Source organism: Xenopus laevis, chromosome 3S (assembly GCF_017654675.1).
Source record: "Xenopus laevis strain J_2021 chromosome 3S, Xenopus_laevis_v10.1, whole genome shotgun sequence".
Classification (NCBI taxonomy): domain Eukaryota; kingdom Metazoa; phylum Chordata; class Amphibia; order Anura; family Pipidae; genus Xenopus; species Xenopus laevis.
In genome coordinates this window covers 125,358,947-125,644,943 of record NC_054376.1, presented here as the reverse complement: position 1 = coordinate 125,644,943, position 285,997 = coordinate 125,358,947, and the positions used below count along the sequence as shown (strand labels likewise).

Below are 285,997 nucleotides of genomic sequence, written 5' to 3'. Positions count from 1 at the left end.
TTCACAATGCATATTGTTCACACACATCGATAATGCCTTGGATTTTTGGGTTACCAAACCTGACCCCAGTGGGCTTTTATCAATGGCAGAAATCCTCATAGGAGGTGTGAGGGGAATATTATACCTTTCTGCGAAGGCAGCATCTAAAGAATTTCCCCCAGCCCCAGAATCCACCAAAGCTGAAACTGTAACTGAACCCCTAGGCCAGGACAAAACTACAGGTACTAAGTTTTTTGAGGCAAATTGGGGAGAGGAAATCTCTCTACCCAGATGGAGCTTCCCTTCTCCACATAGGTTTTGAGAATTTCCAGGCCTCTTGGGACAATTTTTAAGGAAATGCCCCTTATCCCCACAATAAATGCATAGACCCAGGGATCGCCTACGGGCCCTTTCCTTGGAAGACAAGTGTGTAGCCCCCAATTGCATGGGTTCCCCCTGAGGGTTAGGAAACGAGGGAGTTGGTAACTCGTCATTACATATAGTAGGGAAATCAGTATCCCCCTCAGCTCGTCTTTCCCTTTGCCTCCTATCAATTTGGATGGCTAACCTCATGAGGTCATCCAAAGTGGATGAAGGAGGGTAATTAACTAGGCTATTTTTGACAGAGCTAGAAAGACCCACCCGGAATTGACTACGAAGAGCTGTATCATTCCACCCCGTCTCAACTGACCAGCGGCGGAATTCAGTACAATACTCCTCAATAACTCTTTTCCCTTGACGGAGTTTACGAATAGCGTGTCAGGGAAGTTCCCTCTGGGGAGTTGTCCGGATATAGGAGGAAGCCCCTCAGGAGGGATCAGGATCGTGGTATCCAGGGATTCAGCAGAAGGGGTAATCAAGTTCAGGCAACAGGTCAAAAGGCAGGCAGAATATAAACAGAGTCCAAAGTCCAGGCAGGGGGTCAACAACAAGAGATCAATCAATAGAATACTCAGGGAAAACAGCAACAGGGAACCCAGGAATCAAATCAGGAACAAGATCCTATTTTCGGGCGCCATCTTGGCGTCTCGGGCGTCCTTTTAAAGGGGTTTTTTGGCGCCCTTGCGTCGGCGTCAGCACGTCTGCGACCGGCGCGCTGCGCCTGCGTCCGTCGCACCGTTGTGACGTCTTCGCGCCTGCGCACTTGCACGCAGGCGTCTCTGCGCCGGCGCCGCTACCCACGTGGCGGCCATGGGCGCCGCCATTTTGGGAGCGGCGTCGGAGGAAGTAGTTGCGCCGCCCGGAGCTCCTGGTCCTGCTCCGGGCGGCGATCGTGACACTACCCCCCCCCCTCACGGGGGGCCTCAGGACCACCGAGACAAGGCTTCTGGGGAAACTTGGCGTGAAAATCCCTCACCAGACGAGGAGCGTGAACATCACGATGTCCTTCCCAGGAGCATTCTTCAGGACCGAAGCCCCTCCACTGAATGAGGTACTGAAGGGACCCTCTGGAGATCCTGGAGTCTAGGATTTTCTCCACCTCGTACTCGAGTTGACCCTCCACAGAGATGGCAGGAGGAGGAGATTGACCACCAGAGAACCGGTTGGTGATAGCGGGTTTCACCAGAGACACGTGGAACACGTTGGGGATTCTCATCTCTGGTGGAAGCTGAAGTCTGACAGCCACAGGGTTGATTATCTCCAAGATGGGAAATGGACCCACGAATTTTGGACCCAACTTGGGAGATGGGATCTTCAACCGGATATTCCTGGAAGAGAGCCAGACATTATCACCCACCTTGTAGGGAGGAGAGGATCTTCGACGACGATCCGCGAAAGTCTTATGAACAAGAGCGCTCTTCTCTAGGTTCAACTTGGTAGCAGCCCAAATAGCAGACATATGGGCTGCGGAATCGTCAGCAGCCGGGACGTCAGAAAGTACAAAGTCTTGGGGAAAAGCTTGAGGATGCTGCCCATACACCGACATGAACGGAGACCTTCCTGTAGAGGAATGACAAGCATTATTATGAGCGAATTCCGCCCATGGGAGGAGATCAGACCAGTCATCCTGGCAGAGGGATACGTGGTTCCTCAGGAACTGTTCCAGGGCTTGGTTGACACGTTCAGCTGCCCCATTCGTCTGCGGATGGTATGCAGATGAAAACTGAAGAACAATTCCCAGGTCTTTGCATAGGGAACGCCAGAATTTGGCAGTAAACTGGGTGCCTCTATCGGAGACGATTTCCACCGGGAACCCATGCAGGCGGAAGATGTACTGGATAAATAGCTGGGACAACTCCACCGCAGAGGGCAACTTCTTCAGAGGGATGAAATGGGCCATTTTGGAGAATCGATCAATGACAACCCAGATCACAGTGTTCCCACAAGAGGGAGGAAGTTCGACAATGAAGTCCATGGACAGGTGGGTCCAGGGACGGGAAGGAACCGGCAATGGCTGTAGTAACCCACTGGGGCGGGAATGGCTTGACTTAGATGTGGCACAAACATTACAAGCAGCAACAAAGTCCTTCACATCTTTGCGGATATCAGGCCACCAGACCAGGCGTCGTAATAGTTCAAGAGTCTTAGCTGGACCAGGGTGTCCGGCTTGCCTGGAGCAATGGGTCTGTTGCAGAATAGGCAGACGCAGCTCAGGAGGAACAAATGCCATTCCAATGGGAGTATCTGAAGGAGCAGAAGACTGACCAGCCAGGATTTGGTCAGCAAACTGTGGATACAGGGAGGCAATAATCTTGACTGGAGGGATGATTGGCTCTTGTCCCTCAGGAGAGCGGTCCGCCGGAGTGAAGCTACGAGACAAGGCATCGGCCTTCTGATTCTTGGAACCTGGGCGATAAGTCAAGATAAAATTAAACCGAGAGAAGAAGAGAGCCCACCTTGCTTGTCTGGGGTTTAGCCTCTTGAGGGACTGGATAAACTCGAGATTCTTATGATCGGTGAAAATCTGAACAGGAATCAGAGAACCCTCCAGGAGGTGACGCCACTCTTCAAGGGCAAGTTTAACAGCCAAGAGTTCTCGGTTCCCGACATCGTAGTTCTGCTCTGCGGACGAGAACTTCTTGGAGAAATAAGCACAGGGATGCAACTTCCCATCAGCGGGATGTCTCTGAGACAGGATGGCTCCGGCTCCGACTTCAGAAGCATCTACTTCGATGCAGAAGGGTAGTTCAGGATTGGGGTGTCGGAGGACAGAAGCGGACGTGAAGGCCTCTTTCAAAGACTGAAAAGCTTCAATGGCAGATGGGGGCCACAAGCTGGGTTTACCCCCTTTCCGGATGAGGGCCAGGATAGGTGCAATGCGGGAAGAGAACCCCCGGATGAACTGCCGATAGTAGTTAGCGAATCCGATAAATCTCTGGATTGCCTTGGTACTCAACGGGATAGGCCACTCCTGGATGGCAGACACTTTCACGGGATCCATCTCAAAACCTTCAGGAGAGATAATGTATCCTAGGAAGGGGATCTTAGACACCTCGAAGACGCACTTCTCCAACTTGGCGAAGAGAGAGTTCTTCCTCAGACGAGAGAGTACCTCCTTCACCTGGGAGCGATGGCTTTCTAGGTCTTTAGAGAAGATCAGGATGTCGTCCAGGTATACGACTACGAACCTTCCTAGGAGATCCCGGAATACATCGTTAACAAACTCCTGGAAGACGGCAGGGGCATTGCAAAGGCCGAAGGGCATAACGAGATATTCATAGTGCCCGTCACGAGTGTTGAATGCCGTCTTCCATTCATCACCCTCACGGATGCGAATGAGATTGTACGCCCCTCGGAGATCCAACTTAGAGAATATCTTCGCCCCCTTCAGCTGGTCGAAGAGCTCTACGATCAAGGGCAGAGGGTACCTGTTTTTGACAGTGATTTTATTCAGGCCCCGGTAGTCTATGCATGGCCGAAGGCCTCCGTCCTTCTTCTCCACAAAGAAGAACCCAGCCCCTGCAGGAGAGGTAGAAGGGCGGATAAACCCCCGCTGGAGATTTTCTTGGATATATTCCTTCATTGCGGAAGTCTCAGCAGGAGAAAGAGGGTAAGTGCGGCCTCTGGGGGGCATGGCTCCTGGCAGGAGTTCGACAGGACAGTCATAAGAGCGATGTGGAGGAAGGAATTCCGCAGACTTCTTACAGAACACATCGGAGAATTCCTTATAACAGGAGGGCAGAGACTTTAACTCGGTTGAGGAGATAGTTACCTTCTTGAGGGGTTTATCAGGAAGGCAATGCTGTAGGCAGAATGGGCTCCAACGAGAAACCTGCCCTGTGGACCAGTCTATGGTGGGATTGTGCAGGCGCAGCCAGGGGAGACCCAAAACAACAGGAACATCGGGACAAGAGATGATAAGAAACGAAAGTCTCTCTTTATGCAGGGTCCCAACCTGCACAAGTAGTTCGCCAGTGGTCATCGTGAGTACAGACTCCAGGGGTTTATCATCTATGGCGAAAATCCTCATGGGAGAAGGCAAAGGAAATAGGGGGATTCCCATGTACTTAGCAAAGAGAGCGTCCATGAAGTTACCCCCGGCTCCGGAATCGAGGAAAGCATTCCCGAAGATGGTCTTATCAGTCAGACGAATCTGGAAGGGAAGGAGAAACCTGTGTGAGTTTCCTTGGGTCTTCCCCTGAGACCAATCTCGAGACTTTTGAGTCGTGCCCCCTACATGAGTTACCATAGACATACCTCGGGGTACAAAACTCTTAGCCTTTGCAGGACAGGCATTAGCGAAGTGGGAATGTCCGCCACAATACATACACAGGCCTGACGTCCGTCTGCGGAGTCTCTCTTGTTCAGTGAGGCGAGTTCTTCCCACTTGCATGGGTTCCTCCTGGAGAGAAATGGATGCTTGGGCAGGCGGGGTGACAGGCGCCTGCAGGAGAGGCCTCTGGAAGCGGGGTGCCAACGTGGGTTGAAACTTCCTGACACGATCTCTCAGGGTTTGATGCTCTCTCAGAAGAGTGTCCACCTTAACAGCCAAGGCGATAAGGTCCTCAACTTGCGTGGGTAATTCCCGGGAGACCAGGTCATCTTTGATGCGGAGGGAGAGACCATTATAAAATGCAGTATGGTATGCGTCGTTGTTCCAACGAGTCTCAGCAGCAAGTGTACGGAATTCAATAGCATACTCCGCTACACTGCGACTCCCTTGGCGGATTTGGAACAGACGGGAAGCAGCGGATGTCACCCGGCCGGGAGCATCGAAAACGATCCGAAATTCTTTGAGGAATGTTTCCGCGTCATCCATCAGTGGGGACTGCTTCTCCCAGTGTGGAGATGCCCACTCGAGAGCTTTCCCTGCCAGACGAGTAATCACAAACCCCACCTTGGCACGTTCAGAGTCAAATTCAGTGGGGTGTAGGGCAAATCGAATCTGGCACTGATTCACGAATCCTCGACAGGCTTGAGGATCGCCATCGTAGAGAGGCGGAGCAGGAATATGTGGACCAGAGGTAGTTTTACTACTACTACTACTACTACTATAAGAGCCCAGTGCTATTAGTCTAGCAGTGTTGGGGAGTGGGACTGGTGTGCTAATCTGCTGCTCCTAGTAGTTCAGCAGCACCAACTTTAATTTTTTTTTTTTAATATTCATTTTTTTTTTATTTTACTTTTTTTAATTTTACTACCGCTGTAGTAGTGTATAAGTTGACCTTTTAGGCATTATTTGCCCTGTAGGCATTATTTGCACACTGTTTTCTTCAACCCGCCATCTAGCTGTGTGACCTTGTTCACATTCTGTCTAAATATCCATAATATTACCGTCTCCAGAAAAAACACCGGAGTGACTTTTTTCAAGCAGCCATAATATATTTTACGTAATCCGTATCCACCGCTGTAGTAGTGTATACGTTGACCTTGTAGGCATTATTTGCACACTGTTTTCTTCAACCCGCCATCTAGCTGTGTGACCTTGTTCACATTCTGTCTAAATATCCATAATATTACCGTCTCCAGAAAAAACACCGGAGTAACTTTTTCAAGCAGCCATAATATATTTTACGTAATCCGTATCCACCGCTGTAGTAGTGTATACGTTGACCTTGTAGGCATTATTTGCACAGTGTTTTCTTCAACCCGCCATCTAGCTGTGTGACCTTGTTCACATTTTGTCTAAATATTGATAATATTATCGTCTCTAGAAAAACCACTTGAGTTACTTTTTTTCAAGCAGCATTCATATATTTTACGTAATCCGTATCCACCGCTGTAGTAGTGTATACGTTGACCTTGTAGGCATTATTTGCACACTGTTTTCTTCAACCCGCCATCTAGCTGTGTGAGCTTGTTCACATTTTGTCTAAATATTGATAATATTATCGTCTCTAGAAAAACCACTTGAGTTACTTTTTTTCAAGCAGCATTCATATATTTTACGTAATCCGTATCCACCGCTGTAGTAGTGTATACGTTGACCTTGTAGGCATTGTTTGCCCAGTTTTTTTGGCCGCAGCCACTGAAGCACAGAGGCCAGAAAAAATATGCCATATAAATGCTGAAAATAGTCATTTTTTGCCATACGTTGACTCAACGTATATGGCAAAAAATTACTATTTTCAGCATTTATATGGCATATTTTTTCTGGCAACTGTGCTTCAGTGGCTGCGACCAAAAAAACTGGGCAAACAATGCCTACAAGGTCAACGTATGGCAAAAAATGACTATTTTCAGCATTTATATGGCATATTTTTTCTGGCAACTGTGCTTCAGTGGCTGCAACCAAAAAAACTGGGCAAACAATGTCTACAAGGTCAACGTATGGCGAAAAATGACTATTTTCAGCATTTATATGGCATATTTTTTCTGGCAACTGTGCTTCAGTGGCTGCAACCAAAAAAACTGGGCAAACAATGTCTACAAGGTCAACGTATGGCGAAAAATGACTATTTTCAGCATTTATATGGCATATTTTTTATGGCAACTGTGCTTCAGTGGCTGCGTCCAAAAAAACTGGGCAAACAATGCCTACAAGGTCAACGTATGGCAGTTGTTTAAAGAGAACAGTAGATTACTAGCCAGCAAAGCTACCTAAGCTAAAATGTCCCTCAAATCCCTGCAGACTTCTGTCCCTCCAATACAGAGCAGTATCAAGCAGATTACTAGCCAGCAAACTTACTATCATCTGTCCCTGAAATCACTAACAGCTCTCCCCCTACACTATCTCTTCCAAGCACACACAGGCAGATTTTTCAGATACATTTTTGCCCTTGATCCCCCTCTGGCATGCCACTGTCCAGGTCGTTGCACCCTTTAAACAACTTTAAAATCATTTTTCTGGCCAGAAATGTCTTTTCTAGATGTTAAAGTTCGCCTTCCCATTGAAGTCTATGGGGTTCGCGAACCGTTCGCGAACCGCTCGCATTTTTGCGCAAGTTCGCGAATATGTTCGCGAACTTTTTTTCCGACGTTCGCTACATCCCTAGTGTCAACAAGGAGAGCTTTTCCAAGATCGCCTCCAGCGTGTGTCCCACGTAATTCTGCCGGGCTTCATACGCCTCCATGCGGGAATGTAGGCCCCGAAAGGCCCTGCCGAAATCTGGCTGAGCTTCCTCAGAGGAATCCATGGCCCGAAAATAATGTCAGGGAACCAGGAGTTCCCTCTGGGGAGTTGTCCGGATATAGGAGGAAGCCCCTCAGGAGGGATCAGGATCGTGGTATCCAGGGATTCAGCAGAAGGGGTAATCAAGTTCAGGCAACAGGTCAAAAGGCAGGCAGAATATAAACAGAGTCCAAAGTCCAGGCAGGGGGTCAACAACAAGAGATCAATCAATAGAATACTCAGGGAAAACAGCAACAGGGAACCCAGGAATCAAATCAGGAACAAGATCCTATTTTCGGGCGCCATCTTGGCGTCTCGGGCGTCCTTTTAAAGGGGTTTTTTGGCGCCCTTGCGTCGGCGTCAGCACGTCTGCGACCGACGCGCTGCGCCTGCGTCCGTCGCACCGTTGTGACGTCTTCGCGCCTGCGCACTTGCACGCAGGCGTCTCTGCGCCGGCGCCGCTACCCACGTGGCGGCCATGGGCGCCGCCATTTTGGGAGCGGCGTCGGAGGAAGTAGTTGCGCCGCCCGGAGCTCCTGGTCCTGCTACGGGCGGCGATCGTGACATAGCGGAATCGGCAGAGCTAGCACGATCCGGCTCATCGTATAACTTGGCCATGGTAGCAAAAAATGCTTCTAGGGAAAGACGGGCAGGGTCAGAGGGAGGTAATCTTAGTGCCCAGACTTGTGGGTCACCTTGTAGTAAGGTCATAACGAACCTTACTTCATCCTCACCAGAAGGGAAGTTGTGAGGGAAAAAACTGAGGTATAACTTACATGCCTCTTGAAAAACAAAAAATTTACTTCTTTCCTCACTAAACTTATCAGGGAAGGGGATTTTTGGGTCATGGGAAAACCTCTATTACCCAGAGTAGCTGACGGAACAGACCCTTCAGGAGTCTCAGATTGCTGTGCATCCAACCTCTCGGAAAGAGACCGAACACCTTGAATAATGAAGTTCTGTCTTCCCTCTTGTTCATCCAGGCGCTGGAGGAGGGTTGAGTACAGCAATTCAGTAGTTTGCGGAATAGAAGGAGTTTCTTCCATCTTCTCATGGGCCCGTTGTACTGTCAAATCTTTAAATGAAGATTGTGAAGAATGTGCGCTTAGCGCGCGCCTTTAGAGGAAGCCGGCACAGAAGCAAGAAGCAGAGCAGCGGGCGTCCACGCCGAGAACGCGGCATTGGACCCCGCTGCCCACTAGGCCACCAGGGTAAGGCTTCCTTACAGATACATGTGCTGTTAATATGAATGTAAATGACAAAAGTGCTTAGAATTGATCCCTCATCAATTTTACATTCACTAATTTTAAAGGTTTACTTATCCTTTAAGCTGGCCATAGATGTAAAGATTTTTAAAACATCCAATAATCATTGTGAGACCATGATTATCTCGAAACGATTGTACGAATTGTCCATCAACTAAAAAGACCATTTCAGGCGATATTGCCAGGAAAACAAAGGGGAGCTGCCTGCTTGGCCCTGCAGACATAGATAGATTAGACTGGGACCGACAAAGATTTTTTGACCTGGCCGATCAATTTTCTGACAGATGTCGGCCGAAAAATCGTAAGACGTACGATCGTTCAAATCCCACTAACCGCACGATAATTTTGAAGGTTTGGTCGGGCTTCGCTAAAATCGGTTGTTCGGCAAGAAAAATCTCTTACGTCTATGGGGAGCTTTAGTAATTTGAATTTGATTCTAGAAGAGATTGGGAGCCAGTGAAGGGACATACATATGGGAGCAGCTGATGTTGAGCGGTGAGATAGATGAATGAGTCTAGCGGCTGCATTTAACAGGCTGGAGTTGTGAAAGGTGACTTGTTGGAATACCTGTGAGGAGTAAGTTGCAGTAATCAAGGCGGGAGATGATGAGAGACTGAATCAGTGTTTTAGTTGATTCTGAACTGAGATAGGGTCGTATTCGAGCAATGTTGCGCAGTTGAATACGGCAAGATTTTGCAAGTGTTTGAATGTGTGGTGAAAAAGACAGATGAGAGTCTAAGATAACTCCTAGGCAGCCTGTGTGGTAGAATGAAAGGTGGTGTTGTTTACTATGAGTGATATCTGAGGGACAGGGGAAGATCTTGGAGGAAATATAATGAGTTCTGTTTTAGAAAGGTTCAGTTTCAGGTGGCGCTGTGACATCCAGGAGGAGACAGCAGAGAGACAGTCTGTGACTTGGGAAAGGACAGAATGAGAAAGATCAGGAGTAGACAAGTAGAGTTGGGTGTCATCAGCATAAAGGTGATACTGAAGTCCAAATGACTGAATATGTTTTCCTAGTGAAGTTGTATAGAGCGAGAACAGCAGGGGGCCAAGAACAGAGCCTTGAGGAACTCCAACAGAGAGAGGGAATGTAGTAGAAGTAGAGTTAGAGAAGGAAACTTTAAAGGAACAGTCAGACAGATAAGATGTAAACCATGAAAGAGCAGTGAATACCAGCTGAGTATAGAATGTCTAGGAGGAGTGTGTGGTCAACTGTGTCAAAGGCTGCAGAGAGATCTAGAAGGATGAGAATGGAATAATGACCTTTAGACTTTGCCAATAGAAGATCATTGGTTACTTTGGTGAGTGCAGTTTCAGGTGAGTGTGTTGGGCGGAAGCCAGATTGCAAGGGGTCGAGAAGGGAGTTGTGAGTGAGATGTTGGATCAGGCGTTTGTAAACAAGACTTTCTAGGACGATAGTTAGCGGGAGAGCTGGGAACAAGGGAAGCTTTTATTGAGAACAGGAGTGATTAGTGCAAAATGTGAGAGTTACAGTTGCCCCACAATGTGTCAGGCTTTTTGGGGCTCCTTGCCTCCCCTAGAAGGTCTTTCTGAACATGGCATGGCATGAAAAATGTCGGGACACTCCACACATGGCCCGAAAATCGTACATTTTTTAATTATTTTTTTATATGTAATTTTTCTCATTTCACAGATCCATCACATAAAATAAGATTAAGAAACATTTAAATTACAGGTTGGAATGTAACAAAATAGGTAAAAAGCCTAGGGGGTGAATACTTTTGCAAGTCATTATATATTGGTATGTACAGTAGTAAGTGGCTGAAATGCTTCAGGTGTGAGAGGGAGGTGGAGAATCTTGGCAGCACAAATGTGTATTGTTAGCGCTACTGTGTTTATTTAGCAGCCGATCACATGTGAATGAATATGGCTCCACTGGTTGAGCGATGATTTGTCTGTTTTCTGTCTCCGTTGCCAGGTTTCACCTCTGCAGCAGCCTAATAATACGGCATCACTGTGGCACCTCACATCTCATACAGGTACGTGGCAAATAATGAAAGGGTAATTATACCCAAAAATGATGCATTTGTGGCTCTTTTTGTACAGGGTTATGGAATATAGCTCATAGTACAAGTTGATCCAGGGACTGGTCCCGTTGCATCATTTCAGCAGCCCTGACTTGCTTTTCGGCAGCTATTCTAGTCACACTCAGAGAGGGAGAAAGCATTGCATTGCAAGATCACTGGTCCCCATGGTGCCCATACAGTGGATCCGGATATCATCTGGACAAGGTGCAAAATCCCAATGTAGCCCACAGCCTTTATCACATGCCGCTCTATGAGATCCAATCATTGGCCCAGGTGCCAAAATAGTGGGTGATTGAATGAACTGCACTGGGCAATTGAGGGCATCCTTCTGGGCACACAAGGGTAAGGCCTTTTTGTCAGGTAAATTGAAAGTGAAGTGGGTGGGGAAGGAATGAATGAAGGGAATGAAAGAGGTGACAGTGAGCTGGGGTGGCACAGACTGTCACAAATATAGAGATTCTATGTTCCTAGTAGGGATGTAGCGAACGGCGGAAAAAATGTTCGCGAACATATTCGCGAACTTGCGTCAAAAATGCGAACGGTTCGCGAACGTCGCGAACCCCATAGACTTCAATGGGAAGGCGAATTTTAAAAGCTAGAAAAGACATTTCTGGCCAGAAAAATGATTTTAAAGTTGTTTAAAGGGTGCAACGACCTGGACAGTGGCATGCCAGAGGGGGATCAAGGGCAAAAATGTATCTGAAAAATACATTGTTGACACAGCGCTGCGTTTTGTGCTGTAAAGGGCAGAAATCACACTACGTCACTCAGGTGATGTTTCTGGACACGGAATGTGAAAAAGCTCACACAGCTAGGTGGCACTTGGTTAAAGACTGGGCAAACAATGCCTGCAAGGGCAACTTATACAGTAGTGGATACGGAATATATTATTGCTGCTGTAAAAACATCACTCAGGTGATGTTTACGGACACGGAATTATTATTGTTATTTAGACAGAATGTGAAAAAGCTCACACAGCTAGGTGGCACTTGCATACCTCCCAACTGTCCCTCTTTTGACCACTCAACCCCCTGTCCCTCTTTTGTACTGGAAAGTCCCTCTTTTCTCTGAACTGAACAGCCAGAAAAAAAACAGTTTCTAACTTAATTAGCTTTTGGCAGAGAGCTCAGAACAGCTAACAGGTGCAAATAAGATACTTTGTAACAATTTTGACTCTGGTTGGTGCTGGTAGTGGTGAACTACTAGGAGGAGCAGCACACCAGTCCCTCTTTTCTCTGAACTGAACAGCCAGAAAAAAAACAGTTTCTAACTTAATTAGCTTTTGGCAGAGAGCTCAGAACAGCTAACAGGTGCAAATAAGATACTTTGTAACAATTTTGACTCTGGTTGGTGCTGGTAGTGGTGAACTACTAGGAGGAGCAGCACACCAGTCCCACTCCCCAACACAGCTAGACTAATAGCACTGGGCTCTTACAGTAGCAAAGTAAAAAAAACAAAAAAGAAAATAAAAGCAGTCCTTACAAGGACTATTGGGTTACAGGCAGCAGTCAGCAGATGAGAGATCAGCAGCAGGACAGCTGCCCACAGCAGCTACATACAGAGCACTGCAGTAGAAGGTAGATTACTAGTCAGCAAAGCTACCTAACCTAAAATGTCCCTCAAATCCCTGCAGAGTTCTGTCCCTACAATACAGAGCAGTATCAAGTAGATCACTAGCCAGCAAACTTACTATCAACTGTCCCTCAAATCACTAACAGCTCTCTCCCTACACTAGCTCTTCCAAGCACACACAGGCAGAATGAAAAAACGCTGCAGGGCTTCAGTTTATATATGGAAGGGGAGTGGTCCAGGGGGTGTGGGGGTGGTCTAGGAGGGAGAGCTTCCTGATTGGCTGCCATGTATCTGCTGCTCTGGGGTGAGAGGTCAAAAATAAGCGCCAGCTAAGGCGAACCCAAATTGGCGAACGTCGCGCGACGTTCACGAACATTCGGCGGACGCGAACAGTCCGCGACATCCCTAGTTCCTAGTTCTATAGAATCGTCATCTTGTCTTTCCCAGGATTATATTTCAGCAATAGGCAGTTGGGCACAATTCAGCCCCTGCTGAGAATTCAATTGAGAAAGAACTGACGGCAACAGCAGCTCAGACCACTGAAGTGAATAGGAGTCAGCAAGGGGGAAGTTCCCATTCACAACACTATGTCCCTTGCACATTCACATGAGATGCAGTTGGGCCCCAAGTATGTAAGTGGGCCCCATGGGCACAACAAACCTAAGAAGTCATTATCATTCCCTGTACTGAACTCAGTAGCTTCCCTGTTCTCATCCATCTCTGCTGATTAGCCACATTAGCCAATGTAACAGCCAATATGGCCCATGTGCTTGTCTGCAGGCGGGGAGACTTCTCTGTACAACACTGTGAGGCTCAGAGCCTGGGGCAGAGGTGGGGCAATATTATCTGTGACAAGAGAGGGAGGCGCAGGGGAGGTGGGGCAGGCTTCTCAAGTTGACACTGAAATGACAGTCGGACAGAAACTCAGCTCAGCAAGCAGAATGGAAGTTTGGAAGACAGAGGTTTGTGTCCATGATTGCATTATGCGGGGCTTTTTTTTAAAGAAATACTGAATATTATATATATATATGTGTGTGTGTGTGTGTGCGTGTGTGTGGGCAAACTACATGTCACATTACATAAGGACAGTAAGGGACACCTAGAAATGTCTTTATTTGCAAAGCTGATAAATAGATAACAAGGAACAGCAGTGATTTTATCTCTTCTGCACTACACTGAGGATCTCCAGGTGGAGCCCCATGGGGGGCAAGAACATGACTATCCCACCCAGGTACATAAACCACTGTCTGGTGATCAAATAAGATGTTACAGGGACAATAAGGGGCTCAGGGGAGGGGTTAGTGGAATAAGGAGTTACAGGGACAATAAGGGACTCAGGGGAGGGGTTAGTGGAATAAGGAGTTACAGGGACAATAAGGGGCTCAGGGGAGGGGTTAGTGGAATAAGGAGTTACAGGGACAATAAGGGACTCAGGGGAGGGGTTAGTGGAATAAGGAGTTACAGGGATAATAAGGGGCTCAGGGGTGGGGTTAGTGGAATAAGGAGTTACAGGGACAATAAGGGGCTCAGGGGAGGGGTTAGTGGAATAAGGAGTTACAGGGACAATAAGGGGCTCAGGGGTGGGGTTAGTGGAATAAGGAGTTACAGGGACAATAAGGGGCTCAGGGGAGGGGTTAGTGGAATAAGGAGTTACAGGGACAATAAGGGGCTCAGGGGTGGGGTTAGTGGAATAAGGAGTTACAGGGACAATAAGGGGCTCAGGGGTCGGGTTAGTGGAATAAGGAGTTACAGGGACAATAAGGGGCTCAGGGGTGGGGGTTAGTGGAATAAGGAGTTACAGGGACAATAAGGGGCTCAGGGGTGGGGTTAGTGGAATAAGGAGTTACAGGGAAAATAAGGGGCTCATGGGAGGGGTTAGCGGAATAAGGGGTTACAGGGAAAATAAGGGGCTCAGGGGAGGGGTTAGTGGAATAAGGGGTTACAGGGACAATAAGGGGCTCAGGGGTGGGGTTAGTGGAATAAGGAGTTACAGGGACAATAAGGGGCTCAGGGGTCGGGTTAGTGGAATAAGGAGTTACAGGGAAAATAAGGGGCTCATGGGAGGGGTTAGCGGAATAAGGGGTTACAGGGAAAATAAGGGGCTCAGGGGAGGGGTTAGTGGAATAAGGGGTTACAGGGACAATAAGGGGCTCAGGGGTGGGGTTAGTGGAATAAGGAGTTACAGGGACAATAAGGGGCTCAGGGGTGGGGTTAGTGGAATAAGGAGTTACAGGGACAATAAGGGGCTCAGGGGAGGGGTTAGTGGAATAAGGAGTTACAGGGACAATAAGGGGCTCATGGGAGGGGTTAGCGGAATAAGGGGTTACAGGGACAATAAGGAGCTCAGGGGTGGGGTTAGTGGAATAAGGAGCTACAGGGACAATAAGGGGCTCAGGGAGGGGTTAGTGGAATAAGGAGTTACAGGGACAATAAGGGGCTCAGGGGTGGGGTTAGTGGAATAAGGAGTTACAGGGACAATAAGGGGCTCAGGGGAGGGGTTAGTGGAATAAGGAGTTACAGGGACAATAAGGGGCTCAGGGGTCGGGTTAGTGGAATAAGGAGTTACAGGGAAAATAAGGGGCTCATGGGAGGGGTTAGCGGAATAAGGGGTTACAGGGAAAATAAGGGGCTCAGGGGAGGGGTTAGTGGAATAAGGGGTTACAGGGACAATAAGGGGCTCAGGGGTGGGGTTAGTGGAATAAGGAGTTACAGGGACAATAAGGGGCTCAGGGGTGGGGTTAGTGGAATAAGGAGTTACAGGGACAATAAGGGGCTCAGGGGAGGGGTTAGCGGAATAAGGGGTTACAGGGACAATAAGGAGCTCAGGGGAGGGGTTAGTGGAATAAGGAGTTACAGGGACAATAAGGGGCTCAGGGGTGGGGTTAGTGGAATAAGGAGTTACAGGGACAATAAGGGGCTCAGGGAGGGGTTAGTGGAATAAGGAGTTACAGGGACAATAAGGGGCTCAGGGGTCGGGTTAGTGGAATAAGGAGTTACAGGGAAAATAAGGGGCTCATGGGAGGGGTTAGCGGAATAAGGGGTTACAGGGAAAATAAGGGGCTCAGGGGAGGGGTTAGTGGAATAAGGGGTTACAGGGACAATAAGGGGCTCAGGGGTGGGGTTAGTGGAATAAGGAGTTACAGGGACAATAAGGGGCTCAGGGGTGGGGTTAGTGGAATAAGGAGTTACAGGGACAATAAGGGGCTCAGGGGAGGGGTTAGCGGAATAAGGGGTTACAGGGACAATAAGGAGCTCAGGGGAGGGGTTAGTGGAATAAGGAGTTACAGGGACAATAAGGGGCTCAGGGGTGGGGTTAGTGGAATAAGGAGTTACAGGGACAATAAGGGGCTCAGGGGTGGGGTTAGTGGAATAAGGAGTTACAGGGACAATAAGGGGCTCAGGGGAGGGGTTAGTGGAATAAGGAGTTACAGGGACAATAAGGGGCTCAGGGGAGGGGTTAGTGGAATAAGGAGTTACAGGGACAATAAGGGGCTCAGGGGAAGGGTTAGTGGAATAAGGAGTTACAGGGACAATAAGGAGCTCAGGGGTGGGGTTAGTGGAATAAGGAGTTACAGGGACAATAAGGGGCTCAGGGGAGGGGTTAGTGGAATAAGGAGTTACAGGGACAATAAGGTGCTCAGGGGAGGGGTTAGTGGAATAAGGAGTTACAGGGACAATAATGGGCTCAGGGGAGGGGTTAGTGGAATAAGGAGTTACAGGGACAATAAGGTGCTCAGGGGAGGGGTTAGTGGAATAAGGAGTTACAGGGACAATAAGGGGCTCAGGGGAGGGGTTAGTGGAATAAGGAGTTACAGGGACAATAAGGAGCTCAGGGGAGGGGTTAGTGGAATAAGGAGTTACAGGGACAATAAGGGGCTCAGGGGTGGGGTTAGTGGAATAAGGAGTTACAGGGACAATAAGGGGCTCAGGGGAGGGGTTAGTGGAATAAGGAGTTACAGGGACAATAAGGGGCTCAGGGGTGGGGTTAGTGGAATAAGGAGTTACAGGGACAATAAGGGGCTCAGGGGAGGGGTTAGTGGAATAAGGAGTTACAGGGACAATAAGGGGCTCAGGGGTGGGGTTAGTGGAATAAGGAGTTACAGGGACAATAAGGGGCTCAGGGGTCGGGTTAGTGGAATAAGGAGTTACAGGGACAATAAGGGGCTCAGGGGTGGGGGTTAGTGGAATAAGGAGTTACAGGGACAATAAGGGGCTCAGGGGTGGGGTTAGTGGAATAAGGAGTTACAGGGAAAATAAGGGGCTCATGGGAGGGGTTAGCGGAATAAGGGGTTACAGGGAAAATAAGGGGCTCAGGGGAGGGGTTAGTGGAATAAGGGGTTACAGGGACAATAAGGGGCTCAGGGGTGGGGTTAGTGGAATAAGGAGTTACAGGGACAATAAGGGGCTCAGGGGTCGGGTTAGTGGAATAAGGAGTTACAGGGAAAATAAGGGGCTCATGGGAGGGGTTAGCGGAATAAGGGGTTACAGGGAAAATAAGGGGCTCAGGGGAGGGGTTAGTGGAATAAGGGGTTACAGGGACAATAAGGGGCTCAGGGGTGGGGTTAGTGGAATAAGGAGTTACAGGGACAATAAGGGGCTCAGGGGTGGGGTTAGTGGAATAAGGAGTTACAGGGACAATAAGGGGCTCAGGGGAGGGGTTAGTGGAATAAGGAGTTACAGGGACAATAAGGGGCTCATGGGAGGGGTTAGCGGAATAAGGGGTTACAGGGACAATAAGGAGCTCAGGGGTGGGGTTAGTGGAATAAGGAGCTACAGGGACAATAAGGGGCTCAGGGAGGGGTTAGTGGAATAAGGAGTTACAGGGACAATAAGGGGCTCAGGGTGGGGTTAGTGGAATAAGGAGTTACAGGGACAATAAGGGGCTCAGGGGAGGGGTTAGTGGAATAAGGAGTTACAGGGACAATAAGGGGCTCAGGGGTCGGGTTAGTGGAATAAGGAGTTACAGGGAAAATAAGGGGCTCATGGGAGGGGTTAGCGGAATAAGGGGTTACAGGGAAAATAAGGGGCTCAGGGGAGGGGTTAGTGGAATAAGGGGTTACAGGGACAATAAGGGGCTCAGGGGTGGGGTTAGTGGAATAAGGAGTTACAGGGACAATAAGGGGCTCAGGGGTGGGGTTAGTGGAATAAGGAGTTACAGGGACAATAAGGGGCTCAGGGGAGGGGTTAGCGGAATAAGGGGTTACAGGGACAATAAGGAGCTCAGGGGAGGGGTTAGTGGAATAAGGAGTTACAGGGACAATAAGGGGCTCAGGGGTGGGGTTAGTGGAATAAGGAGTTACAGGGACAATAAGGGGCTCAGGGGAGGGGTTAGTGGAATAAGGAGTTACAGGGACAATAAGGGGCTCAGGGGTCGGGTTAGTGGAATAAGGAGTTACAGGGAAAATAAGGGGCTCATGGGAGGGGTTAGCGGAATAAGGGGTTACAGGGAAAATAAGGGGCTCAGGGGAGGGGTTAGTGGAATAAGGGGTTACAGGGACAATAAGGGGCTCAGGGGTGGGGTTAGTGGAATAAGGAGTTACAGGGACAATAAGGGGCTCAGGGGTGGGGTTAGTGGAATAAGGAGTTACAGGGACAATAAGGGGCTCAGGGGAGGGGTTAGCGGAATAAGGGGTTACAGGGACAATAAGGAGCTCAGGGGAGGGGTTAGTGGAATAAGGAGTTACAGGGACAATAAGGGGCTCAGGGGTGGGGTTAGTGGAATAAGGAGTTACAGGGACAATAAGGGGCTCAGGGGTGGGGTTAGTGGAATAAGGAGTTACAGGGACAATAAGGGGCTCAGGGGAGGGGTTAGTGGAATAAGGAGTTACAGGGACAATAAGGGGCTCAGGGGAGGGGTTAGTGGAATAAGGAGTTACAGGGACAATAAGGGGCTCAGGGGAAGGGTTAGTGGAATAAGGAGTTACAGGGACAATAAGGAGCTCAGGGGTGGGGTTAGTGGAATAAGGAGTTACAGGGACAATAAGGGGCTCAGGGGAGGGGTTAGTGGAATAAGGAGTTACAGGGACAATAAGGTGCTCAGGGGAGGGGTTAGTGGAATAAGGAGTTACAGGGACAATAATGGGCTCAGGGGAGGGGTTAGTGGAATAAGGAGTTACAGGGACAATAAGGTGCTCAGGGGAGGGGTTAGTGGAATAAGGAGTTACAGGGACAATAAGGGGCTCAGGGGAGGGGTTAGTGGAATAAGGAGTTACAGGGACAATAAGGAGCTCAGGGGAGGGGTTAGTGGAATAAGGAGTTACAGGGACAATAAGGGGCTCAGGGGTGGGGTTAGTGGAATAAGGAGTTACAGGGACAATAAGGGGCTCAGGGGAGGGGTTAGTGGAATAAGGAGTTACAGGGACAATAAGGGGCTCAGGGGTGGGGTTAGTGGAATAAGGAGTTACAGGGACAATAAGGAGCTCAGGGGTGGGGTTAGTGGAATAAGGAGTTGGATTTCCTGTGTAAGTGTTGAGGAACAGGAAGTTCCCATGTGCCATGAATACAATGTGATGATGGGTCACTAACTAGTTGTAGTACTTATAGTCAAATACAAGAGTCCTCTGCACTCAACCCATTATCAATATATTTAAGACAGAGACATTTTGTGCTACTGCTACTGAAAAATGCCTTACCCTTTAAACAAAACAGGGATTGTTTGTCCATATATTGCAATATATTTAAGCTGAACAACTACATCAAAGTCATCCCATATCTGGCCAGTCCTACACTCAATTTTCATCTGATTCATTAAGAATTCTATTGCTTCATTATACATTTTACAAAGGGACTAAGTTTTACCTGCAACTTACTTGCTGCTTTCAAAGTAAAACTCCCAAACTTGTTTGCCCTTTTATTGGCCACCAGTGGGATCAGCTGACTGTAGCTGGGAGGGCGGGGCTGCTCCAGTATAAAGAGTCTGTAGTACTTCAGGGTATGACTGAAGGGGCACTGGGTTTCTGTGGTACAATTGGGAAGAGATTGTGGCCCTGGGAGACACAGTGAGAGCAGTAATGAAGCAGCACAGGGGCCCCTAAAGCTTCAGTAAATATGAGGGGTAGTTGTGAGGTAGAGGCAGGGTGGCAGTGTCACGTGGGTGGAGCTGGGAGAGAGACATAACGCTTAGCCATCCGGCATTTTGGGGTTTCCATGGCAACAGAATACCAGAAGGTTGATAAAAGACCAGTGAAAACACCAGAAACAGGAGTTGGTCGGTACAGAAACAGCTCCAACTCGAGAGGAGATAAACTGCACCACAAGGAGGAGGAGAAAAAAAACCAAACAAACGAGGGAAACGCCCCCTTGAAAGTGATTTGAGGCAACAGAGAAGCAGGAAGGGCTCAGGGGGCGTGGCTAAGTGCTGTGGGAAGCGTATTGTCCCGGGTAGGCTTCCGTACCGGTCTGACTGTGCCATGTGAGCTGCGAGCAGAGGAGATGGAGGTAAATGGGGAGTTGTGACTGGACTGGTGGGGCCCCTGTTGTACAGAGTCACGTGGGGGAAGCGCCTTGTGTATAAATTATAGGGCCGCGCCTCTTTGTATTTCCCTGTGTGTCTGTTATACTAGAGACACTTGTGTATTTCCCTGTGTGTCTGTTATACTACACTGCTATTATACTAGAGACATTAGGGTATTATCAGGTGTTTGTGTATCAGTTATTAGATTATTTATCATTAGTGTTGGACACGTGACCCCCTAGTTGTTGTGATCATTAATGCTCCCCCTCACCAGCCACAAATATGTGACTCCCATAAGTCTGGGGTTTCTTCTTATTGTCTCACTGTCTGTCTTTGTGTTCTACCCTCTACTGTTCATCTTACCCCCTTTCACTCCAACCCTAGCAACCAGCCTGTCACTCCAACCCTAGCAACCAGCCTGTCACTCCAACCCTAGCAACCAGCCTGTCACTCCAACCCTAGCAACCAGCCTGTCACTCCAACCCTAGCAACCAGCCTGTCACTCCAACCCTAGCACCCAGCCTGTCACTCAAACCTAGCAACCAGCCTGTCACTCAAACCCTAGCACCCAGCCTGTCACTCAAACCTAGCAACCAGCCTGTCACTCAAACCTAGCAACCAGCCTGTCACTCAAACCTAGCAACCAGCCTGTCACTCAAACCTAGCAACCAGCCTGTCACTCAAACCTAGCAACCAGCCTGTCACTCAAACCTAGCAACCAGCCTGTCACTCAAACCCTAGCACCCAGCCTGTCACTCCAACCCTAGCAACCAGCCTGTCACTCAAACCCTAGCAACCAGCCTGTCACTCCAACCCTAGCACCCAGCCTGTCACTCCAACCCTAGCAACCAGCCTGTCACTCCAACCCTAGCAACCAGCCTGTCACTCAAACCCTAGCACCCAGCCTGTCACTCAAACCCTAGCAACAGCCTGTCACTCAAACCCTAGCAACAGCCTGTCACTCAAACCCTAGCAACCAGTCTGTCACTCAAACCCTAGCACCCAGCCTGTCACTCAAACCCTAGCACCCAGCCTGTCACTCAAACCCTAGCACCCAGCCTGTCACTCAAACCCTAGCACCCAGCCTGTCACTCAAACCCTAGCACCCAGCCTGTCACTCAAACCCTAGCACCCAGCCTGTCACTCCAACCCTAGCACCCAGCCTGTCACTCCAACCCTAGCATCCAGCCTGTCACTCCAACCCTAGCAACCAGCCTGTCACTCCAACCCTAGCAACCAGCCTGTCACTCCAACCCTAGCATCCAGCCTGTCACTCTAGCAACCAGCCTGTCACTCTAGCAACCAGCCTGTCACTCTAGCAACCAGCCTGTCACTCTAGCAACCAGCCTGTCACTCTAGCAACCAGCCTGTCACTCTAGCAACCAGCCTGTCACTCTAGCAACCAGCGTGTCACTCTAGCAACCAGGCTGTCACTCTAGCAACCAGCCTGTCACTCTAGCAACCAGCCTGTCACTCTAGCAACCAGCCTGTCACTCTAGCAACCAGCCTGTCACTCTAGCAACCAGCCTGTCACTCTAGCAACCAGCCTGTCACTCTACCAACCAGCGTGTCACTCTAGCAACCAGGCTGTCACTCTGGCAACCAGCCTGTCACTCCAACCCTGGCAACCAGCCTGTCACTCCAACCCTGGCAACCAGCCTGTCACTCCATCCCTGGCAACCAGCCTGTCACTCCATCCCTGGCAACCAGCCTGTCACTCCAACCATAGCAACCAGCCTGTCACTCCAACCATAGCAACCAGCCTGTCACTCTGACAACCAGCCTGTCACAGAAAACCGTAGCAACCAAGCTGCAGTTTATACTTCAGGATACATCTTTAAAGTTCTAGATTTTTAACTTCAATATGCAATTGTAGCTTTAACTAGCCACCAGGTTAACATTTTATGAATCTATTTTTTTTTTATTTATATATAGTGCTAGACCAATAAATTAATAGAACAAACAGGGGTCATTACAATATTCAATACAAATAAATACAAAGTACACTTGCACTAAAGAAAAAGAGCTAAGTATTAAAGATACAGTAGGAAGGAAGGTCCTTGCCCCCTTGAGCTTACATTCTAATATAATCCCACACCATCCATTCATCACCACTACTACAGAAAGGCTTTACATCCTCTTTAATTTCTTATAGGCTGCGTGCGCCATATTGATGTTATGGGTTGATTTATAAGAGTTGCGACCACAGGTAGGAGTGTTATAACTACATTTATTTGTGCAAAATTGTCTGTGCCCATGCGGGTGCCATCACTTGTGTGTATGTACAGGGCTAATCCATCTATAGGGGTTCTGCATGCGTATGTGTCCTCACACCCACTGTGCTGCTGCTCCGTAACAGAGAAGAATGCTGTACTGTGTGTGTGTTAAATGGATGGGGTTTTGTCTCTATGAAATGACTGGTATGTGTTAATGACCTGCTCTGTCAATGGCTTCTATGTCCCCAGGGGCTGGACATGAAATGTGATGGCAATAAACCTTATATTGTGCGCAGTTATTTGCCTATAAAATGCAGTCAATGCATGTTTTTATTGGTTTTATAATCTCATTATGTATAAAGGGTAGGATCATTGGAGAATTAAGGGGGGGAAAAGGGGGAAAAAAGGAAAGGGTTTCATTTGTCTTTGAGTGTAATTTACTGTTACATATTTGTTCTCGAACTAAATGTCTATATATATATATATATATAAATATTACACAAAGTTTAACCCCAGCACTCCGACATATACCCCTAGGGAAACCTATTTTTGCACAGCTGAACTGTAACTAGTAAAAAAAGACACTTTTAGTTACAAAGTTTGTACAAAATATGCATAAGCTGACGCGCCCCATCAAGGCAGTGTCCATGCGTCAGTCCTACCCAAGTGGGAAAAAAAGTGTTATCTTTGGTGGGAGAAAGACCATACCTGCTTTTCTCTTTATTTAGCATGATCTCTTCCAAAGACACCGTTAAATGGGGTTCGGAGAGCAAGCATTAAGGAGAGAGCCACCTCCCCATACTAAAATAAAAAGGGATGAGCTGCATTTTATTGTATGTATATCATCTTGACAAAGGTCCCAGACCATGGACCGAAACGTTGATGCTTTTATTATGTATTATGTATAAGATAAATAGTTGAATTTTATTGAACCGGAGTGCGTGCCGCTACAGCCTTTCTTCTATGATACAACACTGACACAGCACCCGGAAATTGAATACCGAAGTTGAATATCGAAGTATAGCGTGTGCGGACGCCAACGGCACTATATATATAGTGAATAAAGTACCCCCTCTTGTAAAATATAAGGATATTATAAGTTACCGAGGAGTTTCATGACCATATAAAAACACGAGGCCGAAGGCCGAGTGTTTTTATACAGGTCATGGAACTCCGAGGTAACTTATAATATCCTCATATTTTACAACTGGGGGTACTTTATTAATTATAATACACAAATTTTAGTGAGTCATGTGACAGAAATTACATCACTACTCACCGTTTATAACTGATGACATCACTACTCACCGTTTATAAGGATATAATTTACAAGATATTCATGGCTTTTGTGTATTATATATATATATATCTCATCATCATCATTTATTTATATAGCGCTGTCAAGATACGCAGTGCTTTATATTTAAGTTTTATGAAAAGCAGGTAAAATACAGAAAAAACAAACTAACTTATGGCAGGGCTGGTACAGATTTAAAGGAGAAGGAAAGTCATTTTTACTTGGGGGTGGCAAAAGTTTGGTACCCCCAAGTAATCTCGTGTACGTACATGACACCCTGGGCCAGTGCACCTATAAAAGAGAAAAATGCACTAAGTTTTCTAATTCTTTTCCTAAGCAGAAGAACATCAGAGCAGCCTCTTTCTTTCTCCTGACAACTTCCTTGACTACTTGGTGGTCAGACTGGTGGGAAACTGACCAGCAGGTGGCGCTGTTGTAACAAAATTCATTCATATTAACAGCACATGTATCCCTTAATATCTTGGAATAGAAAGAAAATAAATAATGCATCTACATTGCAAAATTTCTCTGAATAGCGCAATCATCAATTTTACATTCACTTGTTTTAATTGTTTACTTATCCTTTAAGCATCATCAGAGCTGTCCCTGAATTTATTTATTTAGTTGTTTGAGTGATGAACCCAACCCCTCCCCCCCACCTTTTGCATAGCTAGTTTTGGAGTAAATCCACTGCTTAGGCCTAAGTGCATTCACTGGCACTCAAGGGTGATCCAGGTCATTCTGGCACTTCAGGGCAGAGACACACGTGGAGATTAGTCTACAAATTGGCTCTTCCTCGGGTGACTAATCTCCTGAACTGCCTTCCCACCGGCTAGAATCTAAATTGCCGTCAGGATGGCACTCGGAGCTCTTCGTTTTCCGCAGTCGCCCAAAGTTTCCTGGTCAGGCAACTTTGGCTGACTCGGAAAAACAAAATGATCCGAGTACCATCCCGCCAGAGATTTATATTCTAGCCGGTGGGAAGGCAGTTCAGGAGATTAGTCACCCGAGGAAGAGCCAATTGTCCTCTAATCTCCCCAAATCTCCACGTGTGTCTCTGCCCTAACTCAAACAGGCCCCACCTGGCACGTCATATAGATTTACATTCCAGCATCCCACCTGCCTCCTCTCTGACATCATCAATGGGGGTGGGATGAGCGCGAGTATATAAGTAATTGTAGCAACGTCACTAATGTGTCTGGGATGGCATGGAGAGCTCAGGGAGTATTTGGTCTGGCAGTATATATGGCCCATGCCTGCCTCTGGGGTCATTTTGTTTTCCAGTCGACCTGTGCATCTCTCTAGTGTCCCTGACTGCCACAGTTAAAATGAGGCATATCTGCCAGCCTTGCTTGAGGGGAACTAAACCCTAATAATGAATGTGGCTAAAAATGCCATATTTTCTATAGTGAACTTATTGCACGAGGCTAAAGTTTGAGCTTGTCAATAGCAGCAATGATCCAGGACTTCAAACTTGTCACAGGGGGTCACCATCTTGGAAAGTGTCTGTGACACTCACATCCTCAGTGGGCTCTGATTGGCTGTTGAGAAGCTAAGCTTAGGGCTCGTCACTAATTATCCAGCAGAAAATGAGCTTCCCTGGCTGTAATATAAGCTGATGCTACAGGTTTGCTGATTATTAAATTCTGATGCTAATTGCACTGGTTTCTGTGCTGCCATGTAGTAATTATTTGTATTAATTACTAATCAGCCTTATATTGTGACATTTCTATTCTATGTGTACTGTATATTGTGAGTGGCTCCCTAAGCTCAGTAAGTGACAGCAGCACAGAGCATGTGCAGTGAATCAGCAGAAAAGAAGATGGGGAGCTACTGGGGCATCTTTGGAGTTTGGAGAAACTTCTGGTGACTTTGGAAAACGAAGTGATACGAGTGCCATCCCACCGGCATCATGTACAACATTTCTAGCTACTTCTTTATTTAGGCTTTAGTTGTCCTTTAAGTGCCTCCTTTGTGGCAGGAACGCCTCTGGGCAGTTAAATCGGCCCCAAGAGAAGAAGCCCACAGAGTGGTTCCACTGATGCAGTGGAAGGGAGCTGGTCAGTCTTAATTGGAATGTTGTTTGATGCTTTTATATCTTGCACTGCCTTGTGTGAGTCGGCCAACCCTTAGCACCCCCCATTTCCACTGCATTCCACTTTTCTTTCTAGATACACGACCTCTAATGCTCCAGCTCCTCTGTATTTCTTTCCCAGGTTTCCAACAACATAATGGCAGAGGGCCTTCCTAATGATGCCAAGGGGGCAGTGTTGATGCCCAGCGACTCCCTGCCAGAGGGCTCTGTTCAGGTCAGAGGATATGACTTTAATCGTGGAATCAACTATGAAGCTTTGTTGCAGAGCTACTTGACCACAGGCTTCCAGGCCACACACTTTGGCCAAGCGGCCAAGGAGATCAACAACATGGTGAGTGTGATGCTGGGAAGAAGAAAGAGCTGGAAGGGAAGGTGGGGATTGTAAAGACTTTTGGGGGTGGGAAGTAAAGTATTCATATTGTGCACTACTGATTCTGTGGCTGGTCCAATTGTCAGTTTTGGTAGTCGCTCCAGTAATGCATAGCATCCAGTTGGTCATAGTCATCTTTGATTGGTCTTGGTGCAATTAATCTGTTGAAACACATGCCTGATTGGATACTGCTCTGAGGAAAAGGTCACATGTTACTGCCGAAACTTGAAGGGTTTTCACTTTGGGGCCCGTGACTCAGAAAGGGGGGCCCTTGGCTGAAAATGAACTAATATCACTAATATGGAACGTCTCTCTCTGCAGATAGAGGCTAAGCTGGCATCTCCTGGAGGCTGCACCATCTTTCTCGGGTACACATCGAACCTGATCAGCTCTGGAGTACGAGAAACAATACGGTACCTGGTAGAGCACAGAATGGTAAGAGAACTTTCAGTCTTGTAGGGTTTGTGCACATCCAGACTCTGTTCCAATTCATATGCATTCCTTAAAGGAGAACTAAGCCCCCTAATAATTAAAACTCTACCCACTACCCTACATTTCACTCCCCACATAGGTCATTACCCCTGAATGTGCCCCTAATCCATTACTCACGCAGAGGTGCAAAGTAAGCACATGGGGCGCCATCTTCTGGCTCTTCTGTATTCTTTGGGTCCTCTTCCTTCCCTTCGGCAATTTCCTGCACTTTTGGGGTTTAGTTTTCCTTTAATCATGTTAGAGCTATAAACTGTATCCAACAAGCTGAGCAGGCTCATATTTCTGTGCATTAATAACCATGTCATCTTAATCTCATTTGTCAGTTTTTTGGTGGCTTCTCACTGGCTGGATACTTAGGGGGGTTGAAAGCAAGAAAAATGTCTGGATACATAGCCTTCCCGGTTGCAAGATATTAAAGGAGTTGTTCACCTTTTAGACATCTAGTTGTTTTCAGATAGTTCACCAGAAATAACGACTTTTTCCAATTACTTTCCATTTTCTATGTGTGACCGTTTTTCTAATATTTCAGTGTAAAGTGTAATTTTTCACCTTCTGAAGCAGCCCTGGGAGAGGGGTCACCGACCCTGTAAATTGTTCTAGTTGATACATTTCCTATCTTTGTCCCTGCTGAGCAGAATCCCTGAGTTTCATTACAGGCAGCTGTTAGACTTGATACAATAGTTGCTGATATTCCACAAATACGGCTGAGAAATGGATCAACTAAATGTTGCAAAATTGTAATAGTTCAGAGTCTGCACCTGAATTACTGAGCTGTCAGACTCACCAGAGACAGGGACATTCAACTTTAAACTTAGATAATGGAAAAAAAATAGTAAAAAAATAAATAATGGAAAGTAATTGAAAAAAAGTAATTATTTCTCGGGAACAATCTAAAAACTACCAAATTGAAAAAAGTGTTTTGAAGGTGAACAACCCCTTTAAGGGATACATGTGCTGTTAATATGAATGAATTTTATTTTTTATTTCCCACCAGTCTGACCACCAAGTAGTCAAGGAAGTTGTCAGGAGAAAGAAAGAGGCTGCTCTGATGTTCTTCTGCTTAGGAAACAAATTAGAAAACTTTCTCACATCTTTCCTAAGCAGAAGAACATCAGAGCAGCCTCTTTCTTTCTCCTGACAACTTCCTTGACTACTTGGTGGTCAGACTGGTGGGAAACTGACCAGCAGGTGGCGCTGTTGTAACAAAATCCATTCATATTAACAGTACATGTATCCCTTAATATCTTGGAATTAAAAGAAAATAAATAATGAATGTAAATGACAAAAGTGCTTTGAATAGCCCCCTCATCGATTTTACATTTACTTACTTTAAAGCTTTACTTATCCTTTATACCTAAACATTTTGGATCAGATCATACAACCTGTCTTTCAGTTGAGCGTAAATGAGATGCCGTGTGAGTTTTGTTTAACAGTGGCTCTCTTTTTCCCCACTATTCCTGTGAAGCACCCAGGCACCAGTTGTATGCATAATCTGTCCTATTTTATCCACTGGGGTTTGTAACTCCTTCAGAGTTGCGTAAAGCTCCCCATACACTGGCCAATATAAGACAGATTAAGTCAGCAGCTTATTGGGCAGTGTTTGGGGCTCTCTGACAGGCTTCCCTGTTTGATGTGTGGTCGAAAGTCAGGCCGATGTCGATAGGGCAGGTTTAAAAATCCCATCGGATCGAGGACCACAACAGTTCATTGATGTGGTCCTCAATCCGTCCATATTTTGGTCCTAGGGCCCACAATTGGATGGGGGAGATAACAGCCACCTCAAGGTGGGCATATCAGGGGGAGATACTCTCGTTTGGTATAGTTGGAGACAACTCCGTGATGAGCTGGGTGCCTGTAAGCCAGCATGGCTGTGCTGATCTCAACTTACTAAAATAACATTGGATTGTACAGGGTAGTGTGTAATGTTTAATGTCAACGACTAGTTAAATGCACCAGTTACATCTTTGTCTCTCTACAGGTGGATATCTTAGTCACAACAGCTGGGGGTATTGAAGAGGACCTGATTAAATGTCTGGCACCGACTTACCTGGGAGACTTTAGCCTGAAGGGGGCAGACCTGAGGCCTCGGGGAATTAACCGGTAAGTAACACTCGAATAAGCCTGTTTAGTTCCATGACTCCGGAGTCTCACATTGACTCTCATTTCTTATTTGCAGGATCGGGAATCTCTTGGTTCCCAACAATAATTACTGTTTATTTGAGGACTGGGTCACCCCAATACTGGATCAGATGGTGTTGGAGCAAGACACAGAGGTGAGTGGAGACTATTACACGAGTTGCATTTAAATGGATACCATCATGACTTGTCATGAACTCTCCTTATTTCATAGGTTAGCTTTATAAAGGGAAGAGCTCCATCTACTAGGCATCTCCAGAATGTTAGGGAGGGAAGACTCTCTCCCATCCAGTGGCATAGAATGTGAGAGTTTGTAATCGAACTCTAGCTGCATTAGTAGGTAATACACAGTCTATTACTCCCAGCAAACAGACTGCAGGGTCAACAAGTGTATTTAGTTGTAATATTGGTGTGTAGGTGCATCTCGGGTCATTTTGCCTGGTCATGTAATTTCAGAAAGAGCCAGCACTTTAGGATGGAACTGCTTTCTGGCAGGCTGTTGTTTCTCCTACTCAATGTAACTGAATGTGTCTCAGTGGGACCTGGATTTTACTATTGAGCAGGGCAGCCCGAGGGTAAGTGGGGCCCCAGCCACGCCACACTTACTTGATTAGCCGGGCCCCCATCTCTCTGAGAACTGCTGACTTCGGGAAGGCATGGACGTTTATGGGGCCCTGGCCACCGATTTTCTTATAATGTGGGGGGGGCTGGCCACCAATTTTTTTTTTTCTCATGTGGGGTCCTAGCCACCAATAATTTTTAATGGGGGGGCCCTGGCCAAAAATGTTTTTTTTTTTATGGGGGGGCCCTGACCACCAATATCTTTTTTTTTTTTTATTATTAACATGTGGGAACCATAGCCACCAATAATTTTTTTTGTTTTTTTACTGTGTGGTTAGGGGCGGACCTGTGGGGTGAGGAGGGCGGACCTGTATGTGGGGCTTGCAGTGGGCGCAGCCCAGGGGGCCCAGGAAATTTTGTTGTATGGGGCCCTGTGATTTCTGATGGCGGTCCTGCTATTGAGTGCTGTTGTTAGATCTACCAGGCAGCTGTTATCTTGTGTTAGGGAGCTGCTATCTGGTTACCTTCCCATTGTTCTGTTGTTAGGCTGCTGGGGGGAAAGGGAGGGGGGTGATATCACTCCAACTTGCAGTACAGTAGTAAAGTTTATCACAGCACAAGTCACATGACTGGGGGCACCTGGGAAATTGACAAAAAGTCAGATTTCAAAATTAAATATAAAACAAATCTGTTTTCTCTTTTGAAAAACGGATTTCAGTGCAGATTTCTGCCTGAGCAGCACTATTAACTGATGCATTTTGGGAAAAAAAAAACATTTCCTGTAAACTCATAAACCCAACTTGTCCTACTGCTAAACTTGATTTCTTCTTCTTCTTCCACAGGGCACCAAGTGGACTCCCTCCAAGATGATCGCACGTCTAGGAAAGGAGATCAATCACCCAGACTCTGTGTATTACTGGGCCTATAAGGTATTCAGTAGGGATGCAATGAACCAAGGATTCGATTCGGGATTTGGCCTTTTTCAGCAGGTTTTGATTCCAGCTGAACTGAAGCCAAATCCTAATTTGCATATACAAATTGGGGGCGGGGAGAGAAATCGTGTGACTTTTTGTCACAAAACAAGGAAGTAAAAAATGTTTTCCTCTCCCACCCCTAATTTGCATATGCAAATTAGGATTTGCTTCGGCTATGGGCGAATCTTTCGCAAAGGATTCGGGGGTTTGGCCAAATCCAAAATAGTGGATTCGGTGCATCCCTAGTATTCAGCCATACTCACTCACATAAGGACATTGTGCTTGCCCATTCCTCTAACTGTAAGTAATACAATTTTGTCTTTGGACTGACAGAACAACATCCCAGTATTCAGCCCTGCTCTGACGGATGGATCACTCGGAGACATGTTGTATTTTCACTCATACAAAAATCCTGGCCTCAAGCTGGACATTGTGGAGGGTATGAGCATTTCACATGATCACAGTTTGAGTTACTCTGAAAAAGAAAAAAAAAATCTATTTTTCATTTTTATCCCCCCCCCCGTCTCATTAGATATTCGCAAGTTAAACTCCCAAGTAATATTTGCGAAGAAGACAGGAATGATTATTTTGGGTGGCGGCCTTATCAAGCACCACATTTGCAATGCTAACCTCATGGTGAGTGTGGGAAAGTTCCGTGAGCTAATGGAGGTTGCACAACTTGTTCCCAGAATATATTGACTGACGTTCCAAAAAGCCCTGTGAATCCACTGCCAACCTCATAAATATAAAAGACAGTCCCATCATTCCATGGAATTGCAATGAATTGAACAATTTAGGGTGGGGATATATGCTAGAAACACAGCAGCAGCCCAACTCCAAGCAGTGAGGTAGTATTAAGAGATAGTATTAAGATATAATAATACAATGTTCAAGAACAGGATACACAGTAGATAACAGATAAGTACTACTATAGTTTATATAAGCAAGCTGATGTGTAGCCATGGGGGCAGCTATTCAAGCACAGGATACACAGTAGATAACAGATAAGTACTACTATAGTTTATATAAACAAGCTGCTGTGCAGCCATGGGGGCAGCTATTCAAGCACAGGATACACAGTAGATAACAGATAAGTACTACTATAGTTTATATAAACAAGCTGCTGTGTAGCCATGGGGACAGCCATTCAAGCACAGGATACACAGTAGATAACAGATAAGTACTACTATAGTTTATATAAACAAGCTGCTGTGTAGCCATGGGGGCAGCCATTCAAGCACAGGATACACAGTAGATAACAGATAAGTACTACTATGGTTTATACAAACAAGCTGCTGTGTAGCCATGGGGGCAACCATTCAAGCACAAGATACACAGTAGATAACAGATAAGTACTACTATAGTTTATATAAATAAGCTGCTGTGTAGCCATAGGGGCAGCCATTCAAGCACAGGATACACAGTAGATAACAGATAAGTACTACTATAGTTTATATAAATAAGCTGCTGTGTAGCCATAGGGGCAGCCATTCAAGCACAGGATACACAGTAGATAACAGATAAGTACTACTATAGTTTACAGTATATAAACAAGCTGCTGTGTAGCCATGGGGGCAGCCATTCAAGCACAGGATACACAGTAGATAACAGATAAGTACTACTATAGTTTATATAAACAAGCTGCTGTGTAGCCATGGGGGCAGCCATTCAAGCACAGGATACACAGTAGATAACAGATAAGTACTACTATAGTTTATATAAACAAGCTGCTGTGTAGCCATGGGGGCAGCCATTCAAGCACAGGATACACAGTAGATAACAGATAAGTACCACTATAGCTTATATAAACAAGCTGCTGTGTAGTCATGGGGGCAGCCATTCAAGCACAGGATACACAGTAGATAACAGATAAGTGCTACTATAGTTTATATAAACAAGCTGCTGTGTAGCCATGGGGGCAGCCATTCAAGCACAGGATACACAGTAGATAACAGATAAGTACTACTATAGTTTACAGTATATAAACAAGCTGCTGTGTACCAATGGGGGCATATTAGACTGGCCATTAATAAATGTATCCATCTCAAGTTGGGCTGATTGCTCCGAGAAGCCCCATTTAGCCAGAAACTACAATTATTATTATTATTTTTCAGAGGAACGGCGCAGATTATGCAGTTTTTGTAAATACAGCTCAGGAGTTTGATGGCTCAGATGCTGGTGCGAGGCCGGATGAAGCTGTATCGTGGGGCAAAATTCGTATGGAGGCGAAACCTGTCAAGGTCAGTGTGTGTGTGTCAGGACTTTTTGGCAAAGAGGGAGGTATTCTGGATTTTTCATTTACAAACACATTTGCCCTTGGGATTAAATCATGAGTTTGACGTTACATGTTATATATATATAAACCCTATGGGACACAGCTCCGGCAGGGATATTGATATCTATATAGAATGGTGGAATTAATAGAATAAACAGAGAGGAAATACGAACTATATGGGAGTAACATTGATTTTATAAAGAAAGTGTGTGAGATTTTAACTGTGACTGCATTGTATACTATTGTACTAACCGTATTAATTGCATTGCGTGTTTATTTGCAATATGTCCTATTTAGTATAATATGATTGGTCGGTCTCCACGTGACACTATAGAAGAAATCTTTGTGGAAGCCATTATTGTTTATACAGGCTATAGGAAGTAATACTAGTACCCCGGTAAAGTATGACCTAAAGGAAAACTGATAACCTCATTGTTTTAAGAAGAATGGAGTGGGACAACCCTGCTTTTAAATTTCGGGATTAATAGGATACTGGCACAAACACCTACGATTAAGTACCAGAGGGTATGAAACACGTAAGGTGGGTCATATGTTTGTACTCATTTTAACATGATATTCTGTTAAATTGAATAAACATAGGCCATATATTTTGTTTAAGGACCCAAACTGGAGTCTTCTTTTACTGCCACCCGTGTCAATTCTATCGCATTCTCTTTTCTCACTTCGCTCTTTCTCCTTACAGATCTATGCCGATGCCTCCCTGGTGTTCCCCTTGCTTGTGGCTCAGACTTTTGCACAGAAACAGGCAGATTTCCCGGCTAAAAAGCAAGAACAGGACTGACACCCTATGGCCTTGGATCTATGCATGCCCGTGCCTTCTGTCTTGGCATTCCCCTGCTTGTCAGTCCATACAAGTTATCCATGTGCTGCCCTGAGGCAACAAACCACCACATCTTCTGAGTTCTGGAGCCAGTAAGCTTGCATTTGTAGGATGTGTGTACATTAGTATGAGTGCAATAATAGATGTACCGTATAAGGTTCAGTTGTACATAAGCATGCTAATGTAGGAGGGTAATTATTTAATCCGCTGGGTTAGTGGGGTACTCCTACATGGTTTTTGGTTTTGTCATTTGTATTTTATGGTGTATATTTAAGTTTTATCTTTGTCAAGAAGAAGGTTCGTTCAACCTAGAGACCCAACTGTCAACTCAGAGATCAAGGGTTAAAATAATAAAAGTAGTACTTCCAAAGAAAATGTATTGAATGGTGTAGAAAATAGGAAATTGTAGGGCACCTTTAATTAAAGGCTTCAGCTGCCCCTTTCCTCGTCATATGACGCCCCTCTCCAAACCTGCACCCCTCCTTTGCTTGCAGTGAGCAGGCAGCAGTCTGTGGGATAGAAGCAGAGAGACTGCACGACGGGAAGATTCAGAAGCAATGAGCCCTGCAGGCAAGAGAAGGATATGTGAACCATTTCTTGTTTGTGTTTGAATATTTGATACATACTTTCCAAATCTTTAAAAAGCATTACACAACTAGGCTCGAGTTGATGCAATTTAATAGGGAATAAAAAAAAAAAAAGTTAATGCAAAGGACTCGCATGAAGCTTTGAATAACAACCATCTCAATGTTTGTCTTAGGGCAAGTAAGGATTTTGTGATACAAAGGGATGAAAGAATTAGAAGAGATATTTACAATCATCAAAACCGCTTCTCTGCCCGTAAATTGGTTGCTAATTGGTCTGCTTTATTTATCTGTCACACAATACACCATTGTCCTTTGTTTTGTTCAGACAGTGTAACAAGACTGCTTAGAGTGTATAATATCAGATTGTAGCACTGGCTCTTACTGATATATTATATGTCTGGGAATATCCTTATGTATATATTTTTTTACACATTCACACAAGCTCATTAAATCATCAAATGTCTTCCCCTGTCCAAAGGACTGGCTTATTGGTGCTCATTAGCTAGAACTTACTGCCATATAATCTGAGCACATCTCTCCTTTGCAAAGCTCAAAACGACACCGGTTCCTATCTACCGACCTGCAATAGAACACAATTTTCAATACCCATCTCATCTGATCCCACAGACAGGAGGGAACTATGGGACATGAGTCTGTCCCTCCCACTGCAGGGTGATACAGTGACACAGACAGGAGGGAACTATGGGACATGAGTCTGTCCCTCCCACTGCAGGGTGATACAGTGACACAGACAGGAGGGAACTATGGGACATGAGTCTGTCCCTCCCACTGCAGGGTGATACAGTGACACAGACAGGAGGGAACTATGGGACATGAGTCTGTCCCTCCCACTGCAGGGTGATACAGTGACACAGACAGGAGGGAACTATGGGACATGAGTCTGTCCCTCCCACTGCAGGGTGATACAGTGACACAGACAGGAGGGAACTATGGGACATGAGTCTGTCCCTCCCACTGCAGGGTGATACAGTGACACAGACAGGAGGGAATTATGGGACATGAGTCTGTCCCTCCCACTGCAGGGTGATACAGTGACACAGACAGGAGGGAACTATGGGACATGAGTCTGTCCCTCCCACTGCAGGGTGATACGGTGACACAGACAGGAGGGAACTATGGGACATGAGTCTGTCCCTCCCACTGCAGGGTGATACAGTGACACAGACAGGAGGGAACTATGGGACATGGATATAATTGCTAAATAAATGCAAACAATAAAAAATCATTAAGGGCATAGACTGGGGTCGGCTAATATCCTATAATGATACAGACCCTGCCAGGATCTCATGGTCTGAAACTTTGACACTGGAGATTCTTCCATCTTTGGGTTCATCCAGAATTTGAATTGCATCAGGTCTACGGGAACAGCAGTCCCAGCACCGTATCAAGGAGTCTATAGAACCTAGTGACAGACAGGCGGCATCAAAAAATGACCCACCATGTCCATCCTTAAGACTAACATTTTCCTACTGCATTGTGCTTAGTACAGGGGAATGCCTATGCAGGTTACTATGGGATGCTGCACCTATATAATTAGATGAAGTGCAGATAGGTTATACAGATAGCTAGAATCTCAGCTGCCATAAAGCAGGACAGGACTGTTGCTTACAATGGGGATCAGATAGGATCCGTGCAGCCACTGGGACAGAATCTCAGCCATAAAGCACAATAGAATTGATAATTTTAATGGAAAGACAGGAAACACAATCATAAGTTAATCACTTTCCAGGCCATAAAAGCCTCTACTTTATTAAACAGTACAGAGAGTTTTGGGACACAAATTCAAAGACAACAACATTTTGTTGGTGGTGTTCCTCCATTGTTTCATATGCACCAAAGTCATTGTGTATGAAGCATTGTCACAGCAGCCAAATATCCAACTTGTATCAGTGACAGTAGAGAAATGCCGTATTTAAAGGGGTGAAGATCCCCATGTAACTGGAATTGATTCACAGGGAGACAGTATAGAGTAGGGGTCCACAACCTTTTTTTCCCCTGAGCCACATTTAAATATAAAGGGAGTTGGGGAACAACACAAGCATTAAAGTATTTCCAGGGGGTGCTAAATAAGGGCTGTGATTGGCTATTTGATGGGCCCTATGTTGACTGGCAGCCTACGGGAGACTCTGATTAGCAGTACATCTGGTTTTATCCAACCAAAACTTGCCTCCAAGCCTGGAATTCAAAAATAATCACCTGCTTTGAGGCCACTGGGAGCAACATCCAAGGGGTCGGTGAGTAACATGTTGTTCCTGAGCCACTGGTTGGGGATCACTGGTATAGAGGATCCTAAACCTAACCTGAATGTTACATTTAGATTTTATGCATTTTGTCTGCAATGCTTCAGCCTGTAGGGATTTTGGGGGACCGGCACTTCCAAAATAAGAGCAACTGCGCCACGTCGGGGTTCAGCAATATACTGGCATAGGGCACAAACACAGAAGTGTGGCATCAATATGTGTTAGATCTTATCTGAGGAAAGGTCTTTTCCATCTTCACTCTATAAACAAGCAGAAGTTTCAATATTGCATTTCATCTACATCTCCACCCAACTTCTGGGAACTGTTGTGTAACAACCTACAACCAGCGTAAAACCGGGTATTATACAGAAATGCACAGGAGATTAGTGACTGGCATTAGTGATGCACAAATATATCCAATACCCGAGGGTTGGGGAGTTTGGATGATAAAGTGGGGTCGTTTGTGTGGCTCCAGTTATTGCTATTACCTTTGCTGTCATTTTCCAGGGAGCTCTTTGTGTTGGTGACCTCAGTGAAAGGCCCCTCTCCCATCCATGGCATCACCAGCAGGTTCAGGTAAAGTTAAAAATAAGGGTCTGAGGACTTGGGTGCTAGTTCAGGTGATAGAGTTTGTAATCTGCATATAACTACTGGCTAGGTCTCTCTAATTATGTTCCCATCCTGACAGTTCCCCCAGTTCATTGGTCATACCTGTGGCTAATAATAATAAAAAATCCAAATATATATGTATAGTCAGTCTGGGGAATACAGGCTTTGTGGGGTCCCCCTAGGCCGGGCCATGCAAATAATCAAACGGTGCTCAATGCTTTAGCTACTGTATAGGCCTTTGGAGGGAATAAATTGGGGCTGATGGGAATGACCTGAAGCCACCAAGAGATTCTCTGCTGCTCTGGCAGGTCAGTTCATGTGGTTTATGCGATCACTGAACTATCATTTTCAGCACCCAGGGCAGCAAAGAGGGTGTAGTCTTTGGTTGAGTCCCATCCACCCCATCAAACAACATCTAAAGCTGGCCATAGACATGCAGATTTACCTGCAATATCAGACGATCGGACGTCCCCATCTCCCGACCTGCCACTAACCATTCAGATTAAATAAAGTAGTAAAAGAACAGATCAGCAATGTTCTGCCCCTGACAGCAATCGTACGATAGTTATGTCCGACAAAGCTAGTGAGTCTCCCTCTGAAAATCGTACGATCGGCAATACACGCAGAGATTATCAGCAGCCGACAGAAATCTTTTAACATGTCCGATCGACCAAACGACCGATCTCCGCCGGACGAAAAATGTCGGGACTCTCCACACATGGTCCGAAAATCGTACAAATCCTCGATTCTTACGATCGAATCTCTGCGCCTATGGCCATCTTACGGCTACACATAAAGGGGCACATTTACTATTAGTCGAATATCGAGGGTTAATTAACCCTCGATATTCAAACCTTGAAGTAAAATCCTTCAAATATCGAAGTCGAAGGATTTACCTCATTTCGATTGATTGAACGATTAAATCCTTCAAATCGAACGATTCTAAGGATTTTCCTTCGATCAAAAAAAGCTTATGGGGACCTTCCCCATAGGCTAACATTGATGCTCGGTAGGTTTTAGGTGGCGAAGTAGGTAGTCGAAGTTTTTTTTAAAGAGACAGTACTTCGATTATCGAATGGTTGAATAGTCAAACTATTTTTAGTTCGAACCGTTCGATTCAAAGCCGTAGTCGAAGATCGAAGTAGCCAATTCGATGGTCGAGGTAGCCAAAAAAATATTTGAAATTCGAAGTATTTTTTATTCTAATCCTTCACCTGAGCTTAGTAAATGTGCCCCTTATTGTTATTGCTACTTTTCATTGCTCCTCTTTCTATTCAGGCCTCTCTTATTCATATTCCAGTCTCGTATTCAAATCAGTGCACGGTTACTAGGGGAATTTGGACCCTAACAACCAGATAACTAAAATTACAAACTGGAGAGCTGCTGAATAAAAAGCGAAATAAGTCAAACACCACAGATAATAAAAAATGAAAACCAATTGCAAATGGTCTCAGAATATCCCTCTCTACATCAGACTAACACATACCTCCCAACTGTCCCTTTTTCGGAGGGACAGTCCCTCTTTTGACAGCTCAACCCGCAGTCCCTCATTTGTACTGGAAAGTCCCTCTTTTCTCTGCACTGAACAGCCAGAAAAAGAAACAAAGTTTCTCACTTAATTGGCTTTTAGCAGAGAGCCCAGAACAGCTAACAGGTGCAAATAAGATACTTTGTAACAATTTTGAGACACAAAAAACAGTTTAGATAAGGAGAAATATTTTCAAACTTTCATAACCTGCCAAATTTTGTAAAATGAACATGGCAATTAGGGGGTGTGGCCACAGAAATGGACGTGGCCCAAAAAATTTGCTGTTCTACGTCCAAAAAAAATTTTTGTCCCTCTTTTTACTTCCAAAATGTTGGGAGGTATGCTAACAGTTAATTTAAAGGTGAACAACCCCTTTAATATCTGAATATGGAGCTACTTGTTAGAAAGCCAAGGGCAGAGTGAGGGGGACGATTTGGAGACACTCACTACACTACAGAAATGGGCGACCCCAACCCCCACTTAATCACATGCACATTGTCTGACCTCTCCTGCCCCTGCTGTGACATTCTGAAGCCTGGTGATATAAACATTGACCACGTGCTCCTCCCCACCAACACTTCCTGTTCTTGTGATCACGTGTCCCCGGACGTCCGCTGTCAGTGCCGGAAGTGGGGAGCAGCTGTCTTGGGTCATCACTAGAATCAGGATTAGACGCTTCCTGTTAAGCCAAAATCCAGCGAGAGATGACGGGTAACGGAGCGAACGACCCGAGGAGACCGGGGAAAATAAACCGGTGAGGCAATGGGACGTTTTATACTTGTTCCCTAGAATGAAGCAGCTGCCCAGCAGCCATAGCTTTACTCTACCAGTGCTCAGGGCTGGTTTTGGCGTTGGAAAGAAAGGGGTTTGTCTGGGCGAGGTTCCTTCTACGTGTAACTCGATAATATGCCCTGTATTATATTTATATGCTAAAACTTCCCTCCCTCTATATATGAACTAAACCTGACATCACTGAGACTTCTAGTTCAACCACAGCTGTAAGAGACACATTCGTCATCCATTTCAATTAATTGCCAGAGAATACAGTTAAAACCAATAGAGTTGCTATATGATATAACCACAGGAGTTAATGTATTATGGGCGTGTAGCTTATTCAATGGACTTGCCCAGGCTGGTCCAGTTGCAAAGGGGAATTATGTGTTTTATAGAGGGGTCCTTGAGCTTTAATGTGGTTTACACACATGTCCAACACCTATAGACTAAATCTGAACTCTACACGAAGACTCGTCAGTCTTCAGAATTAGCGAGAGGGGAGCTTTGCAGTTGAATGGGGCAGTTTAAAGGAGAACTAAAACCTAACTAAAGAAGTAGGTAGAAATGTTGTACATGATGTTTTGTGCTTCTGTACCAGCCCAAGGCAACCACAGCCCTTTAGCAGTAAAGATCTGTGTCTCCAAAGATGCCCCAGTAGCTCCCCATCTTCTTTTCTGCTGATTCACTGCACATGCTCTGTGCTGCTGTCACTTACTGAGCTTAGGGAGCCACTCACAATATACAGTACACATAGAATAGAAATGTCACAATATAAGGCTGATTAGTAATTAATACACATAATTACTACATGGCAGCACAGAAACCAGTGCAATTAGCATCAGAATTGAATAATCAGCAAACCTGTAGCATCAGCTTATATTACAGCCAGGGAAGCTCATTTTCTGCTGGATAATTAGTGACGAGCCCTAAGCTTAGCTTCTCAACAGCCAATCAGAGCCCACTGAGCATGTGAGTGTCACAGACACTTTCCAAGATGGTGACCCCCTGTGACAAGTTTGAAGTCCTGGATCATTGTTGCTATTGACAAGCTCAAACTTTAGCCTCGTGCAGTAAGTTCACTATATAAAAGATGCCATTTTAAACCGTATTCATTGTTAGGGTTTAGTTCTCCTTTAAGTGTAAGGATGGGATAAGAGAAGGCAACTTCTGGAGAGAATATATAATGAAGACGTGTAAAGCGCACACTAGATTCCCCTAATCCTAATAAACTTGTATTTGCATAGGTACAAAGCCCCAACCACAGAGAGCTCCCCTACTCTAGATGATCCTACACCGGATTATATGAACCTGCTGGGGATGATATTCAGTATGTGTGGCCTCATGCTTAAGGTAAGTAATGGGCAAGATTATGGCTTTCTTTAAGTATCTGTGGAGATCAGTCAACTGCAAACTGCTGGGAATTGTAGTTCTATGTAATCTGGGGCGATAAAGTTGTCTGCTTCTACCCTAGAGTTTACAGTCTATGAAGATATTAGGAGCAGCATAAATTGGATTGCAGGAGGGATAATCCTATTATCATACACCGTTTAGACGTAGCCAGATAGTGTTGTATAGCTGGGGCTTTATAGCACACGCTGAGCTAGGATTAGTGCCTGGAGGATCAGAGATTGTTTGCATAAGGGTCAGTCCACACGAGCAGATTCCGGGAGAAAAGTCGCCTGCGCTAAAGCACATGCGACACTTCGTTTTCCAAAGTCATAAAGTTTTCCCCGTGAGGCAACTTCGGAAAACGAAGTGCCGCGTGTGCTTTAGTGCAGGCGACTTTTCATTATAGTGGACGGGAAGACACACTTAGGCAGTTCGGGGAGATTGTTGCCTAGAAGAAGAGGCGATTATTCGCCAGGCGACTAAATCTCCCCGAATCTGTTCGTGCGCACTGACCCTTAAAAGGGTTTTTCCAAATACTTATGTTCAGTTGAGTTGTTTTCAAATTGTTCACCAAAAACACAAGTTTTTTAATTGCTTTCCATCTTTTATTTTTTTTACAGTTTTTTCCCAAAATTCAAGTTTAATATTTATGTCTCTATTGTTTGAGTCTGGCAGCTCAGTGATCCAGGAGCAGATTCTGAACTGTTACAATTTGATATATTTAGTTGATACATTTAGTTGATTCAATTAGTTGATTCAATTAGTTGATTCAATTAGTTGATTCAATTAGTTGATTCAATTAGTTGATACAATTAGTTGATACATTTAGTTGATACATTTAGTTGATTCATTTAGTTGATACATTTAGTTGATACATTTAGTTGATTCATTTAGTCGATTCATTTAGTTGGTACAATTGGTTGATCCATTTCTCAGCAGCATCTCTGGAGTATCAGCAACTATTGTATCAAGTCTAACAGTTGCCTGTAATGAAACTCAGGGATTCTGCTCAGCAGGGACAAACATAAGAAATGGATCAACTAAATGTATCAATTTAGAACAGTTTAGTGCAGAGACACATGGTCAGATTCGGGGAGATTAGTTGCCCGGCAACTAATCTCCTCTTCTTTGGTGCAATTATCTCCCCAAACTGCTTTCCCCTGCCTTCCCGCCGGCTAGAGTATAAATAGCCGTCGGGATGGCACTCGGACCGCTTCGTTTTCCGAACTCGCCCGAAGATTCCTCGTGAGGCTTTGTGCGAAAATGAAGTGCTCCGAGTGCCACCCCACTGGCGATTTACATTCTAGCTGGCAGGAAGGCATTTTGGGGGGAATTAGTCGCCCCGAAGAAGAGGAGATGTGTCGCCGGGCGACAGATTTTCCCAAATCTGACCATGTGTCTCTACCCTTACAGGGTCGGCGACCCCCCCCTCTCAGAGCTTTAGAAGGTGAAAAATGACACGTTACACTTCAATATTAGGAAAACAGTTACACATAGAAAATAAGTAATTGGAAAAAGTCTTTATTTTGGTGATGTATCTGAAACCAACTGAACTGGAAAAAGTGTTTGAAGGTGAACAACCCCTTTAAAGGATAAGCAAACCTTTAAAATAAGTGATGTAATAAAAATAAGTGATGTAATATATGTAAAATTGTTGAAAGTGCTATTCTAAGCACTTTTGTACTTTACATTCATTATTTATTTATGTTTTATTCCAAGATATTAAGGGATACATGTACTGTTAATATGAATGAATTTTAATATATCATTTTTATAGTCAGTTTCCCACCAGTCTGACCACCAAGTAGTCAAGGAAGTTGTCAGGAGAAAGAAAGAGACTGCTCTGATGTTCTTCTGCTTAGGAAAACAATTAGAAACCTTTCTCACATCTTTCCTAAGCAGAAGAACATCAGCCTCTTTCTTTCTCCTGACAACTTCCATGACTACTTGGTGGTCAGACTGGTGGGAAACTGACCAGCAGGTGGCGCTGTTGTAACAAAATTCATTCATATTAACAGCACATGTATCCCTTAATATCTTGGAATTAAAAGAAAATAAATAATGAATGTAAATGACAAAAGTGCTTAGAATAGCCCCCCTTGTCAATGTTATAGTCACTTATTTTATAGGTTTACTTATCCTTTAAGAGAAAAATCCTATCCTGTTCATACATGCTGCGTCATATGTGCAGACCAAGTAAATGGATGGAAGCTGCCATGTTGTTTGTATCTAAATTCCTTTTAATAGCATCCTCTTTCTGACTCACATACATTTATACGGATAAACTCTTGATACACATATGTTTAATTCTGCATTAAATACATACTAATTGTTTCAAATTTCTCACCCTTATTAGCTGAAGTGGTGTGCATGGATTGCAGTGTATTGCTCCTTTATCAGTTTCGCCAATTCTCGCAGCTCCGAAGACACAAAGCAAATGATGAGCAGCTTTATGTAAGTCCTACAGGAGGCCAAAGGAAACTGGGGACTTGCTTACTTCAGGGCTATGGCTAATTTAAAGGAACAGTAACACCAAAAAATTAAAGTATTTTAATGGATCAAGCACAGGATATACAGTAGATAACAGATAAGTACTACAATAGTTTATATAAACAAGCTGCTGTGTAGCCATGGGGGCAGCCATTCAAGCACAGGATACACAGTAGATAACAGATAAGTACTACTATAGTTTATATAAACAAGCTGCTGTGTAGCCATGGGGGCAGCCATTCAAGCACAGGATACACAGTAGATAACAGATAAGTACTACTATAGTTTATATAAACAAGCTGCTGTGTAGCCATGGGGGCAGCCATTCAAGCACAGGATACACAGTAGATAACAGATAAGTACTACTATAGTTTATATAAACAAGCTGCTGTGTAGCCATGGGGGCAGCCATTCAAGCACAGGATACACAGTAGATAACAGATAAATACTACTATAGTTTATATAAACAAGCTGCTGTGTAGCCATGGGGGCAGCCATTCAAGCACAGGATACACAGTAGATAACAGATAAATACTACTATAGTTTATATAAACAAGCTGCTGTGTAGCCATGGGGGCAGCCATTCAAGCACAGGATACACAGTAGATAACAGATAAGTACTACTATAGTTTATATAAACAAGCTGCTGTGTAGCCATGGGGGCAGCCATTCAAGCACAGGATACACATTAGATAACAGATAAGTACTACTATAGTTTATATAAACAAGCTGCTGTGTAGCCATGGGGGCAGCCATTCAGAACAGGATACATAGTAGATAACAGATAAATCCTGAAGAATCCCATTCTATACTACAGAACTTATTTTATCTACTGTGTATCCTGTGCTTGAATGGCTGCCCCCATGGCTACACAGCAGCTTGTTTATAGAAACTATAGTAGTACTTATCTGTTATCTACTGTGTATCATGTGCTTGAATGGCTGCCCCCATGGCTACACAGCAGCTTGTTTATAGAAACTATAGTAGTACTTATCTGTTATCTACTGTGTATCCTGTGCTTGAATGGCTGCCCCATGGCTACACAGCAGCTTGTTTATATAAACTATAGTAGTCTTTCTAAAGAAAACACACAAGTTTTACAAAAGCAGGGTGTACATTATATTCTTATTACTTTACTTACAAACCACTTTCATTTTTTGGTGTTACTGTTCCTTTATGGTGAAAAGGGGGTGGAAGTACAGTATGGATAAGAATATATAGAGAGATTTCAAGAGAAGATAAATATTGTGGGTTAGAGAGAGACCAGGGAAATGTAGTTGTTGGGTTAATGAGGAGAAGGAATTGTGGAGAAGAGAGACCAGGGAGGGAGTAATGGAGGGGGCAGGGGTAAAGCTGGGTAGAGGGAACTGTGAGGCTGGAATGATGAAATCTAGAAGCTGGGTAAAGAGATGGGTTATTGAGACATAATTGTCCCTGATCGAGTGCCACTGGGGCTTGGAATAGGGATGGAGATTCTTGGTATTCCAGCGCTAATTAATAATAATCAATGTATTGTTTCCCCCCAGGTTATCCATCTCTGCTGTAGTAATGTCTTATCTACAGAACCCACAGCCCATGTCACCTCCCTGGTAGGACTATTCATCCGGGGAATCTATACTGTCTGTCAGGCCCCAGGTTTGGGGGTCTTTTCTCAATAAATAGACTGATTCCGGAGATATTTGAGTCTGTGAAGGAGTCTTTGCTGCTGCTCTCAATCTGTAGCCAAGTCGTTCTTTTAGGATCAGTTACTGCAGTAACAACCGTTTATCTCTTTTACTGCCAGCAGGAATGGAATCCACAAAAATGAAATCCCTGTGGAGAACATATAACTTGTCAACAACGTAGATTCTACATCCTTAGCAGTAAAAGTTGAATTGATGTAAATTGACCCAAATTCATTCAATATGTTCATTTTCTATTTCTAGCAGTTTCTGGCGTATTTGTTTTTTTTTAGACTTCTATTACCAGACTTTTGGCTCAATAGAGTGTCCGCAGCCCCAGGATTAGCTGAATACAAGAAATATATATATATATATATATATATATATATATATATATATATATATATATATATATATATATATATATATATATATATATATATATATATATATATATATATATATATATATATATATATATATATATATATATATATATATAAAGTCCATAGACAGGTTCACTGATAACTTTGGGTCTTCAAAAATAACTGCCAAGTAAGCCAAGCTTGCTATTAGTAGTTAAATATTGATTAAAAGGCTGAAAAAGGGGTGGTTAACGTTTAGTATATTATAGAATGTCCAATTCTAAGTAACGTTTCAATTGGTATTCATTTTTTTTTTTTTATATATAGTTCTCTTTATCATCTGACTTCTTTCCAGCTTTCAAATGGGGGTCACTGACCCCATCTAAAAAACAAATGCTCTGTAAGGCTACAAATTTTTTATTACTGATCCTTCTATTCAGCCCTGTCCTATTCATATTACAGTCACTTATTTATATCAGTGCATGGTTGCTGAGGTAATTTGCACCCTAGCAACCAGACTGCTGAAATTACAAACTGGAGAGCTGCTGAATAAAAAGCTAAATAACTGAAAAGCCACAAATAATAAAAAATTAAAAACAGCTGCAAATTGTCTCAGAATATCCCTCTCTACTTCATACTAAAAGTTAACTCAAAGGTGAACAACCCGGGTGGGCTTGGTCTGACCACTGATGTGGACGCACGCACCAGCAGGAGCTCCGCCAAAAAATACCCTGTAAATATCCTGATTCATCTGCAAAATACACCAAAAACATAGCCAGAAGAACCCGCTTGGCGACCCCTACCCCAGAGACAACTAATGGGGCACAGCACACAAGCGAGCACTCAATACCTTGGCTCGGCTAGAGAAGTTTGCCCGGGAAGCCTCCCAAAATGTCGGCTCCTCGGAACAGGTCGTGAGCAACCCCAGCTCCCCAACAGGCACAGAGGGCAGTGAGCATCCAGTACTGACATTGCCCAAAGCTGACCCACCTACACCCAGAGCAGAGCCCACGCTACACTACACGATGGCAGAGATACGCTCAGCCAATACTTTAAAGAAAGAGAGGCTGCTCTGATGTTCTTCTGCTAAGGAAAAGAATTAGAAACCTTTCTCACATCTTTCCTAAGCAGAAGAACATCAGCCTCTTTCTTTCTCCTGACAACTTCCTTGACTACTCATTCATATTAACAGTACATGTATCCCTTAATATCTTGGAATCAAAAGAAAATAAATAATGTAAATGACAAAAGTGCTTAGAATAGCCCCCCATCAATTTTACATTCACTTATTTTAAAGGTTTACTTATCCTTTAACACTCAAGGGAAGGTACCTGTTTCTGCCCTGCTACATACACACCTGTGAGGTATTACTTGCTAATATCCACACCCCCCCCTTTTGACTCAGAGGTTATACGAACACTATCAGATCAGCTGACCCTGTACCCACATGCGCTAGTGATTATAGCAGGCGATTTCAATGAGGTCTTGGCACCAAGCCGAGATCAAACCTCTCCCAAAAACCACACAACTGGCTAGGCTTATGTCCTCCCTGACTCTCACAGATCCATGCAGAGCGGCTAATCCATATATGAACCAATTCTCCTGCTTTACCACTTCCTGTTTGGTATAATCAAGGATATAGACTTGCCGTTCATTAACAGGGAAGATGTGGAGCGCAGATCCTGCAGAGTGAGTCGTCCTATCGCCATTTTTCAGTAAACAGAAAGCAGTGTTTTTCTCACAGTATTTTTTTTAATAAAGCGTTGATATTAATAAACTTTATGCAGGGTAGATCTATTATTAGTGTGGGTAGAATGGATTTTTTAATAATGTTTTTTAGTGTTCCAGTTTTTTAAGAGTAACATTTGCTCAGCAATAGGATTTTCATTTTACAAGGTACAATCTTCCCTTAAAGGATAAGTAAACCTTTAAAATAAGAATATAAAACTAGGGATGCACCGAATCCACAATTTTGGATTCGCCCGAATCCTTTGAGAAAGATTCAGCCAAATACTGAAACTAATCATAAGGGGAAAACATTTTTTTACTTCCTTGTTTTGTGACAAAAAGGTCACACTGTTTCCCTCCCCGCCCCTAACTTGCATATTTAAATTAGAATTCGGTTCAGGCAGAAGGATTCAGCCGAATCCTGCTGAAAAAGGCCGAGTCCTGGCTGAACCCCAAACCAAATCCTGGATTCTGTGCATCCCTATGTAAAATTGATGAGGGGCTATTCGAAACACTTTTGTAATTTACATTCACTATTTATTTTCTTTAAATTCAAAGATATTAAGGCAGGGGTGCTCAGACTTTGCCACCTGACGCCATCATGAGATCTACCTTAAGAACTCAGCAGAATGTACAGAGGCAATTCCATCTATAAATTCCCCAGAACTCATATCAGGATGGTAGAGAGCCAATACCATGTATAATACCCCCAGAATTAGACATATAGAAAGTAATCAGTTAAAGAATGTTTAAGAAAAATGTTGCTGCAACTTTTAAGTAAGGAGTCAGAACAGAAAATAATCAACGCTAGTTAGACTGCAGCACAGCAAGATGGACTGTCCTTTAATTTGCTCCTATAGCTTCAAGTTTGAGTAGATATTCCCTTGGCTTTTACTCGGAGACACCCTGAGGAGGCCATGGCTTAGCTGCAGTTTCCGGTTTTGGCCTGATTTGAATGTACTCACGGTGATCCTGAAAACGATTTTGGTCTCTGGTTAGGGTACGGTCCATATATATATATATATATATATATATACACACCTTGTGGATACAGTGGTCCTGTCTATCAGACAAATGGTGCGAAGACAGCCTCAGCTGCTTAGAGATCAAAGAGATTCCTTGCACCTTGGCCTCAACTGCCTGCAGGGTGAAAAATAAATGAAGCCAGCAGCTGCCAACTTGGACCATGGAGAAGACATTCTCCATGTGCCCCAGTGCCCCTGAGAATTAAACTAGCTTGGAATCGGCAGAGCACTTTTCTTGGCAGGGTACCGGGTTGCTCCTGTTCGCAAGAAGGCACAAGGCGTGCAGCAACGCCGGTTTTCCTGCTCCTGCAGCCAATCATTTGGTTGTCGGTACAGTAAGGTCCGTGCTGGAGCTGCTGCTCCTACTCCCCACTGCTGACTGCAGAAGGCATTGAATGAAGGGATGGCCAGCTCAGGAGCCTGCTGAGATGGAGCATTGCTGCCACTGCTTCTGTCTACAGCTGCCAACTTTTGCCAGGCTGTCCTATACAAGTACATGGTGTGTCAGTGAGTGTAGCCTGCAGCAGATTGTCTCAGTCCCCGAACTCGCCATGCGCCGCTGACAGCCGGTTTTGTGACTGAATAATTACTGCCCACTCTGCCCTGCCGTGAGCATTTAAAGGAGCAGTCACGGTCTACCAGGAACTTTGAATTGATCGACTGGTAGACCGCGATCGAAGTCTTCGGCACCCCTGTATTAAGGGATACATGTGCTGTTAATATGAATGAATTTTGTTACAACAGCGCCACCTGCTGGTCAGTTTCCCACCAGTCTGACCAGCAAGTAGTCAAGGAAGTTGTCAGGAGAAAGAAAGAGGCTGCTCTAATGTTCTTCTGCTTAGGAAAAGAATTATAAACCTTTCTCACATCTTTCCTAAGCAGAAGAACATCAGAGCAGCCTCTTTCTTTCTCCTGACAACTTCCTTGACTACTTGCTGGTCAGACTGGTGGGAAACTGACCAGCAGGTGGCGCTGTTGTAACAAAAGTCATTCATATTAACAGTACATGTATCCCTTAATATCTTGGAGTAAAAAGAAAATAAATAATGAATGTAAATTACAAAAGCCCCCTCATCAATTTTACACTTATTTTAAAGGTTTACTTCTAAGCAGGGGTGATCAAGCATTTGCTTTCTTGAAATTCAGCACAAAGCCAAGGCTTATTGTCAGCACGGAGTATCCCACTCTGCTCCTTTACACATATGCCTTGTCTGAGACAGACTCTCAGTTCATATTAACAACCCACATAGCTGAGGAAAATATCTGCTCATGTATTTAACCCTGTACTGATGTCCACTGACAGCACCCATGTTAAGGGAAAGAATATGGAAGCTCCCATCCCTATGTATAAATGCACATATGCAGTTTCATACTGTACAGCTGAAGGGGAAATAAACTCAAATAGGGGACATTGTATCTTTACACCTGTATTTCTCCAGCACCCAACATAACCATGGAGTGCGTCGTCTCCTGGGATTTTGAATAAAATAAATCTCCTTAGCAATAAACAATCTTCCTGGTATCTGCTAAGTCTTGTCTTTCCTCTTTTATAGGGACGAGGCCTGCGGCTCCTAGTGACTTGCTCGCTAACAGAACTCATAACACGTCCACATTTCTCCACCGCAGGGGAAGGATTAGGAAGGGGCTCCATCCTTGGTTGTGAGGGATTCTTCCTGTGTTTCATCTGGTGGGTTGTGAGAGTACCGGCAGTTGTCTCCTAACTCACAGGAACCCTGAGAAACACAAGAAAAAAGCATATGAGCACCAGTCCTCAATAGCCAGCCTGTGTCTGTATTGGCAGCACTGCTAACTGTTGAGCTTAAAGGATAAGTAAACCTTTAAAATAAGTGAATGTAAAATTGATGAGAGTGATATTCTAAGCATTTTTGTCATTTTTATTCATTATTTATTTTCTTTTAATTCCAAGATATTAAGGGATACATGTGCTGTTAATGAATGAATTTTGTTACAACAGCGCCACCTGCTGGTCAGTTTCCCACCAGTCTGACCAGCAAGTAGTCAAGGAAGTACATGTATCCTTTAATATCTTGGAATCAAAACAAAATAAATAATGAATGTAAATGACAAAAGTGCTTAGAATAGCCCCCTCATCAATTTTACATTCACTTATTTTAAAGGTTTACTTATCCTTTAAGTCAGACATGGCATATTGGGGGGGGTAACTATGGGGGAAATAAATGGAAGGTCCATCTCAGTGTGTTGGATGAAGTTACATCCATGAGGCACAAACTCACCTCCTTGAACTTCTTGCAGGGAAAGCTTTTAAGGTGGCTCTCGTCTGCGCTGGAAATGTTCTTCCTCTTGTTCTGGTGCTGCTTTCGCTTGTCCGACAGGGCCGTAGAAATCCCACCCCTAATAGGGAAGAGAGGTGCATGTGTGACTAATACAGCCCGACGTATCAATCAGCGCGACCCTATACACCCACCAATGAGCCCCACAAGACAAGTACTGTGTATGGGTACAAGCAATCGTCATTCAGGATAAAACCAAATACTATTCCTACCTCTGCCTCACAGATGCTACAACTACAACTCCCAGCATCCTTAGCCAGCTAAAGGCACAGACCTATTATACGTTAATAGTGACCTGTTTCTTTAGAGTCTCTAAATCCACTGGATTCCAAAGGTTCTCTCTGACAAGTCATAATCTACAGAGATGGTAACCCTTTAATCATAGAAATCATTACCCACAAAAATCGAATTACCCGGCTTTGGCTCTTGCTTTAGGGCCCCAGTTTGCCTCTGGGTTTTCCTGGAACCTTTTTAAACCCTGTTTACGAGATTTGGGGTTGGCGTCCTCCCGAATATCAAAGTTGGCCTCGATGCTGCAAATACAGCGAAATAACAATAAAAGATTGATTAGGTTGTCACTGGGGTTTTGCCCTCAGCATTGGCTTAGTGCTGTGTAATACACAAAAACATGAATATCCTGTAATAATCAGTGATGTGTTGTTTGTCACGGGTCACAAACTTTATAAAAAAAATAATGTACCTCCTGTTGCAAACGATGAGGATTTTAGACGTCACCTTCGAGTTCCAGGATATGTATGAAAACACTACGCCTTTAGTCTCATACATTATCCCTTATAATACATGAACGATTCTCCCTGTATAACTCAGCCTGCAGCCTTGTGCCTTTATATGGTCACAGAACAACCCCTCAGTGACTTCTAATATCCTTATCATTTACAGTAGGGGGTACATTATCCCTTATAATACATGAGTGATACTCAGAGTTCCCTGTATAACTCAGCCTGCAGCCTTGTGCCTTTATATGGTCACAGAACAACCCCTCAGTGACTTCTAATATCCTTATCATTTACAGTAGGGGGTACATTATCCCTTATAATACATGAGTGATACTCAGAGTTCCCTGTATAACTCAGCCTGCAGCCTTGTGCCTTTATATGGTCACAGAACAACCCCTCAGTGACTTCTAATATCCTTATCATTTACAGTAGGGGGTACATTATCCCTTATAATACATGAGTGATACTCAGAGTTCCCTGTATAACTCAGCCTGCAGCCTTGTGCCTTTATATGGTCACAGAACAACCCCTCAGTGACTTCTAATATCCTTATTTACAGTAGGGGGAACAATATTCATTCATACAGGGAAGGGCCTATCACCCCCAGTATAAAGTGCACATCATACACCCACCTTGGCTCCTTACTCAGGATGTGAAATGCTGGGCAGGTCTCAGACAACCTCTCTCTCTTTATTGGATTCTGTTTCTCCTAATGGGTACAATAAAGCAAATAAAATGACCCTCTGAATTCATGTCTATTCCCAGCCAGTGCTGCAACTGTCACTATACAACTGTCACTATACAACTGTCACTTGCAGTACCACATCTGGCCACAGTCACTTTGCATAGGCTGCAAAGCAACAGTGCCACCAGTTAGGATTTGCTGTAAACATACACTAAATGGGATACAAAATGGAATTTCCCCCCCCCCAATACAATTTGAAATTCCAACAGAAACTCACCCAACAGCGCATAATGTCCCAAATAACAGAGGGTGGTGCATCGGTTTTCAGTGCATTTTTGCAGGCGTGTGACAGAGAGACCCTGTGTCCTGCGTGGAGCAGAGCAGATCTAGACGAACATAATCCCGTTATTCCGATTTGCACCATAAGGCTCATGGGACAAACACAAATGAGAGGGTGGTGGCCAATGATCTCACCTAAGGGAACGGGGTTGGGGGTGGGTCTCTGTTTAAAGTTTGGCCCACCCCCTGCCCAAACCTAGGGCTCAATTTCTGTATCCAAATTCCACAGGAAGCCCAATGTGACACAGGGCCCAGTATGACAGTGAGAAAACCAGATGGGGAGACAGAATAAGAAGGAAGACAAACAAAAACTAAATGAGGGAGATGGGAGAGAGTTACAATAGGGCTGGACTGAATACTCACCGGAACTGCAGCAGCGAAGGGGTGTTACAGCGAATGATGCTGCTCAGATTGTCCAGGGTATAATATAACGGCACATCACTCAGCTCCTGGGGAGGCACATGATTGGCTTATGTTACACAAATACTCCTGTATAGTACAACTATATCTCTCATACTGTATTAATTCCCAGGCTCTACACCTCCTGTCTGTGTCACTGTATCACCCTGCAGTGGGAGGGACAGACTCATGTCCCATAGTTCCCTCCTGTCTGTGTCACTGTATCACCCTGCAGTGGGAGGGACAGACTCATGTCCCATAGTTCCCTCCTGTCTGTGTCACTGTATCACCCTGCAGTGGGAGGGACAGACTCATGTCCCATAGTTCCCTCCTGTCTGTGTCACTGTATCACCCTGCAGTGGGAGGGACAGACTCATGTCCCATAGTTCCCTCCTGTCTGTGTCACTGTATCACCCTGCAGTGGGAGGGACAGACTCGTGTCCCATAGTTCCCTCCTGTCTGTGTCACTGTATCACCCTGCAGTGGGAGGGACAGACTCGTGTCCCATAGTTCCCTCCTGTCTGTGTCACTGTATCACCCTGCAGTGGGAGGGACAGACTCATGTCCCATAGTTCCCTCCTGTCTGTGTCACTGTATCACCCTGCAGTGGGAGGGACAGACTCATGTCCCATAGTTCCCTCCTGTCTGTGTCACTGTATCACCCTGCAGTGGGAGGGACAGACTCATGTCCCATAGTTCCCTCCTGTCTGTGTCACTGTATCACCCTGCAGTGGGAGGGACAGACTCATGTCCCATAGTTCCCTCCTGTCTGTGTCACTGTATCACCCTGCAGTGGGAGGAGAAGGTTATACACAGATTATGACTGTATCAGACTCTTACCTCGGTCGCCATGCTTAGCACTCCTTGAATTCTCTCTGAAGTATTAAATCTCTTTGGATTTAGCTCTAAAGCAGATAAAATGCACTTAACAAAATCTTTATCATGTAGAGATTCAGCCCAAATTGGTCCCCCGAGCTGAAAGAAGTACAAAACAAAGAAATACTTAAGATTCACAATCTATTATCCCGAATATCTATATGTTGATAATGATCTCTTCAGTACATATAATGGGACTGAGTATCTATACGTGGATATACCTGGTGTCTTTGATGGCAGAATTCACAGTTTGAAGTCACAGGAGGGCCAGTTGCAGGTGAGTATTTCATGCTGTTAAATGGGAAGAGAGAGAGAATATACTGGGATGAGTGTCAGGAAATTCATTGGGACACACAGACAAGATAAGCTCTTATACTTTCTCTGTTTAGGTCATGAAGCTTTTTTGAACTAGAATTTTCAGGCTGAGTTATACAGGGAACTCTGAGTATCACTCATGTATTATAAGGGATAATGTACCCCCTACTGTAAATGATAAGGATATTAGAAGTCACTGAGGGGTTGTTCTGTGACCATATAAAGGCACAAGGCTGCAGGCTGAGTTATACAGGGAACTCTGAGTATCACTCATGTATTATAAGGGATCATGTACCCCCTACTGTAAATGATAAGGATATTAGAAGTCACTGAGGGGTTGTTCTGTGACCATATAAAGGCACAAGGCTGCAGGCTGAGTTATACAGGGAACTCTGAGTATCACTCATGTATTATAAGGGATAATGTACCCCCTACTGTAAATGATAAGGATATTAGAAGTCACTGAGGGGTTGTTCTGTGACCATATAAAGGCACAAGGCTGCAGGCTGAGTTATACAGGGAACTCTGAGTATCACTCATGTATTATAAGGGATAATGTACCCCCTACTGTAAATGATAAGGATATTAGAAGTCACTGAGGGGTTGTTCTGTGACCATATAAAGGCACAAGGCTGCAGGCTGAGTTATACAGGGAACTCTGAGTATCACTCATGTATTATAAGGGATAATGTACCCCCTACTGTAAATGATAAGGATATTTGAAGTCACTGAGGGGTTGTTCTGTGACCATATAAAGGCACAAGGCTGCAGGCTGAGTTATACAGGGAACTCTGAGTATCACTCATGTATTATAAGGGATAATGTACCCCCTACTGTAAATGATAAGGATATTAGAAGTCACTGAGGGGTTGTTCTGTGACCATATAAAGGCACAAGGCTGCAGAATGAGTTATACAGGGAACTCTGAGTATCACTCATGTATTATAAGGGATAATGTACCCCCTACTGTAAATGATAAGGATATTAGAAGTCACTGAGGGGTTGTTCTGTGACCATATAAAGACACAAGGCTGCAGAATGAGTTATACAGGGAACTCTGAGTATCACTCATGTATTATAAGGAATAATGTATCCCCTACTGTAAATGATAAGGATATTAGAAGTCACTGAGGGGTTGTTCTGTGACCATATAAAGACACAAGGCTGCAGGCTGAGTTATACAGGGAACTCTGAGTATCACTCATGTATTATAAGGGATAATGTACCCCCTACTGTAAATGATAAGGATATTAGAAGTCACTGAGGGGTTGTTCTGTGACCATATAAAGGCACAAGGCTGCAGGCTGAGTTATACAGGGAACTCTGAGTATCACTCATGTATTATAAGGGATAATGTACCCCCTACTGTAAATGATAAGGATATTAGAAGTCACTGAGGGGTTGTTCTGTGACCAAGCAAGCAATTATTAAAAACTCATGGTTATATTAAACAGATTTAGCCAAAACTCACTTGTTTCCATGACTGGTGGCTTTCCCCATGCGCTGTAGATGGTATGTCCCACACCCCACACAGTTGTACACCAGAGCCTGCTTACTGCAGAAATAAAGGGGGACTTGTTATTTCCAGTTCAGGGTCAAGTCTGAGCCAAGACAAACACAGAAAATGGTCAAGTCCAAGCAAGGCTGGCAGTGTAAGTGTGAAGTTGGACTGGGTCAAGTCCATATCAAGGTGGCAGAACGGTAATTCAGTTTTTGGATTGTAACCTTTGAAATATATAAAAGGAATTAGACTGGTACACTAGACACCGTGCTCCAGTTCTACAAGCTCACCTGGCACACATCTTCACTTTAGCCTGCCCAGTAAACACACGGACAAAAACCCGAATATAAAAGTCGACAGAGACGCAGAGCAGCGGAACAATGTATCGCTGGTAACAGTTCGCGCGCAGGTCCAGGCTGTGTAGGAGGATGCGGAGAGCCTGAGAGATATGGAGAGTGGTGCAGTTAATTATGGTGAAACAATCATGTGTTCATTGCACAGAAAAAAAAAGAACATCGTTAATAAGCGGAGCGAAGTCTGTACTTACCATCTCATGGCAGTACTTTGATTTAATGGACATGGCACCATATTTGCTGTAACACGTTTCGCCGCTGTTTCCTGCCAAAACTGCCATATCAGTGCATGTGATGCACAGCAATCCTGCAGAGCAATGGTACAAGTCAATGTGACTGGTCTTAAAGGACATGTAAACCCCACCCACACAAAAATGTAATCACCGAAGAGCCTCTTTTAAATCTCTAAGTACCTGCCACTCTGGTTATTCAAAGGTTAATAGCAAGGCTGCAGCATCCCTTTAATCACTTAGAAATCATTCTACTCCTCTAACCCACTCAGTCCCCTCCCTTGGGAATTTCATTTGGTTCTAACCCATGAACATGCTCAGTTGTTCTCAACTCAGATTAATAAACACACCCTCCAGTCGAGCAGCCAATGAAGAGATGGCATTGCTGGTTCCCATAGAAACTCTGCTCTAGCTGTCTGATCCTATTTTTAAATCCTACGCCCCCCTGCTGAGCTCAGAGTAACCATTACAGTGCTCAATCCAAGCAGGACTTGTCATCATAGTAACTTGTGCCTGTTATTTATTCAATTGCATAAACTTTACATCGCATATGTGCTGCTTGCAGATATAAATGCACTGATGATGCGTCAGTAAACAATGGCTCCCGGGTGAATTAATTTCAGGGAAATGTAATGATGCTGGCAAACAGACGGTATGTACTGTATGTAGTACAAATAATGCTATTTGAGATGTGCCCAACTTATTTACATGGTAGGAAAATGTAGGATTTACATTTAATCTCATAACTCACCTCCCTCGCTCACGCTCTGCACAGCGGCATCTAGGAACATGGACGGGCTCCCATAGGGATCCAAATCTATGACATCAAAGCGATCTCGTGCACCCGTCCTGTTGTACATCACCATCCTATAGATATACACAAGGTGCCCATATTAAGTGCATCTCTTCAATGTACCTCTGCCAAGCGCCATCTTTAGTTTTCAAGGGCAAAGAAGAGCCGAGCAAAATCCCATGATATACATAAAAGTAAAGCTTTTGTAGGACTCTCACCGGGCATCGCTGTAGCTGGCCGTCACCAGGTTCCCAACATCGTTGTGCTCTATATTCCGTTTGATAAGCTCCACGGCACTGGCAGAAAAGTCATTGGCAACAACGCTGTGTAAGCCGGGCACTTCCCGGGCAAATCGTATGGAACGCAAGCCAGAGGCAGCCAGACCCTCTAAAACACGCAGCCCTTCCTAAGCAGGGAGAGATAGGCTTAGACATTAGGGAAGGGAGCAAACCATGGTCAGTAGAGGGTGGTATAAGTAGTACATACAATGAGGGTATGGGACAAAAAGGCATGGGGGCACTGGTTTGGGGATAAGGATCAAGAGATAAGGAATAGAGATAGGAAACTAAGACCCCCAATGGCCGTCATTATCCCGTGCTACTCATGCAAATTGGCACATTATCAAACACAAAGTCCTGTTCTTAATCATTTGTTGGGAGGGTTCAACAATTACATTTCTTTCATGATTTAAATTGTGGGATTTGGGCTCATGCCGATATTTTCCCCACTCCCTAAGCAGTGGGAAACCAAAGAAAAAGAAAATAGATCAAAACTATTGATCCAATTGACTTGGTTGCAAACTGAGCTGAATTTTTTTTGGTAAGACAATGCTTGAGCTGTACTTTCTTACTTACAGGGCAGGGCAGCCCTACACCTGCAGTGGTGGGGATGAAGTTATTCTCTGGACTGGAATTCATTTTGTCCTCTCCTGTCTCCGAGAGGTTCACCACCAGCTTCTGCTCCTCCCTCTCACCAGGCACCACAACTGTAAGAAAGCAAAGTCTGAGTGTTTATCGGCCAGCAGGGCACAAATCTAGCACACAGATTACTGAGTGAGGAAAGCAAGAAATTCTCACTGTTAATCCCTTTCTGCTGGAGATGCAGACGAGCAAATTCTGTGATTACGGCGCATCTAAAGGGAAACAGAGTAATCATTAGTATAATCATTCCTGAATAACAAACATTTCTTTATTTCCCTTTCATTCCCTCTTGATCTATCCGTGTCCTCATCAGGGTAGAATTCTCTGACCCTGTTAGTTCCTTCCCCCTGTATTGTATCTGTGTCCCTCTGTATATTAGAGTGTAAGATCTGCAGGGTGGGATCCCCTTCTCCCAATGGTTCATTCTCTCCTTGTATTGTATCTGTGTCCCTCTGTATATTAGAGTGTAAGCTCTGCTGAGCAGGATTTCCTGCTCCCAATGGTTTCCTATCCCTGTATTGTATATTTGTCCCTCTGTATATTAGAATGTAAGCTCTGCAGGTAAAGATTCCATTTTTCCCAATGGTTCCCTCTCCTTGTATTGTATCTGTGTCCCTCTGTATATTAGAGTGTAAGCTCTGCTGGGCAGGATTTCTGCCTCCCAATGGTTTCCTATCCCTGTATTGTATATTTGTCCCTCTGTATATTAGAATGTAAGCTCTGCAGGTCAAGATTCCATTTTTCCAATGGTTCCCTCTCCTTGTATTGTATCTGTGTCCCGCTGTATATTAGAGTGTAAGCTCTGCTGGGCAGGATTTCCTGCTCCCAATGGTTTCCTATCCCTGTATTGTATATTAGAGTGTAAGCTCTGCAGGTCAAGATTCCATTTTTCCAATGGTTCCCTCTCCTTGTATTGTATCTGTGTCCCTCTGTATATTAGAGTGTAAGCTCTGCTGGGCAGGATTTCCTTCTCCCAATGGTTCCCTCTCCATGTATTGTATCTCTCTGTATATTAGAGTGTTAGCTCTGCAGGACAGGATTCACTTCTTGCAATGGTTCCCTCTCCTTGTATTGTATCTGTTTCCCTCTTTATATTAACTTGCAAGCTCTGCAGGGCAGAATTCCCTTCTTTCAAGGGTTTCCTCTCCCTGTATTGTATATGTGTCCCTCAATATATTAAAGTGTAAGCTCTGAAGAGCAGGAATCCCCCTGTACTGTACACAATACCCTGGGAAGCAGAACACAGGCCTCAGTACTCACGTCAGGTCTCTGTTGAACTCCTGCACTGGATTATAGAAGACTTGGTTGGCGCTGGGGAAGATAACGCTGGCTTTTCCCTCATGTATAATGGTTTCTCCGGAGCTCTCCATACTGTATGAACAAGAGGCTTTGCCCAAGGCTCGGAGTCTTGTTCTGGAGGAGGGAAAAGTGTGATGAGAAAGAGGCAAGAGCCTAGCAATGGCAGCCCAGGAGCGCATCAGAGGAAGGAGACCTAAGCAGAGCAAGGACAAAATTAACATCAGAATCACATAATAAATATTTTTCTGACAAACTTATTGCTCATGGGGGAACCCTTTTGCCCCTTATCTACTCCCATAATAGGCAAGGGAACAAACAAGCACAAAGCATATTACAAGCAATGGTCTCTCCTTCTGTGCACAGCAAGTCTAATGATACTGAATGATGGGAAGGCTATATTAAGTCACACACCATTGAAAAGAATGAAGCATTCAAGCTGCCCTGCTCCTGAAAGAACCCCGAGTGTAGAACTGTAACACAAAGCTATGAGGCTGTATGAGCCTCCATGGACAGTTGGACACTATTGTACACTATGAGTTGTTCAGTTCCAAAGATGGGCTGTATTAGTTGCCTCCAAATCCCAGTTTCTTGCCTTCAAGCAGAATTAACCCTGCAAGTGCCAGTAAGCCTGCAGGGGACTACTGTCAGTGGTTCTGCTTTCTCCTAGAGCCTGGCTAGAGCTTCAACTGCTCATGGGCCTTCAGTTGTCACAGGGACTGCCATGTGTAAAAATCATGCATCAAATAAACTTAGGTTTTATTTTTATTTATATGATCATTGATATGGTATAATCACATAAAATGCAATCAGCACATTTCAGACCTTTTACAATGACATGCCCCCCCCCCCCCCAAAAATACTGCCATATAAACAGTCAGACCTTCTACATAGAAAAACCAGTGTTGCCTTGTACTCTGACCAATCATTTCTGCCGCTTCAGGAGACTGTTGAATGATCCCTGGGATACAGCAGTGACAATAGGGTTACCCCTCCCATACTTGCCCCTGGTGCGATTCATATAAAGTAAATATTACTAAAACTGGTCATATCAGCAGCCAATCAGAGACAGGCTGACCAAATCTGAATGTTGCTGTGTGTGACTGCATTCTCCCAGCATCAGAAGGTAAGACCCCCCCCCCCAAAGCACTTGTAGTGGCAGTAGGGTTGCCACCTGGCCAATATATTACCAGCCTGACCAGTAAAAATGATACAAAATGAAACAACTAGTTGGTTTCAGACAGATCACCAGAAATTACTTTCTAGTTTCTATATGTGACCGTTTTTCTAATATTGAAGTGTAAGGTGTAATTTTTCACCTTTTAAATCAGCCCTGGCAGGGGGGTCGCCGACCCCACAAACTGTTCTAAAATGATACATTTAATGGATACATTTCTTAGCTTTGTCCCTGCTGAGCAGAATCTCTGGGTTTCATTACTGACAGCTGTTAGACTTGATACAATAGTTACCAATACTCCACAGATGCTGCTGAGAAATGGATCAACTCAATGTTGTAAAATTGTAACAGATCAGAATCTGCACCTGAATTACTGAGCTGTCAGACTCGAACACTAGAGACACCAACATTCAACTTTACACTTAGATTTTGGAAAAACAGTAAAAAAATAAATAATGGAAAGTAATTGAAAAAAAAAGTCTTTATTTCTTCGAAACAATCTGAAAACAACAGAAAAAAAGTTTTTGGAAGGTGAAGCACCCCTTTAATAGGCAAAAAATATAAATATATAGGAAGGCCGGTATTTTTTTCCAAAAAAGGTGCAACCCTAAGTGGTAGATACATGAAGTAACTAATGACAACATAGTGATATTAATCCTGGTATTGCTTCTGATTCCTCTTTGACTTGCTGGTGATTATATGGCTGCCAGTTTGGGATTTATAAGGTTAAAGCGATGCTTGTGTCTTTGTTGAACCCCAATTACTACAATGACTATTATATACACACAGGACTGGAGCCTGTTCTCCCTTTGTACAAGGTAGGCCCGTTTTAAATGCAGACGCCAATCTTCCTCCTCCCATTCTTTATTGTATACTCAGCCCTGCCATGCCCAGCACAGTTATCCCACTATATCTGCCAAACATCTGAATACTTCACTGCACCCTCCCTAACTAGAGCCTCTCCGGCTTAGGCTGAACTACAAGTCCCAGACTGACACATAAGCGAGGCTTTGCCTGCCCCTCCTCCCTGTCCCACAGTCACTCTCTAACTCATAATCATCAGCACTGCCCTGTAGGAACTCCATGACCAAAAGCTCCTCACCTGTTCAGTATCACTCCATACCCACACATGGGCATAAGGGCGCCGCCATCTTGCCGTAGAACGCGCGCTCGTCACGTGCATGCACGGAACAAACCTATCACAGGAGCGGGTGAATTATTTGCTGTAGATCCGGATACAGTAACTGCGCCGGAAGTGCAGTAGTGTTGGTTGCGCTCTCATTGTAAACAATATGATCTGTGGGAATTGTGCAGAATGAATATTCCATTTCATTACAGGACAAGCACTGCTTTCCCTTTTAATACAGGACAGGGGGATGAGTTACCTGAAGTGACTGCTTCCTGTTAATCAGGCGCCATTTATATAATAAAACAGTTGCTCCTTTGAATTCTCTGAGGCTTGAGACCTTCCTGGGCGCACAGACTCTCTTGTCTTTTGTGTTGGGCAAAAATGGGCAATGGGAAAGCACAAGTGTCATAATGGCAGCAGGGCAATGCTTTATATTCTCTCCTGATGCCAATGCTATTAGTTACACAGACATGAGACAGACTGAGGCAGCCCTGTGCCTTGGAGCTTTTTGAGTAGCTGGATTCTGTATAAAAGATCCTAAGAAGCATTTGGGCTTAGGCAGAATGTAGACAGAGCTAGGGTTGCCACTAGTGATGTGCGGCTCCATCCGCCCGAGCCTGACTTCAGGGTTCCTTTATAGACCCGTGACGCCCACCGATGCAACCACACCGTCTGCTTCCGCCATTGATGTGATTAGACTTGGCAACCACCCAAGCAGAGTCGGTCCCAATTGCGACAACTCAACCGACAGTCCCGAGTTTCTTACAGATAAGAGTTTCTCTTTGATCTGAACTAAGAGTTCCCAGAACACCGAGCAGCTGCACTTTGATACATTTGTAACAATTTAAGATAAGCAAAGATACAATTGTAAGTAATAAAATAAGCAGGTCTCTTGATGGAAAGAGAAAGTACACATTTCTGTGTTTTTTATGTGTTATTATAGTTTTGCTAATGAAGGTGATTTGCCCTTTAAGCTAGAGTCCTGTGCAGAACTAGGATTGCCACCTGGCCGGTATTTTACCAGCCTGGCCGGTAAAAATGATGGTTGATCCCAATGTTATTAATAGGGAATAAAGATAAATATATAGGAAGGTCAGTGATCCCAATGTTATTAATAGGGAATAAAGATAAATATATAGGAAGGTCAGTGATCCCAATGTTATTAATAGGGAATAAAGATAAATATATAGGAAGGTCAGTGATCCCAATGTTATTAATAGGAATAAAGATAAATATATAGGAAGGTCAGTGATCCCAATGTTATTAATAGGGAATAAAGATAAATATATAGGAAGGTCAGTGATCCCAATGTTATTAATAGGGAATAAAGATAAATATATAGGAAGGTCAGTGATCCCAATGTTATTAATAGGGAATAAAGATAAATATATAGGAAGGTCAGTGATCCCAATGTTATTAATAGGGAAAAAAGATAAATATGTCGGTATTTTTTTCCAGAAAAGGTGACAACCAATTTCTAAGACCCGAACCGCAACCCACATATTTACCCACTATGATCCGTTACCCAACCTGGACCCGGAACTGCCTTATCTGCAAACTGCTGACCACCATCAAACAGGAAGTGCTGTTGCTGCAAACCGGAAGTGGCATCATCAAAAGTGGGCGGGGACAGAAACAAGCTGTGTAAAATTTTAAAAGGACTAAAATATAGACAATATAACATAAGAAAAGAAATTTAGATGAGACCCGTTTGTATACCCTCATTCCGCATTTTTTTGTGGATAACCCGCGGTACCTGATCCGATGCAGAACTCGACTTTAAGCTGCAAGTCACAGTTTCTCCAAGAGACCTGCTTATCTTAAATTGTAACAATTGTTTCTTTGCTTATCTTAAATTGTTACAAATGTATCCAAGTGCAACTGCCATATATTCTGGGCGCTCTGCCAAAAGCCAATTAAGTTAGGAACTTTGTATCTTTTTCTGGCTATTCAGTGCGGGAGATCAAAGAGAAAGTCGGGGCATTTCAGTAACAAACCCGGAACTGTGGGCCGAGCTGTCAATATTGCGACTCTCCCGCAAAAAAGGGGACAATTGGGAGGTATGCATTTACACATTCCACTGCAATCGCTAACATCAGTTAGGTAAGTTTAGATAAAAGGTGCTCTCTGCTCGCTCACCAGTTGCATCTGTTGGTTTGGGTGCTCTTTCCCCCGAACCCTATGCTCAGAACTTGGGTTAGTCCCTTCTTGTAAAACCATACAGTTTGGTTCAATCAATGTATCGCTTACCAAATCCATATACTGACCCGGGTGCAGCCGCAGCGAGTCCGTCGCTAGGAATAGATGGCAATAAAGAAATCCTGCAGCTTATGACAGCGCACTCCGGACCTGCACAGATATCGCCAACTCCAATGTTCAAGTTAAAAAGATTTCTGCTTTATTCAGTACATTTGATAGATATAAACAAGCATCTGAGGTCCGACGCGTTTCGTGTCTACGTACTTCGTTAGAAATGAATGCATTTACACATGACTATACAAAAGTCAGAGAAACTGTGCAAGGAATGTATTTTAGGAAATTGTTGCTAACATTTATATTCCTTAATTGTTCAGAAAGCAGTTTTTCGGTGGAGTTCTTCTGAAAGTAAAAGATTATGAGACACATAAGTCAGTGACCAGAAGTACAGTAACAGCTACATATTTCCCTAGCTAAACAGTTACAGAGTTGTTAGAATGCAAGGAATGTATCCTCACAATGTAACTGTGTAAGCAACACTGACCCACCCGCCCCTTTAAGTTGTCATTATTTTTTTTTAATAGTTTTAAATTATTTGCCTTTTTCTTTTGACTCTTTCAAGCTTTAAAATGGGGAACACTGACCTCATCTATAAAAAATGTTCTTCAAGGCTACAAATGTATCGTTATTACTACTTTTTATTACTCATCTTTCTTTTCAGGCCTCTCCTATTTATATTCTAGTCTCTTATTTAAATCACTGCATAATTGCTAGGAGAATGTGGACCCTAGTAACCCGTTTGCTGAAATTGCTGCTGAATAAAAAAGGTAAATAACTCAAAAACCACAAATAATAAAAAAAAAATGAAAATCAATTGCAACTTGTCTCAGAATATCGTTCTCTACATCATACTAAAAATGAACTCAAAGGTGAACAACACATTTAAGTGCCAAAGGGTCAGTGGTCAGGCTTATGTTAAAGGATAAAGGATGAGAGTGCTATCCTAAGCAGTTTTGTAATTTACACTCATTATTTATTTTGTTTTTATTCCAAGATATTAAGGGATACGTGTACTGTTAATATGAATAAATTTTGTTACAACAGCACCACCTGCTGGTCATTTTCCCACCAGTCTGACCAGCAAGTAGTCAAGGAAGTTGTCAGGAGAAAGAAAGAGGCTGCTCTGATGTTCTTCTGCTTAGGAAAGGAATTAGAAAACTTTCTCAAAGAGAGAAAAACATCAGAGCAGCCTCTTTCTTTCTCCTGACAACTTCCTTGACTACTTGGTGGTCAGACTGGTGGGAAACTGACCAGCAGGTGGCGCTGTTGTAACAAAATTCATTCATATTAACAGCACATGTATCCCTTAATATCTTGGAATAAAAACAAAATAAATAATGAGTGTAAATTACAAAACTGCTTAGGATAGCACTCTCATCCTTTATCCTTTAACGTAAGCCTGACCACTGACCCTTTGGCACTTAAATGTGTTGTTCACCTTTGAGTTCATTTTTAGTATGATGTAGAGAACGATATTCTGAGACAAGTTGCAATTGATTTTCATTTTTTTTTATTATTTGTGGTTTTTGAGTTATTTAGCTTTTTTATTCAGCAGCAATTTCAGCAAACGGGTTGCTAGGGTCCACATTCCCCTAGCAATTATGCAGTGATTTAAATAAGAGACTAGAATATGAATAGGAGAGGCCTGAAAAGAAAGATGAGTAATCAATTTTACATTCACATATTTTAAAGGTTTACTTATCCTTTAAAGGTCTTCTTCTACAAAGTGCCAGATGGTTTCTACATTGCACTTAGTCCATGAGGCCTTGACACTTGAGACTGGAGGGAAGGAGATTTCATCATCAGCACCACAAGGGGTTCATTACAGAAAGTCCAGGTTATGGAATTGCCTAATCCCCAGAGGGCTTTGTTTCTTGCGTTCAAAAATAGGTGGAACCCCTTTGTAGACTACATAGGTAAATATTACAGTGTATCCGGTGGTTGACCTGCTGTGGGATTCCCTTGCCTTCCTCTGCATCAATGTCTAGAATATTTCTGCAACACTAAATGGGATGCACTTGAGTGTGTTTTTTATCAGCTAAACTTGCTTTGAAACATGTCTGCTCCATTTTCATGTCAATGGATAGATTGTGCCCAGTGATTCATATCTGTTGCGCTAAAAAAAGCTAGAAGAGTGCAGCCTCGCCATCACTGCTGTAAATAAAGCCACTGAGTCACTGTGATAAACAAGTAAAGCCTCTGTTCTTGCCAAGGCATCGAGTAACCACAGATGTTTGTGCCCAGACAGGGGAAATGTACTTCCTCATTCATGGAATATAATTATAAACTGTCCTGTTGTACCCTCCATAAGTACCAGAAACAACAAATACTATCAACCCTGCTTTATCTCATCACTAAAATGTAGCATTTTAAAACACAGATAGCACTTACTATAATTTACAGCAGAGGTACATTATCCCTTATAATACATGAGTGATACTCAGAGTTCCCTGTATAACTCAGCCTGCAGCCTTGTGCCTTTATATGGTCACAGAACAACCCCTCAGTGACTTCTAATATCCTTATCATTTACAGTAGGGGGTACATTATCCCTTATAATACATGAGTGATACTCAGAGTTCCCTGTATAACTCAGCCTGCAGCCTTGTGCCTTTATATGGTCACAGAACAACCTCTCAGTGACTTCTAATATCCTTATCATTTACAGTAGGGGGTACATTATCCCTTATAATACATGAGTGATACTCAGAGTTCCCTGTATAACTCAGCCTGCAGCCTTGTGCCTTTATATGGTCGCAGAACAACCCCTCAGTGACTTCTAATATCCTTATCATTTACAGTAGGGGGTACATTATCCCTTATAATACATGGGTGATACTCAGAGTTCCCTGTATAACTCAGCCTGCAGCCTTGTGCCTTTATATGGTCACAGAACAACCCCTCAGTGACTTCTAATATCCTTATCATTTACAGTAGGGGCTACATTATCCCTTATAATACATGGGTGATACTCAGAGTTCCCTGTATAACTCAGCCTGCAGCCTTGTGCCTTTATATGGTCACAGAACAACCCCTCAGTGACTTCTAATATCCTTATCATTTACAGTAGGGGGTACATTATCCCTTATAATACATGAGTGATACTCAGAGTTCCCTGTATAACTCAGCCTGCAGCCTTGTGCCTTTATATGGTCACACAACCCCTCAATGACTTCTAATATCCTTATCATTTACAGTAGGGGGTACATTATCCCTTATAATACATGGGTGATACTCAGAGTTCCCTGTATAACTCAGCCTGCAGCCTTGTGCCTTTATATGGTCACAGAACAACCCCTCAGTGACTTCTAATATCCTTATCATTTACAGTAGGGGGTACATTATCCCTTATAATACATGAGTGATACTCAGAGTTCCCTGTATAACTCAGCCTGCAGCCTTGTGTCTTTATATGGTCACAGAACAACCCTCAGTGACTTCTAATATCCTTATCATTTACAGTAGGGGGTACATTATCCCTTATAATACATGAGTGATACTCAGAGTTCCCTGTATAACTCAGCCTGCAGCCTTGTGCCTTTATATGGTCACAGAACAGCCCCTCAGTGACTTCTAATATCCTTATCATTTACAGTAGGGGGTACATTATCCCTTATAATACATGAGTGATACTCAGAGTTCCCTGTATAACTCAGCCTGCAGCCTTGTGCCTTTATATGGTCACAGAACAACCCCTCAGTGACTTCTAATATCCTTATCATTTACAGTAGGGGGTACATTATCCCTTATAATACATGAGTGATACTCAGAGTTCCCTGTATAACTCAGCCTGCAGCCTTGTGCCTTTATATGGTCACAGAACAACCCCTCAGTGACTTCTAATATCCTTATCATTTACAGTAGGGGGTACATTATCCCTTATAATACATGAGTGATACCCAGAGTTCCCTGTATAACTCAGCCTGCAGTCATAACTTGTAACATTAGAAACTCAGTGCCTCCTGGGCCTCAACAGAGGCTGTGTCTGCTCTTCCTCTACTTACTCATTCTTGCTTATTATTATTATTATTATTCGCCATTAGGGTTGATTAGGGTTGCTATTGCGCTGGTAAAAAAGGGTGCTTCATGACAAACTTATTACATAAACATAAAACTGTAGGAAGGCTGGAATTTTGTTTTGATCTCCATATAATACAGTAGAAAACATATTTTAAAGACATAGCAACATCAAAAAATAAAAGTATTTTAATGTTGTTTACCCTGCACTGGTAAATATGGTTAGTTTGCTTCAAACACTACTATAGTTTATATAAACAAGCTATTGTGTAGGCATGGGGGCAGCCATTCAAGCACAGGATACACAGTAGATAACAGATAAGTACTACTATAGTTTAATAAAAACAAGCTGCTGTGTAGCCATGGGGGCAGCCATTCAAGCACAGGATACACAGTAGATAACAGATAAGTACTACTATAGTTTATATAAACAAGCTGATGTGAAGCCATGGGGGCAGCCATTCAAGCACATGATACACAGTAGATAACAGATAAGTACTACTATAGTTTATATAAACAAGCTGCTGTGTAGCCATGGGGCAGCCATTCAAGCACAGGATACACAGTAGATAACAGATAAGTACTACTATAGTTTATATAAACAAGCTGATGTGAAGCCATGGGGGCAGCCATTCAAGCACAGGATACACAGTAGATAACAGATAAGTACTACTATAGTTTCTATAAACAAGCTGCTGTGTAGCCATGGGGGCAGCCATTCAAGCACAGGATACACAGTAGATAACAGATAAGTACTACTATAGTTTATATAAACAAGCTGCTGTGTAGCCATGGGGGCAGCCATTCAAGCACAGGATACACAGTAGATAACAGATAAGTACTACTATAGTTTATATAAATAAGCTGCTGTGTAGGTATGCGGCAGCCATTCAAGCATGAGATACATATTATTTATTGTAAGCAGAAGAAAGGATCCCACTATAATGATCGCCTTGTCTTCTCTGATGCTCTTGAATGCGCTTCCTGTCTGGAGCGATGATTCTGACATCCTCGATTCCCCTTTTGTGGTGTCTGACTCTTTGTCCCGGCAATCGATTGCTCGCGCCTTTGTTTGCATCCTCGTCCGCTCCCTGCGTGCTCTCTTTTCTTTCTGTCTGGGTCTCAGATTCTCGGCGATCAGTTCTTATCCCCTGAGTGTCTGCTCCGTGTTTCGTGGATGGATTGATGTTGCCTGCGTATCTCTTGCCACTGTCTGCTCCGTTGCTCGGCGATCCTTCAGTCTCCCCTGGGGATGCAGTCTGTTCCTTTTCCCCGATACTTTGGCTCTCCCCGCAGCTTGGCTCGTGTCTCTGGGGCCGCTTCATCGCCCTGCTCGTTGCACCCGTGGCTTTTATCGGCGCTACCTTGCCCTGATCTATCGCATATCCATCAGAAGCCTGTGCGTTACAGTGCGGCTGTCTGTCTGCGCATCGTTCCTGTCTATTGCTGTAGCCCGTTCGCTCCGCCCGATAGTTTTCCCCTCAGTGGGTTCCGTTACTAGGCACCCGGTACCGCTGTGTTTATGAGGCGATTTCCTTATAGCGCTGGCTTTATTCCTCTATCGATCGTCTCTCCCCCGCCCCCATAGTCTGGCTCGTTGGTGCGGCGCTCCACTACCTGTGCTGCCCACATCCCCCATAGTCTGTCTCCTCCACGCTCGATTGAGCCGCCTGCCTATCTTTTTCAACTGTCTGGCTCGGAGTATTCGGCGCTCGCTCGCTCTCCCCTAGTTGGCGATGAATGGCCGCTGCTGGTCCCGGAGCCGCTGAGACCCGAGGACCGGAAACGGAAGCGGTGACCGGGGGGAGCGGACCGTGTTGAGAGGCGGATCCTGGGGGTACGTATGTTGGTTATGTCTCTTTATGGAGGGGAATGAAGTGTTTGAGCCGCCATATTGGTGATGCACACTCACTTGTTAAAGGCGCTACAACTTTTGTCTCCTCAGCTGATCTTTTTCCTTCCTTTGGACTTTAACTCCCAGAATCCCCTGCCAGCCCGCGGCTCATGACTGGGGACACTTGCTTGGGACTTTCATCTACTTTTTCCCTCTTTGTCTCATTAGTGGAAAGTTAGAAAGTTTAGCAGGAGGGACAACAGGACTGGGGGCTCTATGGCTTCTTATGGCCTCCCATTGCTAAGGGACATTGCTTGAACTTGATTCATATAATCCACTGTTTAGATTCCTCGCTGCATCTCTTTGTTTGTTGGTCACCTCTTTTGCTGCTGCCCTTTCTGTTCTGCAGCACTTTAAATGTGGTTGCTAAGATCCTACTTCCCCTAGCAACCAGGCAGCAGTTTGAACGTCAGACCTTAAAAGGGTGTTTCACCTTTGAAATTAACTGTTTGTATGACGTAGAGAGGAATATTCTGAGACCATTTGCAGTTGGTTTTCATTTTTTATTAATTGTGGTATTTGAGTTATTTAGCTTTTTATTCAGCAGCTCTCCAGTTTGCATTTAAGCAATCTGGTAACTAGGGTTCAAATTCCCCTAGCAACCATGCATTGATTCGAATAAGAGACTGGAATATGAATAGGAGAGGCCTGAATAAAAACATGAGTAATAAAAAGTAGCAATAATAATACATTTGTAGCCTTACAGAGCATTTGTTTTATTAGATGGGGTCAGTGACCCCCATTTGAAAGCTGGAACAAGTTAGAAGGGGAAGGCAAATAACTCAGAAACTTTAAAAAAAAGAAAAAATGACGGTCAATTGAAAAGTTGTTTAGAATTATCTATTCTATAACATACTAAAAGTTAAAGGGGTGGTTCACGTTCAAACAACTAGTTGTTTTTAGATAGATCACCAGAAATAACGACTTTTTCCAATAATTTTCTATGTGTCACCATTTTTCTAATACTAAAGTGTAATTTTTCACCTTCTAAAGCAGCTCTGGGAGGGGGGTTATCGACCCTGTAAACTGTTTTAAATTGATACATTTAGTTGATCCATTTCTTATCTTTGTCCCTGCTGAGCAGAATCCCTGAGTTTCATTACAGGCAGCTGTTAGACTTGATACAATAGTTACTGATACTCCAGAGATGCTGCTGAGAAATGGATCAACTCAATGTTGTAAAATTGTAACAGTTCAGAGTCTGCGCCTGAATTACTGAGCTGCCAGACTCAAACACCAGAGACACCAACATTCAACTTTACACTTAGATTTTGGAAAACCAGTAAAAACTAAATAATGGAAGGTAATTGAAAAAATTCTTTATTTCTGGGGAAAAATCTAAAAACAACTGAATTGAAAAAAGTTCGGAAGGTGAACAGCCCCTTTAATGTAAAGATGAACCACTGGTTTAAATTAACTGTTCGTATGTTATAGAAAGCCCACTTCTAAGCAACTTTGCAATTGACCTTCAGTGTTTTTTTTGTTTATTTTTATGGTTTTTGAATTATTTGCCTCCTTCTTCTGACTCTTTCCAGCTTTCAAATGAGAGTCACTGACCCCGTCTAAAAAAAACAATTGCTCGGTAATTCTACAAAATTATTGTTATTGCTACTTTTTTTATTATTCATCTTTCTATTCAGTCCCTCTCCTATTCATATTCCAGTCTCTTATTCAAATCAGTGCATGGTTGCTAGGGGAATTTGGACCACAGCAACCGGACTGCTGAAACTGCAAACTGGAGAGCTGCTGAATAAAAAGCTAAATAAGTCAAAAACTACAAATAATCAATGAAAACCAATTGCAAATTGTCTCAGAATATCCCTCTCTACATCATACTGAAAGTCAAAGATGAACAACACATTTAACAACCAGATTGTGTCAAGCAGGGAAATGGCAGAACAGGAATTCAAATAAATAAATAAAAAAGCCTGACTGTAACATTCTGTAGGTTACAGCTGAACTGGCTTTTTAGTTGTCAGGAGACACCATTGAGGCTAAAGCAGATAGCGTACATATAAACGAGTGGTGTCTCTATATATATATATATATATATATATATATATATATATATATATATATATATATATATATATATATATATATATATATATATATATATATATATGGTGTGCAAATGTAAATGAGTGGTGCCTGTGTATAAATGTGCGGTGCATATATATGAATGAGGTGTGCATATGTAAATGTGAGGTGCCTGTATAAATGAGTGGCGCGTATATAAATTTGTGGTGCTCAGCCAAAAATATGAGTCCGGTATGACTCCTGCACTCTGGTCTGAACCTTTAGCTCAGTGGCAAGTTTGTGATTTGTGCCGTGGGGGAGGAGCAGAGCAATAAGTATGGTGGGAGTCTTTGCTATACTATAAACACGCTCTGTTTGCTGATACTGGGCTCTGGCCATTCATTTATGAAAAGGAAGGAATCGCCTGAGAAATGATAGCCTAAAGCTTCACGTGAACTGCCAATCACAGCTTGTGTGTGGGCAGATTGCATGGATGTGATCAGTGGGCCCAGGGTGCCAATCAGTTGGATAACTCAGCCCCACACTGCTCATTGTTGGATAATGATCCTTTATATATACTGATCGGGGGCATCACCTGGCCAAGTCAGCTGTTTTAAACAATCCAATGTAAATCGGAGACTGGCAGGAGGAATGGAGAGGGTGCTATGGGGGCTGGGTGGGAGATATGGGGTTGGTAAGGGTGACAGTAGGAGAGGAACTTCAGCCAAACGAAATGCAGATGCACACCTGGTCCCTCTTTCAACGTTCACGGTGCATGGAACATAGGAGGACGGCACCTCCAACAATTGGTACGTAAATAGAATGAATCCAGCACACGAAATCTGCTCAAGGGTTATTACCCGTGTTTAATGTCAAGCCAAACAGGTTACCTGTTTGGCTTGACATTAAACACGGGTAATAACCCTTGAGCAGATTTCGTGTGCTGGATTAATTCTATTTACGTGACAGTAGGAGAGGCCAGTAAACGTTTAGCCTGTTTGAGCAGATCAGTATCGGGCTGATCCAATTGCTCAGACCAAATGATTGGATCATGGGAATGCAGACAGTCAGGGCATGGATCCAATCAACAAGCTGATGTCGCCCCAACATTTTTTTTAAACCGGTTAAATCCGTGCCCAATTTTCAGGCAGATTGTTAGTTGGGTAGGCACTGGCAGATAAGCTGCCAACTTGGTCTGAAGGTGCTAAATTGGCACTTTAAATCTTTAGACAAATAGAAGCTGCTAAATGGGGTTGGTAGAGTCACTTAAAAGAAGAGGGGATTGAAGCAAAGTGAGAGAGAGAGAGGCTAGTGAGGGAGGCACTTAAAGGAAAACTTTAACCCCAAAATGAGTATTTAAGCAACAGTTTATATCAAATTAAGTGGCTTATTAAAGAATCTTACCAGACTGGTAAATATTCAAGTAAATATTGTCCTTTTACATCACTTGCCTTGAACCACCATTTCGTAAAGTTCTGTGTGCTGCCACAGCAGAGATCACCTGACCAGAAATACTGCAGCTCTAACTGGAACAGGAAGAGATCACCTGACCGGAAATACTGCAGCTCTAACTATAACAGGAAGCGATCACCTGACCAGAAATACTGCAGCTCTAACTGTAACAGGAAGAGATCAACTGACCAGAAATACTGCAGCTCTAACTGTAACAGGAAGAGATCACCTGAGCAGAAATACTGCAGCTCTAACTGTAACAGGAAGAGATCACCTAACCAGAAATACTGCAGCTCTAACTGTAACAGGAAGCGATCACCTGACCAGAAATACTGCAGCTCTAACTGTAACAGGAAGCGATCACCTGACCAGAAATACTGCAGCTCTAACTGTAACAGGAAGAGATCACCTGACCAGAAATACTGCAGCTCTAACTGTAACAGGAAGAGATCACCTGACCAGAAATACTGCAGCTCTAACTGTAACAGGAAGCGATCACCTGACCAGAAATACTGCAGCTCTAACTGTAACAGGAAAAAGAATGGAAGCAAAAGATAGAACTCATGTGACCTAACATGTATGGTTTGTTAGTGTGCACCATGAATCCGATCATCCCAGGGGGCGGTCCTTATTTTTTACAATGGCAATTTTCTATTCATGATTACCCAATGGCACATAGTACTAAAAAAGTATATTATGATGAAAATGGCTTGTAGCAGGGCGGGTTAGGGTCGGGTCAGGGAAACCCTGCGCACATCACTATCCTGGGGGTCTGTAGATTTGAACACTCAGTATGTTTTCCTGCGATGAACCAGTGAGCTTGAGGCTTTACTAAAGAACCAGGAGAACTGCTGCTACTGACTCAATAGTCACAATTGCTGGCTGTGTGGGAGCCTTGTCTGTAGGGCTGACTCTCATTTACATCCTCCGTGTTGGGTGTTGCAAAGTCTCATAAAGATCAGGGGATTTTCCCTATAGGATCAGGGCACTGACCTGGATTATGTGTGGGACAATGAGAAGCGGGTGCAGCTAGAATAGGTGCAGGGAGGGACGGCCTTTAATATTTCACTGATTTCTGGACGGCTTCTTTCCTGCTCCCAGCACGCCCTGTGATATTCACCCACACGACTTTCATTTCTTTTCCTTTATAGGGTCGGACATAGCAATTGGCTTACAGCCCAAAATTTGTGGGGTCACAAACATCTTTTCAATTGTTCTTCTTGTATAAATATTTCATTATCTGTTGTGCTACTATGTGTGACCTGAAAAAACTACAGAAACTAGAAAGAAGGGTGATTATTCTTTATCATTCTGACCACACCCCTCTGCTATTCAGCCTTCATTCTGACTTTCAAACATATGCCTTGTTGCTAGGGTCAGCAATGTTAGCAACCACATATATGTTTTGAAACCAAACTAGAGGTCCACCCGAAATAGAAAGAGAAGACTAAGGGCGATGAAACTGCCTCGCCACATTTTATCATCTAAGGTGAAAGCTTTTCTTAAAGGGGTGGTTCATCTTTAATTTAACTTTTAGTTTGTTATAGAATGGATCTTTCTAAACAGCTTTTCAATTGGTCTTCGTTTTTTATACGTTTCAAATGATTTGCCTTCTTCTTATGATTCCTTCCAGCCTTTGGTTGGGGTTCACTTACCCCAACTAGTAAACAAATGCTCTGTAAGGCGACACATTTATTGTTAGCTACTTTTTATTCCTCCTCTTTTATTCAGGCCTCTCCTATTCATATTCCAGTCTCATTATTCAAATTAATGCATAGTTGCTAGAAGTGATGTGCATATGCAAATTAGGGGCAGGGAGGAAAATCACGTGACTTTTTGTCACAAAACAAGGTAAAACATGTTTTCCCCTTCCCACCACTAATTTGCATATGCAAATTAGGATTTGGTTCATTATTCAGCCAAATCTTTCGCAAAGGATTCAGGGGTTCAGCCGAATCCAAAATAGTGGATTTGGCGCATCCCTAGTAAGAAGAGCTTAACCCCCCTGCGACCCGGAAAGGATCGTGCAAGGTCTGAACCTGCCCGACCCACTCATCACTAGTTGCTAGGGTCATTTGGATCATAGCAACCTGATTGCTGATATTGCAAACTGGAGAGCTGCTGAATAAAACACTAAATAACTCAAAAACCACAAATAATAAAAAATGAAAACCAATTGCAATTTAATGAATTTAAAGGTGAACAACTCATTTAAGGGAAAGTGCACCCCGTAACTCTGGCTTTAGGGATCTCGGGCCCTAATAATCTGGAGCCACACGGGGAGAGACTGCTGATCAGAGCCTATATTAGTAAATATTCTCATTGGTCCTGGATTGGGATCTATATTCTGAGTGTCAGCTCTTGTGCCAAAGTGGCCCCTGGGTTGCAGGATTTCTCTTTCACCATCAGCTTTGCCTTGTGACATTGAGTAAGTGTGTGGGAGGGAGCAGTTGGCAGCAACTGAATTAAACTGTACATGAAACTGCCCCTCCCTTACCCTACACAATGCCCTGGATTATGTGTGGGACAATGAGAAGCGGGTGCAGCCAGAATAGGTGCAGGGAGGGACGGCCTTTAATATTTCACTGATTTCTGGAAAGGCTACTTTCCTGCTTTAAAGGGGAACTCCACCCCAAAACTGCGACAAAAAAATCTGATTCTAAGCAACATCCCCAATATAAATGTATTCCTCGTTCTCACACCTCAGTTTAGTTGTGTGTAAATGTATTTGAATCTGTGTTCTCTGCACTGCTGCTTCCGACTATCGAAACAACGAAGCAGCTGATAGACTTGTGAACAAGCATGGCATTGTGGGAATCGTTGGAGGAGAGCCGGCTTCTACGGAGTTTCTAAAGTCAGAACTGATTGCACAAAGGGTCGGACATTGCTTTCATTAAAGGAACAGTTCAGTGTAAAAATAAAAACTGGGTAAATAGGCTGTGCAAAATAAAAAACTTATCTAATATAGATATTAGAATGTAATGTATAAAGGCTGGAGTGACTGGATGTGTAACATAATAGCCAGAACACTACTTCCTGCTTTTCAGCTCTCTAACTCTGAGTTAGTCAGTGATTATAAGGGGGGCAACATGGGACATAACTGTTCAGTGAGTTTGCAATTGATCCTCAGCATTCAGCTCAGATTCAAAAGCAACAGTTATGTCCCATGTGACCCTCCCCCAAGTCACTGATTGGATACTGCCTGTAGGACTGTGTAGACATCTGTGGATAGGGACAGTCAGAGAAGGCTGAAAGCTGATGCATATGGGGGCTCTTCCCTCTTTCTCATCAGCGGGGGGTTCTGTAAACCCAGAGCAAATGTGGCTCTTCTCTGTTTTAGGTCTGCCACCCACCTTAGAAGTTCCTCCTTATAGGATAAGTAAACCTTTAAAATAAGTGAATGTAAAATAGGAAAAGAATTAGAAACCTTTCTCACATATTTCCTAAGCAGAAGAACATCAGCCTCTTTCTTTCTCCTGACAACTTCCTTGACTACTTGCTGGTCAGACTGGTGGGAAACTGACCAGCAGGTGGCGCTGTTGTAACAAAATTCATTCATATTAACAGCACATGTATCCCTTAATATCTTGGAATCAAAAGAAAATAAATAATGAATGTAAATTACAAAATTTATAAGAATGGCCCCCTCATCAATTTTACATTCACTTATTTTAAACATTAGGTATGTGGGTTGTATGTAGAATACATGTATGTTGGTTGGAATGCACTAACCAGAATGCATTGTGTCTCCTTTTCTCCGAAGCCTCTGCACCCTCCCCGCTGTCCTCAGCCTCCTTCTCTGTGTTGCTTCCCGGCTCCCCGTCGTCATGTCTCAGACTCTGCAGATGGAGATCCCCAACTTTGGGAACAGCATTCTGGAGTGTCTGAATGAGCAGCGTCTCCAGGGCCTCTACTGTGATGTTTCGGTTGTAGTTCGAGGACATCAGTTCAAAGCCCACCGGGCGGTCCTGGCCGCCAGCAGCTCCTACTTCAGAGACATTTTCCACAACAGTAAAAATGCAGTGGTGGAGCTGCCTGGATCTGTCCAGCCTCAGTCCTTCCAGCAAATCCTGAGCTTCTGCTACACGGGCCGACTCAGCATGAATGTGGGAGACCAGTTCCTCCTTATGTATACGGCCGGCTTCCTTCAGATCCAGGAGATCATGGAGAAGGGCACCGAGTTCTTCCTGAAAGTCAGCTCCCCTAGCTGCGACTCCCAAGGTCTTCACCCCGAGGAGACCCCCAGCTCCGAGCCTCCAAGTCCAGCAGCCACAGTGGCAGCAGCAGCAACAGCAGTGGCTGCTCTCTCCTCCTCTTCCTCCTCATGCCGAGCCCCCAAAGTGAAGACAGAGTGCCAGGAGTCAGAAGCCGTACAGTGCACTCCAGTGGCCAAAAGACTGTGGGAAGGGGGGCCGAAGGAGGCCGGTGGAGCGGGGAGGAAGGTGGCCCGATTCTCACAAGGTGGAGGAGCTGCAGTGGGACCAGGGCAAGTGGCTCCTGCTGGATCAGAGAGGACAAGCCCAGGAACCTCTAGCGCTTACACAAGTGATAGCCCTGGATCCTATCATGAGGAAGATGAGGAGGAGGAAGTAGGAGAAGAAGGAACAGAGGAGCAGTACAGGCAGATATGTAACATGTACACTATGTACAGCATGATGAATGTCAATCAGACTGGTGAGAATTTGTGTGGGATACTGGTACCACTGCATTCTGTCTTTAATGTAATAAAGTCACCTTCCCTTTAAAGGATAAGTAGACCTTTAAAATAAATGAATGTAAAATTGATGAGGGTGCAATTCTAATCACTTTTGTAATTTACATTCATTATTTGTTTTAATTCCAAGATATTAAGGGATACATGTACTGTTAATATGAATGAATTTTGTTACAACAGCGCCACCTGCTGGTCCGTTTCCCACCAGTCTGACCACCAAGTAGTCAAGGAAGTTTCCTAAGCAGAAGAACCTCAGCCTCTTTCTTTCTCCTGACAACTTCTTTGACTACTTGGTGGTCAGACTGGTGGGAAACTGACCAGCAGGTGGCGCTGTTGTAACAAAATTCATTCATATTAACAGTACATGTATCCCTTAATATCTTGGAATAAAACATAAAAAATAAATAATGAATGTAAATTACAAAAGTGATTAGAATAGCCCCCTCATCAGTTTTACATTCACTTATTTTAAAGATTTACTTATCCTTTAATCTGTTTAAATAATTAGTGTTGTGTCCAGTACTCCAAGGCTGGAGACCTGTGCAGTTCCCTCACTTGTCTCTGGGTCAGTAATGGGGTGTCCTATATGCAATGTTGCCTGAGCTAAAGGCAGCACCCAAAGAGTATCAGGAGGCCCATCACTCAAAACCAGCCCTGTGTCTATGTGTATCTCCTTCCTGAGCTGACTGCCATTCTCTTCCTTTCAGCTGAAAAGGTTGAGGCTCTTCCTGATCCAGTATTCTCAGACTCCCGGAACCGTGTGCGTGTCAGGCAGGATCTGGCCACCCTCCCTGCAGAACTCATCAGCCAGATCGGAAACCGCTGCCACCCCAAATTATATGAGGAGGGAGACCCAGCAGAGAAGATAGAGCTAGTGACAGGTATTGCTGTGCTCCCATAGTTCCCTCCTGTCACTGTATCACCCTGCAGTGGGAGGGACAGACTCATTTCCCATAGTTCCCTCCTGTCTGTGTCACTGTATCACCCTGCAGTGGGAGGGACAGACTCATTTCCCATAGTTCCCTCCTGTCTGTGTCACTGTATCACCCTGCAGTGGGAGGGACAGACTCATGTCCCATAGTTCCCTCCTGTCTGTGTCACTGTATCACCCTGCAGTGGGAGGGACAGACTCATGTCCCATAGTTCCCTACTGTCTGTGTCACTGTATCACCCTGCAGTGGGAGGGACAGACTCATGTCCCATAGTTCCCTCCTGTCTGTGTCACTGTATCACCCTGCAGTGGGAGGGACAGACTCACGTCCCATAGTTCCCTCCTGTCTGTGTCACTGTATCACCCTGCAGTGGGAGGGACAGACTCATGTCCCATAGTTCCCTCCTGTCTGTGTCACTGTATCACCCTGCAGTGGGAGGGACAGACTCAGGTCCCATAGTTCCCTCCTGTCTGTGTCACTGTATCACCCTGCAGTGGGAGGGACAGACTCATGTCCCATAGTTCCCTCCTGTCTGTGTCACTGTATCACCCTGCAGTGGGAGGGACAGACTCAGGTCCCATAGTTCCCTCCTGTCTGTGTCACTGTATCACCCTGCAGTGGGAGGGACAGACTCATGTCCCATAGTTCCCTCCTGTCTGTGTCACCCTGCAGTGGGAGGGACAGACTCATGTCCCATAGTTCCCTCCAGTCTGTGTCACTGTATCACCCTGCAGTGGGAGGGACAGAATCATGTCCCATAGTTCCCTCCTGTCTGTGTCACTGTATCACCCTGCAGTGGGAGGGACAGACTCATGTCCCATAGTTCCCTCCTGTCTGTGTCACTGTATCACCCTGCAGTGGGAGGGACAGACTCATGTCCCATAGTTCCCTCCTGTCTGTGTCACTGTATCACCCTGCAGTGGGAGGGACAGACTCATGTCCCATAGTTCCCTCCTGTCTGTGTCACTGTATCACCCTGCCCTATGGTCTCAGCATGTTTTCTGTGTATTTGGGCTGTAGGTACCAATGTGTTTATAACACGGGCTCAGCTGATGAACTGTCACATCAGTGCTGGAACACGACATAAGGTTCTTCTTCGCAGGCTGCTGGCCTCCTTCTTCGACAGGTGAGAGTGTGACTTTTCAGGGTGTAGCTCTATGATGGAGCGCAAGGAGGATGTTAGAGGTGTGGCTGAGGGAGATGCTGAGTAAGAAGGTGGAAGTTGCCAGACCTGTTGCTTAATATTCCTGTCTCCTTATTTAGAAACACTTTAGCCAACAGCTGTGGGACTGGAATCCGCTCATCAACCAACGACCCCAGCAGGAAACCACTGGACAGCCGAGTGCTACACGCTGTTAAATGTGAGACTTAATAACCTTGCTCTTGATTGGCTGCTGCATGGCGGGCGTGGGGTGGAGCAGTGGCTGACACACCCGTTTATAGTTCTTGGCCTGTGATTGGTACCTGAGCATAAGGGCTGCCCCATGTTTAGGCGACAATTGCAGGCCAAGGGCCAGGTCTCTATGGGGAGATATTTTACTTGTGGGGAAAGGGTTAATTGGCTGCATATAAAGGACAAACTCTTATGGTTTCTTACTCTCTTCCTACCTACAGTTTACTGTCAGAATTTTGCCCCGAACTTCAAAGAGAGCGAGATGAACGCCATTGCAGCCGACATGTGTACGAACGCGCGGCGCGTGGTGCGCAAGAGCTGGATCCCCAAACTCAAACTCCTCATGGCCGAGGGAGACGCCTACACCTCCTTCATCAACGACACGGGCAAGATGGAGACTGAGCTGATGGGGGGTGCAGCTCCCGTGGAGCACGGGACGGGATACGATGGAGAGCCGGGGGAGGGGATGCCGTGACTCCACTTCCTTGCTATGTAGATATTCCCAGCCCCCTTTCCAAAAGGAGGAGGACAATAAGGCACTCAGGAGATGGGCTATCATCTGTGGAAGTGCTCACTTGTACGCTGCTGCACGATGGTGGGACACAGTATCACTATACACTGCTGCATGAGGTACTCCGTATCATTATACAGCGCCCACGTGTCCATTACCAGTATACAGTTATACGCAGTGTCATTATATAACCCAGCGCGTTCATTTTCAGTGTATAGAGATACTCGGCATCGTTATACAGCGCGGCATGCTTGTACAAATCTGGAGATACTCCATACCGCTCATTAGGACTGAACTGTATATAGATTCTCAGCATCGTTTTTTTTAGTGCAGTTGAGGTAGATACTCGATATCACTGGCCCTTTGATAACCCAACTCCTGGGTTCCTGATGCCCGGAGCAGAGAGACCCTTTTATTTTAATAACCCCTCCCCCTTCGTCCCCTTTCATTTCAAGTCCACCCGCCAGTTGGTACGACCGACTCATGTAAGTTCCAGGTTGATGCAGGGTCACAGTGTTGGCCGGGGGGAGGGGCGTTGTGTATGTGAGTGTGTTTATTCCAGGTAGGGGTGCACTGAATCCAGGGTTCAGCCTTTTTCAGCAGGATTCGGATTCGGCTGAATATTTGTGTGTGGCTGAACCGAATCCGAATTTAATTTGTATATGTATATTAGGTGTGGGAATGGAAATAACAAGGAACAAAAACATTATTTTCTCTTTCCTGCCTCTAATTTGCATATGCAAATTAGGATTCGGTTCAGTATTTGGCCGAATCTTTCACAAAGGATTCAGGGATTTGGCCGCATCCTAAATAGTGGATTTGGTGCATCCCTAATTCTAGGGTGACAGAATTTGGGGTGCTGTCCAGTTGTTACTGTGGGTGGGGATGTCCAATTTACACTCACCCGCCCCTCAGCTTCTGGGGGAGCTGCAGGGGTCTCAATTCAGAGCGAACTGTCCAACCAAATCTGTACATGTATGGGCACGATAAGTAAACCTTTAAAATAAGTGAATGTAAAATTGATGAGGGGCTAGTCTAAGCACTTTTGTAATTTACATTCATTATTTGTTTTAATTCCTAGATATTAAGGGATACATGTACTGTTAATATGAATGAATTTTGTTACAACAGCGCCACCTGCTGGTCAGTTTCCCACCAGTCTGACCACCAAGTAGTCAAGGAAGTTGTCAGGAGAAAGAAAGAGGCTGCTCTGATGATGTTCTGCTTAAAGGAACAGTGACGTCAAAAAATAAAAGTGTTTTAAAGTACTGAAAATAAAATGCAGTGTTGCCCTGCGCTGGTAAAACTGGTGTGTTTGCTTCAGAAACACTACTATAGTTTATATAAATAAGCTGTTGTGTAGCAATGAGGGCAGCCATTCAAAGGAGAAAAGGCTCAGGTTACACAGCAGATAGCAGATAAGCTCTGTCTGTCTAATGGTGTTATCTTTTATCCATTAGTTAACCTGTGCCATATAGCCATTTTTCAATTGCCGCCATTGCTCCACAGCAGCTTGTTTATATGAACTATAGTAGTGTTTCTGAAGCAAACACACCAGTTTTACCAGTGCAGGGAAACAGTACATGATATTGTCATTTCTTTAAAGCACTTTCATTTTTTGGTGTTACTGTTCCTTTAAGAAAGATGTGAGAAAGTTTTCTAATAGTGATGTGGAACAGGGATTTCCCCGATCTGCACCCGACCTTAACCCACCCTCCCTTGGCCCACATCCGCACTTGCCATCAAACCTGCGCCGACCCTCCCTGCCGGTGACGTCACAAAAGGGGTAGTAGGTGCAGCGTCTATTAAAGACGAACCGGGAAGTCGAAAGCCGGCATTTGATGATGGTGGGCGGGGAGAGCAGTAGAAGAGCTCAACCAGCACCCGCGGCAAAACGTGTAAGGTCGAGAATCCGCCCGACCCCCAGGTCCCGCTGGTTTCAGGTCGGCCTGACATCACTAGTTTCTAATTATTTTCCTAAGCAGAAGAACATCAGAGCAGCCTCTTTCTTTCTCCTGACAACTTCCTTGACTACTTGCTGGTCAGACTGGTGGGAAACTGACCAGCAGGTGGCGCTGTTGTAACAAAATTCATTGATATTAACAGCACATGTATCCCTTAATATCTTGGAATTAAAAGAAAATAAATAATGAATGTAAATGACAAAAGTGCTTAGAATAGCCCCCTCATCAATTTTACATTCACTTATTTTATTGGTTTACTTATCCTTTAGGATTCCTCCCGTAGTGTCCCTGTTACCCCCCTCCCCCGAGCACATGGATCCTGTATGTGGTGGAAACACTAAGATACGGGAGTCGCCTGTATATTTGGGATTTTATTTCTTTTATACAAAATATTTATTAGACTGATGTAAATGCAAGAAATGGATGAAAGAAGAAAGGTTCAGTGTCTCTGGAACCCCCAAAACACAGTGGGGCCCGAGGCAGTGCAGGGGCCGACATATCATGTAAGTGACTGGTCAAGGGACAATATGAGACCGTAGAACCACTGTAAGTAAATGGCCCCCAAAACTGCCTTGTTAGGGTGCACTAGTGTTGGGATATGGGTAGGACGCTTGCTGTAGGCCTCGCTCTCTATTGCACATGCTCAGTGCAGCTTTGTAACTGGCGTCTACTAGGGGAGAAGCAGCAGTGCAGTTGTTTCTTTTTGTCGTTGCTTGTTGCGTGTATCATATATGTGTAGTGGGGTCTCTGCTTGTTTTTAGCGACTAATCTTTACTATGAACAAGATTGCACTAGGTATGTCTGTATAATTGTGTCTGCGGAGATCCCAGGCTTGTCTGTCTGTCCGTCTGCTGCGTAATGAATGAGCCTGAACCCTCCTCTCTCTCCCTGTGCCTCTGAGCTTCACTGCCCCCCAACAGGCTCTTTGGGGGGTGCTGGTATTTGTAGCTTTAGCTTTGCAAGTGTCAGAATGCGACAGGACTAATCGCTAGCTTTTTGACTGAGCACCTTGGAGATCTTTTTCTCCCCGGCCCAATATTTCCCCTTCCTTCTTTTCTATAGAAAAGTCTTGATTCTGATTGGTCAATTCATACTGGATTATACGCCCACAGGGGGCGGGGCACTAACTAACCCCCAGCCTGTATATATTGGGATTTATTCTGTGCTAAGGCAGAAGAATTGTACTGAAGTCTGTGTGTAATAATGGATTATGTAGGTTTTAAAGGATAAGTAAACCTTTAAAATAAGTGCATGTAAATTGATGAGGTGGGCTATTCTAAGTACTTTTGTAATTTACATTCATTGTTTATTGTATTTTTATTCCCAGATATTAAGGGATACATGTACTGTTAATATGAATGAATTTTGTTACAACATCGCCACCTGCTGGTCAGTTTTCCACCAGTCTGACCAGCAAGTAATCAAGGAAGTTGTCAGGAGAAAGAAAGAGGCTGCTCTGATGTTAAATTAAAAACCTTTCTCACATCTTTCCTAAGCAGAGCAACATCAGAGCAGCCTCTTTCTTTCTCCTGACAACTTCCTTGACTACTTGCTGGTCAGACTGGTGGGAAACTGACCAGCAGGTGGTGCTGTTGTAACAAAATTCATTCATATTAACAGTACATGTATCCCTTAATATCTTGGAATCAAAAGCAAATAAACAATGAATGTAAATGACAAAAGTGCTTAGAATAGCCCCCTCGTCAATTTTATATTTGCTTATTTTAAAGGTTTACTTATCCTTTAAGGGGCATGAGTGATGAGTACGAGAGATGGAGCCCTTCCCCCGCCCAACACTCATCAGGCCTTGCCCATGTGGTTGGAATATTGGGCACCTTCTTCAGGTCATTACAGACATGAGTATAGGAAGAGAATAGTGGGACTGACGCACACTAACCATAATCCTCTCTCAGCCTCACCCGTTACCCCCCCCCCCCCCCCGTTTATAACCGTAGGAATTAAAGGATAAATATAAAAAGTTTTCTTCTACTAAACCTGATACTGATAGCGCACACTCTCAGCAGCCAATCTCAATGATTCTTTCAATATCCCACCCACTTCTCCTGTCCAGTGGGTGTGGCTTAATGCTGTTTCCCCTCCCCCTTCTCTTCTGCTCTTTAAGTGCCAAGATATCGCTGTGTGTTCCCCTAACTGTCAAGGCCGGAGCAATTGCACATTATCAGATAAGGATCAGAAAGGCAAAGATTAATAAAATTTTTAACAAAAATGACTATCCTTGAGTTTTTGTGTGTCCAGGAGGGATGAGGGGCATAACAAGAAATATAAAAACAGAAAATGGAAATGCTTCCCCCCCATTATTAAAGGATAAGTAAACCACCCAGGAGGATTGGTGCAATATGGCCCTAGTTTCATGGCAGGTGTGATAACCCTTTAAAGGAGACATTTAGTGTAAAAAATAAGAATGTACCAGTGCATTATACTCATTTAGATATAGAAGAATTGTGCTTAAAAAAAGTAGTGTTTCAGGCTGATTTATTGAATATTTCTGCAAAACCCTAATAATCCCTCCCTTCTCTTCCACTTCCTGCTCCCTGAATTCCCAGGCTGTGCTCTCAGCTCACTGCACTGTAGGACAGGAACCAATCAGCAGCTAGCAGGACCTGATAGGGAACTGAAGCCTGTCTTGTGTGACTGCAGGGCTGTGATTGGCTGTCCCCCTCCTACTGTGCTTCTGGCAGGGACCGTTAGGACACGCCCACCCCTCATATGAAACACAGACATATATAACACCATATATTACTTATAATTGCCTACAAAATTAGGGTTTTTTTTTTTTTTCATTTATCATATATGTCTCCTTTAAAGCCCCCCTCCAAAAAGATGAAGACACTTGAAAGTGACAGATACAAAATATTTTATTTCTCTTGTGCTTGGCAGGTAAAAAAGCTGCAGTGCGCCGGCCCCTGTGCCTAAAAACAGAACAAATTGACCTTATACTTGTGCAACGTCCCTAAAATGATCCACAGGGTGGCGCTGTCTGCAGCAGAACATGGCGCAGTCTTAACACAATCACCGGTACAACTGGGCTCTGGGCTTCTCTGGGATTGGAGGTTCAGCACATTTCATGGCACAAATATCAGAACCAGAATAATAATAAGAGCGAGGAGCAGCGTGATAATGACGCACCACTGCCGGCGATCTGCGGGGAGAAAAAGTGTTTCATGATACGAGGAAGCCATGTTCTTACACACACCGTAAGGGCACCTCCCAAAAATATCATCCATTACACACACACACATTCTCTGCACTGTTGGTTCTGACTTTTGAAATGGTTAAGCTGCTGACTTAGCAACATCTGGTGGGACATTAGCACGTCTTTTCCTATTGGTCCGATCACAAGTGAGTGGGTGGTGCAGATATACAACTCCCAGTGTCCCTGAGCTGGAGTAAGAATGCTGGGAATTGTCAGACTGGAATCCATTGTTGTATTGAGCTGGAGACACAGCAAGGTACCATTTATACAGGAGAGTTAAGGCTGAGTGGGTGGGAGCTGCTGTTAGGGAAACTATAAGCTTTTTCTATAGAACCAGCTTGTAATCTGCCTGCAATGTCTCTAGGTGGCGCTGTGTGAATGCAGTTGAAGCTACTGGATAGGATTTCCTTTTCCTTCCCTGCACGGCCTGTTATTAAAAGAACAGTAACAACAACAAAATCAAGTGTTTTAAACTAATGACAATATAATGTAGCCATTCAAGCACAGGATACACAGTAGATAACAGATAAGTACTACTATAGTTTATATAAACAAGCTGCTGTGTAGCCATGGGGGCAGCCATTCAAGCACAGGATACACAGTAGATAACAGATAAGTACTACTATAGTTTATATAAACAAGCTGCTGTGTAGCCATGGGGGCAGCCACTCAAAGGAGTAATGGCACAGTAAACACAGCACATAGCAGATAAGCTCTGTACTATACAATGGAATTCTTCAGAACTTATCTGTTATCTACTGTGTATCATGTGCTTGAATGGCTGCCCCCATGGCTACACAGCAGCTTGTTTATATAAACTATAGTAGTACTTCTCTGTTCTCTACTGTGTATCCTGTGCTTGAATGGCTGCCCCCATGGCTACACAGCGGCTTGTTTATATAAACTATAGTAGTACTTCTCTGTTCTCTATTGTGTATCCTGTGCTTGAATGGCTGCCCCCATGGCTACACAGCAGCTTGTTTATATAAACTATAGTAGTACTTATCTGTTCTCTACTGTGTATCCTGTGCTTGAATGGCTGCCCCATGGCTACACAGCAGCTTGTTTATATAAACTATAGTAGTACTTATCTGTTATCTACTGTGTATCCTGTGCTTGAATGGCTGCCCCCATGGCTACACAGCAGCTTGTTTATATAAACTATAGTAGTACTTATCTGTTATCTACTGTGTATCCTGTGCTTAAATGGCTGCCCCATGGCTACACAGCAGCTTGTTTATATAAATTATAGTAGAGTTTCTATAAGAAACACACCAGTTATACCAGTGCAGGGCAACACTCCATTATATTGTCATTCCTTTAAAAAAAACTTTGATTTTTTGGAGTTTGAGTTACCTTAACAAAGACTCACAGAAGCTTGCAAGTCATTGTGGGAAATGAAGTCAGGACCAGTAGTAGAGAGAGAACAGCATGGAGCAAATGTCACTTTAATGTACAAAAGCCTCTTGGTCACTGGGCTCACCATTAGATATGTGCGAGACTTTGGCCATTCTCTTGAACACGGAGTCCACTCGAGTGCGGGTGTTATCCATCTCATGGGTGAAGTCGTCGAGCATCCTGGGTAAACAGAAGCAGGAATAAGTATTTCATCATCTCTACTAGGCAAGTCGACTCCTGAACTACAACTCCCATCGCTACGAAGTAGTCAGTGCACCATCAGCCATATTGTACAGGGGACCAGCTATGCTAACTGTGCTATTTGGGCTACAGAAGACCCAGCAAGGCTGAAACTGCAAAGCGACCTTCCCAGAAGCCAAGGAACACACACTACAAGCACTGGCATTTCTAATATATTTATTATATGTAATAAGAGACTTACACAGTCTGCTCCTCCAATTCATCTCCAATCCGGGAAGACATGTCTTTAAGAACCCGTATACTCCCAGACACCATCTCCAGCTCCGCGTCCTGCCCATCAATAATCAGCTGCAGGAATAGAACACTAGGTAAATCAGATAACGCTCTACCCAGGCCGCAGTGCACGTAAAATCCCTGCCATAAAGCAAGGCAGGGCTGTTGCAAAGGCAATTCCTTTGCTGCTGTACAATTCTAAAGTGCTTGTGTAACCAGTGCAATATAGACTCGGTCTCTACCTGCTGCTGTGCTTGTTGCTCCTCCATGTAGCGAGAGTTCCCAGATATGATTTCTTCATCCAGGCGCGAAAATCGATCAGTTCTGGGCTGTTGGGCAGCACCAAGTAGCACCTAAAGAGGGGGACGGTACATGTACAGTGCAGGGGGAGCAATGGGAACTAGCAGATCAGTTTATGCATTTCATTGAGTGTTGTTGGAATCATTCTGCCCTTGGGGGAGGTGCCCGTCTCTGCTGAACTTAAAGCCTCCTCTCTGGGACTGTCTCCCAACTTTGTCACAAGGCATTACTGTCCCCATGTCTTACACTTGGTTCCTGAATTGTCCCACTTTCATATTGCTTTACTGTAAGGGTGTCAGACTCACCGGCTATGATCACAAGTCCTGCCTGTCACTATACAAGCCAGATTCATGACATTTTCAATGCTGTAACTATATGTCGTGGTAGATTTTTTTTTTTACCTCTCTGTTTTTTCGCTCAGTGAAAGCCACAGATCTCGGGCTGGAGATGTGATCTCTCATCTCCTAGACAACAAATAAAGCAACGCATTATTAAGACTTAGAAGGGGCACAATGATACAACCACAAGTGCAGGGAGATATGGAGCAATAGGATTTCATTTACCTTTACAGAATTCCGCGTCTGCTCCACAAAACCCCGCCTCTCGCTGAGCTCCGCCCCTGTGATCTTGAATTTTCGTGGGTTTGATTCCACAATGCCCAATATGGGAGTAAAGGAAAATATGTGGGCTGGTGTAGAGGACTTGCAGAAAGGCTATGCAGCACAAGGGTAACTTAAACCTACTGGCATGTACTAAAGGCCCTTCTTTATCCCATGGGTTTATCCTACCAGCCTACTATTTTAGATGCTCCACCTCAATGCCTCTTATAAAATATGCCTGGTAATAACTGGGTGCCTCCTGAGCTATGTCAGGGTTACACGAGTAGTTAGCACGGAGTAATGGGGTGCAAAGACAAAAAGTGTAGCAGAACAGTACGGGCGTAGCTATAACCCAGGTCCAGAAGAACCAAAACAATCAGCAAAGAAAGGGAGAGTGCGGTGTCCAACCCAAGTAGGATACTGATGGTTTCTTCCAGATCCTCCAGGTCCCATTCAATGCTGCGCAAGGAATTCCGCAACTCGTTCGTTGTCCAGTCGAACTCTTCAGCACTGGAAACTTGGCTTTCTTGGAGGAGTTCACTCCATCGCTGGTACAAACCCCGGCTGGTGTTCAGAGCCTTCTGTACCTCTCTGTGGAGAGAGAAAGTCTGTACAGGACAAGGAGAAGACTACCCGAGGAACGAGGTGGGACAAGGAGATGAGTGGCAGGAAAGGTCTGGTTTTACCATGAACTTCCCCTTTATAAATTAGGGAGGTCAGTTGGCAGGTATGGAGGAAGCAGTCAGGGCCCCACTTCCAGCACTGACATAGGGAGTCTGGGAAACAACTCACACCCCAGGGCCAGCAAGCCTGACCTGTGTTTACTTTCTAGGGCAGGGAAGTCAGTCAGTCCGTCCGTCAGTGGGTTGCACAGGTCTGTTTGACATCCTTGTAGGGCGGGGCTTCGGTACAGGCTGCGCATAGTAAGAGCTTTGGGAATGACAATGTAGGGGAATAGCTTGCCACCAGAACTAAGTCATTTCATTGGGAATAAGTTAGAAAATATATTGCAACTGTTATCAGTCATCCCCCTTTGGGTCCCCCAAACCTCCCAGTGCCCTTGAGGGCTCATTATATCTCCTAGTGCCCCCCTTATACCTCCGAGTGGCCCCCCAATATCTCCTAGTGCCCCAAAGGCCCACTTTACCTCCTAGTGCTGCCCTGGGCCCCCCATACCCCCTAACCTGTTGGCCCCCTATACCTCCCAATGCCCCCCAACAGTGACATGATCTGTTTCCTGTATAAATGGGACCCCACTTATTCCTTTATACTCATGAGCGCCTCCTGGCAGTTCCCAGCTCTTCCATCTCTATGGTAACCCCACCCCGGGCACAGGAGATCTGCAGCCTGGCACTGCCCATGTGATGGAATAACAAGCGGATACTCACCCTCTCACCACTGAGAATGGATCGTCCAGAGACATTTTGGCTTTTCTTTCTCTTTTGGCTTCTTTTCCCCCCTTCTATGTCTATACAATGCTGTGTGTGTGAGTTGTAGATACACAATGCTGTGTGTGAGTTGTAGTTAAACAATGCTGTGTGTGTGAGTTGTAGTTAAACAATGCTGTGTGTGTGAGTTGTAGTTACATAATGGCCACACTGTGCACTCAGTGTCCTTCAGTAGAAGCTGAATTGAAGCTCAGAGAGGGAGGCTGCAGCCAGTCTGTGCCATCTCTAGTTCTGTTTCTCGCTCCCCAGTCTATAGTCTCAGTTTATATAGACACGTGCATCTCATTCCTGCTCCCTGTTTCCTATAGATCTTGTTCCCCTAATAATAAGCAATAAATGTCTCCTAGCAACGCTTTGCTGTCACTCCGACCCCCAGGCTCGCCCTCTCCACTACACTCAAAACTCTCCCCTACAGACAACTCTCTTCTAGTCACTTTTTCGCCAGTTTCCGCTTCTGCACCGACGTATTTCCGATCCAGCAGGCAAAGCATCACGGAACTTGTAGTGTTTTGTCTTTTATTTTCATCTGATCTCGTGCCCCTTTCTGGGTCATGTGACTGGCGCTGTGCTACGGTTGCCCAGTCCCCCGGAAACAGTGCAGTTTGTCTGGAGTTCCGCTAGGGGCGCACTACTGGTTTCTAATAAGGAAGCAATGAAATTCTTATCTGCTTTAAATCAGTGAGAGTATAAAGATACAAAATCAGTTGTATTTTATTGGTGCTATTCTTCTGCCTTTAGCTGTTGGTATTCAAGGGGTTTAATCATTCTGTGCCCTGAGGGGGAATGTATCCCCATAGGTCTGGGGGTATTATTTAAAGAGATTGTTCACCTTTGAGATAACAGTTAGTATGATGTACAGAGGGATGTTCTGAGACAATTTGTAATTGGTTTTCATTTTTAATTATTTGTGTTTTTTTAGTTACATAGCTTTTTATTCAGCAACTCTCCAGCAATTCCCCTAGCAACCATGCACTGATTTGAATAAGAGACTGGGATATGAATAGGAGAGGCCTGAATAGAAAGATGAGGAATAAAGAGTAGCAGTAACAATACATTTGTAGCCTTACAGAGCATTTGTTTTTTAGAAGGGGTCAGTGACGCCCATTTCAAACCCGCAAAGAAAAAGGAAAATAACTATAAAACTATAAAAAATAAATAAATAATGAAAACCAATTGAAAAGTCTCTTAGAATTAGCCATTCTATAACATACTAACAGTTACCTTAAAGGTGAACTACCTCTTTATATTGACTGTGGCTTCTTATCTTTGGGCTCCACTTCAGGAGGAGGGTTGATGTGCTTGGGAACCAGGCATAGTACATACCTCCCAACTGTCCTGTTTTCAGCGAGACAGTCCTGCTTTTGACAGCTCAACCCGCAGTCCCACGTTTGTACTGGAAAGACCCGACTTTCTCTGCTCTGAACAGACAGAGAAAGAAACAATGTTTCTAACTTAATTGGCTTTTGGCAGAGAGCCCAGAACAGCCACCAGGTGCAAATAAGATACTTTTATAACAAGTCTGAGATAAGCAAATAAGTAATTGTAGCAATAAAAGATAACAGGTCTCTTGGGAGAACTTAGACTCACAGCTTAAAGGGCAATTCACCTTCATTAGCAAAACTGTAATAACTGAAAAAACACAGAAATGTGTTCAAACTAGGGAGGCACCGAATCCAGGATTTGGCCTTTTCAGCAGGATTCGGCTGAACTGAATCCTAATTTGCATATGCAAATTTGGGGCGGGGAGGGAGAACGTGTGACTTTTTGTCACAAAACATGGAAGTAAAAATTTTTTCCCCTTCCCTTCACACCTGGCTTTGAAATCCACCATATGCAAATTAGGTTTCGGTTCTTTATTCGGCTGAATCTTTCACAAAGGATTCGGGGGTTTGGCCGAATCCAAAATAGTGGATGCGGTGCATCCCTAGTTCGGACTTTCATAACCTGCCAAATTTTGTAAAATGAACATGGTAATTAGGGGGCGTGACCACAAAAATGGGTGTGGTCAAAAAATTCCGGAGCGCTACGCGCAGCACATTTTTTGTCCCTCTTTTTATTTCCAAAATGTTGGGAGGTATGCCAGTAAATGAAGAGTAGTGAGTGGACATGGGTCTGGGTTGTGCGGTTCTTGCTCAGCTGTGCATTTCCCTGTGTCTGTACCTAAATAACCAGAACAAGTTTGGCTTGATGACAATGCATCAGAGGTTTGTCCCACAAGTGCACAGGGCTGCTTTACTAAATGGGCAAAAGGGGCATCTGACGAGGGCTCACTGTACGTCCAAGTCTTTTCATTTTTATTTATTAAATTCCCCCACCTCCCTCCCTCTTACATACACCCCCTATCCTGCCGCTGCCCTCGTCACCCCAGCCACTTGGACTCTCCATTTGCTCTTTGCAGAAAATCAAAGATGGCCATGTGTTCCACTGTGGAATGCACAGCCATCTTGGATTTTTTTTTTCCACAGGCAATTAACCAAGCAGAGAGTGCACCAAGCTGGAAAGGAAGACATTTTTTGCTTCTGCTATTATTTTGCTACTGCAAGTGCAGGTAATGCTTTCAATCTATCCACTGATTTTAGCATACCTCCCAACTGTCCCTTTTTCGGAGGGACAGTCCCTCTTTTGACAGCTCAACCCGCAGTCCCTCATTTGTACTGGAAAGTACCTCTTTTCACTGCACTGAACAGCCAGAAAAAGAAACAAAGTTTCTCACTTAATTGGCTTTTAGCAGAGAGCCCAGAACAGCTAACAGGTGCAAATAAGATACTTTGTAACAATTTTGAGACACAAAAACACAGTTTAGATAAGGAGAAATATTTTCAAACTTTCATAACCTGCCAAATTTTGTAAAACAAACATGGTAATTAGGGGGTGTGGCCACATAAAGGGGTGTGGTCAAAAAAATTTGCTGCGCTACGTGCGGAAAAAAAATGTTGTCCCTCTTTTTACTTCCAAAATGTTGGGAGGTATGATTTTAGTAACTCGTCTGGCGTTAAATGGAGTGCTTATTGTGTATTTTCCAGTAATGGTACTGGCATCTCTGGAGTTAATGGAGTGCTCATCGGCCATTTCCACAGTGATTATATTGGCACAGCTGGAGTTACTAGGCTGATTAACAATTTTCGTTTTTAGTTTTAGTAATTATAGAACGAACAATTCTAAGCAACTATTCAATTTATCTTCATTATTTATTTGTTTTTATTGTTCTTGATATTTGCCTTCTAACTCTTTCCAGTTTCCGTTAGGGGTCACTGACCCCATCTACAAAACCAGTGCTCTGTAAGGCTACAGTTATTGCTACTTTTTGTTATTCATCTTTCTATTCAGACCTCTATTTTGACCCTAGCAACCAGACTGCTGAAATTGTAAACCAGAGAGCTGCTGAATAAAAAGCTAAATAACTAAAAAAACACAAATAATAAAATATGAAAATCAACTGCAAATGGTCTCAGGATATCCCTCTCTACATCATACTAACAGTTAACTCAAAGGTGAACAACCCCTTTAATAAAAGCACCATTATCCAATTTACTTATATTGGTACATCTGGGATTAATTATGTTAATTATGCAATAAGCTCATTATCCATTTTCTAAAGTAATTATACTGGCATGTCTGGGTGGTGGGTTAGTAAAATGGGTGTGGAATATAGGGGTGTGGCCAAAAAGTGGGCATGGTTTAAAAATGTTTCCAGGCAGCAGGATAATAGGGGACCACCATTTGGTCCTTTGGGGAGAAGGAATAGTTTGGTCTACGGTGGCCATAGTCCCCTTCTGTGCCAAGTGCAGGGCAGAGGTCCTGGAGTACTTGGTGGATTTCAAAGCCAGATGTCCCCAGTTGCTGGATGGGCCCCTTCAAGTCTGCACCTGGGATGGTATCACACTGGGGTGTCTTGTACTAGGACCAAAGATCACCATAGGTGGGAGGTAGATCTTCTGCTATAACCAGAGAAGAGGAGTAAGTGATGGTGATAAAGTCTGTTGGGTTTGGTAGGGGCCTTGGACAATCCCTATGTCATCCTCCTAGCAAGGAATCGCTTGAGTCAGCAGGAAGCACTAATGGTAACCTAGGACGAAACAAAAACTCACATCCATCAAGTCCAACCTTTTTGTCTAAAAGAAAGAAAAAACCCCTACTGAAGCCTCTCCAATTTCCCTCAGAGGAGGAAAGATTCCTTCCTGACTCCAAGATGGCAATCAGTCCAGTCACTGGATCAACTTTATGCTACAAGCTATTTTCAGTGTCTCTATCCGCCATCCCTTGCTAAAAAGCCTATGAAGTGATTCCACTGCCAGAGACGGTGCCTGCTAGAAGGACCCCTAGTGAAGTTGGGGAAAGGGACCCCATGAATGAGTTATGGATAATAGATCCTGTTATAGTGGAAAGTAGTGAGAAAGAGCAGCCTGCGCTCCACCAAGTGCAACAATATATAAATGTGAGTACAGGAGTCAGAATAGATGCAGATTTATAATATTCTGTCCTTTGAAAAATCATTATTTATGGTTTGAAAAAAAGAAAGGTGGGTGCAAGTATTTATTGGTTACATGCTGGGGGAAGACGGTGCTCATTTAGATTGTAAGCTCTACAGGGCAGGCACCTCCATCCTCTTGTCTCCTTGACACAAAGCTATAATGTATCTGTACTGTGTATTTATTTATATATTTTTTTTATACTTATTTGCATGGATTATTGTATTTGAATGTGCTGTTCCGATGTAAAGTGCTGGTACAGAAGTAGCGCTGTATAAATAAAAACACACACTTAATCCTAATGGGGCATCAGAAGTGGTTTGTTTACAAAGACCTCGTTATTTCCGGTACTGGCTAATGAATATATGGCTGAGCCTGATACAGCAGCGTGGGTGGCGGCAGCCGGAATCCAATCCTTCCTCCCCCTGCGCCTTCAGCTTCCTCACACCCACGCACTTCTGCACCCGGGGAATGTCCCAGGCAGGGAAGGAGTCTCTTACACATACTGGGGAGGGGGATTAGAATGTGGTTAGAGGGGGAGGAAGCAGACTGTGTGTGGGAGGCTGAGAAAGGGAAGTAAAACTAGAAATAATTACTGGCTTTGTCATTCTTCTCTATAATCTGCCAGAGATTTATTATATTATATCCATTCCCTCCTTCTGCCCCGACATCCGTCTGTCAGCCTGGGCCCCCAGCACTCACTCTAACAGCCCCCCCCCTTAGCTCATAAGGTTACTGAGAAACATTGGGGTGTCACCCTGCTATAGTTCCAGGGGTACCCAGGGTACAAATAATCACCCACCCCAAATCTCCCCCTAACTGACCTTCAGGCTGGGCCCCCTTAGCTCATAACAAGGTTACAGATATATAGAAACATTGGGGTAACAGTCACCCTGCTATAGTTCCAGGGGTACCCAGGGTACAAATAGTCACTCACCCCAAATCTCCCCCTAACTGACCTTCAGGCTGGGCCCCCTTAGCTCATAACAAGGTTACAGATATATAGAAACATTGGGGTAACAGTCACCCTGCTATAGTTCCAGGGGTACCCAGGGTACAAATAGTCACTCACCCCAAATCTCCCCCTAACTGACCTTCAGACTGGGCCCCCTTAGCTCATAACAAGGTTACAGATATATAGAAACATTGGGGTGTCACCCTGCTATAGTTCCAGGGGTACCCAGGGCACAAATAACCACTCACCCCAAATCTCCCCTAACTGACCTTCAGACTGGGCCCCCTTAGCTCATAACAAGGTTACAGATATATAGAAACATTGGGGTAACAGTCACCCTGCTATAGTTCCAGGGGTACCCAGGGTACAAATAGTCACTCACCCCAAATCTCCCCCTAACTGACCTTCAGACTGGGCCCCCTTAGCTCATAACAAGGTTACAGATATATAGAAACATTGGGGTGTCACCCTGCTATAGTTCCAGGGGTTCCAGAGATCTACAGAAACATTGGAGCCCTCAGAGCTTTTCTGCCATATTTGGGCATAGGAAACCCTGGGGCTTTCTGGGCTCCGAGTTCCCTCTGCTGACGTCACGCGCGCCATATATAGTCACGGGATCCGTGCGAGGAAGGGGCGGGACGTGAGTTGAGAGGCGGTGACTATACAGTGGCGATTAACCCCTTGCTTTTTGTAGACCGTCGCTCAGAGAAGCAGTGGAACCTCATGTGGGTCTGTGTCCGACAAGTCCTGGAGTAGCGGTAGAAGGAAGGCGCGTCCCGATGTTGCAGTAATTCCAGCAGTGTCCCGCCGAGGCTCACGGTGTTACACGCCTAATGGAAAGGGGAGTTTGCAGTTATTTCCCCCCAATCTTTTCTAACAAATCTTCATCCTGACAGTGTCCCTTTAATCGTCGCCACGCCCCTTCCCAGTTCCTCTCCTGACGTCACTGAATGCTATATAACCCTGCCCGCTGCATTCGCCTGGTACAATAACAGAGGCAGGCGCGGAAGAAGCACAAGATGCAGAGCCGAGCCCAGATGATCGCGCACCAGGAGGCTGTTCACCGCGAGGCCCAACGCATCGCTTCCCTGTCCGCCATGAAGCTGCTGCGCGACCGGACACAGCGAGGGGGAATGCGGCTGCACCGCTCCTTACAACTGGCCATGGTCCTGCGCAGCGCCCACCATCTCATCGTATCCACCGGCCTTCCCCCGGAGCAGCCCCAGGCCCCCGCCGCTCCCGCAGCCAGAGAGAGGGAGAGCCGCAAGAGGAGGTCGGACGGAGCCCGCACGGGAGAATTGGTTCCCAGCAAGAGAGTCTGTCTGTGGCAAGTGATCCCTCGGCCGCAGCCTCAAGGGGGCGCCTTCCCCGGAATGGCCGAGATACTACAGAGACTCCTCGGCTCCGTCCCGCGAGTCCAACCTGTGCGCTGCCGGGAAGCCTTGGGGCTGCCGGGGTTCCACTCCAGGACGGTGGAGGCTTTCTAAGCGCTACCGGGGGAGATGGTTGGAGGAATCTCTGAAGCTCCTCTGGGGCATTGGGTCTTGGACCCCGACTGAATGGAAGTACAAGGTGGAAGCGAATTAGCGCCTGACTGAAGCCGCTTGTGCCGGCGCAGAATTACTGCGTGTTGTGCTGAGGAGACTTGGGCCCCGGACTTGTACTGCGAGTCCTGCTCTGGACGAAACCAAACGAGCGGCCTGCGGGTGACTCACTGGAGAGTTTCGGTGCCGCCCAGTCTGGAGAGAACGCCCTTCCCTGTGCAGCGTCTCCAGAAGTGACTCGTGTCTATTTATTCCTCTCTCTGCACTGAAACTGCCTCAGGACTGGGACAAATCTGCCCATTATACCTCCCCCCCATACTGTGAACTGAGTGACCCCTTGCACGGACTGAACCATTCCTAGTGACGGGGGAAACTCAATAGGACTGTATGTCCAGTGTCGCTGTAATAAATCTCTTTATTTTTATACTATACACGTTTGTCCTTTTTACTCCCCTCCCTATGAAGTTGGTATGGTCGTTGGTGAATTCATTTCCATCCTATGGTTCATACTAAGTGCTCTTTAAAGGGGTAGCTCACTTTTCAGTTAACTTACAATTATAAAATGGCTAATTAAAATCACCTCTTCAGACGCAGCCCTTTTCCCCCCCAATAGTTTTTACATTTTTTTTTCTCAAGACTTTCCAGCTTTCAAATGTGCCTCACTGGCCAATCTCTTATTAAAATCGGTGCATGGTTGCTAGGGGAATTTGGATCATAGCAACCAGATTGCTGACATTGCACTGGAAAGCTGCTCAATAACTCAAACCACAAGGAATAAAAAAAAGGAAACCCAATTGCAAATGATCTCGGAATATCACTTTATCCTACTAAACAAAGTGAACAGCCCCTTTAATAGGGACTTTATTCTCCAGCCCCTGTTCCATCAATTCACCTATTGATTGGCTCAGTGGGCTCTTTTAAGGGTGGGGGGGGGGGTCTATAATCTAAGCAACGTCCCTAGATGTGTTTGTTATTAAAAGCTGGGTTCAATTACTTTTTTTTTTAGTATATTCTAGAATGGCCAATTCTAAGCAACGTCATTGGTCTTCATTATTTTTTTTATTTGCCTTCTGACTCAAATAGGGGTCACTGGCCCCATCTAAAAAAAACAAATGCTCTGTAAGGTGACACATTTATAGTTATTGCTACTTTTTATTACTGATCCTTCTATTCAGGCCTCTCCTATTAATATTCCTGTCTCTTATTCAAATCAAAAGAAAGAAATCCTGTAGCAGACTTAGAATGATGCAAAACCTGTAGTGAATTATTTAGCCCATATATGAACAAACAATGCATGGTTGCTAGGGTAATTGGGACCCTAGCAACCAGATGGCCAAAAAAAAAAAAAGTTAACTCATCCACAAATAAATGAAAACCAATTGCAAATTGTCTCAGAATGTTGCTCTCTACGTCCTACTAAATGTTGACTCAAAAGGGAAAAAAACATTTAAGAGCAGCTTCTGCACTGCTGGTTTAGACTCCTGAAAGTGTTGCAGAAGTCAGCGGAACTACTTAGCTACGAGTTCGTTTCCTACATTTCCAAAGTTGGAATAAGGAAAGAGAAAGGGAGGAAGAATTACTTTTCAGTTGCAATAAAAGGAGACATATAGGAGAAATGAAAAATCCCTAATTGTGCAGGCAATTATAAGTAATATATGGTGTTGCTTTTACATGATGCTAAATATTAATATTATCTTTATAAATAGCCTCTTTATTGGAGCTCCCTATAGATGTTCTCTGGTCCCTGTCTGTGTTTCAAATGAGGGGTGGGCGTGTCCTAACGGTCCCTGCCAGAAGCACAGTAGGAGGAGGACAGCCAATCACAGCCCTGCAATCACACAAGCACAGACAGACTTCAGTTCCCTATCAGGTCCTGCTAGCTGCTGATTGGTTCCTGTCCTACAGTGCAGTGAGCTGAGTGCACAGCCTGGGAATTCAGGGAGCAGCAAGTGGAAGAGAAGGGAGGGATTATTAGGGTTTTTGCAGAAATATTAAATAAATCAGCCTGAAACACTACTTATTTAAAAGGAGACATTTAGTGTAAAAAATAAGAACGTACCAGTGCATTATACTCATTTAGATATAGAAGAATTGTGCTTAAAGTAGTGTTTCAGGCTGATTTATTGACTAAATCTTCCCAAATCTCCAGGTGTGCCTCTGCCCATAAGATCTGTGTTGTGGAGTTGAGTAACATATTGGGCTGTGTCCACACGGGAGCTTTGGGCCCCTGGGAGCTTTAGAGAATGAATACAGAATGACTAATATTCAGTATATGGAGATATATATATATGTCTCTAGCAGACAAGTACCTGGTACACTGTACACTGTACAAAAACACTAACCATTACTGGACCATTTTCCTGCTAAAAAAGTACCAACTGAGGGTTCCAGTGTTGCGACCTGTGATCCGCGGGTTTGTGCTGCACAAAGTTCACTGGCCACAGGAGCAGCAGGTCGAGTGTAGGTGGAATTTGTCTTCGAACCCGCTAGCAGGGTTGGCAGGTTGGCGGTTTTCCAGCCAAATTGGGCTATTAATTTAAAGCCCAGGTGGGTTTTGAAAGTAAAACCAGCCAAGGTACGGATTTGGGCTACTTTTTGGGCCTTTCGCTGGTTTGTACTTTGGAAACTTGCCAACATTAACATGAAGTAAAAGGAGTTGGGGAGCAACACTAGCATGAAAAATGTTCTTGGGGTGCCAAATAAGGGCTGTGATTGGCCATTTAGTAGCCCCTATGTGGATTGTCAACCTACATTGAGGTTCTGTTTGACAGTACACCTGGTTTTTATACAACTAAAACTTGCCTCCAAGTCTGGAATTCAAAAAAAAGCTCCTGCTTTGAGGCCACTGGGAGCAACATCCAAGGGCTGGAGAGCAACATGTTACTCACGAGCTACTGGTTGGGGATCACTGGGGCCCCTATAACTCCTGGGCCCCCCTCTGTAGTTATGGCCCCAGTGACGGGCAAATCTGTCCAATTTTACTTCATGGAAAATATAAAAAAGGCATATTTTCATATATACTTATTTTTTAGACTTTTTTCATTGCACATATTGTGCTATTTTTGGGCTACTCTTGAAGTGCCTCTTGGCTAATCTGGGGCTGGTTTTGTAGCCGACTTTGGCTTTTTTTGAAAATTAGACCTGACAACCCTGATCACTAGGACTGGATTCCAGCAATGGCCTCATGATTCCTCCATCTCAGTGATTCATGGTGGTGGCCTCCTACTCTTGTATAGTAGCCATAAAGTATTGCTCCTCACTGTACTCTTTAAGGGAAACAACATGGCAGCTCCCATCCAAGAATAAATATGATTACATGCCCTACTGGTTCCGTCTTCCCCTACTGTTTCTATCTTGTCCTACTAGTGTCATCTTGTCCTACTGGTTCCATCTCTCCCTACTGTTTCCATCTTGTCCTGTTGTTTCCATCTTGCCGCCATCTTGTTCTGCTGTCATTATCTTTTTTTACAGTTGCAATCTTGTCCTACTATTGCCGTTTAGCCTTACTGGTTTCATCCTTTCCTTGTGTCTCCATCCGGAATGTCTGCATTCTGCCATTTGTATGTCCTAGTCTCTTCATGTAGCATCTTGGAGTTCAAGTCAATGCATCATGTTCTTTTATTTCCTCGTCACACCCTGACACCCTCATCTCTGCCACTCCTGCTACTCCCGACTCTTCCTGACTGAGCCGCCTCTATTTGTATCCCACAACCAACTCTGAGGTTACTTTCCCTTTAATGGCTTTACTCCCAATCGATCCCCAGGCCCAGAAACAGAGACATCAAATGCTTTATGGTTTCACAACAGCCATGTAAAGCAGTTCACTATTTATTCTTTTCACTTTTTTTCTTTTAAAATGCATCAAAACATCTTTTATATTTTTATTTTGTATTTTTTCTAAAATAAAAAAAAGTCAGGATATAAAGTAAAACAGCCTGGCCAGCTTGGCTTTTATCTGGGCCATTTTTATTCTTAGATCTTCAACAGCGTAAACCCAGGCGCGGGCGAACGGCTGACCCTGAGATGTTGTTGAACTGCAACTCCCCCTTAGTGTCCTACCGACAGCCGGAATTGTAGATCAACAACAGCTGAAGCCCCATGACTGGTGTAGCCTTTAGCAGCGGCATATCCTGACCCCCTTCAACCCCAGAAGAGCTTGGAACCCGTAGTTGTGCATGCTTTGTTTCCTTCCAGTGCAAATTCACCCGGAGCAGGGAAAAGTGACGTCACAATAACCCTGTCCCTTTAAGTGGAGAGCTGATGTATTTAGTTCTGTTTGCAAAACACATACATGTCCTGTACAGTCATTAATACAAATGAAATATAATAGTGTCACCATCGTTCCCTACTTCTACCAACCTGCCAACAGTTACGTTTTCAGCCTTCTTACCGACACCCACTTATTAAGGTAACAAAACTCACAATAGTGTCTGAATCAGATATTGGGGGGAGTATTGTCCACCTCACAAAGGAACCTCAGAGCTCAACAAGCAGCAATGTAGCAAACACTCTGCTCTAAGCCACGAGACATTTGTTCTGTGAATCTAGTGCTATCTGCCATAAAGCAAGATGGCGCTGGTGTTTTGATGTAGTTAAGTAGCTGTCAGATGTGACACTAGGCAGTCAGATACCTGTGCTAACACTGGGGCATGACAGATGGATGTGGCCCAATACAGGAGCCTTATGGCCCCAGCCAGAATTTTTAATGGTGCCACAGAACATTGGCCGACCCTCTGGACAACTGAAGTGAACAACACCAATGCTATTTCTTCTGTCCCAACAGAAAATAATATATATTTATATATTCCTGCTCTCCAACAAAGGGCATCGCTTTATGTTAATAGGCTCAGCCTCCAAGCAGCTCTACATGGCAGTAGGTTGGGCAGCAACCATTAAAGAGAGTGGGGGTTGGGTGGGCAAGAAGGGGTGCAACTGATTTTGGGGTAGGAGTGGGGGGAATTAGGGACTTAACTATTCATGTCAGGGGCGTGAAAGTGTGTTAGATTTGTAATATCAGCCCCGGCCGTTTACTTTCTGGTTAGGCTGGTGGAACTCCCGCGGGGTGGTGTCCCCAGTAGTAGGTCATATTAATCTCACCTAAGGACAAAACCAAGGGGAGTTGTAAAGATCAGAGAACTTAAAGCAAATTCATTATAAAGCCTTGGGAGGAAGGTGTGTGGGCTCCTCTTTAGGTATTCAAGCAGGTCCCAGTAACTGACAACATCAATGAACCCCAACGAGAGCCACAGCTCATGGTCAACTCATGGCAAGACCCCAGTGCAACGACAACTCCTTCAGTGGAGACGTTTGCATAAAACGCGTCAACCTTCCTATTCCTTCCAGCAAATCCTCACATGCTATTTACATCCCTGCGAGCAATTTCTATACACAAGGAACCTTTATACACAGAGAATTGTATTTAGAACCAGCCTGAGATAAAATCACATCATAACTGGGTGCAATGCCCTTTGTACGGCACTTCATTCACTTATACTAAATGGAGCCTAGTGAAAGGAATGTCTTGAGAGGAACCTCGCCCCTGCCCACTTTGCTTAAGAAATATCACTTAGGCCGGCAGTTGGGGCGGGAGAACTGGCGGGATGAAGATTTCGGCCAAATGCCTTTCAACAAGAAAGATATATTTTGGAAGGAACAGATGGTATTGAAGAGTAATGGCTTGAGTTGAATGGATGTGGGCACCATGTAAGAGAATAATCCGTATAAACACAAGGCAGCCATTGGATAGGGTGGTACCTTTTGAACATTGGCAGCCGTACAGATTCACGTCAGACATGAAAATACAATAGACCAATGGCACAGGTGTCTCGGCCCTTCTGGATACATGACCATCTTAACAATAGATCCTTACCTGGTGACCAGTGGAGAGTCTGACAGTTGCCTTTGTAGAGAGTTTGGCCTCCATTGTTGCTCTCAAGAGAATCCCAGGGGTGACAATGTTCTTACTCACTTCCCATTAAAAGGCAGTGGAAATGTTCCAGGTGGAGTGGCATCCCAGGGGGACTATCCCTTTAATAGTATTCACCATGACAAATAAATGCATCCAACATGGCACCCACTTATTCCATAATCAATACCAAATGACTGATGCAAGGGTATCATCCAGGCCTGGACTGGCAATCTGTGGGTTCTGGCAAATGCCAGAGGGGCTGCTATAAGGTCCCATAGAAAGTCAGTATTTAATGGGCTGGTGAGGGCTGTTTGGGCCTCTATGTGGGCTGATTGGGCCTCTGTGTACCTGAAATGCCAGGGCCTATTTTAATTCTCAGTCCGGACCTGGACTATCATCCAGTCCAACTGCAAATGTATTGTATGTGGGAGTGCATAATATAAGCCCTTAGTCCCTGGAGAAGACATGGATACTTCCCAACATTTGAGGATTTAAAAATGGGACAATTTAGACAATTCCCTTGATCCAGCCTACCACTCCCATATTCAAACCAGTCTCCCTAACTCCCAGTTTGCATTTAGCCTGCCTTCTTTTAAAGTAAACCTTTAAAAAAAAGTGAATGTAAAATTGATGAGGGAGCACTTTTGTCATTTACATCATTATTTATTTTCTTTTGATTCCAAGATATTAAGGGATACATGTACTGTTAATATGAATGAATTTTGTTACAACAGCGCCACCTGCTGGTCAGTTTCCCACCAGTCTGACCACCAAGTAGTCAAGGAAGTTGTCAGGAGAAAGAGGCTGCTCTGATGTTCTTCTGCTTAGGAAAAGAATTAGAAACCTCTCTCACATCTTTCCTAAGCAGAAGAACATCAGAGCAGCCTCTTTCTCCTGACAAGTTCCTTGACTACTTGGTGGTCAGACTGGTGGGAAACTGACCAGCAGGTGGCGCTGTTGTAACAAAATTCATTCATATTAACAGTACATGTATCCCTTAATATCTTGGAATCAAAGCAAGATAAAACATGAATGTACATTACAAAAGTGCTCAGAATAGCCCCCTCATCAATTTTACTTTCGCTTATTTTAAAGTTTTACTTATCCTTTAAGTTTTAGAAACGTTGTATCTTTTTCTGGCTGTTCAGTGCAGGAGATCAAAGAGAAAGTCGGGACATTTCAGTAACAACATGCCCATTGAGCTGTCAAAATCGAGACTGTCCCTGGTATGCATTAACCCAATAACGATTCAGAAATAACGTACGAAAGGAGCCTTTTCGTATTCATTTGCTTTAATGTTTTAATAAAGAGTTCCACCCTAAGGCTATAAAATCCTTCCACACGGGCAATGCCGATTGGTAACTCCATGCTACATACGCCTGTTCCTTCCTCCATAGCCTACGTAGTATCACCCCTTACGATGTATTGCATGGACAAAAAGATATGACTTTGCTTCACACGGGTGACAAAAAAAAATAAAAAATAAATAAAGATTCTCTTGGGCTGCGTCGCCTGGTTTGTGCAACGTATGTGTGTGCGAGGTTTCCGACGGTCGGGCAACATCTTGGCTTATTCAGTCAAGCAAGAGAAATGATTCCATATAGGCATGCTTTTTTTTTTTATCTATGAGGTTTTTAAGCCCTGAGTTTTTATTTTTATTTTATTTATTTTTTTTGTAATTTTTTTCCCCTCCCAAACGTTCAAGGCCTAACACATAGTGCAAAACACCGGCATCAAATTCGGTAAAAAAAAAAAAATGCTATAGTTGCACTATTTTTTGTGCCTTTTTTTCAAAAATAAAAGCAAATTTTTTTTGCATTCCAGTTATAAATTCTACATCCGCGTGGCACCGAATGACGGCATGTGGTGCGTGTGTGTGCATTGCTCATGCGTGTGTCACGGCTCGGCTATGATGCAGGGAGATGACGTCACAATTACTAATGCTGTAAAGAAAATCTGCCCGGGGATATGGTGTCTAGTGCAGCCGAGAGAAAGAAATGGGAACAATCATTGGCACAAACACGTCTCACTGAACATCTATTTCCGTATGAACCTACGGATGATCACAGCCAAAAAGTTTGCTTTGTATCTCTCATGCTCTTAATGGAAACCGGAAACAGAAATAAATCTCAGCTCACCACTCGGGAAGAGATTGCAATTCATCCTCCTTTATCCCCCACTTTGTTTTTTTTGTTGTTGCTTTTTTTTTTTTTTTAATTCAATATATGTATATATATATAGATATATTTAACAATTTTTTTTTTGCCATTTATAATATTCATGCATCCGCCACACTCCGAATCTAACTTTTTTTTTTTTTTTTAAACAAATTCGGAAAAAAAAAGCAAAAATATCTCGTGTTTGGGACTTTCAAGCAAAAATTAGATGTGGAATCAAATGCTGCTTTTTTTTTGGTTTTTTTTTCTTCAACTTTTTTGTCTTTTTTTTTTTGCAGGTTTTTTATTTTTTCTTTAATTCTCATTTCCGCAGGCAATATTAACAAATCTCGTGTGTGTGTGTGAGTGTGTGCATCTGCGTGCTCTCTCTTCATGGCATTAACCGGCACACTACATTAAATCCAATTTTTTGGATGATAAAACTCATCAATACAAATCAAAAAAAAAAAAATTAAATAATACCATTTTTTTGTACATTTTTTCCAAAAGTTCTCTGTAGCTTTTATAAACTCTCCGACTTCGATGTGTCGTTGTTTTTTTTCCCTTCTAGTTGGAAAGTTCAACCAGTGGAGATCGTTCATTGGGGAGGTGCTTAGGGTTCGGGGATCAAATTTGGTGGTAAACTTGTTGCTTAATCCTCCTGAGTATCATCTACTCCCTTTCAAACACAGATGCCCTCCCAAAATATACTGTATTACAAAACGCATGCTGTGAGGTCGCCATTCCGTTTTTCAAAATATGGAAGGATCCAACAGAGTGATTTCCATTTATTTGTTTTCTTGGAGATTTAAAGTGTGTGTATCAGGGGGTGGGTCGTATACGTCTCGCCCCAGTCTCACTCACTTGCAGATGAGTCTTTGATTTCCCTGCTTAGATTTAAGTTCTTTAATATATAATTTTTAGCACCAGTCATCCTCCTCACTCTCACTGTAACGTTCATGACGTGATTTTGTGGATCGCGGGGTCCCATGAGAGTAACCATTGGGCAACCTGCGCCCACGAGGTGAGAGAGGGTGTATCCCCCCAGACTCGGGAGTCCTGGAGGAGCGCTGATCGTAGGGGTGAGGACCCTCATAGGAGGAATCTCGATAAGGGCCACTGTGTCTGCATCCAGCGCGGGGGACTTCCGTGCAGTGTCCTCTTGTATGACGATGGGATCGGGGAGAATCATTGTTAAAAGACCGTCTTTCGTTGCTGCTTGGACGGTTCTCAGTCTGGGGATATCTCCGTTGGGTAGGGGTGGTCATTCTGCACAAGGACTGCTGCTGGGGAGAACAAACACTGGCAGGCCGACGGACCACCGGAGAATATGTAACTCGTGGCCTGGGAGTTGTTGGCAGCTGGGGCAACTGTCGCCTTCCTCTGCGGGGTGTGCTGGCCCCAGAGGTTGAGGGCACGGGGCTGCCATCCACTGAACTACTGCCCTACACAAAAATCCAAACAAAATGGGAATTCAAGAGCGAGAGAAAACACGAGAAGGAGACACGCGAGGAAAGTGGGATAAAAGACACAATAGGGAATAGAGAAGTGTGAAAATATTTTAGAGTAGGTATAGGGACAGAGAAGAACAATATGGAGGCAGATTTCCATAGAGGGCCATGGTTGAGATAATAATATGGTGGGTTTGTAGATGATAAAAAGGGACAATAGACAAGAGAATAGTATGAGTGAAGTGTGAAAAGAGTTTAGAGTAGGTATAAGGACAGAGAACAGCAATATTGAGGCAAATTTCAGTAGAAGACCAAGGTTGGGATAATAATATGGGGGGATTTGTTGATGTGAAAAAAGGGGCAATAGACAAGAGAATTGTATGAGTGACGTGTGAAAAGAGTTTAGAGTAGGTATAGGGACAGATAAGAGCAATATGGAGGCAGATTTCAGTACAAGGCCAAGGATGAGATAATAATATGGGGGGATTTGTTGATGATAAAAAGGGGCAATAGACAAGAGAATTGTATGAGTGAAGTGTGAAAAGAAAGTGAAGTATGAAAGGATGAGCAGAAAATGACAAGCCATGGAAGGAACATGAAGAGAGCAGAAGGTTCATAAATAAGGACAGGGATAAGTCATACGGGGCATTTGAGTAAAAGGGAGCAGAAAACCACAATAATGGAAAGTCGATGAAGAAGAAAGGATAGAAAAACCCAGATAGAGATAAAGAGGAGGAGAAGAAAATCACCCTCACACAAATACAAATGGGGGGTTCATGATGGAGGAAAGAGGAGAGAGGAAGATTTCCACAGCAACAAGGAAGTTAAAAAAAATAAATAAATAAAAAGAAAGGAAAAAGTGGAAGAGAGATGGATTTTCTGTAAGTTTTTGTGCAGGAACAAAGCAGACTGAGCAAAATAAGCAGGGGGTCAGAGTGAGAAGATCCAACCAAAGCAGGGGGAGGCAACTGAAAGAGAGAGAGAAAGCCCCTCTCCCACCGCACAACCCTCTTCTCCTCCATTCAACCTCCCAATCCAGATACCCTATTGGATATGAGCAGCAGGGGGAGGGGTATGGCAATATGGCAGGCTGATACCCCAGCAAGCAGAGCGGAAGTGGCAACATGGAATGAGGGGGTGTCACACTGGCACCCTCCCAACCAAAGGTACATTCCACAAATGGAAAGAGATAGGGGTAGAATAGAAGGCATTATTATGTATAGAGAGATGTACCAACAAGGTGTATTTCTTCTATATGAATTGACATATTTGTGGGCTTATTCCACTCTTGGCTAGACATCTCAGCAACCATTTGCCATGAATCCTGCCACAAGGTTTCCACTTGTTATATCACTGTCTCCTGTAAATTGGGGACACCCTTGTGTCCTGCTCTTATGGATTCTGCCTCTGGACATAAGGACCCACCTGTCTGTGCGGAGCGTAATCTCGCCCTGTGCTGGGTGAGCGAGAGCTTTGCCTTCCGTACTCTAATCTTTCCCGTTCAGCGCTGGGATGGTGATGATGGTGATGATGATGGTGGTGGTGGTGATGGTGGTGCTTCCGATCTCGAGTGCGTCCACGCTCTTCGGTGGGGAGATCACATGACTGTGTTGTGGTGCTGAGCTCTGTACCCAGTCCTGTAGGAGAGAAATCTGCATAAGGGCTTTGTATTGAAAGAACAGCTTAGCTTGGGAAATAATAGCTTAATGTTTTCATATATACTGTATATACATATATATATATATATATATATCATATCCATAGAACAAAAGTGCTTAGAATAGCACTCTCATCAATTTTACATTCACTTGTTTTAAAAGTTTACTTATCCTTTAATAGCTGTTCTTCTCTATTAACTTTGAAGCAGGATGTAATTTCCCTGTTTAAATACTGTCAAAATGTGTATTTTCACCCACAAATACCATTGTAAACATATTTCTTGGGAAAGCCCCAGGATCCAAAGATTCTGTCATGAACTCTTATTTGGAAACCAAATTTAGAAATTTCCCTGGTACTCACCCCAACGTTAACACTTTTACATGTCTTACCACCAGACTTGAATAACGGGAAAGCCCCTTCCTCATCAGCTTTTCATTGCGGTTACAACCCTCGTAGCACTTCTTTGGAAATCCACCACTATCCCCACTTTTGTGCATTTTCTTAAAGGAGAACTAAACCTAAAAATGTGGCTAAAAATGCCATATTTTATATAGTGAACTTATTGCACGAGGCTAAAGTTTGAGCTTGTCAATAGCAGCAATGATCCAGGACTTCAAACTTGTCACAGGGGGTCACCATCTTGGAAAGTGTCTGTGACACTCACATGCTCAGTGGGCTCTGATTGGCTGTTGAGAAGCTAAGCTTAGGGCTCGTCACTAATTATCCAGCAGAAAATGAGCTTCCCTGGCTGTAATATAAGCTGATGCTACAGGTTTGCTGATTATTAAATTCTGATGCTAATTGCACTGGTTTCTGTGCTGCCATGTAGTAATTATGTGTATTAATTACTAATCAGCCTTATATTGTGACATTTCTATTCTATGTGTACTGTATAGTGTGAGTGGGCCCCTAAGCTCAGTAAGTGACAGCAGCACAGAGCATGTGAATCAGCAGAAAAGAAGATGGGGAGCTACTGGGGCATCTTTGGAGACACAGATCTTTACTGCTAAAGGGCTGTGATTGCCTTGGGCTGGTACAGAAGCACAAAACATCATGTACAACATTTCTAGCTACTTCTTTAGTTAGGCTTTGGTTCTCCTTTAAGAATTTGGAAAAAATACACTATTGGAAGAGGGCCTTGACACTGATATTCTACATAGATCCTTGAATACCCTACTTTGTGGATGGTTTGGTGTAGAGCTGAATTTCTGGAGCTCTGTCGGCTGTTATCTCAGCCTCTGGGAACCCTCCTCCCTCATTTAGGATTCACATTATTATTTTTATTATTATTATTATTAACATGTATTTTTATATTCCACAGTGCTGTACAACTGTCACCCAGCAGAAAGCCAGGTGGAAATGCCAGTTATTTTACCTCCAGAGCCTCACTCTCTATTAACACTCCCTATCAATAAAAATTATGATGTTCAACTACAAACAACTGGACCATAACAACGGGGATATAGGCAGTGGTGTAACTAGAGTGTGCTGGGCCCCCCTGCAAAAAGGCAGGGCCCCGGCACACTCCTATCCCCATCCTCCCGCCCACTTCCCATTCTGCCCATGACCCACCCTGACTCCGCCCATGACCCACCCTGACTCCGCCCACTGTCTGCACCAACTCCACGCAAGGTCCACCCGAGCGGCTGACAAGGAAGGGGTTTTCTAATTAGCTATAGAGGAATCAGACCCCACAGTCCAGGCTCCCCTGTTCCTTGGGCCCCATAAAATAAGTTGCCAATTCAGTCTGAATGGGCCAAGCCAATAACCCTACATGTTTCAGAAGAAAGAATAAAACGAAGATGACTTGTGAGACGTTCATTCACCACTGACCTGACTCCAGATCCACATATCGGGTGAGTGATCTATCAGATGCCCGATGTCCCCTCTCCCTCCTGCGTTGGTGTCCATGGCGAGATCCTTCCTCAGGCGTTACCCTCTCTAATGAATAATCGTCCAATCTGATGCCTTTGGATTGAGAGTGACCAAGCATAGAGGCGGAACGTTTCATAGGACTACCGTCCGTAATAGTCTGGTAAAAGAATAGCAATAAAAAAATATTTTAAAAAATTCAGGAACCTTCAGAGTTCAGATTTATCTTAATCAATAACCTGTCGGACATTAACATGCTTATTCATTGGCAGATACTGGCTGCTAATCTGGCCACTCTTGAACAAGTCAGCAGCCTAATTACTGACTTTATGGAACAGTAACACCAAAAAATTAAAGTGTTTTAGAGTAATGAAAATATAATATACTCTTGTGCTGCACAGGTTCAAACAGTGTGTACAGATAAGTACTACTGTGCCGCCCATTGGGCTTTTATAGCTCTTTATATATATTTTGATAGCCCAATTATATTACTTAGTTACTTCATTCAGAGCCTCTAGCTTTAAATTTGCTAGCCAATACCTCACTACCACTGATTCAAGGGAGTCATGTGATCATAGGGCAGCCGTTTTTCCCTTCACAGTGGCAGCCATTCATACCTGTTCAGCTTAGGGTGAGAAGGTATTCTGTTTTTACCTCGAGGATACAGTTTCTTTTGGATTACAATTGCTTGCAACAATTCTACAATTAAAGCCAAGGAATTAAAGCTCATCTAATGCTGTGTTCTTGTGAGTAAGCTACTGTCAAATGTAAGTTCATCCATTTCTACAATTTACTGGAGGCAGAATAGTAAAAACAGAACCTTGCACCCTTTGCTAGTGAAGACAAAGGCTTGCACCCTGTACTAGTAAAGATAGCAAGATTGAGACTTGTTTCTTGTTATACAACAAGCCTGCTCACAGGATTGAATCAAGAATTGCTTAAGTCTGCTTATGCTTTGCTAACGTGGGACTGTTAAAAATCAAATGCCTATGTCTGTTGACAGCTGTTGCCAGCCTGCTATTTAATCTTGCTAAACTAAACTGTGGTTAACTGGATCTTTTCATCCCTACAATATCTTCAGAGACAGATATAATTTCTCTACTTGTCATAAATCCGTGGATTTCATTATCTATAGAAGTTTATATTGTTTTGACTTTTCAAAGCTTAAGGATTACAGTTTATTTGCTCTTATTGAGAGGATCAAGTTACAAACTTATACTGGACTCTTTTTGCCTGCAAGGTGGTAATAATTTTCATCACACCCAGCTTTCTGTCAAATATATATAATGTCTTTACAAGGATTTGAATGTTCAAGTAATGCAAATATTCAAGAAATGGCATCTGCAAAAGAATTAAATCAAATGTCTGTTATGCCAAAGCGTGCAACCAAACCTTCCCAAAAGGTGATAGAAAACTATGAGACCGAAAAATATCTTATTTTAGGGAAGCTGGATGATATTTGGAAGAAGAATGTTCATTGTATGTCACTTTTTAATGCCAATTCTGATAATTCCAGTGAGCTGAATGATGTTCTAAAACGTTTAAGAAATGCCTTTGACTGTTTTCAAACACTGTCTGAGAGATATCTTGCATTTTTAAACAGATCAGGTATTAAAGGTTTATCTGAGGAGAAGAATAGAATTTATCTCATTAAAGAGCAACGGTGTAACACTGTTCTTGAGGTAATAATGAAGATTGAACATAGGATTGCGGATTTACATGAAGTTAGATCACATAGGAGTGTATCTTCAAAACACACATCCAGGTCCTCTAAATCTTCCAGATCCGCCTATTCACACCATTCCACAGTCAGTGACAGGCTTATTAAAGCACGTGCAGATGCGGAAGTAGCAAAATTATTATCAAAGTTCTCTGTAAAAGAGGCTATGCTTAAAGCTTCTCAAACACAAATGCAAGCAGAAAGAGATGAGGCTGCAGCTTTAGCAAGGCTGAGGGTGTATGAGGAGGCTGTAAAAGGACAAAGTGGGGAGGAACCAATAAGTATTGCTGCTTCACTTGCCTCAGAGGACCCACTGAAGCGTACTAGAGACTATCTTGCAAGTCTCAGCAGTAGGCAAGCAGTAGACAATGCCTCAGAGGAGCATGAATTTACACATAAAGTTCAGGAGCAGTCCCAACAAGAAGCATACATTTTGTCCAGTAACAAAGGTCAAATTACTGCGGATACAAATATTAATGCTAGAAGCCTCTACAGTGCTCAATCCATGCAGCTACAGATGGGTGCACTACAACAGGTTGGCATCACAAGTTTGGATACACCGCATGACACAAAGGCCTTTTCCCTGGGACAAACACTTCTAAGTGATATGGCTCCCTCGCAGAGACAAGCGAGAACAACACTCATTGAACCTCCTCCAGGACTGAACACCTTTGCACCTCCATACATTCCTGCAACCTCAAGTGTAACAAATACAGATACCAGGCTAGAACACGCTCCTCAGATCATTAAGACGGAAAGGTCAGAGATGTCTGAATTTGCCAAGTATATGATCCGACGTGAGCTTATAAGCTCTGGTCTTACAAACTTTGATGATTATCCTGAAAACTACAGATCTTGGAAGTCAACTTTCAAAACAACAATAGAGGATTTGGGAATCTCTGCAAAAGAAGAACTTGACCTACTGGTAAAATGGTTAGGCTCAGAGTCTTCTAAACATGTTGTTCAGATCAGAAGAGTGCATGTGCACAATTCTACAGCAGCTCTCAGTGCTGCTTGGGAAATTTTAGAGCAGACATATGGCAGCTCAGAAGTTATAGAAAATGCCCTGTTCAAGAGAATACAGGATTTCCCAAAAATCTCCAACAGGGAAAATCTTAAATTTCAAGAACTGAGTTATCTTCTTCAGGAATTACAACTTGCTAAAGAAGACCCTTGCTTACCAGGCCTCAGTTATCTTGATACTGCACATGGAGTTAATCCAGTGGTTGAGAAACTGCCTTTCAACCTTCAAGATAAGTGGACATTTTTAGGTTCAAAATACAAACAGGAGCACCATGTCTCCTTTCCACCTTTCTCTTACTTCTGTAAGTTCATCAAGGATATAGCCAGAGCCAAGAATGACCCAAGCTTCATATACACTGACTCAAGAGTACCTACGTCTCCTTCTTCTAAGTCACAGAAGCCAGATTCCAGGTACAAAGAGAAAACTGGGCCAGTATTTGTTCAGAAAACAGATGTTATTCAAAGAGAAAAGGTTGAGAATCCAGACAGACAATGTCCTCTTCATAAAAAACCTCATGCTCTTAAGAAGTGTAGAGGATTCAGGGACAAAACCCTCAAGGAACGCAAAGAGCTTCTTCAAAAATATGGCATTTGCTACAGGTGCTGTGCATCAACAGAACACTTTGCTAAAGAGTGTAAGGCTGTCATCAAATGTTCAGAGTGTGAAAGTATTAAGCATGTTTCTGCCCTTCATCCAGAGCCTCTCAGTCCTTCGTCTGGGCAACAGATAACCCCTGCAGCAGAGAATGGCGGGGAGGACGCAGTGTTAACCACTACATCTCCCATGGTTTCTTCTACATGCACACAAGTTTGTGGAGATCGCCTTCATAGCAAGTCATGTGCCAAAATATGTCTTGTTAATGTGCATCCTAAAGGGCATCCTGAGAAAACTGTGAGAATGTACGCTATCTTGGATGATCAAAGCAATCGATCACTAGCTAGATCTGAATTCTTTGAACTGTTCAATATTAATGGGAAAACTGAACCCTACACACTTGGAACATGTGCTGGTGTAACAGAATCAATCGGAAGAAGAGCAAATGGCTTCATAATAGCATCACTTTACAACACTTTGAAGTTACCACTGCCAACTTTGATAGAGTGTAATCAATTACCAAACAATAGAGATGAGATTCCAACACGTGAAGCTGCAAGTCTTCATCCCCACCTGATGCACATAGCTGACCAGATACCAGCAGTAGACAAAAATGCAAACATACTACTTCTTCTGGGCAGAGACATCTTGCGGGTCCACAAGGTTCGTCAGTATTGCAATGGTCCTGGAAATGCCCCTTATGCCCAGAGACTCGATCTTGGATGGGTGATAGTTGGAAAAGTGTGCATTAGTAAGGTACACCCACCAGATAGAATCAGTACATGGAAGACTAACGTGCTAGAGAATGGTCGCACTTCTTTTTTCAAGCCATGTAAAAATCATTATTATGTGAAGGAAAAACCTAAAACTGGCTTTGAGTCATCCCTCTTCACTCAGGAACAGTTAATGTCCTCAACGTATTTCGATGACCAGCTTGAAAACACAATATTCCAAGTTACAGTGGATGACAACAAACCAGCTCCATCTATCGAAGATAAAGAGTTTATTAAGATAATGGACAAAGAATTCTTTAGAGATGATTCTAACAGCTGGGTAGCTCCTCTACCATTCCGTGTCCCAAGACAAAGGTTGCCAAACAATCGAGAACAAGCACTCTTGAGATTTGTTTCACTACAACGTTCCCTGAAGAAAAATCCAGAGATGAGAGAACATTTTGTGAATTTTATGAAAAAGATCTTTGACAATCTTTACAGAAAACAATGGAAAAGTGTTCAGCATCTTGCCGATTATTTTTGGAACAGATGGAGGAAGGAATACCTCTCTACTTTACAAGACCGCAGGAAATGGCAGAAAGACCAACCAAATTTAAATATAGGAGATCTAGTTCTTCTAAAAGACGAGCAAAGTCATCGCAATGAATGGCCAATGGGACTAATAAACGATGTATTTCCCAGTTATGATAAAAAGGTACGCAAGGTTGAAGTAAAGACTGTTAAAAACGGAACGGCAAAGACTTTCACCAGACCTATCACAGAAGTAATACTTTTGCTGCCCAATAAGGACAACTCAAGGTCAACTCATGGGAATATCAAAGAAGGCATGAATGACAAGGGATAGTGACTGTTTATCAAGTATTCCCTTTATGGATTGTTGTTGCATGTTCTCTCTTTTTTCTTTCCCTTTCAGGCTCCTGTGGAAGATGCAGAATTGAACTATTTTTTGTTTTATTGGTTCTTAGATGTACATACATATTTATGTTGATATATCTAAAAGTTTAATTAGATATATAATTTTTTAATAATAGTGGTATTTACAGATACCAAGCGGGGAGTGTGCCGCCCATTGGGCTTTTATAGCTCTTTATATATATTTTGATAGCCCAATTATATTACTTAGTTACTTCATTCAGAGCCTCTAGCTTTAAATTTGCTAGCCAATACCTCACTACCACTGATTCAAGGGAGTCATGTGATCATAGGGCAGCCGTTTTTCCCTTCACAGTGGCAGCCATTCATACCTGTTCAGCTTAGGGTGAGAAGGTATTCTGTTTTTACCTCGAGGATACAGTTTCTTTTGGATTACAATTGCTTGCAACAATTCTACAATTAAAGCCAAGGAATTAAAGCTCATCTAATGCTGTGTTCTTGTGAGTAAGCTACTGTCAAATGTAAGTTCATCCATTTCTACAATTTACTGGAGGCAGAATAACTACTATAGTTTATATAAACAAGCTGCTGTGTAGCCATGGGGGCAGCCATTCAAGCACAGGATACACAGTAGATAACAGATAAGTACTACTATAGTTTATATAAACAAGCTGCTGTGTAGCCATGGGGGCAGCCATTCAAGCACAGGATACACAGTAGATAACAGATAAGTACTACTATAGTTTATATAAACAAGCTGCTGTGTAGCCATGGGGGCAGCCATTCAAGCACAGGATACACAGTAGATAACAGATAAGTACTACTATAGTTTATATAAACAAGCTGCTGTGTAGCCATGGGGGCAGCCATTCAAGCACAGGATACACAGTAGATAACAGAAAAGTACTACTATAGTTTATATAAACAAGCTGCTATGTAGCCATGGGGGCAGCCATTCAAGCACAGGATACACAGTAGATAACAGATAAGTACTACTATAGTTTATATAAACAAGCTGCTGTGTAGCCATGGAGGCAGCTATTCAAAGCTGAAAAAGGAGAAAAGGCACAGGATACATAGCAGATTAGCTCTTTAGTTTACAATGGGATTCTTCAGAACTTATCTGTTATCTACTGTGTATCCTGTGCTTGAATGGCTGCCCCCATGGCTACACAGCAGCTTGTTTATATAAACTATAGTAGTACTTATCTGTTATCTACTGTGTATCCTGTGCTTGAATGGCTGTCCCCATGGCTACACAGCAGCTTGTTTATATAAACTATAGTAGTACTTATCTGTTATCTACTGTGTATCCTGTGCTTGAATGGTTTTGGTCAACACTACATTATATTGTCATTTCTATAAAACACTTTAATTTTTTGGTGTTACTGTTCCTTTAACACCCTTTCCCTTTATATTATATATATATATTCTTGCGCATACTAGAGAAGGCCGGCACTATACTACACTACTGGAATAGCAGTTTAGTGAAAAAACCACCCCTTTATGACTCTACTAAACTGGTGCATTCATCACCCACTGTATGTTCCACTCCTTTCACGCATGAAGGAAATCACATTTACAATAGTCATACATGGAAATTAGAGCAAGAGAGAGAGAAGAGGAAACCAGACACAGAAAGTTAGAGGGAGACAAAAGAGAAGTGAGACAGGATTGAGAGATAGCGGAAAGAGAGACACAGTGTGAAGAGACAGTAGAGGAGTTACATACACTGAGATTACTCCCTCTGGTTCGCGTTTTCCTTCGCTGCTACAGCAATGACGAGAGACAGAGGGGAAACAAAAGGGAGAGGTCCCGGCCAACAACAGAAGCAACAGCAAAGGGAGAGAGAGACAACAGGACAAAAAGAGCAGGGGAAGGGGGCAGAGAGAAAAGACAGGTTAACACAGTTACACCAAAACAGTTTTAAATAAACACTGTCCTCCTTATCAGAGTTTTGTGGGGGTTTGAAATGTAAACAATATGGTGACCATGAGAAAAAAGTGCATTACTCAAAGACAAGGACCATGGAAAAATCAACCTAGCACAGGCCTCATTCAAACACAAGCACAATCCCTAAGGGCAGAGACACACGCTGCTACTGTATTTCGGGAGATTAGTCGCCCAGCGACAAATCAATTCTTCTTCGGCCGACTTCAAGTGCCTTCCCGCCGGCACTCGGATCACTTCGGCTTTCCGAAGTTGCCCGAAGTTTCCTACAGAGGCAACCTCGGAAAACGAAGTTTTCTGAGTGCCGTCTAGCCAATGATTTACATTCTAGCTGGCGGGAAGGCAGCTCTGGGAGATTAGTCGCCCGAAAAAGAAGCGATTTGTCGCTGGGCGACTAATCTCCCGAAATAGCAGCGTGTGTCTCTGCTCTAAACAATGATAAGGTTACACATAACAGAGAGAGAAAGAGCAGCAATGCATGTGGGGTAAATATAAAGCAGGGAGGTTGGGCAACCGTTCTGAACGGCAGAAAGAGAACGGAAAACATAAGGAAAGAAGTGGGCCGTGCCTGGACCAGGAACCCTGCAGAACACATGTGGAAAGTGAAGAATGTAGTACATGCTACATAGAATTTGGGATGAGCAATGCACCTTTTTATTATTATTACTTGAACCTTTTTGTAATAATGGGTAACGCTCATGAATTTCTCTGTTTTTCTTTAATATATCCTATATTTATCTAAGCACCTACCTGAGCTCATGCTGATGGTGGACAATAATCAATATAACTTGCCCTTACATTAACACGGATAAAGTTTACCAAGCATTGATTGAATTTAGGGATGCACCAAATCCAGGATTCGGCCAGGATTTGGCCTTTTTCAGCAAGAGTCGGATTCGGCCGAATCCTTCTGCCCGGCCGAACCGAATCCGAATTTGCATATGTCTTTTTTGTCACAAAACAAGGATGTAAAAAATTTTTCACCTTCCCACCCCTACTTTGCATATGCAAATCTTTCGCGAAGGATTCGGGGGTTCAGCCGAATCCAAAATAGTGGATTTGATGCATCCCTAATTGAATTTAAGCTATATGGATCTGGGCATGGACTGAATGTAAAAATATTCAACACATTTCTTGGATGTGCATTAGGGCCAAAGAGTGCTCCAACAAATGTTTCCTAGTATCTTGTTTAATAAAAGGATAAGTCAACCTTTAAAATAAGTGAAGTTAAAATTGATGATGGTGCTATTCTAAGCATTATTGTAATTTACATTCATTATTTATTTTTTTTGGATTCCAAGATATTAAGAGATACATGTACTGTTAATATGAATGAATTTTGTTACAACAGCGCCATCTGCTGGTCAGTTTCCCACCAGTCTGACCACCAAGTAGTCAAGGAAGTTGTCAGGAGAAAGAAAGAGGCTGCTCTGATGTTCTTCTGCTTTGGAAAAGAATTATAAACCTTTCTCACATCTTTCCTAAGCAGAAGAACATCAGAGCAGCCTCTTTCTTTCTCCTGACAACTTCCTTGACTACCGTATATACTCGAGTATAAGCCGACCCGAGTATAAGCCGAGGTACCTAATTTTACCTACGAAAACTGGGAAAACTTATTGACTCTAGTATAAGCCTAGACACAACTACAGCCCTGTCTCCCAGCAGCACACATTCTGCCAAAGCGACCCCCCAGCGATCAACCGGACTTCTTTGCAAAGTTGATGGTGACAGAGAATTGCCAAACGGATTACTGTGTGCATTGTCCCACTGTCCCACTACCATGTGCAGAGGGTGCTGTTTGATATTGCCATCACTGTTAATCTTTCGCATAACCAACAGAGGGCGCTGTGTGATATTGCAGTCACTGTTATTCTTTCATATAACCAACAGATGGCGCTGTGTGATATTGCAGTCACTGTTATTTCTTTCATATAACCAACAGAGGGCATTGTGGGATATTGCAGTCTCTCCCCAAGTGTACTGTTGGTATAGGAATGATTAAAAGTGACTGCAATCTCGGCTACGCGGGTGGGATACCGCTGACCCGAGGATAAGCCGAGGTAGACTTTTTCAGCACATTTTGGATGCTGAAAAACTCGGCTTATACTCGGGTATATACGGTACTTGCTGGTCAGACTGGTGGGAAACTGACCAGCAGGTGGCGCTGTTGTAACAAAATTCATTCATATTAACAGTACATGTATCCTATAATATCTTGGAATAAAAACAAAATAAATAAAGAGTGTACATTGCAAAATTTCTTAGAATAACACAATCATGAATTTTATATTCACTTATTTTAAAAGTTTGCTTATCCTTTAATTGACCACCATTAATTAACCAACCACCTCCAACCCAAAAGGTGGGATATAAATAGACATCATCACTTGATTCTCCTAGGTAATTCAAAAATGCCCTTGCAATGGTTTTCCTTCTCATTCTGATTAAAAATAAATTATTGGGTACTTTTATTGGCAAAGAAGGTGCGTACGGGGAGAAATGGGATCTAGTGGATTACTGTGTTGAATTGCCCTACTGCACACTGGTTGCCATATGCCTTGGCCAACATGTTTCCTTCCTTTGTATTTGTGGCAAACAAGTAATGATCCTTGTCCTGGTGTCTACTTAGTAGGAAGTAGGTCTGCCTCATGACATTCAAATAGTTCTTTAGAGGAAGTTACATAGTGGTCCCAACCCAGGGAACCCCCAGTCCAAGTGTTACCAATTGTTTGGGAAATGTTAAAGAAATTAAATAGGAAGAGACCGACTACTAATAAAGCAGTAGCCAAAGTAATTATAAAATGAACAAAAAAATCTTTATTAGGACATGCATTAGCCTGACGCGTTTCGTGCCTAAATGGGAACTTACTGATATGAGTACAATATGTGCCAATTTAGACACAGAAACGCGTATCCCGGTGGGCAAGTCTGACACTGTATACCTTGCAGGAATCTTAGGATGAAGATTTCATTAGGAAAAATAACTAAATAATGAAAAATAAATAAATAAAAAATAAAAAATGGTATGCAGACAACAGCATTTGCAACAAGCAAGGTATGAAGAGTTTACCTGGTTATCACCCGGAAGCCGCGGCATTGAAGTGGCTCTTCCATGTCCCTCCATGACCAGGTACTGCTCACTGTCTGAGTAACCATCTCGGCCCATGTCACTCATCTCTACGGACTGCTAGACAAGAAAAAGACAAAGGATAAGTAAACCTTAAACATAAGTGAATGTAAAATTGGCGAGGGGGCAATTCTAAGCACTTTTGTCATTTACATTCATTATTTATTTATTTTTTATTACAAGATATTAAGGGATACATGTACTGTTAATATGAATGAATTTTGTTACAACAGCGCCACCTGCTGGTCAGTTTCCCACCAGTCTGACCGCCAAGTAGTCAAGGAAGTTGTCAAGAGAAAGAAAGAGGCTGCTCTGATGTTCTTCTACTTAGGAAAAAAAATAGAAAACTTTCCCACATCTTTCCTAAGCAGAAGAACATTAGGGTTCTATAAACTCATAATATATTAGTTACAAGGCTACTATTATAGTTAAAGTCCAGTTGCATTTGACTGGAGATGTGTGTCTCCAACCAGTTCTGTGCTGTTGCAGAGTCAGTTCATGGGAAGGAGCACATAATGGGGGACATTATAAAGGCAACTTGGCTCACTTTATTACAACTGCTTGTCTGAGAAACCTTTCTCACTCCAGGAGAAAATGAAAAAGGTCAAACCTAGAGTCAAAGAAAGGAGGTACAGTATGATACTATATAAGGGATAATGGAGAGCAAGCAATTGAAAAAACAGCTGGCAGTTAAGGTGGCCATAGACGTAACAATTATGATCTTTCTTGGAAAAGATGTTTCCAAGAAAGATTGTTAGTTTCAATACACACGTATAGAGCTGAATGGTCAGATATACAGGTAGAAACAATAGAATTCTACCTGTATCTGACTATTTAGCACTAAAAATGGCCCATGTTCAGGTGCCTTCAAAGGCACCCGATCAAAATTTTCTGCCTGGGCCGATTGAGGAGCCGACCGATATCCAAGTCTTCTATCGATATTGGTCGGCTCATCTCCCGACAAACATGCTCTGAATATTGTACGAAAAGTAGTTATAATATCAGAGCGTCGATGGCTGTCAGAGCTCTATAGTGGACTCATGGAGAGAGGAGAAGTAATAAGTAGTAAGAGAGACATTTTGCTGACCTGGGAATTTGGCCAACTGTTTGTATTCTCCTGTGTGCGCGCCCTCTCTGGGCTCCAAGTCCCTGTTTGCTGGAACATCTGCTGAGCCCGTTGGGTCATCCAAGACTGACTCTCCTTCATGCCTCCTTCAGGCAGCCCCCTATGGAAAACAGATCACAGATGGAACACTATTGAGAAGAGATGTTGCCATGGCACATTGCATTTTCATGGCACTCTTTGTCATAGTGATTTGAACCAACTTGACTGGGACATGCTGTGAATTGCCCTGTGTAGATATCAGGGTTTTAGATTTAAGCCATAAGTGGTTATTATCAAAGAACAAAGATTACAAAACATGACACTAGTACAGAATTGCTGTGTTGTAGAAGAAGCTCAAGGTTTGCACAGAACAAGGAATACATCTGTTGTCTCATGTCACAAGTATTGATACCAATCTGGACACTGTGCTGACACAGTAGATGGACCTTATTTGGCTTTTGTACTGAGACTGTGAGTTTGTCCCTAAGATGGAAATAATGACACAGTTATGCTAAAACAAGAATGATGATTGGGTGCCTCTGGATCAGCCCGATGGAAGAAGAAATGGTTTAAATTGTAACATGTTGCAATGCTTATTGTTCCCTCCACGTCCTCACGAGCTTTCGGAACGTATGAGCTGTCATTTAATACTCTGTATTATATTACTCTGTATTAATGTATACCTTAAATAAAGCCGTCTGGTTAATATCCTGAGTGAATCTGAATGGTTCAAGTCAGGACCAGGGAGAACTTTGCGGCCAGGCTCGATTTGAGAAAGTATTTATTTAGAACCAAGGGAAACTTACTCATTGTGGGCAAGAATCATATATCCCTAGTGGAAAATCATATCGATTGACGAGTGACAATATACAAGAATATATTCTTTATATTATATGATATTATCCATAAATTTGAATACGACACCCTGCAGTGGTGATTACTGTTTATATATGTTTTGCAAATGATAATCATGGGTGCTGGTAAGGTTTAGCACTTAACATTCAAGTAAATAGAAAATTATATGCAACGGAGAGTGGTAATGTTATTGCTGCCAAAAGAATTCATCTGTCTGGGTTGCCAGGTTGTCCTACTTTTCTCTTCAAGTTCTTCAACTTACTGTTCTTTTTCAATGGACCATCTAGGTCGGTGATCCCCAACCAGTGGCTAGTGAGCAACATGTTGCTCACCAACCCGTTGGATGTTGCTCTAAGGGGCTTCAAAGCAGGTGCTTATTTTTTAAATTCCTGGCTTGAATTGAAGCTTTAGTTGCATAGAGACCAGGTGTACTGTCAAACAGAGCCTCCCGTTTGCTGCTAGTCCACATAGGGGCTACTAATAGCCAATCACAATCCATATTTGGCACCCAGTAACTTCTGCATGATTCTGTTGCTCTCCAGCTTCTTTTATATTTGAATGTGGCTCACAGGCAAAAAAGGTTGGGGACCCTCGATCTAGGTATTCTCCTAATGTATCTGGTCATTTGAGCTTGAAGTAAAAGGTCACCTTTGCTTTGGTCTAAGGCACAATTTTTTTCCCTTGCTGTTTACAGTATTTTCTAACACCAAGGCATCAATACTATTCTGGTCTGAAGCCCAAGTTTTCCCATTCATAAAGAACTGTAACCCATACCACTGGCTTTACTTTTTATAGATACAGTATGTCAGATCTTTCATCCTAGTACTACCAAGTGTGCATCTGAGATTTAGAATAAGACTTACATTTCTCCAGCTTGGGAGGAGGGTAGAGCATTGATTCCTAAGGGTCCATCCTGTGTGGGTGATGGTGGTTCCATCCTTTGGAACATGAGAGGGGTCCGATTCTAAAATGTTATAAGAAGGGAACTTACCGAACTGTAAATTATTTATATAAAATGGATTACTATCGCTCAGAATGGTAAAATTAAACAGGCTATAAAAAACTTGCAGTTTGTAGAAAAGGAGGTAATCTAGATTTACTCTCAAGATCAAAGCCAGTGTGGGTCAAAATAGGTCAAAGCAGTTACCCTTTCCCCCTACCAGACCATGTAACTCAAAGCCCACTAGCCCCTTGGTCTGACACCAGAGTTGGACTGGTATACCAGAGTATCAAGGGATCTCCCAATGGGATCAGGCTCTAGTGGCCCCAGCCAAGGACAAAGGTCACCAGTCCCTTATTATTTCTACAATAGGCCTATATAACACTGAAATATTTGACACTATATGTCTGCTGAAGGCCCTGTATGTCAGGTTCTCTTGCGGACCCAGTCAAACTATGTATGAGGCTCATTAACTACACTGCTACCTGTGGTTAACAATATTTAGTGGGATAAGACACCTAGCTCAAATGAGAATTAAACAGGAGCTCCACGCTTTTAAACTATATAAAGGAATGAAATATGACCCACTAGTATGAGAGAAAATAGCACAACAGTGTAAAAATAGTGACATTGTATTAAGCTAAAGGGCTTATTATGGGAGGGGTGGTTTATTGTCTTCAAAAGATAACTTCAGATGATTAGGAGTCTGATCAGTCCATGCCACAGGTGTGAGGATACTTGGGATGACAGGAAACTTGAGTATTGTGGTTACTAATCTAGTTGATGTTGGTTGGCTATGGATGCTCAGTTTGCAATTCAAAATGGAAGTGTCAGACATTTTGACATTTATGAAATGAATATGTTGTTCCATCAGCAGCGATTGTGATGTCTTACCTGTTCTTCCTGCAGAGCCTGAAGCCTTTTTGCTTTGCTCTGCCTGTAATACTCCATAATCATCATGGCAGCATAGATCTTCCCAACGGTGAGGTCAGTAGCTGAGAGGGGATAAAGGGACAGAGTAGTTCATCCATCTTACAGTACAGACTCCACCATTTAGCCATGGCCTAAGACCACATGTGAGCTCTTATATCTTGCTAATAAATGGTTTGTTTTCTGGCTCTATGCTTTATACCTTACAAGCTCAATTGCCTTACACTTATGTGGGGTCACTAAAAGGTCCATGGTTTTCTGGGACAAGTTTGGCCAGATAGCCATCATTTCCTTTCTGAGTTCCCTGTCCATCTGATGCTTATCTGCTCCACCTGCAAAACATAAACACAGAAAGACACATTCAATCCTCAAGTAATCTATATAGCAGAACATTGCATGCTGGGAAACATTATCTGCTCTTTAATGCTTCCGAGGCTGATTATTAGAAAACAGTAATGTTATACAATGAGATATTGGGAGCCATAAACATATTTTGTAGGGCAGCAGTTGGAAAGCCCAGTTGTGAAATATCACAATGTTCCATTAACACCAAGGATAGTCCATTTCAGCCTTGAATTTTGACTATTTCAGATGATCAACATTTGGGGAGGGGGGGTAAGTCCTCCATCTGTTATAAGCATAGTCTATTTCAGCCATGAGTGTTGACAATTTCAGATGATCAACACAGTCCATTTCAGCCATGAGTGTTGACTATTTCAGGTGATCAACATTTGGGGGGAATAATGTTCTAAGTATAGTCCATTTCAGCCATCAGTGTTGACTATTTCAGATGATCAACATTTGGGGGGAATAATGTTCTAAGGACAGTCCATTTCAGCCATGAGTGTTGACTATTTAAGATAATCAACATTTGGGGGGAATAATGTTCTAAGTATAGTCCATTTCAGCCATCAATGTTGACTATTTCAGATGATCAACATTTGGGGGGAATAATGTTCTAAGGATGGCCCATTTCAGCCATGAGTGTTGATTATTTCAGATGATCAACATTTGGGGGGAATAATGTTCTAAGGATAGTCCATTTCAGCCATTAATGCTGACTATTTCAGATGATCAACATTTGGGGGATCAACATGTGTCAAGACTAATCCTTTCCACAACACTATGGTCTGTTCCTACAGTCCTGCTATATTATGTGGTGAGTATAATATAGCAGGACTGTCCTCAGGTGGTAAACTGGCAACCGGCAAGGAACAATGTTGGGAAGCATTCATTCATTGACTTACCTTTGGCAATCTTGATGTCCAGTGCAGTTCTAATCAGAGCCATAAGAGTAGAGGTGAAATGCACAGAGTTATTCTCGGCAACAGGAAGATCCATTCGGAGTAGCCTCTGCAGGGACCCATAGAACAATATGTCAGCTCTCTGGAGCACCAGGGCCCAACACATTTGCCCCTTCTATTCCCAGGACTCAGAGGCTCTGATGATATGCTGTACTGGTGCAAACATGTTCCATGGCCTGCTCACCAGAAGTAATAATCTGCAGTTCTCACCCAAACCTATACTCCAGGTCTTAGTTTTGTAGTATAGAACCCAACAATTAACCGTTTCCCCAAATAAATAACATCTTGGGTATTTTCTATGAATTGCATTAATAATGTTCCTGCTTGTTTGGTCCCCAAGACTGCAGAGAATACAGTGTAAATCTTCAGAGAGCCTTTGAGTTCTGTCATGAAAAACCCAAGTGGTTTGTTAACTGCTCCATCACCAGAGAGACCGAAAGTGGACTAGGTGCTGGGGCTAGGGCCCACCCATCTGGCAGTGAAGAAGTTAAAACTGGCAACAGGCAGCACGAGCTGAAGCCAAGATCGTCAGGCGAGAAACACAGGCCAAAATTCTGTACATGCAACGTGCAGGATCGCTATGTGCAACGTGCAGGGACCCCCATGCAAAACCTTAACACTAGAACTCCTACAGAGGGAGGGAGCACAGGGGAGAGAAGGGGGCTGGGGAGTCAGTAGAGAAAGGCGAGAGAGAGACAGAGAAAGAGAGAAGGTGAGACGAAGGGGGGAATGGCGAGAAGAGAGGGAGTAAAAAGAGAGAAAAAGATACATTCACAAAACAGCTGTGGAACTTGGTGTGCAACAAAGATGGACAAGACGCCCTGCATCACCAAGTAGAACTTTTGCCACACTACATTACCAGATGCCCATTTCCTAGCACACCAGAAGACAGGCAAGACAGGAATCATAGGACTTTACTAATACAGGACAGTTATTAGGGGGACAGGTCCAGTAAAGACAGCCATAATAGATACACAACAATTATTGGTGGAAAGGTCCAGTTAAAAAGTCATCAAAGAGAGAGAGGCTTGTTCTGTGGTGACATAATATATAATAGAAGGTTGGAAATTCCAGCAAAGATAAACTACAGGGAGAGAGATTTGTATCAGGCTCTCAAACTTCAGTGGAGGGTGCTACAATAGTCTAGGCCTGTTTGTAAGGTAGTTGTAAGGGTGAGACATATATTAATATGGCATTAAAAAGGGAAAGGGCCTCTAACAGGATTTGGTTTCATGTTGATGTCTCTGTTGTTATAGGGCTATAAGGAAAAAGTAAACCTTTAAAATAAGTGAATGTAAAATTGAAGAGGGACTATTCTAAGCACTTTTGTAATTTACATTCATTATTTATTATCTTTTTTATTCCAAGATATTAAGGGATACATGTACTGTTAATATGAAAAATTCCTTGACTACTTGGTGGTCAGACTGGTAGAAAACTGACCAGCAATTCATTCATATTAACAGTACATGTATCCTTTAATATATTGGAATTAAAAGAAAATGGAAATTACAAAAGTTCTAAGAATAGCACCCTCATCAATTTTACATACTTATTTTAAAGGTTTACCTATCCTATAATAGAGGGAAGGACTTGTAAGAGTGCAGGGATAAGTACATGGTTGTAATAGAGAGTGGGCAATGTAAATAAGGTAAGGCACAGGGCAGTTATAGGCGTGAGAACTTCTAATAGATTAGGGATAGGTAGAGGACTGAAACAGGGGGAGGAGCCTCTAACAGAGCAGGGATAGATATAGGACAGGTATAGACGAGGGCCCAGTAATAGAGTAGAAATAGGTAATTATGGAATGAGAGGCCTATCAGTTAGAGCAGGATTAGGAAAATAACTGTTAGATGATGAGAGGACTATTAACAGAGCAGTGATGGGTGCAGGTCAGTTAATGGGTGGGAAGTCCAGTAATATTATATAGGCCAACATGTCCTTTTGAGGGGGAGGCTTATAAATATGTAATATTAATATGAAATCCATCCCCAAATGAGGTATGTTCCATAAGCCTTCCTCCTTAGAAGCATATAATGGCATGAGGCATTAACAGATCAGTGATTGGCAGAGGTCAGTTATAGGTTGGGGGTACCCATTAATGGGTAGAACGGTTATATAAGGATGCCCCTTGTATAGCATGCAAACCGTATGATGGTACAGGACACATACAAGCCACAGTGATAGTTACTGGGTATTTAACAGGATGGTCCCTGAGAAGGGGTATCAGTAGGTGGAGAACTATTTCAGGGGAAGACCGCTAACATATTTACAGATATTTAGGAGGCAGTATAATAAAAAGTGCAAAGTTTGCAACAGGTTTAGTACTAACTCAAAGGTAGCAAATCAACAGGTAGCATTTACTGGTGAGCTGCTTGAAAGCCAACATTTGGTTGGTTGCTATGGTTTACTAGACCCGACGCCCAATTGGCCTCTTTTCTATTATATAAGCCTATTTATCTGAGCACCTGATAAATAACTCATTTTTGCAGTTGGTTATGGAACTAGTCAAGCAAGAAAGTAGGGAGTAGGGGGAGAGGAAGGAAACAGGCCTGCAGCATCATTTGAATGCACTGTGCACTTACCATGGTGAGTGTGGAGAGAGAAGGAGAGATACACACAGGCAGAGTGAGAGAGAAGAGGGATGCCAAGTAGAAAGAGCGACAGACTCAGCTATACAAAGTCGGGGAAAGTTTAAACAACTGTAATTCTAATCTTTTCCTACGTCGTGACACAGGCCTAGTGCCGATTATCTAGAACAATCCCCCATTACAGATCTCCACCAAACTTTGGTGGAAAGAAGCAAGGATAAAGCTGTAGGGCATTCTCCCAGATGGCTGGTTGTTACAGGGAAAGCTCTCGGACGTTTTCCCAGAAGGCCGGCATTATACCACTTGACTAAAGGCCAGGAGATGGTTCTATTAAGACTATTGAGCCCTGGAGGTGATCATCTACTAACATGCTACCCACAAATTACACACATTTTGCCTTGAAAATAGAATTGACTTCACACAGCACACATTTCCATGGAGAAAAGGCGTTGTAATGTGACATTTTTATCCCAAACAACTGTCTAGATAAAGTCTGCTCCATCTGTATAAGTATACAGCCCTACCTCATAACTAGATTGACAGCATATTGTGCTCTATGCTTAGAGGTCAAAGAATAACCTTAGAGTCCTGATGAATGACTAGAACCCAACAAACAGTCCCAATGGCAAAGCTCAAACTCCATGGACAAACAATGGAAGTCTAATGTGCTGGCATCTCACAAGTTTTTGACACAATGTCCATTCTATAAAATCCATGTACACAGTTAAAATGCTGAAAAGATAAGGACCCACCACAATTACTGAGAGCAAAATACTTATTATAGGGATGTACTATGGACTCTTTATAGGCTCTCCTTTTTATCGAGAGTGGACTATAACAGTCTTTGGTGAACTAGTCCTCTTCCAGTCCTCTCTAAATTCATCTTTTTACTTCCGTTGGACTGCTCTTCTTCTTAAACTTCCAAAATGATCTCCCAGTTTTATATACTGCACCTTTACTACTCAGATGAGCTGCAAGGTTTCCAATCAACTAGAAGAAGTAAACATAAGCTTCTCTTTAGAGTCAATTCTTGTGCACACAGACCATTGGGCTGCTCACTTTAATTATGGTCCTGAAGAGACGGAAGCAGAAACTGAAGCAAAGCCATCATAGAGCCATATATAAATTAAAGTGCTAGGGCTGACGCCATATGTTTTTGCCCATCTTCTCTCTGACCTACCTCATTCCTCATCAGGAAAATTGAAATTATACATCAGAGCTGAAAACTACCCTTACAATGTCACCCACCTTAAACAGGAAACTTGTCCAAAGTTGTATTCCGATCTGCCGAAAGAACGCACCTGTGGGTATACATTCCACTGACATGTACTTCGTACTTGCATAACATGGAGAATTCTGGGGAAGGGGGTGTCCATAACTGTACAGGAGTCCCTTTGTGCTGTGCCTTTTCCAGTAAACGTAAACATTTAGTCTGCAACTGCAACTACTCTGACAGGCCACAGACTTCATATTGCCTCCAGTAATGTGTGTTAATCTCTAACAAGGAGCCAGAATGTCATATTTAGGGACCTCTGGACTGAAACTCTCCATAACAGGGAAAACTTCCTCCTAGTTTTTTTCATATCCATTACAGAAATATGCCATAAGTCTATGCCAAAATAAGTATTCCCCTGTACTAAACACTATTCTTTAAGAACAACCTCTTAGGTTTGCTCATAGCCTTGAAAGAGACACCATAAAACCAGGCCAACAGAGGTATTCTACTAAACCAGGAAAATGTTAGGGTAAAGGCAACAGATTTATGAGCACTGAAAGTTTATACTCAATGTAGGGTTTAATGGAAGTGACTGGCAGCTGTAGTATTTCCATCTCTCTCCAAGACATTTGTACAACATACCATGGGGCACTAGCACAGCGCTGTCTTGTGTCAGACTTTGTATCTCATTATACTTACTACAGAGCAGCAAAGCAACAACCGCAAGGGCCAGATGGAGAATCTATTTATATTTCATATGTTATACAAAACACGTCTCCAGAGACAAACACATACACATTGACATCACATCTCCACATCAAAATACTCCAAAGAATTACATTAAGAGACAAGATAAATTAGAAGATTCCAGCTACAAGAAAGATCCCGGTGTTGAGGAACTTTATGGGTATTTTTAACCCTCCTGCCTCTAAAGCAGAACAACCTAGTGTTGACCAACTGAGCAGCAGAAGGGTTAAGTGATCTATCCCTTGTGGGATAAAAGGGTGAATGACGTACCAGGGGAAAAGGATGGGTTGCACAGGGATGGGGATGGGATGGGGATCTACCTTATAAGCAACTCGAGCAGGGCATTTCTTCCCCAGACCCAAGGGAGGCGAGATAAGTCTGAGCATCTCATACAAGTCTGTGTATTTCATGCGACCCCTGGGAACAGAGAGAGAGGAGCCAAAGAGGCAAGGGAAGAGGAAAGAGAAGATGGGGCGGGTGGAAAGAATCGGGGTAAAACAGGAAATTGAAGAGTATGAAAAAAGGAATATGACAATGGATTGTTGATTGGATTGTATGGCATGATATTACCCATAGAATTAAAAATAAAAAAGTTGTCAAGATGACAGTAGGGATGATGATAAATATATTTAGTGTTGGGGGGTTCATGGGCAATGGAAAGGATAAGAAGGAACAGGGAAGATGTTAGCAAGTGGTGTAGACCAATGAAAGGTCAAAATATCAGTCACAGTAATGGAATTTGAAAAGATGGAGATTCAGGAAATAGTATAACAATGGCAGCAGCAATATTCAGAATGTGAAAGGGTCAGAAGGTCAGAAGGCAAAAAAAACAAACAAAAAAAACAGGAGATGTTGGAACAATGATTAAAAATAAAGGGTATTAACATGTAAGTAAAAAGAGTGGTTATGGGACACAAAGAGGAAAAAGGCAGTGGAGCAGATAAGAGGGGAATAAAAGGGGAGAAAGCCAAATAGAAAGTGAGAGGAAGAAAAAAAAAAAATGAGCAAGAAGAGAGGTATTAGCCAGGACACACAAAGGAGCAGGAGCAGGATTCACAGGTAACTTGGAGAGAAAGAGGGTGAAAAGAGATTAGATCAGGTTATGTCACGGTCTGAGGAGGTGGCACAGACAATGTGCGGAACACCCCCTCACTCCCCCACAGGAGGCAAGTAGTTGGAACTCAACTGACCATATCCAATAGTAGGCGCTCTTTCAGGGCATTTCCCCAGACAGCTAATCCAGGGATGGGTAGACTCGTATGTAATCAGCCCTGATGCCCCATTCTGACAAAACAGGTCTAGGTAGCCCTGGCACATGCAGGGAACTCAGGAATAGGAAACAGTTTTTTCTGAGACCAACAGTAAAGGAAACAATTTTTTTTTCTCTGAATATATCTGCAAGGGTGATAATGATCTTCTTTTTACGGCCTCTCTCCATGATAGGAGTTTGAAAAGACTTTACATTGACCCACCAGTGTGGATTGGGGGATGTTTAGAGGAGAGCAGGAAGGCAGATGTTTTCAGGGTGGTGGTGGTAAAGGAGTGTGTGGGACGGGCAAGGTTTATGGAATGGGGAGGGAGATCCAGAATGGTTAATGAAACCCCCTGAGACCCCTCCACAACCTCCCACTAAATCAAGCAATCCTTTTTTTTTTAAATCTTCTAATGCAGGCTCCCGACTCTACAAAACCAGTACCCAACCACCCATAATGCAGCAAGCCCATGCTTCATCTGGGAATTACTGACTCTTTAGCTGCCACGGGGTGATCTTTCAACCCCCCAAAGTAGCCAAAGAGAGGGGATGCACAAATTTGTACCCAGCTGAATACAGCTTCGTATAGAAATATATATATGGCATATATATATTAAAGTAGAAAGGTGAAAGCAACGCACATTCCGCTGAGATTCTTGCAAGGGATAGGGGCTCATTTTGAAGGATGGGAGAGAGGGGTATTATCCAAGGGTGAGATAAAGAAGGGAATCAGATGAGGGAAGGGAGGGTGGTGGAATTTTATTTGGGGTTTTTTTTTGTAACGGTTTTCCAAACCTTGCAGGCCACCCTGTGGGGGCATTTCTTCCCCAACCCCAGCGGAGGGGAGATAACCCGTAACAAACTGTACATGTCCTTATAATGAATACGCCCGCTGAAATAAGAACAGAGGGGTGGTTAGTTGAAAGAGTGTGAGGCATTTCATTGTCATCCTTCCTCTATTCAAAAGAACTTCTAGTTCAAATCAGTGGGGCTCATTTATGAACACTGGGCAGATTTGCACATGCTCAGCAACCCATAGCAACCAATCAGTGACTAGCTTTAGTTTTCCCTCAAGCTGCCGGTTGAACAATGAAAGCAAACGTTTGATTGGTTGCCATGGGTTACTGCCTGGTGCAAATTTGCCCAGTGTTTATAAATGAGCCCCAGTATGTCTAAACTGTTTATAAGAATATTTGTAATTGTAGAGTTAAAACCCCAAATAATCAGTCTGGCCCATAGCCATTGAATACCCCTTTCAGACTGGTGGTTTATGCTTAGTGTAAACTAACTCCATGTTAGGGGAGCGATAATCAGCCAGACCTGGATTTTTATAAACCAAATACTCCTGGTGTTATGAAAAAAAGATCTCAGATATGCCTGGAGTGGACAATTATCTTCCTAACAACATGGGGGTTTAACCGACATCTCTGGAAGTGACATTTTTAAACAAAAAGTGGAAGAAGGGGGTATGGATATAGAGAAGATTTTGGAATCAAGGTGGCAGTTTTGCTTTACGGCCAACTAGGCTCACTGCAGCTCATATTCTGGTTTTTGCTTTCTACCATAGATTAAAGGAGAAGGAAAGGCTTTGTGCACTTGGGGATGCCAAATGTTAGGCACCCCCAAGTGATTGTATTGACTTACCTGAAACCCCAGGCCGGTGCTCCTATCAGCAGAAAACTGCACCGGCCCGGGGTTATACCAGTGAGCACCACGGAGCATTCCTCTTCCGGCTTCTTCTTTCTTCAAATTTCCTGGGGCAGACCCATGCGCAGTTGAACGAAATAGCAGCTTTTTAGTTAAAGTTCGGCTTTAAGGTCTACTGCGCATGTGTAGCGGCGAGAAGAAAGAGGAAGACGGAAGAGGATCGCTCCGTGGTGCTCACTGGTATAACCCCGGGCCGGTGCAGTTTTCTGAAACCCGAGGTTTTGGGTAAGTCAATACAATCACTTGCACCCTCAAGTGCACAAAGCCTTTCTTTCTCCTTTAAAAGCAAAGATCTGATTGGTTGCTAGGGAGTGTCGGACTGGGATGCCACAGGCCCACCAGAAAACCTTACACCTTGGAACCACTTTCCAAACTATTATTCCTCCTCTCCATTCCTCCTCTCCTCATACAACTTCTTCATTCTCCTAGTCTTTTATTTCTACTTACTATATTCTTCCATTATTAAGCATTTCCCCCATAAAGAAATAGGATATAACCATAAAATAAGCTAAATGGTTAGAAGCAAGAGGCCTACTGACACCTGGGCCCACCGGGAATTTTCCTGGTATCCCGGGGGGGCCAGTCTGTTACTGTTTTTATGTTTACCTGTGATCTGTTGATAACAGAATTACCCTGATTAAGTCCAGAGTATTCATTTGGTTGACTGTCCTTAATGTCTTGTGATCAGTGTTAACATAAGACAGTTTTGGATTAGGAAATAAACAGCCACATATAAAGATTGGAAAGTGGAATTTAGAATCTCAGTATAGGGATGGACTAACACGTGACATGTCATATGTTCTATAATGACAGCTACAGGAATAATAGAAACACAAAAGATCTATGGATATATACAGAGAAGGATGTGTATGGAGATAGATGGATACAAGGGAACTGTGTCCATATGAAGTAAAGTCATCACTTAATAAAGGATAAGTAAATCTTTAAAACAAGTGAATGTAAAATTGATGAGAGTGCTATTCTAAGCACTTTTGTAATTTACATTCATTATTTATGTTCTTTTAATTCCAAGATATTAAGGGATACATGTGCTGTTAATATGAATGAATTTTGTTACAACAGCGCCACCTGCTGGTCAGTTTCCCACCAGTCTGACCACCAAGTAGTCAAGGAAGTTGTCAGGAGAAAGAAAGAGACTGCTCTGATGTTCTTCTGCTTAGGAAAGATGTAAGAAAGGTTTATAATTATTTTCCTAAGTAGAAGAACATCAGCCTCTTTCTTTCTCCTGACAACTTCCTTGACTACTTGGTGGTCAGACTGGTGGGAAACTGACCAGCAGGTGGCGCTGTTGTAACACAATTCATTCATATTAACAGTACATGTATCCCTTAATATCTTGGAATAAATAGAAAAAAATTATCAATGTAAATTACAAAAGTGTTTAGAATAGCACAGTCATCAATTTTACATTCACTTATTTTTTAAATGTTCCTTTAATGCCACAATGCATACATTATTTTTTTTTCTAATTGCTTTAAGAAGTATTATGCACTTTACATATCTTGGAGATGAAAATAATTTAACCATCCCTAATATAAGGAAGTGTATCTATGCCCAAGGGGTGGGATATGTTCCAATTGGCCCAGAGGTTGTAATGGTTTCCTAGTCTATAATAAGGCACATGGTTCTATGGTCACTTCTCCCACAAAAGTGTTGTCAACCTATTTGGGTCCAGGTCTACATGGGAAAGGTTTTGGTGGCACATTTTGCCTTGAGTGGCTATATAGTGTGTTGGGATATCATATATTTTAGATGTTTTTCATGTTAATAATTACAGGTATTGTATCTGTTATCCGGAAACTGGTTATCCAGAAAGCTCCAAATTACGGAAAGGCTGTCTCCCATAGACTGCGTTTTATCCAAATAATCCAAATTTTTACAATTGATTTTCTTTTTCTCTGTGATAATAAAACAGTAGTTTTATTCACAGAAAGGCTGTCTCCCATAGACTGCATTTTATCCAAATAATCCAAATTTTTAACATTGATTTTCTTTTTCTCTGTGATAATAAAACAGTAGCTTGTACTTGATCCCAACTAAGATATAATTAATCCTTATTGCAGGCAAAACCAGCATTGGGGTTATTTAATGTTTATATTGTTTTCTAGAAGACTTAAGGTATGAAGATCCAAATTATGGAATGATCTATTATCCGGAAAACCCCAGGTCCCGAGCATTCTGGATAACAGGTCCCATAACTGTACTATGGCCTGTAGATTTCTAAATGATAAGTTCCTGTTTGGATTTGTGTGACTACATGTATGTGTGGTCCTGTGAGTCTGATCCTGACTGTACTTTGGCACAGCCATGTCTATGTGCAGAGCTAAAGGTTAAATGAGAACGACAGGTCAAACATAAGAAGGCAAGAAAAGAAAGGCAAGAGGAAGTTAAATTAGGGTCGGATGTGCTACAGAGCAGAACAACTGGAAATGGGAGGAAGAGAATTGTCAGTAATAAAAAAAAGAAACCCTTTAAATAAGAAAAGCTTTTTTAGGGGACATTAACCCAAACTACCCCTAAGCTCAGAGTTACTTACCCAACACTCCCAGCCTTACTGGTTCTGTCACTCGCGCTGGGCTGGGGGCAGCACAATCCTTCAACAGGCTGGAGAACTGTTTACAGTTAATCTCTGGTCTATGAAGGGATCGCGCAGCCCCCAGCGAAGTGTGACCTACAGAAGCGCCTCTCTCTCCTCATCATTGTTTGAAAACCAACTAGTGTCTGTTACAGGGACATGGCAGTACTTTAATGAAACAACTGTAGTAGTAATTGAAAAGTGGAATCATTAAGTGGAATTCTATTCTCTACTCTACTGTTTGTTCTAAATCCTGAAACGATGCAGCTGACTAGCAGACCCCTGAAGAAACAAGTAATACAATTCTCAGGTCTCAAACATAAAACGCACCAAGTAAGGGAAGAGGTCCAGGTGCACCCCCCTGAACCTTCAGAGAAGGGAGCGGATTATCGTATTGTAGTAGAGCAGGCACTTCAATGACCAATCTTCCAGACAGACTTGTAAAATGATTTGAAGTTTTTTTGGTACATCAGGATACAGCCTTTCAAATTTGAGCTATTTTTTGTGTACTTTGAAAAAGATTTGAAAATTCGAATATTAAAACTTATCATGTACTGTCTCTTTAAAAATTCGACTTCGATCATTCACCATCTAAAACCTGTCGAATTGCTGTTTTTAGCCTATGGGGACCTCCTAGAACCCATTTGAAGTCAATTGGTGGACTTTGAAAAATCAAAGTTTTTTTTAGAAAAAAACATTGAATCGAATTCGATCAAATACGATGTTGTTTTGATTTGTATGATTCAAATTCGAACGAAAATGGCCTATTCACCAAAAAAAACCTTTGTTTTTTTTAAATAAATTTTAGTTGGTCTTTTTTTATTCGAAATTCAACCCTTGGTAAATCTGCCCCTTAATTATAGGCTGAATAATCCAATATCCCACAGCATAGGGCCAATAGACATTAAGAATACTAGAACCTATCACATTAGAAAAAATAAGTTACCACTAGTGGTGGTCTTGGATATGACCTCATCAAAATAGACCAGCCCCTAATGGGAGGGTTAAATGCCATCTTGGTACTCTCAATGTCTGTGGAGAGAGATGGAGAGTACCAAGATGGCGTTTAACCCTCCAAGATGGACTTGGATATGACCTCATCAAAGCAGGTCGGCCCCTAATGGGAGGGTTAAATGCCATCTTGGTACTCTCCATCTCAAATCGAATTCGATCAAATACGATGTTACTTTGATTCGTACAATTTGAATTCAAACGAATAAAGACCTGTTTGATTGAAAACTGACCTATTCGACCCAAAAAAACCCTTTCTACTTAATTTCGATTGGTCTTTTTGAATTTGAATTCCAAAGTTTTTCAATTCGAAATTCAACCCTTGATAAATATGCCCCTAAGTGTCTGTAAGATACGAAACACGTAAGGCTGTATTCTGATGTAGCTAATAAACTTCAAATCGTTTTACAAGTCTGTCTGGAAGATTGGTCTTTGAAGTGCCTGCTCTACTACAATACGGTAGACGTGTGAAGAAGAACTGTGGACAATGGAGTCTTGGATGGAGGCTAGCTGGCTTCTACTACATTGTTTCAAGACTTTTAGAGCCAGCAGTGCAGATAAGGACAAACAGATACTGTTTCGGTAGCAAGTACATTGTCAAATAACTGTGAAACCATTGAAAATGTATGTATATATGAACATGTTGTTTAGAAGGACTGTACTTTCATCATTTAAATAAAGTTCTTGGGGGGCAGTTGGGTGTGTAGGTCTTTAATGGTTCTGTTTTCTGGTTGGTATTGGACCTCTAGTTCAGGCTGAACTTAGCAATAGATACATGGAGAAGTAATTGTTGGTGCTGCAGGAATGTTGGACCATATGTAAAGAAAAGATAATGGGTAGCACCTTACACTGTTTGAGATATGGGAATGTTGGACCATCCACAACCTAAAGCCGGTTGCTGCAACTGTCATGCCAAGATGAATATAGACAATATAAGGTGTGAATCCAACTAACTGCCTGAACAGTAGCAATAAACACTGCTCCATCTGTGTATAGAAACCACTTTGGCCAGAACTGTTCCACCTCCAGTGTTATTCTTAATGCCCACAATAACTAAGTGTCATGCCAACACAGACATACCGGACTAAGCACATGCTAACTGTCAGACAGATGAATATAGTGGAACAGACAGGAACACAACACTGCGTGAACATGATTAAATGTTAGGACTAAGTGTAAAAAATTATATTTTGGGGAAATACTCAAAATGATATCCTTTAAAGTGCAGGTCGTCTTTAATCTAACTTCTAGTATGTTGTATAGTGAAAATAAAAGTGATAAGACAAATTGCATTAGGTCTGGCCAAAATCTATTTCATATTTAAATTGACAGGTTATAGGCCCGAAAAATACCTTTCTCTTTGGTCTCTGGGGATACTGGGACCTTAAGGAAGAGCACTTTGGTGCCCCATATAGCTTCCACCTTCCATACTGCAAACCCCTACAGGTGTGGGACCTGTTATCCATAATGCCTGGGAACTGGGGGAGATCTTTCCGTAATTTGAATCACCATATTTTAAGTCTACGAAAAACATTGCTTTGCCTCCAATATGGATTAATTTTATCTTAGTTGGGGGTCAGGCACAGAGTACTGTTTTTTTATTACAAAAAAAAAAATTCACTTATTTGCTTAAAATAGACTCTATGGCAGATGTCCTTTCCGCAATTCAGAGCTTTCTGGATAGTGGGCTTCCAGAAAATGGGTCCTATACCTGTATTATAGTATGTTGTAACATGAACTATGTATGTTAGTATGAAAGAAAAGGTTTTATATTAGGTATTTTTATTACTACATTTGACCCATTGTCTTCATAGTTATAGTATAGGTATGAGATCCATTATCTCCAAAGCTCCAAATTACAGAATACTCTTCTCCCATAGACTCCATTATAATCAAATATCCAAATATTTAAAACTTTTTCTGTGTAATAATAAAAAAGTAGCTTGTACTTGATCCCAACTAAGATATAATTAATCCTTATTGGAAGCAAAACCAGCCTATTGGCTTTATTTAATGTTTATATGATTTTCTAGTAGACTTAAAGTATTAAAGTTCCAAATTACGGAAAGATCCCTTATCCGGAAAACCCCAGGTCCCGCCCATCCTGGATAACAGGTCCTATACCTGTAATAGAAAATCAGAACCGTAGTCCAATAGCACGTCTGTGTTTATGTTATCCAATAGATCTCATGATTGTCAGGCTCAAGGTTTATTGATGCAACTATTGATTTTTTTCTTCTAATATGAAGCAAATCAGGTTTTAGTTATAGGAATTTGCGACCTTGCTGAATGTTGTACTGGGAATTGTGCTCATGACTGCGCTTCTACAACTTAACACTGAGGGGCAGATTTATCAAGGGTCAAGGGGAAATTTTTGAATTCAAAAAATTCAAATTTCAAGCTATTTTTTGTGTACGTCGACTAGGGAATAGTCCAAATTCAATTCAAATTTGAAAAAAAAATGTATCATGTACTGTCTCTTTACAACCTGCCACATTGCTGTTTTAGCTTATGGGGGACATCCTAGGTGGGCTTTGAAAAATCTAAGTTTTCTTTGGCAAAAACTTTGACTCGGCAATTACTTCGATTCGTACTAGAGTCCTGCAGCGGGTCGGGTCAGCGTTTCTGTGGGTTTGCGGGTCAGGCCGTGGGTCTTCTCAATAGCGATTTTTACTCCTTTTTTTCTGATCACTCCTACTTCCAATGACATCACTTCTGGTTTACGACAGCACTTCCTGATTCTTGGTGGTGCAGCGGGTCGGGTTGCGGATAAGGTACTTGCGAGTCTGGTAGCCAGTCCAAGCAGGTAAGAATGCAGGTTGCGGGTCCGGGTTGCAGATTGCAGGTTGCGGGTACGGGTCGGGTATGGGTTCCAAAAAATGGACCCGCGCCGTACCATTTGAATTCAGCCGAATACGGACCTATTCGATCAAAAACTGACTTATTCGGCCAAAAGAAAACCTACTTAATTTCTGTTGGTCTTTTTGAATTCGAATTTCGACGTTTTTTTAATTCGAAATTTGACTCATAATAAATATGCCCCTAATAGATATATAAATAGTTGTGTGGACAATGTAGTTCTTTGAGGTGTACATGGATGCCTTTGTGCGTGTGTGTGTATATATATATATATATATATATATATATATATGTATGTGTGTATATATATATATATATATATATATATATATATATATATATATATACTGTGAAATAGCAGTTAGAGGAGAGCACTCATAGAAGCAGATACTGCTAAAGCATTTTATTATTGACTACAAATCACACGACATGTGTGACATCTGAAGTGCCTGAAACATGTTGTGTGATTTGTAGTCAATAATAAAATGCTTTAGCAGTATCTGCTTCTATGAGTGCTCTCCTCTAACTGCTATTTCACGGATCAATATGGGATTGCGGTAACCCTTCATTGAGGATTGAAGCACTAACAAATTTATCCTATCACCGGCAGAGCATTTTTTTTACTTTATTATATAGGAATAATGATAGAGGGAAGGTTAGCAGTGTCTGCATTGTTGCAGTACATAGATCAAACTCCCATATTTTCCCATTAGATTGTGTGTATATATCCCCAACCTTTTATTTACCTGTAAGGCACATTTAAGTGTAAAAAGTAATAGGGAGCATGCATGAAAAATATTCCTGGGGAGGGGAGGAGCCATATAATGGCTGTGATTGGCTATTTGTTCCCCTATGAGGAGACTGGCGGCCTACAGGAGGTTATGTTTGGCATGTTGCTCACAAGCTCCTGCTTGGGCATCACTGGTCTACCTGTTGTTTCCTCTAAGTAGTAATAAATCAGTTCCACTGTTGTCTGGGCTTACTAAGTTCCTGCTTCGATCAACCGAGCAGATTTGTGATTTTCAATATGTATCATCAGATCATGATCTCCTTGGTTCTTTGGTCTCTTTGATCAGCTTTATGATTGGCTTCTTTCTTTCTGCCTGTCTGATTGGATGATAGGCTAATGATATTCTTGAGTAGATTTTCTGCATGGTATTTTTTCTACTCATTTTAGATTCTTTCCTTATCAACCAACTCCATTTATTGTCTAGTAATCCCGTGTCATTGTTCTATCCTACTGTAATATTGAGTCTCCTGGTTCTCACAGCCTAGTTGTTCTAACTCTGGCTACTTATGCACATTGCATCCCCTTCTGCATTGTTAAAAACTCACCAAGCAGCAGGATCATACTCCGCCCATACTCGCACGTATTCATCAAGGTGATGAGGGCCCAAGATGGATGAATCCCGGGTCAGATATTCAAAGTTGTCCATGATGACAGCAACAAACAGGTTCAACATCTGCAGAGGAATGGAAGAGAGATAGACTATAGGTTCCATGCAGGATGCTGCCACTTTGCAAAGTGATCTGTCTAAACTGGAAAACTGGGCAGCAAACTGGAAAATGAGGTTCAACGTTGATAAATGCAAGGTTATGCACTTTGGCAAAAATAATATAAATGCAAGTTATACACTAAATGGCAATGTGTTGGGAGTTTCCTTAAATGAAAAGGATCTAGGGGTCTTTGTAGATAACACGTTGTCTAATTCTGGGCAGTGTCATTCTGTGGCTACTAAAGCAAATAAAGTTCTGTCTTGCATAAAAAAGGGCATTAACTCAAGGGATGAAACATAATTATGCCTCTTTATAGGTCCCTGGTAAGGCCTCATCTGGAGTATGGGGGCAGTTTTGGACTCCAGTCCTTAAGAGGGATATAAATGAGCTGGAGAGAGTGCAGAGACTAAGTGCAACTAAACTGGTTAGAGGGAGGGAAGAGTTAAATTATGAGGGGAGACTGTCAAGGTTGGGGTTGTTTTCTCTGGAAAAAAGGCGCTTGCAAGGGGACATGATTATACTTTACAAGTACATTAGAGGACATTATAGACAAATAGCAGGGGACCTTTTTACCCATAAAGTGGATCACCGTACCAGAGGCCTCCCCTTCAGACTAGAAGAAAAGAAGTTTCATTTGAAGCAACGTAGGGGGTTCTTCACAGTCAGGACAGTGAGGTTGGGGAATGCACTGCCGGGTGATGTTGTGATGCTGATTCAGTTAATGACTATAAGAGGGACTTGAATGATTTTTTGGACAGACATAATACAAAGGCTATTGTGATACTAAACTCTATAGTTAGTATAGATATGGGTATATAGAATTTTAATTAAAAGTAGGGAGGGGTGTGTGTATGGATGCTGGGTTTTCATTTGGAGGGGTTGAACTTGATGGACTTTGTCTTTTTTCAACCCAAATTAACTATGTAACTATGTAAGACTAGTGGTGATCATAGCTGCCAAAAATGTACATGGATCCTCTTAGTGAGGAACTGGTCCTCATGGAGTAACTAATCAGCAAAAGTCTACTAAGGTGTCAAGATGCTCCTGCTGACCTTGCTTTTGCTCCCCTCATGGCTTATAAAAGTGAGACAGTGATGTTTAGAGAGTTATGCTTGGGCATCTTTCATTTACACAGAGGCCCAAACAGCCCCTCAGGGGCTCGATAACTAGTTAATGTCTATGGCATCTTATTGGAGCCCCTCTGGCATTTGCCATTTATCTGGAGAAACTGGAACAACAGCAGATGAAGAAGCTTTTTTAGGGTATACTAGTAAAATATAGGTAGAAAGGAAAGGAAGGAAAGAAAGAGGGCAGGCCGTGGGGTAAGCAGCAATCTTAGCTATGAGGAAAGACTGGCCAAATTGGGGATGTTCACACTGGAGAAGAGGCGCTTAAGGGGTGATATGATAACTACATGTATGTATAAATATATAAGGGGATGATATAATAATCTCTCTAATGCTTTATTTACCAGTAGGTCTTTCTAGCTGACACAAGGTCACCCATTATGACTATTGGGAAGGGGTTTGTTACAGTGAGAGCTGTGAAGATGTGGAATTGTCTCCCTGAATCAGTGGTACAGGCTGATACATTAGATAGGTACAAGGAAGGGTCGGATGCTTTATTCACCAGTAGCTCCTCCCAGCAGACAGGAGGGAGCCAATGAGATTAGAGGAGGGAAAGGGGTGTTACAGGGAGAGCTGGGAAGTGAATCAGTGGTACAGGCTGATACATTAGATAGGTATAAGAAGGGGTTGGATGGTGTTTAGCAAGTGAGGGAATACAGGGATATGGGAGATAGCTCATAGTACAAATTGATCCAGGGAATGGTCCCATTGCCATTTTGGAGTCAGGAAGTTATTTTTCCCCCTCTGAGGCAAATTGGAGAGGCTTCAAATGGGTTTTTTGCCTTCCTCTGGATCAACTGGCAGTTAGGCAGGTTAATATAGAGTTTATAAGTTGAACTTGATGGAAGTGTGTCTTATTTCAACCTAACTTACTATGTTACTATGTAAAACATTACCCTGGGATTATTATAACAGTTTATTATCTAATTGTTTTTTCATCTTTTATAATCTTCACTCCATAAATAATTACTTTATTATCTAATTGTTTTTTCATCTCTTATAATCTTCACTCCATAAATAATTACTTTATTATCTAATTGTTTTTTCATCTCTTATAATCTTCACTCCATAAATAATGACACCACACCAACAAGTTATTTTGAGGCTTCCACCAGTCATCTCTCTTGCTTACTCACCAGGAAGGAGCAGAGGAATATAAATGACACAAAGTAAAAATAAGCGAATTCGCTGCCGCACTCCTTTTCTTTTAATCCGGACCCATTGTCGCATGGCCTTCCACTTAAACAGGATAACATGATTTCATGCCAAGCCTCACCCGTGGCGCTGCTACAGAGGCGAAAAGACAGCGCACAATCATGTCAGAAGTCTTACTTACCAACTATGTGTGGTTTCATTTCACTTCATTGCACGATAGACTTGCTTATTGAATGGCCTCATGTCACTCTTAGGTGCGCATTCTTCTTCTTACAAAAAGTAACCAATACCCTTTCTAATTCTCTCATAAATATCTACTGTACTTGAGAATCTAGTGTTCTCCTGCATGCATAATACTCAATGCCCAAATTTTTCAAATTGATTCTGATAGATTTAGGAATAATGTGGCATTTATTTTTGCACTTGCATGCTGCCTAGTTACTTAAATTGCAGGTAGACGGTCCAAATGAATATTCCTGTGTTCATCAGTTCTGTATCTTGGTATTTGTGGACTGTGCTATTTATGTTTCCTCTCTTAGGGTCAGAGCACACAGGCAGATTTGGGGAGATTAGTCGCCCGGCGACAAATCTCCTCTTCTTCAGGGGGTCTAATCACCCAAAACTGCCGGCTAAAATGTAAATCGTCGGCGGGATGACACTCGGAGCGATTCGTTTTCCAAAGTCACCCGAAGTTTCCTCGTGAGGCAACTTTGGGCAACGGGTGCTGGCGTAAATTCGCTAGCAAAGGAGATAGACTCTATCGCTACTTCGCACTCTAACGCCAGGTGAATTTTCGCTCTGGCGAATGGACGCAACTATGCAAATTCACTAAGATGCAGATTTTAACGAACGTTACCTCTTGCGCCAAACTTGCCTTCGCACCTCAGACCAGGCGAAGTGCAATAGAGTAGATAGGACTTCCACAAAAAAAAAATTAACATTTTTCTAAGTCCCAAAAAAACGCTGGCGACTTTTCAGTTTTTCAGGGTGATAGGCTGCAAAAGATTGTGAAATTTTTAGGGTACCTGGCTTCCCCCCTACATTTCCTAACATGTGACACATAAACTATACACTGGGCTCATGTGTAGGGCAATATAACAACACATATTTTATTAAGGTTCCCTGGGCTTGTGTAATGTAATGTATTTGCTGCAACATATACGTCCATTGAAATTTAACTTCCTGGCCTATTGAAATTAGCCAACGCTAGCGCAACTTCGATTTGCTTGCCGAATTAACGCTAAACAAGCTTCGCCATTGGTGTAACTTCGCATTTTAGTGAATTAGCAGTGTCCTGGCGAATTTTCACCTGGCGAAGTGTGGCGATGTGGCGAATTTCCAGAAGTTAGTGAATTTGCCCTAAGAGAGGAATCATGAATAGCACAGTCCACAAAGATCCTTAAAGTTGTTTTAACTTCTAAGGTTTCCTGATCCCAAACATTCTACTATCTGTTGGGGTTCAACGAGCTTCTGATCAAGCAACTCAACCTTTCTTGCTTTCCACTTTTTATTACATCTTTGGCCTTTCAAACCTGCATTATGACATTGTGCTCATGGCACCCGAATGTAGTTGTCTACTTGTGCTCTCCCTGACCTTCAAAACAAAATATGAGAATGTTTTAATGTAGTCCCTTCCTGGTGGCTACATGTAGGATATGGTTGTAGAAACAAGAACAAAGATTGCTGCCTTAGCAACCAATCAATAGCTAATCTTTGCGATCTAGTCCAGATATAATAATAATAATAATTTAGATAATGGAAACTGTGCACCATGTGCTTTCATAACCATTGAACTGATACAATATTATTTCCCTCTTTGGTGTCATTACTTACCTTCATTCGTCAGATAATGGGGGTGAATGAGCAGAAAGAGAGAAACTCACCGGAAGAGAAGCATCAGAGCTTGGAAAAAGGTGCGGAAATTATTGTGTTCGGTTATAGCTGTGTCATCGTCGTCTTCATCCAAGGCAATGTTACCAAACACCTACAAAGGAAGGCATGAATGTGGTATAGAGCGAATGCCAAGATATGGAGTAAGAGATGGGAGTTACTAATAACACTACTATGACATTATCATATGTAGCCACACAAACAAAACAAGAAATATTTGACTAATACTGGCGAACCTGAAATACAATGTAGGTACATAGAAAGAAACCACAGAGGAGACACCGTCGCACATGAACATCCACACCGAGACAGATAGTATTGTTTGAATAGCCATGTACATATAAACAAACATAGACTAAATAGAAAGACACACAAAAAATGGGTTCCAGCACGGACCTGCATGCCGATGATGGCATAAATAAAGAACAGCATAGCGATCAGGAGGCAGACGTAGGGTAGAGCCTGTGAGGGGAGAGAGGAGGAGGTGAGAAACAGGCCAGCTCCAATCACTCAGATCCAGAGCCAGTCATCATAAACAAATAAAGAACATTATCAAATTTAACATTCATTCCTCCCTGAAGAGTTTTTTCCAAAGCATCCAGACATCAAGCACCCAGAAACCAGACATCTAAGTTCAGCACCCATAATGCTGCAGTCAACTCCCCTCCTGATTCTATCATGTTCCTCCTGCCAGCTCTGTGGTCCTTCGCCTAGCTCTATGTTTTTTTGGATACTGCTTTAAAGGATACGTAAAACTTAAAAATAAGTGAATTTGAAACTGATGAGGGGGCTATTCTAAGCACTTTTGTCATTTACATTCATTATTTATTTTCTTTTTATACCAAGATATTATGGGATACGTGTGCTGTTAATATGAATGAATTTTGTTCCAACAGCGCCACCTGCTGGTCAGTTTCCCACCAGTCTGACCACCAAGTAGTCAAGGAAGTTGTCAGGAGAAAGAAAGAGGCTGCTCTGATGTTCTTCTGCTTCAGAAACATGTGAGAAAGGTTTCTAATTCTTTTCCTAAACAGAAACTCCATGGGAACTCAACATCCCTAATGATCTAGAAGGTTATAGACAAGACAAATGCCCCATATCTAAAATAACAACAAGAGGAACACAACAGCAACAGCAAACCTTTGTTAACTATAATGTAGACAACAACGACATGTACAATAGCTCCACGCCTCAAGCAAACATGTATCGTCTAGATCAGTGTTCCCCAACCGCTGGCTTGTGAGCAACATGTTGCTCTCTGACCCCTTGGATGTTTCTCTCAGTGGCCCCTAAGTAGGTGCCTTTTTTTGAATCCTTGGCTTAAAGGGAAGCTTTCATGGCATAAAAACCATGTGTTTTGCCACAGAGCCTCTTATGGCTGCAAGTCAAAATAGAAGCTACCAATGCCCAATCACAGCCCTTAATTGGAAGCCCCCTTTTTGCATTCTTATGTTTCTCCCCAACACCATCTTACACTTGAACGTGGCTCACAGGTAAAAAAGGTTGGGGACCCTTGGTCTAGATGCTATCATCACATTATTGTAAATTTTCCTTTCTGTTAGTTATCCTTTCCTGTTTCCCCAAACTCTCGCTGTCTAATTTTTTAAAAAGATCTTTAAATTTCTCCACTATAAATAAGGGAATGTCTGACTCTTCCAGGCAGACAATCAATGATTTTGCCCTGACTTTTGGCACCCAAAGTGCAATGAAAGAAAATGCTGTCTGGAAGTTTCCAAAAAATGATTACACTGCTCTTTAACGTGAGGGGATTAAGGTGATTAAAAAAATATGCTTCAGCAAGCGGAAAAAAAAGGAAATTGTAGTCATTATCACCAAAACAATGAAGTCACTAAATTAGATACTCAATATAGCCGGTGTTTTGAGGATTAAATAAATGTTTTGTTGGATGATAGACCCACTTCAATCCCAGAGAATCCAGCACAGAGACGTACAATAAAAGCACAAAGATCTCCAATTCCAGAAACATCTTGAAAGCAGCAGAAAAGCTACATACGGGCAAACATTAAACAAAACAAAGAACAGTAATGGCAACTAAACTTCTAGAGTATTTGAGAAAACAGCCATCACAGCTAACATACAAAGAAAACCAAACCATTTGCTACAACTATCCCCTAAACATCAGAACACAGACTTAACATACAAAAATATCTGTGGAATCACCTAAATCTGCAAAGGATAAATAACATTATTCTGGTGTGGTCTACTAAAATAAATATGACGAGTTAGCAATCAGGTTCTCAACCTCAAGGGATATTGGAAAGTTGTCCAGCAAACAAGAAGAGCCCAAAAACAATTCCTGGAAATCAGCAGCTGACAAAGTACTGTCCAGCTCAAATCTATCAACCACAGAGAAGAATCCCACATATGGATCATATTTGAAAATATTCTAAGGACGTTTAAAACACAAACTTCCAGAATAAGGTCAGATTTCGCTCACCATATCAGTTATCAGAAATACTCAGCCTTCTAAGTTACACAAACGCTGAACTAGAAGAATGGGGTCACATAAAGGGAATAATCAGGAAAACAACGTTCAGACAATCTCATTTGGCGACATCTTCAAATACCTTCCATTCATACAGGGGCACATTTAATTAGGGTCGAATATCGAGGGTTAATTAACCCTCGATATTCGACTGTCGAACTTAAATCCTGCGACTTCGAATATCGAAGTCGAAGGATTTACCGCAATTCGTTTGATCAACATTCGAAGGAAAAATCGTTCGATTGAACGATTAAATCCTTCGAATCGAACGATTTGAAGGATTTTAATCCATCGATCGAACGATTTTCCTTCGACCAGAAATTTGTTAGAAAGCCTATGGGGACCTTTCCCATGAGCTACCATTGATGTTCGGTAGGTTTTACTTGGCGAAGTAGGGGGTCGAGGTTTTTTTTAAAGAGACAGTACTTCAACTATCAAATGGTCGAATAGTCGAATGATTTTTAGTTCGAATCGTTCAATTCAAAGTCGTAGTCGATGATCGAAGTAGCCAATTCGATGGTTGAAGTAGCCAAAAAAACACTTGAAATTCGAAGTATTTTTTATTCTATTCCTTCACTCGAGCTAAGTAAATGTGCCCCTCAAGTACATAAGTCAAACAAGAAACAAATAGATATCCCAACATTCAACACGGCACATTGTTCTACTGAATGTTGTCCTGTCTTCTACCAAACCTTACAGATCAATGATCAAAGATAACACCCACCTCCCAATATCTATAAAGCAATAGGAGTTCAGAAAGGATGAGCTTCTAAAAGTTATTTAGTGATCTACCAAACTCCCAAGGTCAAGAAGGACTCAGCTCCATCTATTTGCTAGTGGCCAAGGGCAACACTGAACCCACAATATGAAAGACAGGACTACCCTCTGGAGTCTACTTATCTACCAAGCTTTCAGGATCCAAACAGACTGCAAACATAACAGAAACACAGACACAAATACTAAATGCATAATTTTGTATTCTAGGAATTAGATTCTTTAAAAACTAGGATTCAACACTGTATCTACTACTCGAAAATCAAGATGAACCATTGAACTAGTTGCATGTAATATTCAACATTCACTCCATAATCCAACAAGCGCCCAATAGGTTCACAAATCCTGACAGTACCCAGGAACTAAGTTAATAATACATACATTGGACACCAAGGAAACTTACATTCTCTCAAAAGTCAAACAGTTGCCTACAGAGAATTTACCCAAAGTAGTTGACTTATAAGGCTTAATAGAACTCTCCCACAGTAGGTTCAAAAATTAAACTGACCTTGAAGGACTGGACAAAGGTCCACAGTAGAATACGAATGGTGTATCCCTGCCGTAGGAGTTTAATAAGACGGGCAGCTCTGAACAGGCGCAAGAAGCTGAGGTTGATGAAGCTGTCCTGAAAAGCACAAGATATGGTAGGGCATATAGGGTAGAAAGGGAGGAGAAAATAAGAGTTAGTAAAGTCAGATAAAGCACTAGCGTCTCAACTGAGAAATCATTAAAATTATGACTAGAAAAAGCAGATCCTGTGAAATTAAGGCAAGAACCAGATTTTCTACTTTCTGCCCCATACATCCCATATCCTTCCACAGTAATTGAGGACCAGCACTGAAGCTGTAGAAGTCTGGTCAGGCAGAAGAGCAGATTAACTGAATTTTAAATATTACAAGATTTATGTGTTTTTCAGTTCTTGCTGGCACTTTTCTTGAGACAGTTTTATGACAGTTTAACCCCCCCCATTTATAGGGGATGAAAAAGACCCTGATAGAAAAACAACTTCGTTATTCCTTTTACCCCCGGCTAATGTACTTAATTATTATTATTGATCTGTTTGGGAAACAAGAATCAAACCAAATGCACTGTATTTTGAACACGCAGAGGTAGAAGTGTTGGCACATGCATAGCGTGGAGATTCCACCCTTCTTACACTAACTTGTGCATTTATAATGGACAATGGGATCAAGAGGTGTGTTAGCTTTGCATGCTATTCTTATGAACCTCCAAAATCCAAATACAGAATAATGTGATTTTTTTGGGTGGAGTTTTTACACCAGTGCCCAGGTCCATCAGCCACTGCCCCAACTGCATCACTGCCACTTGCCCTAACAGAACTGTCCCCAATATTCTGCTCAGAACCACAAAGCTTTGCAATGGTCTTGGTTGTGCCATCTTTCTGTTCCCAGAATGAACAACCCATGGCCCAGGAACAGTGAACTTACATCCAGTCTCCAATCGTTGTGTAGGGACCCCTACTGGGTAATCTGCCCTGCAGCTTTAAGGCCCCCACCTTTTTTCTTAGAGTGATCTGCCAGGAGAGAATGACACTCCCCTGCTACACTGCTATATAGTGTGTGTAGGGAGTGGCCACTTCCTCTTTGGCCTGTGGATGGTGATCCAGCTGGGTGTGCTCAGGGGAGCCTGGGCACAGCTAGGCCCAGAAAGGCCCATGTGCTTTGGAGAAGAAGTCGGGGAGCAGGTAACCCCGTGAATGAGGAATAGTTACACTAGGGCAGACTTGTTATAGTCTCTCTAGGAGAGAAAGGCAGAGAGGTGAGAGAGAAAGAGCAGCTGAAGCTCCAACAAGGATTTGCAGTAAGGGAGGAGCTTCCCAGAGGCTCTGTGTGTTGCCTCCAGTCAGGGACCTCAGTGAGGAGGGACTGTAGGGTACAAGCTGCTTTCCTGACAACTTCCAGGAGGGAATGTGTGTGAATACTGCAAATGCCTAATGGAGACCTTTCCTCTGTGAGAAATGCCTAATGGCTGCAGCTCTGTGTGAGAAATGTGCTATTGCCTCAGCTCCTGTGTGACTACTAAACCTGTGGTCACTTGCCTCGTGCATAGTTAATAAACCGTTTTCTGTTTTACTGCAAGAACCTCCTGGCGCCCATCTTTTGTTGTATGCACAGTAGCCTGGGGGATGTAGTTGCACTACACCATAGAGGGAACACTTCCACATGGCGAAGGCCCTGACCCTGTTGTGTGAAGTCGCGTGTAACCCATGCTTCTACTGCTAGCTGGACACTTTAACTATTTGTGTGCTATGCAGCCCAAATAGGTGTTACATTTGGCTGCCCAACGTGGGGCTTGATTCCCTAAAACCAGGCTGTGCATTGTTTTGTTCGAATCGTACGAATGGATGTACGAATTTGTCGGAGTGTACGAATGGATCGTACGAATTTTTCGAAGTGGATAAACGGAACGTACGAATTCTTCGAATCGTATGGATTTCCTTCTAAGTATTTGGCCGTGGGTTCGGGCTTGGAGGTTCGCCCCGAATTTCACGAAGGCCTGCGGATGTCAGTTGGATGGGAGGAAGATGGATGTCCCGGATGGAGCCATTTCCTGCTCATGTGTGATCCCGGATCATGGATCTGGAAGAGGAGAACCTGGAGGATGGATTCTTCTGATGTTGCTACAGCTCTTCTATGGACTCCTGCAGAGTGAGATGCCTAGAGTGCTGCTTGCTTGTTTTTTGTGGCTGGAAGGACTGCTGGACTAAGTGGGTTCTAATTCAGGACTATTGATCCCCACCACCATTTCTTCTGCCTTCACCTACTCGCTGAGTAGTGTTTCTGCACCCAAGGACTGGCCTGTGTGGACCCTTGGGAGGGGGAGAAGTATTTTTGCTGATGTGTAATAAAGTTGACCAACTGCAATGTTTATTATGCAATTGAAAATGTTTGATACAGTATTGTGCATGCCAGGGTCGGACTGGGGGGCCCGGGGCCCACCGGGACCGCTGTCCAGGGCCCCCCTCTGGCCCCCGCTACCTACTTTGAGCCGAATCGCCGATCACCATACTCGCTCAGGCGGCGCATCGCGCATGCGCAAAAATCACTAAGCACACATGCGTAAACGAGGCTAGGCGCGCATGCGCAAATAGTGCTGTGCCGAAATTGTTTTTTTTTAGAAAAACTGTTTGGGAGAGCGGGTCTGGCCCGGCGGGGGCCCACTAGGGTCGGGGCCCACCGGGTATTTTCCCGGTGTCCCGCTGGGCCAGTCCGACACTGGTGCATGCTGTGTTTCCTTTACAGTGACCATTGTTACCAGGTATGCCTTAGGAGAGGATACCAGAAGTGGATGTGATGGTACTGTAAGTTGATATATGTTGGGGATGTTTAAACCATTGTCGGGACGAAATGGGGTTTTCCCCCGGGTGTATGTAGGGACCCCTACTGGGTAATCTGCCCTGCAGCTTTAAGGCCCCCACCTTTTTTCTTAGAGTGATCTGCCAGGAGAGAATGACACTCCCCTGCTACACTGCTATATAGTGTGTGTAGGGAGTGGCCACTTCCTCTTTGGCCTGTGGATGCTGATCCAGCTGGGTGTGCTCAGGGGAGCCTGGGCACAGCTAGGCCCAGAAAGGCCCATGTGCTTTGGAGAAGAAGTCGGGGACCAGGTAACCCCGTGAATGAGGAATAGTTACACTAGGGCAGACTTGTTATAGTCTCTCTAGGAGAGAAAGGCAGAGAGGTGAGAGAGAAAGAGCAGCTGAAGCTCCAACAAGGATTTGCAGTAAGGGAGGAGCTTCCCAGAGGCTTTATGTGTTGCCTCCAGTCAGGGACCTCAGTGAAGAGGGACTGTAGGGTACAAGCTGCTTTCCTGACAACTTCCAGGAGGGAATGTGTGTGAATACTGCAAATGCCTAATGGAGACCTTTCCTCTGTGAGAAATGCCTAATGGCTGCAGCTCTGTGTGAGAAATGTGCTATTGCCTCAGCTCCTGCGTGAGTACTAAACCTGTGGTCACTTGCCTCGTGCATAGTTAAATAAACCGTTTCTGTTTTACTGCAAGAACCTCCTGGCGCCCATCTTTTGTTGTATTCACAGTAACCTGGGGGATGTAGTTGCACTACACCATAGAGGGAACACTTCCACATGGCGAAGGCCCTGACCCTGTTGTGTGAAGTCGCGTGTAACCCATGCTTCTACTGCTAGCTGGACAGTTCAACTATTTGTGTGCTATGCAGCCCAATTAGGTGTTACAGTTGGTAACAGGACCCTGCAGTTCTGGAGGTGGCAGTTAAGCTGGGGCAAGCAGGAGTCTGGCAGTTGAGGGAGCCAAGTAGCCTGTACACTAATATAAAAACTATAAATCTAACAGTTGGGGCTTTTCCACCCCCTAAATTATTCTAATTATTTCTCCCTAGCATGAAAGGGCAAAGAGAAAAATAATAATACTAAAATCTTTCCGCTGACACAATCTATCTGCAACTTTCCAAGGCATCTATTTTGTACAGTGGCCAAAAGTGAAATTAGATTCCTAATAATTAATGCCACTGTCATTTATTCATTTTGCTCTTATATAGACTAAAATGGTAAATTACTTTACAACATCATTGTTATTAGGATAACTAGTAACTTAAAAAAGAAATTATCACTATTAAACAAATCTACTCAACTGAGGTTAATAATTCTGTGCATATCTCAAACTAACTTTTTTTTTGCAGCTGCAAACGACAAACATGCTGCAAGTCAGTGACAGATTTCACCTGCTCTCATTGGCTGATTCCAGCATGGGTCAGCAATTAGCAATGCACTACAGGCAAACAACATGGCTAACCTGTTTGCAGCGGGGGAGGGGGGAATTAGATTCATTATTATTGGGTAATCTGTATAAATGCTAAGGCTACAGTCTGGGATTTTTATAATACTCTAATAAAACCAAAGGGTTGCTGCTGTCATTAAAAAGAGTAATACAAAGAAATAACTGGGATAGGAAAACTGGTCTCTGTTTGAGGTAACCCAGAAGTGCTAGTGTTTGGCTAGGACAAGGCAACATGCAGAGCAAGAAGCACATACAAAGGGTTGCATGCAACAAGGGAAGGAAATATATATAAATACTGTATATATATTTATAAGCAGAAGGTGTTAGGTGTACAACAAATACATTTGGGACAGAAGAGAAAGAACAGAACAAAAGTAAGTGAATTTATCACAAAAAAACAGTAGGGAGTTTTGAAAGGATTTCATGTTACTGTATAAAGGTAGTGATCCACCGAATCCAGGATTCGGTTCGGGATTCGGCCAGGATTAGGCCTTTTTCAGCAGGATTCGGATTCAGACAAATCCTTCTGTCTGGCCGAACCGAATCTGAATCCTAATTTGCATATGCAAGTTAGATGCAGGGAGGGACATCATGTGACTTTTTGTCACAAAACAAGGAAGTAAAAAATATTTTCCCCTTCCCACCCCTAATTTGCATATGCAAATTAGGATTCGGTTCGGTATTCGGCCGAATCCTTCGTGAAGGATTCGGGGGTTCGGCCAAATCCAAAATAGTGGATTCGCTACATCCCTATATAAAGGTTTCCTACATCCAGGCCATGGTACCTCTAGTAGTGGTGTGTCTTAGTCAATTGGACATGTTGAGTGGCTTCTTCAGTTCAACAAAAAAATTCGTTAGAATACCACAAAAAAAACAAAACACCAAGACAAATTAAACTTTAAAATCGCACAGCCTTCATTAAGAAATAACTTAGCGAAACTCCACTTGTGCTCCTCTTCAGAAAAGGCGACCCGGCGACCCATCGTGTGGCTCTCAATTTCTCCTCCCTGCCTTCCTTATAGGAGAGAGCCATGGAGTTGGAATCAAGCACCACATGATGGATCATCATCGTGTCGCCTTTTCTGAAGAGGAGCGCAAGTGGAGTTTCGGTAAGTTGTTTCATCATAAAGGCTGTGCGATTTTAAAGTTTAATTTGTCTTGGTGGTTTTTTTTCATGGTATACTAGCGAATTTTTTTGATGTTACTGGTCCTAAAGGTTAATCTGTTTTCAAGATTATTCTGTACGTGTAGTTGACTAAGACACACCATTATTAGATGTAGATGTCACATTAAAGCTATACTGACACGTTCCTATAAAAATCATAGGAACATGTCCTTATCAAAGAGGTGCTGCACGCTAAATATTTTCCTCTAAAAGTCCCCCCAATACCACCCCCAGCCCCACAAACCTTCATGAAGCCAACAATCTGACACTGCTTAGTTTAGAGGAAAATATTTAGCGTGCAGCACCTCTTTTATACAGACACTTTACTATAATTTTTATAGGAACGTGTCAGTATTGCTTTATAGGACCAGTAACATCAAATTTGCGCTTCTCTTCAGAAAAGACGTCAGGGCAACGATCCATCATGCGGCGCTCGATTTCTCCTCCCTGGCTATTTCCTATGAGGAAGGGAGGGAGGAATAATCGAGTGCCGCACGATGGATTGCTAGATAACCTTTTCTGAAGAGGAGCGCAAGCGGAGTTTCGGTAAGTTATTTCTTAATAAATACTTAGCGATTGCAAAGTTTAATTTGTCTTTGTGTTTTTTTTTCTTGTATAATAATGAATTTTTTTAAAAAAAAATTTGATGTTACTGGTCCTTTAAGGGCCAGAGTCAGTTCCATGTGAAAACATTATTTTATAGTTTAACATGTGAAAACCTATGGGTCACAACAATTTGAGGAAAAAGAACATTTCTCCTAATTTACTTTCAGTTTTTCCTATAGACATCAATAGAGTTTCCACGTGATAAACAGGGAGATAATTTTTTTCTCACTGAATTGGGTCTTGTTCTATGGGAAAAGCTGGAAAGTGACGTAGGAGATAAGGTTTTCTCACTTTATAAACCATAAAAATGAGGTTTTGTAATGGAATTGAATCTGGCCCATTGTTTAGCCAAGGAATTTTAGAAAAAAAAAGATGGATGCAAAGCATACAAGGAGATGAAGGGCTGGACTGGGATGAAAAAGAATAGGTATATGAAAATAATAGATAAAGAGTATATTGGGCAAATTCACTAAAGGGTGAATTTTCACCAGTGAACGATCTGCCACACTTCGCACCACTTCGTCTGACAAAAATTCTCTACCATTATGCTAATTCACTAAAATGCAAAGTTGCGTCTGGGCAGCCGAACGCGAATTTCTGCCTCGCTCGAATGCCCTAGACATGAGCCCACCCTAAAACAAATGTGGCCCTCAAATGGTTGAGAAAGAAATGTGAACACAAAAATCTTATATAGTTAGGACTTTTGATGACAATCCCGCTTTAAAATATGAAAAAAAGGCCAGCGTGTTTTACAACTTTTATGACTTTCAGGCGTACAGGATATGATGTCACTGACATCAGATTGAGGAGGATGTAGCTTCATCTTATCAGTTCGCCAGGTCTAAGCTGGCAAAGGAAACTGGTAAAAGAGGTAATGTTCTGTAAAATTCTGTAACAATCATTGGCCTCAGTGAAAATTCGCCTGGTGATTGGGCGCGAAACTACAATAGCGATGGTCTCTTTCACTAGTGAATTGTCCTTTATGAATGTTAGTAAATTGGCGATGTCCCTGTGGATGAGATTTCTGGAGAATTTTTGCTAGTGACGGCCACTTCGCCCTTTAGTAAATCTGCCCCAATGAATGGCTCAGAGAATGGGTGTAGAAAGTAGATGGATGTGAAGAGAGAGAATATGGGCAAGAGAAGACTAACATAATGAGCTAGAGGACAGAATCTGACTCTGAATTTGTATAAAAGTTTAAGAAAGACAGAAAGAAGGTTTGATGAGAAAAACAGGAAAGACAGTAACAGAAGATGGAAGAAGAATGAGAGAGGTGTGATTCACCAAGAAGAGTGTAGTTGAAGACTAAGGAAAACAAAAGGTCATAGGTTAGGTGGACGAAGAAGGGAAATCGAGGCAGCAGATAAATATTTTAAGGTGTACAGAAGTATTACGGGAGTGTAGGAAGTTGGGAAGCTCAGTGCACAGCCTCTGACATGCAACGAGTAATGTTTATGCATTAGTTCATAAATTACAAACCAACCGGGTTCTGCGATGCAGTTGTAGATGGAGGAGATTAGGAGATTGCGGCAAGAATTGTGTGTGGGATCAGGTAGGGGTTTTGGGAGAGGAGGAAGGAAGGTATAGGGAGTAGGGGGTGTAGTTGGCATGAGGACATAGACCAGTTTCATGGATGGACACATGAGATTCATAGTGCATTTTGGATGAGCAATTTTTTTGTCGAGGGCCCATAATATCAGAGAGACAGAGAGAGAAAGAAAGAGAGAAAGACATGAAAAAGACAAGGCAGAGATACAGTTATCATTACAGAGGAGAGAGAGAGTCTCGTGGACATTGTGCCACCCACACAAAGCTGTTTTATTGAGAATAGAAAATATCCACCCACACTCAACAACAACCACAGAGTTACTGGCCACATAGAAACTCACACAGTACTGCACCATACACACCCAACGCATGTCTTTTACACAGTACCAAACCCTCCACAAACTGAGACCCAGAGCCTCCATGTATCTTATAGAGGGGACCGTATAGATGCTACATTTACATATCTTTTTATGCAAAGTGGAAAAAATGAAAACAGTTTTATGGACAATTGTTACAATGGCGTTACCTCAATGCATTGCCTACTTTGATCAAAGCTGATATTACAGAGAGGGTTCGTTAAATTGAATTTAAGGCAAATTCAAGAAAGTTGACCTGATGGCAAGCAAAGGTGCTGCTAAAAAAAGAGAAGGCTGTAGCAAAGGAGGCTTAAAGGGTTAATAGTGCCGCTCCAGCAGAATTATGCACTGAAATCCGTTTTTTAAAAAGCAAACAGATTTTTTTTTATATTTCTTTTTGAAAATTGGCATGGGGCTAGACAAATTGTCCATTTCCCAGGTGCCCCCAGTCTTTAACATGCTAACAGGTAACTTAAAGGTAAAACACCACTTTAAAGGGATACTGTCATGGGAATTTTTTTTTATCAAAGGAGGCTTAAAGGGTTAATAGTGCTGATCCAGCAGAATTCTGCACTGAAATCCATTTCTCAAAAGAGCAAACAGATTTTTTTATATTCAATTTTGAAATCTGACATGGGGCTAGACATATTGTCAATTTCTCAGCTGCCCCAAGTCATGTGACTTGTACTCTGATAAACTTCAGTCACTCTTTACTGCTGTACTGCAAGTTAGAGTGACATCACCCCCTCCCTTCTCTTCCCAGCAGCCTATCTACAGAACAATGGGCAGCTAACCAGATAGCAGCTACCTGACAACTGTTGAAGGATTTGTTTGTACCCCTAGCCCCACCTACTGGTAGACACGAGAATACGCTCTCCCACTGAACGCTCTCCCACGGTCTGTCCGACTTTCTCCCAACCTTTCTGCTTTCAAAAAATCTCTGAAAACGCACTTCTTTAGAGAAGCCTCCCCTCACTCTGCTTAACTACCAAACACAACACCACATACAATACCACATTTCTCACCCACTTAATTCGATCTTGCCCACACCTTGTGTATTACTCCCTTCCTTTTAGACTGTATGTCTATGCATAGGGCCTTCCTCACCTTTTTGTACCTGTATTGATTGTGATGTTTGTTACTCCATATATTCTATATATGTAATTCATGTGATGTAGTTGTATAATCACATTTACTTTACAGTGCTACGCAATATGTTGGCGCTATATAAATACATGATAATAATAATAATAATAGCATCCAAGCAGGAAAAAACCCTTAGTAATGAGTACTTTTTTTGCCAGGCACGGATTCATATCGAAATTCTGCCTTTAAATGGTAGAGTGAATTATTTGCAATATAAAGAGTGTAATTTAGATATAAAAAGTAAACCATAAAAATCCCTTTAAGCTCCCCTTCCATATTCAGTGTTTACTATTGGACCTCTAGATGCATATATATAGAACAAAAATAAGTCACTACACTAAGGTGGTGACCTTCACTCGGGAAATAAATATGCTCCAGATAACGTTTGGCTTTTTAATGGACTTTAATTAGGTCTGTCAACTGTCAACCCTCCTGAAATTTTCAAGAGTCCTCTGTATTTATACCCTATATCAGAGTGAAACAAGGGTCTTGCGAAGGTAGTATCTCTGTTGAGTATAGCAAATACATCTCAAGCCATTGATTACTCTAAACAAAATGTAATTCTGTCTTCCAGCGATTCCTTTAATACTTCTCTTGTTGATCTCTGTAGGGTGAGAGAAAGGGAATTTGGCTCATCAAATAAGACCCAGCAGTATCCAGCATGTCTTTCTTCTCTCCAAACTTGAAGAGTTTGGGAGATCGAGCCAAAAAAAAATGAAAGGCAAGCAAAGGGCCACATTAGGATAAGGGAAAGAACAACTAGAAACAGCCAAAGCACAGGATCAAGAATGAAGGACAGGCTGGGGTCATCTAAAGAGAGAGGAAGCTACACAAACGAGATGGTTTTAATTAGGAGAAACCAGAACAGAGTGGAGGCAAGCTGGTATTTACAGTCAACTATCTGATTGCATAAGTAGTAGGTGGAAACAATTAGATCAGCTCATTTGCTCGGTCTAAACGAAGAAGCAAAAAGAAAAAAAAGAGACAGAAGCCAAAGAAGCATTAGTAAAGGAAAAGGGCAAGACTTCCATTCCAGCAGCACCTCCTGCTGGTTGGTAGACCAAATATAAGAATCCTAACAGATTCCAATCTCAGGAAAATTGAAATATTTCCAAGATCTCTAGGTCAAACAAGAGAGGTCATCCAGTGTAGCAAAGCAAAGTCTGAGGTTTCCCAAGCATTAGTCAATGTGGCCAAGGCAGTAAAGATCTCAAACCCAAGTGCAGAGTATGAGGGACGTCAAGCATAATCCCAGGGCAACAGAAACCTCAGGAGGACCAGGCTAGATCAATGACAGGACCAAAGAGGAGATCAAATGAAAGCATGTGTGTGACTGAAGAGAATCTACTCAAGTAGGACGAAGAGCAAACCCAAAGCTAGAGTCATGGAAAGACATAGGAAGGATAATCCTGCTGCAAGGTAGAGAAGATTTCAGATTTACATGATCTCTGTAGAACCATATGAAAATAATACTAAGTAATTGATTTTTTATTTTTTAGATGAAAGCAACATCCCCTGTGCGCATTATCTCTGCTAAGTTCCTTAGTGCCCAACTTTTATTCTGTCTTTATATGTACAGACTCCTCTGCCTTTGTAATCCCTCCTAAAAGGATGTAACCATCTTCTTAATCCAAAGCCCAGTCATGTTTCATCCTACTAGGGGTCTGTAATATCAATTATATCGTAGTTTTCCAAACAAGCAACCAACCCTCTCCCATTTTACCCGACAAGCATCACCAAACCTGCGGCATGTTACTTTTGCATCTGGCGCACAAAGCTTGTCCTCAGTCTTTTTTAAACGCTACTCAGCCTGTATAAACCTCCAAACGCTGGACCCACCATTCATTACACTCCACAAAGCCTACATACAATGCAACTGTCACAGTCAGATCACCAACCAGAGCACTTGTTCTATACTTACCCAGAACTCGGTCACTACAATATCTGTGATGCTCCCAAGAACTGTCACAAAATCAAAGATATTCCAGGCATCCCGGAAATAATTCTATAGGGAGAAAAAACGTAATTAGTTACAAAATATATTCAATAGGAATAACGAGGTATAGAACATCCCATGCCAGAAGGATGGAGAATTAGTAACTTGCACAGCAAGAGAAAATTGATCCTGTATTCATCAAAGAGTAATGGGAATTTTTTAAAACTCGAATAAATTCGATGTTATTCACAATTCGAACGGAATGTTATTTATGAAAATATTCTAATGTCTAAAATTCGATCGAATAGTCGCAACCACAAATCGAGTTTTTTTGATGCAGGACATTTTTTTTTAACGCAAAACATTTTTTTTCTCCCATTGGAGTCTATTGTTAAGCTCTTCTTCCTGCTCTCCCTGCCCGCCACCCGGAACTGCCGTCTTCCGGCTTCCAGCTTAATTATTTAAAGACACGTGCCTCCTGCCTGCCCCTTTTGTGATGTCATCGCTGGGGCCGGTCGGCGCAAGGCCTTAAATTGGAAGCCAGAAGTCGGGCTCGGATGGGTTGGAGAAGGGCAGGTTAGGGTCGGGTGTGGCTCGGATTTTATCCGACCTGCTCATCACTACAGTCTATAAAGAGAAACTTGCCAAAAATTTGGCTCATCACTACCATTAACATCTTCAAATACTGTAGTTCAAGGGACCTCTGCCATTGGCTTTTACATGAACTCGGCAGGTTTTAGGTGGAGAATAGTCGAATAAGAACTGTTTCCAGGGTTGATTTGTGATAAATTTCACATCAGAATTCAAGTTCGAGTTGGTGGTTTTAAATTCGAATTTGTGAGTTTTGACCAAAAAAAAAAAAAAAAATTCAAAAATTTGAATTTACCATTTGAACCTTAGTAAATCTGCCCCTAAGACTTTAAACAGAAACTACACTGTCTGGTACAAAAGTAGCAACCTATAGTTTTATGCAGCAGAGCATAATGTTATGGAAACAGACATATCCAGGGCACAATAAATAAAAATATTCTGTGTAAGAAGCACAAAGTCTTATTTACGGCTGAATTGCAAGGCCCCAATGGCTGGAAGTAGCGAGGCTGGTTAAAAGTGATTTGTGTAATTGCCATTTGGGGGCTTTAAAACTAAAGACATTGAAAAAATAAACCACAATTTGCAGATGTGAAATATTAAGCACTACGGACTGAGTAACAGACTGAGGATCTACTTTATTGCACCTCAATGCCCAAAATGACTAAAGGTGGCCATAGACACACAGATCCTATCGTACGAATCGAGGATTCCTAAGATTTTCGGATCGTGTGTGGGGAGTGCCGACAGCTTTCGTCCGGCGGAGATCGGTCGTTTGGTCGATCGATCAGGTTTGATTTTGACCCGACCGATCCCGCCGGAGCCCATGGCACATCGTAATACGGCCGAACAATCAGATTACCCCCGATATAGCCATGCATGTTAATGGCATATCGGGGAAAGATCCGCTCGTTTGGCGATGTCGCCAAACGAACGGATCTTTGCGTCAATGGCCACCTTAAGTCTCCTTGTGGGGAGGGTGCATTGCAAATCTTTAAAGGGGTTGTTCACCTTTGAGTTAACGGTTAGTATGATGTAGAGAGGGATATTCTGAGACAATTTGCAATTGGTTTTTATGTGGATTTTGAGTTATGTAGCTTTTTATGCTGCAGGTCACCAGTTTGCAATTTCAGCCATATGGTTGCTAGGGTCCAAATTACCATAGCAACAATGCAATAGTTTGAATAATATGCCAGAATATGATTAGGAGAAGCCAGAATAGAAATATGAGGAATAAAAAGTACTAACAGCCATATATGTGTAGCTTTATAGAGCATTTGTTTTTTTACATGGGGTCAGGTGTCCCCATTTGAAGCAGGAAAGAGTCAGAAGAGAAAGGCAAATAATTAAAAAACGATACAAAACAAATAACGATGACCAATTTAACAGTTTTTTTTAGAACTTACGATTCTGTAACATACTAAAAGTTAACATAAAGGTGAATCGCCCCTTAACATGGGTATGAGTTCATGAGTCAGTATGAGCTCAGTGCTGTGGATAGGATACAAAATATGCTCTATTACATGGGTAGGGTACTTTTATCCCAGAGGATTTTATGATGGCACCATGACACTGGTTTGGCCATTGTAGGTAAATTGTTTTATAGTAAGGGGAGGAAATATTAACTAGTTGTGTGTAAATGTTATTGCATAAGCTCAGGTTTGGCTGTTCAATACTCAATTTATGCATATACAACTTTCCAAATTATGATACAGGCTGCTCTCGTCACAAATTCATACATTTGGCATTTAGCGGAAATACTCCTACAAGAAGCAGAATAAAAATCCCACTCACCGGCGCACCGAAAGCCATTATTTTGAGGAGGCATTCGAGAGAGAAGAGGGAGGTGAAGACTACGTTGAACGTTTTCAGCACATTTTCATACGCATTAGAAGATCCATGGAACTATGAGAAAAAGACAGTGATAAATAAACTTTAGAGCTCTGTGAACTGTAGTTGACACATGGGAACATTAATAGTTTAACATAATATTAAAGGATAAGCAAACCTTCAAAATAAGTCAATGGAAAATTGATGATTGTGTGATTCTAAGACATTTTGCAATGTAAATTCATTATTTATTTTGTTTTATTCCAAGATATTAAGGGATACATGTACTGTTAATATGAATGAATTTTGTTACAAAAAGGAAGTTGTCAGGAGAGAAAGAGACTGCTCTGATGTTCTTCTGCTTAGGAAAGATGTGAGAAAGGTTTCTTATTCTTTTCCTAAGCAGAAGAACATCAGAGCAGCCTCTTTCTTTCTCCTGACAACTTCCTTGACTACTTGGTGGTCAGACTGGTGGGAAACTGACCAGAAGGTGGCGCTGTTGTATCAAAATTTATTCATATTAACAGTACATGTATCCTTCAATATCTTTTAATCAAAACAAAATAAATAATGAATGTACAATGCAAAATTTCTTAGAATAGCACCCTCATCAATTTTACATTCACTTATTTTAATGGTTTACTTATCCTTTAATCGTTAAAAGGATTAACTATTATTATATATGGTCTGAAATTATCTTCCCATATTCCCCTGTACTCTACTTCTGAATATCCTATCTACCTACATATCTAATCCCACCATCGTTCTCTAAACACCCTCTCTATATATACTTCTAAAAACATGTCTTACATTCTGTAAACTTTACTAATACTAAATACCCTTTACCTGAGAGCAAGATGACAGTTTTTCTCTTCGGCCTTACCTTCATCATTAACACAATGGTGTTGAGGGCAATGAGAGCCATGATGGTATATTCAAATGGGGGAGACACCACAAACTGCCACATGCGATACTGAAAGCTCTGCTTGTTCTGCGGCATATGTCGCGTCAGGGGCTTGGCACTGATAGCAAAGTCTATACACGCTCTCTGTAAGCAGATTTAAGAATCATATTAATGTCAATTTCTTTTAATTATGTAATGAATAAAATACAGCAAAACTTTTACACTTGTTTGATAAATAACAAGGTTAGAACCCTCAATGGGTTCATTGTGGTCTTTGTCCAGACATCATAACTTAGTACAATTATGAATAAATAGACTGATCTTAATGTAATAAATTATTATTATAATTATTATTATTATTGTGTAGGTTTAAGGTTCCACACCTCATTCTTTTCCAAACTGTACTCCTCCATTATTTTATCACCCTGCTCCTGAAAAGTGATGATAATCAAGGCCACAAAGATGTTGACAAAGAAGAAAGGGAAGACCACAAAGTAGACCACATAAAATATAGACATTTCCATCCGAAATCCAGGCCTGGGACCCTGATCCTCATAGGTGGCATCCACAGAATGTCTGAGTACACTGCACAAATAGAGAGAGAGAATAAGTTGGAGAGAGCCTGGTAGAAGAACTAGACTAGAATGACCACAATCTCCCATGCAAACATGCATAATTTGGGATAACGAACATAAGCTACAGGTAAACACACTCTGTTACCCCAAGCATTATGTGCTTTGACAGTATGAAAGATGTGTATTAAGTTATTATTAGCTGGTGATCAATACTGTGGGTCTAAAGTGTCATGTAATAAAGATAGGAGTTTTTAGTGATCACAAAGACATAGTGGACTATAGTATCAAGCCATTGACTGGCTTGATTGTTCTTCTGCTTAGGCAAAGAATTAGAAACCTTTCTCACATCTTTCCTAAGATGAATAACATCAGAGCAGCCTCTTTCTTTCTCCTGACAACTTCTGTTGTAACAAAATTCATTCATATTAACAGTACATGTATCCCACAATATTTTGGAATCAAAAGAAAATAAATAATGAATGTAAATTGAAAAATGTCTTAGAATAGCACTCTCGTCAATTTTACATTGACTTATTTTAAAGGTTTACTTATCCTCTAAGCTTTTTACCCACCATTTTATTCCAAAAGAGTGCACTAATGCGGCATGCCCCTTCTTTTAGCAGCCTATAACATGCCTAGTCTTCAACTGTGATTTGCTCAAACAGCCTTGCACCACACCAAGGGGGAATTAAGTTTTGTATTTAGGGGTATTTTGTGAAATGTTGCTGTACATTGTCTCAGGTCAACACTTTTCCCACATGAGCTTGAACAGTATTGTTACTTTGTAGATACGACTGGGGCACAGAAACAAATTGTACCCCTAAAAGGATTTTTTTTTCTTTTCTTCGGGGCACTGGCTGTACAACCTTTGCCCAATCAACCCATTGGCATGTAGAGGATTACATACAAAGACTTACTCTGGCCAGCCTTCCCCTGTAGATACAGTAAAGAGGGTGAGAAGTGCCCACAGCACGTTGTCATAATGGAACGGCCATTTCTTCCACTCTCGTTTCTGTGCTTTAACCTCACTTTTGTCATAGACCAGGTATTCTCCCCTGTGGTTAAAGTACAGGTACAGCTTAATACGTATCAAATGCAATGGAAAAAACAATTAGGACATTTAGGACATTAAATTTGATATTTTCCCCTGTTTTAACAGGCCTGTTGTGATGTTGTTCAGCAAAAATTGTGTTTTAAGCCAAAGAAAAGTTTTGTTCAACCAGATATATATTAAAATAAATAAATGTATTTAGAAAATAAACTTTTTTTGCTTATTTCTAATGTTTATATCCCTGGTAGGGGCTGGAGTAAGGGGTGTGGCCAAAAAACTCCAACTATATGTTTTGGTTACCAGGAAGTTGATATTTCTGTTGATTTCTCTTACTGCCCTCTCCCTGGTAAAGTTGGAAAAATGATCTAAAAAATAACCACTGGATCTGTTCCCAATTCCTTCTACATTGGGTGCATTTTGTTTTTGCCAGTGGCTAAACCCAAACAAAGGGGATGGGGCAGAGAGAACTGGGGGTGGGGCAGTGATGTTGGGGTGGGCATGATGACATCAGAGGCAGGCACAATCATGTCAGTGGTTATTGCATCACATAGGCACAACTGACTGAATTACTGTTCAGTTTTCTCAATGTTTTAAACCAGGCAGTAAGTTTTGAATAGACAGCCCTTTGAAAAACTGAGATGTCCAGTTCAAAACCTTCCTACTAGAATGGAACACGTGGGTGCTAAAAACACATCTTTGCACAGTTGCCCACAAGACTTAAAGGGTCCAGATTTGGTCTGGCCAAACACTAAAGATTTAGCTGAAGATGAATACTCATAAAGTACCCTAGACTTGGCTGAACCCCCGAATTAGTCTTCAACATTTCCTCTTTCAGACAGAGGTGCAATAATGATATGTCTCACCTGCAGTCTCTCTGGAATTCCTTGGACTCATCCGTACAATAAAAGAACTTCCCCTTAAAAAGCTGGACTGCTACAACAGCGAAGATGAACATGAAAAGCATGTAGACAATGAGGATATTCAGAACGTTCTTCAAAGAGTTGACTACACAGTCAAACACAGCCTGAGGCAGAGAGAAACCAAGGACAAAATACATTTTCATTAGAACCTCCATTTCTTTCCTTGTCACATGATCATTGAATGACACACAGAACAGAAAAAAATGGCAGCTCAAGGTAAAAGAGATGAAAAGGTGACTTAAAGGATAAGTAAACCTTTAAAAAAAGTGAATATAAAACAGATAAGGGAGGCTATTCTAAACACTTTTGTAATTTACAGTCATTATTTATTTTGTTTTTATTCCAAGATATTAAGGGATACATGTGCTGTTAATATGAATGAATTTAGTTACAACATCGCCACCTGCTGGTTATTTTCGAACCATTCTGACAACCAAGTAGTCAAGGAAGTTGAAAAAAATTTGAAGCCTTTCTCACATCTTTCCTAAGCAGAAGAACATCAGAGCAGCCTCTTTCTCTCTCCTGACAATTTCCTTGACTACTTGGTGGTCAGAATGGTTCGAAAATAACCAGCAGATGGCACTGTTGTAAAAAATTTATTCATATTAAGAGTACATGTATCCTTTAATATCTTGAATTTAAAAATAAATAAAAAATGAATGTAAATTACAAAAGTGCTTAGAATAGCCCCCTCATCAATTTTACATTCACTAATTTTGAAGGTTTACTTATCCATTAAGGATAGAGATCTTGTTATGGTCTGAAGGCAAAGCCTACGCCTGTGTCACTGACCTTTAGTTTGGGAAGCCGCTTGATAGTCTTCAGAGGACGCAGGACACGCAGAACACGCAGTGATTTGATGGTACTTATATCCTTTCCTTTGCTCCCACCTCTGTTGTGAATAAAAGAAAGAAAGGAACGGACGGGGAGAGGTAGAAGTGGTAAGGAAGAGGAAGACGAAGTTACAAAACAGAAAGAGAAATTTCAGAGTCCATGAGAGGAAACGATGGAACAGAGTCAATGGAGTTAGAGATAGAGATCAGACAGAGGGGGTGAAATAAAGAACAGAAAGAATGGAATAGAGACACAGAAGAAACAGAAAAACACAGAGAAAGAACAGAGTAGAAAAAGGAAGAATTGTGACAATTGTATAGACAGAAATATAGAAACAGTTATAAAATAATGAAAGAAATCAATATGGATAGACAGAGAATTATGGGATAAAGATAAGACACAGATAGAAATAGAAGGAGAGATAGTAAGAGAAAAAGAGAAAGAGAGAAGAGAGTGCTGTTAGCAAATGTTTGATACATTTAATCCCTTGATGCTACATGTGAAAAGCTCCCAGGAGGTCTTTTACCAGCTGCTCTGACAACACTTGTAGTCTTTCCGCTCCCCTGGCTACAATCCCTAATGAGCAGCAAATCCCAAGCAATATGACACACACTGCAGCCATTTATATTACTAGCTGGCACCCTGGGGGCAATGCCATGAGCCGCAGAGGTGTTACACACAAAGCAATGTTCTGCTGCATTAACAACATGTACCCATGGCAAATGCATTTATAGAAATTAAAAAGTCGTTTTTTTGCCTGCTAATGAATAGAGAGATGGGCACATAGCATTTGCTACACACCCCAGTCCTGCTTCCTTACTTATTACAGCATGTTTGGGCTATTGTGTGGTTAGAATAAGGGGTGCAGTGTGATCATGGTAAAGGGTGCAGCGTCATGAATGTAAAGATTGGAGTGTACCAGAGTACGAGGTACGAGCCAGGCTGCTTTAATCTGCCACAGAGAAGGGGTTTATATTTGGCCTGACCTGTGGTACTGATTGAGCTTTAGTGTAATAGAAATACCATGGTGTATTCTGAATCTGGGAATGCCGTGTGATGATAATAGGGGGTGCTGTGTGATCATAGTAAGGGGTGCTGTGTGATCATAGTAAGGGGTGCTACGTGATCACAGTAAGGGGTGCTACGTGATCACAGTAAGGGGTGCTACGTGATCATAGTGAGAAGTGCTGCATGATCATAGTATGGGGTGCTGTGTGATCATAGTAAGGGGTGCTGCATGATCATAGTAAGGGGTGCTGCATGATCATAGTAAGGGGTGCTGCATGATCAATGGAAGCGGTGCTGTGTGATCATAGTAAGAGGTGCTGTGTGATCATAGTAATGGGTGCTGTGTGATCATAGTAAGAGGTGCTGTGTGATCATAGTAATGGGTGCTGTGTGATCATAGTAAGAGGTGCTGTGTGATCATAGTAAGGGGTGCTGTGTGATCAGAGTAAGGGGTGCTTCATGATCATAGTAAGGGGTGCTGGGTGATTATAGTAAGGGGTGCTGCGAGATCAGAGTAAGGGGTGCTGCATGACCATAGTAAGGGGTGCTAGGTGATCATAGTAAGGGGTGCTGTGTGATCATAGTAAGGGGTGCTGTGTGATCATAGTAAGGGGTGCTGTGTGATCAAAGGAGAGGGTGCTGTGTGATCATAGTGAGAAGTGCCTTGTGTTTATAGTTAGAAGTGATGCATAATCTTAGTGAGAAGTGCTGAGTGATCATGTTAAGGGGTGCTGCGTGATCACTGTCGGACTGAGGGGCCCAGGGCCCACCGGGACTGCTGCATCAGGGACCCCCCCAGGTGCACATCACCCTCTGGTCCCCCTCCCTGAGCCACAACCAGCGCCTACCTTCTTTTTCGTACAGCCGCGCTGAGGGCCAGGGAGGGAGGACAGAAGCCGCTTCTGTCAAGGACTGGGTCTGGGACGATGGGGCCCACCGGTTTGTGTCCAACACTGTGCGTGATCACACTCATGGCAGCAGCATCCTTGGCAGTCATAGTTAGACGTGCCATGTAATCATAGTAGGAAATGCTATGTGACATTAATGTCAGCTTGTTTATTAATGACCTGGAGGTGGGCATTGAAAGTACTGTTTCTATTTTTGCAGCTGATACTAAATTGTGCAGTGTGTTGGGAGTTTCCTTATATGAGAAGGATCTTGGGGTTTTGTAGATAACAAGTTGTCTAATTCTGGGCAGTGTCATTCTGTGGCTACTAAAGCAAATAAAGTTCTTGTATAAAAAAGGGCATTAACTCAAGGGATGAAACATAATTGTGTCTCTTTATAGGTCCCTGGTGAGGCCTCATCTGGAGTATGGGGGCAGTTTTGGACTCCAGTCCTTAAGAGGGATATAAATGAGCTGGAGAGAGTGCAGAGACTAAGTGCAACTAAACTGGTTAGAGGGAGGGAAGACTTAAATTATGAGGGGAGACTGACAAGGTTGGGGTTGTTTTCTCTGGAAAAAAGGCGCTTGTGAGGGGACATGATTAGACTTTACAAGTACATTAGAGGACATTATAGACAAATAGCAGGGGACCTTTTTACCCATAAAGAGAATCACGTACCAGAGGCCCCTCCCCTTCAGACTAGAGGAAAAGAAGTTTCATTTAAAGGAACAGAGTAGGGGGTTCATCACAGTCAGGACAGTGAGGTTGGGGAATGCACTGCCGGGTAATGTTGTGATGCTGATTCAGTTAATGACTATAAGAGGGACTTGGATGATTTCTTGGACAGACATAATTTTAAAGGCTATTGTGTTACTAAAATCTACAATTAGTAGAGGTATAAATATATATAGTTTATGTGAGTGTATGGAGGGGTTGGTGTGTAAGTATTTGCACTGGGTTTTATTCGGAGGGGTTGAACTTGATGGACTTTGGTCTTTTTCCAACCCAACTTTGTAACTATAATATGAAGTGATAATATGGAATGTGGAATCACAGGTGATGAGCAATTAAGTAAGGGGTATTTTTAAACTTCCTCATCAGAATGATTGAAACCCCAATTTATCCATTGCAGCCCCATAACTAAGAAAGGAATAAGGAAAAGAGAGACAGAAAGAAAGGACAGACAGACATTACCGCTGATTGCTCCTGGACGAAGCAGCCGATGTAAAGAGAGAGGGAATGAATCATACAGATACTGAGACAAAGAACACAAACTACACCACCCTCCTCACCTTCCATCATTACAAGCAACAAGCCCCCCGTATTGACTACTCTGCTTCTCATGCACCGTTCAGTTCTACCCCCAAGAACAGATATGATCATCCTGACAGTGTTACCCTCGTGCAGACTGGGTGTGCAGACTTTAAGGAGAACTAAACCCTACTAATGAATATGCATATTTTATATAGTGAACTTATTGCACGAGGCTAAAGTTTGAGCTTGTCAATAGCAGCAATGATCCAGGACTTCAAACTTGTCACAGGGGGTCACCATCTTGGAAAGTGTCTGTGACACTCACATGCTCAGTGGGCTCTGATTGGCTGTTGAGAAGCTAAGCTTAGGGCTCGTCACTAATTATCCAGCAGAAAATGAGCTTCCCTGGCTGTAATATAAGCTGATGCTACAGGTTTGCTGATTATTAAATTCTGATGCTAATTGCACTGGTTTCTGTGCTGCCATGTAGTAATTATGTGTATTAATTACTAATCAGCCTTATATTGTGACATTTCTATTCTATATGTACTGTATATTGTGAGTGGCTCCCTAAGCTCATTAAGTCACAGCAGCACAGAGCATGTGCAGTGAATCAGCAGAAAAGAAGATGGGGAGCTACTGGGGCATCTTTGGAGACACAGATCTTTACTGCTAAAGGGCTGTGGTTGCCTTGGGCTACTTCGTTAGTTAAGCTTTAGTTCTCCTTTAAGTGTACCAAGCCATAAAAACTGGATGGTAGGAAGTCACATACACTTCTAAATGCAAAGTGTCTTGGAGATTGCTATTTTTGAAATCTCTTTGGTTTTCAGTAGGCCGAACCCCAGAATACTTCACGAAAAATTCGGGCAAATACTGAACAGAATCCTTATTTGCATATGCAAATTAGGGATAGGAAGGGGAAAACATTTTTTACTTCCTTGTTTTGTGACAAAAAGTCACGCGATTTCCATCTGCCCTTAATTTGCATATGCAAATTAGGATTTGGATTCGGTTTGGCTGGGCAGAAAGATTCGGCGAATCCGAATCCTGCTGAAAAAGGCCGAATCCTGGCCGGATCCCGAACCGAATCGTGGATTCGTGCATCCCTAGTTTTCAGTAATTGTTCCCTTCCTCTGGATCAAGATGGGGATTGTTTTGTGCAGGTTGAACTCTATGGACTTTCTCTTCAGCCTGGAGATGGTGCTGGGGCTTCATTCCGTGTCTTTTAGATCTCACATAATCATTATGAGTGTTCTCTTTCCTATTTGGCCATCCTTGTATCTTCAGAACAGATTACAGTAATATGATTATTTAATAGAAAAAGTTAATGTGGGCCAGGGACCCTAGAAATGTGCAGGAGGGCAGGCCTCCAATTTAACCTAATCTAAGGCAGACATTTCTAAATTGGCCTCCAAAAAAAGAAAGGATGGCCTGAACTTTCTACACCAGGGGGCAGATTTATTAAGGGTAGAATTTAAAATTCAAATTCTCAATTATTTTTTTATTTTACGGTCAAAACTCTCAAATTTGAATTGTGAATTATCCAAACTCGATTTGAGTTTTAATTCGGATTTGAATTTGAGATTTATCACACTCTGGCCCTTTTAAGAACTCGAATTTGACTATTCTCCACCTAAAAACCTGCCGAGTTCATGTATAAGTCAATGGGAGAGGTCCAGGGAGAAAAAACTCAATTTGAGTTTAGTTGAATTCGATTTGAGTTTTCGAGTCGGTAAAATGAGTTCGAGTTTAAGGTATTCTATTTTTTTATTAAATAACCCCTCAGATTTCGAGTATATTCGAATTTAAGAGAGTTAAAAAAACTCACATGAATTCAAAATTCTACCTTTAATAAATGTGCCTCCCCAGAACTTTCTATACCAGAACAATAAAGGGAGACAAAATGACAGAATTGGGAATTAGAAAGAAAACAAGGGAGCAGACAAGACGTAAATACAACACAACAGGAAAGAAAGGAAATAAGTCGAAAGAGGATAAGAAAAACGTTGGTGTTATTGACTAAGCCTTTCCCTTTAGTGGTTCTGAAATCTTCCAGTTAAATATCTTTTGAGTTGGAAATTAAAGGGTAATTTACAACTTTCTATTCTATTTTGATGGACTCCAGCCCACTGCTCCAACTTGCTAGTCATGAAGATGTGAGAAAGGTTTCTAATTTTTTTCCTAAGCAGAAGAACATTAGAGCAGCCTCTTTCTTTCTCCTGACAACTTCCTTGACTACTTGGTGGTCAGACTGGTGGGAAACTGACCTGCAGGTGGCGCTGTTGTAACAAAATTCATTCATATTAACAGTACATGTATCCCTTAATATCTTGGAATTAAAAGAAAATAAATAATGAATGAAAATTACAAAAGTGCTTAGAATACCACCCTCATCAATTCTAAATGGACTTATTTTGAAGGATTCCTTATCCTTTAAGGTATTTAGATGGATGCACATTCATACAGCAGGGGGTGCAGTTTACAATGCAGATTCCAAGGCTAAATATTGGGCTTCTAATGAGCTGTTTGCCACAGCTCCTTGTATTCTGATTCTACCTCTAGCAGGAGACGTCTTGCTACAGTGTGGAACTAGACTCATCTAACATAGTACTAGTTGTCTCTGATGTGCTGCAGTTAAGAGTATAAATGCAGCCATGAGGAATATACATTTGTAGGGCGGTAGCCAATTTGGCACACATCCTTAATTAGTGATATGATGTTGCAGATCAGTAGCCAACCTGAAATGCAGTATTTATCAGTAGGTGATGTCTTATGGGTATAGAAGGCAAATATATCATAACAAAGTATGAGTACATTATTGTCTCTGCTTCCATTATACAAATAGCAGGGGACCTTTTTACCCATTGAAAGGATCACCGCACCAGAGGCCCCATCTTTAGACTAAAAGAAAAGAAATTTCATAAGAAGAAACGTAGGTGGTTCATCACAGTGAGGACAGTGAGGTTGGGGAATGCACTGCCGGGTGATGTTGTGATGCTGATTCAGTTAATGACTATAAGATTTCTTAGACAAACAGAATATCCAAGGCTATGGTGATACTAAAATCTACAATTAGTAGAGATATTGATAAATATAGTTTATGTGAGTGTATGGAGGGGTTGGTGTGTAAGTATTTGCACTGGGTTTTATTTGGAGGGGTTGAACTTGATGGACTTTGGTCTTTTTTCAACCCAACTTTGTAACTATAATATGAAGTGATAACATGGAATGTGGAATCACAGGTGATGTGCAATTAAGTAAGGGGTATTTTTAAACTTCCTCATCAGAATGATTGAAACCCCAATTTATCCATTGCAGCCCCATAACTAAAAGAGAGACAGAAAGAAAGGACAGACAGACATTACCGCTGATTGCTCCTGGATGAAGCAGCCGATGTAAAGAGAGAGGGAATGAATCATACAGATACTGAGACAAAGAACACAAACTACACCACCACCCTCACCTTCCATCATTACAAGCAACAAGCCCCCCGTAGTGACTACTCTGCTTCTCATGCACCGTTCAGTTCTACCCCCAAGAACAGATATGGTCACCCTGGCAGTTTTACCCTCGTGCAGGCTGGGTGTGCAGACTTAAGTGTACCAAGCCAGAAAAACTGGATGGTAGGAAGTCAGATACACTTGGAGATTGCTATTTTTGCAAATCTCTTTAGTTGTCAGTAATTGTTCCCTTCCTCTGGATCAACATAAGGATTGTCTTGTGCAGGTTGACCTCAATGGACTTTGTCTTCAGCCTGGAAATGGTGTCTAATCATTATGAGCGTTCTCTGCCCTTTGCTATTTGGTCATCCTTGTATCTTCAGAACAGATTACAGTAATATGATTATTTAAAAGAAACAGTTAATGTGGGCCAGGGACCCTAGAAATGTTGAAAATACCAGAAGAATCCCAAACCAAATATGTCTCAAGTCCAGCAAAAGATCAGGCTCTCTTCTGTTCCAACAAGTTCCAATTTCAATAGAGGTCGCTGTAACCCTCAAAGAGATAAGGCTAAAAACAATACAATACTTTAAGGGCAGAGACAGACGAGAAGATTTGGGGAGATTTAGTCGATAAGGGAAAAAACAAAAAAATATAGTGTAGCGTTCCTTATTCAGACATACCCGGTGTTTTTAGCTTATCGAGAATCAGTGTTAGGGCAGAGACAGATGAGATTCGGGGAGATTATTCGCCTGGCAACAAATCACATCTTCTGCGGGCGACTAATCTCCCCTGAACTGCCTCCCAGCCGGCTAGAATCTTAATTGCTGACGGGATGGCACTCCGGGCGCTTCGTTTTTCGAAGTCGCCGAAGTTTCCTCATGAAGCAACTTCGGGCAGCTTCAGAAAACAAAGCCGGTGATTTAGATTCTAGCAGGCGGGGAGGCAGTTCGGGGAGATTAGTCACCCGAAGAAGATGTGATTTGTTGCCGGGCGACTAATCTCCCCGAATCTCGTCTGTCTCTGCCCTAACACTGATTCTCTTTAAGCTAAAGACACCGGGTATGTTTGAATAAGGAACGCTACACTATATTTTTTTGTTTTTTCCCTTATCGACTACATCTCCCCGAATCTTCTTGTCTGTCTCTGCCCTCAAAGTAGAGACTTCCCCCTTCTTATTATTATAAGATCTTATTAGTGAATATTGCTCTTATTAAACATTAAATGTCCAGTAACTGACCAGAAGAGAGAATTATGTTACTATTAATACCCACACTTTGAATCATGAAGGCTCTGGTGGTATATTATACTCACAAACATAAAAAAAATTGCTTGCATTTCTCATGGTTTAAGTTGTTGACCACCAACTTCCAATACTCTTTCCTCCTCCGAGCAGTGATGAATGCGTCAGTGTGCAGATGCGAACCAGAGACATGTGCATTGAGGTCTGAGAGACGCCAGGAATTCGCAAAACTACTGTGGGGACTTTTATTGTTTTTAAATGCGAACCCACGGAGACACTTTTGGGAGTGCAATTTTATTATTTATTAAAGTTTAAAAAAAGTCTCTGCACATGTTTTTCTTTATTGTCCACAATGGAGGAAAGAGTACTGGAAGTTGGTGGTCAACAACTTAAACCATGAGAAATGCAAGCAGTTTTTTATGTTTGTGAGTATAGTATACCACCAGAGCCTTTGTGATTGAAAATGTGGGTATTAATAGTAACAAAATTCTCTCCTCTGGTCAGGCATTGGAAATTTGATGTTTAATAAGATCACTATTCACTAATAAGATCTTATAATAAGAAGAAGTTGGAAGTCTCTACTTTAATACTGATTCTTGATATGCCAAAAACACTGGGTGCGTGATTGAATTAGGAATGCTACACTATATTTTTCTGGTTTTCTAGGGATGCACCCAATCCACTATTTTGTATTCGACCGAACCCCCGAAGCCTTCGCAAAAGATTTGGCCGAATACCGAACCAAATCCGAGTCCTAATTTGCATATGCAAATTAGGGGCGGGAAGTGGGAAAACTTTTTTTGCTTCCTTGTTTTATGACAAAAAGCGATGCAATTTCCCTCCCTGTCCCTAATTTGCATATGCAAATTAGGATTCTGTTCAGCTGGCCAGAAGGATTTGGCCGAATCCAAATCCTGATGAAAAAGGCCGAATCCTGGCTGAATCCCGAACCGAATCCTGTACTCGGTGCATCCCTAGTTTTTTCTCTTATCTCTTTAAAGGATACAGCAACCTCTATAGGAATCTGAACCCTAAAAATGTGCAGGAGGGCAGGCCTCACGTTGGACCTAAAGGCAGAAGTTTCTAAATTGCCCCCCCAAAACAGAAAGGTTGGCCTGAACTTTCTACACCAGAACAATAAATGGAGAAGATTTTTTTAAGAATTGGGAATTAGAAAGAAAACAAGGGAGCAGAGAAGACATAAAAACAACACAACGGGAAAGAAAGGAAATGAGTCGAAAGAGGATAAGAAAAATGTTGTTGTCATTGACTAAGCGTTTCCCTTCAGTGGTTCTGAAATATTCCAGATAATATCTTTTGAGTTGGCAATTAAAGGGCAATTTGCAACTTTCTATTCCATTCTGGTGGACTCCAGCCCACTGCACCAACTTGCTTGTCATAAATAACACGATTTTGTGTAATGCACCTGTATCTTAGTTATCTGCCCCAGCCATCCAGACACAAGAGTATCTGAAGAGTGACTATAAATGATCTTTATTATCTCTCTTGAGTTTGTCATTGGTAATCACGTGTGGATCTGTGCTTTGTATATAACCACAATCTTCATTGCCACCAACATCATAGCGAAGGGGTAGAAATGCCATTTGTTAATGAAATGCACAGGGTGAAAATTGACGATCTGGGGGTGGGGAATGTCTAACATGATGGCCTGTGTGGGAAGCTGAAAAATGACATTGGTGCAAGCTTGGTCGGCATGTCATTACGGAGCATGCACAGCTTCTGTTTGCCAAGAGTATGACGTGAGATGGCTGGGGAATGTTTATTGAGAAGGGGCATGCAGTAAATGTTTAGGTAATAAGGTTTATATGGGAACCTTATTGATCTATAGATGATTATGGATAATGCACACTGAGAATAGAATTGCTCAACTGCTTATTACTTATTTTTATGTTTACTTTAACTTCTATTTATGACTCTCTCTTACTGCACCTCTATGTCTAGGCAGGCTAACTAAAGGTCAGCAGCTTATTGAACCATGTATGAAGTCCACTGATGAGCTTGTCCAACTGATGTCTGGAAGAAAATCAGCCACATATCAATCAAGGTTTAAGTTTTAAAGCACTGCGTATCTTGACAGCGCTATATAAATAAATGATGATGATAAATAAATGATGATGAAGTTTCCCCACTTGTGCAAGGATCACATCTGCTAGTTGATGAGGGCCTCTTACAACAACCAGTATTTATCTCAGGGGCCAAAAAATTGGACCAGTTCAATATCACCCAGCTAAAGGTGGCCATATCGGAGAAAGATCCGTGGATCTTTGGGTGTATGGCCAGCTATTTTGGTGTGATTACCAACAGGGCCGGCCTTAGGCCTATTGGACCAATTGGGCCCAATAGGGCCCCACACCTCTGGGGGCCCCGCACCACAGGGCAGCACAGATAATATTTTCCTCAGCACATGATGCTGCCTGGCCTGCCCCCAACTTTGAGAATCCAGCTCATCCCCAAATCCATAGGTCCAACCTACCCCCCAACTCTGATAAGCCAGCCTATCCCCCAACTCTCATAGGTCCAGCTTTCCTCCAACCTTGATAGGCCCTGCCTGCCCCCAATCCAACCAAGCCTGCTCCCAAGCTGAATCGGCCCAGCCTGCCCCAAACTAATTGGCCCAGTCCACTCTCCTATTTCCTCCCTCTCTCTCTTACACTGTGTGCCCCTATTATGTGAGCCTATTTCATCCTTCTCAATCTCTTACCTTGTCTGCCCCTTTCCTTTCTATTTTGTGCATGTATGCCCTTATTTTCCTAAATACTTGGTGTGGCAGTAGCCAGCAACACTTTGTCTAGGGGCCCCGCCAACATGGTCCCAATTGGGCCCCACATTTGATAGGATCAGCCCTGATTACCAATTGGTATTACTTGAAGGGGAACTGTTGTGAAAAGAAGAATTTACTATAAGCTTCATCATACCGAAATAAGAAACTTTGTAAATACAATAAATAAAAATTCTGCATCCTTTCTGAAATAATCAAGTTTATCTTCACTATTCCTCTCTCAGCATCTGTTTCTCTTCATTCTCTCTTCATGCAGCAGTTGGGTGTCAGATATTCATTGACAGTTACATCCAATATATCTTATAGGGGGGCTTCCTTTCCTAGCAGATGTATTAGAACTCACTCAAATAACCGATTCCAGTACAAACAAAATCTAACAAAATAACTGCTTGTTGCACAAATCCTGCATGTAGAGAGACATGATGTCTGGTGATTTTAATAGAGTGAGCTCTAATACATCTCCATTTTATCCAAATAATCCAAAGTTTGAAAACTGAGTTCCTTTTTCTGTGTAATAATAAAACAGTAGTTTGTACTTGATCCCAACTAAGATATAATGAATCCTTATTGGAAGCAAAACCAGCCTATTGGGTTTATTTAATGCTTACATAATTTTCTAGTAGACTAACGGCATGAAGATCCAAATTACAGAAAGATCCGTTATCTGGAATACCCCAGGTCTTGAACATTCTGGATAACAGGTCCCCTACCTGTATTAAGTCACAACCGAGATAATGTGATATTAGAGAAATCAAGTTTGTTCCCCTCCTCTAAAAAGATGGATGGATCCAGCAGCACACAGTGTCCTACTTACTGAAAACACAGAACACTACAGTCACATTGTGCTCTGAAAATATTATTTTTGAGTTCTACTTAATGCAGCAAACAGAGATAACAAAATAACCTTTATTTTTGGGCCTGGCACCCTAGATTCTCCATAAAAGAACTCTACATCATTGAATGTTTTAGTGGAGATGAGACGCTGGCACAATGACGTCCCTTGTTATTTCCAGTATTTAATCATTTCAGAAAGGAATGCTGCGCTCATGTAAAATTAGCTGGCATTGCTGCAATGCACCCCGCCGTCTTCACCATAAGGAATCCGGCTCAGGGATTTATTATTTGCTGGATAAAAAGTGCAGAGTCTGAGAGAAGATTTTGCTCTTGTGGGTCTGCAGTATACTTATAAAACCAAGGGGTTAGTGAAAGGAGTATTAAGGTTTTTTTTGTTGTTTGAAGAAGGGTTTATACAGTATTTCCCAAATTTCCATATGAACCAATGGCAAGATTAGAAGTTACTGGGCCCAACAGCAAAATCATATTAACCCCACCCAGATGGTCTGTTGGCAAATATACTGAAAGGGTACATCTGTTGGGAACCATATTGGGCCTCTTAGTAGCATCATGCCTTCTGTCTCTCTTCTTACACACCTGAAGAAGCACATTCATGGTCAGATTTACTTTTAATGCTGCCCTAAGTCATAGTTGTGATGTACCCCTACCCCCTGACACACAAGCCAGTACAGAGAAATAGGGCCCTATTATATAACATTTTGACTGTATGGAATAAACATAAACCAGTTAAGACTATGAAGATTTTCATTCATCCAGGTCATGGTATATCTAATATAAGTAATTATAAAACAACTGGATTTGCTCAGAAATCCATTGAAGAGGCATGATTCATGTCAAGATGGAGAAACCATCCTTGAACAGAGGCAGGGGCCTTCAACACCACCTGTCTGCTACATACAAGGCTGTTTCAGATGTCACCTCTCTGAAGAGTTACAATGCGCCATTGTGATTGGATTAGTGGAAGAGTTTATATGCCGAGAACTTCCCACACCAGTCAGTTGAACTGAAGAAGCTGCCAGCATGAGTAGTGAAACAATTTCAATGATTACTCAGCAAGTCCAGTTGTTTTTGAATTACTTATATAAGATATAAACCAGTTAATATCACTCACCACAAAACACTTGTCAGCCAAAAGTTTAGAGGTGCTACTATAGCAACAACAGAACTCCCTTTGTGCACTGGGCCTAGAAGAACTCCATGTTGTGGCTCTTGGATTGTGCTCAGATGAAGACCATGCCCATGTGTGCCACCTCTCTTCCGACAGTCAGATTACCAGCAGCACACAAGTCAGTTGTAATAATGCAAAAAGTGATTTATTTAGCCTAAAAAATACATTCTCAATCTGCAACGATAAAGGGTCTCGAGGGCTCGAAACGTTGCCCATTGAGTATGCATTTTTTGGGCTAAATAAATCACTTTTTGCATTATTACAACTGATTTGTGTGCTGCTGGTAATCTGAATTGATTTATGACCCCGGGGCAGGTGTGGGTCTTCCAGTTCAGCACCAGACACCATTGCTTGGATGTCATTTTCTGGGAGTTTGAGCTCGTCATTCCTGTGACCTATCTCCTAACAGACATCCCATGCTCCCAAATGTTTGCAATTTGTTAGCCAGCCCAAACCTTTTGTTTGAATCATCCACAGAAATCTGCAGTTACACCAGAATCCAGGGAACTTTACACTGCGGGTAAAAATAAGGACTCCATTTTTTAAAATTTGCCCTTGCTTTGTAAATGGACCATTGCGTTTTTAACCTTTTTGTTTAGGACAGTCACACCAACAGATTTAGTGTAGAACACAGGAACCCACAGAGACTGGATTTTAAAATGTGTGTTTTTTTGAGCTCTGAGTACAGAACCCCATTTATGCTAATTTCATCCCTAGCTATTGTGCACATTGCATATATGATCAAATCTTGTAGTTAAAACAAATATATTATAACCGGTTTTGCTAATAATAAATCCACTTCTCAATGCAAATACTACCGTTTTAAAATGCAGCAATGAAGGCGCATTAGGTGAAAGGCAGAATGACTCTAAATCCTATTGGTCAGGCACCAAACGCATATCAACATGCAGTGATCAAGGCCAGGCACGCAGTGGGTTACAATAACAGTGGGAAGGCTGGAGCCGGTTAGTACTTACGAAAAGGCAAAGGCCACTAGAGCGCCGCAGACGACGATAAAATCTAAAAAGTTCCACAGGTCCCGGAAGTAGGCTCCCTGATGTAGAATGATACCCAGATCAACCATCTGAAAACATAGAAAAGGTTCAGAGATGTAATTGCAGATTCATTCAGGAGCTAAAAATGATGTATAAAGTGCCCTTTGCTTGTACTTTCAACTTTACACTATTGAAAGTGAGTCCTCCTGGTGATGGGAAATACAGTGGAACCTCAATTTTACATGATTTTAAGTTTTCCCTCATTTTTACATTGTTGTTTTGTGGTCCCACCTATATATTATACATAATACATTTCCCTGAAATGTACACCTTTTTTTTCTGGTCCCCTTAAAAACGTAAAATGGGGATTCTACTGTATGTTTGAAGCTCCCTGAAGAACTTTTTTTGCTTTAGGGGAGAAACTATCCTGCTATTATAATGCTGCCCTATGACTGGGCTTGTGTGGCGTCGCCATAAATCTGGGCCTGGCATCTTTAATTTGCCACTGGCTACAGCCAGTAACTTAACTATAGAGAAGGCAGACCCTGCAGTCGTAGGGGTGCCCGGGAAACGGGGGACTTGAGGCCTGCTTCCGATATAGCTTATAAAAAAACCCTCCTCCCCAGCCAGTCTCATACCCAGGGCCGGGCCACCCCCGCCGGGCCCACCAGGCAACCCGACCGGCCACATCGTCCCCTCTGAAGCGTGTGTCTATGTGAGCACCGCTGCATGTGCGCTTAACCATCCCTTCACCTACTCACCCCGCAGTGAGCATGCGCGCTGACCCCACACATCACCCATCACCTCGCATATGCGCGCAAACAAGTCAACTAACGATCGGGACTCTGAAGACCGGACTGGGGTAGGCAGCAGTGAAAGGTTCGTGCCTGGCGCCCACCAATCTTCTCGCCCTAGGCACGTGCCTACTCTGCCTACTCCTAGTTCCGGTCCTGCTCTTACCTGGAGCGAGGAAGGGAACTAAAGTCGTCTGGGAGTGGGCGGAGGTGGGGTGGGAAGCGGGCAGGGTGGAGGTGGGCTGGGCAGAACGGGAATTGGGAGTAAGGGTGGGGATTGGAGTGCGCTGGATCCCTAGTTAGAAGATTTTTTGCAGGAGGACCCGACGCACTCTAGTTACATCACTGGCTGAAGCTACCAGCGGCCTTCAGATTCATACCTTGATAACCATCTCAAAAGTGAAGACTCCCGTAAAGACATAGTCAAAATAACGCAAGACCTGGAGGAAAGAGAAAACTCTGCATAAATGATACAGTATGTAGAACATTTTAAGTTGGTTCACCATGAACCTATTCACTATAATGAAATTCAGCAGACAAATGACTTCTAAATCACATTTTGGGTCATGAAGCTGATCCCTAGACTTTATCAGGGCCCAAGAGGTTAAGGAACACTGATGCGGTGAGAAAGAAGACAGAGTAAATGGTTATAGAATTGGAATGTAAGAGGAGCCAACAGTTCACTCATCTACTGTATAAAATGTATAAGTGCTCTAGTGATCTGGGCATATTCAGTACATTTGTACCTTAAGCAAGTATATATTTTCTTTATTTCTATACACACACCTGCTATATATAAGATGTATGTCTGTCTCTGTATATACAATATGCACATTTCCTCTCCTCCCGTCTCCCTCTGGGACCAATGTTCCCATTATTTCAATCAGCAGCCCCTTCGCTCCCTCCTTCTCCTCTCCTTTCACTCTCCCCCCTTTCCCCTGCGGGAGTTGTCCAGTACATATATAGAGAGAGGAACTGCAAAGTAAGCAGGAGCGGGTGTGATTAACGGGGCTGTCAGACCAACACACCTCACCCTAACTTCACAACATAGTCTCACACTCTCTCTGCAGCCTGCACTGCTTAACCCATTCACACTGCGCTAAAACAGATCTACTGACTTAAATGAATTGGGCTTTTTAGCATCTCTCACTATTTCACTATAAGAATGAAGCTTATCATAGGATTCTATGGGATATCCAGAGATGCACCAAGTTGTCGTTTCTGTAGTATGTAGCATTTGAGCTGGATTAATCCTGATGATAAGCAGCCATGTGGAATGGAAATAAGTAATCAGTTTTAACCTTTCCTTTTTTAAGTAAAAACATGGCAGGCCCTTCAGGGGCTCCACCTGCGGAGCTACCTCCCTACTATACCTGCTATACCTGCTATACCACAGTATTTTCTTAGCACCTCTGCTGCTAATATAAGCGCCATCTCTCCCTACTATACCTGCTATCCCACAGTCACACTCCCTTCCCAGAGACTAATATCCCACTGTTACTATAGACACCATCTCTCCCTACTATACCTGCTATCCCACAGTCACACTCCCTTCCCAGAGACTAATATCCCACTGTTACTATAGACACCATCTCTCCCTACTATACCTGCTATCCCACAGTCACACTCCCTTCCCAGAGACTATTATCCCACTGTTACTATAGACACCATCTCTCCCTACTATACCTGCTATCCCACAGTCACACTCCCTTCCCAGAGACTATTATCCACTGTTACTATAGACACCATCTCTCCCTACTATACCTGCTATCCCACAGTCACACTCCCTTCCCAGAGACTATTATCCCACTGTTACTATAGGCACCATCTCTCCCTACTATACCTGCTATCCCACAGTCACACTCCCTTCCCAGAGACTATTATCCACTGTTACTATAAACACCATCTCTCCCTACTATACCTGCTATCTCACAGTCACACTCCCTTCCCAGAGACTATTATCCACTGTTACTATAGGCACCATCTCTCCCTACTATACCTGCTATCCCACAGTCACACTCCCTTCCCAGATACTATTATCCACTGTTACTATAGACACCATCTCTCCCTACTATACCTGCTATCCCACAGTCACACTCCCTTCCCAGAGACTATTATCCACTGTTACTATAGGCACCATCTCTCCCTACTATACCTGCTATCCCACAGTCACACTCCCTTCCCAGATACTATTATCCACTGTTACTATAGACACATCTCTCCCTACTATACCTGCTATCCCACAGTCACACTCCCTTCCCAGAGACTATTATCCACTGTTACTATAGGCACCATCTCTCCCTACTATACCTGCTATCCCACAGTCACACTCCCTTCCCAGAGACTATTATCCACTGTTACTATAGACACCATCTCTCCCTACTATACCTGCTATCCCACAGTCACACTCCCTTCCCAGAGACTATTATCCACTGTTACTATAGACACCATCTCTCCCTATTATACCTGCTATCCCACAGCCATAACTCACGTTATTCCTGGGGGCATCTGGCTGCACTGGGTCTTCGGCAGCAAGGGCTATACTGCTCATTGCGATCACCATCAAGATGCACATTTCAAAGTAACGCATGGTGACTATGTAATGGCACAGTCGTCGGAGACTGCAGGGGGAAAAAGTATAAGAAGAAGAAATTAAAGAACTGAAAATGACTGCAATGTATAAGTAGGGGGCCGCAACATATTGAAGACTATTTGAGAAGTACATGTAGTACTTTTACCAAGATCATGTTTTTTGGGTAAGGGGCCCCTGCAGAGGTTATAGGCAATATGATCACTCACGGGTTAGTAGTAGACAAAATAAACATTGAGCTGTAGGGGGGCATCGGCTTAGGGCCCTTTTCTCCATCGTCATCATCTTCCTCTTCTTCTTTTTTCTCATCGTCTTTTTTAGGCAGAGGGGAGACTGCAACAATCTTATTGGCTGTGATGAGAGAAAAGCATGCACTTTCAGCAAATTGAGTGAGACAGTCAGGCAATGGTGATCATAAGAGATATCAGGTCTCATTTGCCAAAAACGGGGCAAATACATGATGCTGATAATAATAGCAAAAAAATATATTCCATGCAGAATGGCTACTTAGCAGTTCATTTCAATGAGTGCTGCATGGCTGTACATAAACTGCACAGTCTGCAGTATCTAATTTAATTGCTTACTAACCTAGGTTGTCGATTAATATGTGTCTATTTTCAAAGGGATGAGATGGCACCTATAGATTAAAATTCTTTTAAGAAATCAGACCAATCTAGTAGAAAGTCATAGATCAGTGAATATGCTATATTCTACCTTGCTATGAGTCAGTAGTGCAGACATGCAGATGCTATTAATCTAGCTGCACACATATGGGGCAGATCCCAGAGGCTACTGCGTCAACTTTATATAGAAATGTCAGTGCTTAGAATAAAAAAGACAAAACACAATGTTATAGACAGAAATATTGTGGCTTAAAGCAGTACTCCAAATAAAAAGGGAATTATAAAACCTTCCAATATAGATTGATTATTTCTGTAACAGCCATAGAAGAAGGGGATGTTAAGTTAAGGGAAGCTGGTGAAGCAAACCATGTTACTACTGCAGTGCCTACTTGATTTATAATACCTAAAACCATGATAACCAGGATAAATGCAGTGCCAGTTTCATGTATTATACCCGCATAGCACATGACAGTGTATATATAATGCATATTCTAGGTATAACACCTCCAAATGCATAGCAAGATAAATACAGTTCCAGTTGCGCCTATGAGAAGCATAGAATTGATGACATGGCAAATATACTGTATAATACCCCAGAATACATGGCCGGATAAATACAGTGCCAGTTCCATGTATAATACCCCAGAACACAGCAGGATATTTACAGTGTCAGTTCCATGTATAATACCCCAGAACATATAGCAGGATAAATACAGTGCCAATTCCATGTATAATACCCCAGAACACACAGCAGGATAAATACAGTACCAATTCCATGTATAATACCCCAGAACACACAGCAGATAAATACAGTGCCAATTCCATGTATAATACCCCAGAACACACAGCAGGATAAATACAGTACCAATTCCATGTATAATACCCCAGAACACACAGCAGATAAATACAGGGCCAATTCCATGTATAATACCCCAGAACACATGGCAGACTCCATAATTACCCAGAACACATGGCAGGATAAATACAGTGCCAGTTCCATGTATAATACCCCAGAACATATAGCAGGTTAAATACAGTGCCAGTTCCATGTATAATACCCCAGAACACACAGCAGATAAATACAGGGCCAATTCCATGTATAATACCCCAGAACATATAGCAGGTTAAATACAGTGCCAGTTCCATGTATAATACCCCAGAACACATGGCAGGATAAATACATTGCCAGTTCCATGTATAATACCCCAGAACACATAGCATGATAATTACAGTGCCAGTTCCATGTATAATACCCCAGAACACATAGCAGGATAAATACAGGGCCAATTCCATGTATAATACTCCAGAACACATAACAGCATAAATACAGTGCCAGTTCCATGTATAATACACCACAACACATAGCAGGATAAATACAATGTCAGTTCCATGTATAATACCCCAGAACACATGGCAGGCCCCATAATTACCCAGAACACATGGCAGGATAAATACAGTGTCAGTTCCATGTATAATACCCCAGAACACAAGGCAGACCCCATAATACTCCAGAATACAAGGCAGGATAAATACAGTGCCAGTTCCATGTATAATACCCCAGAACACGAGGCAGGATAAATACAGGGCCAATTCCATGTATAATACCCCAGAACACATAGCATGATAATTACAGTGCCAGTTCCATGTATAATACCCCAGAACACATAGCAGGATAAATACAGGGCCAATTCCATGTATAATACTCCAGAACACATAACAGCATAAATACAGTGCCAGTTCCATGTATAATACACCACAACACATAGCAGGATAAATACAATGTCAGTTCCATGTATAATACCCCAGAACACGAGGCAGGATAAATACAGGGCCAATTCCATGTATAATACCCCAGAACACATAGAAGGATAAATACAGGGCCAATTCCATGTATAATACCCAAGAACACATAGCAGGATAAATACAGTGCCAGTTCCATGTATAATACCCAATAACACACAGCAGGATAAATACAGTGGCAGTTCCATGTATAATACTCCAGAACACATCTGAGTAGACATGCAGATTGAATCTAAATTAATTGCTAATTAGAATTTGACAGGGCTGGGATTTTATCTGTACCCTGTTTAAAGCGGGTTAGTTGAGGTGTGAAGACAGCAGGGTACACGTATAAACCCCTTTGTTTTGGGCCAGGAAAGTTATGCAAAGAGATTCACATATTTTTTTTATGGGTATTGACACGTGTATTAATGTGCTTTCACCCTGTTGGAGGCAGATCCCAGGGGTTGAGCTCTTCATACATGGTTAATTTTTGCAAATACAGAAAGACTGGAATTCCATTAGCTCCTATTCACAAGGACTGAACTAATTAACTTGTGTTCCAGTGGCTGACTCCTGCTCCCGTCAGCCCTCCGATATAATCACGCTGCTAATGGAGAAGTTATTAATAAAGCCCTATACATTTAGATCAGTCTTGCTGAGAGGAGAACGTGGGGAACTGCAACAATCGTACAACAATATTGCTAGGAGATTGGCTAAGCAGTTATTGGGAAACAGCTTATGGATTCCATCATGCTTTTCAACATAGACCAGTTCAAGACATCTTTGGAGTTCCAAACTTTTGACCCGGCCCTTCTTAGCTTTTTACATAGTTACAGATATCGGAAAACAGAGATGTATCAGTCGTTTAATGGGGTCCCTAATATTTTTGTACATTCAAATATGAAAAAAGTTGGGGAGCAACACAAGCATGAAAAAGGTCCCTGACGGTGTCAAATAAGGGTTGGGATTGGCTATTGGTGGCCCGATGTGGACTGGCAGCATACAGGACTCTCTGTTTGGTAGTATTTATGTTTTTATCCAACAAAAACTTGCTTCCAAGCCTGGAATTAAAAAAATAACCCGCTTTGGGGTCACTGGAAACAACAGCCAAGGAGTTGGGGAGCAACATGTTGCTGACAAGCCTCTGGTTGGGGATCACTGCACTACACTGTAGTTGTAAACTGGCAAACCAAATCTCACCATGACAGGTCTTTCAGGTAGGAAAGGGAATAGGCATTTTCTTCTTTGGAAAACCAAGCACACTGTCTTGACGTGGGCAGCTCAGTGTCAGACTGGGATGCCAGGGGCCCACCAGAGACCTTAGGCTGAGGGCCCACTTTCCAAACTATTATACCTCCTCTCCTCACTCAACCTCTTTATTCTTCTAGTCTCTACATAATATACTCTATTCTTCCATTATTAAGCCTCTTTTTCTCATAAATAGGGAATGACCATGAAATAGGCCAAATATTTAGCAGCATGAGGCCCACTGACACCTGGGCCCAGCGGGAGTTTTCCTGGTATCTCAGTGGGCCAGTCCGACACTGGGGCAGCCATTCTGAAAACTGGTCTGTCTGGGTCAAATCTGGACAGGTGGCACCCCTAGCTACAATCATTTATTATGGCAAGTGGAAGGAAGAAGACCAAAGACCTGTACACTTAAAGGGTTCACCTTTAGGTTAACATTTAGTATGTTACAGAATTCTAAGCAACTTTTCCATTGGCCTTCATTATTTATTTTCTATAGTTTTTTTAATTATTTGCCTTCTTCGCCTGACTCTTTCCAGTTTTCAGTTAGGGTAAAACTCCACGAGTGCCAAAAATCGTCCAGATATCGATTGGGCAGGTTTGATTTTTCCTGCAATTGAGGACTGCACCGGCTAGTTGATGTGGTCGGCGCCCATTTCCTTCATACAATCTGATGCTTTGGCCCTAGGGATCTTATAGTGTATGGCCACCTTAAAGGCACTTAGACACTTTTGCTGAGATCGGTGATCCCCAACCAGTGGCTTGCAAGTTACTCACCAACCCCTTGGATGTTGCTCAGCTTATTTCTGAATTTCTAGTTTGGAGGCAAGTTTTAATTGCATAAAAACTAGGTGAACTGCCAAGTAGAGCCTCCCAGAGGCAGCCCATCCACATAGAGTCACAGCCTTTTTGGCAACTTTTTTTTGTGTGTTTTTTGTATTGCTCCCCAACCAGTGGCATAACTCGAATGCGCCAGCCCTGCAAAAAAAATCTTCAGAGGGACACCAATCCCCATCCTCCCTCCCACTTCCCGCCCTCTCCCTGCATGGACTCCGCCCCACCCGCCCACTACCACCTGTGTCAACGTGCTCTGCTTTCCCACAGCAGGTAAGAGAGCTGCAGGGGAAGGGGTTCTTGTTGGCCATAGAGGTAGCAGACCCCACAGGTCCGGGCCCCCCTTTTCCCCGAGCCCCCTGCAACTGCAGGGTCTGCTTCCTCTATAGCTAAGCCACTGTCCCCAACTTTTTTTACATTTGAATGTGGCTCCCGGCTTAGATTTAAGGTCTCATAGAAGACATTGGGGTCAAGTTATATAGCAATGTATTGCATATCATGTTATTACTTTTAAATAGTTAGGGTGGCTGGAGGATTGTGAGCAACAGAAATAGCATTGTTGGTGATCTTACATAACTGGCTTAAAGGAGGAGGAAAGGTTAAAACTAAGTAAGCTTTATCAGAAAGGTCTATATAAATACACCAGTAAACCCTCAAAGTAATGCTGCTCTGTGTCCTCTGTCAAAAGAAACGTATTAGTTTCCTTCTATTGTGTACAAGACTTCCTGTTTCAGCTGAAACCTTCAGGGCTAGGGCTTGAGCATGCTCAGTTTGCTCCTCTCTCCCTCCCTCTTCCTCTCCCTGCTGTAATCTAAGATCAGAACTATGAGCAAGCTCATAGACAGGAGGAAGGAGGCAGGACGTGATGTCACACAAAGCTAATATGGCAGCTGCTATCCTAAACAAACAGATACACTGTCTAGAGCTGTTTACTCAGGTATGGAAAATCATTCTAAATAATAAAAAATGGCGTTCTAGCTTGCTATGTGGTGGCTTATCTATTGGCAATAAACTGCCTAGGTAGCTTTCCTTCTCCTTTAAATATCGCCTTGTTGCCGTTGACAAGGATTAGGTGCCACTGTCTCTCTGCTCTTTGCATTTGTGTCTTTCTGTATCAGCTCCATTCTTTACAGACCAGGTTATATATCCCTTTCTCTTTGGTTTGAGAGTTTGTCTATCTCTGATTAGCTCTGACAATGTGTCTGGTTGAGACACACTGAAGGATGAATGCAAATCAAGTCAGGTTTGCTCTTTCCTTACATAGCATGTAAAATAAACTTGTTTGAGCAGGGATCTAGGGTTAATAGGACACCTAAGGGTCCTTTAGTTAACTCAGGCAGCTATGTCCCTTTTCCTGGGTCTATATTAGTTCAAAAGGTTGTCCACTAGGGGCAGTAGTTTAAAGTATTAAGGGGTTTAGCCCCATGTGCTCAAGGTCTTTTGTGGGACCTTGCCTCACTGGGAGGTATTACAGGTCCAGGTCTGCTGGCGGTTGAACTAGCAAATGAAAATCATCCAACTATTAAGTTTACTACTGAGGTGTCAAGCGAGTCACTTAATGTGAAACTCACTTTGAAATAAGGAAAGATTGTAACCGACTGGTATCGGAAAGCAACTGACTGCAACAGCTTGCTACATTCTTCCAGCTTTCACGACCCTAAAGCTCCCCATAGACGCGACGATTCTTCTTGCTGAACAACCGATTTTAGGGAAGCCCGACCAATCCTTTGAAATTATCGTGCGGTTAGTGGGATTCGAACGATCGTACATCTTACGATTTTTCGGCCGACATCTGTCAGGAAATTGATCGGACAGGTCAAAAAATCATTGTCGGTCCCAGTGCAATCTATCGATGTTTGCAGGGCCAAGCAGGCAGCTCCCCTTTGTTTTCCTGGCAAATTGGTCTTTTTAGTTGATGGTAAATTCGTACGATCGTTCTGAGAAGATCGTGGTCTCACAATCAGGATCTGATCTTTTAAAAATCTCAACATCCATGGCCAGCTTAAGTGTATCAAAGCAATACCCAAGGGACACTTTTGAAGAGCCAGAAGAATACTGTTGCTTCAGATGACAATCATTACTGGGAAGCTGTGGGTCCCCTTACAAAAAGATTAAAGGAGAAAGGCTATAAGATAAACCATTTGTCTAAAATTGCAACGGAAGTTGTCACATTAACTAGAGAGTCATAAACCTAAACCAAAGGAGAGGACCAGTACCATGTTTGTAAGTAAATATACCCATGTGAGTAGGGATGCACCGAATCCACTATTTTGGATTCGGCTGAACCCCCGAATCCTTCATGAAAGATTCGGCGAATACCGAACCGAATCCTTATTTGCATATGCAAATTACGGGTGGGAAGGGGAAAACGTTTTTGAAAGGGGAAAATATTTTTTACTTCCTTGTTTTGTGACAAAGTCACGCGATTTCCTTCCCCGCCCCTAATTTGCATATGCAAATTAGGATTCGGATTCGGTTCGGCCAGACAGAAGAATTCGGCTGAATCCTGGATTCGGTGCATCCCTACATGTGAGTAATCAAATAGAAAAAGTAGTCAAATGATTTTGGCCCATCTTACAACAGGATAAGTCATTACGACAGATATGTACAAACATACCCATGTTTTGTTACACTAGGGGACAGACACTTAGGGATAAACTTTGTCCAGCGGAAACAAGTAAAATTGCTAAATCTGCAACGTTATTTCAGGGCAAACCGAAGAAAGGGACCTTCCCTTGCCTTGGATGTATCTGTTGTTCAGCCATTATTAAAGGGTAAGTGGTGAACCATCCTATCAATGGTAAAAAACTACCACTTAATTACTATGCAACTTGCGAAACAGCCGGTGTAATATATCTTTTAAAATGTCCCTGCGGGATGGTCTATGTAGGCCAAACTTCACGAGCGAATCAAAGAACACAAATCAGATATCCGCAATTTTAAAGCCGGCACACAAACCGACACTTCAGTAGCACGACCACAAACATAGCCAGTCACAACTAAAATGGCAAGTGTTAGAAGTAGTACGAAAACCAATGTGGGGTGGTGACTTTACCCGGTTATTGCTACAGCAAGAAACCAAATAGATTAGAAAGCTTAACAGCTTATAACCAGATGGTCTAAACGAATATTGGAGCGTTAGCAGTTTCCTGTGAAATATGATCACATTTCATTTTGAACACTTTTCTCTCCAGATATTAATGCTGCCATAGAAATTATAGTAAATTTGAAAACTATGAATGTTTCTACAGAAGGGTAAGATTTAAATACTGGCAGTAAATATTTTGTCTATATATTAGATATGTAAAATACAGCAATGTTATTGATCACAGATGTAATTTTCCTGTTGTGAAGCAACTCTTGAGCTCTTGGCAGGCCTACGAGCAATGCTGGGGTCATCTGAGGTCATCAGGACTTGAATGGCTATTGGACTTTTATACTTTCCCGTACTTATATTAATCTTTGGACTTATCACAATGAACTGTTTGTACTTTTTATCTCTTGGATCCCCAAGGGCTAGGCCCTTAAAATCTGCCCCCAGCGCATTGGCAATTGGGATTCCCAGTGTTTTATATCACTAGTCTTGGACTACAAAGGTGTGGGGGTGGGAGGGGTGGAGTTTACCCTTTAAGAATGTAATGGAGACACACTGTTGTTATCACTTGAGAAAGAGCTCAGCTCGAAACAATGTCGTGACACAATAAAGCACTTGAGTTTTGCAGTAAAGTTCTGCGTATTGGACCTATTATTAACCACAACTTCTACTGTCGGATATTATTGCTTTACTGGACGGAAGCAGTGGTTATAGGTTGATGAAACTGAATCTATAACTATATTTTAGTTGGGATCAAGCACAAGCTACTGTTTTTTGTTATTACACAGAAAAAGGAAATCATTTTAGCAAATTTGGATTATTTGATTATTATGGAGTCAGGCTTTCCGTAATTCAGAACTTTCTGGGTAATGGGTTTCTGGATAATGGATCCCATACCTGTATATACAAGTTATAAGATAATTAATTTACATTTCTATAACCTTATTATAACATAATGGGTGGAGGGTCTCAGGATATAGAACATTTTCATTATTTTCTTCCCTTAATGTGACCATGGTAACTCCGACTACTCCCAGCACATGGGGGGCCATAATAGATAAGAGGGTGGTAGATAAAATTAGAAGTGTAACATATGCTTGGGTGCAAAATCAAGAGGGGCAGAACAATATGTAACCATGCTATGAACTGGGATAAGTGTCTTGTAGGATCCCAACAGGATGGTGGGAAGAGAATATTCTCCTTGGCTTTGGGGTCGGAGAAACGCTACATACAGATTCTGATTTTGGGAGTTATAGTTCACCAAAATCTGGGGGGGGGCATTACTATTCTGGAATGAGATTAGTAAAAACCTGCAGTATTTCTGATTGGGCTGCAGTTCCTTTACCTTCCCCCATGCAACTGCCAGATTATGGAATGTAGAGCAAGAACTACCTTCCCCAGAGATTCACCATTCTGTGTGAGTGCAACTCTGTGGGGAGTAGTTCTCTCTACTCTCCTGCACTAGTGATTATTGGACAGCAAAATAATTGTAGCTCAGTGTGCAGGAGAATATTGCAACACTATACCCAGCTAGCCAGCTATACACCAAATATCAGAAGGCTGAGAATTAGCGAACTTTCAGCTGCTGTTGTCTTCATATTTTATGACCAATGGAATCCTTCTAGCCCAATGGGGCCCTGCACCCAGCATGCCACTACCATCTTTGATAGAAGAAACACCCCACAGAAGAGGCAAAAACAGAAGAGAAATAGAAAGGAGAAAATACTATATTTGTGTAGCCAAAAGAGAAGTAAATGGGTTCCCACTGACCAAACAAATAAATATATGAGGTCTCTGACCCAAGGGCTTATCTATTAGAGTGCGGACACAAGGTATAAAAACATGTAGCTGTCGGGGAAGTACAGTATATGCTGGAGAAATATTGTGAATATTATAACTGTAAAGATATGGAATTCTCTCCCTGAATCAGTGGTACAGGCTGATACATTAGATAGCTTTAAAGGATAAGTAAACCTTTCAAATAAGTGAATGTACTGTAGAATTGACAATGGTGCTATAAGCACTTTTATAATTTACATTCATTATTTATTTTCTTTTAATTCCAAGATATTAAGGGATACATGTACTGACTATGAAGATTTTCATTCATCCAGGTCATGGTACATCTAGAATAGGTAAATCTAAAAACAACTGGACTTGCTGAGTAATCATTGAAGACGTTTCACTGCTCATCCGAGCAGCTTCTTCAGTTAAACTGACTGGTGTGGGAAGTTCTCGGCATATAAACTCTTCCACTAATACAATGTGCCATTGTGATTGGATTAGTGGAAGAGTTTATATGCCGAGAAGTTCCCACACCAGTCAGTTGAACTGAAGAAGCTGCTTGGATGAGTAGTGGAAACGTCTTCAATAATTACTCAGCAAGTCTAGTTGTTTTAGATTTACCTATACTGGAGATACATGTACTGTTTATATGAATGCATTTTGTTACAACAGCGCCACCTGCTGGTCAGTTTCCCACCAGTCTGACCAGCAAGTAGTCAAGGAAGTTGTCAGGAGAAAGAAAGAGGCTGCTCTGATGTTCTTCTGCTTAGGAAAAGAATTAGAAACCTTTCTCACATCTTTCCTAAGCAGAAGAACATCAGAGCAGCCTCTTTCTTTCTCCTGACAACTTCCTTGACTACTTGGTGGTCAGACTGGTGGGAAACTGACCAGCAGGTGGCGCTGTTGTAACAAAATTCATTCATATTAACAGCACATGTATCCCTTAATATCTTGGAATTAAAAGAAAATAAATAATGAATATAAAAGTGCTTAGAATAGGACCATTGTCAATTCTACATTCACTTATTTTAAAGGTTTACTTATCCTTTAAGAAGGGTTTGGATGGTGTTTAGCAAGTGAGAGAATACAGATTACCCATCCTGACATCCAGAAAGAGATCCACCAGACGATTGAATCATACTTTCAGGTTAATTTAGACAGTGCCCCTCTCCCCTTTGTCTGGGACGCCATGAAGGCTGTGCTTAGAGGATCTTATATTGCCAAAATAGCTTATGCCAAGAAACAGGCGAGACGATCGATGTCTGAGCTGGAGGATGGTTTGAGAGAGGCGGAGGCGCGGTACATCCAATGCCCCAATGAACAAACTAAACTTGACCATGTAGTAGCGCAGCGGAAATTTGCCCAGGCGCAATGGAAGGTGGCCCACAAGGGACAACTCTATCACAAATTTGCACTGTATGAGAAAGGTGACAAAAATGGTAGGATGCTAGCTCTCTTGGCTAGGGATGAATACACCAGGCCGGCCATTCATGCCTTAGAGAACACTGATAGGGAGCTCATCACCTGCCCGTTTGCGATCAATAAGTGTCTAGCTGATTTCTACACGGAGTTGTACTCCTCCAAACTTCAAAAATCGCCCATCGAGATTGCAGAATACTTAGAGAACCTTGATCTCCCTACTCTCCCCCTGGAATACAGGGCTCTGTTAGATACCCCTATTCAGGAACAGGAAGTATTAGAGGCCATATCAACTTTACCTACAGGGAAAACCCCGGGCCCAGATGGTATTCCCAATCTCTGGTATACCACCTATGCCCCCCTGTTAGCCCCGCACCTTACTGCTGTTTTCAACCACACCCTCGCCACGGCCCAGCTCCCACCTTCCTTTAAGGACGCCATCATAGTACTTATATTGAAACCTGGGAAACCCCCACATTTAAGTGCCTCCTATAGACCTATCTCACTTATCAACTCTGACTATAAGATTTTAACCAAGGTTCTCGCCAGGAGACTTAACCATGTTATCACTTCCATAGTGGCCCCAGATCAAGTTGGGTTCATACCCCATAAAGCCGCGGAACTTAACATCAGACGCCTTTATACCAATTTAACTATTCCCCATGACAATATGGGCTCCAGGTTTATAGCCTCACTCGACAACGAGAAGGCTTTTGATTCTGTTGAGTGGGCCTACCTTTGGGAAACCCTCAAAAAATTTGGCTTTAGGGAAAATTTCTTAATTTGGCTTCGGGCTATCTATACTAATCCCATGGCTAGAGTCATGTCGAATCTAGATATCTCCCCCCCTATATCCTTGGCTAGGGGGACCCGTCAGGGTTGTCCTCTTTCCCCTGGTCTTTTTGCACTGGCTATGGAGCCCCTGGCGTGCTTGATCCGGTCCTGCCCAGAGGTTCGGGGATTTGAGTTTGGCCAACTCAGGGAGAAAATATCCCTCTTTGCTGACGACACCCTCCTTTACCTACACGACCCAGGTCCCTCCCTTAGAACAGCTCTTCAGCTAATAAATTCCCACACCATCTTCTCGGGCCTCAAAATCAACTGGGCTAAATCCACCATTCTCCTTCATGACCCGGAGGCCTTGGCCTTCCTTGACCCTGACCTCCCGTTGCAACAGGTTCCTGTACTGAAATACTTAGGTATCCACATCCACCCCCAAATAGGGAGATTCAAGGAACTGAATATAGACCCGCTTATGGCCTCCCTACATAAAGCAGTAGATAGATGGCTTAGGCTCCCACTTTCCATAATCGGCAGGATCAACCTTTTTAAGATGAAGTTTCTCCCTAAATTCCTTTATTTGTTTCGACAATCACCCATTTGGCTGCCCCCTGTTTTTTTTAAGCATCTGCGCTCCTTGCTCATCAAACTTTACTGGTCCCCCGGGCCGGTAAGGGTCAAATACTCGGCATTGCTCCCTCCCCTTACTGAAGGTGGACTTGCGGCCCCTGACATGCTGGGTTACTTTTTGGCCTCCCAATTATTACCCATAAAAAGGTGGCTTGAGCCTACCCCGGAGGACCCGGTTACTCTCCTTGAGGCCCAAATAGTTGGCTCTCTGGAAGGGCTTAGGAACTTCATTTACAGGGATAAGCTTCCTCTGACTCAATGCACAGCTATGATGAGAAATGTGGTTAGGGCCTGGAAACAGGTACACCCGGGGTGTTCTAACTCTGATGTAGCTCTTTCCCCGTTCACTCCGCTATGGTGTAATCCGTATCTTGACCAACTGCTCACTATACCTGACCCCGCTGTTTGGGCACAGTTCAATGTTAAATATGTCAATGATGTTTATGCAGATAATGTGTTACTCACTTTTGGTCAGCTCAAGGAAAAATTTCATCTTCCCAACAGAATGCTTTTCCGTTTTTTGCAATTGAGACATGCCCTCACCCAGCAATTTCACTCCAAAACTCTACAGATCAAAACTTCCCCAATTGAAGACCTACTTCGCAGGCAGCATCTCTCCAAACCTCTCTCAACTTTGTATGGCCAGATTGGTCGAGCCAAGCCCTCATCTGCCCAGGGTCTTTACGAGAAATGGATTGTTAATATCCCTGACCTCACTATTGAACAATGGAATGCAATTTTGCAGGATACCCTCTCTCCTCTTATTAGGTCTCGTGACAGACTCATTCAGTTTAAATATCTTCATAGAGCGTATTATACGCCCTCCCTGCTCCACAAAATTAACCCTGCAATACCTGATCAATGCAACAGATGTAAGAGTTCACAAGCTGACTTTTTTCATATGGTTTGGTCTTGCCCACAGATACATCGGTTCTTGACTGATATTGTTACTCATCTCACACAGCTCATGGTCTTGCCTATAGAACATCATCCAACGGTTCTCATTCTCAACTATCTCGCGGACACTGTGATCTCACGATCAGAAAGGAATCTCCTTCTTTTCTTGCTTTTTCAGGCCAAAAAGGCCATTGCTATTAAGTGGAAAGAGGAGCAGCCGCCCACACTACACTTTTGGATCAGTCTGGTGGAACAAACCCTGCCCATTCTGGAACAAATTTATGCAGCCAGGGGTTGCCCAACTAAATTTAATAACACCTGGTCGCTGTGGATTTTACATCACGACTCCTACTCCAATAGACTTGGAGAATCCCACTCCCCCCACATTGACTGGCTTCCACCAGATCCCTGATAACCGGCTGCTGCTCTTTCCTATTCGGGTTGAACGGACCGAGGTGTTTGCCTCACGTGTCTTGGGTCCTTTAGAATGTTTGTCTCTTAGTTTTTATGTGCACTTGTAACCGCACGATGGTGAATACACTGACCATTTAATTGTATCTCGCAATCTCCTGTAGCTGCTATTTCGCTCACTGTTTCCCTCCCTCATCTCTTCTTTTCTTCTTCTTCATTTCCTCTTCTCCTCTCTCCTTATCTCACCTCTTCTCTTATCTCCTTCTCACGCTGCTCTCTCTATGACCTTCCGCCTTTTCCCCGGATGCCTTTCTGCATCCTCTCTGTTTTTCCAGGGGTTTAACTAAAAATTTTCCGATGCGTTGCCAACTGCATTATTTGTTTAATGTGCTGACTATGCTACTTTGTATGTGTTGGACTAATAAATAAATCTTTTAAAAAAAAAAAGTGAGAGAATACAGGGTTATGGTAAGTTGATCCAGGGACTGGTCCCATTGCATCTTGGAGTCAGGAAGGAATTTTTCCCACTGATGCAAATTGGAGATACTTCAAATGGCAGGTTAAAATAGAGTTAAAAGGTTGAACTTGATGGTTGTGTGTCTTTTTTCAACCTAACTTGCTATGTTACTATCACTGTTAATGAGGAGATAATGGGACACTGTCATTGTTTTGACAGTCTCAGAACTAGAGTGGAGTCAAGTCTTTTTAAGACCTAATTGAACAGATCTACAACCTGCACCTTTAACCAATACACATGTGTAACTATATAAAAATATAGGTGTGTAATAATAGGTCAAGGGTCAGATACTGTGTGATTGGTCATCCACATGGCACCAAATACGATTGTTCTATTTATTAGAACTGCTGCATTAGGATCAAAACTGAGCTACAATATCTCGTAGGGGGTTATTTATCAAACTCCGAGTGCCAAAAACCCGAAAAATGTGTTTGTTTTTTTTTACTATAAAAACAAATTTTTAGTGGAAACAAAACCACAAATTTTTAGGGGATTTATTATACCCCGCAGATGGAAAATGTCAGAATCCGAAAATCCGGCATCTCAGACCTGCCGAGGTTGCATATAAGTCAATAGGAAAAGTCCCAAAGATATTTTGATCTGCGCTGCATTTCGTGCAATAAGCTGAAGATTTTGTGGTTTTCAGGCAAAAATAAGAAAAAGTCGGAGTTTTTGGGTGGGAAATCCGAAAAATTTGTTTTGTTTTTTTTTTCCCGCAAAGAAAATTTTCAGGGAAAGTGTTCTGATAAATAAGGATAAAAAAACCTGTGCGGATTTGGTCGGAGTAGTTTTCAGAAAATATTGAGATAAATTCAGACTTTGATAAATTGACCTCTAACAGTCTAATTTGCCCATGGCCCATGCCTAGACAGGCTAGGAAGGATTCCCCCCCCCCCCTTTGAGGCAAATTGGAGAGGCTTCAAATGGGTTTTTTTGCCTTCCTCTGGATCAACTGGCTGTTAGGCAGGTTATATAAAGAATTAAAAGGTTAAACTTGATGGGCGTGTGTCTTTTTCAACCTAACTTACTATGTTACTGGCACGCAGTCTGGTAGGGAACTGAAGTATACAGAGGAAACATTTATTTCTCAGCACCGACCAGCTGTGAGGCAGAAAGTAAAGCAATGAAATAAGAAGACAAATTGCTCTATAGCGTAACACCCTAAAGTCAAAGACATTACCTTGCCCAACAGCATTCTCCACAGGTGGGGGAAACGGGGGTGGGATGTCCACAGTTGTGTGTTCTGTGGTTTTTGTCCCTTTGGCAGTCTCTGTGGGGTTGCTAAAGGTGTGGCTGGGGTCAGGAGCAGAAGGACCCGAATTGGTTGGATGAGGCATCCGTCTGGGGATGGCATTTCCAGTGGGCACACTGTTGTTGTTGGCACAATTGGTGTGGTTACCAATTTTGGCTGGGCTGTGATTGAGACCACCCACTCCACCACCTACGGGGGGTTCACTGGTCACAAGTTTGGTGTTACGAATGTTATCCATGTTCTCGGGCTGCTGGTTCTGGTTCTCCTGCCGGGAACGGTCTTGAATAGGTCGCGTTGTGGAAAGATTCGGGCCACCAGAGCCTGGGGTCGGGGCTGTAGTTTCCCTGTAGTAGCAATAGAGGGGATAACAGGAACATGAAAAAGGGAAAATCTTTAATTTAATTCCTGAACCAACAAGTGTATTTTTTTGTTGTAATATTGGTGTTTAGGTGCAGCTCAGGTCATTTTGCTGGTCATGTGCTTTCAGAAAGAGCCAGCGCTTTAGGATGGAACTGCTTTCTGGCAGGCTGCTGTTTCTCCTACTCAATGTAACTGAATGTGTCTCAGTGAGACATGGGATTTTACTATTGAGTGCTGTTCTTAGATCTACCAGGCAGCTGTTATCTTGTGTTAGGGAGCTGCTATCTGGTTACCTTCCCATTGTTCTTTTGGTAGGCTGCTGGGGGGGGGGGGGGGGTGATATCACTCCAACTTGCAGTACAGCAGTAAAGAGTGACTTAAGTTTATCAGAGCACAAGTCACATGACTGGGGGCAGCTGGGAAACAGGCAATATGTCCAGACCCATGTCAGATTTCAGTGCAGACCCATGACAGTTTAAAGGATAAGCAAACCTTTAAAATAAGTAATTGTAAAATTGATGAGGGTGCTATTCTGAGCACTTTTGTAATTTACATTCATTTTTTATTTTGCTTTTATTCCAAGATATTAAGGGATACATGTGCTGTTAATATGAATGAATTTTGTTACAACAGCGCCACCTGCTGGTCAGTTTCCCACCAGTCTGACCACCAAGTAGTCAAGGAAGTTGTCAGGAGAAAGAAAGAGGCTGCTCTGATGTTCTTCTGCTCAGGAAAAGAATTAGAAACCTTTCTCACATCTTTCCTAAGCAGAAGAACATCAGCCTCTTTCTTTCTCCTGACAACTTCCTTGACTATTTGCTGGTCAGACTGGTGGGAAACTGACCAGCAGGTGGCGCTGTTGTAACAAAATTCATTCATATTAACAGTACATTTATCCCTTAATATCTTGGAATTTAAAGAAAATAAATAATGAATGTAAAGGACAAAAGTGCTTAGACTAGCACCCTCATCAATTTTGCATTCACTTATATTAAAGGTTTACTTATCCTATAACGAGTTGATTTTTCTGCGTGACTTTCATCCAGAGTGACTCTCCTCATCCACAAAATTTCCCCTTTATATTAATGATAGTTGTGTATGAACATTTGAGGGTCCATATCATATGTCTAAAAGGCATTGCTTCACAAAGGGTTGCTGTGAAATAATCTACTCTAAATAACATTACTCTAGCACATTTCATCCCTTGGAGTAGAGTTCCACTATAATCAGAATTATAGTTTCACAAAGTCAAAATCAACAAACAGATAAAGTTTAGGCCTATCAATTACATACTGTACATAATTAGACACAAACATCAGGTCTGGTGATCAGGACCAGTGTTGTTAGTGGAGTACCGCAGGGCTCTGTACTAGGTCCCTTGCTTTTCAACTTGTTTATTAATGACCTGGAGGTGGGCATTGAAAGTACTGTTTCTATTTTTGCAGATGAGACTAAATTGTGCAGAACTATAGGTTCCATGCAGGATGCTGCCACTTTGCACAGTCATTTGTCTAAACTGGAAAACTGGGCAGCAAACTGGAAAATGAGGTTCAATGTTGATAAATGCAAGGTTATGCACTTTGGCAAAAATAATATAAATGCAAGTTATACACTAAATGGCAGTGTGTTGGGAGTTTCCTTAACTGAGACGGATTTGGGGATTTTTTGTGGATAACACGTTGTCTAATTCTGGGCAGTGTCATTCTGTGGCTACTAAAGCAAATAAAGTTCTGTCTTGTATAAAAAAGGGCATTAACTCAAGGGATGAAACATAATTCAGTCTCTTTATAGGTCCCTGGTGAGGCCTCATCTGGAGTATGGGGGCAGTTTTGGACTCCAGTCCTTAAGAGGGATATAAATGAGCTGGAGAGAGTGCAGAGACTAAGTGCAACTAAACTGGTTAGAGGGAGGGAAGAGTTAAATTATGAGGGTAGACTGTCAAGGTTGGGGTTGTTTTCTCTGGAAAAAAGGCACTTGTGAGGGGACATGATTAGACTTTACAAGTACATTAGAGGACATTATAGACAAATAGCAGGGGACCTTTTTACCCATAAAGAGAATCACATACCAGAGGCCTCCCCTTCAGACTAGAGGAAAAGAAGTTTCATTTAAAGGAACAGAGTGGGGGGTTCATCACAGTGAGGACAGTGAGGTTGGGGAATGCACTGCCGGGTGATGTTGTGATGCTGATTCAGTTAATGACTATAAGATGGACTTGGATGATTTCTTGGACAGACATAATATCAAAGGCTATTGTGATACTAAACTCTATAGTTAGTATAGGTATGGGTATATATCATTTATGTGACAGTAAGGAGGGGTGTGTGTATGGATGCTGGGTTTTCATTCGGAGGGGTTGAACTTGATGGACTTGTCTTTTTTCAACCGATTTAACTATGTAACTATGAGGCCTATATCATTCCATCCATCCCCAGTCACTGCATTGTTGCAACACCTCTATACACACATAGATATTAATTAGTACAGGTATGGGACCTGTTATCCAGAATGCTCGAGACCTGGGGCTTTCCGGAATAATGGATCTTTCCGTAATTTGGAACTTCATATGTTAAGTCTACTAGAAAATCATGTAAACATTAAATAAACCCAATAGACTGGTTTGCTTCCAATAAGGATTAAGTATATCTTAGATTGGATCAAGTACAAGATACTGATAAAACGGAAATAATTTTTAAAAATTTGGATTATTTGGATAAAATGGAGTCTATGGGAGATGGGCTTTCTGTAATTCAGATCTTTCTGGATAATGGATTCCGGATAATGGATCCCATACCTGTACCTTAAGATTCATTCATATATGGCTCAAAATAGACAGCATTATATAGAAAAATAAAAGGCATCTTGCTAAATATTAGTTATCCTCCTATACATTAGCTTACTTTTTTCTGCGATGCCTCCTCTCTCTGTCATCCCTCTTGGCATCACTCTCGTAAGTGGACTGTGCAGCATGTCGATGCCTCCTTCTCCTCTCACCCTCAGGACCCTCACTTTCTCCTCCTCCTCCACCACCTTCTCGTATTCTTATTCCATCCCTACCTTGACGTGGTCTCCTTTCTCCACCACCACCTCCTCCCCTGCCCCCTCCACCCCCACCCACATCCTCATTGTCATCTCCAGTTCTACGATGTGGCCTATGCCTTCTGTGGTCTCCATCTCCCCTTGGTGACCCACTGCGACTTTCCTTGCTCCCACCACCCCGGTGCCGCCTGTGTGGATCCTGTGGGGGGCGTATCCCTCCATCCATTTCTCCTGTCCTGTCTTGCATCCCTATGTCCTGTCCATCCCGAATGATATCCTGATCCTTGACCCGAGGACGGCGTCCAGGTTCTTGCCCCATGTCATAACCCCTTCCACCCCGCTCCTGAAATCGTGCTTGTTTTCTTAGATAGTCTTCTGCTCGCTGATGGGATAAGCGCTGTTCCACAGGGTTTCTTCCCTCACCAGGCCGCGTTTTGTTGGTGTTGTTGTTGCGGTTCTCCTGGGGGTCAACCACCAGTGGCCGATCCAAATGTGTCTTGACATCTGGCTTCATGAATGAGAGTTTCCAACGCTCCTCTGGATCAAGCTCACTGTATAAAGCCTCTTGGCTATTCATGAAGTTTTGGCGTCTCATTTCATTCGTGCGCTGCTCCCAAACAGACATAGCAGACTTTTGGTTCTTCTGTTGCTCTTTTCTGAAAGGACAACATAATGCTTTCATTTTATTGTTATTTCAATGAAAAAGATGAAAGTATCATCTTTTTGAGGCAGAAAATTAGCAATGGAAGTATGGCTGCAGTACTCAGTGCCAGGTAGAAGCCGCAGAAGCTAATAAAATGTTATTGTTGTTGTTGTGGTTTTCCACTACACGTGTTAAAGGAATTTATAATTATTGTATTTATTACTTACGCAGCAATGGACATGTTGGTAGCAGACAAGGGGCTGACCTCTGCTACTTCTTTTGCTTTTTGCAAGGCTAGCTTCTGATTGGCTGCCTCTTCTTCTTCTTGTTCATCCTAAGGATAGAGAAAAAAGTGGCTCATATACTACAAAAGGCTCAAATATGTACCCCATTCTGATGAACTTTTCTAGAACTCAACTACCTTTGTCAGCTCCTGAGCATTAGCAAGATTGTCCACAGCGATGGCCAAGAAGACATTCAGCAGAGTGTCTGAGTGAGATTAGTAAAGAACATTAACCCAGAATATTTCCATGGAGGCAACATACCCCAACAACAAATTAATGTTATTGAATATCTTGAATGTTGAATATCCTGTAAATTATATCCTTATAATGTATTAATGGTGCTTAATGATGTCATCATTTATAATAAGTGCTCAGTGATGTAATTTCTGCGACTCACTGAAACTTGTGTATAATAATAAATAATTTACCCCCTTTTATAAAACATGAGTATGTTAAATGTCTCCTTGGAGTTCCATGACCTGTATGAAATCACTCATGAAACTCCTCTGTGACTTATGACACTCTTATATTTTACAATAGGGGGTACATTTTTCACTATATATGTTACACCTTGTTAATAACACATTACTGTAGGTACATTTTTATCTATACAATTCATCCTCTGGCTCCATTTTTACCTGTCCTTATAGGTGATCTCTTTTCTCCATATAAAACGTCTCTATAACTCCTCCTATTGCTCCGTATAACTCTTACTATTGTTTACTATTGTAAGAATAGTGTTCCCATTGTCCTTTGTAAACTTCCCAGTTATTAGTCTTCCTTTTGCTCCATATAACCCTTCTCTGTAATCCTTCATATTACTCCCAATAATATATTCTTATAACTCATAATTAATAACTAATAATTTATTCTCTTACTCCACATAATTTTTCTCTATAACTTCTCCTATTCCTCCTATTATTCCATATATCCCATCCTTATTTCTCCATAAAAAAATTCTTAGCTTCTCATTTTTTACTAAATAACTCTTCTCTATGGCTCCTACAAATTCTCCCGATAATCTATATTTATAACACATATTTCTCCATAAATTTGTCCATAAAGTGCTGCTACAAATAGTTCACAGAACACCTACTAATCAGTTATTGTGAAAGGATACAGTTCCCAAAAAGTGTAAGGATGATGAAATAGATGGAAAATACCATGCCAGATTTCACTCCACCCTGAGACTTGATGCCATCATACATCACTGCATTCCAATCTTCCCCAGTTAAGATCTGAGTAGACAGAGATGGGTCGTTAAAAATATAAAACCAAGTGAGCTGAAGACACATTTGTGTGCCATGCTAAGACTTTGATTGTTCTCTTGTTCAGCCAGTCACATACAGTTGGGTTGATATGCTGGGCCAGTTTGGTTACTTTCAACCACATTTTTGTGTATGGGCCAAAATGAACATTATTTTTTATTAAAGAGAAGAAGATCTTTACAGAAATAATGGAATTGCATTAAGACACACTGAAAACAGGTAACTAATATATCATCCGTACCTGAAAAACTGTCATTATTGCTGCAGGGAAGGTGTCGAAATTGGTAGCAGGAGTTTTTTCATCAAAATTGAACCTAATCAGAAAAATAAGAAACATACTGTAATTCTTCTATACAGCTGGCTAATGGGATAGTGATGCACCAAATCCACTATTTGGGATTCGGCCAAAACCCAGAATCCTTCATTAAAGATTTGGCCATGTACCGAACTGAATCCAAATCTTAATTAGCATATGCAAATAGTGGACAAAAAGGGAAAACGTGGAAAAACCTTTTTTACTTCCTTATTTTGCGACAAAAGGTTATGTGATTTCCCTTCCTGTCGGTAATTTGCATATGCAAATTAGGATTTGGTTCGGTCAGCCACAATGATTTTGCCAAATCCATCTGAAAAAGTCTAAATTCTGGCCGAATCCTGGATTCAGTGCATCCCTAATAAAGGATGTCACCCGACATGTAAGGAACTGAATTCCCCGTATGGAGTTGTATGGAGTAGGGCGCATAAAGGTGGTGGGTTGATCTTTCTTGAGTCAATTGCAAATCTTCTGCAAAATCCTGCCAGTGCAATGTGACTTGCAGCATATGATCTTGCTTCCTGACATGTTGCAATGACCCTGCTGGGACCATGTGATTATAGCTTGACTATAGACCCATTCTGCCTATCTAGAACTTCACCTCCTGTCACAGAATAAAAATTAAGGAAATTCTTCTTGCCTCTGTGTAAATCAACTTAGATCCATGTACTTACTGCCCACCAAACAGCTGCATCCCCAGTAAGGCAAAGACAACAATAAAAAGGAAGAGCAGGAACAGCAGACTGATAATGGACTTCATCGAGCTGAGCAGGGAGATCACCAAATTGCGGAGAGAAGCCCAATACCTGTAGAGACCCAGTAAAAAAAAAATACATTATTGTAAAAGTATGAAGCAAAGTTGATAAAGTGGATATAGTCAGTTCCAAGACTTTTTGTAAGGTAGTTTTGGAATTCCACAGCAATTTTGAATTGGCTGTGGCTAAACTACACAGAATAAAAAAACAGCGTACTTTGTAACTTTGAAGATACGCAGCAAGCGAAGGGCTCTTAAGACGCTGATCCCGAAGGAGGTTCCAGGCTTCACCATTGCCCAAACCACCTCAAAGATGCTTCCGGTGATTACCTGAAAAAGACAGATGTATATCAGTAAGCACTGGTTTTCCATGTGCCCATCCCTAAGCAGAATGTTATCTTGATTTTTCAAAAGTTCCTAAAATCAGACAAGACAAATGCAGGCACATTTTTAAAAAAAGATAGACTATTAAAGATATTCTTGTGACCCTCTTCTCCTTATTTCAGAAATTACCTTCTCTAAGTCAGCAACCTCTTATGGTGACCTGCCACCTGTCACCTTATCCAACTAAACCTTCTGCACAATCAATACCTCTAGATAGAATCCACCCAAAATCCAAGTTAAAGTCTTATTTCCTCAGCCAAAGATCTACACTTCTCACCTTTAAATTCTACCCTCACAGTAGCCAGCCAAATCTAATTGATCCTTGAGTATCTTCCAATACCTTCTCTGTATTTCAATCATAGGTCATGCATCCTCAACAATTCTACTAAAGCCACTTTTCCCGTAATGTCTCTTTGCATTCTTACCACCATTACAATTCTAGCACCAATCTAAGTACTTGGTTCTTTAAAAGCAATTTCTTGGATCAATCAGCTCTTCCGACCTCAGGAGTGGTTGGTGTGGAACTAAGTCAGCTTCTTTATCCAAGCTTTATGGTTTGGCGTGAAACAAAGTCATCTTCTTTAAACAAGTTTTATCTTTTTCCAGGAAGCTATCCACATTTTATCTTGTCAGGAACCAGCTGTAATCGAACTCTAGACTGTGTGCTGAACTCTACCTGCACTAATCTTCTGAGCCTACGGTTACAACCTGGCCGGTAAAAATGATGGTTGATCCCAATATTATTAATAGGGAAAAAAGATAAATATATGGGAAGGCCGGTATTTTTTCCAGAAAAGGTTGTAACCCTACCTGAGCCAAAGGTACATGGGTTATGTCACCTGGCTATTCTACCTCCTCCTCCCTCGTTACTAACATGTGTAAGCAATCTACAATTAAGCTCCTATATAAGCCTGCTTCTTACAACCCATGCTGCTTGATTACCTGAGCTTCCTAGCCTGATCCTGCCAGTTTGCTATTGAATCTGTTTCTGTGTTCCTGTGCCTGCGTTCCCTTTCCTGTGCCTGTGTTCATGTGCCTGTGTTCATGTGCCTGTGTTCATGTGCCTGTGTTCATGTGCCTGTGTTCATGTGCCTGTGTTTGTGTTCCTGCTCCTGTGCATGTGTTCCTGTGCCTGTGTTCCTGTTCCTGTGTTTGTGTTCCTGTTCCTGTTTGTGTTCCTGTGTTTGTGTTTGTGTTCCTGTGTTTGTGTTCCTGTGTTTGTGTTTCTGTTCTTGTTTTTGTGTTCCTGTGTTCCTGTGTTCTTGTTCCAGAGTTCCTAGCCCTTGTCCAGTTCACTATCTTGCTTCATTTTGATCTTCTAATTTGACCTCAGCCTGTTATTTGGATTCATCTTTGTCTTCAGCCTGCCCAGACCTTGGCCTGTTTGTTGGACTTTGCTTGTTTGCCACCAGCCCAGACCTTTGCCCATATCGCCTGCCTCTGACCACTAGCCTAGTAATTAGGACTTGTGTATTTTCTGATGCCTCTCATTAACCCTGCTTCATTGTCTTCCTTCATTAAGAAAATCACTTTTCACTTAACAACATGTTCCCAGCCTATCCTCAAATCAAATACTTAACCCGTGTTATGCAGCACATGAGCTTCTATCAGCCAGTCACTCACCTGTGGATCAACCTGACATATCCTAACCAAAAGGCTTACCATAACCCCTCTCACAAGGGGAGGCACATTTGAATTCATGTCAGTTTTTTTTTAACTTTAATAAATTTGAACATACTCAAAATTTGATTTGGAGGGTATTTAAGAAATAAACTCGAACAAATATTACCAACTGAAAACTCGATTCAAAATCGAATCAAATCCAACTAAACTGGAATTGAGTTTAAAAATAACATCTTCAAATTGGTCGCTGGACCTATCGCATTGACTTATACATGAACTCGGCAGGTTTAAGGTGGCGAATAGTCGAATTCAAATTCTTCCCAGGGTATAGGTTTGATAAATCTCGAAATACAAAATTGAATAAAAATTCTAATTGAGTTTAGATAATTCACAATTTAAATATGAGAGTTTTGACCCAAAAACTAATTTGAATTTCCAATTCGACCAATAAAGGGGTTGTTCACCTTCCAAACACTTTTTTCAGTTCAATTGTTTTAAGATTGTCCACCAGAAATCAAGACTTTTTTCAATTACTTTCCATTTTTTCCCGTTTTCCAAAATCTAAGTTTAAAGTTTAATGTTCATGTTTCTGGTGTTTGAGTCTGACAGCTCAGTAATTCAGGTGCAGACTCTGAACTGTTACAATTTTACAACATTTAGTTGATCCATTTCTCAGCAGCATCTCTGGAGTATTAGCAACTATTGTATCAAGTCTAACAGCTGCCTGTAATGAAACTCATGGATTCTGCTCAGCAGGGACAAAGATAACTAAATGTATCAATTTAGAACAGTTTACAGGGTCGGCGACCCCCCCTTCCAGAGCTGCTTTAGAAGGTGAAAAATGACATTTAACACTTCAATATTAGAAAAACGGTCACACATAGAAAATATAAAGTAATAGGAAAAATTCTTTATTTCTGGTGGTCTATCGGAAACTGACTGAACTGAAAAAAGTGTTGGAAGGTGAACAACCCATTTAATAAATCTGACCCTGTGTGTCAATGAGCTTCATCTTGCTCCTACAACCCACCAGCATTTCTTTTGAGCGGCACCTCCCCTGAGGAACTCCCCACTTCTCACTGTATCATAAGTTCCTCTTTCCATTTAAATTTCCTTCTATTTGTTTCAGCTTTGCCCTGTAACCTTACACTGGAGGTTACTGTGTTCCATTCTCTAAAGGGCAGATTTATTAAGGGTCGAATTTCTAAGTGCAAAAAAACTTCGAAATTCGACCATCGAATAGGTTAGTTCGACATTCGAAGTAGAATTTGTAGGATTTTTAACATCGTATTATGATCGTACTACGATCGTACTTTGAATCGACCAATTCAAACGATTTAATCATACGATCGCACTATTTCACTTCCACTTCTATAAACTTAGCCACATGTTGGCTATATGTTCTAGGAGGTCCCCATAGGCTAACATAGCAATTCGGCAGGTTTAAGGTGCAAAGTGTCGAAGTCAAAGTTTTTTTAAAGAGACAGTACTTAGATTATCGAATGGTCGAATAGTTTTGAAAATTTTTCACTTTGAATCGAAGTCGAAATTTGGCCTATTTGATTGTCGAAATTACTTCGAAATTTGAAGCTTTTGAATTCGAATATTCACTTTGCATTCACTTTGACCCTTAGTAAATCTGCCCCTAAATGTTCCTCCTTGTATGTACATTTTTTATAAAGGCAAACAGAAATAAAAGCTTAAAGGGTCCTAGCTAACTAATTAACAAGCATAATCTGACTTGGACAGTCTAAAAAATCTGTTGATATATCCTATGTTTGCACAATAACTACACTCAGTACCCTCAGCAGAAACTGTCATTTTACACTAAACATTCTCCGAACTCCGTTGCTTTTGGCTGCTGTAAATATGTGAGTCACTTAGCCTCTCGTGTTTGTATGGTCAAAGTAGGTCACCATTGTTGCTGTGCAGGCCTATGTAAAGAGAAGTGTTCAATGAAAAGAACTCCATGGATACCGTTTAATGGACTGAGATTTCATACAGTATGCCTTAGACTGTTAGGTGTCATAATCGCACCTTTTGCCCAAGAACTCTAATTAATGATTGGAGCTCTCTTGCACTGAGTTATTGTAGATCCAACAAAGGATGCCTTGAGTTTGTTCCATCTGTTTGCAGCATAGTCTTGTTTTAATTTCTTTCAACGGGAGAGGTCCAGGCATCAATTTTGGACATGTTACTAGCCTCCTTGACATTCAATTTTTTTTGGAGAACAGACTCGAATTGAGTTTAATCTAATTTGATTTGAGTTTTTGAATCAGTAAAATTTGTGCGAGTTTTAGATATTAGATTTTTTTAAAGGATAAGTAAACCTTTAAAATAAGTGAATGTAAAATTGATGAGGGGGGCTATTCTAAGCACTTTTATAATTTACATTCATTGTTTATTTAGTTTTTATTCCAAGATATTAAGGGATACATGTACTGTTAATATGAATGAATTTTGTTACAACAGCGCCACCTGCTGGTCAGTTTCCCACCAGTCTGACCAGCAAGTAGTCAAGGAAGTTGTCAGGAGAAAGAAAGAGGCTGCTCTAATGTTCTTCTGCTCAGGAAAGATGTGAGAAAGGTTTCTAATTATTTTCCTAAGCAGAAGAACATCAGCCTCTTTCTTTCTCCTGACAACTTCCTTGACTACTTGGTGGTCAGACTGGTGGGAAACTGACCAGCAGGTGTTGCTGTTGTAACAAAATTCATTCATATTAACAGCACATGTATCCCTTAATATCTTGGAATTAAACGAAAATAAATAATGAATGTAAATTACAAAAGTGCTTAGAATAGACCCCTCATCAATTTTACATTCACTTATTTTAAAGGTTTACTTATCCTATAATAAATATTCCCCTCAATCGAATTTCAAGTATATTTGAATTCAAAAGAATTAAAAAAACCTCACATCAATTTGAAATTCTAACTTTAATAAATGTGCCTCCCCGGGTGGTGGCAGACGGGGAGATTAGTCGCCCAGCTACAAATCTTCTCTACTGCGGGCGACTAATTTCCCCCGAAATGCCTTCCCGCTGGCAAGAATACGCTGGTGGAATGGCATACAAATCACTTCAGATTTCCAAAGTTGCCTCACGAGGAAACTTCGGCCAACTTCAGAAATCCCCCTGAAACGCCGAATACAAATAGCCGTCTGGAAGGCATTTTGCGGAGATTACTCGCCCGCAGTAGAGATGATTTGTCGCTGGGCGACTAATTTCCCCATCACCCTACGAGGCTGGTTTAACTACAAATGATGCCTCGTTGAAAACTGACAAACAGTAGATTAAAACACAGCTACTTACAATTAACAATACTTCACACATCCCAATGAAAGTGCTGTCATAATAACCTCAAAGTCTGCACCAGGGCTAATAACCTGTAGCAGTCTAATGTTTGCTTTTAAACAGGTCCCCAGTGAATGTTGATTGGTTACTATGGATTATAAAACCCGGCACAAGCTTTGTGACCATTATTACATTACTCACATCTAATGCAATGTCACACTTTAATTGCCTTATATGATTATTTGATTTAGAGGTTTCTGTGGTAAGGGAATACCATGCATCATAAGTCATATTACCAACACACATAGTGATCTTCCTTTTCAGAGATGAACACTGTATATAGTAGAGGGAACAAGGTTTGGGTAGTGGCAGATTTTATTCTAAAGCTGGACATAGACACAAAGATCGGACTTCCCCATCTCCCGACCTGCCACTAACCATTCCAATCAAATAAAGTACAAAAGAACAGATCAGCTGATGTTCTGCCCCTGGCAGCAATCGTGCAAAAGTTATGTCCGACCGATAGACTCCATGTCCCATAGTTCCCTCCTGTCTGTGTCACTGTATCACCCTGCAGTGGGAGGGACAGACTCGTGTCCCATAGTTCCCTCCTGTCTGTGTCACTGTATCACCCTGCAGTGGGAGGGACAGACTCATGTCCCATAGTTCCCTCCTGTCTGTGTCACTGTATCACCCTGCAGTGGGAGGGACAGACTCATGTCCCATAGTTCCCTCCTGTCTGTGTCACTGTATCACCCTGCAGTGGGAGGGACAGACTCATGTCCCATAGTTCCCTCCTGTCTGTGTCACTGTATCACCCTGCAGTGGGAGGGACAGACTCATGTCCCATAGTTCCCTCCTGTCTGTGTCACTGTATCACCCTGCAGTGGGAGGGACAGACTCATGTCCCATAGTTCCCTCCTGTCTGTGTCACTGTATCACCCTGCAGTGGGAGGGACAGACTCATGTCCCATAGTTCCCTCCTGTCTGTGTCACTGTATCACCCTGCAGTGGGAGGGACAGACTCATGTCCCATAGTTCCCTCCTGTCGGTGTCACTGTATCACCCTGCAGTGGGAGGGACAGACTCATGTCCCATAGTTCCCTCCTGTCTGTGTCACTGTATCACCCTGCAGTGGGAGGGACAGACTCATGTCCCATAGTTCCCTCTTGACCCTGTTAAATCTCTGCCCCTTTTGGAACATAATCACTGCAGAAAACAACTTCTACATTAAATTCTCTATTTATCACAAACCAAAATATATACACAAAAGGATTTAGTGGAGAATACTCACGGCACAGTCAAAGCAGTTAAATGACGAATGAAAATAAGGCCTGGTCCCAAGACCGTACATTTTTATAAACATTTCGGACATAAAGAGCCCGAGGAATATGAATTCTGCATAATCTGTCAAAAAAAACAAAGAAACAATCAACAACATTCAGAGCCAGTGGGGAGAGATGGTTACTGTAGTAGTAATGGGTATAATAGTAGCAATGTAATAGCAGGTAGAGAATCAAGGGGACAGGTAAAGTATTTTACATGATCCATCATTGGTACTTTACTGTTTTACTCCTTAGTATTTTGTGTTTTTTCAGGAAAATGTGAATAATCCATGGCAAATACATGTTACAATACTATTTGCCTTAGCAAGGATTTAAGAGTACATTAAGGACAGGATATATTTATTCACTGAAATCTAGTATATTCCAAAAACAAACATTAAGGCTTCCCTATCAATAAGTGGCTGACTAAAAGCTGCTGCTATATTGAGCTCCCATTAAGCCTAGATCCACCCACCAGACATAATTTGCAAACATTGCAAACATTTCTTACCCCCCTCTTCATAACTCAGGGATCTAATGTTAAAGGAATTGTTCAATATAAAAATAAAAACTAGTTAAATAGATAGGCTGTGCAAAATAGAAAATGTTTCTAATAGTGATGCACCCAATCCAGGATTCAGCCTTTTTTAGCAGGATTCGGCCGAATCCTTCGGCCCAGCTAAACCGAGTCCGAATCCTAATTTGCATATGCAAATCAGGGGCGGGAGGGAAATCTCGTGACTTTTTGTCACAAAACAAGGAAGTAAAAATTGTTTCCCCCTTCCCATCCCAAATTAGGATTCGGTTCGGTATTTGGCTGAATCTTTCACAAAGGATTCAAAATAGTGGATTCGGTGCATCCCTAGTTTCTAAAATAGTAATGTATAAAGGCTGGAGTGAGTGGATGTGTAACATAAGAAGAACACTACTTCCTGCTTTTCAGCTCTCTTGGTTTACATTGACTGGTTACCCTGGTTACCAGGCACTAACCAATCAGTGACCTGAAGGAGGGCCACATGGGTCATAAGTGTTGCTTTTGAATCTGAGCTGAATGCTGAGGATCAATTGCAAACTCACTGAACAGTTTTGTCCCATGTGGCCCCCCTTATAGTCACTGACTAACTCAGAGTTAGAGAGCTGAAAAGCAGGAAGTAGCGTTCTGGCTATTATGTTACACATCCAGTCACTCCAGCCTTTATACATTACATTTTTGCCTAACTAACTATATTAGGAACATTTTTTATTTTGCACAGTCTGTCTATTTACCCAGTTTTTATTTTACACTGAACTGTTCCTTTAATAAGGATCAATTGAGAACTCCCCCAAACAACAAACTACCAATCCAGCCATCCATTCAAGTAGTGTTTTCAGTAACCAGGCAATCAATCTATTCCAGACAGGTCAGCACCTATCACATCAAAGCTACAATGCATATGAATAAGTGGTGTCACTTACAGAGAAATTCGGAGAGCCGGTCATCTTGGCCGTAGTGCACAATTGCCACGCACAGCGTGTTCAGTGCCACAAGACCCAGAACAACCCAATAAAAGGCCTGAGTCTTCACCATGTGTCTGATAAGTAAACGCATGCGACGCTCCTTCTTGTGCATGGATGATGAGTTCTCCATCTTGGCACTTTTAATGCTGGCACGTGCAAAAGGGGAACCTACAGGGACAGAAAAACAAAGGAGCAATTTAGTAGGGATGCACCGAATCCACTATTTTGGATTTGGCAGAAACCCTGAATCATTTTCGAAAGATTCGGCCGAATACCGAACCAAATCCAGAAGGATTTGGGGGTTCGGTTCAGCCAGGCAGAAGGATTAGGCCGAATCCGAATCCTGCTGAAAAAGGCCCAATCCTGGCCGAATCCCGAACGAATCCTGGATTCGGTGTATCCCTACGTTTTAGTGAGAACCATTTATAGATAGAAGTTTTCCTAAGCTTTAGTCTCCAGGTAGTAATCTTTACCCTATTTGATTTACATAGTAACATAGTAAGTTAGGTTGAAAAAAGACACATGTCCATCAAGTTCAACCTTTTAACTCTATTTTAACCTGCCTAACTGCCAGTTGATTCAGAGGAAGGCAAAAAAAAACTCTCAAGCTTGTTTGCAACCCCCCCTCCATTTAAAATGTAGCAGATTAGAAAGTTAGCAGGTGACCGCTCTATTTAAAGTATAAGTAAACCTTTAAAATAAGTTATTGTAAAATTGATGAGGGGGCTATTCTAAACACTTTTTGCATTCATTATTTATTTTGTTTTTATTCCAAGACTAGACATTAAGCCCGTTAAATTAACGGGCGCTAGAACATATGTAGTCAGACGGTCCGTGGGGCACATGCGCAGTAGCGCAATCCCACGGACACAGGGACTGGACGCAGAGACACTTCAACTTTATTATATAGGATATTAAGGGATACATGTGCTGTTAATATGAATGGGTTTTGTTACAACAGCGCCACCTGCTGGTCAGTTTCCCACCAGTCTGACCACCAAGTAGTCAAGGAAGTTGTCAGGAGAAACAAAGAGGCTGCTTTGATGTTCTTCGTCTTAGGAAAATAATTAGAAACTCTTCTCACATCTTTCCTTTGCAGAGTGTTTAGAAATAAGCCCTAATATATTTCACTGATGCCTTAAAGGACAATGCCTTTCCTATGACATGAAAGTATGAACGTACCCACAGACGATATATCCCCAATGGCCTCTTCTCCCTCCTCAGCATTCAGCAGTTCTGTTTTGGTCTTCTTGATAGTGGGTCTCCGAAGGGCTCCCATAATAAGAAAAGAAGGAGTGGTTGGGATGAGACATTGGTCCAGTTAAGGGTGGCACAGGTCCATTATCACATATTAAGGAGCTTAATGGCACAAGAACAGTCTTAAGGGATAAGTAAACCTTTAAAATAAGTGAATGTGAAATTAATGAGAGGGCTGTTCTTAGCCCTTTCTAAATGTAAATTCATTATTTATTTATTTTTTATTCCAAGATATTAAGGGATACTTGTACTGTTAATATAAATTCATTTTATTACAACAGCACCACCTGCTGGTCAGTTTCCCACCAGTCTGACCACCAAGTAGTCAAGGAAGTTGTCAGGAGAAAGAAAGAGGCTGCTCTGATGTTCTTCTGCTTAGGAAAGATGTGAGAAATGTTTCTAATTATTTCTAAGCAGAAGAACATCAGAGCAGCCACTTTCTTTCTCCTGACAACTTCCTTGACTACTTGCTGGTCAGACTGGTGGGAAACTGACCAGCAGGTGGTGCTGTTGTAACAAAATTCATTCATATTAACAGCACATGTATCCCTTAATATCTTGGAATAAAAAATAAATAAATAATGAATGTACAAATATAAAAGTGCTTAGAATTCATTTTACATTCATGTATTTTAAAGGCTCATGTATCCTTTAATGATAAGGCTGATCCATTTATGTCTGATTCAGAGTAAAATCATGCTGTACTAAGTTCCAGTGGTTGATGTGTGTGTGTTTTGAGCAAAAACTGGTGCCTGGGATAGAAAATATAACCCAGTGTGGAATTATATAAAGACAGAGCAGACTTTAGCATTACACTACTATACTGGATGGCATACAATTCTTATTCAAAAAGGTGTGAGATGTGTAAGATGCTTCATTGAATCCTTCTCTATCTTTATGATGCCTCAGCCTCCCTGTTTTGCCTGACTTAGGGCAAGCTGGTGCTTTGGACTGGAGGGTACCTAACTATTAATAATAATAATTTTGTTATTGAACCCATCTTACATAAACACTAGCACTATACCAAACTCTGCCCCCAGAATCCTTCAGTCAGAGCCTTTACTAAGAGAAGCCATCAGGTAGTTACCATCATAAGGAAGTCTCTGTTCAATATCACTATCATCTTCAGCAAGGATGACTTCTTCTAGGAAGAAAGGACAAGCAGACAAACAAAAAAGAGAAACCAGAGTTGTTTAGTGTGCGTAATGTATGAAGAGGCATCTATTTATAATTCAGGCTATGTTCTTTTTCATTATTAAAATTGAACGGAACAATAGGAGTTTCTTTGCAATCAAGTCATGAAAAAAAAAATACATGATTGTTAAAAAAATCTCAAGTATATTTGCAATTCCCTCCCCCCCTCCATTCAAAATGCAGCAGATTAGAAGGTTAGCAGGTGTCCGGTCCCTTTAAAGTATAAGTAAACCTTTAAAATAAGATGTAAAATTGATGATTGTGCCATTCTAAGCACTTTTGTAATATTAATTATTTATTTTCTTTTTATTCCAAGATATTAAAGGTTCTTCTACTTAGTAAAAAAAATTAGAAACTTTCCTTTCCAACTACAGTTTATATAAACAAGCTGCTGTGTAGCCATGGGGGCAGCCATTCAAGCACAGGATACACAGTAGATAACAGATAAGTACTACTATAGTTTATATAAACAAGCTGCTGTGTAGCCACGGGGGCAGCTATTCAAGTACATGATACACAGTAGATAACAGATAAGTACTACTATAGTTTATATAAATAAGCTGCTGTGTAGCCATGGGGGCAGCCATTCAAGCACAGGATACACAGTAGATAACAGATAAGTACTACTATAGTTTATATAAACAAGCTGCTGTGTAGCCATGGGGGCAGCCATTCAAGCACAGGATACACAGTAGATAACAGATAAGTACTACTATAGTTTATATAAATAAGCTGCTGTGTAGTCGCAGGGGCAGCCATTCAAGCACAGGATACACAGTAGATAACAGATAAGTACTACTATAGTTTATATAAACAAGCTGCTGTGTAGCCATGGGGACAGCCATTCAAGCACAGGATACACAGTAGATAACAGATAAGTACTACTATAGTTTATATAAACAAGCTGCTGTGTAGTCATGGGGGCAGCCATTCAAGCACAGGATACACAGTAGATAACAGATAAGTACTACTATAGTTTATATAAACAAGCTGCTGTGTAGCCATGGGGGCAGCCATTCAAGCACAGGATACACAGTAGATAACAGATAAGTACTACTATAGTTTATATAAACAAGCTGCTGTGTAGCCATGGGGGCAGCCATTCAAGCACAGGATACACAGTAGATAACAGATAAGTACTACTATAGTTTATATAAACAAGCTGCTGTGTAGCCATGGGGGCAGCCATTCAAGCACAGGATACACAGTAGATAACAGATACGTACTGCTAGAGTTTATATAAACTATATACTATGCTCTGAAGCATCTCATTGTAAACTACAGAGCTTATCTGCTGTGTATCTGTAGAGCAGTGATCCCCAACCAGTAGCTCGTGAGCAACATGTTGCTCTCCAACCCCTTGGATGTTGCTCCCAGTGGCCTCAAAGCAGGAGCTTATTTTTGAATTCCAGGCTTGGAGGCAAGTTTTGGTTGTATAAAAACCAGGTGTACTGCCAAACAGAGCCTCAATGTAGGTTGACAATCCACATAGGGGCTACCAAATGGCCAATCACAGCACTTATTTGGCACCACAAGAACATTTTTCATGCTAGTGTTGCTCCCCAACTCCTTTTACGTCTAAATGTTGCTCATGGGTTCAAAAGGTTGGGGATCCCTGCTGTAGAGTATTAGAGTTTCTAAAGCAAATACACCAGTTTTACCAGTGCAGGGCAACACTACATTATATTGTTATTCCTTAAAAACTATTTCATTTTTTAGTCACTGTTCCTTTAAATCAGGTACATTTTCCTTTAAAGGAGCGAACCAAAATATTCCAGTAATAAAAGATGAGCATTGTTGAGAACACTGGCATTAATCATGTACTGCAGGGGTGATATATTGATTTCCCATTATTAATCAGCCTGAGCACCAAGGGAGGAGGATACCATGGCTTTTTATTATTTGCAACAGAAATCTGAATGAGCTTTTTTTTTAATAAACAGATAAAAATAATGACCTGTCTAAGAACAATAAGTAGCAAAGGGGGCTGAAGCTAAAGATCCACCTACACGGGAAATCACAAGGGGAACCTTCCTGCGCAGAGATGTGATAATGAGGGGAGAAGTGTTAACCCCGGCAAGGATAGCGCCTTGTAGATTCATAATTAGTGATGAATGAATCTGTCCCATTTCGCTTTACTGAAAAGTTCACGCTTCTTTTTCCGAAGTCGCCCGAAGTTGCGTAACGATGAAACTTCAGATGACTTCAGAAAACAAATCGCCCAAAGGCCATCCCTATTTTGGCAAAGAATTCGGCTTTTCATGAAAAAGCCTGAGAAAGGCCGAGAGATTCGGAGAAAAGCACAAAAAATCGTACGATTTACAGGTTTTACCCCAAAATGATTAATTTGTGCTTTTTAAATATTAAATAAGGTCAAATTGTAGATTTTAGTTTGGTCTGACTTTTTTTATTTAAGAAATAAATAAAGAATAAATAAGAATTATTTTAGAAAAAGTTTTTGATTAATAAGCCCCTAAAACACAAAAAAACACAAACGATAAAAGAAAAGGACCTATGGAAAATTGTTTTAGAAAATCCTGCAAACACAGTATATTGTGCTAAGAGTTAATTTCATGTGGACATTCCTTTTTGGAGGAAGATGAAGAAATGGGTAACAATTGGGAAGCAATGAGAGACATGTAGTCGCACCTGCTTTAGAGATCCATTCCATATAACCATTCAGCTCCCTCTCAATCTGCTGCTGCCTCCTCAGTTTCATGAAGGTTTGGCGGTTCTCCACTCGCTCCCTCTCTTTGGCAAACTCCCTGCGCACAATAAAAGGTCTGAGAAAGTGCTAACACACTGCAGCATACAGGAGAGATTGATACAACAGGGGATCTCTCTGTAAAGACTATGAGCAAACTTAGGGGCTGTTCCTGCTGAATTGGTTTCGTACAGGGGATACCTATGCTAGTGCCATAGTTTTATGGGATCTCTCTGTACAGACTATGAGCAAACTTAGGGGCGTTCCTGCTGAATTGTGCTTAGTACAGGGAATACCTATGCTGCCATAGTTTTATGGGATCTCTCTGTACAGACTATGAGCAAATTTAGGGACTGTCCCTGCTGAATTGTGCTTAGTACAGGGGAATACCTATGCTGCCATAGTTTTATGGGATCTCTCTGTACAGACTATGAGCAAATTTAGGGACTGTCCCTGCTGAATTGTGCTTAGTACAGGGGAATACCTATGCTGCCATAGTTTTATGGGATCTCTCTGTATAGACTATGAGAAAACTTAGGGACTGTTCCTGCTGAATTGTGCTTAGTACAGGGAATACCTATGCTGCCATAATTTTATGGGATCTCTCTGTACAGACTATGAGCAAATTTAGGGACTGTCCCTGCTGAATTGTGCTTAGTACATGGGAATACCTATGTTGCCATAGTTTTGTGGGATCTCTCTGTACAGACTATGAGAAAACTTAGGGACTGTTCCTGCTGAATTGTGCTTAGTACAGGGAATACCTATGCTGCCATAGTTTTATGGGATCTCTCTGTACAGACTATGAGCAAACTTAGGGGACTGTTCCTGCTGAATTGTGCTTAGTACAGGGAATACCTATGCTGCCATAGTTTTATGGGATCTCTCTGTACAAACTATGAGCAAACTTAGGGAGTGTTCCTGCTGAATTGTGCTTAGTACAGAGGAATACCTATGCTGCCATAGTTTTATGGGATCTCTCTGTACAGACTATGAGCAAACTTAGGGGAATGTTCCTGCTGAATTGTGCTTAGTACAGGGAATACCTATGCTGCCATAGTTTTATGGGATCTCTCTGTACAGATAATGAGCAAATTTAGGGGAATGTTCCTGCTGAATTGTGCTTAGTACAGGGAATACCTATGCTGCCATAGTTTTATGGTATTCTGGCAACCAATCCGTGACTGGCTTTTTTTTCAGCCTTCTGCAGGTGGAACGATGAAAGCAAACATTTGATTGGTTTCCAGGGGTGAACATTTGCCTAGTGTTTATAAATGAGTCCCTGTAATTGTAGAAGGTGTCTTTCTTGCTCAAACAGGCCAATATTCACTTTAATGTACTTATTCCTCTCAGGTAGAATATCTCTGTATCAGCTAAGGTTGTATAAATTAAATGAAATTGGTTAGCAGTAACAGTATTGTTACTCATAAATCGGTAGCAGTCTGATAATGCAACAGAATTGCACTATGATAATGTTGTATTTTTGACTACTGTTGTACAGGTATGGGATCTGTTATCTGGAAACCCATTATCCAGAAAGCTCTGAATTACCGGCCTTCTCTCATAGACTCCATTTTATACAAAAATCTAAATTTTTAAAACTGATTACCTTTTTCTGTGTAATAATAAAACAGTAGCTTGTACTTGATCCCAACTAAAATATAATTAATCCTTATTGGAAGTAAAACCAGCCTATTGGGTTTATTTAATGTTTACATGATTTTCTAGCAGACTTAAGGTATGAAAAGTACAGAAAGATCTATTATCCGGAAACCCCCAGGTCCAGAGCATTCTGGATAACAGGTCCCATACCTGTATTTATATTAATATTAGAACCTATTAAATTGTGATTCAACACAGACTTACCCAGAAAGGACACCAAGGACAAGATTGAGCATGAAGAAAGAGCCAATGATGATAAGGGGAATGAAGTAAAGCCAGTTGAACGCGCTGCCAAACACATCGTTACTCTGTGGAGAAAAGACAAGTAAGACATTGTTAACAGAAGCTTGTGTGTATGTAGGTGCTGTAATGGAACCATTATATATGTTAGTCACAGACTCGTGACTATGAGTGCTTAGCATCCCAATGGCTGCTCCTTATACTGTATGTCTACATATATCCAGCCACAGTTATAGATTGATTCGTTTAATTGGGATGGTGATGCACCCCTGGTACAGGGCAGAAAAGGTACAGTAAGCACAAGATATGATGGTGACAGTAAGACAAAGTGCAAACGGAAGGACAATATAGAGACTCAGAACAAAGTTGGAGAGTAGGACAAGATGGAGAAGAATAGAGAATACTGTGACAGTAGGAAAAACTGAAGGGCAAGATTAGGAATGTAGGAAAAGACTATAAGAAAAGAGGAAGATGGTGACAGTAGGGCAAGAAAAATACAGATGCACAAGATGATGGCAATACAACAACATAAAGACAGGAGGACAAACTGGTAATAGTACTACAATATGGTGACAGTATGGGAATACACAAATATTAGGGAAAGATGGAGACAGTATGGGAAGACACAAATATTAGGGAAAGATGGAGACAGTAGAGGGAAGACACAAATATTAGGGAAAGATGGAGACAGTAGAGGGAAGACACAAATATTAGGGAAAGATGGAGACAGTATGGGAAGACACAAATATTAGGGAAAGATGGAGACAGTAGAGGGAAGACACAAATATTAGGGAAAGATGGAGACAGTAGAGGGAAGACACAAATATTAGGGAAAGATGGAGACATTATGGGAAGACACAAATATTAGGGAAAGATGGAGACAGTAGAGAGAAGACACAAATATTAGGGAAAGATGTAGACAGTAGAGGGAATACACAAATATTAGGGAAAGATTGAGACAGTATGGGAAGACACAAATATTAGGGGAATATGGAGACAGTAGAGGGAAGACACAAATATTAGGGAAAGATGGAGACAGTAGAGGGAAGACACAAATGTTAGGGAAAGATGGAGACAGTAGAGGGAAGACACAAATGTTAGGGAAAGATGGAAACAGTAGAGGGAAGACACAAATGTTAGGGAAAGATGAAGACAGTAGAGGGAAGACACAAATGTTAGGGAAAGATGGAGACAGTAGAGAGAAGACACAAATATTAGCGAAAGATGGCGACAATAGAGGGAAGACACAAATATTAGGGAAAGATGGAGACAGTAGAAGGAAGACACAAATGTTAGGGGAAGATGGAGACAGTAGAGGGAAGACAAATGTTAGGGAAAGATGGAGACAGTAGAGGGAAGACACAAATGTTAGGGAAAGATGGAGACAGTAGAGGGAAGACACAAATGTTAGGGAAAGATGGAGACAGTAGAGGGAAGACACAAATGTTAGGGAAAGATGGAGACAGTAGAGGGAAGACACAAATGTTAGGGAAAGATGGAGACAGTAGAGGGAAGACAGAAATGTTAGGGAAAGATGGAGACAGTAGAGAGAAGACAAATGTTAGGGAAAGATGGAGACAGTAGAGGGAAGACACAAATGTTAGGGAAAGATGGAGACAGTAGAGAGAAGACAAATGTTAGGGAAAGATGGAGACAGTAGAGGGAAGACACAAATGTTAGGGAAAGATGGAGACAGTAGAGGGAAGACAAATATTAGGGAAAGATGGAGACAGTAGAGGGAAGACACAAATGTTAGGGAAAGATGGAGACAGTAGAGGGAAGACAAATATTAGGGAAAGATGGAGACAGTAGAGGGAAGACACAAATGTTAGGGAAAGATGGAGACAGTAGAGGGAAGACAAATATTAGGGAAAGATGGAGACAGTAGAGGGAAGACACAAATGTTAGGGAAAGATGGAGACAGTAGAGGGAAGACAAATATTAGGGAAAGATGGAGACAGTAGAGGGAAGACACAAATGTTAGGGAAAGATGGAGACAGTAGAGGGAAGACAAATATTAGGGAAAGATGGAGACAGTAGAGGGAAGACACAAATGTTAGGGAAAGATGGAGACAGTAGAGGGAAGACAAATATAAGGGAAAGATGGAGACAGTAGAGGGAAGACACAAATGTTAGGGAAAGCTGGAGATAGTAGAGGGAAGACACAAATGTTAGGGAAAGATGGAGACAGTAGAGGGAAGACACAAATGTTAGGGAAAGATGGAGACAGTAGAGGGAAGACACAAATGTTAGGGAAAGATGGAGACAGTAGAGGGAAGACAGAAATGTTAGGGAAAGATGGAGACAGTAGAGAGAAGACAAATGTTAGGGAAAGATGGAGACAGTAGAGGGAAGACACAAATGTTAGGGAAAGATGGAGACAGTAGAGAGAAGACAAATGTTAGGGAAAGATGGAGACAGTAGAGGGAAGACACAAATGTTAGGGAAAGATGGAGACAGTAGAGGGAAGACAAATATTAGGGAAAGATGGAGACAGTAGAGGGAAGACACAAATGTTAGGGAAAGATGGAGACAGTAGAGGGAAGACAAATATTAGGGAAAGATGGAGACAGTAGAGGGAAGACACAAATGTTAGGGAAAGATGGAGACAGTAGAGGGAAGACAAATATTAGGGAAAGATGGAGACAGTAGAGGGAAGACACAAATGTTAGGGAAAGATGGAGACAGTAGAGGGAAGACAAATATTAGGGAAAGATGGAGACAGTAGAGGGAAGACACAAATGTTAGGGAAAGATGGAGACAGTAGAGGGAAGACAAATATTAGGGAAAGATGGAGACAGTAGAGGGAAGACACAAATGTTAGGGAAAGATGGAGACAGTAGAGGGAAGACAAATATTAGGGAAAGATGGAGACAGTAGAGGGAAGACACAAATGTTAGGGAAAGATGGAGACAGTAGAGGGAAGACAAATATAAGGGAAAGATGGAGACAGTAGAGGGAAGACACAAATGTTAGGGAAAGCTGGAGATAGTAGAGGGAAGACACAAATGTTAGGGAAAGATGGAGACAGTAGAGGGAAGACACAAATGTTAGGAAAAGATGGAGACAGTAGAGAGAAGACACAAATATTAGGGAAAGATGGAGACAGTAGAAGAAAGACACAGATATTAGGGAAAGATGGAGACATCTTTCCCTAAATATTTCCCTAAATATTAGGGAAAGATGGAGACAGTAGAGAGAAGACACAAATATTAGGGAAAGATGGAGACAGTAGAGGAAAGTCACAAATATTAGGGAAAGATGGAGACAGTAGAAGGAAGACACAGATATTAGGGAAAGATGGAGAAAGTAGAGGAAAGTCACAAATATTAGGGAAAGATGGAGACAGTAGGGGGAATACACTAGAATTAGAGGAAGATTGTGACATTTGAGCAAGAAGGTGACAAGATGGCAACAGTAGGGGGAGACAAAAACTTTAGGATAAGCTGGAGACAGTAAAACCAGATGGTGAAGGTAGCAGAAAATGTGAAAGTAGAGGAAGAGACTGGTTATAGGGCAAAATGGAGACTGCAATATAAGATGCTGAAAGTATTTCAAGAAGAGACAGAAAGACTAGAGGGTCAGCATAAAACTTTACCACAGCCTTTACCTCAAACCAACTCTTTGCTGTCTATTGGACCTGGAGCTGAAGAGCCATGAATTAAATAGTCCCAACACAATATAATACACCCAGATAAGGAGTTTAAATAATCCATGATGACCAATACAGAGAGTAACCTCGAGGGGGAAAGATTATACATGCTACTGTATCTAACACTTACTGTATCTAATACTTGCTGTATCTAACACTTACTGTATCTAATACTTGCTGTATCTAACACTTGATGTATATAACACTTGCTGTCTATAACACTTACTGTATCTAATACTTGCTGTATCTAACACTTGCTGTATACTGTATAACACTTACTGTATATAAATCTTGCTGTATCTAATACTTGCTGTATATAACAATTGCTGTATCTAACGCTTGCTGTATATAACACTTGTTGTATATAACACTTGCTGTATCTAACACTTGCTGTAGAGCAGCTGTCCAGGCCCAGGTTCCACAAGAATTTTGCACCCTCAAGTACAAACATGTGTGTCTATGGATAAGGTTCCAACAGAAAGCATGTCAGACATCTCCAAAGAACTTTATCCTAATTAACAGAGGCCTGTAAATGACGAAACATGAATGATGGGTTCTGCAGCACACATACTGGAATTGTGGGGAGAAAAAGGATTGTAAAAAGGATTGTTTTGCTTTGCAATTTGCAAACTTGTACATTAATCCGACTGACAGCTATTGGTTACTTGTGGAACAGGACAGCTTTAAGGGTGGGTAATGTAATAGAGTAGGGATAGGTACAGGACAATTATAGGGGAGGGTAATATAATAGAGTAGGGATAGGTACAGGACAGTTATAGGGGAGGGTAATATAATAGAGTAGGGATAGGTACAGGACAGTTATAGGGGAGGGTAATGTAATAGAGTAGGGATAGGTACAGGACAGTTATAGGGGAGGGTAATGTAATAGAGTAGGAATAGGTACAGGACAGTTATAGGGGAGGGTAATGTAATAGAGTAGGGATAGGTACAGGACAATTATAGGGGAGGGTAATGTAATAGATTAGGAATAGGTACAGGACAGTTATAGGGGAGGGTAATGTAATAGAGTAGGGATAGGTACAGGACAGTTATAGGGGAGGGTAATGTAATAGAGTAGGAATAGGTACAGGACAGTTATAGGGGAGGGTAATGTAATAGAGTAGGGATAGGTACAGGACAGTTATAGGGGAGGGTAATGTAATAGAGTAGGGATAGGTACAGGACAGTTATAGGGGAGGGTAATGTAATAGAGTAGGAATAGGTACAGGACAATTATAGGGGAGGGTAATGTAATAGAGTAGGGATAGGTACAGGACAGTTATAGGGGAGGGTAATGTAATAGAGTAGGGATAGGTACAGGACAGTTATAGGGGAGGGTAATGTAATAAAGTAGGGATAGGTACAGGACAGTTATAGGGGAGGGTAATGTAATAGAGTAGGGATAGGTACAGGACAGTTAAAGGGGAGGGTAATGTAATAAAGTAGGAATAGGTACAGGACAGTTATAGGGGAGGGTAATGTAATAGAGTAGGGATAGGTACAGGACAGTTAAAGGGGAGGGTAATGTAATAAAGTAGGAATAGGTACAGGACAGTTATAGGGGAAGGTAATGTTATACAGTAGGGATAGGTACAGGACAGTTATAGGGGTGGGTAATGTAATAGAGTAGGGATAGGTACAGGACAGTAGGTAGAAGGTAGGTAGGGGCCTATAATACAGCCAGGGGTAGGTACAAGGTTTGAGGGCAGTTATAGGTGGCTATACAGGTTACTGGTTGGGGTATATTGTATATACTATATGTATACATCACAAGATGTGTGACACAGGGCAGCTAGCAGTGCAAATAATTGAGCATGGTTAACTACAGGACAGTTACTGGGTAAGAAATCACTGCTGAACAGGAACAATATTGAAGCTTCTGCGCTGAGAGGACCTCCCCCTCCTTCCAAGTCCCTGCAGGGAGATATGGGGGGGCTGGTGCTCTTATCTACGTGAGCACTGAAAAGTTCCTGTGCCCATTGCTTGATACTAAAAATACAAGCCGCAGCAGAAAGCATCCAAGGGAAAGAATAAAAAAAGAGCATCGCTCCTGCCTGAGCAAGAAAGCACAGAGGGATGGGGAGGGCCATGTCTCTGGATATAAGGAGGCTGCCCTTGAGCATCCAGAGACAACCACGAGACCGCTGGCCTGTCGCACAGAGACTGTCACTTAAGGAAACATTAACCGCACGGATACAGGAAATCAATTGGGAATAGTAACATCCCTTCTTCCTCCTCTCCTTCCCTCCATTCCTGCAGCCCTGTGTTTTCATATGGATTTCCCTTTCCTGCTGCGAGTAGGCCAGCTCTCTTCTAATGGGCAAATAAGAAAGGCTTGAAACTCCTTTCATGTGAATGCTTTTTAACTTTAAGGGCACGCACAGAGATTAGTCGCCTGGCGTCAAATCGCCTCTTCTTTAGGTAACTAATCTCCGCAAACTGCCTTCCCGCAGGCTAGAATCAAAATCGCCGATGGGGTGGCACTCGGAGCACTTCGTTTTCCAAAGAAGCACTCCTTGTGTCATCCCGATTTAGATTCAAATTTGCGGGAAGGCAGTTCGGGGAGATTAGTTGCCTGAAGAAGACGCGATTTGTCGCCAGGCGACTAATCTCCCCGAATCTCCACGTGTGCTTGTCCCTTTCTGTTATCTGATTCTGACTCTGAATACGATGTAGCAGAAGTCAGTTCTCCTCCAGGTCAGGTAATCAGCAGGCTTTTGCTACATTGTTTCAGGAGTCGGAACCAGACGTGCAGAGAATATAAACGGGTACTTGTATATTTATTTTTCTGCATGTCGGGCGCGATGACAGTAGGGTTTGCCACCGATTTTGACCCGAACAGTTCCGTTTTTGTAAGGCCTGTTCGGTTCTGAACTTTCTGTTCGGTTTTCAGCCTTATGAAACCCAAACAATAATCTGGCCAATACTTATTATTACAGATGCAAAAAAAGCAAATCAATCAAAAATAAGAAGGTTTTTTTTTTCTAAATTAGCATCGCTGTATTTTAGAGTTTTCTGGATAACTGATTTCTGTATAATAGATCTCATACCTGTAATATAGCTAGAGATAGGGTTGCCACCTGTGTGGTTTTGAACTGGGTATCAACACTTGAGAACACTGGATAAAAATCCAGTCAGAAGCATCTAAGTGATACAATAACCTTGCCCTTGAGTCATAACTCCACCAACATCATTGTGCCCACCCCTGATCATCATCATGCCTGTTCCTACATCACTGCCCCACCCCTAATGTTATCTGCCCTGCCCTTTGTGTTTGGGTTTAGCCATCAGCAAAGCTGGCAACTCTACATGACAGGTGTTTGCCCAGGAGCTGCTGGGGTCACCTGCACAGCTTGCCTTTAACAGAATAATTCAATAAATCCTTAATGGGGCACAAACACCTGCAGAGGATAAAAGGGTAATTTACAAAGAACCAGAGTAAAAGGGGTGCAAAATTGCACTCCTTAGTGATCATTCTTCTGTTGTTGTTCCCTAACTTGCAGGTCTCTTGTCCCCTCTCCTTATGTCACCAGGCTATAAGGACCTCAAGTGTAAGGTAGCAATCCTATGTGCAAGTTAGTGGGCAAATGGCGGGCACCACTCAGCACTGTATTCATGCTGGGTGGGGGGAGTGCAGAGCAGGGGTGTATTTAAAGAATAAGTAAAATGGATGAGGGGGCTATTCTAAGCACTTTTGTAATTTACATTCATTATTTATTTTCTTTTTATTCCAAGATATTAAGGGATACATGTACTGTTAATATGAATGAATTTTGTTACAACAGCGCCACCTGCTGGTCAGTTTCCCACCAGTCTGACCACCAAGTAGTCAAGGAAGTTGTCAGGAGAAAGAAAGAGGCTGCTCTGATGTTCTTCTGCTTAGGAAAAGAATTAGAAACCTTTCTCACATCTTTCCTAAGCAGAAGAACATCAGAGCAGTCTCTTTCGTACCATGTTCATTTTACAAAATTTGGCAAGTTATGTGTTATTACAATTTTGCTAATGAAGGTGACTTGCCATTAAAGCTGCAAGTCACAGTTTCCCCAAGAGACCTGCTTATCTTAAATGTTACAATTAGTTATCTTAAATTGTTACTAAAGTACCTAAGTGCACCTGCCACGTATTTTGGGCTCTCTGCCAAAAGGCAATTAAGTTTCCGAAACGTTGTATCTTTTTCTGGCTGTTCAGTGCAGGAGATCAAAGAGAAAGTCGGGACATTTCCATAACAATCCAGGACTGTGTGTTGAGCTGTCAAAATCGGGACTGTCCTGCTAAAAACGTGACACTTGGGATGTATGATATACTGTAGACAATTGAGGGGCCTGTGGCTGGGGCGGCAGCTTAAAGGGGCTGGCCCTTGGATACCTATACGGTAAATAAAAGTTTTGGGGCTACTTCCCAGTGGCGGAACTACCGGGGGAGCAGGGGGTGCGAGCGGGCCAAGGCCCGCACCCCCTCAGGGCCCCCGGCAGCTCGCGCGCCACTGAATTTCGGCCAAAAATCATGTACGGAGGGGGGCGGGGGCCCTACTCTAGTTACGTTACTGCTACTTCCCCATGAAATCCAGCAGCAGGGGGGGGGGGTAAGGGGTCTTCTGTCCTGCAGCATGGGGACAGGAGTGATGTCACATGCTTTTTATAACATTATTTGAGTCTATAAATTGAATTGGCAGTAGTAGGGATGCACCAAATCCAGGATTCGGTTCGGGATTTGGTCATGATTCTGTCTATTTCAACAGGATTCAGCCGAATCCTTCTGCCTGGCTGAACCGAATCCTAATTTGCATATGCAAATTAGTGGCAGGGAGGGAAATCACGTGACCTTTTGTCACAAAACAAAAATGTTTTCCCCTTCCCACCCCTAATTTGCATATGCAAATTAGGATTCAGATTTGGTCCTGTATTCGTGCGAATCTTTCTTGAAGGATTCAGGGGTTCGGCTGAATCTAAAATAGTAGATTCGGTGCATCCCTAGGGTTTTTTCACTTGTTGGTTAAAAGTGGATGGGTGTGGGTCGAATTTTTGTTGACCTTCACATCACTAGTTAGCATGCAAGTGTAGAGACCTGTGGCTATTCAAGGAGCAGGGGATGCTTTCCCATTCCAAAAAAAAAAAAGATTATTCTGGACATTCAGAACTGATGGGGCTAAATGGAATACTCTATTTTTTTGTTTAAAAATATGTCTAAAAACCAAGGTGAACCTTCCCGAAAAGTAATTCTGCTGAAGGCAGATGGAATGTTCTAACAAGAACGTCCTCCCACTGGATATAAATGAACGCCACATTGCGATGGCAGAAATCACTAAATAAGGATAAAGGGAGAATAAAGAGGCGAGCACATTTCATGCAGAAAAAAATTCTTCTCTCTCTCTCTCTCTCTTTCTCTTTTTTTTAAGAAAACTTGGTAACTAGGTCTCAGTTTCTGATTGTAAGCTGGACATACGGTAGATAAATATATTAAGAATAAATGATTCCCACCCAAAGGAATAGTGATGGCCTTGCAGGAACTCCCAGAAGAAATGGTAGTGCCACAGAAAACCTTTTGAAGGTTACATTGCCACAAGCCTGTTTGAATAAAATAAATAGAATATGCCGTACAGTTTTGGTCTCCATCACTCAAACAGGACATTATTGTATTAGAGAGGGGACAGAGAAGGGCAACTAAGCTGGTAAAGGGAAAATCTTAGCTATGAGGAAAGACTGGCCAAATTGGGGATGTTCACTCTGGAGAAGAGGCGCTTAAAGGAGAAGAAAAGCTACCGAAGCAGTTTAGCCACAATAGTGAAATCTATAACACTTATTTATTTATTCTGTAGAATGCTTTACCATACCCGAGTAAACCGCTCTAGAAGCTGAGGACTCAGAGCAGCATTACTTTGAGGGTTTACTGGTGTATTTATACAGACCTTTCTGATAAAGCTTATTTAATATTAGACTTTCCTTCTTCTTTAAGGAGTGATATGATAACTATGTATAAATATATAAGGGGATCATATAATAATCTCTCTAATGATTTATTTACCAGTAGCTCTTTCCAGCTGACACAAGGTCACCCATTCCGATTAGAAGAAAAGAGGTTCCAGCTAAATATTCAGAAGGGGTTTGTTACAGTGAGAGCTGTGAAGATGTGGAATTGTCTCCCTGAATCAGGGGTACAGGCTGATACATTAGATAGGTACAAGGAAGGGTCGGATGCTTTATTCACCAATAGCTCCTCCCAGCAGACAGGAGTGAGCCAATGAGTTTAGAGGAGGGAAAGGGGTGTTACAGGGAGAGCTGGGAAGTGAATCAGTGGTACAGGCTGATACATTAGATAGGTACAAGGAAGGGTCGGATGCTTGATTCACCAGTAGCTCCACCCAGCAGACAGGAGGGAGCCAATGAGATTAGAGGAGGGAAAGGGGTGTTACAGGGAGAGCTGGGAAGTGAATCAGTGGTACAGGCTGATACATTAGATAGGTATAAGAAGGGGTTGGATGGTGTTTAGCAAGTGAGGGAATACAGGGATATGGGAGATAGCTCATAGTACAAGTTGATCCAGGGACTGGTCCGATTGTCATTTTGGAGTCAGGAAGGAATTTTTTCCCCTCTAAAGGCAAATTGGAGAGGGAATGGAATGGGGTTTTTTGCCTTATTTTGGGTCAACTGGCAGTTAGGCAGGTTATATATAGACTTAAAAGGTTGAACTTAATGGACGTGTGATTTTTTTTCAACCTAACATAGTAACTATGTTACTATATAAACTATATGTATATATATATATATATATATATATATAGAAACACACACGCCAATCTTCTCATCATTTGTCTTTATGGACCATTTCCCATTTGGTTTCTCTTTCTCTCCATTCTGCACACACTTCATGTGCATTCTCAGATAAAAGGCCAGTTAGTATTTTTTTAGAATATCAATGTTCACATGGAATTAAAAGGAATACAATAAACATATAAGTGAATGCAATCTTCATGGTTTAATCCACATAATTTCAGCATCATCGAGGTCTGCAGGGGGGGGTTGCACAATTGTACTTGTATTTTGATGTGATTTGGGCATAATTGCACTGAAAATCTTTTGTTTTGGCTACTTGATGAATAATAGTACAAAGAGTGGGCCCATGGTCTAAGGTTTTTGTGTGGGACCCTGGCCTAAGGTTTTTGGGTGGGCTCATGGTCTAAGGTATTTGGGTGGGCCCTTGATCTAAGGTTTTTGGGTGGGCCCATGGTCTAAGGTTTTTGGGTGGGACCCTGGGCTAAGGTTTTTGGGTGGGCCCATGGTCTAAGTTTTTTGGGTGGGCCCATGGTCTAAGGTTTTTGGATGGGCCCATGGTCTAAGGTTTTTGGGTGGGCCCCTGGTCTAAGGTTTTTGGTTGGGCCCCTGGTCTAAGGTTTTTGGGTGGGCTCATGGTCTAAGGTTTTTGGGTGGGCCCCTGGTCTAAGGTTTTTGGTTGGGCCCCTGGTCTAAGGTTTTTGGGTGGGCCCCCGGTCTAAGGTTTTTGGGTGGGCCATGGTCCGGCACTGATTGCAAGTGTGCTCAAAGGATAGTAGCGTTTTCCCTTTAAATTTTTCTTCTGTGTTTTTTCTTATCCAAATTCCTATTCCTTTATTTTTTTGCTTTGCCTTCACCTCGTCGTTCTTCTCCGTATCTTCCCACCCTGATTCAGTTAATCGCACATTTCCTTTTCTTTGTCTATTCCTCTCTTGGCAGCAGATTTCTACTCTCTCTCCCTCCTCCTTGTTCCTTTTCAGTTTCTCCTGACTCGGCAGAATGCAGGAATCGTTAAGCAGTCGCTCTTGTGCAGCAGGGTTTCCTGAGCTGCACGTCAGACCTTTCCTCTCCATCAGAAGGCAGAGTGCTGTACTAACTTACAAAGTGTTTCACATTTCCACCTCCTCATATCATTCAGCCCCATCTGTATACAATTGTTGGAGTATTCCCACTGTACTGCTACTAAAGAATCTATACAAATATTTTAGCTAACAGGCTTGAGCAAAAAATGTAATAAAGGATACAGGCTCCAACGTTGGGTGGGATTGTCTGACCTCCCAAAGCCCTAAAGCAACCTTTGTGGCTTCCCAGTTAGGAAATCAAAGTGCCCTACAGGCAAGATCACCTCTTAAAGGACTAAGGAACTAAGGAAGTAGGTAAAAATGTTGTACATGATGTTTTGTGCTTCTGTACCAGCCCAAGGCAACCACAGCAGTAAAGGTCTGTGTCTCCAAAGATACCCCAGTAGCTCCGCATCTTCTTTTCTGCTGATTCACTGCACATGCTCTGTGCTGCTGTCACTTACTGAGCTTAGGGAGCCACTCACAATATACAGTACACATGAATAGAAATGTCACAATATAAGGCTGATTAGTAATTAATACACATAATTACTATATGGCAGCACAGAAACCAGAGCAATTAGCATCAGAATTTAATAATCAGCAAACCTGTAGCATCAGTTTATATTACAGCCAGGGAAGCTCATTTTCTGCTGGATAATTAGTGACGAGCCCTAAGCTTAGCTTCTCAACAGCCAATCAGAGCCCACTGAGCATGTGAGTGTCACAGACACTTTCCAAGATGGTGACCCCCAGTGACAAGGTTGAAGTCCTGGATCATTGCTGCTATTGACAAGCTCAAACTTTAGCCTCGTGCAATAAGTTCACTATATAAAATATGCCATTTTAGACATATTCAATATTAGGGTTTAGTTCTCCTTTAAGCTTCCAAAGCAGTTATTGTGCTTAAGGGTATAAAGGGTACAGCTGCTATACATGGTATAAGAAGAAGTCCAGCTTACAAGGGGCTGTCTTGCATACTATAGTTCTGTTTTGCTACAAGCTCCTATAAATACCAGAGAAAGAATGATGGTCTATTAAAGCATATCTATGCTATTACATTGAGCAAAAAAGCTTTCCCTTGTTGTGAAAGGGACAAAATGCAGTATGGAAGGGCAAAGAATTCACCCCAAGTCTGGTCCTGTCTGTGAGTGCTGACACCATTCCCTTGTACAAAGTGCTCTTGGGAAGCTGCTTATGTCCAAACCTCAATACAGAATAAATTCACATGCGTCATGTAGACTTTGAAAAAAAAGAAAATGTGTGCCTGATATGTGCAGTCACTGAATAGGGCAGCTGAATGGTACAGCAGTGTTTCTTAAATTAAGAAAGTTGGTATATAAGTTATATAAATTCTATGAATTACTATTTTGTATTATAGAACCCCATTTTATTAAAGGGGAACTATCGCAAAAATAAAAATTTAATATAAGCGCTATTATAGTGAAATAAGAAACTTTGTAAATACAAGCAATTAAATATTCTGTACTGTTTCTGAAATAATTACGTTTATCTTCACTATCCCTTTCTCAGCATCTGTTTCTCTTTATTCTGTCTTCATTCAGGAGTTGGGTGTCAGATATTTATTGACAGTTAGATCCAATATATCTTATAGGGGGGCTCCTTTTGCCTAGAAGATGATTAGAGCTCACTCTATTAAATCACCAGACATCATGTCTCTCTACATGCAGGATTTTTGCAAAAGGCAGTTATTTTGTTAGATGAATGATCCAATATATCTTATAGGGGGGGGGTCCCTTTCCTAGCAGATGGATTAGAGCTCACTCAAATAATTGATCCAGCACAAACAAAATCTAACAAAATAACTGCCTTTTGCACAAATCCTGCACGTAGAGAGACATGATGTCTGGTCAGTTTAATAGAGTGAGCTCTAATACATCTTCTAGGCAAAAGGAGCCCCCCTATAAGATATATTGAATCTAACTGTCAATGAATATCTGACAACCAGCTGCTGCATGAAGACAGAATGAAGAGAAACAGATGCTGAGAGAGGGATAGTGAGGATAAACTTGATTATTTTAGAAACAATGCAGATTTGATAATTGATTGTATTTAGAAAGTTTCTTATGTCAGTATGAGGAAGCCTATATAAAATTGTCATTTCTGCAATAGTTCCCTTTAAGGTGATAGTGGATAACCACACTAAACAGCATGTGGACCTATGGGCCATGGTTTAATAATCCCTAATTTTGCTCCCCATTGAGACTAATGCTGCACAATTTTGCTTTTCAGGTCTGTAATCTGTAGCTCTTATGAAGGCAAGTGACTGTGCATAACTAATGTGGTAGTTGTACAAGCTACAAGGGCAATTGAACAGGTGATTTTGCTTATTCAACTTGCAGCGTGGTTTACATTGTGGGGTCCCAAATCAACTCCCATGTCTTCTATGGTGACTACGTGAAGAAGCCTGTAAGTCTTGCTTGAAAATGTGGATGGTCCCATTACAAGTGATAAACAACTCAACAAACACAATCATGCAATTGCAGTGGTCATGTTGGCCATACCTTTTTGAGCTGCTAAAAATATGTGAGGCAGATGATCTATCTGTGGTCTTGGTACTCAATTCTTTGTTTTTATTTCTTTTTAAAGGATAAGTAAACCTTAAAAATAAGTGAATGTAAAATTGATAATTGTGCTATTCTAAGCACTTTTGTAATGTAAATTCATTATTTATTTTTTTAATTCCAAGATATTAAAGGTTACGTGTACTGTTAAGATTAATCAATATTCCAATAAAAAGGAATGATCTATCTTCAGATATATAAAATGGATTAAAAAGAGGGGATCTGACTTCTGTCAGTATTGAATTTTTATATAGGAGAAAAGAAAGAATTTATCCCTGTCTTTTTGATCAGAAAAAACACACAAAAAATATATGTTATCACTATATGATTTGATTTCAGTTAAACCATTTAATCCCGTAATTCTATATATGTTGGTTCCCCCCTTAAATAAATAGTCCCACAAAGTGCTAGTGCTTGACCTTAATTAAATAGCATTAAATAGAATAAAACTAGGACTCAATTAATTTTTCTTTTAAATATTGTGTATGCTTTGTAATTTCTAACTCATAAACAATTCATTTATCAATTAATGTTAAATGAATTGTTTATGAGTTAGAAATTACAAAGCATACACAATATTTAAAAGAAAAATTAATTGAGTCCTAGTTTTATTCTATTTAATGCTATTTAATTAAGGTCAAGCACTAGCACTTTGTGGGACTATTTATTTAAGGGGGGAACCAACATATATAGAATCACGGGATTAAATGGTTTAACTGAAATCAAATCATATAGTGATAAAATATATTTTTTGTGTTTTTTCTGATCAAAAAGATGGGGATACTTTCTTTCTTTTCTCCTATATAAAGATTAATGAATATTGTTACAACAGCGCCACCTGCTGGTCAGTTTCCCACCAGTCTGACCACCAAGTAGTCAAGGAAGTTGTCAGGAGAAAGAAAGAGGCTGCTCTGATGTTCTTCAGTTTAGGAAAGATGTAAGAACGGTTTCTAATTCTTTTCCTAAGCAGAAGAACATCAGAGCAGCCTCTTTCTTTCTCCTGACAACTTCCTTGACTACTTGGTGGTCAGACTGGTGGGAAACTGACCAGCAGGTGGCGCTGTTGTAACAAAATTCATTCATATTAACAGCACATGTATCCCTTAATATCCTAGAATTTAAAAAAGTAAATAATGAATGTACATTTCAAAAGTGCTTAGAATAGCTCAATAATCAATTAAATATTACCTTTTATTTAAGGTTTACTAATCCTTTAAAGTTACATGACACCCTTGGAACACATTTCTATAGAAAAAAATATATTACACCGCCGGGGAAAAAAACGGTATCACCCACTTGATAACAATATCCCTAGAATGCTTACATTAGAGGTTCTACTTACATAATACAGCATGTCCGTCCATCCTTCCATGGTGATACACTGGAATACTGTGAGAATTGCAAACAGAATGTTGTCGAACTGCGTGATGCCATTATTAGGACCTTCCCATTTGCTCAGGCAGTAGGTATCGTTAGGGCAGTGGCGAGAAGAGCTGTCATTACCGCAGAGAACCTCGACCTTTAAGTCTTCTGCAAAGGGAATAACAAGTTTTATTAAAGACACATGGAAAAGAGATGGCTCATTGGGGGCCTATTTGCCCCAAATAATCTTTTTATTATTATCTTACAAGGAATTTATGCAGATACTGGTTGTTCCATCAGAATATCCAGTATTATGTTATTTACATAGCTTTCATCAGTGGTCTCCTTGGCCCCCTATACTGAGGCATAAAGGATAAGTTAACCTTTAAAATAAGTGAATGTAAAATTGATGATTGTGCTATTCTAAGCATTTTGTCATTTACATTCATTATTTATTTATTTTTATTCCAAGATATTAAGGGATACATGTGCTGTTAATATGAATGAATTTTGTTACAACAGCGCCACCTGCTGGTCAGTTTCCCACCAGTCTGACCACCAAGTAGTCAAGGAAGTTGTCAGGAGAAAGAAAGAGACTGCTCTGATGTTCTTCTGCTTAGGAAAAGAATTAGAAACCTTTCTCACATCTTTCCTAAGCAGAAGAACATCAGAGGAGCCTCTTTCTTTCTTAATACTGGATATTCTGATGGAACAACCAGTATCATTCATATTAACAGTTTATGTATCCCTTAAAGTGGACCCGTCACCCAGACACAAAAATCTGTATAATAAAAGTCCTTTTCAAATTAAACATGAAATCCAATTTCTATTTTTTATTAAAGCATTCATAGCTGTTGTAAACTCTTTTAAAAATCTCAGCTCTCAATCAAATATTGTCTGCCCCTCCTCTATGCCTAGGCATAGAGACGGGGCCGACAATTACTTTCACTTTCCATTCAGCACTTCCTACATGTCACTGCTCTCCCCACATTACCCCTGTTCTCTTCATCATTTAATTGTGTAGCCAGGGCATGGGGATGATGGACATCAGGTCCCCCATTTTGGTGCACAAACAAGATTCTGTGATAATGCAAGGCTTGCCTTAATAACAGTGTCCACAAAATGGCTCCTGCCTGCTTGTTATAATTTTGAAATCGCAGACTGAAGGAAGCAAGATTCAAATAATTTATATAGTGTAATTAAAGTTCATTTTGCTTGACTGATATGATAAAATAGGATTTTGAATAATTTTTTTTAAAATGGGTCCCCTTTAATATCTTGGAATAAAAACAAAATAAATAATGAATGTACATTACAAAAGTGCTTAGAATAGCCCCCCTCATCAATTTTACATTCACTTATTTCAAAGGTTTACTTATCCATTAAAGGGACACTGACACTAAAAAAACTACTTTTTAAAATATGAATGTACATTAAAAGTTACCAATAGGTCATGTTGATAGTTTTTTACTGAGAGGGTTGTTTTTGTAAGAAATTGTTAGTTGAAGTTTCTAAACTTGACTGTTTTGCCAAACTGACTGTCCCATCTCAGCCTATCAGTTTCTAATGCTAACGGACTCTTGCTGCACAAACATGGCAGCCCACTCATACAGGAACATGGGGCACCTGACAGGTAATGCAAATAATTTATGGCAAAGTTATAAGTATCTTTCAAAGGCAATATTATGATAGATGTAAAAAAGAATTTAATTTCTGGTGTCAGTATCTCTTTAAGGGCTGAATAATCACAACAGTCTGAAATGGTCCACCACCTGGATGGTCAATTAGGTCAAAGATTCACTTATTTAGTTGGCCAGACACCAATAATCTTCATGTGAACGGCAAGCCTAAGTAAAAAAGTCAAAGGGAAAGGAGTTTTTCTTCAAATGCAGTTATGGGTAAGTCTGTCTATATACAGAATACAGTATATATAGGGGATCCGTTATCCAGAAACCCGTTATCCAGAAAGCACTGAATTACAGAATGCATGTCTCCCATAAACTCCATTTTATCCAAATTTTCAAAAATTATTTCCTTTTTCTCTTTAATAATAAAACAGTAGTTTGTACTTGATCCCAACTAAGATATAATTAATCCTTATTGGAAGTAAAACCAGCCTATTGGCTTTATTTAATGTTTACATGATTTTATAGTAGACTTAAGGTATGGAGATCCAAATTACGGAAAGATCCATTATCCGGAAAATCCCAGGTCCCAAACATTCTGGCTAACAGGTCCCATACCTGTATTGTATTTTTATGTGTTTTATTGAGAAGTATAAAAAACCTCAAGTCCACCAACCAACCAGAAGCAACCAGTTAGATACATGGGGGCAGATTTATCAAGGGTTGAATTCCGAATTTAAAAAACTTTGAAATTCGAATTAAAAAAGACCAACCCAAATGTATTTAAAAAAACGCAATTTTTTTTTGGCCCAAATAGGTCCATTTTCAATCGAATCAGTCCGTTTTTGAATCATACGAATTGAAGTAATAGCACATTCGATCTATTTCGGTTTTCCAAAAAAAACGATTTAACTCCAAATAGGTTCTAGGCGGTCCCCCCATAAAGAGCGGTAAAACAACAATTCGGCATGTTTTAGATGGCGAATGGTCGACGTCGAATTTTTAAAGAGACAGTACATGATAAATTTTGAATTTTGTAAATTTAAATTTTCACTTCGACCTTTGATAAATCTGCCCCATGGTGCCATTATTCTAACCGAGGCAAGACAGTGATCCTATGCAAAGGAATTCCAGCAACCCAAAGCTACCCATCACAAGTTCCTATCATTATTGTTACTGCTAGACCAGTAGCTACCTTTGAATGGGTTTATTCTCTATAGACCATGATTAAACAACACTGGTTTCATTGCTCACATAGTCAGCAATACTTGATATTATCCATATCAAGGTCATATATTCAGCACAGGTATTAGATGCTATATATTTATAACCAGTTAACTTGTGATATGTTATCTATGTGAATATAAAATATAATGTGAAGAGAGAAGAAGTGGTGTTTACCTCCTGATATGTCATAACACGATGTGTGGAATTTGCCAATGTAGAAGTCGAGACCAATGATGGCAAAGATGAGGATAGCAAAGAAGAGCAACAGTCCAATCTGGAGCAGAGGGATCATGGCTTTCATGATCGACTTCAGGACAACTTGTAAACCTGGAGGGAGAAACAAGATAACCGTATAAATGTACCTATAGCAGACACTATATAGCAGAACTTCTTAACCTTCATTAATCAAGGCCTTACATGCTTTTTGCCAACACCCAACCCATTTGATCAGCACCAAAATATGATTTGTTCCACTGCTAAGGTGGTGTCTCTTCCTCAGGCACATACAGGTCAAATGGGAGCAAGTGCCCTTGGCACACTAAAATAGATCCAAGTTGACATAACTTATTCTAACAAAATATTATTTAAAGGGAAACGGTCGCAAAAATGAGAATTTAATATAAGCTTACTCATACTGCAATAAGAAATACAATCAATTAAATTACAGAGGAAGCAGACCCTGCAGCTGCAGGGGGGCCAGGAGGTATAGGCCCTAGATAAATATTGGTAAAACAGGAAAACCTCTAGACATGTTGGGGCCTGAAAAATAATTTGCTGTGGAGCCCAGTGATATCTAGTAACAACACTGGCTAAGAGCACCCAATGAAATGTGTAGCACACAGTATGCTATCATGCAAAGGCTGTCCCTGAATTATACAAATATGTGGAGTCTAAATTATTCTGGTGTTCTCCAAATAAACCACTGTTCTGTGGAAATTTTGCGTGCTTTTAAGTGCATTTTTCCTATAAAACAACAATTACATCACAATGTAATTCTCTCAGCAGGCTCTTAATCACTTTCTACTCCAGTGATCTCCAACCAGTGGCCCATGAGCAACATGTTGCTCACCAACCCCTTGGATGTTGCTCCCAGTGGCCTCAAAGCAAGTGTTTATTTCTGAATTGCTGGCTTAAAGGAGAAGGACAGCTACAGAGGCAGTTTATTGCCAATAGATTAGCCACAATAGTGCAAGCTAGAACACACTATTTATTCTGCAGAATGCTTTACCATACCTGAGTTAACAGCTCTAGAAGCTCTCTGTTTGTTTAGGATAACAGCTGCCATATTAGCTTGGTGTGACATCACTTCCTGTCTGAGTCTCTCCCTGCTCACTCAGAGCTCTGGGCTCAGATTACAGCAGGGAGGGGAGGAGGGAGGGGGGGAGGAGTAAACTGAGCATGCTCAAGCCCTAGCCCTGGAGGTTTATGCTGAAAACAGGAAGTCTGATACAGAAGATGGGTTTACTGATGTATTATATAGACCTTTCTGATAAAGATTATTTAATTTTAGCCTTTCCTTCTCCTTTAAAAGGCAGGCTTTAATTTCATAAAAACCACATGTATTGCCAAAGAGAGCCGTGGAGAAAGAGTAGTCAGCACATCGATTCTCGATACTCTTTGGGGATGGTGCACGTTCTACAATGGCCACTTCCCATTGGCAAACAGTGTAATGCGAAATTGAACAGCACCATCGGCTCTTGAAGTATTTAAAAAGCCTTTATTTATGCTTTTATGGGCATCACCGCAACATTTCAGGCCATGCGTCCTTTTATCAAGCATTGCCAAAGAGAGCCTCCTATTGTCTGCATGTCCACATAGTGGCTACCAATACTCAATCAGAACCCATATTTGGCATCCCCAGGAACTTTTTACATGCGTATGTTGCTCTCCAACTTTTTCTTACATTTGAATGTGGCTCGTGTGTTTAAAAGGTTGGGGAACCCTGCTCTACTCACACATGTAAGAGCCCCAGCTATAACAAAAACATATATATATATATATATAAAAAAAGAGGTTGGTGCAAGAAGTGTGAGAAGGATTGCTCTGCAAAGTGAAAGGGTATCTAATTAAAGTGTCAGAACAAATCATTAAAAGATTTAATTTAGTAAGGGTTATGGGCAAGTGCTGGAGAACTAAGGGCTGTAGGTGAATGATATATAAGAAAAGGGCATTCATAGTACATCCACATCCCATCCATGCTTTGTCGCTTCTAGGATCAGGGCAACTTGCACACACCAGCGTCGCATTTACATTGGAGCTAATATTGGGTCAAAAAAAGGGGTACAGAATGCAATGTGAGTAAACTACATGGCCCTACAGCAATCTTTTCTTCAGCTTGCCTCCCTTTTTTAAATGAGCCTTTAGTTTGGTAAATGCAGGCTTAGAGATGGCTCCAACCCTAAAACACTGCTTACTAGTTCAACATGACTAAATTGGAAATAACATACTTGGAATCCCAGAAACCAGTTTGAGAGGTCGCAGGACACGTACAGCTCGGAGAGTCCTCAGATCAAACTCAGGGCCTGTAGATGCCACAATGCTGAAATAAAAAAGAGAAAATGATAAATGTAGATAAACATGGAATTTTGAACAAAAATGCTATTTTATAATCAACACAATATCTGAAAATGAAATAAACTGTATATGTTTCACACTTTATTAAAATTACCCAACCATATTGTTCTGTAATGCTTTATTCCAGTAACCTGGCCCCTGAGCCCCTTATTGACCCTGTAACTCCTTATTCCACTAACCCCTCCCCTGAGCTCCTTATTGTCCCTGTAACTCCTTATTCCAGTAACCCGGCCCCTGAGCCCCTTATTGTCCCTGTAACTCTTTATTCCACTAACCCCACCCCTGAGCCTCTTATTGTCCATGTAACTCCTTATTCCACTAACCCCACCCCTGAGCCCCTTATTGTCCCTGTAAATCCTTATTCCACTAACCCCTCCCCTGAGCCCCTTATTGACCCTGTAACTCCTTATTCCAGTAACCCGGCCCCTGAGCCCCTTATTGTCACTGTTACTCCTTATTCCACTAACCCCACCCCTGAGCTCCTTATTGTCCCTGTAACTCCTTATTCCACTAAGCCAACCTCTGAGCCCCTTATTGTCCCTGTAACTCCTTATTCCACTAACCCTTCCCCTGAGCCCCTTATTCCCTGTAACTCCTATTCCACTAACCCCCACCCCTGCAGCCCTTATGTCCCTGTGACTCCTTATTCACTAAGCCATCCCTGAGCCCCTATTGTCTTGTGACTCCTTTATTCACTAAGCAAGCTCTGAGCTTATTGCCAACCCTCCTTCTTCACTAACCAACCCCTGAGCCCTTATTGTCCCTGTAACTCCTTATTCCACTAACCCCACCCTGAGCCCCTTATTGTCCCTGTAACTCCTTATTCCACTAACCCCACCCCTGAGCCCCTTATTGTCCCGTAACTCCTTATTCCACTAACCCACAATCCTGAGTCCTATTTTCCTGTAACTCCTTATTCCACTAACCCCCCTGAGCCCCTTATTCCTGTAACCCTTCTTCCACTACCTCGACTTATATCCACTAACCCCTCCCTGAGCCCTATTTCCTGTAACTCTTATTCAACCCACCCCTGAGCCCCTTTATTGTCTGTAACTCTTATTCCACTACCCCACCCTGAGCCCCTTATTGGTCCCTGTATTCCTTATTCCACTAACCCTCCCTGACCCTTATGTCCCGTAACTCCTTATTCGCACTAACCCCTCCCTGAAGCCCACTTATTGTCCCTGTAACTCCCTTATTCCACTAACCCCACCCTGAGCTCCTTATTGTCCCTGTAACTCTATTCCACTAACCCCACCCTGAGCCCCTTATTGTCCTGTAACTCCTTATTTCCACTAACCCCACCCCTGAGCCCCTTATTGTCCCCGTAACTCCTATTCCACTAACCCCACCCTGAGCCCCTTATTGTCCCCGTAACTCTTATTCCACTAACCCCTCCCCTGAGCCCCTTATTGTCCCTGTAACTCCTTATTCCACTAACCCCTCCCCTGAGCCCCTTATTGTCCCTGTAACTCCTTATTCCACTAACCCCACCCCTGAGCCCCTTATTGTCCCCGTAACTCCTTACTCCACTAACCAGATTGTTCCTTAAACACTGTGTCACAGTAAACCGGTCCCTGTGTACCAGCACCTATTGTATGCTAAGATTAACAAATAGAGAGTGCAATAAATTATATTCCATTCAATATGTTCAGAGAAAAGATATATTCTTGTAGAATCATAGAATTAAAAACTGTATGAATCATATTTCATTGAGTGCACAGTAGTTTCCCTGCATCAGATCCATCTCATCCTTATATTTAGTCATGAAAAGGGGAGGGGGGTTGCTGACTCATCTCACTGCTATTCAGGAGAACTCAAGTCAGAATTTGTCTCACAATTAATTTTCAACGTAAGGGGAAAATAAGGCACCCAGGGCTGGGTTACTAAAAAAATGGGCTACAGTGACAGTAAAGGAAATGTCACACAGGACATTTTGTCACCCGCACAAAGTTGTCTTCCATGGAGGTGACAAATGGTCTGAAATTACCTTTTGATTGAAGCCAGGTTAAAATTTGAAAGCATATCACGTGATTTTACACAGGTGATAAATATTCTGTGGGACATAACCTTAATATCAATGACACACCGTGGAGCAGATTTACTAAGGTTCAAATGGTAAATTCAAATTCAATGTTTTAAATCATTTTTTGGTCAAAACCCACAATTTTGAGTTTTAAATCACCAACTCGAGTTATAATTTGAATGTGAGATTGATCACAGCTCTACCCTGGAAACAGCGCAAATTCTATACTCCACCAACTGAAACCTGCGGAGTTCATGAAGAATTCAATGACAGAGGTCCATGGAACCATTTGAATATGTTAACTGCCTTCCTGTCATTTAAGTTTTTTTCAGAGGGAAAACTTAATTCAAAATCGTTTCCAATTTTTGGGTTGTTCCTATTCGATCGAATTTTAGACTTTTTCCATATATAACGGAGGGGAGGGTTAAGCGACAGAAGGGTTGGGAGGGGTGAGTGACGGAAGGGAGAGCAACGGAGGGGAGGGAGGGGTGAGCAACGGAGGGGAGGGGTAAGACACAGAAGGGAGGGCGGGGTGAGCGACGGAGGCGAGGGGTAAGTGACGGATGGGAGGGATGAGCGATGGAGGAGAAGGAGGGGTGACCGACGGAGGGGAGTGTGACAGAGGAGAGGAGAGGGAGGGGTGAGCGACGCAGGTGAGGGGACAGCGATGGAGGGGAGGAGAGGGACAGCGATGGAGGGGAGGGGACAGTGATGAAGGGGAGGTTGACAGAGGGAAGGAAGGGAAGTAAGGGAAGTAAAGGTGGCCATAGATGTAGAGATCTGCTCGTTTGACGATGTCGGCCCAACGATTGGATCAGAATGGATCCGATACAGGCAGTCGGATCGGGGGACCGCATAGACGCACAGATGATTTTTTGACCTGCTCGATTGAGATCTGGCCAACTATCGGCCAGATATCGATCGGGGAACCCGTCGAATGGCCCCACACGGGCCAATAAGATGCGACTCATTTTGTCGGCAGCTTTTATCGGCCCATGTATGGGGGCCTTTAAACTGAGGGGTGCGAACACTGAATAGGGGTAGGCAGAAGACAATTTTAGAGGTAACTGCCCAGCGCTCCCCTATCATTATGCCCCAGGCAGCTGCTTCTTTTGGCTACCCCTAGTTCCCACCCTGCTCAGTGGTGGGATTACTTTAATAAGAATTTAGAAGGGTAATTATGTTTCTGTATGCATATCCAGGTAAATAGCATGGTTGTGCACTGTGTCAAGGCAATAGGATGTAACAGGCTAAATAACGTACCACTGAGAAGAGTTAAGGGGCCATACACGGGCAGATTAAAGCTGCAGATATTGGTCCTTTAGACTGATTCGGCATCTGCCTGTGTGTGTGTGTGGGCTTCTATTGGGTCTCCCCGATCAATAGCAGGCCAAAAATCAGACAGATATCGATAGGGCAGGTTTTATTTCTCCTGAGATTGAGGGCCGCATTGGCTAGTTGATGCACTCCTACGACCCATCGGCACCAATTTCCTTCATTGTAATCTGGTCGTTTGGCCCTAGAGCCGAACGATCGGATTAACCCGATATTTCCCTGCCTTTGGTGGGAATATCAGGTTAAGATCCGCTCATTTGGCGACCTCTCCAAATGAGCAGATCTTATTGTGTATGACCATCTTTACTGTAAAATGAAGGAGATGCATTAGGAGCTGGGACACTGCATTAAAATAATAAAATGAGCGATTAGACTCTCAGGAGATGGGTTACCACAAAAATGCAAAGAAAAGGATTTATTTCTGTTAATGATGGACGACAAATAAAGGAAGGAATGAAGTGGTGGGGAGGCACAAGGTGACAGGCAGCTATAGGTCTTTCCCCATTCAGCAAGTCTCCATGGCAACAAGCCATGCCTCATTCACATGGTTTCCAGGACTACCTTTGCCCCGTTTCCATGGTAATGGGACCACCGTTCATTGATACCATCTTGCTTGGGACCAGAATTCAGCTCTGCCTTGGTCTCTACCCTTCCCCCCATTCTGTTTCTCCGAGAGGTTGAGTTTCTCCCTTTCTTGCCAGGGTGGAATAGAGTGATTTTATGAATGACTGAGGATGCTCAGAGAAGAGCCTTGCAATGTGTCTGTGTCAGCCATAGTGACTGGAAGCCCATATTTGTTCTTGCCTCAATGTCAGTATATCATCCATACAGTACATATGATAGGATTCTAAAGCCCTGTCTCGTAGACTAACGGGGGGATCTCCTTATAGCAACATAGTCTGATAAAGACAACGGAGCCTGTATATTACGAAGGGTATCCCAAACCCAGAACTAACTGCAAGGTTTCCGGTCAGTGGCATAACTAGATATTACTGGGCCCCACAGCAAATTCTTTTTCAGGCTCCCAAAATGTCTAGAGGTTGACCTGTTTTACCAATTGTTTCTGATTGGTTGTTTTCCGTATAAAAGCTAATTTCCTGTGGGTGAGACCTTAGCCCATGATTAAGTACCTTGTGGGTATGAAACGCATAGGGCCTATAGAGATGCACAAATAGCTGAAGATACCGAGCGCCGCGCAAACCCAGAACCGGTCGAGGATTAGGAGCAACGCACAGAAGACGAAGGCAGTAAAAATAAAACTGGGTAAATAGATGTGCAAAATAAAAAATATTTCTAATATAGTTAGTTAGGCAAAAATGTAATGTATAAAGGCTGGAGTGACTGGATGTGTAACATACTAGCCAGAAGTCCCCGCCTCCCCACTAGACCATCAGGTATTCTTAAATCCTGCTTGAGGGGTATGCAATCATATTATACAACATGAGGGTACATCATTAAATTATAATAAACGTGACTCAAGTTCAGTGAGTCATGACATGACACAAATTGCATTGCTCAGCACAGATTATAACCGATCACATCACTAATCACCATTTATAAGGATATAATTTACAGGATATTTAGGCTCTTGATTTATGTATTATAGTTCTATAATTTCTATTCAATACAACCGTATACAAAGATGTGAGAAAGGTTTCTAATTGTATTCCTAAGCAGAAGAACATCAGAGCAGCCTCTTTCTTTCTCCTGACAACTTCCTTGACTACTTGGTGGTCAGACTGGTGGGAAACTGACCAGCAGGTGGCGCTGTTGTAAGAAAATTCATTCATATTAACAGTACATGTATCCCTTAATATCTTGGAATTAAAACAAAATAAATAATGAATGTAAATGACAAAAGTGCTTAGAATAGAACCCTCATCAATTTTACATTCACTTATTTTAAAGGTTTACTTATCCTTTAAGGGCAGAGACACTCAGATTCGGGGAGATGAGTCGACCAGCAACAAATCTCCTCTTTTTTTGGGGCGACAAACCTCTCTTAACTGCCTACCAGAGAATGTAAATCTCTGGCGGTATGGCAATCAGTGCGCTTCTTTTTCCGAAGTCGCCCAAAGTTGCCTCACAAGGAAACTTCAGGCAACTTTAGAAAACAAAGCGCTCCGAGTGCCATTCTAGCCGGCGGGAGGCAGTTCGGGGAGATTAGTCGCCCAGAAGAAGAGGCGATTTATCGCCGGGCCACTAAATCTCCCCAAATCTGAGAGCGTGTCTCTGCCCTAAAGGGAAATTCACCTTCATTAGCAAAACTGTAATAACTGAAAAAAAACACAGAAATGTGTTCAAACTTTTATAACCTGCCAAATTTTGCAAATTAGTAATTAGGGGGTGTGGCCACAAAAATGAGCATGGTCGAAAACATCTGCAGCGCTACTCTCTCTTTTTATTTCCAAAATGTTGGGAGGTATGTGTCACAGACATTTTCCAAGATGAAGATGACAAGTTTGAAGTCCTGGATCATTGGATCATTGCTGCTATTGACAAGCTGAAACTTTAGGCTGGTGCAATAAGTTCACTATATAAAATATAGCATTTTTAGCCACATTCATTTCTAGGGTTTAGTTCTCCTTTAAAGACAGGCCTACTTCCAGCCATTCCTGGAGGTTCCTGGAGCTTAAAGTTGTTAAGCTTTAGAAAGCTTAGCTATAAAGGCTATATAGGCTGAGCTATAAAATGTTAAATGCAGTAAGAGTCCAGTAAAAAGTCTGTTGCTGCAGTGAGAAGAGGTGGAGAAAAAATTCCCAGGTGGACTGACTTGAGACTGCTGCAGCCAGTACCAAAGAACGAGGACAGTTATTTAAAGACTGAACCAGTTACTGCAGAAATGTATCTCTGTAAGGAAAACTAGGCGAGGCGCGTGAGTCTTATATGAAGCTGCTGTCTATGTGCAACGTTGATCCACATACAGTATGTGCCTTGTATGTACAATATCTATATGAGAAACGTGAGCAATGTCTGTGGCGGAATGTTATAGAAATCTGGACATTGAAAACTGCTCGAGGGTCACAATAATGAGGATTATTTTGTTAAGAAAAGGTAAGTACCAAAAGAGAACATGCCCTCCAGTCTCAGTATATGCAAAGAGCCCTAGAAAAGACTTTACAACCTTGAAGGCATTTCTTATTTTTCGTGCAAAAGAGCTAAACGCACACAAAGTACGGCTACAATGGGCTGTTGTTAGGAGATCACATGGATTCGACTCCCCAAAGTCCTACATTCAGAGTAAAAGGTTGTAGGTAGGAAGGTTGAGACGGTTACAGGAAGCAAGATGCCAAAACAGAGCAAGTTGGGGACAGTAACTTTCAGTTCGTGAAGTACAACTTTGCTTTTATAATATGTCCCATAGGAAATCTGTTTTGCCCTGGTCCCCTCCACTATTGAACATAAGTGTGTGAACACTGAAGGTGAGAGCCCAACAATATCAATACGAGAAGGAAATCTTGCGCCACAAATAAACTATTTTGAACTATGTGACTTCTAATATCCATATTTACTTTGGGGGTACATTATCCCTTATAATGTGCCTTTAAATGGTCACAGACCATTTTACAGTCAGGGGTACATTATCCCTTATAATACATGAGTGATACTCAGAGTTCCCTGTATAACTCAGCCTGCAGCCTTGTGCCTTTATATGGTCACAGAACAACCCCTCAGTGACTTCTAATATCCTTATCATTTACAGTAGGGGGTACATTATCCCTTATAATACATGAGTGATACTCAGAGTTCCCTGTATAACTCAGCCTGCAGCCTTGTGCCTTTATATGGTCACAGAACAACCCCTCAGTGACTTCTAATGTCCTTATCATTTACAGTAGGGGGTACATTATCCCTTATAATACATGAGTGATACTCAGAGTTCCCTGTATAACTCAGCCTGCAGCCTTGTGCCTTTATATGGTCACAGTTCAACCCCTCAGTGACTTCTAATATCCTTATCATTTACAGTAGGGGGTACACTATCCCTTATAATACATGAGTGATACTCAGAGTTCCCTGTATAACTTAGCCTGCAGCCTTGTGCCTTTATATGGTCACAGAACCCCTCAGTGATTTCTAATATCCATATCATTTACAGTAGGGGGTACATTATCTCTTAATATACATGAGTGGTACTCAGAGTTCCCTGTCAAAACCTTCAGTAAACTATAAAGTGGGTAATGCAAAATTTGTTGCAGAACAGCAACATGGATTACAAGTAAAACATTTATGGAATGCAGAGAACATTGTACAACTGGGCAAATAGTTCTAATTTCTTACCCTGATAACACAACCAAAAAATCCATGATGTTCCAGCCATTGCGCAGATAGGATCCCTTGTGAAAGGCAAATCCCAAGGCGATGATTTTGATTCCCGTCTCAAAGCAGAAAATTCCAATAAAATAGGGTTCTGTGTCATCCTGCAAAGCAAGGAAAGGTTATAGCCTTATGTGCAATCAGATATATTTCTCATTTATGTCAATTCCCATCTCCTCAGTGAGGGCCTAGAGCTCCTTGTGCTCCCCCAAAATTGGTTTCCACAATTTCCTGGTGCATTTTTTCTCATGAGGGGCATGATCACGGTGCTACTCCTGTATTGAGGGTAAAAGGGTGCAGATATCTGTATATTGCGTCCTGGGATGATGCATGTTTCATAAATTAAACTGGGCTGATAGAGAGTAGAAGGTATGTTTGTGGTTCTCTATATTTAAAGGGGCTGTTTGAAAATCAATATATTTAATATAATGTAGAGAGCCAAATTATGAACCCATTTGCAACTGGTCTTTGTTTTTTTTTATGAAGGGGGTTGTTCACCTTTAAATGAACTTTTAGTATGATGTAGAGAGTTATATTCTGAGACAATTTGCAATTGGTTTTAATTTTTTATTATTTAAGGTTTCTGTGTTATTTACTTTTTAATTAGGGATGCACCAAATCTAGGATTCGGCCAAATCAGCCGAAACCGAATCCAAATTTGCATATGCAAATTTGGGACAGGGAAAATGTTTTCCCCTTCCCACCCCTAATTTGCATATGCTAATTAGGATTTGGATTCAGTTCGATATTCAGCCTAATCTTTCGGAACATCCCTATTTTTAATGCAGCAGATTTCTAGTTTGCATTTTCAGCTGTCTGGTTGCCAGGGTCCAAATTACCCTAGCAACCATGTACTGATTTGTTTAAGAGACTGGAATATGAATCGGAGAGGCCAGAATAGAAAGATAAGCAATAAAAAGTAGCAACAGCACTTTTAGCTTTACAGAGAATTTGTGTGTTTAGATGGGGTCAGTGACCCCAATTTGAAATCTGGAAAGAATAAGAAGAAAAAGGCAAACAGTTCAAGAACTTTAAAAAATAAATAATGTGCGGTTAATATGAAAGAATTTTGTTACAACAGCGCCACCTGCTGGTCAGTTTCCCACCAGTCTGACCACCAAGTAGTCAAGGAAGTTGTCAGGAGAAAGAAAGAGGCTGCTCTGATGTTCTTCTGCTTAGGAAAAGAATTAGAAACCTTTCTCACATCTTTCCTAAGCAGAAGAACATCAGAGCAGCCTCTTTCTTTCTCCTGACAACTTCCTTGACTACTTGGTGGTCAGACTGGTGGGAAACTGACCAGCAGGTGGCGCTGCTGTAACATTAAGTCATATTAATGAAAGGTTTTATTAGAAAAAGTTTTAATTAGCCCCCTCATTAATTTTACATTCACTCATTTTAAAGGTGAACTATCCCTTTCAGGGGTATATTGCTACAGGCAAGAAGAAGTTAACTTTAGAGGTATTAAAATGAAGCCTTATATAATTGCCCTTTAATGACAGCCCGCGGCTAGCTTTCAGCACAAGGCTCCACTGTAGGCAGTTGCTCAGCAGCAGAACTATACACTAAACTAAGCTGACAGTAACACACCACCCAAAGAGTTGCCACCTGCCCAATATTTTACTGGTCTAGCTGGTGAAAAATGACAGCAGAGAAGAAAGATGACAGAAACATTCTGGTATTTTGTTCCTAGAAGGTGTAAAATTGTCATGGAAATCATTTTCCTTCCCTACAAAAAGTAGCTGCAACTAGTAGCTCTGTGTGTCCTGCCCTCATTTGTGTGCCATGGCTCTTACCAGACGTTCCGACATTGGTGTCTTGTCCCCCTCAGGTAAGTGCTGCTCCATAGCCAATACGATGCAGTTGGCTATGATAGTTGATAAAATCATATATTCAAAAGGAGTAAGATGGCAGAGTAGTTAAGGAATGCAACACATCAATAACGTTTTCATAATCACAGCAGGTGGAAGAAAATCTTTGAAGAGTTTTATCACCAGTACAACAGTGGAAGCTATATTAAGGAGGAGTAGATATGGGTGAGGGTAATGCTGCCTGCACACTGTGAGACCCATAGATAACAGGTGCAGTAGGTGAATATTTCTAAAGTATGGAAGATGGAAACAAGAGGGGCCAAGGGGTGATAGTAGGAAATTATGATAATAGTAGGGCAAGGTGGAAATGTAGAGACTATACAACAGGATGTAGACAGTATTACAAGATGGTGACTGTAGGCAAGATGGAGGCAGAAGGGCAAGATGGTCACAGTAGAGAACATAGAGAAAGTAGGCAAGATGGTGACTGTAGGCAAGATGGAGGCAACAGGGAAAGATGGTGACAGTAGGGAATATAGAGAAAGTAGGCAAGATGGTGACTGTAGGCAAGATGGAGGCAGAAGGGCAAGATGGTCACAGTAGAGAACATAGAGACAGTAGGCAAGATGGTGACTGTAGGCAAGATGGAGGCAAAAGGGCAAAATGGTCACAGTAGGGTACATAGAGACAGTAGGCAAGATGGAGGCAACAGGGCAAGATGGTCACAGTAGGGAATATAGAGACAGTAGGCAAGATGGAGGCAGAAGGGCAAGATGGTCACAGTAGAGAACATAGAGACAGTAGGCAAGATGGTGACTGTAGGCAAGATGGAGGCAAAAGGGCAAAATTGTCACAGTAGGGTATATAGAGACAGTAGGCAAGATGGAGGCAGAAGGGCAAGATGGTCACAGTAGAGAATATAGAGACAGTAGGCAAGATGGTGACTGTAGGCAAGATGGAGGCTACAGGGCAAAATGGTCACAGTAGGGTACATAGAGACAGTAGGCAAGATGGAGGCAACAGGGCAAGACGGTCACAGTAGGGAATATAGAGACAGTAGGCAAGAAGGTGACTGTAGGCAAGATGGAGGCAAAAGGGCAAAATGGTCACAGTAGGGTACATAGAGACAGTAGGCAAGATGGAGGCAACAGGGCAAGATGAACACAGCAGGGAAGATAGTGACAGTAGGCAAGATGGAGGCAACAGGACAAGATGGTCACAGCAGGGAAGATAAAGACAGTAGGCAAGATGGTGACTGTAGGCAAGATGGAGGCAACAGGGCAAGATGAACACAGCAGGGAAGATAGTGACAGTAGGCAAGATGGAGGCAACAGGACAAGATGGTCACAGTAGGGAATATAGAGACAGTAGGCAAGATGGTGACTGTGGGCAAGATGGAGGCAACAGGGCAAGATGAACACATCAGGGAATATAGAGACAGTAGGCAAGATGGAGGGGGCAAGATGAACACAGCAGGGAAGATAGAGACAGTAGGCAAGATGGTTACTGTAGGCACCCCCTCCCACCAAATTAAAGGGTCACTCGTGATGCGAAAAAAAACCTGAATGACCCACAATTATGTGTGTACCATGGGTCACCCACAGGCCCCACTACAGACAAAGCAAACCCAGGCTCGCGGGGTCTCCTTCATTCTGCAGTTACACCACTGGTGTCAACAGAACAAGGTGGAGACAGTGGGCAAAATGGAGAAAGTAGGGCAAGATGGAGATGTTAAGGCAAAGTCGAGACAGTAGAGACTGATGTAAACACCATTGCAACCAAGTCAACAACATTACAAGATGGAGACAGCAGGGCAGGACAAAGACAGAGCAAGATAGAGACAGTAAGGAATATACAGACAATAATGAAGATAGAGACAGTAGGACAAGAGGTTGCTGATGAAAACTCCTATTACCTAATGATAAACATAAGTCTCTTACAAGGCATTATACCTCTTGTACCCATAACCATGTGCATGCGATTTGTTGGCCGTATACACCCTTCTATTGTATAGTGCTGAAGAGTATGTGGGCACTTTATAACTATATGTTAATAATAATTAGGAATGCATCCTAAATGAACTAACTGGTAGTATAACTGCTTTATATAAAGGGCCCCTCGAATCAGTTTTGTTCCAGGTCCCACCTCATTAAACCAGAGGGAATTATGGAAACAGCAGTACAGGAATGGGATTTGTTATGCAGAAACCCGTTATCCAGAAAGCTCTGAACTACAGAACTACAGAAGGGCTCAGTGACTTCTAATATCCTTATCATTTACAGTAGGGGGTACATTATCCTTTATAATACATGAGTGATACTCAGAGTTCCCTGTATAACTCAGCCTGCAGCCTTGTGCCTTTATATGGGCACAGAACAACCCCTCAGTGACTTCTAATATCCTTATCATTTACAGTAGGGGGTACATTATCCCTTATAATACATGAGTGATACGCAGAGTTCCCTGTATAACTCAGCCTGCAGCCTTGTGCCTTTATATGGTCACAGAACAACCCCTCAGTGACTTCTAATATCCTTATAATTTACAGTAGGGGGTACATTATCCCTTATAATACATGAGTGATACTCAGAGTTCCCTGTATAACTCAGCCTGCAGCCTTGTGCCTTTATATGGTCACAGAACAACCCCTCAGTGACTTCTAATATCCTTATCATTTACAGTAGGGGTACATTATCCCTTATAATACATGAGTGATACTCAGAGTTCCCTGTATAACTCAGTCTGCAGCCTTGTGCCTTTATATGGTCACAGAACAACCCCTCAGTGACTTCTAATATCCTTATCATTTACAGTAGGGGGGTACATTATTCCTTATAATACATGAGTGATACGCAGAGTTCCCTGTATAACTCAGCCTGCAGCCTTGTGCCTTTATATGGTCACAGAACAACCCCTCAGTGACTTCTAATATCCTTATCATTTACAGTAGGGGGTACATTATCCCTTATAATACATGAGTGATACTCAGAGTTCCCTGTATAACTCAGCCTGCAGCCTTGTGCTTTTATATGGTCACAGAACCCATCAGTGACCTCTAATATCCTTATCATTTACAGTAGGGGGTACATTATCCCTTATAATACATGAGTGATACTCAGAGTTCCCTGTATAACTCAGCCTGCAGCCTTGTGCCTTTATATGGTCAGAGAACAACCCCTCAGTGACTTCTAATATCCTTATCATTTACAGTAGGGGGTACATTATCCCTTATAATACATGAGTGATACTCAGAGTTCCCTGTATAACTCAGCCTGCAGCCTTGTGCCTTTATATGGTCAGAGAACCCCTCAGTGACTTCTAATATCCTTGAAATCTAAAGTAGGGGTACATTATCCCTTATGATACAGTATAAAACCATCTGCTATCAGATCTTTATTTTGCACAGAGATGCATTTCATACCTGCTGTCCAAAATTCTTCTTACCTACATTTATGTGGTGCAAGACAGGTGAGCATAAGTTTTCTGCTTTTGGACTCCCAAAAGAAGCACTGCCCCAAGTCCAATCATTAATATGAATTGGGGAGGCTCGTTGGTAGGACATTACACAGCAACATTCTCTGCTAGTTCCATCCTGTTACTCTGGCTCATTAAGAGCGGCTGTATAATGCAGTTTCTCTCACCCTTGGATTGTGACAAGGCACAGCCAAACAATGTCGCAGGGAAATATGGCAACTGTCACAATATGTCACAACAGTATCAGGCAATTGTGCCAGGACCACCGCATGAAAGCGTCGACTCTGAACGAGGACATCGTGCCGTCGTAGCAGAAGGGTGGTTAAAAATAAAAAAACACTAGCGATTTCAAAACTAAAAAACTTACCAAATAACGGCAAGCACATATCAAAGAGACCTGATTTCTTAAGTCCCCCTTCTTCTTCTCCCGGCCATGCTGACACCAAAGGGGAGAGACAGAACAAGGATTTGACTGGTATTTACAAATACATAATTGCATTAAAGGGTTCCACTGCCTTAAAGGGGTAGAATACTCCTTTGTTCAACATATTTGCAATGACTATGGCTTGTGCTGATTATACTTGAACCTGCTCCATATGTGCTCCTTGCAAGGTAGGTACATTCCCATTATAAAACTTTCTCTGTTCACCCTTTGTTGTGGCTGTTTTGGCAGCAGGAGTCCATTATGCAGAGGGAATCTAATTATCTCTTGTCCTTAGCTCCTGGTTTGCAAGTGCAACAAAGTCATCTGTATGCTGCACAGAGAAAATTATAATAAAATATTTGCCTTTTTTTCCTTTCACACTGCATACACTTTTCTTCTGCCTGTCCGTCCCATTTTTATTGTATATTTTTTATTTTCAGTTTTCTAAAGTTTTGAAAATAAACAAGGGGGATACAGAAAACAAGAGGGCAAGGCCACTAATAGTCGTATAAATTATAACTCCATTAGTCTGTCTGTCCATTTTTCTATTATGTTGCCGTTATCACTTTCTCTCTACTTTCACTTTGTGGCCTGTCTTCTGCTTCTGGCTTACAACTCTCATTTCCCCTTCATTTCTACATTCAGCTCGCCTCTTTTTCTCATTCTTCTTTATCCCCTTCTATTCTTCTTATCATGGTTTCCTATACAACCAGCCATTGTTATCTTCTATGTTTGGTACATTCTCATGTCTTCCTTTTTATCTGATATCTTCTTCCGCTCTCCATTGTGCTCTCATCTTTGGCTTATTTCTATCCTGCTTTTTAATTTCCTGTTGTATTTGTACCTTTCTCATTTTCTCTGGCACAGTGTTTTACTGTTGGATCATCTACTAGTCTAAACTGTAAATTAAACCACACCTTTGTCTTAGGGATGCACCAAATCCAGGATTCGGTTCTGGATTCGGCCTTTTTCAGCAGGATTCAGAGAACAGCCAAATCCAAGTCCCTTGCCAAACTGAATCCATAAATCATACCTCCCAATGGACCCGTTTTTCACAGGACAGTCACGGCCAACCCGCAGTCCCAGATTGTTACTGAAATGTCCCGACCTTCTCTTTGAACTCCTGCACTGAACAGCCAGAAAAACAATCCAAAGTTTCTGAAACTTAATTGGCTTTTGGCAGAGAGCCCAGAATATGGGACAGCTGCACTTAGATACATTTGTAACAATTTAAAATAAGCAAAGAAACAATTGTAACAATTTAAGATAAGCAGGTCTCTTGGGGAAACCCTGTCAAATTTTGTAAAATGAACGTGGTAATTAGGGGGTGTGGTCACAAAATGGGCATGGTCAAAACAGTTTCGCCAACTCTTTTTGTCCATCTTTCTATTTACAAAATGTTGTGTTGGGAGATATAATAAAATCACATGACTGTTTGTCACACAAACAAGTAAGTCAAACATCTTTTGACGAGAGTCTTTCACAAAGTATTCAGGGTTTGGCTGGATCCTAAAACATTTGATTCGGAGCATTCCTACTTGACCTGCATCTTCTCTACACACTTTTGATGTGGACACCTAAAAATAACTACTGTAAATGCTGCAGGATTAATTACTAAAGAGTTTACGGCACATGGCTTTACTTATCTTGAAGTGTGCTCATCAATTAGGTGTCTATTAGTTACGGGTGAATGGGGATATGACAAACCTACTCTTATAGGAGAAAGACCAAGTAAAAATCTGACTAAAGCTGGTCACACACATTGAGATCCATTAGTTTGACGAAGTTGTCACATGAGTGGATCTCTACCGATTTGGCCACCCACCTGGCTTCATTGATTGGATCATATTTGTGAGCCTATGGAATGGAGACCTGAAAGACGAGGACCTCATAAATGCACGGTCCTCACCCATTGAGATTATCTAATCTGACAGTTTTCAGCCACATATTATGAATTCAGGCCCCTTACACTGGGCATAAAGCAGTTGACATGGCCTGGAGTGGCTGGGCCTGCAGTTTTTATTAGTTCATGTATGGCCTCCTTAAATCTGTTATACTATGGAGGAGATTGACATCCAATCTGTATTTTTATATTTTTAACCAAGCAGTAAAGTCAAGTCAACTTCAACCTGCCTTAATGTACCAAGCATTAGATATCTGAAGTATAAACATACTGGATGATCAACCTGCAGGCCTCCTTGTTGAACTAAAATTGCAGTTTTACAACAACTCGGTGGCAGCAGGTGGGACATGACCTCCTATAATGCTCACCCTGTTTTCCTCATCTCTTTTCCTGCCTACAATTGAGGACTCTTTTTCTCAATGCAGCACATGCTAAACTTGGGCGCCTTCCTTTCCCTGAATGGATCAACATTATCCATTTCACATTCCATTAATTTGTTTTCTGTGACACAACACAGCCCTCTAATACATGCAGCAATCGACAATGTGGGTAAAATGCACAGCCCTCATATGCTGCCAACACACCCCTTATTCACACCCCAAACTCATTCCTTCCAGTTTCTAAAATCAACGCCACCCTCAGAGAAAAGCAAGAGCGAGAGATGGACACACACAGTATCTGAGAGATGTGCGGGCACAGAGGAATCATATACACACAAACTAAAGCAGCAAGGTAGATAGAATACTCTCAAACAGGACTGTCCAGGGATTAGGAAAAATCAGATTGGGGATAGATAGATAGAGAGAGAGAGAGAAAGAGAGAGAGAGAGAGAGAGAGAGAGAGAGAGAGAGAGAGAGAGAGAGAGAGAGAGAGAGAGAGAGATGATAGATAGATAGATAGATGGGGGCAGGGAAAAGGAGGCCCTGACTGCTTCCTCTACAGTTACTGGGAAAGGGGGATGCAGACTGCTCCAGTGCTGGGCGGTAAGGGGACGGAGCAGTGCAGATGAATGGGCGGGGTTGGGAATTACACCACTGCTATAGAACCTATGGCAAGTTAATGCAAATTATGTATTCTTTCATTAGAAAACATGAAAGAATATGAAAAGAAAACATTTTTAGGTTCTTTTTTTGTTAGGTACTTTAAGAATGAGTATATATTAAACATACAAATTACTTGGAAGAAAACAACAGCCAAAAACCAATACAAGATGAACAGGGGGCCCTGCCCAAATGAACACAGTTAAACAAAATGGATCTAGTAGCACAAGATGGCAACTGTAAAGCAACAGAGCAACAGTGCAAGGACATGGGGACAGTAGGACAAGATGGACAAAATAGAAACAAGATTGCAATGGCAGGACAAGATGGTAACACTAGGACAAGATGCAAGATGTAAAGAAGTTAGAAACAGTAGAACAAGAAGGAGACAGTAGAGCAAGAATGAGACAGTAGAACAAGAAGGAGACAGTAGAGCAAGAATGAGACAGTAGAACAAGAAGGAGACAGTAGAACAAGATGGCTATAGTAGAACTAGAAGGGAACAGTAGAACAAGAAAGATACAGTAGAACACAAAGGGGAAAGTAGGACAAGATGGTAATTGTAGGACTAGATGGGAACAGTAGAAGAAGAAGCAGACATTAGAACAAGAAGGAGACAGTATAACAAGAAGGAGACAGTAGAACAAGAAGGGGAAAGTAGGACAAGATGGCAATAGTAGAACTAGATGGGAACAGTAGAACAAGAAGGAGAAAGTAGAACAAGAAGGAGACAGTAGAGGAAGAAGGGGAAAGTAGGACTAGATGGCAATAGTGGGACTAGATGGGAACAGTAGAACAAGAAAGAGACAGTAGAAGAAGAAGGGGAACGTAGAAGAAGAAGGGGAAAGTAGGACAAGATGGCAATAGTAGGACTAGATGGGAACAGTAGAACAAGAAAGAGACAGTAGAAGAAGAAGGGGAACGTAGAAGAAGAAGGGGAAAGTAGGACAAGATGGCAATAGTAGGACTAGATGGAAAATGTAGAACAAGAAAGAGAGTGGAACAAGAAGGGGAAAGTAGGACAAGATGACAATAGTAGGACAAGATGGAAACAGTAGAACAAGAAGGAGACAGTAGAAGAAGAAAGAGACAGTGGAACAAGAAGGGAAAAGTAGGACAAGATGTCAATAGTAGGACAAGATGGGAACAGTAGAACAAGAAGGAGACAGTAGAAGAAGAAAGAGACAGTTGACCAAGAAGGGGAATAGTAGGACTAGATGGGAACAGTAGAACAAGAGACAGTAGAACAAGAAGGAAACCGTAGGACAAGATGGCAATAGTAGGACTAGATGGGAACAGTAGAACAAGAAAGAGACAGTAGAACAAGAAGGATACAGTAGAACAAGAAGGGTAAAGTAGGACAAGATGGTTTATAGTAGGACAAGATGGGAACAGTAGAACAAGAAGGAGACAGCAGAACAAGAAGGGAAAGTAGGACCAGATGGCAATAGTAGGACAAGATGGGAACAGTAGAACAAGAAAGAGACAGTAAAACAAGAAGGAGACAGAAGGACAAGATGGCAATAGTAGGACAAGATGGGAACAGTAGAACAAGAAGGGGAAAAGAGAAAGTAGGACAAGATGGCATTAGTAGAACAGTACGACAAGATACAATGAAACAAGAGTAAAACAGTAAGGCCTGTTGGCAAATACAGGACAATATGGCGACAGTAACATTTCATATAAGGGTATACTGTATGTAGCCCTTCCCAGCACCTCTTCACAACCAAAGTGTGTGCAGTTTTCAGTTCAATTATAGCTGAAAGTAGGGTCTGACTGGGCCCAATGGGACACTGGAAATGAATACGGTAGGCACCAGCTCTCATTGGCCCCGCCGGATCAGACCCATTCCCTACCCCATTCCAATCTTTCTGCCCCAACCTTCCTTCTCTGGCCCTGTTATGGCAATAAAACAGGTACATGCACAACAGGGGGCAGAAGGTGGGTTGCCTCTGGAATTGGGGCCCGGAGGAGGCTTAGTAGCAGGGGTGGGGACCCCCAATTTGATAATGGCTGAAAGGGTAAAAGTGTCTTATAATACAGTATTTTTTTAAGTCTGTTTTCCCCATGAGCATATGAATCTGCAAAAAGGCATAGGAAGCACCAGTGCCAACACAGACAGTTTTATTGAAGACATACGGATAAGCCGAGAATTGTATTTCACTGTAAAGACACACACACATTCTCAGACGAAATGAGTGAACAGTGTGTGATTCCGTGACACCACGGCACTGTGCTGTGTCTCGCTCATTTACGTTACTATCAAACAACCCATCGCATCAGAGCTTGTCTTTTTCATTTATGAAATATTCAACAAGAGGGGACCCAGCTGCGAACTGGCATGGTGCTAACAACAGCCCCCCTGGAGAGAACAAGTCGCCGAGGACTAATATCAGGCGGATTTAGAGAGGGGGGGAGGAGAAGGAAAGAGAGAGATCACTGTCATGAAATGAGGGACGAGGAATCACCGACACATCAATGACTTGAGACTGGACATCAAATTGCAGAGCCTGTGCCATGTTGCAACACTGCAGTGTGTAGAGACCTGCAGCAATGCAGTCATCATACTGCACTATTACTGGTCTTATATTAATGGCATGCAGCGCTCATGCTGCAGGGAGGGACACAAAATTAATAGCAGACTTGTGTCACCAGACAGCAGCGTTGTAAAGCTGTTGTTAAAATGGAGCCATTCTGTCCTGGTAAATCACTGTGATTAGATACAGAATACTAAAAAGGGGGTACAGGTTTTTTATCTAGGGAAGGAACACAATATTACAGCAATGCTGTGGGGGTGGGGAGTCTAAAAAAATATCAGTAAAGCAGTGGTTTCAATGCTAAACCAAACGAAAAAATTCCAATGGCACACAGGACTTACCTGTATGTATCACCTTAAGTGTTTATTGCGGAGTGCGGTGCAACGTTTTGGGGCGGGCCCCTTTGTCAAGCATGCATCTCTGCATGGTTGTTTATATTCTCTGCCCTGGTGGTTCTGACTCCTGAAACAAAGTAGCAGTCGCCAGCTAGCTGATTAACCCATATGGAGGAGAAGCGACCTCTTTGTATGAATTGAGACATTTCCAAAAAGTGGAGATAAATATGATAATATTATATCAATTCAAAGCTGATAATATAATCTGCCATTTTCTGACCATGCAATAAACCCGATAAAACCATGATTCTAAATAAAGCTCAGAATTGTTTAAATTGTCATTGATATATTACATTTAAATATTTTTATACGCTTACATCAGTGGTGTAACTACAAGGGGTGCAATTGGGTCCAGAAGGAGGTGGGGGGTGTGTACATCTAGTAATCGGGCCGTGCAGCTCTAGTTACCCAAATGCCCTAAATAATGTATCTCAGCATTTCTTTCAGCCCATATGTCATAGTCCTCTAAGGATCTAACACTGGCATAACAACAGCGAGATCAGAACCTGCAATTTCTGGGAAGTTGTGGCATTCTTTCCTGTGACTTAAGTAGATGTTTCTGGGCCCCGCTGCATATTTATTTCAGGGCCCCCAACATATACAGAGTCCCCCCCTTTGGCTATTGAATTCTTCCTGTCTTGTAAAAGGTAATATAATTGGGAGCTGTGCTATATGATAACTTATGGTTTCCTACAATAGCAAATGGTGTTTGCAAGGAAGGCTGGTCCCAGAGTATAATAAATAATTGTTTAGTTCAATCCAATTGCCATTCTGGTGAGGCCCCTATCTGCTCTCCTTCTGCCATGAAATGGCTCCTGAAGGTTTTAAACAAAAATAAATTAAAGCCTTTGTGTTACTGAGACTGCCTTCAAATCATCTTAAGGTGGCCATAGACTTAAAGATCCGCTCGTTTGGCGACATCGCCAAACGAGTGGATTTTTCCCCGATATGCCACTAAACTGCGTGGCTATATCGGGGGTAATTCGAGCGTTCGGCCGTATAGCCAAATGATCGAATTACGATGCGCCAAGCGGCTCCGACGGGTCGGTCGGGTAAAAATCCAACCTTCCCGATCGGTATCGTTGCCAGATATCGATCGGGATGACCCGTCGGAAGCCCCCATACACGGGCAGATAAGCTGTCAAATCGGTCCAAACGACCGATATCGGCAGCTTTATCTGCCCGTGTATGGCCACCTTTAGTTACAAACATGCAACTTTCTGGCACTGGGGCAAGACTTGTGTGTGACGCTGTTCCTCTTTGTTTCCTCACAACCTGTGTAGCCATGTTGTTCTCTCTAGCAGTGACTATACACCTCAGACAGCACCATGTTTACACTCTCTGTGGGTGGCAGTATTGCTAATATACAATTTCTCTTGCAAGTTTTTGGCAATGTGCATGAGCTTACACTTTATAAAGTCTTTACTGTATCATTACTGCTCATATTTGCTGTCATTCAGGCTGAACCTCTTCTTAGAAGATATAATGTGACATTTACTGAAGAATAATTACTTTTCCCTCCGATATAATTACTAACTTCTATGTTTCCTGCATTCAAATTTTCTCCCTCAGAATAACACATTTATAGAAATAATGGTTACCTCACAGGACACTTTTTCCCCTCACTCTCTGATTTTCTATAAGTACTTCCTGGTTACCTCACAGGACACTTTCCCTCACTGTCTCATTTACTGTAAATACTTCCTGGTTACCTCACAGGGCACTTTCCCTCACTGTCTCATTTACTGTAAACACAATAACGAAGGCAGAAGGGGATGCAGGTATTGGCACTGGCCTAGCCACACGCCAGCAATGAATCCAACAATGAAAGTAGCCGATACCTTTTTATGCATCAAACGGGGTGATCCCAAACTTTATTTCATGGTGCTCTCCACACTGTTCACAAGATCAAACGTTTCGGGACCACATGGCCCTTCATCAGTTACTGTAAATACTTCCTGGTTACCTCACAGGACACTTTCCCTCACTGTCTCAGTTACTGTAAATACTTCCTGGTTACCTCACAGGACACTTTCCCTCACTGTCTCATTTACTGTAAATACTTCCTGGTTACCTCACAGGATACTTTCCCTCACTCTCTCCTTTGCTGGAAACATTTCCTGGTTACCTCACTGGACTCTCTCTTAATGCTTCCCCTAAATTTCAATAAATGTCTGCTTTTCTCACAATGCAAGTCTGCACCACACACACACACACAAACTTAGCTGAAAGGAATTCACCCTCTAACAGCTTCACGGGTGATGCCAGTGAGCAGCCATATTGCTATACGTAGTAGTGGTAACAGATGAATATGCTGAAATCAACATGATTTTAGCCCCTATGACAAGTCATGCTGTACAAGGACAAGGACAATTCTTTATATACTGTATACATATCCTATATTATTACTATTACATTTGACCAGCAAGTTTAGGCTACACAATGGTGTACACATAAAGGCTCATTTACAAACTCGTGCTACACGAGTGTAGGTGCTTAAAGGGAACCTGTTGGGCAAAAATATTATCCCCAACAAATGTTCAGGGCTAAAAGTTTTTTTTTAATTGCCCCCCCCCATCAGCGTTAGGACAATTTCACCAGGAGCTCCTGGTACGAGAGGGCATTTTTTACCCTGCCCGATTGAGATCTGGCTGATGCACACAATAAGTAGCAAATCTGCCACCACAAACTTTAATTTCCCAAAGTAACGTTTTGCAGCAACCACATGTAGGGTTCATTTTCCCTTTAGTCGGAGCCTCATGGTGTATACAGGGTTTCCTAAGGGGCAGAGCCCTTGTGATTGGTGCAGCATGGCTGATCCCAAAGGCAGCCACAAAGTGTCACTGTGCCACAATATAAAAGGAGATGCCATGTGCTCAGTCAGCCATTACAGATTACAGTTTTACAGTTTTACTGCTGAACCACGTTTCACTGTGGAGATAGTGAATCCTATCTGGCAAAATGTAGGCAAAAGGGAGTTCAATAGGCCTGCCAAGGCTGAGCAGGATCCTCCAGTGCCTGAAAGCTCAACCAAGGAGGGTTTGGAGTTTGGATTTCTGTATTTGTATGTTCACAGTATGGAGAGTGTTGAGAGCTGCAGTTCAGCAATGGATGTTGGGAGAGCTCATCTAATAGACAGTGTTGGGAGCAAATACCCGAAGGATTTGTTATGTGCTCGACTGGGAGAGTCTGGAGCCTATAAAGAAATCATCGCTGTGGATGCCTGTCAGCTCTGTGTGAGACTACTCGTCTGTGTCACTCCTTTGGGGTGAGTGTTACCTGAGGGAAGGGGTAGAAAAGGATAAGGATCCAGCGATCATTATATTTGAAGACACAGGCTGTTTGTGTGCCTGCAAATACTTTCCATTGGCAAAGGTATTTGGGCAGGTAGCGCTACCTAGGACTGGGACAAGGGATGGAGACTCTTGGGCTGCCAAAATGGAGTTGTGGGACTTTTCCTGGCAGGCAATTACCAGGACTGGACTGCTACAGGTTCCTATGGTAGTGGGTCATGCTTTGAATGCATTTATGTGTATAATGAATAATTAAAATTGCACTTCTTTGTATAAAGTTTATATTTTTATATAATAAAGTGTGTGATTGATTTGTTTCCATTAGTTGGAGGCACTGCCAGAGAGGAGTTTCCCAGTACCTTACACTTAGCAAAGGGGACTCAGGACCTGCATCAGTTTTATGTGATGTACCACCTTGGAACCATGGGGGTGGCCAAAAATGGGTTACACACATTTGGAATTTATGGCAAAATGTTACATTGTAGATAATAAAAAGTGTTGATTTCTGAGTGTTTTTGACCTTGCATTTGGCTTTCTTTGTTTTATCTTAATCTTGTAGCAATAATATACAGGTATGGGATTCATTGTCCCTAATGCTAATGCTCAAGACCCAAGAGTCAATATTTAGGGTGTTAAATGTGGCCAATTCAGGGCCGGGTCATACCACCTTACCATTCATATTGCCCCCTGTACCTGTGCCAGCACCTATCATATTGCCCCCATTTGTACCTGTGCCAATGGCAGTCAATCCCTCAGATTGCCCCCAATCTGTACCTGTGCCAGCATAAGCCAAAACATTTATCATATTGTTACCCCCAATCTGTACCTATGCCAGCGGCAGCCAAAAAAAGTCCATCATATTGCCCCTAATTTGTATTTGTGCCAGCAGGAGCCAAAAATCCATCATATTGCCCCCGACATCTTTGTACTTGTAGCAGCAGCCACCATATTGCCCCATGTACCTTAGCCAGCAGCAGCCAATTCCTCATATTGCCCCCAATCTGTACCTATGCCAGCAGCAGTCAAAAAATGTACAATATTGCCCCAAATATGTACTCGTGCCAGCACAAGCCAAATATCCATTATATTGCCCCCAAATACTGTATGTATCTGCGCCAGCAGCAGCTAAAAATCCATCATATTGCCCCAAATCATCTGTTTACCTGTGCAAGTAGCAGCCAAGATATTGCCCACAAATATGTACCTGTGCCAACAGCTGCCAAGTGGGAGGTGGGGAGTGCTACTGTCTGCAGTATGAATCACGGGCAAGAGGGGGGTTGGAACAGGCAGTTTATAAAATTGAAAAACTATTAAAAATCAGGGTTCAAAAAAGAAAAGAAATTCCCCTTAAAAGTGTGCCCCTCCCCATGATTGCACCCTAGGCGGGTGCCTACTCTGCCTACCCCTAGTTCCGGCCCTGGGCCAATTGAAATATTTTGCAATATACGTCGATAAACCTATGTACATTGGGTGTATTCAGGAGACATAGAAGTTTCCCAATCTGCTCCGTTCTCGTACATCAAATACATTTTGTTTCTGATATATATGTTTGTATTATAGGAAACATGATTTTTTTTTCATTTTTTTAGACACTTGAAGCCTATATCTTTTTACAGAAGTGGAATTACCGCAATTGAAAAAAAGATGTATTGTTTTTCTGGAGACCCTCTTAGGAAAGGCCCTTAAAGTGAAAGAGCGCAAAATGTTAAAAAATGATCTGGCAATAAAAGTACCCAAATCAGCCGGCAGTGAAAGCGTTAAGGTAATCAGAATAATTGGAGCAACATAGCAACAACATAGTTGTGCAACTTCTGCATAGGGCCTTTTGTGAATGCAAGGAGGCCCCCCACAAGAATTAGGAGACCCAATCACAATAGTGTAAGAGGATAAAGGGTAAAATATTGGCTTGGGGGCTTCAACGCTGAGGCTGCAGAAACAAAGGCAAATAAACATGTTTCTTTAAAAAATATCATTGGTCTTAAAACATAAACATAAATGCAATTACAAGCAATATTTGTTTGTCTTCACAGCCCTGATTATCAGCTGGATTCTGCTACACTGTACCACGAGTACCATCTTGTAGAAATGAAGAAGCATGCGAGGAATACGACTGAGTGCTGAGTAAATGCTACAGGAATGATTCACAGTGCCAGGCTGCCGAGGGCTAATGATGCCATTTACTTTTATTACTAACTGGGCTGCTGCAGCAGGAACGGCAACACTCCCCCCAATTATGCACTGATAATGTGCTAACACCTTGATACTGTACAGAATGCCAACACAATGACTGTGATATAGTAACACCGCACTTGTGTTAATACTGTTTCACCTGCACATTTATGAAATTTACAGGCAATTAAACGGTTATGGCAAGGTTTATATATAAGGTATTTGGGTGTGTGAGGTTGTCCGAGGACATCTCATATTATAAGGTATGTCTTGTAACCAAATAATATAAAGTGTAAATACAACATAAAACCAAATTACAACTATAACTGAAGATTGTGCTCAGATGACGCATTATTATGCACAAACCAACAAGAGTATTGTTACACAACTGTTTTTTTTTTTTGACAACATGAACATTGTAACATATTGTGCTGTGAGATGCCCAAGCAAAGTTTGTTCCATTATAAATGTCAATAATCCTCCAAAAACATATGGGGGTTGGCAATTTGTGAGACAACCCTGGTGAGCAACTGACAGTTGTTATATATTTAGCTAGAGTGCTGCAGTGGGTAGGGTACCCGCAGGTTACCCGAAAAAAAAAATCGGTTGCAGGTCTCATCTACATTTCTTATGTTATGTCATATTGTCTATATTTTACTCCTTGTAAAATTTTACAAAAAAAAAAGGTCTCCGCCCACTTTTGATGATGTCACTTCCGGTTTGCAGCAACAGCACTTCCTGTTTAATGGTGGTTGGCAGGTTGCGGGTCAGGCAGTTGTGGGCCGAGGTCGGGTAGCAGAAGTGGGTAAATTCAGTTCGGGATTCGGCCAAGATTCCGCCTTTTTGAGCAGGATTCGGATTCAGCGGAATCCTTGTGCCTGGCCGAACCGAATCCGAATCTTAATTTGCATATGTAAGTTAGGGGCGGGTACAGAAATCACGCGACTTTTCGTCACAAAAGAAGAATTTTTTCCACTTTTTCCTTTTCTGCCCCTAATTTGCATATGCAAATTAGGATTCGGTTCGGTATTCGGCCGATTCTTTCACCAAGGATTCGGTGCATCCCTATTTTTTACTTCCTTGTTTTGTGAATATAAGTCACGCGATTTCCCTCCCAACCCCTAATTTGCATATGCATATTAGGATTCGTTTTCGGTTCTGCCGGGCAGAAGGATTCGGCTAAATCCGAATCCTGCTGAAAAAGGCAGAATCCTGGCCGAATCCTGAACCGAATCCTGGATTTGATGCATCCCTATTCATTACAAATCACACTTTCATAAATAGGCCTCTATATTTCAGAATTGCCCTACCCTCTCCAGAGGGGAGCTGGGAGTTGTAGTTTAATATCAGCAGAAAGCCTGCCCTGCAGATACAAATCCTTATGAAAGTGCAAGCAAGAAGGGACTTAAGAAGGAATGACTATTGAGCCGGCACACACACACACACACCAAGCACAGTGCTGTTACCAGGGATCTTAATACTCTGCTGCTAACGAACGTCAATTTAGCCCGGCTCAAATAATAATAAACACACACTGAGCTAATACGTTATCAATAGTAAATGACAAGGCAGTCAATACTGAACTAATAACCCCTTAGAGTAAACAGTCTGCAGTGTTTTACTGCTAAATAACAGAGGGTGATTATTTATCTGCAATGGGGTAAATGGTGGGGCAGTCGGAGTAACACCGGGGGGTATATGTCCCTGTTCTGTAGCCTGTCCAATCAGAGCTTGTATTATTCTGCCTGCAGTAGACTGATTGGTTGCTGTGCTGGTGCTATTTTGCCCAGTGCAATATGAAAGCTATGGAAGCAGCCGTGCTAGCCTAAGACAATGTTGCACTGATACTAAGCTTTATCCCTGATTAAAAGCAGCCTAATAAAGCTGCAATCCAATACTGTGCTAATATCAAGATAAGACTGTGCCAATAGCAATCTCATTATGTGCTAATGCAGCCTTAAGAGCAGGGTAATTCTGTGCTAATACCCGTCTAATACTGGGCACCAGCAGCTGCCGCACGCTCAGACTGAAGGAGGATCCGGCACGAGAGGAGCAGCAGCCAAAAAGAGCTGCCAAGATTGTGGGGGTGAGGAGACAGGGAATACCGCACAGCTTTCTCATGCCTACTCCCAGCCTGATACACACATACAGTATAATCTCAATCCTTATCCACACAATAACACAAAGTATAATCTCAATCCTCATCCACACAATAACACACAGTATAATCTCAATCCTCATCCACACAATAACATACAGTATAATCTCAATCCTCATCCACACAATAACACACAGTATAATCTCAATCCTCATCCACACAATAACACACAGTATAATCTCAATCCTCATCCACACAATAACACACAGTATAATCTCAATCCTCATCCACACAATAACACACAGTATAATCTCAATCCTCATCCACACAATAACACACAGTATAATCTCAATCCTCATCCACACAATAACACACAGTATAATCTCAATCCTCATCCACACAATAACATACAGTATAATCTCAATCCTCATCCACACAATAACACACAGTATAATCTCAATCCTCATCCACACAATAACATACAGTATAATCTCAATCCTCATCCACACAATAACACACAGTATAATCTCAATCCTCATCCACACAATAACATACAGTATAATCTCAATCCTCATCCACACAATAACACACAATAAAACCTTTGCCGACTCTTCTCACCTTATGTTCTGGTTTCCCCTTTTTTACTTTTCACGATCTTTATCCTCTTCTTCGTCTTTAGGAATGGGCCCTAACTGGGGTGTTATATAATAAAGGTGCAACATTTGCTATGGGTCAACTCGCCAGTACAAGCCATTTAGCATATATATGTACTGGTCACTTGTTTAAAAGCAAACATCTGACTGGTTACTAAGGGTCACTGCATTTGAGAACACATAGTGTCTTTTATTAGATAAAGGTTCTGCATCATATGTACTCTACCAGCAGGTAAAGAACAGTCCTAATTTATATTAAAACAAGTAGGGGGTACATTATCCCTTATAATACATGAGTGATACTCAGAGTTCCCTGTATAACTCAGCCTGCAGCCCTGTGCCTTTATATGGTCACAGAACTCCTCAGTGACTTCTAATATCCTTATCATTTACAGTAGGGGGTACATTATCCCTTATAATACATGAGTGATACTCAGAGTTCCCTGTATAACTCAGCCTGCAGCCTTGTGCCTTTATATGGTCACAGAACAACCCCTCAGTGACTTCTAATATCCTTATCATTTACAGTAGGGGGTACATTATCCCTTATAATACATGAGTGATACTCAGAGTTCCCTGTATAACTCAGCCTGCAGCCTTGTGCCTTTATATGGTCACAGAACAACCCCTCAGTGACTTCTAATATCCTTATCATTTACAGTAGGGGGTATATTATCCCTTATAATACATGATTTACCATAGGTTCCCTATAACTGAGGCCAAAAACAATATAAAGTAATCAAATAGAATGTATATTATTGTACGAGGCTCAGTCTGGCCCGGATTTGTGGAGAGGCCACCAAGGCCCAGGCCTAGGGCGGCAGGATTTTAGGGGACAGAATGCTACCCAACCCCACCCCACCCACATTGGTTCAGGAATGAGCAGGAGATAGGATAATCTTTTAAATCTCTTATGCGTCAATCCCCATTGCTCCGGTCCCGATGAAATTTTGAGCAAATAAACGGGTGGGGATGGGGGGTGACGAACAACAGTGGGCCTGGTATGTAAATCCGGCCCTGGGCTCAGTATGGAGTACCCTGGTGTCGGATTTGCAGCCTCCTATTTCTTTCCTGAAAAACAAACTTGCCGCAAGCAGCACCCGCTCATTTCTGTATGTGCCCACGTGCAGCCCCCACCCCCCCCCATTGGAGTCCTACAGAATCTCTCTGTAATTTACACCCACCCACTGCATTCTCCTGTCTCCGAGTAAGGGCAGTGGCACACGAGGCAACTGGGGGAGATTAGTCGCCCAGCAACAAATCGCCTCTTCTTAAAGTGATTAATCTCCCCTAAATGCCTTCCCGTCAGCTAGAATGTAAATCGCCGGCAGGATCGCTTCAGCTTTCCGTCATGAGGCAACTTTGGGCGACTTTGGAAAACGAAGTGTCCGAGTGCCATCCCGCCGGCGATTTGCATTCTAGCTGGAGGGAAAGCATTTAGGCAAGAGTAGTTGCGATTTGTCGCTGGGCGACTAATCTCCCCCATTAGCCTCGTGTGCCACTGCCCTAAACTGTCCTCACCCAAATGTCTGTGGAGTCCGTTTTCTGTCGAGCTCTTTGTGCATGTCCAACATCAACTGCCGGAACTTGCTGACAGTTGCTGCCGTGGATAGCTCTAATGGATAGGACTGGATTAAAGGCCTCCCAGGCCTGGGGCTGGAAATTAAAGTCGCCCTATTCCCCAGGAGGTGTTAAAAGATAAAGTAAAAAGTACAGTTCGTTCAGGGACTGTGATCCACATTGCTTGGATAAAGTCAGGCAGAAATTGCGCAGGGAAGCACAGTTCATCTACATTTACACCCTGCCACAGGCACTTTCCCTATTCACTCACATGATTATTTCAATATAAATCCAACTAATATATATATATAATTATAGCATTGTAATCTTTTGCCTGAGACCCTTCTAGTTCTTGGACCCAGGACAATTCCCTTTCCTATCGTTTTGGGTTGCATTTTGTACCCTTCACCCACTTTCAGCTTATTCTACTGTCTCCTACTACCCAATGTCATTACAGTCCTCACACCCCAGAAATACTCACGTCTTGGGTGGAAAGGCCGCAGTTTGATTTATTAAAGGGGAAGTAAAGTCTAAAATAGAATAAGGCTAGAAATGCTATATTTTGTATACTAAACATAAACATGAACTTACTGCACCACAAGACTAATCAAACAAATGATTTATGCTTTCAAAGTTGGCCACAGGGGGTCACCATCTTGTAACTTTGTTATACATCTTTGCAAGACCAAGACTGTGCACATGCTCAGTGGGATCTGGGCTGCTTAGAAATTGTCATAAATGATCAAAACAGCACAAGTCAAATAATATCTGCCAGAAGCCGATACAACAAGACTGATTAATAATCAGAATATACAGACTGCACTGAGTCCTGTGTTGTCATGTAATCTAATGTGGATTTTATAGTTTTTGTATTGTTTAATATAAACTTTCTCCAACTCTGCAGAACCAGTGGCTGCAGCAAAATAATCCTCCAAATAGAATCCCAGTTTATCTGTTTAAATCTGGCTCCATCATCTTTGTCCCCGCAGCTGGAGTTGGAAACAGTAAAGGGGATGTAAAGGCAAAATTAAAATCCAATACAAATCTCTACACAGTTGCCGACTGCTCTACAGGGAAACAAACAAAGCTGCTTGAGTTCTGCATGGCTGGGAAGTAAGGCGGGGGCTCCCCCTGCTGTTCATAAGTATGATTGTTTCCCTGCAGAGCAGTTAGGGACCGTCTGACAATTCCTATCCACAGCAGTAAATGAAGGGAGAATTTCACTGCATACAGTCAGGTTTCTTATAAAACATATTAAAGTATATTGGAGAAAAGTTTATTTTTCATTAAAGAAAGTAAAAATGGGATTTTATTTTTTTGCCTTTACATGTCCTTTAATAACATTACATTAACTTAGGATAAGTTTCCTTCCCCCTTTCCTTGCTTTCCCACACTACAATTCCCATAATGCCATTCGCCACCCCCACTAGCTTTTCTCTACTCATTCCTCAGTCATGACTCCTTCCGATCCACCTGTTTCACTATATGGGTCTTTTATACAAAAGCCGCCTGGGCATTGGGGTCGCTGTCACTCGCAACAGCTAGAGTAGTGCCAAGTATAGTCATTGGCAAAGAGAAGCTGCACCTGCACAGGGGTTTTCCTAGAAACCTCTCACTTTTATCAGGAGATTTCTCACGAGGGATTTTCGTTTATCACTCCACTCCGCTAATAATATTCAAAATTTTCAGCAGTGCAAATGTTTTCATGTAAGAGAAATTTGAGTCACATAAAAGCACTACAGCCCTGTTCATTACAGGCAGGGAGGGGGGAAGAGATCGGGTTTAGGAGAGGGAATGTTGGCCTTGGTTTGAGCACAAGCTCAGCAGTATATCCACAACACAAATGCTTATAATTCTCAATTAATTGAGTCTTCCGGGCAGAGAGTGCAACTATAGTGTTGCTGCTACTTTCCTGTTCCAGGTACAAATATTGGACAGTCTGTACTGCACTGCGAGGGTCACCAGATTACAAAGATCCTGGAAGCCGTGACAGGGGGCAGAAATCTGGCCACAGAGGTGACAGATTTTAGGCCCAGTTTGTTTTTGTCATCAGTCGTCGGCCCTGCATCATTTCCCTCTTCCTAGCAATGCCCCCCCCAAATAAATATTGTTCTTTAGTGCACCTTAGAAGAACACAAACAGTGGAACTGTGGGGCAACCCCTACCAGACCCAGATCAATGGTTGAGCCATTGAAGGCCAGTTAGGGGGAAATTTGGGGAGATGCCTATATATTCTCCTAGATACACCAGAAAGCCCAGGTAGAAGGTCAGTAAGGGTAAAAATATGGGGCATAGGTAATGCAAAAAATGCTACGTTTGCCCTGGTGCAGTAACTTATAGTGACCAATCAGGGGGTAGCTTTTACTGGTCACCTGTTTAAAATCACACATATCATTGGTTGCCATTTGTTACTGCCCCTAGGGTTAGTTGATGTACTGGATATTCTGTTACCATGGTGTACTGGGTGTACTGGTATCATGGTGTACTAGATATTCTGTTACCATGTTGTACTGGGTGTACTGGTACTATGATGTACTGGATATTCTGTTACCATGTTGTACTGGGTGTACTGGTACTATGATGTACTGGATATTCTGTTACCATGTTGTACTGAGTGTACTGGTATCATGGTGTGCTGGATATTCTGTTACCATGGTGTACTGGGTGTACTGGTCCATGATGTACTGGATATTCTGGTACCATTGGTGTAACGAGAGTTCTGTCTGTGCAGGGTTTGCACCTGACCCCCTTCCCAATTAACCCCTCCCCCCCTCCACAGACTTCCCCCCTCTAGAAGGAAGTATAAAAGGGGTAATAATATTGCAGGAAGAGAGTCTTGATTTTTTGGATACCTGGTGATATATCTACCCGCGCAGCAAACTGACCATATGCCTAGAGTCCAACCAATAGGGGCAGAGCGGCAGAGTTTGCACCTAGTGACGAGGGCCCAATTCCCCTTCTTATATGAGTTTTACTATAAGAGATTGAAGGTCACTGGGGACAGGGTTCTGTGTGATAAACTATTGCATCTAATTTTGGGACTTTACTCTGAATTTTCACTTGCTATTAACTATATACAGTAACTTTCTTCTCTTACTTATGTTCCCTCTTTGTAGTCACAGTTTGACTGCTAAGTGAATGTGACAGATGCAATTATGATCCCTCCAATGTCTCTGCAATAAGTATCTGAGGCTACAGACCCAACAGATATCCCAATGGCCATCATCTGCCAATTAGATTGTCAGCTTTTCATCCTGAAACCTGATGCAATGAAGCAAGTGCTTGGGTCTGCCATATGGAGGGGCCCACGCACCCCAGATTCACAGAGCCAAACTGCCTTTGACTCCCATTCCCTAAATTTAACATGGTGCTGGTTCTGCTCAAGTCTCAGAACAAATCACATATTAGGTGGCCCAAAAATAAGCAGTTTCCCCATATGTATAAGATAATAATACAGTATGTCTGTTCATTAAACAGTACACTGAATTAATAATATGATCAAGTTACCCCCCAAAATTGGAGTGCAGTGCTCAAGTACTCAAACTGTGGCCAGAGTCCTATACTGTATAATATTGGTACCTGTGTATAGGAGGGCAGCACCATCGGAGGAATGATGGCCCCAAAATCAGGCAAAGATGGGGTTCCTTGCAATACATATCTGCTAAAGGCTTGGTGCATGGGCAATACAGTGTCTGTAGTACAGATACACAGATAAAATAAATGGTATCATCATGAAGTGTGCCTAGGGGTGGTGGCACCCAAGCAACCAAGCTCACACCTGATTGGGGCAAAGAATTGTGGTGTAGAAATAAAATTGTTATACAATTGCGTGAGCTGTTATCCCGAATGCTTGGGACCTGGGGTTTTCTGGATAAGGGGTCTCTCCGTAATTTGGATCTCCACACTTAAAAATCATTAAAATAATATTAATTTAACTCAATAGGCTAGGCTGGTTTATATCTTAGTTGGGATCAAGTGCAACCTACTGTTTTATTATTACACAGAAAAAGGAAATCATTTAAAAAATTTTGAATTATTTGATGAAAATGGAGTCTGTATAAGACGGCCTTCCTGTAATTCTGAACTTTCTGGACAATGGGTTTCTGGGTAACAGATCCCATTCTTTAATTTATACCATTCACAGAGCATCAGGGGATTTTCGCCGATGGGGGACTGAAGGGACGTTCTGCATGGAGAAGCATCGTTTGAAGAGGTAGTATACTCCCCATACTTGGATTTTCATAAACTTGAATTCATACCAGACCTTCCAACATTTTGGAAATAGAAAGAGGGACAAAAGTTGTTTTGACCACACCCATTTTTGTGGCCACACCCCATAATTACCATGTTCATTTTTAGAAAATTTGGCAGGTTATGAAAGTTTGAACACATTTCTGTAGTTTTTATGACTTATTACAGTTTTGCTAATAAAGGTGAATTGCCCTTTAAGCTGCAAGGCACAGTTACCCCTAGAGACCTGCTTATCTTAAATTATTACAATTGTTTTTTTGCTTCTAAATTGTTACAAAAGTATCTAAGTGCAGCTGCCACATATTCTGGGCTCTCTGTCAAAAGCCAATTGAGTTTTAGAAACTTTGTATCTTTTTCTGGTTGTTCAGTGCAGGAGAGCAAAGAGAAAGTCAGGACATTTCAGTAACAATCCAGGACTGTGGGTTGGACTGGACAGGCTGGACTGTCCCGCAAAAAACGGGATAGTTGGGAGGTATGTCGTTCCCAGAACAAATAAAGCTTCTCAAGGGCACAGGATGTGGGAAATTCCATGCACACCAGGGGAAAGTCGGAAATCATTCTGAAGGAAAGTAGGAAGGAAAATATAAGAAGGAGAAAGTAAATTGCGGAAAGCAGGGAGTAACGGATCGGAAGTAAGAAATAAAGGATTAAAGCAGGAAGTAGATGGTAGGAGAGAGAAACTACAGTATAAGAATGGGAAGAAAGAAGTAAACAATACATCTTTCCATAATTTGGATCTTCATACCTTAAGTCTACTAGAAAATCATGTAAATATTGAACAAACCCAATAGGCTGGTTCTGCTTCCAATAAGGATTAATTATATCTTAGTTGGGATCAAGTACAAGCTACTGTTTTATTATTTCAGTGAAAAAGGAAATCCTTTTAAAAAATTTGGATTATTTAGATAAAATGGAGTCTACGGGTTTCCAGATAATGGATCCCATACCAATACTAGATCAGAGCATCAGATCAGAATCTGTATATCTGCACAGTGTATTCAGTTCCAACTCAGAGCTAAAGAATTATTTTTTTTTTGTCATCTGCATAAATTATCAGGTAGAAATGAATGAAGAGCAAGAATTTCCCTCCTGGCAGGCAAAACAATCTGTTCATGGAAAATAAATAACAAAGCATCTCTGGGTATTTTAGGAATTGAGTAATATTATAGAAAACTGCCAATCACTTCCTGTCCCCATCGCCCCAAACAAATTGCCAGAATGGGTGCTGATTACAACCTTAAAGGATAAGTAAACCTTTAAAATAAGTGAATGTAAAATTCATGAATTGCCTATTCTAAGCACTTCTGTAATTTACATTCATTATTTATTTTGTTTAAGGGATACATGTACTGTTAATATGAGTGCATTTTTTATGAATGAATATGAATGAATTTTGTTACAACATCGCCACCTGCTGGTCAGTTTCCCACCAGTCTGACCACCAAGTAGTCAAGGAATTTGTCAGGAGAAAGAAAGAGGCTGCTCTGATGTTCTTCTGCTTAGGAAAGATGTGAGAAAGGTTTCTAATTCTTTTCAGAAAGCAGAACATCAGAGCAGCCACCTTCCTTGACTACTTGGTGGTCAGACTGGTGGGAAACTGACCAGCAGGTGGCGCTGTTGTAACAAAATTCATTCATATTAACAGTACATGTATCCCTTAATATCTTGGAATTAAAACAAAATAAATAATGAATGTACATGACAAAAGTGATTAGAATAGCCCCCCTCATGAATTTTGCATTCACTTATTTTAAAGGTTTACTTATCCTTTAGAAGGGATTATATATCTATCATACACAAAAGCCATGAATATCTTGTAAATGATATCCTTATAAACGGTGACTAGTGATGTCATCAGTTATAAACGGTGAGTAGTGATGTCCTTTTTGTCACGTGACTCACTAAAACTTGTGTATTATAATAACTATAGTACCCCTTGTTGGAAAATATGAGGATATTAGAAGTTACCTCGTAGTTCTGTGATCTGTATAAAAGCACTTGGTCACTTTTATATGGTCATCAAACTCCTCAGTGACTTATAATATCCTTATATTTTACAATAGGGGGTATTTTATTCACTAAATTATTTATTTATATAAGGAGTAATTGGTTGAGGGTTTTCCCATAAAGAATAAAGGGGGGAGCAGTATTAGAGGCATTTTTTTTTATTTTAACAGCAGAGAATAATACAGCTTCTTCTTCTATGCTGGTAATGTCAGTGGGCAGCGCAATGCCGGATCTTGGTTCAACTCAGCAGAATTCCCAGAGAAAAGTGCTTGGCACGAATAAATCACCACTATAACCGTCAATAATTCTCCTCCTCCGAGGAGCCGTGCTCTGGGGGGGGGTGATGGACCCATTAAAGAAAAGACTGATTGAGCCTGGTTATTGCACAGATCAGCACACTTCCCCAGTGTAAATTAGTGTTGCTCATTAAGCAGACAGCAGCCCACATCTACAATCAAATGAATGCAGGGGATGCAGTGTGTGTGCAAGTCTCTACTCTCTGCAGTACAGGAACTCGCTACTCCAGGTTTCCCATTGACTTGCCAATAGCCCAGAAACCTAGAATTTACAGAAAGGGCACACTGATAGTTCTGTGTTATTTTGCAAATGCCCCTCTGACTCCTGTAGCTTACCCTTTCCATTCCATAAGTGCAAAGCATGTGCCCTGCCAGCTGTAATGATATAGCTCCCAACTGTCCCGTTTTTCACTGGACAATCCCGATTTTGACAGCTCAGTCCCAGATTGTTACTGAAATGTCCCGACTTTTTCTTTGATCTCCTGCACTGAACAGCCAGAAAAAGATACGAAGTTTCTAACTTAAAGGGGTTGTTCACCTTCCAAACACTTTTTTCAGTTCAGTTATTTTTTTTTTTAATTTTTCAAATACTTTTTCAATTGCATTTAATCTTTTTGTTTTTACCATTTTCCACAAATTTAAGGTCAAATTTTAATGTTAATGTGTCTAGTGTTTCAGTCTGGCAGCTCAGTGATCCAGGAGCAGATTCTGAACTGTTACCATTTGCTCCATTTAGTTGCTACAATTAGTTGATCCATTTCTCAGTAGTGTCTGTGGAATATTAGCAACTATTGTATCTAATTACATTGTATCTAACAGGATAAGTAAACCATTAAAATAAGTGAATGTAAAATTGATGAGGGGGCTATTCTAAGCACTTTTGTAATGTACATTCATTATTTATTTTGTTTTGATTCCAAGATATTAAGGGATACATGTGCTGTTAATATGAATGAATTTTGTTACAACAGCGCCACCTGCTGGTCAGTTTCCCACCAGTCTGACCACCAAGTAGTCAAGGAAGTTGTCAGGAGAAAGAAAGAGGCTGCTCTGATGTTCTTCTACTTAGGAAAAGAATTAGAAACCTTTCTCACATCTTTCCTAAGCAGAAGAACATCAGAGCAGTCTCTTTCTTTCTCCTGACAACTTCCTTGACTACTTGGTGGTCAGACTGGTGGGAAACTGACCAGCAGGTGGAGCTGTTGTAACAAAATTCATTCATATTAACAGTACATGTATCCCTTAATATCTTGGAATCAAAACAAAATAAATAATGAATGTACATTACAAAAGTGCTTAGAATAGCCCCCTCATCAATTTTACATTCACTTATTTTAATGGTTTACTTATCCTTTAAAGGGGAACTCCAGCTTCCAAACCAAAATTTGATAAAGAGGCCCACATAACACTGAATATACCCGTCACATGTACCTGTACATTCAAAAAGTATGAATCAATGCAATTTTCTATGCTGAAATCCAGCTGTTTAACATTTCTTCTCTTTCTGCATCATTTGAAATCCTGGCAGGGAAGGAGAGACTAAACTTCTCCACAGCTTACAGACAGCATGCAGGAACTACATTACCCACAATGCATTGCACTGGGATGTTCCTTTCCTTATTGAAATCACATGTGCAGGGAATTGTGGGGTTTGGAGGATGCAGGCTGAGGACAGATGGCTGTTGATACAAAGTAACAGTAGTCAGACAGCAAAGTAGTCAGACAGATCAGCAGGGGGCTAGGCTTAGGGAATTTTCAGAAACCATTAAAAATCATGAAAAGTCTGCATATTGTTTAATTGATGTATATTGCAAAGTTGCTTGAAATTATGTTTACTTTTTAAAAAGCTTAAATAATTTTTTCTGGAGTTCCCATTTAATGATACTAGGGGATTTTGCTCCGCAGGGACAAAGATAACAAATGGATCAATTAAATGGATCAATTTAGCAGCAGTTAAAGAGTCAGCGACCCCCCCCCCCCAAGAGCTGCTTTAGAAGCTGAAAAATGAAATTTTAGACTTCAATATTAGAAAAATGGTCACAAATAGAAAATATAAAGTAATTGGAAAAAGTCCTTATTTTGTGCAATTTTGTCATAACCCCCCCCCCACACACACACAGATTTCCTGATGGGGGGGCAGGTGGGAGTCTTGTCAGGGCCCTGGGGCACAGGTAAATGGTACAGACCAATTGACAGACCACAAAAGGGATGGGGCTTGTGGGGTTTGGTAAATGAAAGGTGTGTTTGGGTATATAATGGCAATAAAAGCTGTTGGCAGTTGTAGTTAAACGTAAGGTAAACAGAGCATATAACCAATGGCACCCCAAAATACCACCCAGTAAGCTCTGTGCTCATAATGAAACTCTCTGTATTAAATGGGATATAGTAGTACAGGTATGGGTTCCTTAATCTGGAAACCTGTCATCTAGAAAACTCCAAATTACAGAAAGGCCATGTCCCATAGACTCAATTTTATCCAAATAAGACAAATTTACAAAAAATATTTCCTTTTTCTCTGTAATAATAAGACAATAGCTTGTACTCGATCCCAACTAAGATAAAATTAATCCTTATTGGAAGCAAAACCAGCCTATTGGGTTTATTTAATGTTTATATGATTTTCTAGTAGACTTAAGGTGTGAAGATCCAAATTATGGAAAGATACATTATCTGGAAAACCCCAGGTCCAGAGCATTCTGGATAACAGGTTCCATACCTGTTCCAGATTAAGATATAATTCATCCTTATTCGAAGCAAAACCAGCCTATCGGGTTTATTTAATATGACTATGAAGATTTTCATTTATCCAGGTCATAGTATATCTAGTATAGGCAAATCTAAAAACAACTGGACTTGCTGAGTAATCATTGAAGACGTTTCACTACTCATCCGAGCAGCTTCTTCAGTACAACTGACTGGTGTGGGAAGTTCTCGGCATATAAACTCTTCCACTAATCCAATCACAATGGCACATTGGAACTCTTCAGAGAGGTGACATCTGAAATTTACAGAGGTGTAGATTCTGTGTAGTTACTGCTGCTCGGATCTTCAATGATTCCTCAGCAAGTCTGGTTTATTTAATGTTCACATAAAATATAGAAGAATTAAAAAGGATGAGTAAATCTTTAAAACAATTGAGTGTAAAATTGATGAGGGGGCTATTCTAAGAAATTTTGCAATGTACATTCATTATTTATTTTGTTTTAATTCGTAGATATTAAGGGATACATGTACTGTTAATATGAATGAATTTTGTTCCAACAGCGCCACCTGCTGGTCAGTTTCCCACCAGTCTGACCACCAAGTAGTTAAGGAAGTTGTCAGGTGAAAGAAAGAGGCTGCTCTGACGTTCTTCTGCTTAGGAAAGGAATCTACCTCTCTCTCTGTAATGATGATATATTAAGTATATACATCACACATCTCCCAGCCAGCAGCCTGCCCACTACTGTAACTCCCAGCCTTCCACCAACAGTTTGAAAGGGGTTGTTGGGAGTTATAGTCCAACAAACAACAGCTGGAGGTTGAATAAAATAGTGAAGCACACGCACACAAATATATATATATCTATATAGCAATGGATGCCGGCACTACTCGTATAGTAGGTATATCGTGCCTGGGTGCAATAGCCGGAAAATACGGTACAATGTAGACAGAGGTTAGCACTCACAGGACTTAACGCAAAAATTTTGCTGTTTATTGGAGCAAAAAGCTAACATTTTGGCTTAACGCAAAAATTCTGCTGTTTTGGAGCATAAAGCTAACGTTTTGGCTAGCCAAAATGTTAGCTTTTTGCTCCAATAAACAGCAGAATGTTTGCGTTAAGTCCTGTGAGTGCTAACCTCTGCCCACATTATATATATATATATATATATATATATATATATATATATATATATATATATATATACATATATATTATATATATATATAGATATAGATATATACAGTATATAGGCTTATTGCAGCCCCAATATGGGTTATTCTTGCAGTACAAGTACTTAATATCCACTTACTGCTGCTCTGAGGCTCTGAGGCCCTGTGTGTCCAATGCAGAGACAGATGGACAGACACAAACAGAGATAAAGAGATGACAGGAAAGGATTGAAGGATATATATATATATATATATATAAATCTATACATGTACCATTGTCATGTAACGGTCAGTTCCCGGCTGGTAGGAGAGTATCAGTGAGGTATAAAATATACAAATGATTATTGTTCCACCAAATACACAAGCTTTTCATTCTGCACATGACAAATACAATGTATCCTCCTTCCCCAGGCCGACATTATTAGGCTGACATTGGCCTGAATTAGGGATGCTGTATGCACAGACTTACATTGGCAGGGCCCATGCCTTTAGTGCTGGAGGGGCCCCAGGCAAAATGCCAGTGCGGGGGCCCCTAAATGTAACATTTCAAGCTGCTGCAATGCATATATACAGTATATATACACTATAACTCCCAGTGTTACCCAGCAGTCTCAGGCTGCCAGATCAGAGATGCAGCTCAGCAAAGTCACAAGAACTACAAAATGACCAGGCCCTATATAATATCAAACTGACACTATACACACCATATGCACTATACACACCATATACACTATATACTTCCCCTATACCATCTTGCCTTGCTTCAGACATTGCCCTACAACTCCAGACCCTTTCCTTGTGCCTTCTTGATTCGTTATGCACACTATTTTACATTTACAGCCCCTTCCCTTGATACTATCTTGTCTTTAATTATACACTATGCCACAGTCCCAACCCCAGACACATCCTTGCCTTACTATACACATCATCCCTAATTGACAGCCTTTATTCCTGCCCTACTATACACATCATCCCTAATTGACAGCCTTTATTCTTGCCTTACTATACACATACAGTAATCTCTAATCAACATCTTTTATTCTTGCCTTACTATACACATAATCCCTAATAGACAGCTGTTATTCTTGCCTTACTTAAACATCATTCCTAATAGCCAGCCTTTATTCTTGCCTTACTATACACATCATCCTTAATTGACAGCCATTTTTCTTACCTTGCTATACAATCCCAAATTTACAGCCTTTATTCTTGCCTTACTATACACATCATCCCTAATTGACAGCCTTTTTTCTTGCCTTAATATACACCGTTTCCCATATTTAATGCCCCTGACACCATTTTGCCTTATTACACACACTTTCCCACAGTTGTCATTCATTCACTTGACACAGTCATGCCCACACTTACAGCCAATTCCACCATTTTTACCTTATTATACACACTATTACTATACACATTATTATTATACACACTATTGTACACACTACGCTGGTGCCCCTTCCCAAAAGAATGACAGAATGATGTGGGACACAACAGAGTTTCTTCACTTGAGCAGGTCTGTGGGGCCCCACAAATAAGGAGGCCCAGGCCTGAATGAGCACACAAATCACCCCTTATACCCCCACTGGGTGCCCTGGCCTTGCCACCCCAAACACTAATATCAATATAAAGGATATGGCCATTCGGTGATTTTTTTGGCGTATTTCCTCACCACGTTGTCTTCGCTGAAGAGAAAGAGGGAGCGGTTGAGAGTTAAGCAGTTCTGCCGCACAGGGATGGGGTTGTAGAGTGCCATGGTGCGGGCCCTTTGCGCCATAGACTGTTTGTAGATCCGCTGAGCCCCGGGGGGGCCACCTTGCCGGCTTCCGCGCCCAGCAGCACCGCCCCCGCGGGCCGGCACCTCGTCCCCGAAGCGAGCCATGCTGTCCGCGGGTCACGGCAGAGGAAATCTCGAGGAAAAGACGCAGGAGGAGAGGAAAGGTTGCTGCAAAGCATCACATATCATCCAGACAGACTGCGTCCAGTCGCACGCTTCTCATGTCCCTTCCCAGGCGGTGTGTGTGTGTATATATATATATATATATTATAATATCTCTATACACTGCTATATCTGTCTATCTGGGTATAAATATAGAGACAGATGTACAAACAGCGTCCCTCTGAGGAAGGAGCGAGGGTCTCTAGGAGTTGCTAGAGAAATGTCAGGCAGCTCTATATACATATATACACACGTAGAAATCTATACAGGGGCTTCATGCACAAAATACAGTCCCCTCCGCAGGCAGCTGCAGCAGCAAATAAACACAACTCTTCTTCTTCCTCTTCTTCTTCTCTAGGTACAAAATGAGGGTTAAAAATGGAGAGAGGAATCATCCCTTTTGGGTTCTCCCTGGCACCTTGTATAAAAAACTAAATGGAAATTAAAATGTAAAAAAAAAAAAAAAAAAGGGATCGAGGGGTCCGGCGGTGAAGACCCCACTCCCCTGTGCGCTCTGCCTGTTTCACAGCTGCATCTTTCACGCCGCAGTTTCAAGATCCTGCAATCAGTCCGGGGAGGTGGGAGGAGGAAGAGGAGGAAAGGGAGGGGGGAGAGGGGGGATGGGGGTGGGATTTACAGCGAGAGAGAGTGAAAGAGCAAGAGGGAGAGGGGACACATAGTAAGAAATGGGGAAGCCTTTAGTGAGCTGATTTCATTGCCTCTCAGTCATCATGAGCTGTAAGAAGAGAAGAGCAGCCAAGAGGGACTGCTTGGACCTTGCACTACCTGAAGGGTCCCATGTGATAACCCAATTTCACTCTCTTCATTGCCCTCTCACTATCAAATGATGGCCTTGCTGGACCAATCAGCTGTCTTCAAGAGGTTGCTGCAGCTGAGGGGCAGTATGTGCATAGTAAGGAAAGGGGAGGGGCATAGTGTAAGTAGTAGGGCAAGATGGTGTTAGAAGAGAGGGTACATAACTAGGGAATATCATGAATAATAAGGCAAGAAGGTTTTGAGAAGGAGCAGAAATGGTGGAATAGTGTGTAGAATAAGGTGCAGGGAGTACTATAAGAATAATGCCCCCCCATCACAGCCACCAATAAAGACTGGAGGAGAAGGAGAGAGAGTGGGGAGAGAAGGAGGGAGAGTGGGGAGAGAAGGGGGGAGAGTGGGGAGAGAAGGAGGGAGAGTGGGGAGAGAAGGAGGGAGAGTGGGGAGAGAAGGGGGGAGAGTGGGGAGAGAGAAGGAGGGGAGGCATATGCTGCAGTCCTGTTGGAACCTCAGTGCTGATCCCATTGAAAAGGCCCATGTAACAATCTGTACAACAGACTCACACACCAGGGGCCACAGTACAGAACTGGGTGTCTCTCGCCCTCCTACTCCCTCAAGGCAACAAGGTGGGAATGTAATGAGCCCAAACCGGGCAACCACTGCACCATCGCCTGAGCCTGATCTGCACATGATACCCCCGGGCCAATCACTGCACCAGCTGCTTCGCCAAACCCACACGAGTTTCTGTTGGGAAGGGAAGGGGGGGGTGGAGTGGAAGAGAGAATGGGGAGGGAGGGAGGCAGGGGAGAAGAAGGAAGAATCAGAGGAGGCTGAGAGTGAGGGCAGGAACTAGGGGAGAAGAGCAGCAGTGAAAGGGGCAGGCAGCAGTGAGAAGCAGAGGGGACAGGCAGCAGTGGAAGGGACAGGCAGCAGTGGAAGGGACAGGCAGCAGTGATAGGGACAGGCAGCAGTGATAGGGACAGGCAGCAGTGGGAAGCAGAAGGGACAGCAGGGATGTGTCACTGGCAGGCGCTGAGTCTGGGGTCAGGGAGCTGTCCCAAGTGCTGAAGGGCCTCCGAGCTCCTACTGCATTCCTATTAGGGATGTAGCGAACTGCCGATTTGGTGTTCGCGAACGCCGTTCGCGAACACCGGCAAAAAATGCGAACGTTCGCGGACAGTTCGCGAACTTCGAACACCCGCTAAAATCGTTCCATTTGAACGATCTAAGGATTTTAATCATTTGATCGAAGGATTTTCATTCGAATCGAACGATCGAAGCCATTTGATCGAATGCTTTTCATTCGATCGAATGCTTACAATCGTTCGAACGAATGGAAATCGTTCGATTTTTAGCGGTCGAAGGAATTCGAATGGTCGAATGGTCGAACGATCGAACGCAAACTCAAAATGCGAACGTTCCCAAACGTTCGCGAACATTCGGCGGACGCGAACGGTCGAAGTTCGCGCGAACTAGTTCGCAGCAGAACAGTTCGCTACATCCCTAATTCCTATTAGCTCTTTCTAATTGTAAAGTGAATCCTACTCTTTCTCTCTCACTGGCACCCAGGTAATCTCTAAGGTACTTTATCTCTCTCACTGGCACCCAGGTAGTCTCTAAGTTACTCTCTCTTTCTCACTGGACCCAGGTAGTCTCTAAGTTACTCTCTCTCTCTCACTGGCACCCAGGTAAACTCTAAGGTACTTTTTCTCACTCACTGACACCCAGGTAGTCTCTAAGGTACTTTTTCTCACTCACTGGCACCCAGGTAGTCTCTAAGTTACTCTCTCTCTCTCACTGGCACCCAGGTAAACTCTAAGGTACTTTTTCTCACTCACTGACACCCAGGTAGTCTCTAAGGTACTTTTTCTCACTCACTGGCACCCAGGTAGTCTCTAAGTTACTCTCTCTTTCTCACTGGACCCAGGTAGTCTCTAAGTTACTCTCTCTCTCTCACTGGCACCCAGGTAAACTCTAAGGTACTTTTTCTCACTCACTGACACCCAGGTAGTCTCTAAGGTACTTTTTCTCACTCACTGGCACCCAGGTAGTCTCTAAGTTACTCTCTCTCTCTCACTGGCACCCAGGTAAACTCTAAGGTACTTTTTCTCACTCACTGACACCCAGGTAGTCTCTAAGGTACTTTTTCTCACTCACTGGCACCCAGGTAGTCTCTAAGTTACTCTCTCTTTCTCACTGGACCCAGGTAGTCTCTAAGTTACTCTCTCTCTCTCACTGGCACCCAGGTAAACTCTAAGGTACTTTTTCTCACTCACTGACACCCAGGTAGTCTCTAAGGTACTTTATCTCTCTCACTGACACCCAGGTAGTCTCTAAGGTACTTTTTCTCACTCACTGGCACCCAGGTAGTCTCTAAGTTACTCTTTCTCTCTCACTGACACCCAGGTAATCTCTAAGGTACTCTTTCTCTCTCACTGACACTTAGATACTCTCTCACAGGCACCAGGATATTCTCTGTTTGGCAGCCAGGTACTCCCTTTAGCAGCAATGTACTCACTGTAGTACTGCCCCCAGTTGCCCTACTGACTCCTTGTTGTCCTGAAGTGACAGCCCAGGTGGGCTCAGCCCCCCATTCTGGCTCTGCCTAAAATGCCCCCCTTCTTATGAGTTTTTTTTAACAAGCTTAGAGGTTAAACATGATGGACATGTGTCTTTTTTGAGCCTCAGGTATCGTGTTACTATGTTCCTATGATCCATCTATTGACCATTCATAATTTTATGATCATCTCTTGCACTGACCAGAAAGAAGAAGCTTTTCATGGTCTCCCCATCACATTCCCTAAATGACTTGTGCATCAGTATTTACCCTTTCTGTCCTGCGCTCTTTGGAGTGGGCGAGTGAAAGGGTTAATGGTTTCCCAGCAGGCAGTTCTGCTGACACTATGGAGACAGGCACTTATCTCACTCCCAGATTCAGCACTTTAAAGCAGCAGGGGATGGGAAAGTTGCTGACCAGGGGAGGGGGCCAGATCTGGGGAAACGTTAACCATGTGAGAGTCTTGTGATCTGCTGTGCCCCAATGTGTGTGTGTTCTTGCCCCGAGGCATGTGAATAAGAGACTGGAAAATGGATCGGAGAAAGATGAGTAATAAAAAGTAGCAATAACAATAAATATACAGGTATGGGACCTGTTATCCAGAACAACCGGCTTTCCGGATAATGGATCTTTCTGTAATTTGGATCTTAATACCTTAAGTCTACTAGAAATGTAAACTTTAAATAAACAAATATCTCACCAGTGTGGAGTTCTCCGGTTCCAGACGATCACGTGTCCACCATCCGACTTCCTGGCAGCAGAACCTTTTCCAAAAATCGCAATTACGGACTTCTTTGACACATT

The 285,997-nt window shown here is 42.3% G+C and overlaps 7 protein-coding genes across 24 annotated transcripts; 4 read left to right on the top strand and 3 right to left on the bottom strand.

Moving 5' to 3' along the window:
- The first annotated feature begins 13,304 nt into the window (after nucleotides 1–13,304).
- Nucleotides 13,305–34,119, top strand: dhps.S (deoxyhypusine synthase S homeolog). Of its 3 annotated transcripts, XM_041587591.1 has the most exons (11): nucleotides 19,331–19,796; nucleotides 21,968–22,021; nucleotides 25,542–25,751; nucleotides 26,112–26,225; nucleotides 28,261–28,382; nucleotides 28,459–28,555; nucleotides 29,822–29,908; nucleotides 30,287–30,392; nucleotides 30,486–30,589; nucleotides 32,068–32,193; nucleotides 32,932–34,119. In XM_041587591.1, the coding sequence occupies exons 3-11, from the start codon at nucleotides 25,557–25,559 to the stop codon at nucleotides 33,028–33,030; spliced, it is 1,050 nt and encodes a 349-aa protein (XP_041443525.1). In that variant the 5' UTR covers nucleotides 19,331–19,796; nucleotides 21,968–22,021; nucleotides 25,542–25,556; the 3' UTR covers nucleotides 33,031–34,119.
- A 4,438-nt stretch (nucleotides 34,120–38,557) lies between these two features.
- Nucleotides 38,558–44,422, top strand: wdr83os.S (WD repeat domain 83 opposite strand S homeolog). The gene is made up of 4 exons (XM_041588926.1): nucleotides 38,558–38,808; nucleotides 40,073–40,178; nucleotides 42,574–42,671; nucleotides 44,234–44,422. Exons 1-4 carry the CDS (start codon nucleotides 38,759–38,761, stop codon nucleotides 44,298–44,300), a joined length of 321 nt encoding a protein of 106 aa, XP_041444860.1. The 5' UTR covers nucleotides 38,558–38,758; the 3' UTR covers nucleotides 44,301–44,422.
- A 4,142-nt stretch (nucleotides 44,423–48,564) lies between these two features.
- LOC108703489 (tRNA (guanine(26)-N(2))-dimethyltransferase) lies at nucleotides 48,565–60,670 on the bottom strand. Of its 3 annotated transcripts, none has more exons than XM_018239639.2 (17): nucleotides 60,522–60,670; nucleotides 58,207–58,438; nucleotides 57,103–57,158; nucleotides 56,881–57,011; nucleotides 56,245–56,432; nucleotides 55,985–56,100; nucleotides 55,198–55,310; nucleotides 54,941–55,089; nucleotides 54,621–54,704; nucleotides 53,056–53,125; nucleotides 52,799–52,933; nucleotides 51,923–52,008; nucleotides 51,498–51,606; nucleotides 51,168–51,244; nucleotides 50,212–50,331; nucleotides 49,742–49,859; nucleotides 48,565–49,219 (listed from the first exon to the last, which is right to left on the bottom strand). In XM_018239639.2, the coding sequence occupies exons 2-17, from the start codon at nucleotides 58,422–58,424 to the stop codon at nucleotides 49,121–49,123; spliced, it is 1,869 nt and encodes a 622-aa protein (XP_018095128.1). In that variant the 5' UTR covers nucleotides 58,425–58,438; nucleotides 60,522–60,670; the 3' UTR covers nucleotides 48,565–49,120. The 3 variants fall into 3 exon arrangements, with proteins under 3 accessions (XP_018095128.1, XP_018095129.1, XP_018095130.1); XM_018239640.2 differs by having other exon boundaries at nucleotides 58,207–58,359; nucleotides 60,522–60,664; XM_018239641.2 differs by lacking the exon at nucleotides 50,212–50,331.
- A 7,848-nt stretch (nucleotides 60,671–68,518) lies between these two features.
- nacc1.S (nucleus accumbens associated 1, BEN and BTB (POZ) domain containing S homeolog) lies at nucleotides 68,519–80,656 on the top strand. The gene is made up of 6 exons (XM_018239638.2): nucleotides 68,519–68,658; nucleotides 75,950–76,860; nucleotides 77,608–77,781; nucleotides 78,853–78,958; nucleotides 79,096–79,193; nucleotides 79,447–80,656. Exons 2-6 carry the CDS (start codon nucleotides 76,014–76,016, stop codon nucleotides 79,698–79,700), a joined length of 1,479 nt encoding a protein of 492 aa, XP_018095127.1. The 5' UTR covers nucleotides 68,519–68,658; nucleotides 75,950–76,013; the 3' UTR covers nucleotides 79,701–80,656.
- Nucleotides 80,657–84,560: 3,904 nt separating this feature from the next.
- On the bottom strand, nucleotides 84,561–89,540 carry LOC495950 (uncharacterized). Its single transcript, NM_001095217.1, is given in 8 exon segments — nucleotides 84,561–84,860; nucleotides 86,398–86,492; nucleotides 86,755–86,861; nucleotides 87,029–87,139; nucleotides 87,488–87,550; nucleotides 87,650–87,744; nucleotides 88,107–88,276; nucleotides 89,074–89,540. Coding segments are annotated over 8 exon segments (753 nt in total). The 5' UTR covers nucleotides 89,109–89,540; the 3' UTR covers nucleotides 84,561–84,783.
- A 6,001-nt stretch (nucleotides 89,541–95,541) lies between these two features.
- ier2.S (immediate early response 2 S homeolog) lies at nucleotides 95,542–96,530 on the top strand. The gene is given in 1 exon segment (NM_001170442.1): nucleotides 95,542–96,530. A coding segment is annotated over 1 exon segment (468 nt). The 5' UTR covers nucleotides 95,542–95,576; the 3' UTR covers nucleotides 96,045–96,530.
- A 6,753-nt stretch (nucleotides 96,531–103,283) lies between these two features.
- On the bottom strand, nucleotides 103,284–282,442 carry cacna1a.S (calcium channel, voltage-dependent, P/Q type, alpha 1A subunit S homeolog). Of its 14 annotated transcripts, none has more exons than XM_041588910.1 (49): nucleotides 281,561–282,437; nucleotides 249,936–250,041; nucleotides 248,107–248,246; nucleotides 240,338–240,429; nucleotides 238,065–238,217; nucleotides 235,019–235,206; nucleotides 219,576–219,679; nucleotides 217,655–217,770; nucleotides 214,899–214,955; nucleotides 213,737–213,829; nucleotides 212,513–212,722; nucleotides 211,027–211,139; nucleotides 204,651–204,763; nucleotides 204,354–204,485; nucleotides 203,608–203,680; nucleotides 203,219–203,336; nucleotides 202,236–202,303; nucleotides 202,042–202,148; nucleotides 201,033–201,827; nucleotides 197,701–198,116; nucleotides 182,710–182,851; nucleotides 182,402–182,531; nucleotides 180,291–180,350; nucleotides 179,099–179,205; nucleotides 171,981–171,992; nucleotides 168,556–168,567; nucleotides 165,425–165,524; nucleotides 164,576–164,736; nucleotides 163,579–163,716; nucleotides 162,470–162,671; nucleotides 162,066–162,230; nucleotides 161,147–161,257; nucleotides 158,750–158,833; nucleotides 147,740–147,856; nucleotides 144,348–144,413; nucleotides 143,945–144,045; nucleotides 142,043–142,193; nucleotides 139,618–139,745; nucleotides 130,905–131,001; nucleotides 124,247–124,352; nucleotides 123,224–123,331; nucleotides 122,964–123,064; nucleotides 121,993–122,093; nucleotides 120,257–120,395; nucleotides 119,113–119,229; nucleotides 115,824–115,862; nucleotides 109,109–109,307; nucleotides 107,042–107,253; nucleotides 103,284–105,610 (listed from the first exon to the last, which is right to left on the bottom strand). In XM_041588910.1, the coding sequence occupies exons 1-49, from the start codon at nucleotides 281,803–281,805 to the stop codon at nucleotides 105,086–105,088; spliced, it is 7,170 nt and encodes a 2,389-aa protein (XP_041444844.1). In that variant the 5' UTR covers nucleotides 281,806–282,437; the 3' UTR covers nucleotides 103,284–105,085. The 14 variants fall into 14 exon arrangements, with proteins under 14 accessions (XP_041444844.1, XP_041444849.1, XP_041444847.1 ...); XM_041588915.1 differs by having other exon boundaries at nucleotides 115,824–115,859; XM_041588913.1 differs by having other exon boundaries at nucleotides 119,113–119,226.
- Nucleotides 282,443–285,997: the final 3,555 nt, after the last annotated feature.

Excerpts from the sequence above, each read along its gene's own strand:
- LOC108703489 (XM_018239639.2), bottom strand. The coding sequence starts at position 58,424 with ATGCGCTCCTGGGCTGCCATTGCTAGGCTCTTGCCTCTTTCTCATCAC. Across the intron at positions 50,332-51,167 it reads ATCCTGAGTAAGGAGCCAAG|CATCGAGGCCAACTTTGATA; the intron begins GTGGGTGTATGA and ends CTGTATTTGCAG. Across the intron at positions 49,860-50,211 it reads AAAGCAAGAGCCAAAGCCGG|GGGTGGGATTTCTACGGCCC; the intron begins GTAATTCGATTT and ends CTTCCCTATTAG.
- nacc1.S (XM_018239638.2), top strand. The coding sequence starts at position 76,014 with ATGTCTCAGACTCTGCAGATGGAGATCCCCAACTTTGGGAACAGCATT. Across the intron at positions 77,782-78,852 it reads GAAGATAGAGCTAGTGACAG|GTACCAATGTGTTTATAACA; the intron begins GTATTGCTGTGC and ends TTTGGGCTGTAG. Across the intron at positions 79,194-79,446 it reads AGTGCTACACGCTGTTAAAT|TTTACTGTCAGAATTTTGCC; the intron begins GTGAGACTTAAT and ends TCCTACCTACAG.
- dhps.S (XM_041587590.1), top strand. Across the intron at positions 25,752-26,111 it reads CCAAGGAGATCAACAACATG|ATAGAGGCTAAGCTGGCATC; the intron begins GTGAGTGTGATG and ends CTCTCTCTGCAG. Across the intron at positions 32,194-32,931 it reads TGGAGGCGAAACCTGTCAAG|ATCTATGCCGATGCCTCCCT; the intron begins GTCAGTGTGTGT and ends TTCTCCTTACAG.
- wdr83os.S (XM_041588926.1), top strand. The coding sequence starts at position 38,759 with ATGACGGGTAACGGAGCGAACGACCCGAGGAGACCGGGGAAAATAAAC. Across the intron at positions 40,179-42,573 it reads TGTGTGGCCTCATGCTTAAG|CTGAAGTGGTGTGCATGGAT; the intron begins GTAAGTAATGGG and ends CACCCTTATTAG. Across the intron at positions 42,672-44,233 it reads CAAATGATGAGCAGCTTTAT|GTTATCCATCTCTGCTGTAG; the intron begins GTAAGTCCTACA and ends GTTTCCCCCCAG.
- cacna1a.S (XM_041588910.1), bottom strand. The coding sequence starts at position 281,805 with ATGGCTCGCTTCGGGGACGAGGTGCCGGCCCGCGGGGGCGGTGCTGCT. Across the intron at positions 213,830-214,898 it reads ACAGAGACTTCCTTATGATG|GAGCCCTTCGGAGACCCACT; the intron begins GTAACTACCTGA and ends TTCTTATTATGG. Across the intron at positions 182,852-197,700 it reads GGAGAATGCTGTTGGGCAAG|CCAATAAGATTGTTGCAGTC; the intron begins GTAATGTCTTTG and ends CTCTCATCACAG.